At 53.0% G+C, this 243793-nt stretch overlaps 1 protein-coding gene and 1 non-coding gene across 7 annotated transcripts; both read right to left on the reverse strand.

Annotated features, from left to right (window-relative positions):
* Positions 1-6638: 6638 nt before the first annotated feature.
* Positions 6639-6708, reverse strand: Trnaa-ugc. Its single transcript has one exon. It is a non-coding gene; the product is annotated as a tRNA-Ala (tRNA).
* A 9824-nt stretch (positions 6709-16532) lies between these two features.
* Positions 16533-229679, reverse strand: Prkag2 (protein kinase AMP-activated non-catalytic subunit gamma 2). Of its 6 annotated transcripts, none has more exons than XM_042677170.1 (16): positions 229456-229658; positions 166119-166190; positions 161780-162053; positions 90326-90540; positions 68893-68962; positions 47327-47430; positions 36498-36579; positions 35174-35232; positions 32404-32449; positions 30719-30773; positions 29632-29758; positions 25679-25844; positions 25310-25347; positions 23480-23626; positions 21265-21358; positions 16533-16840 (listed from the first exon to the last, which is right to left on the reverse strand). In XM_042677170.1, exons 1-16 carry the CDS (start codon positions 229567-229569, stop codon positions 16809-16811), a joined length of 1695 nt encoding a protein of 564 aa, XP_042533104.1. In that variant the 5' UTR covers positions 229570-229658; the 3' UTR covers positions 16533-16808. The 6 variants fall into 6 exon arrangements, with proteins under 6 accessions (XP_042533104.1, XP_042533103.1, XP_042533106.1 ...); XM_042677169.1 differs by having other exon boundaries at positions 47327-47433; XM_042677172.1 differs by lacking the exon at positions 68893-68962 and having other exon boundaries at positions 229456-229679.
* Positions 229680-243793: the final 14114 nt, after the last annotated feature.

Consider the following 243793-nt stretch of genomic DNA (forward strand, 5'->3'; position numbering starts at 1 on the left):
TCAGCTCAAGGCGAGCACTCTACCACTTGAGCTACAGCGCCACTTCCGGTTTTCTAGTGGTTTTATTGGAGATAGGAGTCTCACAGTCTTTCCTGCCCGGGCTGGCTTTGAACCGCGATTCTCAGATCTCAGCCTCCTGAGTAGCTAGGATTTCAGACGTGAGCCACCAGCACCCGGCTTGTTGAAGGTTTGTGTGTTTGTTTTGTTCAACATGTGAGCATCTACTTGTTCTTGCATTATTTGTTGAAAATATTCTACCTTCTACATAACTGTATTTGCTTTGCATCTTTGTTAAAATTAATTTGTTGAAATGCAGTTATTATTCTCCATGTACATTATATAACAATTGAACTATGCAACTTGAGAGAAGCGATGGGAGGAAGAAATGGGGGAGAAAGATGAAAGGGACGACACTGATCGAGCAGCATTGTCCTCATAACCTCACTTACGGAGTTGTAACTTCTTTGTACAACTACTTTAAAAAAAAAAAATCTGCCAGGTGCTGGTAGCTCACACCTGTAACCCTAGCTACTCAGGAGGCTGAGGTCCAAGGCTCCTGTTCCAAAGCCAGTCCAGGGAAGAAAGCCCATGAGACTCTTATCTCGAGTTAATCACCCAAGAACAACAATTGGAAGTAGAGCTATGGCTCAAAGTGGTAGAGTGCTTGAACACAAAAGCTCAGGGATAGCAACCAAGCCCGAGTTCAAGCCCTAAAACTGACAAAAAAATTAAATTGCAATTCATTGGCCCGAAGGCTGTGTTTTTGTGTAGGCCCTGGGACTTAAACTTAGGGCTTTGCCCTCTTGATTTTTTGCTTGAGGTCAGTGCTCTACCACTTGAGCCACAACTCTAACTTCTGGCTTTTTGATGGTTAATTGGCAAGAAGAGAAAACTGGGCTTTTTTGCCCAGATTTGCTTTGAACTGCGATATTCAGATCCCAGCCTCCTGAGTGGTTAGGTCTACAAGTGTGAGCCTATGGCGCCTGGCTCCTCATTATTCTTGTAGTATCTGTGAAATCTAGTAAGAGTAACCCTCTCCCCCTTAGTAATTTGGGTCCTGTCTACTTTTTTCCTGGTTAGACTGTGCAGTCTAAAATCAACCTTATTTCTCAAGCTTGTGATTGTATTGATTTTACTTTTTCTTGTTTCTGCTCTACGCTTTTATTGCTTCCTAGATCTTAGTTTGGGCTTAATCTGTGCTCCTTTCCCACTTAGGTAGGAGCTGAGCTTACCGATCTCAGCCCTTTCTACTTTACAATGTGTGCGTTTAGTGCTAGAAACTGTCCTGAACATTGATTGCTCTGGTGCTACCTCACAAATCCAGATACATTCTGCTCTCCTCTGCTTCCTTTTCACGCAATTTAGAATGCATTCTAATTTTTCATTTCTTTTTTTGACCATGGCTTGTTGGGAAGTGCTATTTACTTTGCATTTAGGTCCCCTATATTTATGATTTTTTTGTCTTTTCTTTTTTCTTCAATGGTAGTTTATGAGTACAGTACATCTTGATTAATGTCATCTCTTCCAACCCCACCCATCCCATGAACTATCCTTAAAAGAGATGCGCGCGCGCGTGCGCGCGCGCACACACACACACACGTCTGTATATGCGGCCATTGAAATGAAATCTTGAAGTAAATTAAATGTGGGCTGAACAGTAGACCTGACAGACAGAAATTTTGTTGGGTCTGGGCTGGAGTGAGATGAGGCATATTTGGCATAGGATGGTTTGAGAGAGACGTTTTCAGGAACCAAGTAAGGGGGTTGTAATTTACCATGTCATATTTTACATTATAACATTCCCCAGTGAATCCTGATACAGATTTGCACCATTTTTTACAAGCATGAAGAGGAGGATAGCCCTTGAACAGTCCTGAAATCTTATTTTATTGAGGGGAGAGAGTGGTATTGGGTTTGAATTCAGGGCCTGGGCACTGTTCTTTAGCTTTGTTACTGGAACTCTACCACTTGAGCCATACCTCCACTTTTGCCTTTTTGGTAGTTAATTGGAGATAAGTCTTATGGACTTACTTGCCTGGGCTGGCTTTGAACTGGGATCCTCAGACTTCTCCTGAGTAGCTAGGATTACAGGTGTGAGCCACCAGTGCCTGGCTCAGATTATCTATCTAGTGCTTTATTTGCAAAATTTAAAAATTTTAAAGGAAGCATATATATATATGTATATATACATATATACACACACACACATATATATATTTTTTTTTTTTTTTCTTTTTTTGGTCAGTTGTGAGGCCTGGACTCTGGGCCTGAGTGCTGTCCCTCAGCTCTTCAGCTCAAGGCTAGCACTCTATCACTTGAGCCACAGCGCCACTTCCGGCTTTTTCTGCATATGTGGTGCTAAGGAATGGAACCCAGGCCTCATGCATGCAAGGCAAGCACTCTACCACTGAGCCACCTTCCCAGCCCAAGACTTGAATAATTTTTAACCTACACTGTCAAGGAACTGCAAAGTTAGAAACTACTAAATTAATAACCCAGGTAATTGTTTTCCCAGAAGAAATAACCAAAGTTCTTTCTCTGAAACAGTAATTTCATCAGTGGAAGTAACATAAAGGCATACTTTACCTTTCCATAGAGTTAATCATAAAAACAAATATAATTTGGACTTTGTTTTGGAGTGTGTCCATACTCAAATATTGCAGTTCACTCCAGGCGGGTGGTGGAGAAGGGATTCAGTCTCAAGGGTGGGGCTGCAGGAAAACCATTAGTGTCTGCTTTAAAGAGGCCAGAGGGCCATCTTTCCCCCTTCCTCCCATGGCTGCATAGAGAGAGAAGTTGGCCACTTGCCACCTGGAAGAGAGCCCTCACCACAGCTGACCCCAGGGTTCCAGAAGATTCCACATTTCCTCCAATTTCTATTGTTTGTAAGTCGTCCAGTCCATGGTACTTCGTCATTGTTTTCTAAGGGGGTGGGACTGCAGTCCTTTGCAGACACGGGCCTGCGAGCATCAGAGCTCCACATCGGTGTTTGGAAGCATCTAGCCCACGCCTACCCTCCTGTGCTCACCACACCAGGATCTTGATGCTCAGCAGGTTGAAGAGTGGGCATCTAGCCCTGGAAATATGGCTGGGGCGGGGTGGCAAGCTTGGAGACCCGATGCAGAGCCCAAGTTGAGCTTGAACTCAGAGAGGGCCTGAGCACTGTCCGTGGGCTTTTGTGCTCAATGTTGGCACTCTACCATTTGAGCCACAGCTCTACTTCCAGATTTTTGATAGTGATTGGAGATCAGAGTCTCACAGACTTTCTTGCTTGGGCTGGCTTTGAGCCATGTTCCTCAGATTTCAGCCTCCTGAGTAGCTAGGATTAGAGGCATGAGTGAGCCTCTGGCGCCTGGCTGGACGCTACCTTGTCAGAGCAGCTGTGGAGTAGGTGTGGCGAGCACTGAGGAGGAGACTTGTCCACCCGGCGCCCATCTCACTGCCATTGCCTGATCTGCCCCAAGGACAAGACATCATTGCCTTGTATTCTCAGACTTTAGACAGTTTGATGCAGGGCGCCCGTGGCTCACGCCTGTCATCCTAGCTACTGAGGAGGCTGAAATCTGAGGATCATGGTTCAAAGTCAGCTTGGGCAGGAAAGTCTGCAAGACTCTCATCTCCCATAAACCACCAGAAAACCAGAAGTGGCACTGTGGCTCAAGTGGTAGAATGCTCGCTTTGAACTGAACTGCTCAGGGACAGCGCCCAGGTCCAGAGTTCAAGCCCCATGACTGACAAAAATAAAGAAAGAAGCCTGCTTTATTACTGTGATCAATGAAAGGCCGCCAGTGTACTGGTTCCATCTCAGAGCTGGCTACTCATCAGGGCAATGACTTCGGTTTAGAAAGATTGCTTGGGCTCAAGTTCCTAACCATTCTCTAATAATTTGCACACACTTGGGCAAAATACCTCACTTTTCTGTGTCTCTAGAACATTTCACACATCCCCTTGTCCACATTCTCTGGCCTTGGGTCTTCTCTCTCCTGGGACTAGACTAACCTCTGACGGTGTCCTCGTTGTGGCTCCCCACCTCTGACGGGAAGCTGAGCCTGGGCTGCGGAGGCCAGCTGACAGTTACCATTCCCTTCATGCTTTCCTCACAGCAGTTTCTTGCTCGCTCCTTGTTCTTTAATGTGGTTTTGCTAAAGGTTTTCATTCTAAGTAAAAGAACAATTTCCTTTTGATTGTGATGGAGGAAAGGTTAGCTACTTCGATCTCTTGGAATTAAAGCAAACACCACACACACACACATGAGAGGAGGATCCAATGCTCCCTGAGCGAGGAGAGCTTCCATCTGGGCACCTCTCCCGCCGCCGCTGGCTTCTCATCACTCCACCTTCAAGGAGGGAGCTGACTCCAGGAGCTGGAAGCAGAGGAGGAAGCGCTTGCTGGACCGAAGCCAAGGCGCCACCCGTGGCTGGAGAAGGAAAGAGGCTGGCTGCAGGCAGGCGGCACAGAGCCCTGCCATGGCCTGTGTGGAGCCCACGGCTCTGTGTCTCCCTTGCAACCGGTCAGCACTGACCACAGCCGGGGACAAACAGGGAACTCGCACAACAGCTTGGATGTTTAAAAAAAGATAACCTGGAGCCAGGCGCCAATGGCTCACGCCTTGCAATCCTAGCTACTGAAGAGGCGGAGATCTGAGGATTGCAGTTCAAAGCAGGAAAGTCCTCGAGACTCTTATCTCCAATGAAAGGCCAAAAAGCCTGAAGCAGAGCTGTGGCTCAAGTGGTAGAGCTCTAGCCTTGAGCACAAATACTCAGGGACAGTGCCCAGGCCCTGAGTTCAAGCCCCAGAATTGGCACAAAAGGAAAATCAGTGAAAACAGGAAAGATTTGAACGAAATAACAAACTTGTTTGTGGCCACCGAAAGAACAATGGAGAGCAAGTGCAGAGCACACACTGCCAAGCAGATATGAAAAATATATGAGCATCGACTGTGTGGAGCCGGGCCGCACGTCTCAACCAAGTTGCAAGGATTTCTCCCATCCGCCACTTTCTTCCACCGTGTGCAATTAAGTTGGGAATCGATAACAAAAACATAGAAAGCGCACCCTGTCCTGCAAGCCGGGAAATGTGCTGCTGAATAATTCACAGGTCAAAAAAGAAATCATAAAGGAAATTGAGAATACTTAGACCTGAATGATAAGAAGGAGGCTTCAAATAAGCACTGTGCAGTGGAGTTTATGGGATGTCACCCAGGGACAGGGCTGATCTCCAGTGCCAGCTTCCATTATGGGAAAACGGCTGACCCCTCGCGTCCACGACAAGATCAGCATGAAAGGAAAGCCAGAGATAAGGAATAAGAAAGAGCTAGAAGAAGAAAAAAGTAGTATTATTATTGTTGGTGCTGTGGTTGTTGCTTTGACTTAAGGTCCCACTACGTAGCTCCTCCTGTCTTAACCTTCCACGTGTAGGATACAGGCATGTGCTACCATGCCCTGCCTCACTATGGCCAATAAGACACGATGTTGGTTAGGGATGGGACTAAATGAAATGTGTGTGCCAGTCCCTGGCTGGTGGGCAGGTTTAGGAGAGTTCTGTGTCCATATGGAATGAGGAAGGTGTGAGGGTTCAGGAAGGACAGCCCTAAGAATGGACACAGACAAGCTGCTTCACATCTAACCTGCCTTCCTTCCTTTCTTTCTTTTTCTTTCTTTCTTTCTTTCTTCCCTCCCTGCCTGCCTGCCTGCCTGCCTGCCTTCCTTCCTTTCTTCCTTCCTTCCTTCCGCTTCCTCTATAGCCACATACATCATTGTACATCGTGACCTACTGGGTACAAAAGTTTTCTTGGGGATCAGAGGGACCTGAGGTTTGTGCAATGACTATGTCCCTGGCTAGTGTGTGTGTGTGTGTGTGTGTGTGTGTGTATACGCACACATGCATGCATGCATGTATATGCACATGGTACTAGGGCTTGAACTCAGGGCCTGGGAGCAGTCCCTGAGCTGCTTTTTCTCAAGGCCAGCAGTCATTCTACCACTTAAGCCACAGCATCACTTCTGACTTTTTCTGAGTAGTTCGTGGGAGATAAGAGTCTCATGGCCTTTCCTGCCCTGGCTGGCTTTGAACTGCGATCCTCAGATCTCAGCCTCCGGACTACAGGTGTGAGCCACCGGTACCTGGCCATGTTGCTGAAACCGCCCTGGACGGCAGGGACTCAAGGCTGCTCACAGGCACCAGGAAGGACTCGGTCTCCAGCCTGGCACATTCCCCAGGTGCTGCGACTGTCATTTGAGTGTCACAAACAGAAGAATGGAGCGTTCTCCCTCCGAGACAATCTGTACGCAGAAGAGAGAGCACCCTGCCCTCCTTGAAAAGAATGCTTACACTTCCTAAAAACTCCACTTCATTTGGGTCAACTAATTTATGGCACAATGGGAGAGCTTGCAGGTGGGTAGGTATCAAGACTTCAGTACCAGCTATTAAGATGTCAAGAATCTATCGTTATTTTTGAGAGCTCAACTTTCTGCTCATAATAGCAGCATACCCTACTTTTCTTTCTATTTTTATTTTTTTTTGGGTCCGGTCGTGGGGCCTGAACTCTGGGCCTGGGCGCTGTCCCTCAGCTCTTCAGCTCAAGGCTAGCGCTCTACCACTTGAGCCACAGTGCCACTTCCGGCTTTTTTCTTTTTGCTTATGTGATGCTGAGGAATCGAACCCAGGGCCTCTTGCATGCAAGGCAAGCGCTCTACCACTGAGCCACCTTCCCAGCCCCATTTCTAATTTTTTTTTATTGTTGTATAAAGGTGATGTATAAGGGCTGGGAAGGTGGCTTAGTGGTAGAGTGCTTGCCTAGCATGCATGAAGCCTTGGGTTCCATTCCTTAGTAGGACATAAACAGAAAAGGCTGGAAGTGGCACTGTGGGTCAAGTGGTAGAGTGCTAGCCTTGAGCCAAAGAAGCTCAGGGACTGTGCCCAGACAGAGTTCAAGCCCAGGACTGGCAATAAATAAAGGTGATATGCAGAGGAGTTACAGGTTCATGAGTCAGGTATGAGTGCTTTTCCATTGTTAAAATCCTGAAGCTGCCATCCCATAATTCCTTGGAAATTTACATTCACAATCTCCCTTTGACCCTTGGCCTTTTCTTTTTTATTTTCTGCTAGTCATGGGGCTTGAACTCAGGGCCTGGGTACTGTCCCTGAGCCTTTTAGGTCAAGGCTAGTACTCTACCACTCAAGTCATAGCTCCACTTCTAGCTTTTTGGTGGTTAATTGGGAAAAAGAGTCTCATGGACTTTCCTTCCTGAGCTGGCTTTGAACAGCGATCCTCAGATCTTAGCTGAGTAAAGGTATGAGCCCCCAGTGTGTGGCCCCTTTCCTTTTTCTTGATAAAACAGTTAGGATGGATCAATCAAGTGATATGTAAATTCTGTGTCTGTTTTGATCTTTATTGACACCTGGCATGGGACCTGTTTCTAGGAGAGACAGAGGCCCCTGTGGGGAGAGGGGAGGGGCTCTCTAGTCATCAGCTACGTGTTGCTTCCCAGGTCCTACTTCTCAGTTATAAAAGTGTAAGCTTTGTTCTGCTGGACGCCAGCAGCTCACGCCTGTAATCCTAGCTACTCAGGAGGCTGAAATCTGAGGATCCCAGTTCAAAGCCAGCCCAGGCAGGAAAGTCCGTGAGACTCTTACCTCCAATGAACCACCAGAAAACAGGAAGTGGTTCTGTGGCTCAAATGGTAGAGTGCTCGCCTTGAGCTGAAGGACAGTGCCCAGGCCCAGAGTTCAAGCCCCACGACTGACAAAAAAAAGTGTAAGCTTTGATCTCACTTAATGGTAGAAAACATAAGAACCTCAGATGCATCAGATATGTACAGAAGAAAGCAGGGATGTCAGCGTCACCGTGAGGAAATGTCACAAAGGATGGAGGCTGAGCACCTGGAATCCCGGTGCCGTGTCAGCTGTGGGCGAGGGTCTGCCCCTGGTCCTTAGCCATCTCCACGTTTCTCTTCTTGGAGTGGCATCCCGCCTGGCTCCATGCTATGTGGGAGTCTCTATGTTTCCCTCTTAGTAGGACACCGGCTGTGAGCGCCGGCCTCACGCCTCATCCCAGTGTGGAAGTAAGGCCGCGGTCCCAGGTAGCTGGGCCTGAGGACACGTACAGTTGGGCCCGCCATGACCACTTGGAGCTGGGGTTCAGAGCACAGAACCAGGAATTAGACACCTCTGAAGGCCTGGGAGTCCCAGTGTGATGAACTTGGCCAATGTGTTAACACTTCCGTGAGAGTAAAAGCCACAATGTGCCTGTGATCCTAGCTACGCAGGAGGCTGAGAACTGAGGATGTAGGTTAGAAGCCAGCTGGGGCAGGAAAGTCTGCATCTCCTCTCCCGTTAACCATCAACCATGCTGAAAGTGAGCTGTGACTACGGTAGAGTGCTGGCTTGGCACACAGAAAACTCGGTGACAGCACCCAGGCCCTGACCAGCACACAAAAACCAAAACTGGAAGGAAGATGGTGCAGGGCAACTTCCAGGGGCTGGTGGGTGTGTCAGGATTTTAACGAAGGTCAGGCTCAAGCTCGTGGCTCTTCCCTCCCCCCAGAGGTGAGGGCCTGTGTTGACCCTCACCCCTTTCCATATTCTCCTCCACTTTCGGGGTGTAGCTTCCTTCCCGTGCACAGGTCGGTGGCCCCTTCTCTGTTGGGGAAGCGGAGCGCACTGCTGTCTGTCACACAGGCAGTCTGTGTACAGATGTACAGATGGATGTACACTTGACCTCCGCCTTCTAACTGATGTGGATGGGAGGGACGTTACCACGCCATGTGGCAACAGGGAGGGAAGAGCCTGTGTGCAGGCCGGCCACTGGTTCTAATCCCAGCTGATCACTGTCCCTCTCTGAACAATGAGCACACACCAAGGGGGCATAAGACAGACAGACAGACAGAGACACACACACACACACACACACACACACACACACGAGTGACCAGGGACTTGTTTGGAGAAACACATTATTGATGGTTTTGCCAGAGGGTAGACACCCTGGGGTACTTACAGAACCTAGACGCACCGACACAGACGAGGCCTCCGCACGACACAGCGTGGGTTCCGCTATACTGTTTCCAGCAGCAGCAGCAGACGCGTTCTGGAGGCGTCGCAGACAGCAGTGCACACGTCCATCACCAGACGCCCCTCTCACCCCGCCCCGCAGCAAGGCAGGTTCACAGATGCCAGCGACGTCGGGGAGGCGTTGCCCTACCATCTCACCACACTTGCCACATCACCATGGTTACCTCATCCCTAGGCACAAGGAACTGGCAGCTCTGTTCTCATCTTCGGTGACTATGGCTGTGGGTGTGGTCTGCTGGCAGCCACATGGCTGTGTAGTAGGGGCCCCCCCTTTTTTTTTGGGTCCGGTCGTGGGGCCTGAACTCTGGGCCTGGGCACTGTCCCTCAGCTCTTCAGCTCAAGACTAGCCCTCTACCACTTGAGCCACAGCACCACTTCCGGCTTTTTTCTTTTTGCTTATGTGGTGCTGAGGAATCGAACCCAGGGCCTCATGCATGCAAGGCAAGCGCTCTACCACTGAGCCACCTTCCCAGCCCATTTCCCCCATTCCTTTTTTTTTTTTATTGGTACTGGCAATGGATTCAGGGCCTTGGACTTGCTAGCGGGAGCTCTACCCCTTGGACCATGTGCTTTGTTCCTATTAGTTTTTTTCTTTTTCATTGTTATTATAAAGGTGTTATACAGGAGTTAGAGTTAACATAACTCAGGTAATGAGTACATTTTTAAAGACAATGTCATCCCTTCCCTTGCTCTATTATTATTACTATTATGTATGTGTTGGTCCTGGGGCTTGAACTCAGGGACTGGGTACTGACCCTGAACTGTTTTGCTCAAGGCTAGTGCTCTACCACTTGGGCCACATCACCACTTCCAGCCTTTTCTGTGAATGTGGTAGAGGAATTGCAGGGCTTCATGTGTGTTAGGCAAGCACTCTACCACTAAGCCACATTCCAGCCCCCCGAGATTTTTTTGTTCAAGGCTAACACTCTACTTGAGTCACAACTCCATGTCTGGCTTTTTAAGGGGTGGTTCACTGAAGATAAGTCTTCACAGACTTTCCTTCTAGGGTTGGCTTCAAACTGTAATCCTCACATCTCAGCCTCTTGAGTAGTTAGGATTACAGGGGTGAGCCCCTGGCACACAAAACAGCCCTGGCACCTTTGTTATTTTTTTTTTTTTTGTCAGTTGTGGGGCTTGAACTCTGGGCCTGGGCGCTGTCCCTCAGCTCTTCAGCTCAAGGCGAGCGCTCTACCACTTGAGCTACAGCGCCACTTCCGATTTTCTGGTGGTTTATTGGAGATAGGAGTCTCACAGTCTCTCCTGCCCAGGCTGGCTTTGAACCGCGATCCTCAGATCTCAGCCTCCTGAGTAGCTAGGATTACAGGCGTGAGCCACCAGCGCCCGGCTACCTTTGTTATTTTTGTATATGTGCTGCCAAACCGAGCACAGTCCTTTGTTATTTTTGAAATACGGTCTTGCATGGAAGTGGTGCTGTGGCTCAAGTGGTAGAGCGCTAGCCTTGAGCTGAAGAGCTGGACAGTGCCCATGAGTCACACACACACACAAAAGTAACAATTGGAAGTAGGGTCTTGCATATATGCTCAGCTTGGCTGGGACTGTGATCCACCTATTCGTGATTTTTTTTCCATAGCAAGGGTGACAGGTGGTGCCATGGCATCCAGCTACTAAGAGTTTATTCCAAGGCTTACCTTGAACTATGGTCCTCCCGATCTCTGCCTCCTGAGTAGCTAGAATTATGTGTGTGAACCTCTGGTGACCGGCCTTATCAATCCCTTTCAGAAACTTTACACGGAGAGAGGCAGGCTGAACAAGGCTGTAGTCCCCTAGTCAGCTCCAAAGCTGGATTCACCACTGTTCTTTCCTGGCTATGTTGGGGACAGTGAGCTGCTGGAGACCTGAAGAGGCCCCCCAGGGGATGTAAAAGGCTTCAGTGCAGTGCAATGATGTGATTAGGAGTTCGGTTTAATTAGGATTTCAGCTTAAAGCTGCAGTCTAGGAGAATTGGAAATTGGAAGGAAAGCCTTTTAAGGCTGATTTTTTTGTTTTTGTTTCAGCATGGATTTATTTTAGTATAGCAGGATAAAGCAGGAAGAAATAAACATTTCCTGCTTCTTACGCATGGGAGTTAAAGACTCAGAAATTTTTTGAGACAGGAGCTCAGTATAATAGCTCAAGTTGGGAAGTGGCGCTTTAGCTCAAGTGGTAGAGCGCTCGCCTTGAGTTGAAGAGCTGAGGGACAACGCCCAGGCCCAGAGTTCAAGCCCCACGACCGACAAAAAAAAAACAAAAACAAAAACAAAAAAAACAAATAGCTCAAGTTGGCCTTGAACTATGAAGCTTAGGCTAGCCTCAAACTTAGAATCCTTCTATCTCAGCCTCCCATGTGCTGGGATTACAGGAATATACCACCATATCTGGCTTAAAGTTGATTGATGTGAAGACCATGGAAAGCTTTGCTAGAAATCCTACCATTTAGTGCTATTCCAAAGGAAAACAAGAGAAGGATATTAAAAAATCATAGAAGGGACTAGGAAGGTGGCTCAGTGGTAGAGCACTTGCCTTGCATGCCTGAGGCCCTGGGTTCGATTCCCCAGCACCACATAAGCAAAAAGAAAAAAAAAGCTGGAAGTGGCTCTGTGGCTCAAGTGGTAGAGCGCTAGCCTTGACCTGAAGAGCTGAGGAACAGCGCCCAGGCCCAGAGTTCAAGCCCCACAACTGACCAAAAAAAAAAAAAAAAATCACAGAAAACTCAGGGTGCTAGGGCTGGGAAGATGGCTCAGTGGTAGAGCGCTTGCCTTGCATGCCTGAGGCCCTGGGTTCGATTCCTCAGCACCACATAAGCAAAAAGAAAAAAACTGGAAGTGGCGCTGTGACTCAAGTGGTAGAGCGCTAGCCTTGAGCTGAAGAGCTGAGGGACAGCGCCCAGGCCCAGAGTTCAGGCCCCACGACCGGACTCCCCCCCCCCAAAAAAAAACTCAGGGTGCCAGTCTCTCTACTTTGTATCACTGGTGGGAGTGACAGGAGGTCATGTTTGAGGCACCTGTGCAGAAAATGAGATGCCTGCAGGCTGTGCTGTAATCCTAGCTACCCAAGAGACTGAGACCTGAGGATTGCAGTTAGAAGCCAGCCTGGGCAGAAAAGTCCACGATGTTTTATCTCCAATTAATCAGCAAAAAGCTGGAAGTGGAGGTGTGACTCAAGGGGACACGGACACACACACACGGCTATGCCCCTTCAGCAAGCAGGGGCTGCAGGCAGAAGGCAGGTGTGGAAGGCCACCTGGAAGGCCTGTGCAGGGGGGTGCAGAGCCCCGGGTGGGCGCTGTGCTCTTGTTCTGACTCGCACTGCCCATAGGCTTCCTGGCCCTCCTTGGCTGGGCCTGAAGCACTCACCTTTCCTCCTGAGGTGGAAGTGGCATCCCTCCGAGCCCAGGACTCTGCTCAGGCCCTGGTGCTTGCCCCACAGGCTGAGGGGCACCGTGGAGAAGGGAGTGGCCCAGCAACACCTGAAGGGTGGCCCTGAGGCAGCTCCAGGCGGGAAGGCGTCTGGCCCAGCGCTCAGCGCTCGGGGGAAACAGAAACCGGGCAGTTTAAGTGAACTCACACAGGTGGGAAGACTGGATGCAGGTCCTGGTGGGGGGAGGGCGCGGCGCTGGTGTGGACGCCTCGGGGGAGGGGAGGTGACAGTGGCTGGGCTCACCCCTCTTTCTGTGTCCAGTGGTGAGAAGGAACAAATGTAGGGAGCCATTTGTTGGCGAAGCTGCCCCAGGCCCTGTCCTGAGGCTTTGTTCGCTGACCGCGTCCAGGCCTGGGCCGTGGGCATGGGCATTTGGGCATTTGCACAGCTGAGCAGAAACCAGGTGATTTTTGTTACTTGTTTTGTCAGGGAGGAGAAAAATCACAGCCGAGACTAGAGATGGGGTTGGGTGACTTCTCAGGTCCTGAGCTAGCGGTGTGGAAAGCTGAACTTTCTGTGAGTCTTGGGGACCTGGTTTTCTCCCAGAAATCCCTGCAGAGAGGAGCTGGAGAGGCCCCAGAGCTGACAAGGAGAGCTCCACCGCTTTTGCCAAGCTAGGCGGTGTTTAGTGCGAGAGAATGGAGTCCAGATAGAGAAAAGGGTGGACACAGGGAAATGAGGTTATTTACATAAATATAACAAGGGTTAGACTTACAAGTGGAAAGCTTGCAAGCAACTAGCAGAGCAATTAAGCTTCCCTCCACTTAAATGTTACAAGGCCTACAGACCAGAAGTCTAGCTGTCCTTTGAAATGGTAAAAACCTGGCAGCTCTCCATGCAGAGTGCACACAGCTGAGGGACTTAATCTGAGGAAACAGCACAGCAGCTCCCTAAGGTCCCTGTTTTGGGTAGGTCTGGAAACATCACATTTCATTGTTTTGGTTGGTCTTAAGTCTGGAACTCTGGGTCTGGGCGTTGTCCCTCAGCTCTTCAGCTCAAGGCAGGTACTCTACCACTTGAGCCACAGTGCTACTTCCTGTTTTCTGGTGGTTCATTGAAGAGTTTCACAGACTTTCCTGCCCAGGCCGGCTTTGAACCACAATCCTCAGATTTCAGCTTCCTAAGTAGCTAGGATGACAGGCCTGAGCCGCCAATGCCTGGCTTGTTGCCCTATTTTAGAGTAGTTAACACCCAGCCCTACCCAGAACTGTTGTGTATGGGTTGAGGGCCACTAGATGTGATCACCCCTAGCTCAGAAAGAATAAAGGCAGCAGGTTGAAGAACTGCCATTTTGAGTCTTTTAACTCCCACTTTCTGCCTGGGGATCAGGAAATGTTTTTCTCCCTCTGTTAACTTTGGGATACTAAACCCTTGCTGAAACTTTCCCTGGTCACTCTCCCTTCTGCCAGACACCTGACCTGATCGTCATGCCTGGATCTCAAGGACCTGTGATGGTGGACGGTGGGAAGCGGAATACTGTCCACTTACTCCTCCCATGTCTCCTCCCCTGGGCTTTGCACTGATTGCTTAGTGGCTTATGCGTGAGCTGCTCCGGCTCTTTCCATTGGCTGAGTAGAACGCCCAGGGCATTATGGGAAGCATTTGAGGGGGAAGAAGCAATGCTGTGATGGCCACGTTATGTCTGCCATTTTTTATCCCTATCTAAAAGGTCTCTCCTTCCCCTTGGCAATCTCTCATCCACTCTACACCTCAGAACCTGCTGAGGGATGCTAGGAGCCTTGAAGGCCATTATGTGAAAATTGAGTTTTGCAGCCTGTACTGTATTTATGCAAATACAACAACTGAGTAAAATTCTTCCTGAGTATTCCTAACCAAGTCCCCCAGGGTACTATTAGCAAAGCAAAATGCCCTTCAGGGGGCAAATTCTTGAGAAGTCTGTGGCCAGGGCTGAAAGCTCATTTCCACTGCCTCTGCTCCCGTCCCATCCCACAAAGACTGCTTTCCCACCAGACGGTTTGCCAGGGGCTCCAGGCCTCCACCAGCTCCACAGCAGTCGCAGTCCCTGCTCTCTGTGGTGACAGCCGGTGTTGCCTGCAGACGGTATCTTCTGGCTGGAAGAGGTCTGTGGTTTGGATGTTTAGTAAAATGCTGTAAGAAACTTTATTCAGTAAAATTTGTATCAGGTCCCTTTCTTTGATATTAGAATGCAAAATAGTGTCTCCCATTTCTGGAGCACGTTTGGCGGTACTGGGATGTGAACTTCAGCCTCCTGCTTGCTAGGCAGATGCTGTACTATTGGGCCATGTCCCTGCTTCTTTTTACATCAGTGGTATTTGCTAGAGATCCTCCTACCTCTGCCTCCCACGAAGATGGGACAACACCACGCACTGTTCGTTGGGGTGGGCGGGCCTTGAACCAGGATGCTCCTGCCACTGCCTCTCAGCTATGATCTGGAAAATTTAAATAGGTTCCAATTTAACCAGAGACAGTTAAGGAAAGGTGTTTTTGTTGACTTTATTCTTGCTAAACAAGCACTTTATTGCTTCAGATACATCCCCAGCCCCTTGGAAGCTTTTTCTGATAGTGGGGGCAAAGGTGCTGAGAATTTAGTGTGTGTGTGTGCAAGTGCTGGTTACTGGGGCGTGAATTCAGGACCTGGATGCCATCCATTAGCTCTTTTGCTCCAGGATAGCACTCTACCAATGGAGCTACAATTCAACTTCCAGCTTTTTGGTAGTTAATTGGAATGAAGAGTCTTACAGACTTTCCTGCCTAGGCTAGCTTCAAACCATGATCCTTAGATCCTAGCCTTCTGAGTAGCTAGGATAACAAGCATGCACCACCAGCAGCTGTCTTCATTGTGTTTTTTTTTTTTTTTTGGGGAGAATCTAAGTCCAGGCAGTGATTTGATGTATACATGCGGAAACACGGCATTTTAAAGAACTTCTTTAACAAGCTGGTAGGTAGCAGGATTCATTTTAATTTTCAATCTGAAAAAAATCCAAAAAAAAAAAAATCCCCCCCCAAACAACAAAACCCCAAACTCTTCTCATATATATGTGTGTATACATACATATGTATGTATATATACACATATACATACACACATACATATACATATATATAGATATATACAGTGTCCACATTTTCAGAGCACTTACATTAGGAAACATCATTTTGCTTCAAATGTGACAATACTGTGTGTGCCACAGTAAAATGTACAGACAATCTCAGCAGTCATACAGACATCATGATTTTACAGTTCAATACACAAGAAAAAAAAACCCAATTCTCTTCCTGGCCCTTCGTTCCCCGGCCCCGCTTCCTTCCTGCTCGGCGGTGGCTGTTTTGCAGGTCAAATCTTCTCCAGGTACAAATGTCAATAATAACAAGTTTGCCATTTTAAAGCCACCAAGACTTTATTATTAATGGATATGGGGAAGTTTACCCAAAAGGTGTAAAAAAAAATGTCATGAATGTAAAAAATAAAGCTGTTGGAAAGTCAGCTTTGTTCACTAGGAAGCTCATTTTCAATGTGTCACTGCAGGTTTTTTTTGTTTTTATGTGTTGTTTTTGTTTTTTGGTGCCGGTACTGGGGCTTGAACTCAGGGCCTGGGAATTGTCCCTTAGCTATTTTGCTCAAGGCTGGTACTTTACCATTTGAGGCACAGCTCTAACTCTGGCTTTTTGATGGTTCACTGGAGATGAGTGTCTTGGACTTTTCCTGCCTGGGCTAGCTTCAAACTGATTCCCCTACCTCAGCTTCCTAAGGGGCTGGGATTCCAGGCCTGGGCCCCAGGTACCCACAGCTCACTGAAAAAGGGACTGCTTCTATGCAAATGGCAACTGGTTGACCAGTGTAATGAGAACAAGCTGGCTTGGCGAGGGTCGAGGCTGTCCACACTGGAGCTCGCGGGGACTGGAGGTGCGCGCTGGGGCGTGTGGCGGGCGCGGCGGCGGCAGGCTGGCATATTGCTGTGTCCCGACATAAGGCACTGTGATGTGAACATGCCGTGCGCTCACCGTATGCCCATCACCTGCTCCATGCCAGGGGGTTCTTTGAAATGAAAAATAATAAAAAATTCAGGACACAGTGCGCTTTAATGACATACAGCATTTAAAATCCTTCAGACGAAGGTCTGAAAACTGTCTTTTAATGCAGGCCTGAAAGCTGCAAGCACACAAAATCGTTCTTTTTTAAGCTGACATCACTGGAGAAAAAAATACCCATCACTAACCCCTGCTAATACATTCTTAGCCACTTTATTCTCTTCTATTGCAGCCAGTGTTCATGAGGCAAAACGTGACCCAGAAAAAGTGTGTTCAAGTTCTCCTAGGAGGGCGGACGCGCACGGTTCTCATTCCGTCTCCGGCTCCTTCTGTTTGGCACCTGGAGGCACATGGGAAATCAGGGTTCAAGGCTCATTCGAACGGCAGAGAGCTCCACTCCAGTGCTTTCTTCCGAACCGGCAGGGGGCTTGGGAGGATGGCCAGAAAGCTGTGGAAGAGGCGGCTCCACGCCTCACCCCCTCTTACACAACCCACCCTGTCCACACTCCACGCCTCACCTCCTCCCACACTACCCACCCTGTCCACACTCCACGCCTCACCCCCTCTTACACTACCCACCCTGTCCACACTCCACGCCTCACCCCCTCTTACACGACCCACCCTGTCCACACTCCACGCCTCACCTCCTCCCACACTACCCACCCTGTCCACACTCCACGCCTCACCTCCTCTTACAATACCCACACTGTCCACACTCCACGCCTCACCTCCTCCCACACTACCCACACTGTCCACACTCCACGCCTCACCTCCTCCCACACTACCCACCCTGTCCACACTCCACGCCTCACCTCCTCCCACACTACCCACACTGTCCACACTCCACGCCTCACCTCCTCTTACAATACCCACACTGTCCACACTCCACGCCTCACCTCCTCTTACACTCCACGCCTCACCTCCTCTTACACTCCACGCCTCACCTCCTCCCACACTACCCACACTGTCCACACTCCACACCTCACCCTCCCACACTACCCCCTGTCCACACTCCACACCTCACCTCCTCTTTTTTTTTTTTTTTTTTTGGTCGGTCATGGGGCTTGAACTCTGGGCCTGGGCGCTGTCCCTCAGCTCTTTAGCTCAAGGCGAGCGCTCTACCACTTGAGCCACAGCGCCACTTCCAGTTTTCTGGTGGTTTATTGGAGATAGGAGTCTCACGGTCTCTCCTGCCCGGGCTGGCTTTGAACCGCGATCCTCAGATCTCAGCCTCCTGAGTAGCTAGGATTACAGGCGTGAGCCACCAGCGCCCGGCACCTCACCTCCTCTTACGCCACCTCCCTGTCCATACTCTACGCCTCCCCTCCTCCCACACTACCCACACTCCATGCCTCCTCTCCTCCCACACTACCCGCCTCACCTCCTCTTACACTACCTCGCTGTCCACACTCCACGCCTCACCTCCTCCCACACTACCCCCAGTCCACACTCCACGCCTCACCTCCTCCCACACTATCCCTTCTGTCCACGTTACCTGGAATTCTAAATTTGTGGGTATGGAATCTGATGCCTGGAATTCTAGCTATTGGGAGGCTAAGATCTGGAGGATCGTGGTTCAAGAGCAACCCAGGGAAAGTTTATGAGACCCTTTCTCAACTAATAGCTGGGCCCAGTGCTGTGTGCCGGTCAGCCCGGCGATGCGGAGGCTGTGGTCTGAGGCCAGCACTGGTCAAAATTCCTCCAGATTCCATCTCAGCACCTGTCATCCCAGAAGAAGAGTGAAATAGGAAGATTGAGGCTGTTTTTAAAAACAACTACTACAAGAAAGGACTGAAGGGATGGCTTAGCAGTAGCGTACCTGCCTGGCAAGCACAAAGCCTTGAGTTCAAATCCTAGTACTGAAAATAAATAAAACACAACACATACTGAAAAAGCCCCCGAGTGTGTTTGCTCCAGTGAAGGCCGCGGTCCCGGGCCTGTGCATGCTTCCAGCACGAGCGGTCTGAGGACGGCGCTTGCCGTGTGAGCAAGCAGAGCCAGGGTGTTTTCTGCCCAGGCTGGCGGGGAAGGCCTCCCCCACAGCAGCTCCCTGCTCTCTCACCAGACACTAGTGTGTGCGCGCCAGTGCTGGAGCTTGAACTCAGGGCCCTGAGTTCTTACTTGCTCTTTTCACTCACGGCTGGTGCTCTACCACTTGAATCCATCCCACTTATATTGGAGGCTGGCTAATTGGACAGGACAATCTCTAGGATTTGTCCGCTTGGGCTGCCCTTGAACCTCTAGCCTCTGATCTAGGCCTCCCAAACGAGGATTATAGGCGTGAGCTGCAGCCCAAGTGCACGCTACACTTCCCTAGTTGACCTCACCTCACTCACATCCTGACGGCTCGCATTGCAGTGGCTAAGTGGGACTTAGACCAACATGGCCTCCCACGGGCCACATGTGCAGCCGGTGTACCCTCCAGTAAGAGTACAGACACCCTCTCTTTCAGGGAGGGTTTCTATGGTAACATACATCCCAAATTCCAGCTGTGAAGCTAACTGCTTCACTGTGCTAACAGAGGTGGGAGGTGTAAGAAAGACTTATAACTTTTTTGTGTGTGCTGGTACTAGGGCTTTGAACTCAAGACCTTGTACTGTATGTGTGTGTGTTGGCCTGGGGCTTGAACTCAGGGCCTGGGCACTGTCCCCAAGCTTTTGTGCTCAAGGCTGGTGTTCTACTATTTAAGCTCTACTTCCAGCTTATTTTGGTGTCTAAATGGAGATCAGTTTCATGGACTTTCCTGGCCAGGCTGCTTTGAACTGCGGTGCTTAGATCTCAGCCCTTAGTAGCTAGGATTATAGGCATGAACCACCAGTGCCAGTCTGACTTACAACTTTTGAAATAACAAGTCTAGATGGAAATCCTTCTCCCCTGCCGGTGGGGACCGGTGGTGGGATGGCGGAGTTTGTTATGCTCAGAGTCTTGGCAAAGGGATGATGAAAGCTGCCATTAAGGCAAACTCTGCTGGGCTGTGCACCCTGGCGTGGGGCAGGCTGGGAGGGAGGACCCTGTCCTGCGTGTCTAGCTGTCTACCTGTGCGGTGAGGTGGTCTTCATCTGCATGAGGGTGCCACACTTAGCTAGTGTGGAGATTTACACAGGATCATGCAGCATGCATTAGCGTGACTTTCAGTGCTGCTTGTAAGACCCTATAAAGTCGAAGGTGACTCTGTTCACTTTTGGTGATGTATAATAATCCACAGAAGGAATGTAAACCAATTTACCTTTCCTTTTTCAGAGAGATACTTGGGTTGCTTTCAAGTTTTAGGTACTGCAGATAGTTCAGTGAACAACCTCACCTTCACTTCTATTACCGATGGCTTTTGACCTATGACCAGGAAGCACTGTGAGCTTCAAGCTCGCTTTCAATGCAAGCCTGCAAAGGCCAGCCAGGACCAATTGGATGTGGCAGTGATTTCTGACTCAGTAACTGTGGCGTGGTCCCACACGGATGCCTCCAACTAGTTCCAGGGGATGTGGAGGCTGCTGCCCACCTGTGATAACCACTCGTGGATCACAGCTCTGCTGGGCGCCCCCTCCAAACTGCAGATAGGACCTGGGCAGACACAGGGGGCTGCTTTGGAATGGGGATGTTCAGGTTGTAGAATACTCATAAGAGCAGTTTTATCTGGGTTTGACTTTTGAACTAAAGACAAATCAATACAGCAGCAACTGCACCACTGAAGAGTTCAAAGCACAGGGCCCTCACGTCCGGGCCTTGTTCGGGGGCCCACACAGGCCGGCTGGTTTCCTGGTGCTCGGCCAGGTGACAGAGGGATAGGAAGAATAAGGCAGGAGGAAGGGAGCCCCAGTGGTTTGAAGACCCCATCTGCCATCGAAGTATGTGGCACCTGAGGCATTAGCCCTTCTGTCTATCGCTGTAGCTGGCAGCTCACCCCTGTAATCCTGACCACTCAGGAGGCTGACATGGTTTGAAGCCAATTTGAGCAGGAGCAAAGTCTGTAAGACTCATCTCCGATTAACCACCAAAAAGCTGCAAATGGAGCTGCGGCTCAACTGGTAGAGATGTAAACTTAAGTTAAAAAAGCCAAGGGAGAGAGTGAGGCCCCGAGTTCAAACCCTGGACTGGCATAAAGCCCTCTCCTTGGCTCTGAATATTTTCTACTGACTTTTATCACCCAAGTAGAACATTTCAACTTGTGAAGCCGGGCGCTGGTGCTCATGCTTGTCATCTTAGCTACTGAGGAGGCTGAGATCTAAAGCCTGCCTGGACAATCTGTGAGGCTTTTTTTTTTTTTTTGGCCAGTTCTGGGGCTTGAACTCAGGGCCTGGGCACTGTCACTGAACTTCTTTTTACTCAAGGCCAGCACTCTACCACTTGAACCATAGTGCTACTTCTGGCTTTTTCTGTGTATGTGGTACTAAGGAAAGAACCCAGGGCTTCATGCATGCTGGGGAAGCAGTCTACCACTGAGCCACCTTCCCAGCCCTGTGAGACTACTTTAAAAATCCAGAAGTAGAGCTGTGGAGTGGTAGAGCGCCCAGGCCCTGAGCTGAAGCCCCAGGAGAGGTACAGAACAAACACAAAAAGAGCCCCAACCAAACAAAAACACCAAGTAGAACATTTCAAGTTTGAAACTGCGAAGGAAAGAGGTTCACAAAGCAGCGTGTGCGCCGCCTCACAGTGGAGGAGAGTGGGGCAGACTCCAGGGCTGCACTCAGGGGCCTGTCTGCCTGCCTGCCTGCCTGCCTGCCTGCCACTCTTCCTAGAGCCCCAGCGTTGGGAAATTGGCATGGTTACCTGCTGGCGTGAGGATCAGAGCCTGCAGAATGTCAGACAGGGAGATAATCCCCACAATGCTGTCTGCTTCATTTACCACCACCAGCCGATGCACCTGCACAGAGGAGAAAAGCAGGTCCTGTGTCAGAATTCATGTACAGCACTACAAAAATGTCGCTTGTGCTAATATAGTAGCTACGTCCCACTGTGCACAGAAAGGCTTTGCCTCTAACCTGAAAATGTAAAGCTGTTTTGCTTTGACCACTCTTAGAAAAACGAGCTAGCTATGTCTTGCTGAGTTTTCAAATTTCAGAATATCTACATGTGAAAGACAAAACTCAGAACAGGTTAGCTTAGCACAGGGCTGTAATTCCAGCTATCTGGGAGATTGAGGTCAGGAAGATTGGGGTTCAAGGTCAGCCCAGACGAAAAAGTTTCTCAGACCTTCCTTCCTTTCCCCCTACTCCCCCCACCAATAGCTTGGCACAGTCATAGCCTGTCATCCTAGCTACATGAAAGGCCGGGGTCAGGAGTGTGATGCCAGGCCAGTCTTGGCAGAAAAGCCCTGAAGAAGCAGGGTGCCAGTGGTTCACACCTGTCATCCTAGCTACTTAGGAGACTGAGATCTGAGGATTGTGGTTCAAAGCCAGCCTGGGCAGGAAAGTCCAGGAGACTCATCTCCAATTAATCACCAGAAAACCAGAAGTGGCGCTGTGGCTCAAGTGGCAGAGCACTCACCTTAGGCTGAAGAGCTGAGGGACAGCGCCCAGGCCCAGAGTTCAAGCCCCACAATCAACACCCCCCCCCCCCCAAAAAAAAAAGTTCTCAAGACTCTTTCTTAACTGAAGGTGCTAGGAAGCTTTGAAAACTAGGAGGATCACGGTGTACCTGGGCAGGAAGTGAGACCTATCTCAAAAGTAACCAGGCAGTCCAGGCACTGTAATCCCACTACCTAGGAGGCTGAGATCTGAGGATCATGGTTTGAAGCCAGCCCAGAGAGAAAAATCTGTGATTCTAATCTTCAGCTAATCAGCAAAAAAGGCAGAAGTGAAGGTATGGCTCAAGTGGTAGAATGCCAGCCTGAGCAAAAAAGCCAAGTGACAGCACAAGGCCCTGACCTGCACACAGACGGCTCTTGATACAGTATCTGATTCATGCTGAACTGTCAGAAAGCAGGTTATGGTTGCCTGTCAGAGGCCAAACCCAATCAGGTTCTTCGCTCCTTGGTCTGTAGTTCTGCATTTGTATCAGCAAAGCACCATTATGGATTTAGGCTGTCTATCACAGTGGGTTGTTCTGGAAAGTACAGAATAGCACCTTCCGTTCTTCTGTCCTCAAGAATAGTACTTGGTTGGATGGAGGGAGGGGGAGGGGCGAGGGAGGGGGGAATAGCATGGAAGAATGGTAAATACAACAGACGAGAGAGATGGGGGGATGGGAAGAGGGAGAGAGAGAGAGAGAAAGGAAAGACTGTGGCTCAAGGCCAGTCTGGGCACAAAAAGTCTTGAAAATCTGGTAGTATGGTTCAAATGGAGAGTGCCAGCCTAATAAGCACGAGGCCCTGAGTTCAAATCTCAGTACCACTAACAAACAAAAAAACCCCTCCCAAGCTGTTGGAGGTGTAGTTCAAGTGTAGAGCACTTGTGTAATGCGGTGAGACCCTGGGTTTAACCTGTAGTACTGGAGAGAACAAAAGGGGCCGGCGTGTGTGAGGCGAGACTGGTGCACGAATTCCATAGGCTCCACAATGACCCCCTATTTCCTACAGGGAGTTGTGCAAAGCGAACCTGAAAACCCCAGGAGCAGCAGAGATAGGCCGGAGCCCAGAGGAGCAGCGCCCCCCCCTCGTCCACCACCCATCTCCACTGGAAGAGATTGACTGACGGTGAGAAAATAGGACTGGTTTTACTGCTCGATTGCTCATTCTGTTAAGACAGTATGCCTTTTCACTGAGTTCCCAGACACTTGCGGAACTTAAAATAGTTCTTGGGGCAATGTTTTCTCATGAATATGTTTTGCAAACTGTGAACATACCTTACCTGTATTTTCAATTCAACCAAGGGATCAGGACTCAGTTCAGCCCAATGTGATCTCACTCCACAACCCCGGCAAAGGACCACACGCCCCTGAGCCTCTCCTGTGGTTCAGACTCCAAGGTGCCCGCTGTCCTCTGGGGCCCTTGGGGCCGTGTGGCGTGGGCTGGGAGGGTGGGCAGGGCCGGCGCCTGGGGGCTCACCTCAGCTCTGACTATCCTGTCCACGATGGTCTCCAGTGTCTCCAGCTTACTGCACTTCACAACCCCTTCAAAGTACTGCGATCGGTGCAGCAGCGCCTGAGTCACGGTCACATCTAGGTTATTGTACGTTTTCTCAGCAGCGAGGTTCTGGAACAGGGATACAGAATACCTCACACCCTTCGCGATAACCAGTGTGCAGGACACAATTCGATTGTTAAAAAAAACTTTAATGTCATGCTGGGCGCTGGTAGCTCATGCCTATTAATCCTTGCTACTCAGAAGAGTGAGATCTGAGGATCGAGGTTTAAAAAGCCAGCCTAGGCAGCAAAGTCTGTGAGACTCTTATTTCCAATAAACCACCAGAAAACCAGAAGTGGCGCTGTGGCTCAAGTGGTAGAGCACTCATCTTGATCTGAAGAGCTCAGGGAGGACAGTGCCCAGGCCCAGAGTTCAAGCCCCACAACGACAAAAACAAAACAAAAACTTTAATGTCTAATTTGGGCCCCAGTGTACTCTTTCTAGCTTGCATTAGGCCACCTGTAAGGTTATTCATCAATTGCCATTCATGATTTCCCACTGGACGTATACCTTAATTATGAAGCCATGACGGCAAGTTTTGAAAGCCCATCCTGCCTACCAGAATTTTTTCCATTCATTTGAACTGAGAGTGACTGAGAGAATTTCCGTGTGGATGGGAGCAGGGGCAGTTCCTGCTGGGGGAGGGGGGCCATGACCCCCGCAGCCCCCCCAACCCCCAACATCAATGACGAACAGGGCTGGGAAGGCCCCTGCGTGAGCGGTCTTGGGTTCTGGTTCATTTGCACGGCTCCCCTTCAACCACGAGTTTAATGAACATTATTTCTTTGGTAGTGTTGCTTATATTAAGAGTCAAGACAGCTACCTAAATTATCTAATAATGCATCCCTTCCCTTTCTCAGAAAGCAGTGTAAAACTATGTTTTTGGATGACTGAGGGAATGTATCCTAGGAAAAGATGTAGTGGCAATGCTGAATCTAGTAGCTTTAAGTCAGGGATTCATATATGAGGCTCATCTTCAACTCGACTGAATTTGTAACGCCCTGTGTGTGCCCATCTGCTGGGGCCTTCAGCAGCAAGAGTTGCATCTGAGGGCTGGGAAGGTGGCTCAGTGGTAGAGCACTTGCCTTGCATGCCTGAGGCCCTGGGTTCGATTCCTCAGCACCACATAAGCAAAAAAAAAAAAAAAAGCCAGAAGTGGCGCTGTGGCTCAAGTGGTAGAGCACTAGCCTTGAGCTGAAGAGCTGAGGGACAGTGCCCAGGCCCAGAGTTCAGGCCCCACGACTGGACCAAAAAATAAATAAATAAAAAGAGTTGCATCTGACAAAGGGCCATGGCTGCCATGGAGACAGGGCCCTTTTTCTTTTTCTTTTTTGGTCTGGTCATGGGGCCTGAACTCTGGGCCTGGGCGCTGTCCCTCAGCTCTTCAGCTCAAGGCTAGCGCTCTACCACTGGAGCCACAGCGCCACTTCCGGCTTTTTTTCTGTTTATGTGGTGCTGAGGAATCGAACCCAGGGCCTCATGCTTGCAAGGCATGCAACTCTACTGCTGAGCCACCTTCCCAGCCCAACAGGGCCCTTTAAGACTTGTGCAAAGGTGGGACTTGTGGGGCGGGACAATACACTAGAATACTAGTGTACAATGTAATTCATTGCTCAACACATGACTATGAATAGGATGAATGCTCTAAGACTTCATAGAGAAGGCAGCAATTAGTAAACAAGAACACACACAAATGAACAGGTTGTGAAATGCATTCTGAAGTTAAAGTTAAAAAAAATTAAAAGTACTTACAATTACATCAAATTTGGAATAAATATCTACAACTTTTCCTAAAAATGAAAAGATATGTTAGAACAACATTTTAGGATGGAAAAAAAGAAACTCTTAAAATCAGTCTTAAGTAGATAACTACTGGGGATTCAACAGTAATAAAGAATTAAATGAACTTGTCTATGTGGAAATGGACATGGACTGGGATCTCAGGGGAAGATGCAGGAAGAGGTTTTCACGCAAGTGTGCTCTGGGTCTGGGCATATGCATGTGCGTGCGTGGCATCTCCCCCGATTCATGGGCTTGGCTGCTGCTCAATTCACAGCCAGCTGCTTGGAGGGGAGGGGAGGGGAGGGGAGGGGAGGGGAGCGGAGCGGAGCGTACACACACCTGACTCATCCACCACGGGCAAGGCCGATATCCGTCTCTCCACAAAGATGTTCAAGGCCTTGATGATGGGCGTGTCCGGGTGGATGAAGGCGATGTTGTGGTACGTGCCTATGCCAAGCTCGTCCAGGTTCTGCTTCATGAAGGAGGGCTTTGGCATGTCAGACATCTAAGCAGGAAGAGAAGCACACGGCTCACCCTCAGCAAACCCTTTGATGGCTCAAAGGTCCAGAGTGCAGCAAAAACCCCAAACCCCTATGTCCGACCAATGATCAGAGCATGTCTCATACACAGAGAAAGTGACTCCACTTATTCAGCTGGATCGCACGTCCATGCGAGTCCTTTCCCAGTAAGCTACTTGGGCGTTAACAGTGCAGCTGCCTTTATCTCCCTTACTGAAATGGCCGGGGAGAGAAACACTGGGTCTGTTTGGGTGAATTAAACTCCTTATTCTTAATCATTCACCCAAGATTGGACTTGCTACCAAGTGACCTTAAGAAGAGCCACATGACCCCAAATCTGACTGATGCACCTGACTGAGTGGGCCCTGGCCCGGCCTCCAGCAGCTTGTATGAATTCCACCCACCGCCACACCCCATTCTCCTTAGAGACTCCCAGCGCTGTCTCTGAGGAGCAAGGAACAAGGCTGCTGGACAGAAGGAAAAGAACCTTCTCACACTCCCTGTCACCCATTGCTCTAGCAGAGGAGGCTAGTGGAGGGTTCCACGTGCTTGGCTATAACATAATGAACTACAGTTTCAAAGATCCACCTCATTTTATAAGGGGCACAGGTGATTCCATCCTCCTGGTGTACCTTATAATTATCAGGAAAAGATGAACAGTTAGGAGAAACAAAACGTTCAAGTCAAAGAGTTCATCAATATTCAAATCATGAGAATCCTAGAAATTTAGAGAAAAAAAAAAAAGAAAAGAGCCCTATTAGGTCGTCCAGTCCACTCCCACCCGGGACAGCCCTGCTCCGCGCGCCGCACCGCCTTTGCTCGCTCTCCGAGGGCAAAGCGAGCGGCCGCACAGTGCAGTGAAGAGCAGGCCCTGGAGTTCCTTTATTTAAATCTGGGATTTTTATCTGAGAATGTCTAGCTGAATATTCTAGTAGCATGACTCTCACCACCACACTGGCCCACATATCAGGCAGTACTGGGCAGCGGCAGGCTCGGTCTTTTTATAGACAGGAGGCAGCTCAGGATGACGCCACTCTTCATGGCCCAGATGGGGGGGCTGCTGTGGCAGAGGCCAGCAGAGATGGGGTCTGGGCTTGGGAGTCAGAGATGCCAGGACCAGGCACCCTACCGCCTGCACAGGGCTGCTCAGTGGGGGCCCTGGGGTGGCTGAGGAGGACAGCTGGGATCAGTGCTCCAGTCATGCTGTCAACATGGAGACTGACACATGGGGGCCCTGAGTGTGTCCCCCCTGCCCCCCGTCCTCCATTCCTGTGAAGCCTGAGCAGCCGAGGCTGCCACCATCGCAGATTACACACTGACAAGCAATACCGCCACATGCCCTGCCTGCTCCCTTCCTGGACGCTTGCTTTAGGCTTGGGTTTGTATTCAGGGCCTCATAGCTTGCAATAGGCAGGCAATCTACCACTTAAGCCACAACCCCATCCTTGTTTGCTTTAGTTACTTTTTGGACAGGGCCTAGAGCTTTTTGCCTGGGACCACGTGCTACATTTCCGCCTCCCGCATAAACACAGTTGGGATGCCAGATAAGCTGCCACACTTGGCTTGTTGGGGTTCCATTAATTTTTACCTAAACTGGTCTGGAACCTTGATCCTCCCAATCTCCACCTCCCAAGTAGCTGGGATTATAGGGGCATATTGTCATGCTTGGCCACAACATTTTCTGTTTTTTTTGTTGGTTGTGGGTTTTGAACTCAGGGCCTAGGTACTATCCCTCTGAGCCTCTTTGTGCTCAAGGCTAATGCTCTATCACTTGAGTCACTATGACACTACTGGTTTTTGAGTGGTTTATTTATTTTATTTATTTATTTATTTTTTTATTTGGTCCAGTCGTGGGGCCTGAACTCTGGGCCTGGGTGCTGACCCTCAGCTCTTCAGCTCAAGGCTAGTGCTCTACCACTTGAGTCACAGCGCCACATCCGGCTTTTTTCTTTTTGCTTATGTGGTGCTGAGGAATTGAACCCAGGGCCTCAGGCATGCAAGGCAAGCACTCTACCACTGAGCCACCTTCCCAGCCCTTGAGTGGTTTATTAGAGGTAAGAGTCTCATGAGGACTGTTTTGCCTGGGCTGGCTTTGAACCACGATCCTCAGATCTCAGCCTCCTGAGTAGCTGGGATTATAGGCCCAGCCACCTGAACCTTTTTTAAAATTGTTCTTTTTTTTTTTTTTTTTTAAGTTGGTTATGGGGCCTGAACTCTGGGTCTAGGTGCTGTTCCTCAGCTCTTCAGCTCAAGGCTAGGGCTCTACCACTTGAGCCACAGTGCCACTTCTGGCTTTTTCTGCTTATGTGGTACTGAGGAATCGAACCCAGGGCCTCACGCATGTGAGGCAAGTGCTCTACCACCAAGCCACCTTCCCAGCTCGTATCTCTTAACATAGTACTGCTTACACATGTACACTATTAAAACACAGGTCTAGTATGATTGCAAGGTGTTTCTCAATCACTAGACCCTCTGTGCTTCTGCAGTAAGGGTCGTGCACATTACGCCAGCGTGCCATTGTGCTAGTTCTCTGTGAGCAGCTGCAGAGAGGAAAACTGGAAAGCTACTGTGACGTGGACTCCACCTACTGCCTCCTTTGGAAATAGGACTTTCAAACAGCCTCTGGTACACTCGCTTTCCTCAGAACTGCTTTTAATGCTGCTCACCAGAAAGGTTCCATGTTTGGGATGATTATGAAGCCGGCTCATGACACAGGTAGTTGAGAAAGTCTACAGACAACACAGGCTGGATATGGACAAAATGGGCTTTAGGGCTTTTCCATTACTGCTAAGTTTGAAATGAAAACTTCAGGAATAGTTTTTTTTTTTTTTTTTTTTTTAAATCATGTTTCTAAAACCATGACATCAAAAGACACAACATGAAGCTGTTTAAGTTTTTTGGTGGTATTGGGGTCAGCTCAGGGCTTTGTGCTTGCCAGGTAGGTACTCTACCATTTGAGCCATAGCTCAGTTCTTCTCTCCTTTTTGTTGTTGATGTTGATCATAGGGCTTGAAGTCAGGGCCTAGGCACTGTCCCTGAGCTCTTTTGTTCAAGGCTAGTGTTCTACCACTATAAGCCACAGCTCCACTCCTGGTTTTTGAGTGGTTAATTGAAGAGTCTCATGGACTTTCCTGCCTAGGCTGGCTTTGAACTGCAATCATCAGCTCTCAGCCTTCTGAGTAGCTAGGATTATAGGCATGAGCCGCTGGTGCCCAATTCTGCTTTATTTTTCAAGTAGTTTTGTATTTATTACAAGTTGCCTCAGACCATAATCCTCCTCCTAACACCTCGTGCATAAGCAGAGCTACAAGTGTGTGCCACCATGCTCAGCTTATTGTTGAGATGGAGTATCTCATTTTTTGTTTGGGCTGACTTCAAACTGCAATCCTGATCTCTGCCTCCCAAATAGCTGGGATTGCAGGCATGAGCCGTCCTGATAGGCTCACGAAGCAATTTACCCCCTAACCTTTGGCTGAGTTTCCTTTGTACAGAGGTCCTTACCTCATTTACAAGCTGCTTTAGGTGGCAGTGTGACCATATTTAGGTGGAGAATTCTGTTTTAATTATCTTGAAACTGTGCTGAAAGGTGATTGCTTTTTGATTAAAATCACTGAGGATGTACAAGTCTAATAGCAGTAAATTGAGAAAGTAAAGGTTAGACATGGGGATCTCACCACTGACAATTCCTTTCGCTGGGAGTTCCAGGAGCCAGTGTACTTGAGACAAACTAAAGTCAACACAACTGGGTCTTCAGAAATGCTAGGAACTACTTACAAAAAGCTGGAGGAACTTGAGGATTCTTTTGTGGGTAAGAATATAAAGTGCATTTCCACTGATAGGATCAATAACTGGCAATCTGTGGATTTTGTTTTTGATCAACGAGTATACAGCATCGAAGAGGCTGCGGGAAAATCCATTAAAGCTGTTAGGAGGCTTCCAAGGAAAATCAGCATACTCTGGACTGCCCAGCCTTCATGCACTTCTGGTGTGGACCACCCCGCCTCCACACACTTCCTGTGTTTCACACTCCATAAGAGGAGGTTAATCCAGCTGGGCGCCTGTAGCTCAGACCTATAATCCTGGCTACTCAGGAGGCTGACATTTGAGGATCACAGTTTGAAGCCAGCCAGGCAGGCAAGTCCGTGAGAGTTTTATCTCCAATTAACCAGCAAAAAGCCAGAAGTGGAGCTGTGGCTCAAGTGGGCAAAAAATGCTCGGGGACAGTGTCCAGGCCCTGAGTTCAAGCCACCTGCCCTCCCTCCTTCTCTCTCTTTTTTTTTTTTTGTGATGGCACTAGGGGGCTTGATGGGGCCTTGTGCTGTCCCTTAGCTTTTTTGCTTTAGGTTGATGCTCTACTACTTGAGCCACATCTTCACTTCCAGCTTTTTGCTGGTTAAGTGGAAGTAAGAGTCTCTTGGATTTGTTTTCCTCAAACTGGTCTGAACTATGATCCTCAAATCTCAACTCAGGAGTAGCTAGGATTTTAAGTATGGGCCACTGGCATCTTGCTTGGCTATGATTTAAAAAATTTATTCTCTGATATATATGTATGTGTGTATGTGTGTGTGTGTGTATATATATATATATAATTACTGTTGGTCCTGGGGCTTGAACTCTGGGCCTGGGCACTGTCCCCGAGCTCTTCAGCTCAAGGTGAGTAAGCACTCTACCACTTGAGCCACAGTGCCACTTCCTTGGCTGTGATTTCTAATGTCCCTTAAGTTATTAAATTTAGTATCTGAAGTTAAGGAATCTGGTCCCATCTAGACTAGATAACATGTTTGTCTTTATGTATCTACTGTAGTAATAAAATGCACAAATTACAATGAATGTTTTCAAAGGAAAAAAATGTTCTGTTTACCTTGCATCTGGAGATATATTCACTAAAGGCTTAAATGTTTCTTGTAAATATAGCTCTGTATTTATGGAAAGAAAACATACAGTTAGTAACATATTGGCTGTTTGCAGTTACTACATAAATTCAAATGCCCTTCCATTTATGGATAATTAAAAAAATTAAAAAATCCCCCCCAAAATTAAATACTCAAAACTACTGTATTAATGATAATAAGTTAACCAATGCCACCTGTTTTCAAGATGTTCTTTGAATAAAAGCTAAATATTTAAAAGATCAGTATTTCAATGGTTGTTTATAACATCAGGAAAGTATGGAGATATTTGGTGAAATAACCAGCAGCGACCGCTACATTCTGGCATGTTAAAATTACTCTGAAGAAATGAAGCATTATGAAATCGTTTAAAAAAAATTTCATAAGCTGAAAAGTATAATCAGCTACAGCCAACTTTGTTCTTTACATGTTCTTTTTTTAACCAAATCAATGCTCCAAAACCTAGTGTTTCTTGGGACTCTTTCCAACATACAGAAACTTCCCTGGTAAAGATATCAAGTGTAATCAATCTGCTCTATCAGGGTCTGTGTATGGAGAGGAGCTGAGAATAGCTAGTGTTATTATCACTCCCAAACACCATGGCCGCTGTGCAGAGGATTGATAAGAAGGCTATGTTGTGGTGTCATGTTATATAATCGCTTCCTAATTCCATGTTGACTTAATTCATTCAACTTGGCTTGGTTAAAGCCAAAATAAATCAAATGAAAAAGCCCTAATAAATCAAATGTATCCTTCAATGAAGCTCCTAAGTCTATGGAATTCAGAGCCCCTTTGCAACCTCTAACAGAGGCTCCGATTTCCTAGCTAGCTAAAAAGGTAGTGTATCCTATCCAGTCTCTTATTGGCCTCTGTGTGTGTGTGTTGTGTGGATTCTGGTACTGAACTCAGGGCTCTGCTTCTGGCTTCAAAGTGGTTAACTGGAAATAAGAGTCTCACACACTCTCTTGCCTGGGCTGGCTTTGAACTGTGATCCTCAGATCTCAACCTCTTGAGTAGCTAGTATTACAGGCATGAGCCACCAGTGCCCAGCTAAAGACTCTTGAAGTTCAAGTGTGTAACTTCCCTTCCCTTGCTTGGTTCCTCCATTTCCATCTTGGCTCTCTGAGCACTGACAAGGGGTCTTCTACCCTATCCGTCCCTACCCGTGCCTTCTCTCCTAGAGTGATCCAGATGAATACCTTCACCATCATGACTGAAAGTTGGCTGAGCTCTGGGAAAGGACGTTGTGCTTGTGAAATGTGAATTTCAATAAGACAGAGTTCTTGATGCTATTTCCTTATTATTTGGTCCAACCAATCACCAATCCAGTTCAAGCTTTACTTGCCCCATGTATGGCCGAAACCCGTAAGGAAACCATAGTTAGAACAGTGCTTACTTCCCACAGGGCAGATGTCTGAGGGTTTTTCGGTGCCCACCTCACCCACATTATTAGCCCTCCACTCCCATCCCCGGGCACTGTGAACATGCCATCACACCAGTGGTGACGTGTATATTTGATATGCTAGAATCGCAAAATGAAAGCAGAAACTAACAATGTTTTTAGCCACCATGTCATTCGGCAGAGAGAAAAGGACCTGCTGTATTAACACACCCTGTTCACACTATGTGTAACATTTCTTACATCAGAAGTGCTTACCCCTCCATGTTTCAATCTTATGCTCCTCTAATTCATAAATCTGTACCTGCAAATAAGGAAAATTCTTACTTATGGATGTTAACATATACAACAGATAAATTAACTGGGAAATAACATAAAACATCGCTTTACTATAGCATTTTTCTGTCTCTACTTAGAAAATATGAAGAAAATAAATAAATGTACCTACACGTTTTAAGAAGAAGTTGGGCCACAGAACATTTTTTTTTAAAGCAACTTTTGACTTAATAATCTACTACCAAGATTATATAGGACTTGTTTCTTTCTTTCTTTTTTTTTGCCAGCCCTGGGATTTGAACTCTAGACCTGTAAGCTGTCCCTGAGCTCCTTTTGCTCAAGGCCAGTGTTCTACACTTGAGCCACAGCGCCACTTCTGGCTTTTTCTGTGATTAACTGGAGATAAGAGTCTCGTGGACTTTCCTGCCTAGACTGGCTTTGAACTGGGATCCTCAGTTCTGAGCCTTCTGAGTTGCTAGGATTACAGACATGAGCCATCAGTGCCTGGCTAGGACTTGTTTCTTTTTATCAAAATTATCCATTTAAATCATACCTGAAAAGGACAGAGGCCAATATAAGGACACTGTTTTTTTTGCATTTGTATTATTTTAGAAATCAGACATAGCACATGACATAAGAGACCATTCACAGTCTTTAGTAAAACTTCCTTCTAAGAATATATGCTATGAAGAAATTCATTATTTCTGCATTTCTATGTTTATTTATTTAATTCTGGCCTTGGACTTTGAACTCAGGGCCTTGGCTCTGTCCCTGAGCTTTTGTACTCAAGACTTGTGTTCTACACTTGAGCCATATTTTACTTCTGGCTTTTCATGGTTAATTGGAATGCTGGTTAATAAAGAGTCTCACAGACCTTCCTGCCTGGGTTAGCTTTGAGCCATGATCCTCTGACTCAGCCTCTGAATGTCTAGGATTGAGCCACTAGAGCCCACACATTTTTTTTATTTTATGTAGGAATTAATTCTAGTCATGTGCCACATTCTGTCTTGTTGGTCAAGAAGGGACCACACAGACATGACTTGCAGCACTGAAACTGGGGCCGTCTTAGTTTGTGTAACAACACTCTGCTAGGCCTGCACGGCAGTGAGATAAAAGGATCATACACCTCACACTTGCTAAACACCACATTACCACCCTATACCAAACTGCCTGATACTCCTAAAAATAGTATAGGATCAACTTCTGTCTTTTAGGTATTCCATACTGTAGATGTTAAATAAAGTCTACATCTTGTCCTCTTCCATCTTTGCAAACAAACAAAAACACCAAGGCGATAGAATCATTATGTATGGTGTTTGATGAAGGTCTGGGTTTCTGGGCCAGGCATAATTCCAGCTTGATGGGAGGTAGAGGCAGGAGGATCGTGGTCTGAGCCTGGATCTGGCAAGAGCAAGACCCTAACTGAAAACCAAGTAAAGCAATAGGGGCTGGAGGGGTGTGGTTCAAGGGATAGAGGTTTGCCTAGTAGTGTTAGGCCCTAAATAATAATAATAAAATAATAGTAAGAAACTGGGAGCTGATGGTTCACGCCTATAATCCTAGCTACTCAGGAGGCTGAGATTTGAGGATCGCGCTTCTAAGCTAGCCTGGACAGGAAAGTCTGTGAGACTTTTTTTTTTTTGGGGGGGGGGGGTCCGGTCGTGGGGCCTGAACTCTGGGCCTGGGTGCTGTCCCTAAGCTCTTCAGCTCAAGGCTAGCGCTCTACCACTTGAGCCACAGCGCCACTTACGGCTTTTTTCTTTTTGCTTATGTGGTGCTGAGGAGTCGAATTCAGGGCCTCAGGCATGCAAGGTAAGTGCTTTACCACTGAGCCACCTTCCCAGCCCATGTGAGACTCTTATCTCCAATAAACCACCAGAAAAAAAAACAAACCAAAAAACAGAAGTGGCACTGTGGTTCAAGTGGTAGAGTGCTTGCCTTGAGATGAAGAGCTGAGGGACAGCGTCCAGGCCTAGAGTTCAAGCCCCACAACCGACCAGAAAAAAAAAAAAAGGCAGTAGTCTTCAAACTCTGCTCCCTAGTTCAGCTGAACCAGGTACAGGGGCGGTTCGGCCACCAACATCAGCCAAAGCAACCTTTTCCTAGTTGACAGGAAAAGGCAAACCTCATTTCTTCCATCTTAATTCTTATTTCTTTTAAAATAATCATTAAGCAGTTATCAATTTGCTGGTGTGACAGAACCTGGTTATTCTCACACTGCCACCTGCCCACATGAAGTCCTGTGCCCACCTCATCTGCAGAGATCCTGCTGGGCCAAGCAAGGGATGCAGGGATGTGGAGCAGGTGCTACTCTACTCTGCCAAGCCCTGAGTTGCCTGGCCGTCTCCCAGGGTAAAGCAGCAGGAGCCTGGTGACACTCACTGAATGGCTAGGGAATAAACAGGAATTCTGACAACCTGAACAGACCACCTGACCACCTGTTCTGGTTACTTTTCCTGAGAATACCTTAAGTTTCTAATATATGATGAGTTTTATTCTCAGTTGATAGGGCTAGTAGCTTTACACTGAATTTCCTTATATATAGCATAAATATAAATATGTATACACACACACACACACTATATATATATATATATATATATATATATATATATATATATAGTGTGTGTGTGTGTGTGTATATGGAACATCAACCAGCTTGACCAACATCCTGTACTTTACTCTCCCCTTCCCACATACTAGAGCATATAGCTCCAACTACTAAAATAAAATGAACATTGCCATCACTTACCATAGGTGATTTATAATATCTATGTAGTATATTTATGAAGTCTGTAATTGTTAGCATTCCTGGAACAACAAAGAATTCTATGTTGGAACAAAACTACAGATATATAAAACGGAAATTTCAAATAACAGGTGAAGATGTAATAACTGAGTAGTAAAGCTAACTAAATAGAAAGATCTTAAACACTCTTTTCATTTATTATTTAAAACTTCTAGTATACTGTCTACAACAAGCTGGGCACAAAAACCTAGCTGGAAATAAACCTGATCTTAAGGATGAGATTAATAAAGAGTATCTGCAAGATTAATGACAGAAAACATCTATAAACCCCGCTATTCAGGAGGCTGAGATCTGAGGATCATGACTCAAAGCCCACCCAGGGAGGGAGGATTTATGATTTTCTGATTTCTAATAAATCACCAAAAAGCTGGAAGTGCAGCTGTGGTTCAAGTTGCAGAATACCAGCCTTGAGCAAAAGAGCTCAGGGACAATGCCCAGGCCCTGAGTTCAAGCCCCAGGACTGGGACCAAAAAACAAAACAAAAAAATTGTGGCTATTTGTAAATAATAAAAAAATACTTTAATGCACTAAGTCCATGGGAGACAATGCTTTCAGGTGTACTCTATCAGGAAGCACCTGTATAAATGGTCGGGGGGGGGAGGGGAGGGGGGCACTTGTAGTGGTCAAGCATGATTTAGCAAAGATGGTGGACCGTAGCTATCTCCTGATGCCGGGTGTCCTGTCACAGAGGTGATGAACGATGACCAGCATGAGCACCCCGCTGCCTGGAGCCGGCATGGCCAGTGAGCCTGTCTATAGTGGCTCTGCGGATTTTGTTCCCTGGGCTGGGAGAGGCACAGGACTCCTTTGGAGTGCCAAAAAGCTGTTAAATTAAAAAACTAAAAACAACAACAACAAAACCACCCCTCCCCCCCAAATCCAATCAAAGCACAGTAGTGCTGTAAATTTCCTGGCAACTTGGCCTTGGCCAGTGTGCAAAAGCAACAATGGAGTTTAATTGATTACACTGTGGTCTGAACTCAGGGCCTGGGTGCTGTCCCTGAGCATTTCGGCTCAAGGTTAGGTCTCCACCAGTTCAGACTTTTTGGGTAGTTAACTGGAGATAACAACCCTTTCCTGCTCGGACTGGCTTTGTTCACAATCCCCATATCTCAACCTCCTGAATCGCTAAGATGACAGGTGTGAGCCACCAGTTCCTGGCTAGAATGGAGTTTAATTTGGCAACATGAAGAATCCCAAAGCAGCCCCACAAGGGCCTGTGTCCTGAGGTCTCCTCCCGCACAGACACTCCCATCCCAGTGCTCACCTACAAAACTCTGCTTTTTACTCTCCCACAGCGGTGCTGCGCGGACCCCGTTAGCTACCAAGGCAAAGAAGGCCTTTTTAACCTGGAGAGAAATCAGAGAAACAAAGCAGAGCTTTAACGCTAGGGAGTAAAAGAACTTCAAAGACTTTTCAACTAGATCTTACCAGTTATCTCCCATGATTAAGCATGACATGCTAAAAACAAGCACCTGTTTATTACACTCCTGAGATTGGAGATTACTTTTTTCAAATCAGAACAATGCAAGTAGTTTCCATTTATCTAAAGACTAAAGACTTAGGAAGTGGTGCTGTGACTCAAGTGGTAGAGTACTAGGCTTGAGCTGAAGAGCTGAGGGACAGCGCTCAGGCCCAGAGATCAAGCCCTATATTGAACAAAAAAACACAAAACACAATGAAGTAAATTCTTTATTAAAAAAGAAGACTAAAGACTTGTGTACATATACACTTTATATAATTAAAAAACCGTGTGCAGTAATTCAATGTCAGTTGAATTTCTCCAATTCATTTGAAAACATAGAAGCAAAGACTTCATCCAAAAACAGAACACAGAGGTTATATATCAAATTACAAAATGAAAATTTGAGTTGAATATGTTGAATAACAAATCAAGTGAATGTTCTCATTCACCAAGGGTGGCAAAAAAAGGTATGAAGAGCATCAGCCAGTCTCACGCTGTTAAGAGATGGATCACTTGTGTGCCCATCTCAGCAGCTAAAACTAAGCCCTCACAGGGGGAAGGCCGCCGTGCTAACTCAAACTACTACATCAGGTAACGTTTTTAACAAACACCTTGTAAGTTATCATGTTTGAAGACTTATTAATAAATAACAGCTCAATGCTAAAAATGATCCTCCAGCAAACATGAATAGGGAAAATGGTTCAATCTTATTACCAATCCAAGAAGTGCAAATTACAACAAATTGAAACAATCATTTATGGCGGCTGCTAGTTTGGCTCTTGGATGATCCCCGAAGGCCCATGTCTAGAAGGCTTCCTCCTCTGCTCATGGCTCTATTGGGTAATGGTGGGATGTTTTAGGAGGTGGGGCCTAGTGACAGGAAGTTAGGCACTGGGGCAGGTCCTGGAAAGGGCTGCTGTTGCCTGGATACACTGGACTTCTGCTGGCCCAAAGCAACAGGGCCATGAGACCATGACCTGAAGCCTTAGAAGCCTCACGTCACACTAAACCTTTCCTCCTGGGAAGCTGTTTATCTCAGGTATTCTGTCACAGAAATGGAGGGCTGACTAACTATACAATAAGCCAACATTTTAATGTTCTAACTCCTTCTTTAAGTGCTATTTTAAAACTACAGTGCTATTTAAAACTAAATATTTTTTGGACCACAGCTTGTATCAAGAATCACAAAACAGATGGGTGCCGGTGGCTCATGCCTATAATTCTAGCTACTCAGAAGGCTGAGATCTGAGGATCTTGGTTCAAAGCCAGCCCAGGCAGGAAAGTCTGTGAGACTCTTATCTCTAATAAACCACTAGAAAACCCGAAGTGGCGCTGTAGCTCAAGCAGTAGAGTGCTCGCCTTTAGCTGAAGAACTGAGGGACAGCACCCAAGCCTAGAGTTCAAGCCCTACAACCGACCAAAAAAAAAAAAAAGAATCACAAAACTACTCTTGCTGTTTTTGCTGTAGCTTTTTCTCTATTAAACTCTTTTTAGAAGGGGAAACTCCAGACCCCTCCCCTCAAAAAATATGGATTAATAAATCTTAGCCTGGAGCAAGGTTTGATTGCTTTCATCTATTTTTTTATTTTTTATGTTTTTTTTTTCTGTTGATCGTAGGGCCTGAACTGTGGGCCTGGGCGCTGTCCCTCAGCTCTTCAGCTTAAGTCTAGCGCTCTACCACTTGAGCCACAGAGCCTCCTCCAGCTTTTTCTGCTTATGTGGTGCTGAGGAATGGAACCCAGGGCCTCATGCATGCAAGGCAAGTGCTCTCCCACTGAGTCACCTTCCCAGCCCTAATCCATATTCTCTGAAAGCCCACAAGGAGCCTTGAGTTCCTCTCACTGCACAGCCATGCCCTCTCACCTGTTAGGATATTACTTTGCAATCTTTGCCAGCTCTAGGTGAGATCCAGAGGGCTGTCAGTGCTTCACCACACGGCTGCAACAAGAGCCAAATCACGAAGCCAGCTGAAGCAACAGAGGCACCTGCTGGCATGAGAATTCATGGGTTTTCGCTTATGTTACTTGAGGTCTCCATCTATTCTTTCCTTTGGCCTTGAGTCTCATCGCAGATCCATTCTCTCCAGCTTCTCCAGCATCATGAACAGCTCGACAATCTCCTGGCTAAGACCCCTAGTGGGTCAACTTGCATTTGTGCAGTAGGGCATGTTCCTATACTCTCCAAACCATCTTGAGCTTCAATTTCCTCTATCACTACTTATGGACCCTTTCCTATATGATGATCACTCTCCTTGAGAACAAAAGCAGCACAATTTCAGTGGAGGGGTTCAATTAATTCATTTTCTCTTTCCACTCCAGCAGCATCTGTCTTGAACAAGACCATTGGTTCTTCCTGTTTCTTTTTGCCTTGAAAATAGTTAAGCACCCCTTCCCTCTGTACATCTCAGCTTAAATCCCAAACTGTAAGCAAACTGTGGGCAGTGCTTTTCTAAGTTGTGCCCTCCTATATTGACCTTATACTCTCCATTCTGTATTTTCCACAAGTCCGTTTAAAAATATAATGTTCTGTCAGATGTGGTGACTCATGCCTGTAATCCTAGTTACACAGGCAGTGGAGATAGAAGCATCATGGTTTGAGGCCATTCTGGGCACAAAGTTCATGAGACCCTCATCTTAATCAATAAAAAGCTGGGCATAGTGGTATGTACCTGCCACCCAGTTACTCAGGAAGTGAAAGTATGAGCATCAAGTTCCAGGCTCACCTGGGCATAAAGGCAAAATCCTATCTCAAAAATAGCCAAAGCAAAAAGTGTTAGGGGACATGGCTCAAGTGGTAGAGTGCCAGCCTAGCAAGTATAAGACCTTGAGCTCAAGCCTCAATACCACCGGTTTAAAAAAAAATGTTGGTGAAAGGTACTTATTTGGGTACTTGCTTGTTTCCTCTTGGCATTATTTACGAATCATATCACGAGGCACAATATAAATAACTAAACTCAAATAGCACCAAACTATATATAACTATTGCTTATGAATACATGAGTGGAGTGGGGGAGAAGATACCTCAGTCTTGTAGAAGGCATTTTAGCTGAGGCCTGGAAATGCTCTGTACTCAGTGCTCCCCGCATTCTACCAGAGACCAGCCTGCAGAGAGAAAGGCGCAGAGCGGCCAGCCTCAGTGGGGGACACAGCACTACATTAGCTACATGATCCTGACTGAGTGGCGAGTCACGTGATGTCACAGCAAGCACTCACAAGAAGTGGTTTTCCTCCCCAAAATTTGTACTTTAATGGAATCCGGAGTAAAACACCAGATTCATCTCAACAGAGAACGTTCTATAACACACCTGACCAAGACTCCTCAAAACCACCACACTTCCCAAAACAAGTCCAACAGATGGTCACAGCCCATGTGAGCTCAAGGACACACAAGGACACACAAGGACCAAACGTAGCCGAGACACAGGGACGAGATGTCAGAGAAACCTAGATGGGGTCCTGAGCAGAAAAATGGCTCCAGGTAAAAACCAAGGGAACATGAGCGTCCTTTAGTTGACAACTCAGTAGCAGCTCAGTAACTGGGACAAACACACTACACTGTGGAAAAGCAAACTGGACATAGGAATTCTCTGCAAAATTAAAATTACTCTAGAATACAAAGCTTTTTTGGTTGGTCATAGGGCCTGGGCACTGTTCCTGAGCTCTTTTTGCTCAAGCCATTGTGCCACTTCTGGTTTTCTGGTGGTCAATTAAAGAGATGAAAGTCTCACAGACTAGGCTGGCTTTGAACCATGATCCTTAGATCTCAGCCTCCTGAGTAGCCAAGATTATAGGTATAAGTCAGCAGTGCCTGGCAGAAAAAAAATGTTTATTAATGATAAGCTGTTATGTATAAAGCATTGCTAAAAATTGGTATTACGACTGGGAGGAAAGGATTATTTATTTATTTATTTTTATTTATTTATTTTTGGTGCGGTTGTGGGGCCTGAACTCTGGGCCTGGGCACTGTCCCTCAGCTCTTCAGCTCAAGGTTAGCGCTCTACCACTTGAGCCACAGCGCCACTTCTGGCTTTTTTCTTTTTGCTTATGTGGTACTGAGGAATCGAACCCAGGGCCTCAGGCACGCAAGGCAAGCGTTCTACCACTGAGCCACCTTCCCAGCCCAGGAAAGGATTATTTAATTCCTAATGCCCCCACTAATCCTGAAATAGGATTTGACTATGAGATCTGACTTGCTCACAACTAAGTGTCATCGCTTAGTTTTACACCATTCCCTTCCCTCTGCACCACCAGGCTTGCTTGCAGGGGAAGGGCCAGGACATCGGTAGAGTGCATCGCCGTTGCAGTTACTAGTCTCAGTTCCAAGCCCACACCGTGGACTCCCTTTTGTGGTACTGGGAATATGTACACCAGATTTTTGCATCTTCAGCCCAATTTTAGGCTCCAAAAATAGAGGAGGTAGTAGTGAGGGCATCAAAGCAGGAGAAGGATGCCCACTGTTGGTGGGAATTCCACCCACAGGAGCCTGCCTCACCATAGCAGCAGCTGAGTCCAGACAGTCACATTTTCATTAGAGAATGAGTTTCCTTAAGCCCTAATTCCCACCCAGATACTCCAGACCCAGTCGGAGCTGCGCCCTTCTAATGCATAGCCATGGTACTGTGGTGTGGAAATGGGTTCACCGGCCCTTACTCTACAGTGTCTGACTCAGTATGTTTGGCACAGGTGCAACGTTCTGTGATTTTGAAGCTGGTAATCTGGAGAAAGCTGCCTCTCAGGTTTTTGTCTACCCTTTCCATTCACCCCCCCAAATACCTACACGTTATTCAACACCCAATTATGTTAATGTTCTAATTCAAATAACCAATGCAGCTTCTGCCTCCTGACTGGCCTCCAATGAGCAGAAAAATCAGCACAAGATGGGAACTGGCGTCCTGTCCTTGGGCTCGAATACAGTATGCCGTGTGCCGTGTCAGTGGGAAGCCAGACTTGCTTTCTCCGGGCATGCTGTGGTGCTGTGACTAAATGAATCACCCAGTGACTGTGAAGAGGCCACGTGGGGCCCAGGCAGCAATGGCTGCTGCACCAGCCCCTGCGGCAGAGCCAAGGCCCACAGTACTTGTGTGGGAGGGAGCGCTGTGATTCATTTCTTGCAGACCTGCAGCCACCGTCAGCCTGAAAAGAATCTTGTAGCCATGGGCTAATGCTTACAAACAACACACAAACGTGGTTCTGTGTGATGGGGACATACCAGCTGACATCCACGCCTCAACAGTTCTGCTATGAAAGCTGGGTGTTGGTGTGGGAAAAGCGGGAACTCTGTACCAGGTACAGAGACACATGAGTGTTCTCTGGGTTAGATAGAATACCTGACAGAAACAACTTAAGGGAGGAAAGAGTCACTGTGCATAATTTCAGATGTTTCTGTCCACCATGGTGGGGCAGAGCTGTTTGCTTCATGGTGGACAGGAAGCAGAGTGCAGCACTAACAGGAAGAAGCCAAGGGCAAGATACAGCCCCAAGAACACACTCAGTGACCTTTCTCCAATCATGCCTTACCTTCCACAGTTCCACTACCTGCCAAGTGTATTCAGATTTTTAACCCATCAATAGACTAAACCATTCATTAGATCCGAATACTCATAATCTAATTGTTACAGACAGTTCCAAGTGTGCTTTACTATTTCCTAGGTTGTTTCTCAACCCACTCATGTTGACAATCAAGATTGGCCATCACTCTCTTAGACAAAGCCAAGACTCCTGGATCCTAGTTATTCGCCACCTCCAGGGCAATGGAAATAGCTGGCTCTCCAGTGTGTGATACTTTGTTTGCTTGAAAGCCTGGTTACAAGCTTTCCTTGGCAAATATCACACTTACTCAGGACCATCCCAGGCAGCCCTGGACACCCTTGCCCTGTAACTGGGACAGGTTTCAGCACACCCCAGAGCAACAAACAGCTTTCATGCAGGAAGAACTGTAGGATAGTGCTACTTATACCCGCAGATATCCCAGGAGCAAATGTGGAGACAGGTTTTGACAGTGTTAGGTGGCCAGAGTGGAAGAAACGAACACTGAATGTACTGCTGTAGATGGACTCAGCACAAGTTGTTCAGTGAACATCTGTGCAGCTGGAAGTGGCTCTAACAGCTTCTTGGTTGTGTGGGTTGGTTGGGGGATTTCAGAATCCACAGCTCAGGCGATGGGAGCTGTGGCATAGGTTCTTCATGCCCAATCTGAGGACTTCCCCTTTCAGAGCCTTAGAGCAATGCACATCAAGGGAGTCCCTTCCCCCGAGAAGCCTCACATGGGCTATGCTCTGTGGGTCTGTACATGGCCCGGGCCAGCCTCACTGATTTTGGTGTGAATGACATCCCCTGGTGGCAGAGGGTCATCTTTTTTTTTTTTTTGGCTGGTCATGGGGTCTGAACTCTGGGTCTGGGTGCTGTCCCTCAGCTCTTCAGCTCAAGGCTAGCACTCTACCACTGGAGCCACAGCGCCACTTCCGGCTTTTTCTGTTTATGTGGTGCTGAGGAATCGAACCCAGGGCCTCATGCTTGCAAGGCATGCACTGTACCGCTGAGCTACCTTCCCAGCCCTTTTTTTTTTTTTTTTAAATTGATTGTGGGGCTTGAACTCAAGGCCTGGGAGCTGTCTCTGAGCTTCTTCGTACCCAAGGCTAGCATTCTACCACTTGAGCCACAGAGCCACTTCTGGTTTTGGAGCAGTTAACTAGAGATTAAGAGTCTCATGGGTACTTTTCTGGCCAGGCTGGCTTCGAACAATGATCCTCAGATCTCAGCCTCCTAGTCATCCTAGTAGCTAGGGTTATAGGCATGAGCCACTGGCACCTGCCTGTAGAGGGTCATCATGTACCAATGATTTAGACAGCCTGGGTACCCATCAGGAGTGAAGTGACCAGGAAGGCATGACTATCAGGATGTTCCTAGAGATCTGCATCCCTAAGAATGGAAGATACTTGCAGCCTTCTAGGCATTACCTGAGCTACATAACACGTTCATAAGCAATGTTGATTAAGATAATGATGACTATCGTTGTGATGATTAAAAGTATTTTTTTTTTTTCAAAAAGAACCAAACAATCTGTCTGAAGTCATCCCTGGGGGTCTGGTCCCCCCATCCACATCCAAGCCAGGGCCACGTGTGACCACAGACTCATAGCCTGGGGCACTGGCTTTCTCTATACCTGACTGAAGGACTTACAGAGACTGGTATTGGTTCCAGATGGCTGGTAACTGCTAACACATAAAAACATCACTGGTCTGCTGGTCAAGATTGGAATCTGGTCATTAGGTGACAGATGGCATCTGAGTCACCAGAGGTACAGCAGGGCTACAAAGCCAGACTCAGGTTAGCTCCTCTGTTCCTAAACATGCGATTCTGACCACTGCCACAAACCCTCCAGGGCTGTTTGACGCTGAGAGCGAGGGGAAGAGGCAGGGCTCAGAACAGTTTTTTGGAACCTCCTCTTGTTACCAACCTAGCGAACCAAGTGCCCAGGTCACACTACTGAACGATCCTACATGCCACAACAGAATCCTGGGCAAACGCTCACCTTTGTATGAGCTACTCTGACACGTACCAAGAGACTAAAGCTGTTTGTCAGAGGGGACGGGCAGGATCAGGCTGTGCAGCAAGGCTGTTCCTCCTCACTGGCTTTAGGACAGCAAGGTCACAGCTAGGGGTGGGAGGCAGGGGGCAGTGAGGCCTCCATTCACAGGAACAGCATCCCAACAACACTGCAACTGCTCTGCAGACACCTGTTTTCCAGGAAGCAGTTCCTGGCTCACTATGGTGCTGTGGTAGAACTGAACCCACCACGGGATGCTGAGCAGCCGGACAGACTGAGCTTGCACCACGACCTCGGTGTGTGCTGGCCCGTAAACTCACTACTGGTGCAGGGTACACCACGGGCCTCCGCCCTAAGGGGGTGGGGCACTCGTTCATGGGCCCAAAGTGCACTCCCCCCTCCACCACGGCTCACCACTGTCTGCAGTGGCTCCGGACCAGGAGGATGCCACTCCCCAGCGGGCCGGACGACAAACTGAGCATTTAATTTCTACTTCCATAAGCCTGACCATAAGGACAGACTGCCAGGGATCCTTCACTTAATCCCAGGATTAAACAAAGGAGAATTTCACAGAACCCAGTTGTAGGAGGCCGTGTTGGCCTCTACAGAGAATGAAGCTGGAAACAGAAAAGCTGTGGGCAGAATGTGATTCCTCCCAAGCTGAGAAGACATGCTCTGTCCCACTCCTATTCTGCACTGTGCCATGTCCTGCCTTGCCAAACCACCCTAATCCTCTTGCCTTCAAGTGTTGCCATTTCTAGCTTCCTTACACATGGCTGACTTCCATTATACATGCCGTTCTGGAGCCTACATTTTCTTTTTTAACTAAAAAGGAAATACTCTCAGAAGCCTTTTGTTGTTGTTGTTGGTAGTGGGGCTTGAACTCTGGGCCTAGGCACTGTCCCTCAGCTCTTCAGCAATGTAAGTGCTCTACCACTTGAACCATAAGCCCCACTTCCAGTTTTCTGGTGGTTTATTAGAGGTAAGAGTCTTGAGAACTTTCCTGCCTAGGCTGGCTTTGAACCATGATCCTCAGATCTCAGCCTCCTGAGTGGCTAGGATTACAGGTGTGAGCCGCTGGCACCTGGCTTAGAAGCCAAATTTTTATTCTTCCTAATGGCTCTGTGGTATTCTATGGTAGGCCTGCTCCAGAATTGATGGAACTGACCTCTACGGGAGAGCCGCTGCAGGAGTTGGGTCTCTATGTATACATACCCCAGGTCTGATTTCTTAGCTCTGAAGGGCCTGTAAATGACCACTGCTGCAGTCTGTATCCAGAAAATACCCAGATCTTCAGATAGAAGCACGCTTTGCATGGCAACCTAGCTCAAGCTTTGGAGGGAAAGTGGCTGGGAGGAGATGAAGACAGAACTTCTATTAGCACCAGAAGTGATGTCACTGGGTCAGGCCCTTGGCATCCAGTTTTTGGGTATTACTCATTCTGGCTAATTCTTCTTCTTCTCCTTTTTTTTTTTGCCGGTCATAGGGCCTGAAATCTGGGCCTGGACACTGTTCCTCAGCCCTTCAGCTCAAGGCTGGCACTCCACCACTTGAGCCACAGCATCACTTCCAGCTTTTTCTGCTTATGTGGTGCTGAGGAATGGAACCCAGGGCCTCATGCATGCAAGGCAAGCACTCTACCACTGAGCCACCTTCCCAGCCCTTATTATTATTATTAATTTTTTGTTGGTTGTAAGGCTTGAACTCTGGGCCTGGGCACTGTCCCTGCACTCTTCAGCTCAAGGTGAGCGCTTTACTGCTTGAGCCACAGTGACACTTCTGGTTTTCTGATGATTAATTGGAGATAAGAGTGTCACAGACTTTCCTGCTGGGGCAGGCTTTGAACCATGATCCTCAGATCTCAGCCTCCTGAGATTACAGAAGTGAGCCACCGGTTCCCAGTGTGTGGCTAATTCTTAATTCCAAAGAAAGACTCTGCATAGCAAGAGAAAAGCTGGGCAAAAGTCAAAAAGACTTTTTCTTGCTTTATTTTTTGTTTCTAAAAATGCAGGTGCACATATGGGTGCAATGCTACCATTGAGCGAGAGGCGAGGGGAAGGATGGCAGGGGCCAGGGCTGAGCTGGGGTCCCTGGCTGGACTCTCCAGAACAGCTCTGTGTGGAACAAACAATACAGTAGGTTGAAATCAACACTCCAGGATACGGACAGCCCTGGGTTCCCTAGGGCTCAGGCTGAGGCTGCCCTCCACAGGCCTGGCTTGAAATCACACTCTGGTTGGGACTTCCTGTAGTTCCTTCATAGACTACTTACAAGTTCTTGGCTTAGTGATTAATACTGGGGAACAAAACTGAAGACCTTACTTGGTGAGGGTGTGTGTATGTATGTGAATTCACATGCATATACTTCATTACATTAATGTAATTTGGTGATGACAGTGAGTGCCTTATTTAAGGCTTTTTTTTATCTGCAATGAGAAGTCATACTGATACAAAATGAACCACAATAAACACAAGCTTAATAGGAAAATAATCAGGTTCAAATTTTCTGCTACTATAGATCAATGAAGTTCTCTCTCAAGAGATTATCTACTTTAATCTTTTAACCAATCTTATTAACTTTTCTTAAATTCACTTCTTTTAAACTAGTCTTACTAAGATTAACCTATCTTATTTTGAATACTTATATTTCCCTCACTAAAAAGTCCATCTGGCTACTATGTGGGAGGCAGGACAGCTTGGCTCAAATGAGCTTGGCTCCAGCACCCCTGGCCTCCAATTTCAGACCCTTTCTTTCGCACACCAGCCGTAGAGTGTGTGAACCTACTGGCTGATGTTCTCACACTAGAACCTGAGTTTCCTCATCTGTAGATAAGAGGAGAGTGACAGCACATCCCTTCTGAGGCTGCCACAGAGATGAAGAACTCGACAAACCCTGGTTGCAGGGCCTGGTATGTGGAAGGGTCTCGGGAAATGTTTTCTGGCATGCCTAGTTTGAAATGACCATGGTGAGTAGCCATGGAGAGCACACTGCACAAGGTCAGGAGCAGGGTACACAGGTACCTGTTAGGTGGTGTCCAGAAGTGGGGTACTCATTTGTAAGGTAATGTCAGGAAGTAGGGTACTCACTTGTAAGGTGGTGTCAAAGACAACGAGCTTGGAGCTGGTTGGAACGATATCGTAGCACTTGTGGGACCTCATGAATCGCATGTAAACGCCACTTTCTGAGTCTTCTGCTAAAAGAAAGTCAAAGTATTAGTAATAATAAAGAACTCACTGGGATATGCTAAATTAGACAGGAATCCAGATACACACAGTGAGCTCAAAGAGGATACTCGTAGGAGAGAAACACAGGGCACAAAGCCTATGTGCCGCTTCATGTTTACATTGAGAACTATATATATTAAAACAAACTCCAAGATATGGAAACAAGGTATCTTTTTTAAAAATTTTAATTTTTTGATGATTCTGCCTTTTCTTTATATATAGTGTATCCCTTTGGGAGGGTGGAGGAGGGTACAGAACTCGAGGGAAAAAGAATGAAAAATGTGTAGCAGTGGAGCTCACTGGACACTGATGAGAGTAAACGAGTTGTATACAACTTGTGGGAGGAGATGGGAGGTAGGGACTGGGAGAGAGTGAGGGAACTAAAGACTGTACGGAAGGAAATGCATCATTGTCTGACACATGTAATTTTTTTTGGGGGGGGCATCCAGTCGTGGGGCCTGAACTCTGGGCCTGGGCGCTGTCTCTCAGCTCTTCAGCTCAAGGCTAGAGCTCTACCACTTGAGCCACAGTGCCACTTCCGGCTTTTTTCTTTTTGCTTATGTGGTGCTGAGGAATGGAACCCAGGGCCTCATACATGCAAGGCAAGCACTCTACCACTGAGCCACCTTCCCAGCCCCTGACACATGTAATTGTAATCCTTCGGTATATCACCTTTACAATAACAATACAGTAAATTAACTAAAAAATAAAAATAAAGAACTCCCTCTCTCAACTGATGAAGAGCCCTGTGGAAAACACCCTATACCAATTTGCTGGGAGAGTATGAAGCGGCCTCTCTGAAAGGGCAGGGCTGGGAAAGGACAGAGCTCTCACTGACTATCCTACGTGGCATTACGGGTCTCTGCTGGCACAATGGGCCAGGGAGAAAAAGGAAGACTACGGGTACTCCATGTGCATGTGCCAGGGCTTCTGCAGAGGAAACTGGGAACGATCTGGGCATCATGGCAGGTGGCCATCCAGGTCCTCTGGGGGCAATGTTATTCCTAGGCATTACTGCTGGCTCTTCTACCCAGAAGCCTAGCTGTCCAATGACCCAACCGATGCCTAAATAGGAGAACACAAGTTAGAGCAAGAGGATTCGGGCGTGGCAGCACCAGCCCCTGCCCCATGGCTTCCTCTGTGTGTGGGGTGCTGTCCTCACTGGAGACACTGACTCTACACTGTCACGCAGCCACCAAGGACAAGAGCATGTGTGAGGCAGAGGTAGCAGAGGATGGATAGATGGAAGCTGAGACATTTATTATCTCTCAGAAAATGGGAGTCCCACCAAGGAAGAGATGAAACACGGAAAGCCCTAAGAATATGGGGCCAGAAAGTTCTGAGCATTTCTGTCATGATTATTACCATGTACTTTCCTCATAGCTGGCTCTGTGGGGAATTTGTGGGTACACATGTCAAAGATGAGAGCAGCCTAGCTCACATTGCACTAATATTTAAGATACTGCCTATATTCCATTCACCTATATTCCATTCATTCCAATGAATGAAACCAAGAGGAAATCTAACCATGGGAAAATGCAACAGCCTATCTCACAGAAAGGGAAAACAAAAACAGAAACCAAAAAAAACCACTTCACAAGCCATTTTCTCCTTGTCAAAGATATCCCATATTATGGGTGTCCTTTCTACTCTAAGAATATCTGAGATAAAAAATTTAAATACTACAAAGTAGGAATATGTACATTTTCACAAAATTAGTTAGTCTTGTGTTAGATATATTTTAAAGCATACCACATCTTAATTCCTCTCTTGCCTTAAAAATATTTAAAGAAACATTGTACTATGACTTACAGAAAAATTGCGAAGATAAAATAGGCCCTATATACCACATGCTAGCTTTCCCTTAGATTGAACTTGCTTAATTTACTGGTCTAGACTTTTTTTTTTTGGCTGGTTGTGGGGCTTGAACTCTGGGCCTGGGCACTGTTCCTCAGCTCTTCAACTCAAGACTTGCACTCTACCACTTGAGCCACCTTCCCAGCCCCTAGACTTTTTATCACTATGACAAAATCCCTGAGGAAACAACTTACAGCATCAGGCCTTCTCTCGGCGCAGTGTGGAGGTTTTGGCCCATGGCAGGCTGGGCCTATGTTTCTGGGCCCATGGCAAGACAGAGATTTACTCATCTCCTGGCAAGCATGTCTTAATTGAATCAAACTGATCACTGAGATTAACCACCAGAATCTTCCAGTCTACTTAACACTCAAATACATCCCTTTAATCCCTAATATACTCCTCAACACCCCAAAGGCTGTATCCATTTCAAAGTGCAAAACATACCCAATCCAGCTCCAAGACTCTCCAAAGTTTAACATTGCCAGCATTGACCAGAAGTCCAAGTTTAAAGTCCTCTTTTTGTAAGCACTTGTAAATTTTTTAATAATTTTTATTGAGATTAAGTGATTACATAAATCTTACAAATTTCACAGTATTGTGGGATAGTGATACTTAAAGTCACAAACACACTTTAACCTTCACAAGGCAAACTGTCATTATCATGGATTATAAAATTTGTTAAGCTTTGACAATACAATTATTTCTTCCACATGGGTGATATGTACATTTCTTTCCTTTTGCTCAGTGTCAGCTGTTCCCTCTTTCCCGTTCACTCCCTCCCTCCCATCGCTGCCCTGGAGTTGCTTAGTTCATTTTCATCCATGTCCAGTGTGGATGATGGGCCCCTCTGTTGTTTATTATCCCCATTTCCCTCTGATTCTGTGCCCTCCTCCTACCTTCCCTCAGATGTGCATATATATACACACACACACACACACACACACACACACACACACACACACACACACACACACACACACATATACATACATATACATACACACACCATATATGAGGTCAAGAACATGGAGTCATTTAGAAATTATATGACAAATTAAGTAGATGTTCTTTGTTTCTCGAGTCCGGTTTACTTTGTCATATCTCCTTGCATTTTGGATTTAACAACCACATATCAGGGAGACCATGTGCTGTTTGTCTCTCTGCTCTTGGCTTACCTCACTCAATATGATTTGTTCTAAGTTCTATCCATTTCCCTGTGAATACCATTATTTTGTCCTTTCTAATGGTTTCGTAACATTCCATTGTATATAGGTACAATTTCTGGATCTGTCGTGGGGCATCTGGGTTGTTTCCATATCTTGGCTATTGTGAACAGCACTTGTAAAATTTAAATAGCAAGTTTCATACTTCCAATCAATATACAATGGCACAGAGGGGAGGAATAGAGGCATAGAAAGGAGGCATGGGACTGAACAAAGGCCCAAACACAGCAGGGCAAACAGTAAACCATGTGGGGCATCAGGAACATGGGGTTGTGACCAAGATCCAACCAGTGGGGTAGCCCCGCCCCTTGGGCCTTGCTGCGTGCAAACCTGGCTGACCTCCCCGGCCGTCTTCACTGGCTGCAAACCTGACTCTCCCGGCTGTCCTCACTGGCTGCAGCTTTCCTTGGCAGATGCTGCATGCCCCTGGCATCTCCACCGAATCTTCAGTTTCAATCTCAGAGACATCTCCTCTCAGAGGCTGCCTGCAGGGACTCTGACCTTGATACACAGTCAGGTGTCCCAGGCCTTCCTCTGTGATCTGGGCAGAAGGACTTGCAATTCTGAATGCCTGCAAAACCAGCATTGCATAGATGCCACTAAGTTCGACCATTGGTTCCGGTGGAAGCCAGGCCTCCTTGGACCACGGTTGTGCCTGAATGGCTAGGTATGATATGGGGAAAGACTTCCCTGGGTGGTTCAGGGCAACAGGATGCCCAAGAGTTCTCTTCTGAAGGCAGAGTCTTTCCTCTTGAGATAGATGTGGTCCAAGCAATTCCAGACAAGTGCTCCAGGCATCTTGCTATGTGTGGCTTCTTTGTAATGGCCTGCATCTCTCTTTTTTTTTGGTCGGTCGTGGGGCTTGAACTCTGGGCTTGGGCGCTGTCCCTCAGCTGTTACAGCTGAAGGCGAGCACTCTACTGCTTGAGCTACAGCGCCACTTCCAGTTTTCTAGTGGTTTATTGGAGATAAGAGTCTCACTGACTTTGCTGCCCGGATTGGCTCTGAACCGTGATCCTCAGATCTCAGCCTCCTGAGTAGCTAGAATGATAGGCATGAGCCACCGGCGCCTGGCGCCTGCAACTCTTCAGCAACCACATTTCCCTTGGTTTTAACTTTATCCATGCTTTTTTTTTTTTTTTTTTTTTGGTCGGTGGTAGGGCTTAAACTCTGGGCTTAGGCACTGTCCCTCAGCTCTTCAGCTCAAGGCAAGTGTTCTACCACTTGAGCCACAGCACTGCTTCTGGTTTTCTGAGTGGTTTATTGGAGATAAAGAGTCTCAGGGATGTTCCTGTCCAGGCTGGCTTTGAACTGTGATCCTCACATCTCAGCCTCCTGAGAAGCTACAATTACAGGCGTGAACCACGCGTTTTTTTTTTTTTTTTGGGGGGGGGGGGGCAGTCCTGGGACTTGAATTCAGGGCCTGCACACTGTCCCTGAGCTTCTTTTGTTTAGGGAGGGCTAGTACTCTACCACTAGAGCCACAGCGCCACTTCCAGCCTTTTCTGTTTATGTGGTACTGAGGAATCGAACCCAGTGCATGCTAGGCAAGCACTCTCCCACTAAGCCACATTCTCAGCCTTAAGTTTCACTGAAGTGTGAAGGGCTAGGACCACCCAAGAGTGGGAGTTTACTGAATTACCTTTCATCTCCAGGGCCTGGCTTACTGGCCAGGGTATGTAGGTTGAAGATCTGCGGTCTTAGGAGCTGTTAGTTGACCCAGGTTGAATAGAAAGGAGGCTCTGAATCCTTAGGTGGTAGAGTTCACAAAAGCCCGATCTACTGTCACTGCATGACCTCGGTGGGCCACACACGAGGGGAGACAAGCTTAATGACAAAGCTGTTCTTGGAGACCCTGTGACCCCCATGCCTCCTTCAAGTTTCCTTTGTGTTTCCCCATCTCATGGCTAGCTGCTGCCTGTCAGTGGGGTGGAAAGGGGTACTGGGGCAGAGCTATTCAAGGCAGGCAGAAATGAGGCTGGGGGTAGGGGGGTGGGGGAGGCGAGGAGGACAAAAGGCTATGCTTGTGCCTCTTTGCCTTTCTGTTCCATCGGAGGCACCCCATCCAGGGGATGTACCACCGACTTTCAGGGATAGTCTCCTCATAGTTAATCCTCTCTAGAAAAGTCCTGGCAGACCCACCCAGAGGTGTGCTGCTCATTTAATCTAGTGGACAGTCCAGTTAACCATCCGTTACCATGGCAGAGTTATCACAAATAACAAAGCAACACAGATACAATACTATTCATGGAAGCTCCTGTCTGTGAATAATCCCAGTTATTAGAAAAGCAGCCAATCAGGGAATTTCCGCCTCTAGAACTTGCAGATGGCAAGACAGGCTAAGAAACTAAAACCCGATTGACAATGAAATGATAGAGAATGAGGAAAGAAGGACGTGACAGTCAATCTCTGGTGTTACAACCTTACCAGAAACAGAAAGGAGGCCCACCAATCCAAAAGCCATCCAGTTCTCACTATTTTGCCCAAGGCCAGGCTCTGTAATAAGGAAGACAGAGGAAGATGGCCGAAGATGGCCCAAGATGGCAGAGACAGGCTGAGGCGCCATCTTCTTCAAGGCCCGCCCATGCCATACCTCAATTATTCTCTTGCCAGACATAAAGGCTGAGTTTGTTTAGCTGTCCTAAAGTTCCTAGTAACCTATTTGGTGTGCTGACAGGGCAGCTAGGGATTTCTGACTTGGACTTGTTGAATGGTTACATCAGGATCTCCTTAGTTCTCCTTCGACCCTTCTCACCGGGACCACCCGTGGTAGCCCACTGGTCATCATACCTGCTTAAGCGCCTCGGCCTCCGACAGCAGCTGGAGCTTCCTTCTCTCTGATGAAGGTTCTGGAGCAATGTGTGTGTGTATGATGGTTTCCCTTCCTCACATCAGGGGTACATACTGCCAACATGACTCCTCATGTTGTCAGGCTGCAGTCTTTTTGGAAGTAAGACTACTGGAGTCCACTCCCGGGAAAGAGGGAGGCTCTACCGCCTGCAGGGCTGAGCATCTATGTGAATCACTGGAATGATTCTCTCCAGGAGTGTTGATTCACCTAGCATTTACTCGTATCAGCTGGGATGCATGGGCATCCGTTGTTGGTTTTGCTTTTGTTTTGATTGGTCCTGGGGCTTGATTCTGGGCTCAGGCACTGTCCCTGAGATCTTTTGCTCAAGGCTAGTGCTCTCCCACTTGAGCCACAACACTATTTCTAGCCTTTTCTGTGATTAATTAGAGATAAGAATTACATAGACTTTCCTGCCTAGGGTGGCTTTGAACTGTGATCCTCAGATCTCAGCCTCCTGAGTAGTTAGGATGACAGGTGTGAGTCACAGGCGCCTGACTGGGCATCCATTTTCTACTCCGGGTTATCACGCAGTTCTGCTAGGGTTGCTGGGAAGCTGTGCTCAGCCATCCGGCACCTGCGCTCTGTGTGGGTGGTGCAGCTCATTCTAGGTTCTGGACAGCCTTTGAGTCCGCCAGGACTGTGACTCTCGGCCAGGTCCTCCAGAACTGCTCAGGCTGCAGTCCTGACTCAGTCCTGACTCAGCCTGCCTGTGGGGAGCGATCCCCGTGGATCTCTGTGCTTCCCCATCACAAGGAGGTGCGGAGCCAGGCTCCTTCTGTGCAGACTCAGCCTCCTTGTCACATGAGCCCGCTCCTCGCTCCCTCCATTAATATCTACAGCGTACGGTACACTGCTTACAGCTAATGAACCCATAAAGGAATAATGAAGAAATTATTAACCAAAGTCCTCACATTATCCCAATTTCCTTAGTTTCCCCTCAATGTCCTTTTTTTTTTTTTTTTTTTTGTCCCAGGATCTTACCAGGATCCCATGCTGCCCCCAGCCTGGTCTCTTCACACAGCCATGGATGGTTGTGAAGGCACGGCCAGGTCCGCCAGGTGGGATGGGAAGCTGTCTGATGGCTCCTCAGCTCACACAGAGCTCTGGAGGAGGATCTACTGCATTTTTTTTAATACAATGGAAAACCTGACCCAGTGAAGTCAAATATTAAGTACATAGAACGAATTATTATGCTTGTTGATTTGGAACAGGGACAGATTGTTACTGATATAATGAAATAACATCAATAACAAAGAAAGTATTAGCATTTTAAGTGACTAAAGCAAAACAAAGTGTCCTTCCCTTCTTATATGTCTTTTCCACAGTGAGTATAAATTTTCTGATTATATGCTATCGGTACTATTTTCATTATGGCAAAGGCTCAAATTGTACTTAGAGAAAGAAAGGCACTACAATGCAGAGAAAATTAGTGTAATTTGGAGTTAAATACAGAAAAGAAAAGAAACCCAAAGCATTGAACAATTGGCTGTTTGGAATGCATGTTAAAATTCCTGAGAAAGCAGGAAGTGAAGATTCTGCACATCCAAAGGCGCCGGGGTCAGCTATTACCAGCGTTCTGCTCTTGCTTTTGTTACTTTGCACATTACCATAGAGGCATAATTAGGGAGCATGGATGACACTTAAGGAACTGGCCCACAGAGGAAGACACTTGCTGTGGGTGAGGTTCCCTTACCACCCTTTAACTAGTGAGTAACCCAGTACTCTTATTCAAGAAGCTGCTAAAGAGTAACACGGGGAAGTGGCAAGTGTAAGGTCCACTCCTGGATGGCAAGCAGACTCCACCCTCCTCACAGTAAAGTCTCCACCCAGCACCTGCATTACCTAGGCAACTGGAACACCTGGAAGAGGTCACATCTGCATCCGCTGAGGTCACATCTGAATCTGATGTGGCCACACCTTTCCTCACCCATACCCTAGATAAGGCCTAGGGCAGGCCCAAGCTCTCTCTCTCTGTTCTTACCTCTGCTCTCTCTGTTCTAGTCTAGCTCTCTCTGCTCTTTTCTAGCTCTTTTCTCTCTCTTTACCAGCTCTCTCTCTTTCCCAGCCACGTGGAGTGCCAACCTTGCCTGGTCCCAGCAGGTCTACTGAATAAACCTACCCCTTACCTGAATACCATGTGCGTGCTGGTGCTGTTCTTACTCGGCTACCTCTTTTTAAAAACCTAACACTTAGTAAGTTTTGCCCAAGCTATGCAGGCTGGCCCATGAGAGAATAGCTTGGAAATGGACTTCAGGAGGCCTTGCGCAGAAAGATTGCTACCACCCACTAATGCGCTCCTCACATGACCATCATAGCCTCTCCACACTGGAGGCCTGGGTAGGCAGTGAGTGAAGCGGAGACCATATAGGAGGCAGAGCCTGGCCCAGTGCTCTGTTCTATGTTCATCCAGTGCTTATGGTTTCACCCTGCTTTTCACATAGGCTTGACCTCCCCACAAAAGTAGAAGACACGTGGTGGCTACTGAGCTATTTGCCAAGCCTGGAGTCGCAGGCCTGCGCCAGCCATCTTGGAACTAATCCTGCCTCACTGACCTGCTCCAACACCGGCTCCCAGGAGGGCAGAGAGCAGCAAGCCATCAGTATCGTGATTGAGCTGATGTCCTACATTTAAACATTCATATCGTGTACTTTGATCAAAGTCATCTACTTACATTACTCTTTCCCAAGCCCCTTCCCTCCTCCATGTTGCTTTTAAACTGTTTTTGTGGGTTCTCACGCGTATGTATGATATACTTGGATCATCAGTGGGCCTCACGTGCTTTGTTTAAGTCTCCAAGGCAGAGGAGGGGCAGAGAAGCAGTGCCTGGAGCTTGGGAAGGAGGTCAGGATGTTGGCTGAGGGTGGCTGGTCACCCACGCCTCTACTCCAGTGCCAGCTTCCAGGTGCCCATGTGCCCTCACCTTGTCCCCTTAGATGCACATTCCCTATTTAGACCACTGGTGTGGGGGAAGCCGCTATTTCTTGGGGCCCCGTGTGCTGTGATCTTTCTCTGTGGTCCCACAAACCTCTCTGTGCTTGACTGTGGCTGTCGGATTCCTCTCATTGCCCTGTGGCTGGGGAGGGACTGAGTATGGTGCTTAGCAGGCTGGTGCTATGCCACTGCGCCATGCTCCCAGCTCCAAGAATTTCCCTCTGTCCCTACTTCACTCCGGGTCTTTAGAAAGGGACACTGGCATAATTTTAGTAATGGCTATTTCAGTATCTACTGAGATGCTAAGCAGGTCTTCTCACACTTCCAGATTCTCACCTCTCAGGATAAACCTTGCTTGATTACAATACATTAGGCTTCCAATGTGGTATGTGGCTCATGTCTGTTTATGGATTTGCCCGTATTTTTACATGTATGACTGACTGATTTTGATCTGTGTGCCACCTTTCTCTGCTACTGATGTCAGAATCAAGCCAGCTTTAGAATACCCATTCTGTCTATCCCCAAAATCACTTCACCAACAAGGACATTAATTGCTGACTATCTGAATTCATGGAGTTCATTCGCAAATAGGCTACTAGGCCTCTTTTTTAGAGAAACTGAGACCTTCTAATTACTCTTAAAAAGTTTTATTAATATGCAATTCATATCTACATAGATAATTCTGTTCAAAGGGCACAACTCAACCATTAGAATTTTTTTTCCCATGGTGATTAAACCAGAGAAGTACACAGCAGTAATATTTGCTCAAGAAGTAAAAGTTCAAACACTTACTGATATAGCCTTGGGTATATTTTTCTTGCAGTATTATTTTTTAAAAATCTGACGACAGTCAAGAAGCCTCTAATTTTGATGCTTAGAAGTTTTGCTTATTGGGCTGGGAAGGTGGCTCAATGGTAGAGTGCTTGCCTTGCATGCACGAGGCCCTGGGTTCGATTCCTCAACACCACATAAGCAAAAAGAAAAAAGGCAGAAGTGGCGCTGTGGCTCAAGTGGTAGAGCACTAGCCTTGAGCTGAAGAGCTGAGGGACAGCGCCCAGGCCCAGAGTTCAGGCCCCACGACCGGACCCAAAAAATAAAAATAAAAAATAGAAGTTTTGCTTATTATTCCCCCCCCCCAGCCCCGCTTCCTCCTCCTCCTCTTCTTCTTCCTTTGTTATTGTGTGTGTGTGTGTGTGTGTGTGTGTGTGTGTGTGTGTGTGTGTATGTGTGTGTGTGTATGTAAGTTTTAGAGTATGAACTCAGTGTTTTGTGTTTGCTCAGGGAAAGTGTTTACTCTACCACTTGAGCTGAACCACTAGCCCTTAATGTTTTGGTTACTTTTGAAATAGGGTCTTACTTTTTGCCAGGTCTGCCTGGTCTGTGATCCTCCTATTTATGCTTTTTCCCTGCAGCTAAGATGGCAGACTTCTACCAGGGAGCCCAGCTTTTCACTGGTTGTTATGTTTGTTTTTTGTGAATTTCTTGCCTTGGCTGACCTTGACTCATGACTCTCTAAGAAGCTAGCATTACACATGTGGACCACAGCATCTGACCTTCTCAATTTTTTTTTTTTTTTTTTGCCAGTCCTGGGGCTTGAAGTCAGGGACTGGGCACTGTTCCTGAGCTTCTTTTGCTCAAGGCTAGCCCTCTACCACTTGAGACACAGTGCCACTTCTGGGTTTTTCTGTGTATGTGGTGCTGAGGAATTGAACCCAGGGCTTCATGCATGCTAGGCAAGCACTCTACCACTAAGCCACCTTCCCAGCCCTCCATTTGTTCTTGAACAGACTTGACAGAGGTTTATCTATACTATTGCCTTCTCTGAGGACTAAACTTCATTTTTTGCTGAGTACAACTACTTTTATGTTTGGTTTAATTGGCTTTTGTCATTTCAGCAGATTTCAGGAGGGAAGAGAGATGAATGAATATAGTTAGCAAGCCATTTGAGGGTGGCAGATCAACTCAAGACACTACTTACAAAAAGCATTCTGCATGGGTCTGGGAAGATAGCTCAGCGGTAGAGTACATGCCTTGCAAGCATGAGGCCCTGGGTTCGATTCCTCAGCACCACATAAACAGAAAAAGCCGGAAGTGGCGCAGTGGCTCCAGTGGTAGAGCACTAGCCTTGAGCTGAAGAGCTGAGGGACAGTGCCCAGACCCAGAGTTCAGGCCCCATGACCAGCCAAAAAATAAATAAATTAATTAATTAATTAAAAAAAAAAAAGCATTCTGCAAAGCTAGGTGCTGGTGGCTCACACCTGTAATCTTAGCTATTCAGGAGGCTGAGCTCTGAGGGTTTTGGTTTGAAGACAGCCTTGGCAGAAAAATCCGTAAAACTCTTCCTTGTCTCTAAACACCAAAAAAGCTGGAAGTGGAGCTGTGGCTCAAGTAGTAGAGCACTAGCCTTGAGCACAAAAGCACCTAGGATGGTGCCTAGGCCCTGAGTTCAAGCCTAGGGGTGGCACCAAAAAAAACAAAACATGCCTCTACAGTTTGACACCTAAGAAAAGCAACTGTAATGAGTTCAACATGACCACTCTCTAGGGCTTAAACAAAGCGCTGAATCTTCCTGCTGTGGGTTCTCTGCCGTCTCTTAATGTGGCATGCTGTTGTTCTTACATATGTGAAAGCACTTGAAGAATTACTATTTTAAATTCAAACATAGAGCCATGTGCCAGTGGCTCACGGGAGGCTGAGATCTGAGATCACAATTCAGAGCCAGCTCCGGCAGACAAATCCCAGAGACTCTTCTCTCCAATTAGCCAGCAAAAAGCTTGAAGTGGAGGTGTGGCTCAAATGGAAGAGTGCCAGCCTTGAGTGGAAAAACTAAGCATGAGGCTCTTGAGTTTGAGCTGTAATACAGTACGCATGCACACTTTGAGTTCAAGCCTCAGTACCAGCATGCACGTGCACACACACACTCACATACAAGCACACTCGCACGCACGCACACACCCACACGCGCGTGCGCGCGCGCGCGCACACCCACACACGCAGGACAGTCATTGCAATAGGGCACGGATGGTGACACCTTTAATGGCTCACATGCCTGAGAGGCAGCAAGCCAGTCTGCTCCCTTGGGAACTCGTCAAGGATTCCAAGTTCACAGGGAGACAAAGCAGCAGAAGTGCACAGAGACAGGACGTGGACCACAACTGTGGCACCTTCACTGTCACCTCAAGCAAATGAATCCTTCAGTGAGGGAGGAAACAAACACTTCACGAACAGCACACAGCACCTCCCGGACCAAAGGCCGGGGAGCTGCGCCTCCACGCTGAGTGTGGACTCTGGGTCTGCCTGTGGCTAACATCCGTGGGCGGTCCACTAATTCAGTTCAGTTCTGACCATCTACCTGGGGTGGCTTCAGGCTTCAAGTCTGTCCCCCACTCCTGACACCGCTGGAAGTCCAGGCCTCTGGGAATCCACAGTGACTGCTATAAACAGGGGTTCTCGTGACCCTCTTCCACAATTTGCTCGAGTGGCTCACAGAACCCAGGGAAGGGCTTAAGGATTTATCACCACAGATCCCTGGGCGGCAAGGAGTGGAGGCTCATGGAGCCAAGTGACCCAGTGGTTTTTGTTTTTTTTCTGGAAGCTTCATTACATATGTGTGACTGATTAAATCACTGACCACTGATGAACAACTGGACCTTCAGCCACTCTCCTCCTCAGAGACCTGGGGTAGGTCTAAAGTCTAAACCCTCGGCCTCTGACTTGGTGCTTCTGGCAAGTACCTGAACCCCAAGTTTCGTCGGGGCCACCAGCCAGCGGTCCTGAGCACACAGACTTTTGTCACGGTAGGAGTTGGGAGAGGAGCGCAGGTTTGTATCTCACAATAGGGCTGTTCTCTGGAGCCTGAATTTCTTCGTCTGTGAAGTGGGGGTAACATCATCCCTCCCGTAAAGGAATGGAGGCAGGCTCGAACACCACCCCGAAGCTGCCAGCTGGGGCGTGAGGAGATGCCCGCTGGCTGCCTGGGCGAGGGGAACGGCTGCGGCAGGAGGGAACACCAGTGGGGGCCCGGCTCAGAGAGCTGAGCTTAGTTATGTTCCTTATCCCTTCCAGGGCCTTTCTGGAAGGAAAGGACTGCGGCCTGCAGCCCCACAGGCACCAGAGCAATGCACGCTCCTGTTTGGTAGAAGTTAGATGCCAGTGGTATTTGCAAGTCACACAGGAAGAGTCCAAAGCCCAAAATCATTGCTCAAGGTCTGGGTGCTGTTAAACAGGAGAGGGACTCCGATCTGTGCTGGTAATTACATATGCGTTTAAAAGGGAGCCATACCACACGGACCCGCCTCCAAGCTACGACAGTCAAGGCTAAGGGGCTGCGGTGCTGTGTGTGTCTTGACATCATGATGACTGGTAAGGTTCTCAGCTTCAAAGAACACGTCACAGAATCTACTCAATGAGTGCGACTAGCTCACCTTCCTCATGCACCTTCCCAGAGGGGAACAGGAATCAGCCAGCACAACGCGTGGGACCTCCGTGCTGGGACACCCATTCTAATCCACAGAAAAGAGCTCAAAGCGGGGCAGAAGAAATCAGCTCATTACAGATTCAAAAGCGACTCCAATTCAGCCAGAAGGTTCCAGAATTAGCTCTTTTCTTTTACTCTCTGGGCTAAATGATGCTCCTTTCTCCTGAGGCTAGTCCAACAGAGCTTGCTGCCACAAAAGCAAGATCCTCAAGATGCTCTGCTCCCTGAGACCCAGGCTCAGGCTGCACACAGCATGCCCTACCTGCTCCAGCCACCTTCCTTCCAGTGGTCTGACCACCGGACATAGTAGGTCCTGTCACATGGCGGCGTGCAACTCCTCACCTCTGTGACCAGTGCCGTCTTCAGCTGCCCTTTCCTTGGTTCACCATTCATTTCCATATGCTTACACAGGGCCTGGCCAGGCCTAAATTTCCAGTCTCTCCCATCCTAGAGCTTGGTAATGGACTATAAAGAAACCCGTTTCTTCTTCTCAGCACTCACTGACTGGGAGGGATCCTATGATGGGAAGTAAAGTCCAGAAGAGCTTACTGTTGGAGGAGCAGGGGGCCAAGTGGACAGGAAGAACACCTAGGGGAAAGGAACAGCGCATGGCAAGTCCCGAGGGCCTGCAAGGAGCAAGTAGCTGGACAATGTGAAAGAAGGCCAGAAGATAATCCTAGTTATTCAGGAGGCAGAAATCAGGAGGATAGTGAGATGAGGCCAGCTGGGGGAGGGAGGGCAGGAGTTAATGAGACCTCATTTTAACCAATAGTTGGACATGGTGACACCACTTATCCCTACTTCTGCATAAGGCTGAGACTGGGCAGATCAAAGTTGGATGTCAATCCAGGCCCAAAAGTCTGTGATCCCTTATCTCAACAGTAAAATCAGGGTGTGGTGGTAAGCACCTGCCATCCCAGCTACATGGGAAGCATAAATCAGGGACTCTAGCCCAGGGTGGCCTAAGCAAAAAGTGAGGGAGGCCCTATCTCAGAAGCAAGCATAACACAAAGGGCTGAGAGTATAGATTAGATTAAGAGGTAGAACACCTACCTAGGAAGTATAAGGTCCTGACTTCAAATCCCAGTACTGCCAGAAAAACAAAGCAAGCCAGAAGAATTGGAGGGAAAATGCCTGGGGCAAGAGGCAGGGGCCCAAGGAGAAAGATATGGGCAGGGCAGGGGCAGGGAGGCAGCAGCAGGGCCACCAGAGACCCTGCTAAGCAATCTGGACCCTGGGCTTTAGGCAAAGGGAGACTGCAAAAAGGTTTGTAGACAAAAAGATGGCATGATCACTCCCATTTCTAATTTGGGCACTCAACACAGACTGGAGGGGCAGCAGGGGTCTGGAGAGACCAACTACTGTGATGGTTCAACAAAGATGGGGAACACAGGGTAAACACTTGTGAGCAGGTATGGGTGCGTGCCAGCGGATGAAGCATCATTCTTCTGACGTTGGTGGCGGGGTGCCAATTACTGATCTAGGCTGGCAGAGAGAGGAAAAGGCAGGGAGGGGGAGGAAACTAAAGCAGAGCACTGACAGCCCGAGCTGTAGAACAGAGGCCTGGCTAGGCAGGACTAAAGGCTTGGTTTAAGTGGTTGAGCACCCGCAGTGAGAGAAAGCAAACAAACCAAATGAGCAAGCCAAGCAAGCAAGAGGCCCTGAGTTCAAACAAACAAAAGAACGAGAAGGTGACCCGTGGGGGCTTGAAGGGAAGATTATTTCATCCTGGCTCTGAGCAGGTGGCACAGGTCAGGAACCACCTTTCCGCCGCCTTGGACGAGGTACATGGTGCGTGGCTTACAACCATGCCGCAAGATGGCAGCTATTATTATAATCATGGAGAAAATGAATATAAAAATCCTCCCACGTTTCCCAGCACATGTCAAATGCTTCGTACCTTTAACAGCTTTCCCTCTTTACGAGTTGCATTGGGTGACGCGGGGGCCTGGGACTCTGGTCAGCAAGCTGATGGGTCAGAATTGGGCCACGGGTGATGGGGCCAGAGGCCGTTTTCAACATGCCTGCTAAGAAGCAGGGAAGGCCTAGCATGGAGAAGCAAGCTCAGCGGGCCCAGAGTGACTGCCGTGTTTCTTGAGGACCAGCAGTGGTTCTTCTGGGTATGTGTCAAGCCTGGTGAGAAATCTCACTTTCAGAGACCCCAGCTCCTTCCTCTTCATCAGCCAGGCCTTTCCTTTCCAGCTTTCTCTGTCAGGTACTAAAACATTCTCCTGTTAGTCTCTGCTCTGTGTTGCTTCAACAAGATCTCTGGTACTAGGTAATAGTTAAAGAAAAGAGGTTTCTGTGGCTCATGATTCCAAAGGCTAGACATTGCGCACAGCCTGATGCCCAGGCTGAGAGCAATACTCTTGACTGCGCCACGACACGGCAGAGCAGAACATGGGGGGTGGGGTGGGGAAGGATGGGGTGTCATGGAGATGCCAGAGGAAGGTGGGAAAAGGCCAGACTCTCAACAGCTGGCTCTAGAGAGAACTAATCCCCTCCCATTAAACTATGTCCACAAAAGACCTAATCATATTGCACCAGGCCCCATGCCTTAAACACCCACTGCCTCTCTACACCCCTACACTGGCAACAGAGATTCCAACACTGGGGCCTGGGTTCCTGGGCATTTTTTTTTTTGTCGGTCATGGGGCTTAAACTCTGGGCCTGGGCGCTGTCCCTCAGCTCTTCAGCTCAAGGCTAGCGCACTCTACCACTTGAGCCACAGCACCACCTGTGGCTTTTTCTGCTTATGTGATGCTGAGGAATTGAACCCAGGGCCTTATGCATGCTAGGCAAGCACTCTACCACTGAGCCACCTTCACAGCACTCCTGAGCATTTTTTGCACAAGGTTGGCATTCTACCACTTGAGCCATCACTCTGGGTCTGGCCTTTTGCTGGTTAATTGGAGACAAAAGCCTCAAAGACTTCCTTGCCTGGGGTGGCTTTGAACTGCAATCCTCAGATCTGTCTCTTGAGTAGCTGGGATAAAAAGCATGAGCCAAGTCGGGTGCCAGTGGCTCACAGCTGTAATCCTAGCTCCCAGAAGGCTGAAATCAGAGGTTCACGGTTCAAATCCAGCCTGGCCAGGAAAGTCCGTGAAACGCTTATCTCCAATAAACCACCGTTATCTCCATAAAGTGGCGCTGTGGCTCAAGTGGTAGAGTGCTCGCCTTGAGCTGAAGAGCTGAGGGACAGTGTCCAGGCCCAGAGTTCAAGCCCCACAACCGACAAAAACAAAAACAAAAGTCTCATGGGCTTTCCTGCTTGAGCTGGCTTTGAACTGCGATCCTCAGATCTCAGCATCCTGAGTAGCTAGGATTACAGCGGTGAGGCACCAGTGCCCAGCTGACAGGACAAATTTAACTACTGCTATTTCATACAACTGTGAGTTGTACTGGAGTCAAGATTCACTAGGTCCAAAACACTTGCCAAAACAAGAGCACACAGACTCAGTGGCGGAGGCAGAGCTTGTGAGGCAACTGCATTACCAACAGGACCAGGCAGACCCTGTTGCCACCTCAAAGCTGTCACTGCAACCTCTACCACCAGAGGTCAGCACTCAGGGGTCAGCACCCCTGCGTAGCTCTGCAGCCAGGTGATGCCACTCCTCCCTCAAAAGGCCTTTCAAAAAGCCAACTTTCTTCTCTTCCCTACTAGCCTTTCAGACAGCTTTCCTCTCTACTTGTTCCACTCTCATGAACAGTACTACCACAGCTCCACTGTGTCTGTTCGTGTTCTGTGGTCCTTCGGAGCACCACAAACCTCCTGGATGTCTTGGAAGCTATGGCCGCCTTCGCTCACTTTAGACCCTCCCTTACCACCACCACCCACCTCCAGCCCGGGGGTGGGGGGCAGAACAAGAGGATCAGCAGAAAACAGTTTTCCTTTGCTTGCTCCTTTTGAGTGTCTGTGATGTGCTTTGGGGTTCTATTTTCAAGCTCAAATGGGAAGCAAGAGATCACCAGGTGCCAGCCTCTGGCTCTGCAGAGAAAACCGGGCTAGAACAGCAAGAAGCGAAGCCCCGAGACCTGGTCCCTTTTCAGGAGAGTGCGGCGCAGTTACACACCTGGCCTGAGGCTGGAGACGCTGGGCTAAAAAGTAATGCGTTCCTCCCGTATAAGGTGGCCTCATCCCCATTTATGATGACCGTGAACGCAGCTGGCTGAGCTTCCTGTAGCCACGGTGAGTGGACATGAGGTCTGGAAAATGCTTCGCAGAACAGCAGTGAGGATGACGCAGGGAATGGGGTACAGTGGTGCAGGTGACAGCAGTGGGGAGGCTGATGGCAAGAAGCAGGTGCCTGTAGCCCACACCAATAAAATCCTGACCTCATGGAAGGCTGGGATTGGGAGGATTGCAATCCAAGGATAGCCTGAGAGAAGTACATGACACCCTCTTTTCAAAAGAGCACTCTGTGTGTGTGTGAGTGCGCGCGCGCGTGAGAGAGAGAAAGAGAGCGCGCACGAGAGAGAGCGCAAGCGCACACATGCTTATCATCCTAACCACAACGGGAAGCCTAAATAGGCAGGGCCTGGCTAGCAAGCATGAGGCCCTGAGTTCAAACTCAGCCACCAAAAACAGAAGCCAGAGAAACCATCACCATGAACCAAATCCAGCTGTGGCTCCTTCAACAGTTGGGATGGCAGAAGGAAAGCCAGGAGTGGGTGTGTGAGTCCTAAACAAGGCTGAAGAACGGCTGGACACGGCCAAGCTCTAGCAGGCTCGGTCATCAGGAATGAAACAGGCGGATTGGGTGCTTGCACAACACTTAGTGCTTGGTTCAGGGAATAAAAGCAAGTTTGAGAAGGTTAATACCGATAACCACAAACGGAAACGATGGGACTGGGCCCATAACTTAAAACTTTAAAAAGCAAATGCATTAAGTGACCGCTATGGGTCATTTTCTATACAGTGGGCTATTTAATGTTCTCTTCATTATAAAGTAGCTACAGGCAGTGCCACTGAACACCTACTACCACAGCTCAACAGTGGGCAGCGGAAGAAGAGACCAACGGAGACCAACGGAATAGACTTGCAGGTGTTTACAAAATGGCCTCAGGTTGCACCTGAAGCCATAATGAGATTGGTAGGGTGCAGACACAGTGAGGGATGCAGGGAGCAGGGGTCTAGTCCTCTGTCTGACTGCGCACTTGAACTGTTCTGTGAATAAAAGTCTTGTTGGGGCACAGTCACATCCACTGTGCTTAGCCTCTAGCCGATATCTGGTTTCTTGCTGCAAAGTCTAGCTCAGTAGTTATGACAGGCCGACACCCTATCACCCACAAGTCTCAAATATTTACTACTGGCCCCTTTGCTGAGTTTGCCAAACTGTGACCCGAAGCCTTGGTCTTCAAAGAAAAGCTGGAGATCCAGCAGTAGCATGGAGTTTGGCAGCAATGTAGTCCCATTCTAGATCTACAGAATTGGGCTCAGACTCTTAAAAAATGCTCTGTAAGGGCTGGGAAAGGGGCAGAGTGCTTGACTTGCATGTATGAGGCCCTGGGTTCAATTCCTCAACACCACATAAGCAGAAAAAGTCAGACGTGGCGCTGTGGCTCAAATGGCAGAGTGCTAGCCTTGAGCTGAAGAGCTCAGGGATGGTGCCCAGGCTCAGAGTTCAGGCCCCATGACCCACACACATACACACACAAAAAGTCTGTAAGCCAGGTGCTCATGCCTGTAATCCTTGCTACTCAGAAGGCTGAGGTCTGAGGATGGAAGGTCAAAGCCAGCCCAGCAAGGAAAGTAAGTCCGTAAGACTCTTATTTCCAATTAATCAGCAAAAATCCGGAAGTGGAGCTTTGTATGGCTCAAGTGCAGGCTTCTAGCAGAAAGCGCTAAGTGGCAGCTGAGGCCTTAAGTTCCAGTGCCAGGACCAGCACACACAAAGGAAGGTGAAAACTGAGGGTCTGCTTAGTAGCCACCAAAAAGGCAAGCTGCTAGCACATTAGCTGGGGAGACATTTAAAGGTGTAATGTCTTACTGTTAGGATCAATTCCCACCACCCCTCAAGCAAATGCATGATTCTGCTTGATATTCAGTTTTTCTAAAAAAATGTTTTTAGATGATTTAGCAGTTTGAAGTTCCAAAGAAACAATGAAGTGTTTTTTGGACTACCACGCCAACACCACTGCTCTTCCAGCCTGGCTCACAGCTTCCAAGGCATGGTTTAACATCGGCCTCCTGAAAAACCTCGCGATGTTTGACAGGGTTATTTGTGGGATTCGGCATGCTTTTAAGCAACGACAGCTTTTAAGCAACGACAGCAATACAGATAAAAATAGATGGGTGAAAAGACATTCCCTTTCTTAGATGTTTCGATTGAATACATTCATTACACAGACAGGAACAATGCGGGGGGGGGGGGGGGGGGGGGCTGTGTCTACTTTGAGAAATGCTAATTAAATAAATAAATCTCAGTGCGGGTTGGGGGGGGGGAGGAGCCACCAAACCAACACTGAGAAGAATCTCTGTGTTATGATTAATACCAGCCTCAAGAAGTCCGTGCATTTGCACAGGGCTAATGACACTTAAATACAAATAATATTTACAAAGTGCTTACTATGTGTTTACCCTATACTGAGTACAAGGTTACAGATGGACGCATTTACTCTTTCCAACAGCCTGATATTAGCTCTGTCTTCTAACTATGGCAAAGACAGGGTAAAGTCACTTGTCCAAGATCAGATAGTCAACGAAAATGTGGAAGTAAAATCTGAATCTGAACTTGGGTCCTTTTTAAATTTCTGTGGGGGGGGGCCCATGTGTGCCCCAATACTGGGGGGCAAGAACTCTGGGACTCACATTCTTGCTTAGCTCTTCCACTCAAGGCTGGTGCTCTACCATTTGAGCCACACAATCTCATTTCTGGCTTTTTGCTGGTTAATTGGAGATAATGAGGCTCTCCCCAACTTTTCTGAATGGGCTGGCTTTCAATGAAGATTCTCAGATCTCAATCTCCTGAGTAGATAGGCTTACAAGCAAGCATGAGCCATCTTTGCCTGGCTTTGAGCCTTAAACATCCTACGGCTCTTCTGTAAGTGATTGCTGGCCAGTCTCCTGGCTTCACCCTAATCTGTGATTTAGCCATTCAAAGTCTGAATAGAAAGAGCATCCCCGAACACACGGAGGACCAGGGCCAAGACATGCCATGCCCTGCAGTATCCTTCCTGGGAAGCGCTCTGATGAAATCACTGGCTTAACTTGCAGGAGGATGAAATGTAAATTAAGCCCTGCAGATTCTGAAATGAATCATTTGTTAATAAATACAGAGGACCTCGAATGGCAATTTCTATGGATGCGTTACCTTCCAGCCAACACGTGTGGGACACAGCAGAGCATTTACAAGACCACGGGAACAGGCCTGAAGGGGAGGAAGGGCTGGCCGGGCAAGGCTGATTTAAGTAATCGCGGGAATCACAGGGAACAGGGGGCACGAAGTTGGCACGAGGCCCCTCCCATCTCAGGCGCGTTATCCACGCCATCGACCCGCTTGGGAAAGCAGGGAGAGACGTGAGTCGCTGGGGGGGTGGCACACCCGACGGCAGGAAGGCCTTTGAAAGGCTCCAGTTGTCACGCATCTTACATAAAGTTCGCGCTCCACTTGGAGCTGGCTCGCCGGGTTCCATCTTAAATAGGCATGCTGGCCGAGCTCGCTCCTGCCTCGCACGCCGGCCTCCAAGCACGACCCGGTTATTATCTACCTGTGAGGAGGCTCGGCAGAAAATGGGGCAGAAGAAGGGCCGAGTGCGGAGCGCGCGGCGGCGCTGACAGGGCTCCGGGGCCGCCGGGGGCTGAACTTTCCCCAGTACCGGGGACACACCCTGCCGGGCACGTCCCGCGGCGCGGACCCGCGGGCCTCGCGGCGGGCGCCGGGGTCCCGGTGCGGGCGCCGCGCCGGCGCCCAGGCGGGGCTGCAGGACAGCCCGCTCCGCCGAGTCCGGGTGCGGAGGACAAAAGGGCCGCCCGCCCCGGCGCACGCCGGCGGCCGCTGCCCGGCCCGAGCCGCGGCCCCGCCGCCCGCCGCCCGCGGCGGGGTCCGAGCGGGGTCCGGGCGGGATGCGGCGGCGGGCGCGCACTCACCTTCCTCGTCGAACTCCAGCTTCTCCAGCATGCCGGCTTCCGCGGGTCCCGGGGCCGCCGCCAGCGCCGCCTGAGGGGGAGGAGGACAGGGATCAGCATGGGCCGCGCCGCTCGTCCCCGGCTCGGCGGGCTCGCGGCCGGCCGGGCGCTCGGGCCTCGCTCCGCGGGCGCGGGCGGGGAGGAGGGGCCTGCGGCGGGCGGCGGGCGGGGAGCGGCGGGCGGCGGGCGGCGGCGGCAGCGGCGGGAGGGACGCAGGCGGGGTGAGGAAAGGAGACGCCCGGGGCGGGGCTGAGGGGGGCAGAGTCAACACGGGCGGGGAAGAGGAAGGAGACGCCCGGGGCGGGGCTGAACGGAGGGGCGGAGTCAACACGAGCGGGGGGCGGAGTCAACACGAGCGGGGTGGAGGAAGGAGAGACGCCCGGGGCGGGGCTGAGCAGGAAGGGGCGGGGCCAACATGGGCGGGAGGGGGAGGAGAGGCGCCCGGGGCGGGGCTGACTAGGGAGGGGTCAGGCGAAGAGGGAGTCGCCCTCCACGCGGCTCCGTCGCCGCTGGTGGGCCCGCCAGTGGCACGCTCCGCTCATCCCCCTGCGCCTTTGGTACAGCCCGGGAGGAAGCGTGGGAAGGGGAGCCCCGCGCCGGCGTGCGCCCCAGCCCCGGGCCGCGTGCACGGTCAGACGCCCCTCACGGTGGCGCCCGGCCTCCCTCCACGCACGCCCCCCACGCACGCACGCACCGACGTACGTACGCCCCTGGCGTCCGCGGCCCCAGGGCGGGCAGGGCCGACCTGCGCAGGTGTGGGCTCGGCACGCCCGGGGAGGGGGCAGTGATGGCCGGGAGCGGGGGAGGGGGGGTGAAGCCCGGGCCCCGGCCTCCCGCACCCCGCACCCGCGCGGCTGGGGCGTCCCGTCAGGCTTCCCTTCTTCCTCCCTTGGGTTTCGGGTTCCGCGGCCTGGCCGGGCCGCCGGGGTGGGGAGCTGCGCCGAGCAGCCGGCCGGGCCCTCCCCTCGCTCCGGGCCCCGCGCTGTCTTCTCCGGGGCGCTGCCGCCAGAAGCTGACACCGCCCACGTCTGGCCCCGGCGACGGCTGTCACCCCGAGCTGGGGATCCGCGCCGCGCCCGTGGCCAACCGAGGCCGGCACGCGGCGAGGCTCGGCGGGCGCGCGGCGGCCCACGCCGCCCCCACGCGGCCCAGCTCGCAGACCGGCTCCCTCTCCGGCCCTGGTCCCGAGCAGGAAGCACCGACGACACCCTGTCCGCTGTAACTGCTGCGACGTGGGGCCAACCCCCACGTAAGCCCCCCTCCCCTAATAAAGATGGGGTGAGTGGGGATCAAAAGACGGAACTGATTTGGTAAGGTGTTTTTCTGGTAAAAACCTGCAGCCGTGTCTGCTTCCCAGTGAAAGAATGAATACCTGTAAGTTGAGGAGCAAGGCCAGGTGGCCAAGGCTCATGAAACCAACCAAGGGCCCAAAGTCCTAGCCACTGCCAGAGACCAGAGAAGGGAATTAAAGGAAAGGAAGAAAGGAAGCCCTGCAAAAGAGATGGCTGTGCGTGTAGGAAATCGACAAAAACCCAAACCAACCGAAGCAACCAGAACTAGGAAGACCGGCGAGGTCATAGCATAGAAAGAAAAGATACCCAAATCAACTGCACTTCTGCATCCTAACGGTAAAGAAGTAGAAGCAGAGAAACGGTATGGTTTATAATCTCTGCAACAAAAATGAATGTTCTGGAGTAAATGGAAGAAACCTACAACAGGATCAAGGCACAAAATGTGGACAAAATGAACGGGAGAAGCACCCACTTTCATGAACTGGAAGGCCCAACGTGAGTCTACTTGCCCCCCAGGTACATCTTTTGGTTTAATACAATTCCCATCAAAACAAAGAAACACCTTTGTCAGTCACGCCTGTAATACTGCTACTCAGGAGGCTGAGATCTGAGGATCCTAGCTCAAAGCCAGCCATACTAGACTCATTCCCAATTAACCTCCAAAGGGGCTGGGAAGGTGGCTCAGTGGTAGAGCGCTTGCCTTGCATGCCTGAGTCCCTGGGTTCGATTCCTCAGCACCACATAAGCAAAAAAGAAAAAAGCAGGAAGTGACTCTGTGGCTCAAGTGGTAAAGCACTAGCCTTGAGCTGAAGAGCTGAGGGACAGAGCCCAGGCCCAGAGTTCAGGCCCCACGACCGGACCCTCCCCCCCCCCCCCAAAAAAAAAAAACAAAAAAAAAAAAACAATTAACCTCCAAACATCGGGGAGTGAAGCTGTGGGTCAAGTTATAGAGCGCTGGCCTTGAGCAAAAATTTGAGGGACGGCGCCCAGGCCCTGAATTCAAACCCCAGGATAGACAAGCTTATTCTGAAAGTTATACAGAAGAGTACAAGTTCTAGAATACCTAAGATAATCCTGAAAATTCAGAGCAAAGTAAGAACACCTCTATTCAATGACAGCTGTAGTAAATGATAGCATTATCCCTACCTCTGGACCTCAGCTCCACCCAGACCTGAGCTTATCCCTGCCCTAGAGTTCCCTCCACGTAGCTGGCTGCTCCCATTCTCCACCCAGACCTACCTGCCCACGGACCTGGACCTTGCCACTAGCCCGAGTTACCTACCTGGATAGGGGCAGATGTCATATTGCTCCTCTCCTGGGGGAAACATGGCTGCTCTAATAAACCTTATAATAATCTTTCTCTTGTGCCTGCCTGCCTCTGCGTGATCCCCTGGGATGGTAGACGGATTCTAACAGCAATTATTCAATTATTCAATTATTGCTGTGGTAATCAAGACGGTAATGTTGGCAGAGGCATAGATGAAATGATCAATACAGAACCCCAAATAGGCTTAAACGTGTTGTTTGGGAAAGGCAACTATATGGGACAAATTGGATATCCACAGGCAAGAAAGCAAACATCAGTTTGAGCTCAAGTCTTAGACAAAAGTTAGCTGAAATTGGATCAGAATTAAAAATGTAAAATGGTTAAAAAAAAAAAAAAACCTTCAGAGGAAAAAAATAGGGGGGGAAATCAATTTCTGAGACTTAGGACAAGGTGTGAGACCTGATGCCAAAACCACTGCCATTAGAGAGAAAAAAAACCCTGCATTTCATTAAAATGAACTTTTGGGTTGAGGTGGTAGCACATACTTGTAATCCAAGCTGCACTGGAGATGAAGGGAAGAGGATTTCAGTCTGAAACCCTTCAAGCAAGGTAAGGAGACCCTATCTAAAGATAAGGGAAGCAAAAAAAAGGGTATGGCTCCAGTTGTTCACCTTTCATGGCCGTCAGGATAAATAAAAGGTGCCAGTGAAGATGGAGAAAAACATTGCAGGTGTGAATAAAATTGAAACCTGTGCTCCCGAAAAACAGTTGGGGAAATTAAACTAGTTTTTTATAAGAAATAAAAATGTGGGCTGGGAAGGTGGCTCAGTGGTAGAGCGCTTGCCTTGCATGCATGAGGCCCTGGGTTCAATTCCTCAGCACGACATAAACAGAAAAAAAGCTGGAAGTGGCACTGTGGCTCAAGTGGTATGGTACTAGCTTTGAGCTGAAGAGCTGAGGGACAGCACCCAGGCCCAGAGTTCAGCCTCCAAGACCGACAAACAAAAGGGCCACACCCCAAAGGTCACATGCTATAGACGTCCATTTACATTAAGCTCTGAAGAGCTCCAGGGTTCAAGCCCCTTGACTGACCAAAAAAAAAAAGATGCATTACATTTCATGCATGCAATTAAATCATGTTCTCTTGGCTGGGAAGGGGGGTACATTGAACCTTTCAAGCAGGAGAGAGACCCCTGCTGGCTGGGAATGTGGCTTAGTGGTAGATTGCTTGCCTAGCATGCATGAAGCATTGGGTTCAATTCCTCAGTACTACATACACAGAAAAAGCCATAAGTGGTGCTGTGGCTCAAGTGGGAGAGTGCTAGCCTTGAGCAAAAGCAGCTTAGGGACAGTTCCCAGACTGAGTTCAAGCCCCCGGACTGGCAAAAACAAAACAAAAAACAACAACAAATGAAATGCTTAGTGATGACAGAGGCAGAGGTCAGGGGTAGACAGAGGCTCTTCTGGCAATAAAGGGAAGCATGAGGGGCCCAATGTTACCCAACTGTTCTGTACCTTCTCTGTACCTGTGTCCCTCTGCTGCTTGAGAGGGTCACTGTACCCCCCTTCCCAGCCAAGAGAAAATGATTTAATTGCATGCATGAAATGTAATGCATCTTTTTGTCGGTCAAGGGGCTTGAACCCTGGAGCTCTTCAGCTCAAGGTGAGAGTGCTCTACCACTTGAGCTACAGTGCCAGTTTTCTGGTGGTTAACTTTCCTGCCTGTGCAAGCTCTGAACCGAGTTCCTCAGATCCCAGCCTCCTGAGTAGCTAGGATTACAGGCGTGAGCCACCAATACTGGGCTACATACAATGCATCTTCTTGAAGTTCATGGTTCAATGGTTTTCAATATGTTCTGAGTTGTAAAAGTTTACAACATTTTTATTATCCCAAAGGAGAACCTCATACCCAATTATCAGTTACTTCCCAATACTTGCTCACCCCACCCCCAGGCAAACACTAACCTACTTTCCGTCTCTACCAGTTTTCTGATTCTGCACGTGTCATAAGCACGAAATCATATAATATGCGGTCTTCTGACTGGCTTTAAAAAACATCTTAAGGCTTATCTATGTCTTTCCACTGCTGAGAATATTCCACTGTGGTGATCTACCAGGTTTTCTTCATCTATCCATCAATGGATGGGCATTTAGGCAGTTTCCACCTGGTTTTTTGCCATTATGAATATTCATACAGAAATGTCTAGGTGTCTAGGACGGATTAGAAAGAAGTTCCTGCAGCCATACCGACCGTGGTTGTACAGGACGCTGAAGTGGAAGGGTTTTGAAGTCATATGAAGAGAAAACTGAATTACTGCCTAGGTTTCACTTAGCAAGAAGATATTTACGTTTTCTTCCTTAAAGGTCGGGCACCTGTGGCTCATACCTGTAGTCCTAGCTACTCAGGAGCCTGAGATCTGAGGCTCACGGTTCAAAGCCAGTCGGGGCAGGAAAGCCTGTGAGACTCTCCAATTAACTACCAGAAAACTGGAAGTGGCACTATAGTTCAAGTGGTAGAGCTGAAGAGCTCAGGGACAGTGCCCAGGCGGAGTTCAAGCCCAGGACTGCCAAGAAAAAAAAAAAAAAAGGCCGGCCTAGAACACTAGCAGACAGATCTATAACAGACTTGTCAATTTCGGGAACTTTTTAGGCACATATAATATGTTCAAGGTCCAAGGAGAGACACACAGGCACAAATGATTTAAAGTTGGTGGTCATCCGCTGACCTTTTATGGAGATGTTTGCTTAAAGAACCCCTGGCTTGTGCCAGACTTAATTTTAGCTGCTCCAGGAGGGCCGGAGGTGGGGGGAAGGGGGAAGCCAGCAGCAGAAAGGGCTCAGGCAACGTCCCCGGCCAGGAGAGGGGCTTGTGTTCATGACACAGAGTCATCCCTCACCTCTTCCATCTGCACCAGTCCTGCCCGCAGCAGCAGCAGCAGCAAGCAACCCCGTGGTGCCATTTCTCCCAAAAAAAACCAGGGAGTAGGACATGGTCTCATTATGGCTGAGGTGCTGGTTTTCTTAGCCGGGACTGGGGCGTCTTCCTGCTGCATGCAGCCGATCTGGGGCTGCCAGGCTTCAGTATGGTGGAAGGACATGCTCTGAATCACACTATTGGAAGGAGTGGGGAAAAAAAAGCTAAATTATTAAGGTTTAGTGTGCATAATTGTGCCTAGGTGCTGCAAAAATACAGTATTTTGAATGAAAACTTCATCTGAATGCTTCATCAGTAAACAACTGCCCCAAAAACATTCCCTAATGCACCGAGGTTGGATGGGAGTTTACTCTGCCTTTGAAAAAAAACCCTTCAATAGCTACTGCAAGAAATAATTCAACTTTAAATACCAGATAAAGAGCTTGTGAATAATTTAGTATCAAGAAGCAAAGTCGCTCCATGTCATCTGCTGCTGCTGTCACTGAGTTTCATCCTGTTCTGCCAGGGAAGTCTCCAGTGCCCAGTGACTGGGCAAGAGCTTCCAGAACATTCTATATTCACTTCCTGCCATCTGCTCCAGATGGCTGGGGTACCCCTGTGTGCCCGTCTCACCTCTGAGCTCCATACTGCTTCCTGATCATCTCCATTCTCCTGTCTGAAACTGTCCCTGTGTTTTCTCTGTCATTTTAGGGTTTTTTCTGTGTTGGTTCTTATCTCTACCCACCATGGTGCCTCATCAGGCTTCCAGACTGGGACCCTAAACTAAAACCCTGTGCAGGTTTTGGGGGGCATCCCTGGAGGTTGCAGTGCCTTGCCCAATGGAGGCTTTAGGATGAGCTGGCTTCTCCCCCAGCTCCCTCTCACTTGGCTCGTTCCTACCCCACCCTCTCTAGGAAGCCTCTTGTGATTTCTCTCTTGCTTCCCTCCTCCCTTCCCTCCTCCCCAACTTGTCTGGCTAATTGCTTCTCTTATTTTTTTTTTAAATCTTATTTTCTTTCCTTCCTTCCTGCTTTCCTTCTTTCTTTCTTTCTGTCGGTTGTGTGGTTTGAACTCTGGGCCTAAGTGCTGTCCCTTAGCTCTTCAGCACAAGGCTAGCACTCTACCACTTGAGCCACAGCGCCACTTCCGTTTTCTGAGTGGTTTATTGGAGGTAAGAGTCTCACAGACGTTCCTGCCTGACTGGCTTTGAACTGTGATCCTCAGATCTCAGCCGCCTGAGTAGCTAGGATGACAGGCGTGAGCCACTGGTGTCCATCTAATTGCTTCTCTTAATGCATGCATTTCTCTGTGGCATGAATGAGGCACACTGGGCTGGCATTTAGGACTCTTCTGTTGTCTCTAAATCTAATGAGGGCTACCTGGTGGTTCACGCCTGTAATCCTAGCTATTCAAAAGCAGAGATCTGAGGATCAAGGTTCACAGCCAGCCTGGGAAGGAAAATCTGTGAGACTTTTTTTTTTTTTTTTTTTGCCAGTCCTGGGCTTGAACTCTGGGGCTGGGCACTGTCCTTGAACTTCTTTTGCTCAAGGCTAGCACTCTACCACTTGAGCTACAGCGCCACGTCTGGCCTTTTCTGTACACGAGGTACTGAGGAATCAAACCCAGGGTCTCAAGCATGCTAAGCAAGCACTCTACCACTAAGTCACCTTCCCAGTCCCTCTATGAGACTCTTATCTCCAGTAAACCACCAGAGAACTAGAACTAATGAAGAATTACGGGATTAGTTATCCAGAGAACTAGAATTGGGAGAGTGTGAACTTTGAGGGGAAAAGCTAAGCAAGAGTACAAGTTACAGTTAAGTTACAGTGCTGGTGCATGCATGCGAGAGCGCACACGCGCACACACACACACACACACACACACACACACACACACACACACACAAACAACAGTCTGAATCGTTCCTTGAAGGGCAAGAATGACTCCTCCTCTTGGTATGGCCTGAATCTGCCACACAATAGGCATTCAAAATATTTGAGCAAATTGTTCATTATTAGTAAATCAATAAAAGCTCTGTGCGTAAACAGTTGATGTGGAACTGGGAAGTGGGTTGAGAGGTTATTACATTCGGTTTACTCATGCTTCCCTTGGCCCTCTTCCTATGTAGACATGACTGTCATCCCTTTCCCTGGAGTGCTGGAATTGACGTTTTGAAGGGAAAAGTGACTGTTCTGAGGAACAATGCACAGCATTTTTGTTTTACGGATTCTCACTGTGGGTGGGAGGCCGCGGAGGCCACCACACCTGGCTGGCTGGTGGCCGAGCTTTCTGCCACCACCACCCAACAGTTGTGGTTTCTATTTTCTTTCTTCTTCTTCTTCTTTTTTTTTGGTGCCAGTACTGGGACTTGAACCCAGGGCCTCCCACCCTTGTTTGGCTTTTGTGCTCCAGGCAGGTGCCACTTCTGGCTTTGTAGCTAAGAGTCTCATAAACTTTCCTGCCTGGGCTGGCTTTGAACCATGATCTTCAGGACTCAGCCTCCTGAGTAGCTGGGATTATAGGCATGAGACACCTGCACCCTGTCAGTTTTAATTTCTCTAAAGAGAAAACAACTGTATTTTAAAAGGAGTGCAGAAAATGGAACCCAAAAAATATACTCCCACCAGCATTAATTCTTCTCATTGATTTTAATCAGTGTATTTAGGGAAAAGGATTTAGTTTATTTTGCTCCTTTTCCAAATAACTTCAAATTGCTCAAAAATAAAGCCAATTTCTCCCTAAAATGAATTCATGACTTCCTATAAGGACTATTTCTTTTGAAGTATGTTCAGAGAGTGACACCCAATTTCTACTGTGTTATTGAAAACATATTTCCAATGAAGGTAATTAATTCGAAGACTGGAGAAAACCAGGCAGCAGGCCTGACCCCACAGAGAGTCAGCCTGGTGGGTCTGACATGAGTGTGTCCCTTTATCTTTCTGAAGTAGGCCTACATTTGTGCTAGGCTCAAGTGGTAGAGCATTAGCCTTGAGTGGAAAAAGCCAAGTGAGTGTATGTGGTCTTGAGTTCAAGCCCCAGTACTAGTATATGAACACAGGCACATGTGTGCAAACACACACACACACACATACACACACACACAGTGTGAAATACAGAGAGATACAGAACCTCCTAATTACCTGCAGACAATGATCTAGGTCAATTCAGAATTTAATGGAGTAAGACTGGATCAGAAGGAAACAAAAGATGGTAGATGGTACCACCCACATTGGATTGCACAAGCTACATCACATGATTCTCTTAACTAGTGATGGCATTTAGTGACAGAGCAGTCAGGAGTAACCACACTAACTGCTCATGGTACAGTTGGAATGAAGTACAAGTTGAACCTTTTTCTCTACATTGAACAAAATATATTTGTAAGTGGCAACTTGATTTTCTGACATTTAGCCTAGGTAGCTTATCTAAAACGCAGTCTCTTGAGTCAGGCACCGGTGACTCATGCCTGTAATCCTATTTGGGAGGCTGAGATTTGGAGTTTCACAGCCTGAGGCCAATTCAGGTAGAAAAGTTCTGGAGACCCCTCCTCAACCAAGAGTTGAGTACATGGCCTAGTATACTAGCTATAATGCAAAATGTGACTAGCAGGATGACAGCCCAGCTGTGTGCTCAGGACGTGAGAGAGATCCTATGTCTACAATAACCAGCACAAAAAAGGGCTGGAGTCAATGCTCACCAGTAGAGTACCTGCCCAGCAAGCTGCGGGCTCTGGGTTCAAACCCCAACACCACACATGTACACACAAAAGGAAATGTCCACTTCTGTTGTTTAGCACAGACTTTTAATTGTGTGTTTATTTTCTCTAGTATCTTCTTTCTCTCTCTCCATACGCGTGCGCACGCACGAGTGTGTGTGTGTGTGTGTGTGTGTGTGTGTATGTATTCCTATTCTACTGCTGGTTTTGTTTCCTATCTCTGTTTCTGGACTTTCAAATGGACTTTGCTTTACTGGGGTGCAGTTCCATGTTTTCTTCCGTCCCTCCCTTTTAAGTCAGGCCAACAAGGTCCATGCTCACAACACTTGGTCATGACAGAAGCAAGAGCCTCTCTGCCTTTCCGCCTAGAGAGCAGCACTGGACTGGAGTCTGAGCTCCAGTGGTGCCCTTCTCACTCAAATATGTCGTCCAAGGCCTACCAGGGACCCCAGGCTGCCCATGGACTGGACTTTTAGCTCAAGGCTAGCACTCTACCACTTGAGCACGCCTCTACTTTTTGCTGGTTACTTAGAGACACAGACTTTCCTGCCCAGGCTGGCTTTGAACTGTGATCCTCAGCTCTCAGCCTCCTGAGTGGCTAGGGTTACAGGTGTGAGCCACGGGTGCTGGCTCAGGCTGCGCTTTGAAGTGAGAGCCCCTCTATTTCAGCAGAAAGGCCTGGCCGCCCTTGTCGAGCTTGCTCGGGTGGTGCATGACGACACGCATGCTCCCGCCTGTTGCATGTGAACCCATCAAACATACAAGACGGGGAATGAGTTCCACGGCCATCCTGCATTTTGGAAGACAATAAGCATGTGGGCAGGATGCCCCCAGCTCACAAATCATCAGATATGGGTGGTTTGATACAGTCGGCCTCCTCCAGAGCTCATGGGCCAGCCAGTGTGCTAGGTAAAGAGCAGAGACTGTCTCAATAGTACTTAAGGGGGTGCCAGGATCAGGTGAATCTACTACAGTGGGGAATGCAAGGTTGAATCATTGTGGTCTCTTTGAGAGACAGAGAGACAGAGAGAAAAGAGAGAGGGGGAAGAGGGGAAGGGGTCGGCCGGGGCGGGGGAGGTGAGAGAAAATGAGAAGTGGGGAGAAAGAGAGGAGCAGACAGACAGCGCACCCTCAGCAGACACACGTGCAGCTCGCCCCGCCTGCGGGATGTCCTGCACTGTGTGCTGCCCTGGGACTTGGCCAGAGCGGCACCTCAACTGGGGAACAGAACTAGGAGCCACAATAATTTTCTTTTCATCAAAGATTCCCTAGCCCGTGTCAATAAGTCCTAGCAGTGGGAGACACACCAATCCGGACCTCAAACCCTCCAGAAGGTGTTCAGAGATCTCCAAGCCACATTGCTGGATGCAGGAGGAGAGGCCAGGATGAAAGCCGGGAACACGGGGAAATTTGCTTCCTTCTCCTGCTCTTCCAGCTCCTGGTGAGTCTCAGACGATTTGTCTCTATTGCTGCCCGGGGGCTGACATGCGCTCACTCACTTTCCTAAAGGAATACCATCCACTGACGCACATAGCAATATGATCTTGGCCCTGCTGGCTTTTGGTATGTTGTAGATGTTCTCTAGCCTCTTAAACATATTGACTCTCTTACTGTGTCAGACCTAGCAATTGACTTAATTTGAATAGCACACAACACTTATTCAACACTAATGTCTATTACATTTTATGAGACGGAGGCCTCCAAACAGAACAAGATGCCTAAGAAACAAACCAAGTCAATTGAAGAAGCCAGCTGCCTGACTGAAAATAGCATCAATGGTGGAGCTGGGCAGGGTGGTGCTCACCTGTAATCCCAGTACTTGGGAGGTGGAGGCAGGGGGACGTGCATTTGAGGTTAAGCTGTGCTACGTAGAGAAATCCTGTCCAAACAGACAGAATATGTGAATGGCTTAGTTGTTGAATGAGCTCTTTGTGTGTGTGTGTGTGTGTGTGTGTGTGTGTGTGTTGAACTCAGGGCCTGGGCGCTGTCCCTGCACTTAACTTTGCTCAAGGCTGGTGCTCTACCGCTTGAGCCACAGCACCACTTCTGGCTTTCTGGTCATTCATTGGAAAGCCTTTCTTGCCCAGGCTGGCTTTGAACCGTGATCCTCAGATCTCAGCCTCCTGTATAGCTAGGATTACAGGCGTGAGCCACAGGTGCCCAGCTGTTACCTGTTTTTGTGTCTCTATATAAAAGGACTAGAAAGGTTGAGCAAAAGCTCAACACTGCTTTTTCTGTTTGTCTTGAAGTGCTAGAATCACAAGTTCAAAATTTCCTCTTTATGTTTCTCCTTTTATAGTAAGGAATTTTGTACAAATTCTTTAGAATTTTTCTTTGTGTGCTAAAATACACATCTTAATCATTTTACCTCCCAGCTAGCACTGTCCTGTGTGCTCACAGCGTTGTGTAACCATTCTCTAGAAGGTTTTCTGGAGGAAAAGAGGAATGTTCTTTATTTATTTAGTTTTGGTTAGTTGTGGGGCTTCAACTCTGGACGTGGGCCCTGTCTCTCAGCTCTTCAGCTCAAGGCAAGCACTCTATTACTGGAGCCACAGTGCCACTTCCGGTTTTCTGAGTAGTTTATTGGAAATTAGAGTCTTATGGACTTTCCTGCCAGGGCTGGCTTTGAACGGCAATCCTCAGATCTCAGCCTCCTGAGTAGCTAGGATTACAGGCCTGGGCCTGGCACCAGCAGGAATGTTATTTTTAAAAGATAGAATCAAGTCAGGCATGATGGCTTACACATGTAATTCCAGCTACTTGAGAGGCAGAGATAGGTTCAAGGCCAGCCTGGGTAATGGGACCGCATCTCACAGATCAAGCCTGAGGTGGGTGTGGTGTCTCATGCTTGCAACTTTGGCTACTCAGGAGGCTGAGATTGGGAAGATAGTGGTACAAGGTCAACTTGGAGGAAAAACAAGTTGACAAGACCCCTTCTTCAATTAAAAGCTGGGCATGGTGGCATGTGCCTATTAACCTAGCTATGTGAGAAAATTCACTAGGAGGATCAAGGTACAGGCTAGCCCTGGCAGAAAGTGAGACTCAATTCAAAAGATAATGAAAGCAAGTAAGGTGTGGCTCAAACAATAGTGTTTTTTGTCTGCCTAGCAGGACCATGAGTACCACCAGGGAATAGAAGACCAGGGGCAGCGGCGCACAGCTGTAGCATTCAGTTCACAGGAGGCAGAGGCAGGAAGATCACAGTTCCAGGTCAGCCCTAAGCAAAGAGCCTGAGACCCTATTCTGAAAAATAACTAAAGCAAAATGAGTTGGGAGTAGAGTTCAAGCAGTGGAGCGCCTCCCTAACGTGTAGAAGGCCCAGTACTCCCGCTCCCCCCCCTCCCCTCCACCAAATAAAAGAACAGAAGAACCAACTAGTTCTCCAGATGGTTCTAATTTTTAAAAGAAAGAAAAGGGAAAGGCTTAATCAGACCCAAGCATGGTAACTGAATAGCCTTACCAATTGGGAAAAATGATTATAAGCAATGAGCGTTTAATGGAAAACCACAGGCAGAGATGGAGAAATCGCATTATAACATCCCTGCGGGGATTCTTAGAGTGCTTTCTATGGAACTACCACCTCCATTTCCTCTGTGTGTGTGTGTGTGTGTGTGTGTGTGTGTGTGTGTGTGTGTGTGTGTGTGTGTGTGTGTGTGTGTGTGTGTGTGTGTAACAATACTGAGGTTTGAACTCAGGGCCTGGACACTGTCCCTTAGCTTTTACACTCAAGACTGGTTTAGCACTTGAGCCACAGTTCCACTTCTGGCTTTGTTTGGGGGGGGAGGGGGGGGGGGACATGGGGGCTTGAACTCAAGGCCTGGGTGCTATCTTTGAGCTTTATGGCTCTACCACTTGAGCCACAGCTCCTCTTTCAGATTTTCCATGGTTATTAGAGATAAGATTCTCACAAGCTTTCCTGTGAGGGCTAGGTTCAGCCTTCTGAGTAGCTAGGATTACAGGCATGAGCCGTCAGCGCACGGACTCCGTTTCTCCTTTTTGTAATCATGCAGAAGGGACGGCTGTCACTCAGGACTCTGGACACCCATTTTCCAGGCTTTCAGCTAAGCCTCCAGACGAGCTGGAGGAAGGTATTACAACACACGGCCTCCCAGAGCAAGTGCCGGAGGCATGCGGTCATGCACAAACTGGGCAGACATGGGGATACTCCACAAACAGTCTTGGTCTAAACTTTTCTACCACTTCAACACCTATATGGTTAATACCAGAGTCAGAGTTTGTGTCACCACTGTACCAGTCCCTCTGTCCGCTGAAGCGCATGCTTTTCTAAGTGCTGGGAGTTAGGGCAGCCCTGGTCCTGAGCCCCAGGAATTCTCATCTAAATGCAAATCAAGGCCAGCCGCTGGGGAGGCGGCGCGGCTTCAGCCACTTCTCCATCAGTTAATGTTCAGCGCCCCCCACCCCCCATGCATGGCCACACAACTCTATCGGGGAGCAAGACTCTCTTATTAGAATTTAACCCTTGGTTTTCTTCCCTTCATGAGCAATTACATGGGTATTCAGAGTCCTGATTTCTTTGACTTCATACATGGTTAAAAAAAAATTGGACAGAGAATCCTGTTCCTCACTTCTCAGTCTCCATCTGGACTTACAGGTCCGGGGCCCTGACATCCCTGCGGGATGCCCCAGAGGAACAAAGAGCAGTGCCCTAAATGGGACTGGCTTTTCCTCCCAGACCTCCTCCCCTCCAGCACCTTCCCAGTTAACTGAAGGACACTGACACTCAACCTTTTATGCCAGGAACTGGAGTGGCATCCTAGAGTCCTTCTGTGTGCCAACATACCTGGGGTTACCAAGACCAGCCTGTTTTATGCCATAACCTTTTCCTCTAAGTTCCCACTCCCTGTGCTGTCTCTTGCCAGGTTAGGCTGTGCTTTCTTTACTGGGTTCTGGTCTTCCTGGAGGAATCCTAGCTGAGGCGAGTGGGACCAATGCGTGCCTTGACCAGCTTTCCACCTCTCTACGGAGTACCTGAGACCAGCAACTCGTTAGTGGAAAGAGATTTTGGCTGACATTTCTGGAGGCCCCTTGTGCTGAGTCTGTGGGATGGGAACACGTGGCAGCGTAGAACCACAGGTACCACAAGCTGGACTGTGAAAAGGAAGGGGATAGGGTCCCATTATCTCATTTAAGGGCCACACCCCCAAAGACCTAAAGACCTCTCTCTAGGCTCCACCTCTTAAATCCCTGGGGACCTGGGATTGGCTCTGTCTCTGTTGCTGCTCTGTCAACAAGTTGGTTCAATTTACTGTTCCACGAGAGACAGAAAGGCCACACCAGTCCAGCCAGCCCCCGGGCGACGCGGTCAGTGACCACACACACTGCGTGGAGAAACACGGGCAAGGCCAGAAGAATGCCCGCCTCAAACTGCACAGGATTGAGAGTTAACTTTGGGGGTCTGCTATGTAGCAGTAGAGAAACGCTTACAGTCTATAGTCATACAGGAGTGGGGTGGCAGGAGAAGAGCGTGCAGATTGAAGGGGGGTGTCTTCCATCTGATTTCTCATAGGTGACAGAGCTACCCCAGCTGGAAGCACCTCCCTCCGCCCCAGTCATGCCAGGGTACTGAATGGGCCCCAAAGCCCAGCGGCCCTGCTGTGCCTGGAGCACAGCATTTCCCCTTTATCACCATGGCTCTGTTTCTGCCCCTCCATCTTCTCCTTCAGAGAGGATTCTCTCCAACAAACTTGAGCCCAAGCCCTGTCTCCGCCTCTGCTCCCAGGGGACATTGACTCGATCAAGACCCAGGTCAAGAGTGAAATTACTAGAAGTGCAGACGCATGAGTAACACAGCCACGCAGAGAACTGCCCGCGGTGACTGCCACCCGCACGCCCAGCTTAGGCTCCGTCTAACTGCATGGAGAGGGAGCAGGGAGGTGCTGTCACTCACGGTGCCAACCCACTGGGTCCATGGCTGACCACCCTGCGCCCCCAAAGGCTTCTGTTCCCCTTTCTCAGTTCTCTTTTCCAAACGAGAAAGTTCTGATATAGTCACATGACAAATGACAACTTGTGAAATTTCCTCTCTCCACTCATTCGGCCTATTTTCTTCCTATTCTAATCCATCCTACCATCTTTCCTTTCCCTCGTGCCCAAGTAAGCAGTTAGCCATCCACCCTTCTGGGTAGAGATGTGATGATTCATTTTCAAGTTTCACTTGTTGATTGAAAACAAAAAAAATTTTTTAGTATGTGTTTGGGTGGGAGGAAAACACTAGATGACTAAGTATGTCTTCTAATCTTTTTTTGTGCTGGTACACTGGGGCTTGAGCCCAGGCCCTTGTATTATTGCTTGTTTATTTTTGCTTGAGGCTGGTGATCTACACCCCAGCTCTACTTCTGGCCTTTTCGGTGGTTTGTTGGGAGAGTCTCATGGACTTCTCTGCCTGAGTTTGAGCCAGGATCTTCAGATCTCAGCCTCCTGAGTAGCTAGGATTACAACCATGAGCTACCAGTGCTCAGCTTCTCAAATCATTCCTTCCAAATATACAAAATTAAAAAAACCCTGAATTCTTCACTATCAAAAAATACCTTTATCTCACCCTCAAAATCCAATCTGGCTGGATAGAGGATTCTAGATTCAAAGCATTCCTCTTGCAGAACTAGGGCATTGCTCACTGACTCCTAGCATCTCAGACGCTCAAGGAGGAGTGTGCAGAGAAGTCTGACTCTTGTCCTCTCTAAGTTCTTTCTTTCTTTTTTTTTTTTTTTTCTGGACGCCTTTGTGGTTTTCTGTTTATCACCAGAATTCCAAAATGTTATCAAGTTGTGCCTAGGAATGAGTCAGTATTTTATCAATTATATTTGGTATTTGGTGAGCACTGACAATCTCAAGACTGGAATCTTTTTTTTTTTTTGGGTCCGGTCATGAGGCCTGAACTCTGGGCCTGGGCGCTGTCCCTCAGCTCTTCAGCTCAAGGCTAGCGCTCTACCACTTGAGCCACAGCGCCACTTCCGGCTTTTTTTTTCTGCTTATGTGGTGCTGAGGAATCGAACGAACCCAGGGCCTCATGCATGCAGGGCAAGCACTCTACTACTAAGCCACTTTCCCAGCCCCTGGAATCCTTTAATTCTGGGAAGTTTTCTTCAATTATTTCTTTAACTGTGCCCTCTGTTCCATTCTCTTTGTTATGGGTATCGGCACATCTGAACTTGTCCTCTCTCTCTTACCTTACATTCTTGATGATCTGCTTAGCCATTTGCACTGTATTTTTTTTTTTTTTTTAATTTCTGGTGCCAGTCCTGGGGCTTAACCTCAGGGCCCATGAGCTGTCTCTGAACTTTGCTCCACTTCTGGCTTTTTGGTGCTTAATTGGAAATAAGAGCCTTGTAGACTTTCCTGCCTAGGCTGGCTTTGAACTTCCAATCATCATATCTCAGTCTCCTGAGAAGCTAGGATTACAGGTGTGAGCCACTGGCACTTGGCTGCATTGTATTCCTAAGGAATTCTTCCCTTTGATATTCTAGGATATTTATTCTTCCTTCAGGCAAGTCTATTCAGCTACAGTGATCCACTGTTGAGTTTTTCACTTCCAAGATACCTGGATGGTAGTTTTTAATGTTTCTTTCCTATGTTTACATTACAACCTTCTCTTGTATCTCTGTAAACACACTGATCAAATTTCTTCTGAACTTTCCTTCTGTTTCCTGGATTAAGTCTGCTTCTTCCAATGCTAGCTGTTCTGTATGTAGTCTTGTCTCTCCTTCTCTTTTCCTTAGAAAAGTTCACGAGTGCCTTTTATACTCACCACTGCTTATCTCTGGAGGCTCTGAGGGGCAGCTAGATGTGAGGTCAGACAAGGTGGCCCAGTTCTTTGACTTTTGGACATAGTAGTTTCCTTTTTTTTCCGGGGTTTTGTTTACTGCCTGGCACTTTACCAACTTCTCAAAGTCCCAAACCAAACACTAAAAGTAATTTCATTATGGCCTCTTTTTTCTTAGGCTGGGAGGTAGTCTTTACCTTCCCTACTTTCTCTTCCTCCTCTGGTTAAATCGGTGACACTCATCTCCAGGCCATACTGGTTATGTCCTCAGTTTTGAGGACACTGAAAAGTTAAATTCTGTTTTTTTTTTTTTAATTTTATGTAAGTAATGGGGCTTGAACTCAGGATCCAGGTTGCTGTCTCTTGGCTTTACTTAAGGCAGGTGCTCTACCATTTGAGTTTCAGCTCCACTTCTGGCTTGGTGGTTAATTGGAGATAAGAGTCTCATAAACTTTCTTGCCCAGGCTAGCCTCAAACTGTGATCTTTAGATCTCAGCCTCCTGAGTAGCTAGGATTACAAGTATAAGCCACTGGTGCCCAGTTTTGAGTTCTGTGATGCTAGACCTCTTCTCCCTCTTCCTGAGGAGGAAGACCTCTTCTCCCTCCATCCCTGGGGCCTCTTGTCTTTCCTCTTCCTCTATCTCTGAGCATCCTTCTTCTTCCTTCTCTGAGATGTCCTCTCTCCACTTCCTCTGTCTCTGAGGTCCCTTTCCTTTCTCCTCTCGTCTTGTGGCCCCTGGCTCTTTCAGCCTGGAGATTTCTTTTTCCTTCCATTCTGAAGACTCTTTGATATCTCTAAGTTCTCTGCTTGGAAACACTTACCTCTTTGGTAAATAGCAAGCCCAAGCCATAACTAGCTATTTTATGGACTGAGTCATTTTGAGTTTGCCCCTCTCTGTGCCTTTGCCAGGAAGGGAACCAGTTCCTCTCGTGGGATTCTGCTGTACAGCTGCTTCAGCCCCTGGGGAACAGCGGACCCAGCATGGAGGACCAGAGCAGGACAGGGAGGATACCCCTTCTCACTTTAATTACTCCTTTCCCAGGGCTCCTCTCCGGTTACTTCCCCTACAGCACTGAGATCATCACCTCCATTCTCCTGTCACATCAGGATTCCTGAAAGAGAATCACACGAGACACTGCCTCCTTTTTTTGTTGTTGTTGTTGTTGTTGGTCGTGGGGCCTGAACTCTGGGCCTGGGCGCTGTCTCTGCGCTCTTCAGCTCAAGGCAAGTGCTCTACCACTTGAGCCACAGCGCCACTTCCGGTTTCTTGGTGGTTCATTGGAAATAAGAGGCTCACGGACTTCTCCTGACTGGGCTGGCTTTGAACTGTGATCCTCAGATCTCAACCTCCTGTGTAGCCAGGATTACAGGCGTGAGCCACCAGTGCCTGGGGAGACTGCCTCTTTCACCCCTGTCCACTCCGCCCACAGCAGATGCCTTCCTCCCTTGGTTATGTAGGGATTGAGAAAGCATTCTTGTGAAGGTCACCGTGACCTCAGCCCTTCCGTCCCGTGGCCAATGGCCAGTCTGTGTGCCTGTATTGGCAACCACTTCTTCCATGTGTGTGAAACACAACAACACCTATTCATTGTTTCTCTAAAGCTGTTTGTCTGTTTTTCTGTCTGGCCTCCAGAGGTCGCTTAGAAGCCCCTTGTCTTGGGTCTCTTTTCAGTCCCCACGTACTTCCTTCGATTCTTTTTCCTCTCTCCCATCACGACACCAATTACCTTTTACAGTTGGATGATTTCCAAATCATCATTTCCAGCTCTAGACTCAAATGCGATCGCTCCTGGGACACCTCGACTGGTCTGTGTGCACCTCAGAACTCTGCAGTGCCATGAGCGCTGGACACCCCCACGTATGCACGCCTGAACACACGCTTCCACACACCCACAGGCACGTCCCTTCCCCCCCCTTCCCCGCGTCTCTCAGGGCAGACTTGAACTTGGTTCTTCTTTTGTCCTCCCACTAGTCATTCACTACATTCCCAATGCCTTTCCACTGTTCCTCCGACCCAGCTTTCTTCACGGCTCCATTTCTTCTTGCCTTCAGGAGGCCCAAACTACATTCTACCGCATCTCATCTGGGCCTGAGCTCCCCACACCCAGCCTGAGGGCTCAGCCTAAAATGCAGAGCTGACCACTGCTCTTTCCTGCTGAAGAAATTCCCCTCCTCGGGACTGACTCTTGCGCTCAGCATGGAAGACCTTCTTCCATAGGACCACAGCAGGCTGGCAAGTGCTGTTCTCATGGTTTACCTGTTGGAAGCCTTGGATAGTAAAAGTACCTTTCTTTGTTCAATTCATAGATATTTTCTAGAACCATCCAGGGAGATCAGACACTGTCCCTGCCCACGTATACCACTGTCCTCTCCCCTGGCACTGATTTGCTGATAGATATTGTCTGCTACAGACTAGCTAATCACCTCCAGCCCTGTCCAATGTAGAATAAAATTCAAAGGAACTTGTGCATGCGTGTGCACGTGCTGGTACCGGGGCTTGAATTCCAAGCCTTGTGCTTTTGCTTGGCTTGGCTTTTGCACTCTAGGCTGGTGCTAGTAAGCTGCAGCTCCTCTTCTGCCTTTTTGGTGGTTAAGTGGGGATAAGAGTCTCATGAACTATCCTGCCCAGGCTGGCTTCAACTCGCTGATCTCAGCCTCCTGAGTAGCTAGGATCACAGGCATGAGCCACTGGTGCCTGGCTTATTGTACTAATTATCACAGCCTGAGAGAAGAAAGCAGCGTTTGGGAATGTTTGCATCTCTGTGCCAGTGCTTTCCCTCCTCACCCCTTCTCCAGTCTTTCCTGCGGCACAGGGTCTCCTGTCCCGGCAGGTCAGCGGCTGGAGGGCAGTGTGCCAGGAAGGCAGTGTGCCCTGTCCCTCTGCCTCTAAAGGCACCCGTGGCCATTGGCTGTAGGTCCTCCCTGCCCCGCCTCCTGACAGGCAGCCAGGCTGTGGCCCATGGTGACTCTGCCCAATCCCCCACCCGCTCCTCCGACAGAGTTCTATGCCGCAGCCGCACACGAGGCCTCTTCCTTCTCATTCCTGTTCATTCCCAGCTGGGCTCCAGTCACCATTACTCCAGCTCAGTGGGTACAGCTACTTTGGGCACTTATCACCAGTGTCCCCCTCCCCCTCCCTCTTGAGTGTGGTTTGGGCTTACAACTTGGCAACCTTCTTCTTGCTTTTTACTTAGGGGTCTCCCCCTCCTTTCTTCCCCCTCCCCCCCCCCCCAAGGGCTGCTGTGTGGCCAGCCAGACTTCACATTCTAGAAGGTGGAACAAGACCTCACACTTCAGCGCTTGCCAAACTAAGGAATCCTGTGCCAGCACACCTTTAAGGAAACCATGGTTGAATGGACAGGAAGAATGGCAACAGTATGTTCTCTGCCTGGTGACACATCCTCTCCCAAAAGATAGGGGTGGCTACGTGCCGAACCCTAGCCCCTGGGGAGCAGGCTGGTGCTTTATCCCCCAGTACCTGGAAATGGGAACGTATTTGGAAATAAGGTCTGTGCAGATGTGACTAGGTTAAAGAACTCCAGTCCAATATGGCTGGCATCCTCTTGGGAAGAGGAAATTCAAACAGGAGCAGATGCAGCGAGGGGGGCCCTGGAAGCCGGAGGTCCCGGCTGATGGCAGCCTGAAGAGGCAAAGCCTTGTCTGAGTATCCAAGGTAGTAGGGGTCTGCCGGAACTTCTAGAGGCTTTGGGCCTCCAGAATTGTTGGACAACAGTTTCTGTTGGCTTTACCTTCCCCTCCAAGTCTGGGGTACAGCAGCTTCTCTAAATCCACAGAGTCAAAATCTGTGGATTCGACTGACTGTGGGTTTAATATGTGAAAATTTTACTTTAGAAGTAAACACGCCTTTGCATTATTTGAATATACAGTAGCTCTTTATGAGAAAATGTGGGTTTCTCTCTCTTTTTCCTTTTTCCTTCCTTCCTTCTTTCCTTCCTTCCTTCCCTCCTCTCTCTTTCTCTTCCTTCTCTTTCCCTCTCATTTCCTCCTTTTCTTCCTTTCCCTTCCCTCCTTTCTTTCCCCTTCCTCTTTCTATCTCTCTCTCTCCCTTCCTTCCTCCCTCCCTCCTTCCTTGCTTTTCTTCTTCTGCTCTACCTGGTAACATTTTACTTTAGCATTCCAGTCTAGGCAAATTCAAAGAACTCTTCCAAAGGATGGCTCGCAAGCAGTGGAGGGGCCTGGAAACTTCCTGGCCATCTTCCTCATGGAGCGGAAGTTAGCGATTTCCCTTTGATTTCCATTTGCCCACTGTGTCCCCACCTTTCTTCCCCAGCCTGTGACTTAGGACGAGAAACCACACATGCCAGCGGTGCCCAGCCCCAACCAAAGGCAGGCTGGCACAGCATGGAGAAGACACGCCCAGCCTCCCTCTGACACCCTGCCCTGGGAAGAAAGGCCCAGACTTACGGTTCTGGGGGAAGCCTGGTGCGTCGGGGACGCCAGTGGAGGCCGCGTCGGGCTGTGGAAGGCCAGGCAGAAGCGCTGGGTGGGGTCTGGCGGGGAAGAGGAGGCATAGATGCGGTTTTCTAAACGCTCGGGCTCCTGCTTGTAAGACTCGAGAGGAAACGTGTGCTGCTTCGTCACTTGGGTGGGTGTGGATGGGGATGAGGAGACGCTGGAGGCTGTGGGGAGACACCAGAGCCGTTAGCAGTGCTGTCCGCCGGAGGAGTGCAGAGCAGCGCCCTCTGCTCCAAGTACCAAGCCCTCCTAAACCAAAGAGCCCGATGATTACATTTCTGAACGTTGGGAAAAAGCTTAAACAAACTTAGAATTGTGCCTGCCATTCATCCTGGGCTGTCCGGGCATCATCGGGGGACAGGCCGCTCATGTCCCTTTCCCCACACTCTACCACTCACAGGGTGTGCTCAGGAGTCCAGGGTCATTGTTGTCGAGGATGATATGACAGTATGACAAAGGAAAGAAGACGCAGGGGTCAGGTTCCCCCGCCCACATCAAGGTACATCTCATCAACATCTGCTGGGGGTCAGGGCAGTCAAGATCAGAGGAGATTTGGAGCAGGGGTGGGGCTGGAGAGGGGGCTTGGAAAGTGAAGAGGACTTAGATGGACCAGGAAAGGAAGGAGACCAGAGGAAAGAGAGAACTGCAAGGGAGTCCGGCCGTGTGGTGACACACACACCTGTAACCTCAGCTCCTCAGGAGACGGACATTGGGAGGATCATAGTTCCTGGCTAGATCAGGCAAGAAAAAAAAGTTCACAAGACTCCACGTTAATGGAAAAAGCTGAGTGTGGGGGTGCTGCCTGTTACTCCGGCTACTGAGGGAAGTGTAAAGCGGGATCATAGGCCAGGTGTGGGCCCTGCGGAAGAAGCAAGACCTTTCTTAAGATAACCAGTGCAAACAGAATGTCTAGGGGCCTGGCTTAAGTTGGTAGAGCACATGGGAAATCCTGAGTTCAAACCCCAGTACCGCCAAACCAAAACCATAACAACTGCAGGGAGACCAAGGACATGGATTTACAGGGGTATAATTGTCCTCTCCACCTCCCAGGGCCCTGCATTCCAGGAGCCTGTTTCAGCAGGCAACCCTCACCCCACCCCCCTGTACTCTGGAAAGATACAAGGAAGGTTCCTGGGATTTTACCTTTTTTAGAGATAGGGTTTTGGCAGGTGAAGCAAGTTGGGATAAGGTTTTGCTGGATCAGCATGGTCCCTCAGAATATAATACCCTAAGTGTCATGGTAAGAGAGAAGGACAGACAGACAGACAGACACACAGGTCTATGTGATGGCAGAGGCAGAGACAAGTTAATTTTTTTGTTAATCGAAGATAGGAGTCTCACAGACTTTTCTGTGAGACAGGCTGGCTTTGAACCAGGATTCTCAGATCTCAGCCTTCTGCGTAGCTAAGTTTATCGGCGTGAGCCACCAGAGCCCAGCTTCCCACTCCTCTTCTGCACGGCCAGGTGTATGGGAACTTTTGCCCTAGGGTGTTCTCAGAGGAGGAAGGCTGGGAACAGAGGGGCATATGTGCAGTACAGACTGCAGAAAGCCAAGACCAGGGGGCAACACCAGGAAGCGGGAGCCGGCGAGGGACCCACGGCCCGCAGGCTTCACAGGCAGCGAAGCTCTGCCTAGGCCTTGAATTTGGACTTGTGTCTCCTGGAACATGAGAAAGTGAACTTCCGTTGTATAAAAACAGCCTGTTGTATGGCAAGCTAGGGAGATGCATACAATATAGTCACCCATGGCTGACCTGCTTTCCAAGGGAATCTGGACTTGGGCCCTATTTTATCATTAAGTGCATCCAATTGTAGAGTAAAAGTTGAAGTATGTAAGTCAACCCACAGATGTCAGCAGCCACAGCCCAGGAACTGTCGCTTGTACTTTGTGACTTAGACAGGATGGATCAGTCATTGAGCCCCGAGTCAGGGTCTCTGCCACAGTCCGCACTGGGTCCATGCATGCCCCTCTGCTCCCAGCCCCGTTCTGAGAACACCCTAGGTTAGGGTCTCCACCTATGTGCTAAATACTTAGGAGACCGAGGCCTGAAGAACCTGGTACAAAGACAGCCCAGGCAGAAAAGTCTACAATATTCTTATTTCCAATTAACTAGCAAAAAGCCAGATGTAGCGGTGTGGCTCAAATGGTAGAGCCCTGAACTAAAAAGCCAAGTGGATCATGAGGTCCAGTACCAGCACAAAAAACCAGACAAATAAGAAGAGTGGGAAGGGTCCGCTACCGGGCTGGTGTGGTGGGTGGGCCACCAAGAAGTAGCCTGGCTGGTAGGCTTTTGTGGCCCAGGCTCCCAGCTGAGAGACCCCAACAATTCCCATGATGCCCTCAGGTCATGAGGAAGGAGCTGCAGGCCAAGTGAGGGGTGTGGCCAAGGCTGAGGGGTGTGGCCAAGGCTGAGGGGGTGTGGCCAAGGCTGAGGGGGTGTGGCAAGGCCTTCAGAGGGCTCTGCTGGGTGGGGCAGGGAGCCTTTTGTGCAGCTTTCTTTGTAGAGCTTTTGGCGGTGCCATCTTGGGGGGTTCTCATAGGGACCATCCTCAGCAGGGCACGGTTCGTGTGGCCAGACAGTGGGAAACGTCCCATCCATCCTCCCAACTCTCTCCTTCACAGGCCACAGAGTCCTTTCCTGGCATCCCTGGCAGCGTGCCCTGGTGTGTGTGTGTGTGTGTGTGTGTGTGTGTGTGTGTGTGTGTGTGTGTGTGTGTGTGTGTGTGAGATGGGCTGAGTCAGGTCAGGTCAGGAGGTTAAAACCTGTACCTCAGCACAACTCAGCTGTAGCAGACCCTCCCTACTCTTCCCCTGCCATCCCCTCCTCCCCAGCCCTACCTCAGTGTGGGCTCACATCCTAACGGCCTGTGGCAGCATCTTAAGCAAGCCCCTCTGAGGTCCCCAGAGGAAGGGTCTGGCCCCAGGGACTCCTAACTCCTCAGCCCGTGATGGCAAAAGCACCCGCGTCTGTCCTCAGCAGGGCAAGGCTGACACTTCCTGCTGGGACCTCACTCGGACCAGCTCCGAGTCTCTGGCCCGAACCGCACCTGCATGGCCCTGTCAGGCCCAGAGGAAATGCGTGCCTCTGTGGAACCACTCTGGAACCTATCAACACTTCAGACACCCATGAGCATTTCTAGAACTTTTTCCTACAGACGCATTTGTACCGTTACTGTGCATTTGGGCTGTTCATTACTGTGAAAGCAGAACACAGAGACCCAGAGGTTCACTGGCAGAAGGGGTTCATGAGGACATCCAGGTGAGCCGGGCCCGGAGCTCACGCTGGTAATCCTAGCTACTTGAGGGGCAGCAATGGGGGTTGGAAGCCAGACCAAGACGAAAAAAAGTTTGAAAGATCATTGGCTGCCAGCCATTGGTTTGATCTTTTTGGCTTGGTTGTGGTGCATACCTGTCATGCTAGCAAGGTGGGAAAGCACAAGTAGGAACATCACAATCCAGTTCAGCCCAGGCATAATGTGAGACTGTTTCAAAATAACCAGTAAGAACCAGCAGAACATCTTCCCAGCTAAGTGTAAGACCCTGAGTTCAAATTCTAGTATTGCAAAAAAAAAATCCTCCAACCCCCTTCATTGTGGTGGCCTGACACCGCGTGAGAACAGAACTGTCATGTGACATAGAGGGCTAAGCAGAAAGTGCACGGTACCGGCATAGTGTGATGCCATCGGTATTTCAGAAGAAGGGAAAAGGTTTTATTGATGCAGTGTTCAACTCTAAGGCAACAAAACCTTAGGAAATCTGGATGCCTACAGATCAGCATGCTGGCTGGTCCCTGGAGAATGGGGGGGGGGAGGTAGAGGGGGTTCAAGCTTGGTGACTTGTCCAAATCCCAACCTCCAGTCTGGTTGGGGAAAAAGACACAAGAACACAACTGAAACTGAGCTGGACAAGGCCATGAAAGAAGCGCTGAGTGCGAAGTGTGAGTGGTATGGAACAGGAGGTGCTCAGAGAAGAGTGGGGGCTGGTGGAAGAGGGGGAGGAGGCCCCAAATGCACCCAGAGCTGAGCCGCCTCCAATCCAGAAAGCAACAAGACCCTGCCCCACGCAGGCGAGGTTCCTAAGTGCCCAGACAGGACCAGGCAGTGACCACAGTAACCCAAGAAGTCTTGGCCAAGGGACTGGCGGGTCAGCTCATTTGGTTTCTTCCAGGAAGATGCCTCACCCCGTCCCCTGCTCTGCTTCAAGCTTCTATCGCCTGGAGAATGAACAATGCCTTTGATTCTCCCCCGCCATGGCCAGGCCCAGTGAATAGGCCCAGTGAGTGCCCAGATCCTGCCCCTGGCAGCCACGAAGAACACCAAGCAAGTGGCTCCAGACAGCAGGGAGCCATGAGCTGGTGACGTCACAGGGCCTGGCTAGCTGTGCTGGCCAAGCTGTGCTGGAGAGAAGGGGGAGCAGAAAAGAGGAGGGAGGTGCTGCTGGGTAGGAGGGGGCAATGGCCATGCATGGTGGAGGCACAGGTCTGGATTTCAGAAGCCTCAAGCTCTGAGCCTGGTTTTTACTGCTAACTAGCCACGACCCTGGAGCAAAGGAGCCCTGTGCCTCAGTACCAAAAAGGTGGTGGAGCAGATGGCTGTGCAGGCGCTCAGTCTCCACCTCAAGAACAAAGTGGCTGGAGACACCACGGCGCCTGCCTTTTCATGCTGGAAGTCTGAAATGACAAGGAAGGAGGGAGGGCTTCATTTGCCATCTCCAAGAGGTCCAGAGAATAGCAATTTTCCAGTTTACACAGGACAGGGGACATTTATATGCTTTTTTTCCCCCTTCTAGTCCTGTTTGAAGTCAGGGCCTGGGTGCTGTCCTGAGCGGTGGCTTGAGCCACCGCTCCATTTCCTGCTTTTTGGTCATAAATTGAAGATTCATAGACATTCCTGCCCAGGCTGGCTTTGACGCGAGTAGCTAGGATTACAGGCATGAGCCTCTGGCGCCTGGCCCATTGATATGCTTTTTAAACCACTAAGTATTCATCCCAGGAATGAGGGGCTGGTGTTGCCAGTCTGGGAGCTAATGATGACGGCGACTAAGGGGTCAGGGAGGGTGATGGACCAAAGTGCCACAGAAGCAGAGTGACCCGAACCCCTGCAGAGAGGAAGGGGAGAGGGCTGAGCTGCCGGGTGCACAGGGATCACCCGTGGTGGCAGGACACAGGCACAAGGGAGGTGTGGCTGAGCACCAACCACGGAACACGTGCTTGCGTGGACGTCCTCTCTCCAGGGCCACATTCTCTGGTTTTCTGTTTGTTTCCCAGCTGTCCTTCTAGCTTGGTCAACCTCCACTTCTCCTTGAACTGCCCTTCACCCCTGTAGTGTCTGCCCTCTTTGCCACCCAGGGGCCTAGGCACTGTCCTTAGGTGCCACAGTCAAGGCTGCTTGGCTCCCTACCTCTCGTGCAGCTTCTGGTTGGAGATAGGCAGGACAATTATGTGGCTAACTGCCTTCTACCCACCACCCTGCTTTGGCCTTCTGAAATATTTTTTTCCCATGATTCCTCAGGCCTGAGCAGCTGTGGGCTCCTGCTATTGCTTGTTTAAGCTTTGACCTCCTTTCCCGATGGGTCCTAGAATCCTGCCCTTCCTCTCTGAGAAATTCCTTGAGAGGCCCACCCTACCTGTTTCCCACCCCGACAGGCGGCGCCTCCAGCCTCCACCGCCACCCCCACTCAGCTGGGCGCAGAGCAACAATCTGAGCCCCACAACCCCACTCCCGGGCATGCCCTTCGGCCCACTGCGGGACCTCGGGTGAGTTCATCCAGTCCCACATCTCGGGTGGTGATTTGAACATGGGAGCTGCCACGGGCTTTCGGTGGCAATGAAGAGGTGGGAAGGGACGTACCTCAGAACACAAGGGAACACTGGTCCCCAGGGGGAGATTGAAGGGGAAGGGCTTTGCGGGTCAGGAGGTAGCTGAAGTGCAGCGTGAAGCCCACCACTGGCCAACTCCAGACCTGTGGTGCCAGTTCTGGTGCTGAGGAGTGAGAAACAGTAATCTCTTTTCTCTGGCAGGTTGCGGGGCGGGGGTGGGGGTGGGGGGGCTATCCAAGCTCAGGCTGAAGCTGTTGCCCAGTCTCCTCTAGCCAGGGTCATCCAAGATGCAGTATGGGAACCCTTAGGGGGCCCTGGGACAGGCCCTGGTTATCACTTATAAACTGATGGTTTAGATCATTGGAAAAGCTGCAAATTACAAATGCTTGGTCCAAAACCCACATGCTAGCTCATGCAACAGCTTGCTCTAGGTTAACGATTGCCTATCATTGACATTCTGGCTGCATGAATTACTTGTGCACTGCTGTGACAAAATATCTGACAGAAACAGCTTGAGAAATTATTTCAGTCCTTGGTTCCACGGATTCTGGGCTTCTAGAGAGACAAACCTTCCTGGCAGCTGGCGCATGAGAAGGAAGAGGCTGTCTACTTCATGGCAGACAGGAAGCAGACAAGAAGGAATACAGGAAGGGGCGGGACAAGATAAGAGTCTTCAAGGACACATTCCCAGTTGCCTATTTTCTCCAGCTAGACTCCTCCTCCTACCTTTCACCACTTCCCAATAACGCCATCAGATTAGGAATCCATCGAGGATTAATCCAGTCACTAGGTCAGAGCCTCATCATCTAATCTCTGCAAACAACTTTCTCAGATGCAGCCAGAGGCATGCTTTACTAATCTCCTAGATATTTCTTAATCCAATCAGGCTGATGGTCAAGATTAAGCTCCACACTAGCCAAGGACATTGACTATCTCCACTGTCCATTGCCAGGTGTCCTGTGTGAGGTCAGACATCCTCTTGACTGGGACTTTAATCATTTTCCTTTCTCTCCTTCCACATGAGTTGCTAGCTCACTCTTCAAGGGTGGAGGTATGGTATAATAACCTGAGTTCAAAGCCCAGCACTGTCAAAGACAACAAAACAAAACAAATCCCCAAACCATTGCTTCTCCATCACTTGGTCTGGCAAGATGAATTCCAGAATTCCATGTCCCAGTCATCCGCCACGTTGTAAGAGCTACAGACTGCAATGCTGGGAGAAGGCCAGACTTCCCAGATTACAGGTCCGAGCCACCAGTGCCTAGCCGGCACTGAGGCCTGACCCGAAGGTCATGTACTCTCACTCGACTTTTTCTGCTCATATCTGGCATTCTACCACTCGAGCTATGTCTCGTTTCAGCTTTCTGCTAGTTAATTGGAGATAAGGGTCCCTCAGACTTGTCTGCACAGGTTGGCTCTGAATCTTAATCCTCAGAGTTCAGCTCCTGAACTGCTAGTTTGGTTTTTTTTTTTGCTAGTACTGCAATCTGTACTCGGGTCCTAATGCTTGCCAAGCCAGAACTCTACCATGTGAGCCACACCACAGCCCGTATATGTGTATGCATATATTATTCAGAATAAAACAAAAAAGAGGGGCTGTATTTATTTTATACTTTTTGCAATATCTTTAATATGTTGCTCAATAGAAGACACTAGATTTGTGTGTGTGTGTGTGTGTTTGTGTGTGTGTGTGTGTGTGTGTGTGACGGCACTGACATTTGAAGTAAAGGCCTCAAACACGTTTGTTTTTTTCACTTACAGCTGATGCTCTACTACTTGAGCCACACCTCCACTTTTGGCTTTGGGCTGTGTAAGTGAGATGTAAGTCTCTTGGATTTGACTGCTCAGGCTGGCTTCGGGCACAAATTCTCACATCTCAGCCTCTACCTGCACCCAGCAACACCAGATTCGTCTATCAGCTTCTGCATTCAAGTTGACTAGTATTTGGCTTGGGTTATATATAAACAAGCCTCATGCAGCTGAAAAGGGGAACCACCAGATTCTCTGAGCGAGTCTTGGGCTCCGGAGGATCCTTGGATCTTACTCTCAGGATGGATGGTCTATCTTGGTGACAGCCACCTTCTCCTCCCCCTCAGTGGCCCTCACAAGGAAGAGACCAAGAAGAGAAATACAGGCCACTTCCAGCATTATTTTCCCTTCCCTTAACCACATCCTGACACGCCAAGGGTGTACGAAGGCTTGCGTTTGGGTCTCTTGGGCCACATGGACAATAGTAAGCGTAGTTACTACCCATTGCTTGATCACACTCCCTGGAGTGTTTGCAGTTCAAGGCACAACAAAAGGTGATCACAACAGAATTCTTAGCATGGTTCAGAGAAAGGAAGGTTTCCACCCCTTCCAAGCCCTGACTGGCAAGAGTAAGACTCTTGTAGAGGGAAACCACGGACCTAAACGCCGACTGCCCTGGCTGCCTCATGGTGGACAGCTTTTCACAGAACACCTTCGGGGCGACAGGAGCACGTGAGCGGCCGTAGCGGACAGCTTTTCACAGAACACTTTCCGGGCAGCAGGAGCACGTGAGCAGCTGGCATGGCCTAGGAAGCTGCTCAGAAGGCCTCCCCCGTTATGCCCCCAATCTATGAAGGCTCGCAGGACCACGGGGATATCGGAGTCCAGGAGGTCATGTCAGACACACTCACTGGTTTTGCATGAACATCTCTGCACTCTGGGGCCCGTGGTGGGTACCACCTGTCAGTGCCTCAGGAAGTTGGTAGTCTGCCCGAGACCGTCCTCAGGGAGTTTGGCACCATGACTCCCAGGGGACTGTCGAGTCTCCGTCCCTGACTGGCCTCAATAAGAGAATCCCCAAGGGCCTGCCTGACGTCAAGCTAGAATAGCAAGAAACAGACCCTCCCCATGGATGGGGTTCCTGGGATGACCTCCACAGAAATCCTAAGCAGGGAGGAGCTGCTGACGCATGAGCATCACCTCACTCCTTTCTCTCCTAGGAATGTGTGACCTTTATTCATGTTCAGAGTTGAGATCAAAAGCAGAGGCCCGCTGGGTGTCAGTGGCTCACACCTGCCATCCCAGTTACACGGGAAGCTGATCAGGACGATCACAGCTCCAGGCCAACCTGTGCAAACGTCTCCAGGGCTCCCCCTTGCTAGAAGAAGCTGGGTGTGGTGGTGCCCATCTCTCCTTCCAGGTACCACGGGAAACCCAGAACAGTTGGATCGAGGTCCAACTGAGTGCCCAAGCAGGAAGCAAGACCCTATGTCAAAAATAACTAACACAAGCCGGGCACCAGTGGCTCACGCCTATCATCCTAGCTACTCAGGAGGCTGAGATCTGAGGATCACGATTCAAAGCCAGCCCAGGCAGAAAAAGTCCCTGAGATTCTTACCTCTAATAAACCAACAGAAAACCGGAAGTGGTGCTGTGGCTCAAGTGGTAGAGTATTAGCCTTGAGCTGAAAAGCTGAGGGACAGTGCCCAGACCCATAGTTCAAGCCCCATTACCAACAACAACAACAAAATAACTAACACAAGAAAGGGCTGACTGCCTGCCCAGCAAGCATGAGGCCCCAAGTTCAATTCTTAGCACCATCAAAAAATTCTAAAAACTAAGATAGGGAGCTGGGAATGTGGCTTAGTGGTAGAGTGTTTACTTAGTATGCATGAAGCCCTGGGTTCAATTCCTCAGTACCATATCAGCAGAAAGAGCCAGAAGTGGTGTTATAGCTCAAGTAGTAAAGTGCTAGCCTTGAGTACAGAAAGGCTCAGGGACAGAGCTCAGGTCCAGAGTTCAAGCCCAAGACAGGTACAATTAACACACACACACACACACACATACACACACACACACACACACACACGAATAGCAGTGAAAGGAGGAGAAAGAAACCTTCTCAGAAATTAGTTATCCATCACAGAGACACTATTGTTTCTCCCTCTGAGTCACTTTGCTTTAACTTTGTTTTATGCTTCCAAGTACCCTAACGGCAGCATTGTTTCATGATGCAAGCATTGTATGCTTTGCTTGCACTCAGCCTTTGCTGACATTTCCTGTTGCCAGGAGACCTAGTGACCAGTGGAACGTAAGACTGGGCAGGCAGGCCTGCACCATGCCCGCTAGCGTCGCGATGACATCAACTACCTGTTTGTTGACTAAATATTGCCATGGATCTGGCCAACATTGTGCTATGTCTTCTGAAACTTTCCTCTAACTGGTCATCCACTGAGCTGCAGAACAAGGGCATTGCATTAGAAGATTCTGAGAGAAGGCAGGCGGGGCAGTCAAACATATTAAACCTTGGTAGTGTCCCACTTAATTTATATTGAGGCATCATGGTATTTGTATGTGTGTGTTGGTGGGGGTCCTGGGGCTTGATCTCAGGGCCTCGATGCTGTCCTTAGCTATTTCACTCAAGACTGGTGCTCTACTCCTTGAACCACACCTCCAATTTTTGCTGGTTAGTTGGGGATAAGAGTCTTGCAGATTTCCCCACCCAAGCTGCCTTCAAACAGTGATCCTCAGATCTCAGCCTCCAGAGTAGCCAGGAGTGTGGGCATGAGCTATCGGTGTCCAGCTGGCACGATTGCATTTTAATAACAAAGTAATTGTATGCCTCTCTCCCAGTCACTTGGAGGCTTCTGTCTATATTGGAGCCTGGGTGTATCCATTGGTTGTACACTGTAGCCGCTGTAGCTCCGTTCTCTCCAGTCAGAGGCCAGGGTGCCCCTCCTCGGGGCTGAGGTCAGAGACGCTGAAGATTCAGCTCCTGTGCCCATGCACGGCTGGCCAGGAGACCTGGTACGAGGCCACAGGGCACACCCCTAGCCCCACCAGCCTGGTGGAGGGTGTGGCGCAGGCGTACTCGGCAGGGAGGCAGCTGGACTGGGGCCAGGCTGTACCCCAGGCACTCCGCGGTGGTCAGGGGCGGTGCTGAGCCAGCTGAGCAGTGGCCGAGTCTTACCAGGAATTTCAGGAGGCCACGGGCTCCCCTTGTGTGCCTAGCCCACGGCTTGGCTGGTGCCCCCTGGATTGTCAGATGCCCGCTAGATCCTGCCAGCCCTTAGGCAGGCTTGATGTTGAGGTCTGAGCTTTGAGGGCTTCTTGGTCCTTCAATCTCTTAGACTTGGCCTGGGGGGCAGTGTCCTAGTCATGGTTGTCTGTGGTCTGGCTCAGGCCAGGCTGGCGACAGATCCCTGCAGAGTCCCTGAATTTTCTCCATTGACCTTTGGGAATTGTCTCCCATTCCCCATAGGAAGGTTTAGCTCAAAACCGTCTCATACAATGCAGCCCGCCAGACCAAGCAGGAAGAGCCAGAGGCGCGGCCACGGTGGGGCTGCAGGTAGCCTATAGTTCCCATCCCCAGCTGGGCTGAAGGACCATGAAGCTCTGCGGATCTGCGTTCCAGGTTCTGGAGTCCTGGATTGGACCTGGGAATGGGGGTGGGGTGGGGCGTGTGTCTGAGTGTGCTAAGGTTCTCCGGGTGGTTTAAATGCTTACTCGAGGTCTGGAACGATTCCCCTCTTCTCCCCTTCTTATTGTGCAGATAAGCAACATCGGGATTTCTGGGTTCCCGTCTTCATGGTGCTCTGTCCCAGGGCCTCAGCCTTCTTTCTCAAAGCTCCCATTTGCCAAAGAGCCAAATCTCTTTTCTCCTGACTTCCCAGTCCCCATGTTGGTCTCCGACAGTGCTCGCTCTTCCTGCAGCCAAGTGTGGCCCGTGGAGACGCTGCCTGCAGCAACCTCGTCCCCGGACACCAGAGCTCAAGTGGCCCCAGCCAGCCCTCGTGCGTTGGCTACTCCTCCGCTGGCAGGGTAGAGACTCGCCTTGAAGTGCTACAAAGCCGCTACCTCTCCCTGCAGAGTCCCCCGCAGCCCTGCCCCAGCCTCCACGCCACCGCCCGCCACTGCCATCTCTGCCCCAGTGCCCTGGCCGCGGTGTCCAGCTTACTCTCATGTGGTAGAGTTGGGGGCTGTGAGGTCGGTTACAGGCGCTGAGACAGTGTTACAGTCTTTTGTACTAGAACTATCCCAAAGTACCTTGGGAAACAGCTAAAGGGTCTTGGAGTCTAAGCAACTGGTGAGCCAGAGGAGAAAATGTTCTCGCCATGAACACAACCCGGCCTCCTGCGGGACGCTTCCTCGGGTCGAGGTCCTCAGCAGGCGCAGCCCTGCTTGGTGCTGAGATTGGGAGCAGGAAGGGGCCAAGCTCTGAGATTTCCTGGGTTTTTCTTGTTGAGGTTCTCAGTCTCCTCGTAGGAACTCAGAAAAAAAAATCGGCCCTGTACCCCCCGTAGCATTCTGCCCCTAGTTGTTCAGCAGCACAGTGGCTTTTGCTATCTCCTATGTGGAAGCAGAAGCGCGAGGCCAGGCGGAAATGCAGGTGTGTGTGTGTGGGGATCCCTGCCAGGGCCGGCTGGGGGTCAGGGTGGGCAAGCGACTCTGCCCTGGGTGCAACCGGGGGGGGGGGGGGAGAGGGGACCCACGAGTGGCTTTGTGAGGGAGATTCTAGAACAGGCCATTTCCTGTATAAAATTCACCAATGAAGCGACATCCCAGGACCCATCCTCTGCGGAGTCGCCAATGTGCCGGTGTCCTTTGGTCCTGTGTTGAATGTGACCAGCACAAATAGTTGAGACTAGAGAGAGCCGCTGGCGGTGACCAGAGAGGGCGACCTCCTGGGCTGGTCAGCCTCACCCCAGAGGCCTCCAGGCTCTGGGCTCAGTATAGGGGAAGGCTGGGAATGAGCCAGGGACCGCTTTGAGCCACTGTCCCCCGCACGTGTCTGAGTCTTTCCAGGTGAGTGGCGATCTAGGGGAACAGGCACACACGCCTGGGTGGGCATGACGAGGTCCTCACCCCACTGTCCTCAGTTTCCCTAGAAGGCCTCACTCAGCGGGCGGGAAGACAAGGCTAGGGGCCAGGGGCGCGCTTCCTGAGAGTCCTGCCAGTCCCCCTGCGGCTCACGCTCCAGGGCAGCCAGGCCCTGCTAGGGAGCTGGCTCCGCTGCCCGCCGTGGCCCCGGCAGGCTCTCCTGGGTGCTGGTGACTGCACACATCATCTGGCTCGCGGGGCGCCAGGCCGGGAAGGCGTCCAGCTGTCACCTCTGCCCGCAGCGCGTGTCTATGGCTCTGTCCCAGGCCATCGGCTGTCCGTAGTCACACCGGGAGGAAACGGGGTGTGAGGCACACTGTCACCCCCCCCCCCAGGACAACCACCAACGGGACGGCTTATTTCACAAGGACAACGACGGCAGGAGTGGGAAAGTCCCTGTCCCCTTCCATATCTCCTGGACCCACGGCCTTAATGGGCTGGCCGCCGCTCCTCCAGATTGCTGTTGCCTGGAAGTACTGTCACCTTCTGCAGCCAGCAAAGGGAGCGGCCACCAGAAGCTTCCATGGGGGGAGGGGCAGGCCTCCAGCTCTGGTTTCCTCTCTGGTGCTCGCGTCCTGGGTTTCTAGAAGCGGGGGAAGTAGGTATTTTGTTGGTGGTGGCAGGGCCATTGCTGGCCAGATTCTTCTTTGCAAGGCTTTTGCTCCTCTTGGCCATGTGTTTGCACACTCCAGCACTGTGAAGTGATAGCGTGTCTGATGTTTCCTGAGCTATCTTTCTTTCTCCAGTTAGCAGAAACTTATCACCTAGGGCTTGTCCCCAGCCTTCCGCACGGCACAGTGCCTGACACGCAGCCCCTGTTCAGCAAATGCTGGTGGTGGTCACCAGACGCCGTGTTCAGCAACGTCACTAACGTTACCAACAGGCTGGACCCACGAGGAATAAACTGGAGGCGTTCAAAATTTAAAACTTACACTGCCCAAGAGATACCGTTAAGAAAATGAAAAGGAGCCAGTGCCTCACGCCTGTAATCCTTCCTGCTCAGGAGGCTGAGATCTGAGGATCATGATTTGAAGCCAGTCCAGGCAGTGAGATGCTGATCTCCAGTGAGCCACCAAAAAGTCAGAAGCAGAGCTGTGGCTCAAGTGGTAGAGTTGAGCAAAAAAGCAAAGGGAGGGTGCTTGGGCGGTGAGCTCAAGCCCTACAACCACACAAAACAGAAATGGCAAGGAGAAAATATTTGAAAATTACACACAGGACAAAACCCTTGTATCCAAAATATCTAAAGAGCTGTTTAATCATGTATGAAAATAGATTAGGAAGCCTATTAAAATAGTTTGAAAAGGGGGAAGGTTGGACAGGAAAGAGTAATGTCACGGTGGTGGCCAAAGTACATTATGTGCGTGGAGAAATCTCACAGCGACATCTCAACACAATAAATAGATGCTAATAAAAAAGGTTACTATTTAACCTTAAAAAAAAAAAAAAAGACAAGCACAAGCAGGAAAGGCAGCTTAGCTCCCGGAGGAAAGAAGATCTAGGGATGAGAAAGTGAGCAACGAAGAGCTGTCCCACGCCATGAATCATTGAAGACATGCAACTTAAAACCACAGTATTGTGAGCCACGCACCTGAGCACCAAGCTCTGGCGAGAATCTGAACAACAATTCTCTGGTGGGAATACAAAATAGTTGGGTCACTTTGGAAGGACCAAAGAAGGTTCTAGGCATGTAAACATTCACGTATGTCACAACCCCACAAGGCCACGCAGCAGGGGTGCAAGCCTGCCTTCACGCGCACCTGAACGCCACGCCCCAGGCCTCGTCACGGCTGCCCTTGCTGGGGACCTCACAGGGCATCGTGACACCTCCATAATAAAGAGAGATGTGTGCAAAACACGGGGATCCCGAGTGCATGGCTTTCTCCAGGTGGAGGAAGCCAGATCTCACAGCGACAGCCCACGCCTCTCACTTTCACAATATTCTGCAAAAAGCAGAACTGGAGGAGACAGACGAGGGGGCTGGTGTCTGTGGAGGGGGGGCTCGCGGGAACTCCGGGCGTGATGGCGCTGTCTCGTGCGTTGATGGGGGTTCTACACCTGTCTGTGTTGATCAGAACTCTCAGAAGTGCCACTGGAAAGTGGACTCTGTGTCCAGTGCTCCTCAGCCAGCCCAGTTCTCAGGGAGAGGGTGACTGCCTGCCTTGCAAGTGGTCTTGCGGGTTTGTTTTTTTTTTAAAAAAGGAGGGAAAGTGCTCTGCTCAAGCTGGGGGCTCCTCTCTGCAGTGGGAACCGCGGGGACCCCGAGCTGCTTCTGTGGGAGACGCCTCAGCACTCCTGCAGATGGCCCATTCCAGCCCAGACTCCATAAAGACGGAAGCTGGGGAGTTCAACCCTCACGGGAGAGCGATCAGAGCCACCACTGAGGATGTGTGTGTGTGTGTGTGTGTGTGTGTGTGTGTGTGTGTGTGTGTGTGTGTGTGTGTGTGTGGTCTGTGTTTATGCCTGTGTTTCTGGCTTTCTGTGTGTGTTTGTGGTGTGTGTCTGTGTGCATTTCTCTGTGTCTACATCCGTACGTGCGTGCGTGTGTGTGTGTCTGTGTGTGTGGTGTGAGCGTGTGGTGTCTGTGTGTAATGAGGTATGTGGGGTGTGTGTTTCTCTGTGTGTGTCTCTGTGTGATGAGTGTGTGTGGCATGTGTGTATATTTCTGTGTGTGTGTGTGTACGGGGTGGATGCATGTCTGGGTGTGAGGCCTGGTGCTGTCACTCGGCCCCTTGGTCTCCTGAGAACAGGCCGCTCTGCCCACCCCGCTGGTGACTATTAGTGGAGGGGTGGGGAGAGCTCAGGTCCAGTCTGGGGTCCTTCCTTCCCTCAAGTGGAGGCTGGACCAGTGGGAGGTGCAGGCTGCCCCTTGGCTTCGTGCCAGGCTCCTGGGCTTAATCTGCAGTGTCCCTGGATCTGCTATGCGCAGTGCTCCGGGGACAGTGCTCTCCTTCAAGCTGTCTGGCTGTGAGGGCGGCCCCAGGCTGCGGAGGTAGGGGCAGGCTCTTTTCTCCAGGGCTCTGGACAGAGGCTGGGAAAGCCCAGCCCTGTCCCACTGCCCAGGCCAGGCCCTGGTGCGGTGGAGGCCGGGGCTGTGAAGGGCCTCAGCCACCCCCCCCCCACCGTGACCCCCGGGGTACTCGGAGGAGTGGAATCCACAGCGTTTGCTCCTTGATGCCCGGGGCTCATTTCACTTAGCACCGTATCTTCAAGGCTTTGCCTAGTGTAACGGGTGTTAGAATTCTTTTTCCTTTTCAGGCCGCCTAATATTCCACAGAACACACACACACACACACACACATACACACACACACACACACACACACACACACACACGTATACAAAGCGCTTTCTTAAAGGTCTTGCTGTCCAGGTGCCGGTGGCTCACACCTGTAATCCTGGCTACTCAGGAGGCTGAGACCTGAGGATCGTGGTTCAAAGCCAGCCTAGGCAGGAAAAGTCCATGAGACTCATCTCCAAGTAACCACCAGAAAACCAGAAGTGGCGCTGTGGCTCAAGTGGTAGAGCGCTCCCCTTGAGCTGAAGAGTTGAGGGACAGCGCCCAGGCCCAGAGTTCAAGCCCCACGACGACCACTACCACCACCACCAAAACCCAAAACCAAAAAAAAAAAAAAAACCCAAGGTCTTGCTGGCTTTGCCACTGTGAGGCTATGGCTTGGTCCCTCCTAAGTGATGCCAACTCTTTTTTCTTGTGGTCATATGCCAAGGACCCAGGGCAGGAAACAAGCTGGAGCTGCCACAGAGCGTTTGGTCTTAGCCTGTGCCAGCACTGCCCCTGACCTTCAGGGTGCTGGTCACAGGGCGCAGGGCACAGGGCACAGGACGCGTCAGAAGGGCTGAGGGGAGACCTGGGGTGGGAGGGGGGGCAGTGGGCAGACATTTTTCTCTTCTGCACAGCCAAGGTTCCGAAGTGCTATCTGGGAAGTCCTGCCGAGGGTAATGTGACATTTACATGACACCCAGTGACACGCGGGGGGGGGGGGGGGGGTGTCCGGGCCCGGAGCCCAGTCTGATGACTTTGTGTTGTGTCAATTCTGGTCAACTGTTCTCTCGGGTGTGACCACAAACTCCGAGCTCAAGCCGCCGTGGGGACGCTTCCACATTCCTTTCTGGTTCCTTCCAGAGGCCAGCCATGGGGTGGAACCCGAGGCGGCCGGCCCGCTGCCGCCGTGCCAGGACGTGTTGGCAGCAGACAGTCCCTCACTCGCAATATTCTGCCAGCTACAAACTCGAGCTCCATCGCTGAGCCAGAGGCTCACCTACCCCCAAGCCTCAGTCTGACCAGCCGGGAAGTGGACGAGTCTAATCTGAACCGAAGGAAGGGACCCCACACCTGGTGGTAGCGTAGCTCGGCCCCAGAACGTGGGTGACGGTGGCGGCCACGTCACAGGCCAAGCAGAAGCTGTACGGCGAGAGGCGCCAGCCTGGTTCTCAGCCCAGGCCCTGACACCCCTGGCCCGCAGGCAGGTAGACCCTGGGCGCCTTCTCCAGGCTAACACTGCAAGAGCAATCCTGGGGCCTCCCAGGTGGAGGAAGCCGCCATCCTGCGAGTCACAGGACGCCAGCTCTTCAGTGACTGACGCTCACTGATGTGGGACCCAACGCTATCTACTTGGGTTGCGTAAGTCTCCAAGGCCCAGGGGTTATCCTCACCCCAGAGCCTCCTCCCAGAGCCTCCGTGAGCCTGGCAGCCTCTGTTCTAGTTTAACCACTTCCTCCCCCACCTTCTTTTTTAGTACCAGTCTTGGAGCTTTGCATTCTGGCTTGACTTTCTTGCTCACGTCTGGCACTCTACCACTTGAGCCACGCTTCCAGTCTGGCCTTTTGCTAGTTATTAGAGATAGATTCTTTAGGACTTTTCTGTCTGGACTGGCTTCAAACCACAATGCTTCCACTCTTAGCTTCCTAAGTAGCTAGGATTACAGGCATGAGCCACCATGCCAGGCCGCCTCCTCCCGTTCCCTTAACATGCACAGCATGACTGACACGAGGCATCAGAGCCTTGCTTAGCACCACCACGCAGCAGCCTAGGTGAGGGGCAGGCAGGCTTTTGGGGTGTTTCCATAACACCACAATTGGTTCTGGTTGGCCTCTTCCTTCCCGGTCCCCAGCTGATTTCAGTACTTCGTGGCTGTGGTCCTGGGCTGGGGCCTCTGGACCACAGTGGCTCTGAATACAAATGCTGAGCGATCTCAATTCTCCCTCCCCAGCCACACCCGTGCTTTTCAATAAGCAGCCATGGGCCATGTGTGGCTGTTTAGATTGGGTTTTTTGGGGGTCAGTTGTGGGTCTAGAACTCTGGGCCTGGGCGTTGTCCCTCAGCTCTTCAGCTCAAGGCGAGTGTTCTACCACTTGAGCCACAGTGCCACTTCTGGTTTTCTGGTGGCTTACTGGAGATAAGAGTCTCATGGACTTTCCTGCCCAGGCTGGCTTTGAACCATGATCCTCAGATCACAGCTTCCTAAGTAGCTAGGATGACAAGCGTGAGCCTCTGGGGCCCAGCTAGCCATTTAGATTGAACACAAAATAGAAACCAATGAAACAAAAAACCTTCAAACCAACCATCCACACCACTGCAGACAAGATGGCATGGAGACAGGTCACGAAGCATCACTACACCCATGGCAGTGTCGGTACAGGGAATCCTGGACGCAGACCCCTGGGGGAGGGGGCCGTACAAAGCGGGCGTGAGCCAGCTGCTGTATGCCAAGGAGGAGCAGAGGCTGCTGGGAGTGGTCACCGGGGCAGGCCCAGCCTCCGCAGGAACTGACCTGAGGCTTTGATCCCAGGCTCCTGGTCCCAGCACCGGCCTTGGGGTGAGGACAGGGCTGCTGTTTCACTCCACCCTGTCCAGGCGCTTTGCTACGGCGGCCCTAGGCACCCACACAGCTGCCACGCGGCACAGCATCCCACTGGATGGCTCCCAGGGTGCCTTTGTGAGAAAGCAAACAGCTGGATTTGCGCAGAAGGCTGCTGTGTCCGTCTAAGCTCACGCCACCTAGTCTTTATATCCTTCATATAGAGACTTTCAAAAGAGCACGGGGCTGGGCACCATGGCTCCTGCCTGCAATCCCAGCTGTCCAGGAGGCTGAGATTGGAGGATTGTGGGACAGGAAAGTCCATGATACTTGTATCTCCAATGAACCAGCAAAAAAGAGCTAGAAGTGGAGCTGTGGCTGGGGTAGAGCCAACCAGCCTGAGCCAATCCAGTGAAGCAAGAGCAGGAGGCTCTGAGTTCAAGCTCAGGGGACCAGAGGCTGCCTACACTCACATACATGCCCACACACGCATGCGCGTGCACACACAGCACTGGGACCTTGTCAAAGAAACCAAAAGGCACTTAGAGATGCTTCTCCCTGGCACTGGACAGTCGAGTTGGACACAGAGGCCCACGTGTGCGTGGGTGTTGATGGGAGGTAGGCCGGGGTTGGGGCCACGAAACCTGAGAACCTCATCTGCAGAGCCCCTGCCCCCCCCCAGTCCCGTCTTCCATCTGCTCATCTTCCTTGTGTTTTATGCATGCTGGCCTCGCCCTTCTGCTGGCATGCTGTCAGGCCTCTGCCAAGTCCACGCTGCGCACAGGTCCCTGAGGCTGTGAGGTCTAACACTCACTTAATAATTCACCCCCTGACAGGTCCCATTCCCTGGGGAAGGATCCCAAGGGAGGGTACTCTGCAGAGGAAGGCCGGTCAGCGGCTGCATCATATCACATCAGAGGCCCTTAGGGTAGCAGAGTTGGGATGGTTCTTTTTTTTTAAATCTAGGTGCCCATTCCAGGGCTTGAACTCAGGGCCTGGGCACTCTTGTGGTTTTGTTGTTGTTGTTGTTGTTTGTTTTCCTCAACGCTAGTGCCTTACTCCTTGAGACACGTCTTCACTTCCAGCTTTTCAGTGGTTAACTGGAGATGAATCAGACATAACTGCCCAAGCTGGTTTTGAACTTCGATCCTCAGATCTCAGCCTCCTGAGTAGTAGCTAGGATGACAGGTGTGAACCACAGTGTTTTGATGAGAGGAGTGGGGGGCGATGGAAGGAGAGGACCTGAGCTCAGTGGGCTACAGATCCTGGGTGCCTAAAACCAGGAGTTATCCCTAGAGAATGTGAATAAAGCAAAAACAAACACCCAAACTAGCCTGAATAAGGGCACCGTTTCGATTCCGGAGATCCTTGGGCAGCAGGGCTCCTGCCACCTGCTGTGCGGACCAACTCCCTAACAGCACCTCACCTGCGCCTCCCTTCCCACCCCTCCGTCGCCTCCTGCGGCTGAGACGCCTCCCCTGTCTTCGGCAAGGTGGACGCCTGCCATCACGCATGATGCTCGTGAAGAGACGGAAGCGGCTCCGAGCAAGAACATCTGCTTTCAAAACCCCCCTAGCTGCTTCCTGGGGGGCATGCAATGTATCTCACCAGCCGGCCAACGAACGGGTGTCACCTACAACTCCCACTCCACCCCGCGCCTCACCCCTCCCGGTGTCTTCTGCTCCTAGCTCTGGCCACAGGACTGGCGGGCTGCCCACTCCCCTCTGCGGCTGAAGGGAGCCCAGCACACTCTCCCTGCCTACCACGCAGGGAAATGCACACATCCTCCGGTACAGACTGTGAGTGGACGCATGGACACATTTAAGCAAGAGACTGGCTGCCTTCAGGTTCTCTGCAGCCACTCCCTGGGGCCAAGATCATCACCCGAAAGATTCCAATACATGAGCTTTGCCTTCTTTCCATTCCCCCCCTTTTGGGGGTAGGGAAGGGAGGGAGACACTGTGGTTTAAACTCAAGGCCTGTGTATCCTAGGCAGACACACTCCTGATGAAATGCACCTCCAGGTCTGTTTTCCACTGGCTGTTTTTTTGGAAGGTTTACTTCCATCCCAAGGCATGCCTGGATTGTGATCTGTCTGTTGTGAGGCTTCCTGTCATTGCTGGGATGACAGGTGTGTACTACCACACTCAACATCTTTCTGTTCTGCTCAGGCTGGCTTTAAACTGAGATCCTCACATATGTGGCCGTCAAATATCCATTATACAAATTCAGCACCGTGCCAGGCACAGTGGTTCATACCTACAATCCCAGCTACTCAGGAGGTTAAGATTGGAGGATCTCAATCCAACGCCAGCCAGGGAAACAAAATCCATGAATGATCTCCAATTCATCAGCAAAAAAGCTGAACATGGAGCTCAGCTCTGACTCAAGTGGTAGAGTTACAACCTTGATTGAAAATCTAGGGGTCAATGTCTAGACCCTGAGTTCAAGAAGCCTCAGTACTGGCACAAGAAAGGGAAAGAAAAAAGAATTTAACCATGGTGGATTGATTATTTCCACTGCCAGAAAAGCAACGGGCAGTTTCTGCTTTTGGCTTGCTTTTATTTTACATATTTATTCTGCCCCAAAGACACTGCAGGTGGGAGGGGCCTAAATAGGCATGCGTAGGACCCGTGCAGTGTGCTGATTGGTCCACACGTACCCGCTGGGCAGGCCTTTACCACCTCCTTGTGCTCAGGATGTCCAGGCTGGGGACTGGGAGTGGGCATTGCCCAGGCAAGGGATGTCGGTAATCAGCGGCCTGGGTTTTGAATCCAAGTGTTTCAACAATGCGGAAGCCTGTGCTTTAGTGGTGAGATGATGACCCCGACCCGCAGCCACCAGCCCTGCCGTCGCAGCCTTGGCAACAGGAAACACGCTGTGGTGTGTCCGTGCGACCCCATCCTAGCTGACCTGGTGTCTGTCACGGGCAGCGGGAGAAGGAGAAGCAGGCAGCGTTCTGGGGAAATGCGAGGGTGAGCGATCGGGCCAAACCGAGAGCCATGCAGAGCAGGGCACAGGCACCAGCGTCGGAGGCGCAGGTGTTGGAGTGTTTGCTGAGAGGCTTTGAGAACCCCTCCGATCCTACCACAGCTGGCTGGGGCCGGGGGCACCCCGTGCAGCCACTGATAAGAGGAAAAAGCTAATTCCTTCCGAGCCACACCAAGAAAACACGGGGTGATCACGCTTGTTCCTTTCCCCGGCCGGGTTGTCTCACATACACAAGCACACACACACACACACACACACACACACACACACACACACACACACACACACACACACACACACACACACACGGATGGAAGTCAACTCTGCCAGGAAATGTGGCTGGAAAGAACTAAGTCCTAGATAGTACTAGTCAGGCAGGTTGAACATACAGCCACATCTCTCTAGAAACATCTGTCCACCTGTACACAAGGCAGGGCGTGGGGACAGGACAGGACAGTGGCAGGGCTGGACGTCTTCCTCCTGAGTAGTGAGGATTACAGGTGCGAGCCACTGGCACCCAGTTTCTTTCTTTCTTTTTTTTGGGGGGGTCCGGTCGTAGGGCTTGAACTCTGGGCCTGGGTGCTGTCCCTCAGCTCTTCAGCTCAAGGTGAACGCTCTACCACTTGAGCCACAGCGTCACCTCTGGTTTTTGAGTGGTTTATTGGAATAATAGTCTCACAGGGACTTTTCTACCTGGGCTGGCTTTGAACTGCGATCCTCAGGTGTCAGCCTCCTGAGTAGCTAGGATGGCAGGCGTGAGCCTCCGGGGCCCCGCTAGTTTTTAAATTTCTATTAATATGGGGCGTGGCTATGTTCAGCCGAAGCCACAGGCGGCTGTCGGGGAAACCCAGACTTTTTAGGAAGACACGAGAGATCACCTGCTGGTCCGCAATCCCCTCCCACGTCCAGGACTTGAATTCCTTTGGCCTCCCCGGTCAGGTGTCCAGGTTCCCAGGTCCCCACAGGAGGAAGCGCTATGGGAGATTGTTCTGCGGTGTTCGCCCTGGGTGGCACACATCCACGAAGTGTCCCGCCAGGGCTGGCCTCCAGGGGCTGGCCTCCACGGGGGCCTCCGCGGCCAGCACTGACGTACGACTGCTCCATTTGACCTTCTTACGCCCTCTACCTCCCAAGCTCAGTGGGACCCCCGGGGGCTGGGGGGGTCTCCCGCTTTCCAGGGTAAAGGGGAAGTGAGCTACGCGGGCCAGGCTGTGCAAGATCCTGCCACACGTGCCTTCGTGCGAAAGGCCTGCTAGCAGCCACCAACACTTGAGTGTGACGTGGGGGGCTCTCAGGGGACATGCCAGAGGCCGCGGGCAGGTGGGCAGGTGACAGCGCTGCTATCCCAGCCTCCTCCCGGGACGTCTGGCTCAGAGTCCAGGGTCACAGCCCCGCCCCTTCCTGCCTTCACCCTGAGCCCCCAGCGACTTCTCGGAGGGGGCTGTGGCCTCACCCACCTTCTCTAGAAGCCAGAGGCGTGAGAGGGTCAGGGCCAGGGCCAAGTCCCAGCAGGAAACAAAGGTCCCCACCAGAGCCCCCTCCACCCCAGCCTCGCGAAGGCTCCATTTCCAAGTCAACTGTGGTTTTCTAGAACTTCACGCTGGAATCTTCTGTTGTCTCCCAGGGAATATGCTCAGAAGAGAGGTGCCAGCGGTTTGGGGTGTCCTCAGACAGGAAGTCAGCAGCGGCAGCCCCCCCTCCCCCAGGCAAAGCTCCATGGGGAACGCTCACCCGCAGCCTCTGGCTGAACTGGCTCTACCAGTTGCTACTGCCCCTCGTGGCTCCAGGAAGCCTGGGCCAGCTCGAGTGGGCTGGCCGGGCAGGGGTAGAAGGCTCCACCAGGAGGGTTTCAGAGTGCTTTCACTGCCTCACCAATGCCCGCTTCCTCCACCCTGCCTGGTCCCAGGCCTGAAGGCTCCCGGTGCTCAGCGCCTCAGGGCCTTTGCACTTGCTGCTCTCCCCTCCCCAAACATCCCAGGCCCCTCGTGTGTTTGCACCATTGCTTGGGCTCCCTTTCTTAAAGCCAGGTCTCCATAAACAACCAGGGCTCCACCCCTCTCCCACACCCAACACAGGCGGATGGTGAGCCATCAACCCTGCTCTGCTCCTCTCACAGCAAAGAAACTGAGGCAAAGAAACTGTCAGCAAACCTGTAACAGTGCTAGCACAGAGTGTGGACAGCTAGGTGTACTGTGCTCATGGTGCTAGGTAAGGAGTACTGACTGGGCACTGAAAGTGCTAGGCGTATGGTATTGACAATACTAGGTGTACTATGGTAGGGGGACTGTCGTGGGTATACTATGCTCACAGTACCAGGCGTGCTGTGCCCACAGCACTGGGATCACTCTGCTCACAGTACCAGGCGTGCTGTGCCCACAGTACTAGGATCACTCTGCTCACAGTACCAGGCATGCTGTGTCCACAGTACTAGGATCACTCTGCTCACAGTACCAGGCGTGCTGTCCTCATGGTACTCGGTGTTGAGGCAGTAGTTACAAGCGTAAGCACTTTGGAAAGTGTCCAGTGAGCTGATACTGCAGTGGATGCACACGCTGCCCTCTCAAACCCCAACTCCTCAGAACCCCAAGAAGGAAGGGGCCGCACAGAGCACCCCTCTTCTAGGTGGTGAACTGAGGCACAGGGGGACTGAGCAGCCTGCGGAGGTTTAATGCACCTTTGTCGGGTGACAGAGTGGACATGTGGGCCATGAGTGGACAAGCGGGCCGCGGGCTGGGACTGTTCCGTGGACAGCCCTGGCCTGTGGAGCCGCCAGACCGGGAATCACGGGGCGCCCTCCAGCCTGGAAATCCTCGCACCCAGGACCCACCGTCCCTGACCACACTGGTGCCGGTGCACCAGGCCACGGGACTGGCCGTGGCACCAGCAGGTAGAAGGCCCCGTTCTGGGGTTGGCGGACCTGGCAGCAGCCCACACTTCTTGGTGCTGGGCCGGGAGGGATGTCACTTCTCAGGTGACAGAGCAGTTGTGCAGATCAGATCAAGTGTCAGGTGTGATGTCTGGAGGTGGTGGCGCTGAGTGTCACCTGAGTGTCACGTGGTGTAATGTGACCGATAGCTGGGCCCAGCCCAGCCCTCCCATGCCCTCCGGGCTGTTTCCTGATGCTCCCTGTGCCAGGGCTGGCAGGCCCCCTCTCCTGTGACGGGAGAACCCAGGACAGCTCTCCTCTCCTAATGGCTCCATGCTCAGCCCCAGGGGCTTCGCGGTGACCACAGGGACAGTCGGGCCAGTCCTCATTCTGTCTCTCTTCCCATGAATGCAGCTCAACTTCTCTTGTTAGCCCCATGATGAGCTGACACCCATGCAGAGCCACTGAGGACAGGAAGCGCCCGAGGCCTGACCTGACCCATGACCCATGACCCACAACCCACGAGCTCTAGGGTTCAGGAGCCAGGACAGAGCTGGGTGCGGTGGCTCATGCCTGTCATCCCAGCTACTCAGGAGGCTGAGAGCCGAGGATCATGTTTAAAGCCAGCCCAGGCAGGAAAGGCCGTGAGACTCCAATTAACCACCAAAAAACTGGAAGTGAAAGTGTGGCTGAAGTAGTAGAGTGCCAGCCTTGAGCTAAAAAGCTAAGGGAGAGCATAGGACTCTGAGATCAAGCCCCAGTACTGAAAAAAAAATCCAGTGAGGACCAGGTAAAGTTTATGCCTGTTACCAAATGTGTCCTGTCCCCTGGCACTCGGCTGGCAGAGGAGGACCAGGAAGACAGACCAGTCCTCCACCCCGGTGTCGGCAGCGCTCTGGCGGGGACGCACACACGGCTCCAGTTTCCAGAGCAGTGCAAATCCGTTCCTGCCTGGGCTTCTCCATCACTCATTTGCATACAGGATACAGGCAGCGCCTTCCCAGCAGGCAAAGCAGACCACACGCCCGGAGCGCAGGGTATGCCGGGAGAGAGGCTGTGCAGCAAAGGGCGGGGCCTTCTGCTGGCCTGGGGTCCCTGCCTGGGCGCTGAACCAGTTTCTTATCCTCCTGTCTCTTTGGGGCAGATGACAGAACATGCTGTACGTGTGCATGCGCACACACACGCACATACAAAACACACGCACACACACACGGAGAAGGAAAATTCAAAGGCAAAAAATCCCAGAAGGGCCCAGGGCCAGTGAGGAAGAATTCAGAGGCTGACATCTTAGAAATTAGATATGCTGGTTTGCAAACCTAAATCCCTTGAAGTGGCTGCAGGGAATGGAAGAAATTATGCACTTTGTTATCTTACGCTCAGGTTTCCCTGGGCAGATCCCTTTGTATAATGCTGGGCTTGGAGATGCACCTCGGCTGCCAGCCAGGCCGGAGTCAGGAGCTTTCCAAGGCCAGGGTGTAGTGTGCTCCTATGTCTGTGGAGCTAGATTGCTTTTGTGTGTGAAAGAGGTGTTTTGGTTTTCGTTAGTGCTGGTCTTGGGGCTTGAACTCACAGTCAGAGCTCTGTCCCTTAGCTTTTTTTTTTTTTTTAATGCAAGGCTGGTGCTCTACCACTTGAGCCACATTCCCACTCACTTCTGGAGTCTTTCTCCAATTTGTCTGCCCAGGCAGGCTTTGAGCCTAGATCCTCAGCTCTCAGCCTCCTGAGTAGCGAAGATAATAGGTGCCAACCAGCAGCGTCTGGCTTGAGTCTAGAATAGTTTAAACTCAGGAAGATAACTAACTTCCCCTCTCCTTTCACTTAGCACCAACAACTACCCACTGGTGAAGGTGGTCCTTAAGCATGGCCTCCACAGCATGGGCACAGGAAGCTTTTAAGAGTCTCGTGGAACATGAAGCTACCTGGCTTCACTCTAGGCCAAGAATAACACAACGGGGGGCCTCAGGTCTGAGGATGTGTCCTTTCCCCATCCACTGTTCCAAGGGTTCTGAGTGTGCGCCATGGGCTTCCCAGTGGGGCCCTCAACCCTGTCCTTGAATATCTGGGGGACTGAACATGTCTTTTCTGTCTTCCCAGATGAAGACACTAGAAAATGGATAACTTAGGGCTGTGGAGACCAAGTCTGTCATCCTAGGTGCTTGGGAAGAAAAAAACCAAGAAATCACAGTTCAAGACCAGCCCAGGCACTAAGGAGTTGATGAGGTGGTCACCAACGGCTCACGCCTTTAATCCTAGCTACTCAGGAGGCTGTGATCTGAGTCCATAGTTCAGCCCTGATCAGAAAGTTCATGAGACTCTGATTTCTAGTTAGCCAGCAGAAAGGCCAGAAGCGGCACTGTGGCTCAAGTGGTAGAATGCTAGCCTTGAGCAAAAGAACCTCAGGGACAGTACCTAGGCCCTGAGTTCAAGCCCCAGGACTGGAAAATAAAATAAAAATAACCAAATAAGATCTGAGGTGTGGCTCAAGTATTAAAACATCTGCTAAGCAAGTGTGAGCCCCTAAGTTCATACTTCAGTACCAATGTGTATGTGTGTGTGTGTGTGTGTGTGTGTGTGTGTGTGAGAGAGAGAGAGAGAGAGAGAGAGAGAGAGAGAGAGAGAGAGAGAGAGAGAGGTGGGGGAGGGAGGGAGAGATCGGTCATTGATGAGTTACTCAAGAAACTGTAATTGTATGGCTCAATAATTTGAGGCACACCCAAAACTCCATTCAAGGTGACCTGGGCCAAGAAAAAAGTTGCTGCATGTGTCTGCCACTCGGTCACTTGAGCCACAGCTCCGCTTCCAGCTTTCTGTGGTTAATTGTGGAGATAAGAGTCTTGTGGACTTTCTTACCCCAGCTGGCTTTGAACTATGATCCTCAGATCTCAGCCTCCTGAGTAGCTAGGATCACAGGCGTGAGCCACCAGCACCGGCATCTTTTACACCTTCCTGATACTTAGCTTCCACAGGCAGAGGGGGCTCTGATGCAGGAGTTCCCTAGAGACTGACTTCCGTAGTCTCCCTCCCGTCCCCAAAGTGAGGCCTGCCCTACGGGATCTAGACTGATGGTTACTAGGGCTGACTCAGTCCCTGACACATGGAGGCAAGCACCACGCAGGCTTCCAGACAAATGTGGCTGACATTGTTGGAGCTGTCAGAACAACACTGGCAGGATGTACCCCCCCACTCCCCGCCCCATCTATTTTCTCGTGCTTCTAGAAGCTAGAAAGCCCGAGATAGAAGCATCATTGTGATGTGACTGGAGTCCGGGGGAGTCTTTGCCCTGGCTTGCGCGGTGACTACAGTCGCACTGGGGATAAAGGCGTCAACTGGGGAGTTTCAGGACAGACTTCAGTTGCAGATGGTGGAGGTGGCGGGGTGCATGGGTTGTGGGGTCTCAGAGTCTCAGTCTCAGCCTACGGACAGGGCCCTGGCCTTCCTGTCTCTCAGGATGGAATCTGATCTTGAAAACCAACAGCAAAAGCACTACTGAAGATGCGCACCAGGCCGGCGATGTCTGGAGAAGGCGCAGTCCCGGAGTACCTGGGGATGCCCCCCCAGCCCTCCTGAGCAGGGTGGAGGCGGGGTGCATGGGTCAGAGGGCCTAGACAAAGTCTGCACGCATGGTGCCCCAGGAACGGGCCTTGACTTAAGCCTTTGCCCAGTGCCGGCCCTGGCTGGCTCAGTCCTGTTTCTCCAGCCACAGCCAGTTCCCCGCGTTCGCTCCACGTCTGCCCAGCTGTCCATGCACCGGCCCGCTCCACCCCCACGTCCTTCCCTGCCTGCTGCCCCATTGCTGGGGTTTTTCTAGAACTGCTCTGCGTTTAGGGCTGAATCCAGACAACAAGGTGGAGCTTAAGGTGGAGGCCGGGGCGCAGTGCAGGGCACGGTGCGGGGCGCGGTGTAGTGGGGCAGTGATGTGGGGCGCAGTGCAGGACAGTGCGGGGTGCGGGGTGGGGCGCAGTGCAGGGCACAGTGCGGGGTGTAGTGGGGCAGTGGGGCGGGGCGCAGTGCCAGGTGTAGTGGGGCAGTGGTGCGGGGCGCAGTGTGGGGTGTAGTGGGGCAGCGGTGTGAGGCACAGTGCTGGGTGTAGTGGGGCAGTGGCGTGGGGTGCAGTGCGGGGAGTAGTGGGGCAGTGATGCGGGGCGCAGTGCAGGACAGTGCGGGGTGCGGGGTGGGGCGCAGTGCAGGGCACAGTGCGGGGTGTAGTGGGGCAGCGGGGCGGGGCGCAGTGCCAGGTGTAGTGGGGCAGTGGTGCAGGGCGCAGTGCGAGGTGTAGTGGGGCAGTGGTGCGGGGCGCAGTGCGGGGTGTAGTGGGGCAGTGGGGCGGGGCGCAGTGCGGGGTGTAGTGGGGCAGTGGGGCGGGGCGCAGTGCGGGGTGTAGTGGGGCAGTGGGGCGGGGCGCAGTGCGGGGTGTAGTGGGGCAGTGGTGCGGGGCGCAGTGCGGGGTGTAGTGGGGCAGTGGTGCGGGGCGCAGTGCGGGGTGTAGTGGGGCAGTGGGGCGGGGCGCAGTGCGGGGTGTAGTGGGGCAGTGGTGCAGGGCGCAGTGCGAGGTGTAGTGGGGCAGTGGTGCAGGGCGCAGTGCGGGGTGTAGTGGGGCAGTGGGACGGGGCGCAGTGTGGGGTGTAGTGGGGCAGCGGTGTGAGGCACAGTGCTGGGTGTAGTGGGGCAGTGGCGTGGGGTGCAGTGCGGGGTGTAGTGGGGCAGTGGGGCGTGGCGCAGTGTGGGGCGCAGTGCGAGGTGTAGTGGGGCAGTGGGGCGGGGCGCAGTGCGGGGTACAGTGCGGGGTGTAGTGGGGCAGTGGGGCGTGGCGCAGTGTGGGGCACAGTGCGAGGTGTAGTGGGGCAGTGGTGCGGGGCGCAGTGCGGGGTGTAGTGGGGCAGCGGTGCGGGGCGCAGTGTGGGGTGTAGTGGGGCAGCGGTGTGAGGCACAGTGCTGGGTGTAGTGGGACAGTGGGGCGGGGTGCAGTGCGGGGTGCAGTGTGGGGTGTAGTGGGGCAGTGGCGTGGGGCACGGTGCGGGGTGTAGTGGGGCAGCGGTGCGGGGCACAGTGCGGGGTGTAGGGGGGCAGTGGCGTGGGGCGCAGTGAAGGGTGTAGTGGGGCAGTGGGGCAGGGTGCAGTGCGGGGTGTAGTGGGGCAGCGGGGCGGGGCGCAGTGTGGTGTGTAGTGGGGCAGTGGCGTGGGGCGCAGTGAAGGGTGTAGTGGGGCAGCGGGGCGGGGCGCAGTGAAGGGTGTAGTGGGGCAGTGGGGCAGGGTGCAGTGCGGGGTGTAGTGGGGCAGCGAGGCGGGGCGCAGTGCGGGGTGTAGTGGGGCAGTGGTGCGGGGCGCAGTGCGGGGTGTAGTGGGGCAGCGAGGCGGGGCGCAGTGCGGGGTGTAGTGGGGCAGTGGGGCAGGGCGCAGTGCGGGGTGTAGTGGGGCAGTGGGGCAGGGTGCAGTGTGGGGTGTAGTGGGGCAGCGGGGCGGGGCGCAGTGCGGGGTGTAGTGGGGCAGTGGGGCAGGGTGCAGTGCGGGGTGTAGTGGGGCAGTGGGACGGGGCGCAGTGCCAGGTGTAGTGGGGCAGCGGGGCGGGGCGCAGTGCGGGGTGTAGTGGGGCAGTGGTGCGGGGCGCAGTGCGGGGTGTAGTGGGGCAGTGGGGCAGGGTGCAGTGTGGGGTGTAGTGGGGCAGCGGGGCGGGTCGCAGTGCGGGGTGTAGTGGGGCAGTGGGGCAGGGTGCAGTGCGGGGTGTAGTGGGGCAGTGGGACGGGGCGCAGTGCCAGGTGTAGTGGGGCAGCGGGGCGGGGCGCAGTGCGGGGTGTAGTGGGGCAGTGGTGCGGGGCGCAGTGCGGGGTGTAGTGGGGCAGTGGGGCGGGGCGCAGTGCGGGGTGTAGTGGGGCAGTGGTGCGGGGCGCAGTGCGGGGTGTAGTGGGGCAGTGGGGCGGGGCGCAGTGTGGGGTGCAGTGTGGGGTGTAGTGGGGCAGTGGCGTGGGGCGCGGTGAAGGGTGTAGTGGGGCAGCGGTGTGGGGCGCAGTGCGGGGTGTAGTGGGGCAGGGTGCAGTGCGGGGTGTAGTGGGGCAGGGTGCAGTGCGGGGTGTAGTGGGGCAGGGTGCAGTGCGGGGTGTAGTGGGGCAGTGGGGCGGGGTGCAGTGCGGGGCACAGTGTGGGGTGTAGTGGGGCAGTGGCGTGGGGCGCAGTGCGGGGTGTAGTGGGGCAGTGGGGCAGGGTGCAGTGCGGGGCACAGTGCAGGGTGTAGTGGGGTGCGGTGCGGGGTGCAGTGCGGGGTGCAGTGTGGGGTGCGGTGCGGGGCGCAGTGCGGGGTGTAGTGGGGCAGCGGTGCGGGGTGCAGTGTGGGGTGCAGTGGGCAGTGGTGCAGGGTGTAATGGGGCACAATGTGGGGTGCAGTGCGGGGCACAGTGTGGGGTGTAGTGGGGTGTGGTGCAGGGCACGGTGCGGGGTGCAGTGTGGGGTGTGGTGGGGCAGTGGGGCAGGGCGCAGTGCGTGGTATAGTGGGGTGCGGTGCAGGGTGCAGTGCAGAGTGTAGTGGGCCAGCAGTGCGGGGTGCAGTGCGGGGTATAGTGGGGCGCGGTGCAGGGTACAGTGCGGGGTGCAGTGCAGGGTATAGTGGGGCGCAGTGCGGGGCACAGTGCGGGGTGTAGTGGGGTGCGGTGCAGGGCACGGTGCGGGGTGTAGTGGGGCAGTGGGGCAGGGTGCAGTGCAGGGTGTAGCGGGCAGCGTTGCGGGGCTGGGGTGGCAGTGCACCGGGCTTCCTCCTGTGCAGGGGAGCGGAGCTGACGGTGCCTCGGGCCTGCCCTGTGGCAGCCCGCACTGCCTGCAGCTCCAGCTGCCAGGCTGCTCTGAGATCTGAATCCCAACCTCCTCGTCTGAAAGGGGCGTTTGGCTTCTAGAACTCAAATGTCACAGAGTGCACTTAGCTTGCCAGTACGGAGTGGAGAGTCTCTCGAAGGTGTTAGTGGCCAACCATTCTTCTCCAGCCCATGTCCCAGGGTTCAGGGTGACCATCCAAGCACTTCCCATCCAAGCGGATTCCCTTCCCATCCCACACTGCCATCTCCTCCCTGAAGCCTTCCCTGCCGGCCCCTTCCCACACCAGCACCAGCTCAGAACCCCTGGAGCGTTGCTGTGGCGCTGTCTGCACAGGGCTGGCTGCGGCTCCCTGGTCCTGGCAGTGAAGGGGTGGGGCCTGGCAGGTGCTGACCCTGGCGCTTGGATCTTAGAGCTGGTTCTCTTCCCCTGCCCCCCTCCCCCAGAGCCGCTCCAGCCCAGGCTGCAGACCTGGTCTGACAGAGACCTTGCTGGCTTAGGGAAGGACTTCAGCACAGGGCAGGTGGAGCTGCCAGTGCACCCCTTCTATGGAGCCCATCTCGGGGGACGCTGTCTGTCTTCTACAACCTCCTTCCCTTACATAGGGATCAAGAATGGCGATCAAGGATTGGCCCTGAAGGAGACAGGTCAATCACAGAAGGCCACGTATTGGATGGCTCCGTTTCTATGAAGCATCCGGAACAGCTATGGCCAAGCCACAGACACAGAAAGCTTAGAGGCTGCAGGGGTGGGGGACCAGGATGGGAGGAAGTGGGGGAGACACCTAAGGACCATGGGGTTTTTCCTTAGTGCAATGAAGCTTTCTAAAAGGACCATGGAGGCAGACACATGCACAGCTCCACGAATACACCGAACACCAGTGCGTGAGCATGGGGAGCGGGTGATCGCGCGGTGCGTCAGTCACCGAACACCAGTGCGTGAGCATGGGGAGCGGGTGATCGCGTGGTGCGTCAGTCACCGAACACCAGTGCGTGAGCATGGGGAGCGGGTGATCGCATGGTGCGTCAGTCGTGTGTCGACACGCTCAAGCCCCATGCTCTTCAGTGAGGATAGAGGGCGGGCCTGGCATGTGTGTGTGGGGGGGAGACTGGGAAGCTCTTGGCTCAGCGCCACATTCCAGCCACCATGACCAGTGCCGCCGAGCCAGCCAGGTCCCTCCAGCAAAGTGGAGGGGGGGGTGAACGGCACCCTTGGAGTGCCATGCGTTCGCAGGTGGATGGAGCTACGCTCCTCTGCTGTCCTTCCACACGCATTCCAGCACCCGTGGGAGCCAGGGACTCTCCCAGGCAGGAAATGAAACTAAAGATCTTGCATCCGAGGGGGTAGATGGGTAAACTAAGGACAAAGACCCCTTGCATGGGAAGGATTTCCGCTGGAGCGCCTCAGGCGGCTGGAGGGGGAGGAAGGGGCCTCCACACTGGGTGGGATAGGTGCCAGCGGGGCTGGGGGCGACTGACAGGGCTGGCAGCTGAGACCCAGGGCATGGTGTCCAGCCTTGGTGTCCAGGCTGATCACCTCAGCCCCCCAGGAGCTGGAGCCACAGGTGTTCTGCAATGTCACAACATTTCTTAAATCAGAAGCAGAGAACGGCCGGCAGCTCCACCAGCAGATGCCTGGATGAGACGTTACCTCGTTGGCCTGCTTGGCAAAGTTATCAGGATCAAAATGGAGTTGCTTATGTCAATCCCTAGCCAAACAACACTGACAAGGAAAGAAAGATGGATGATGATGAAAGAGGAGATCTCCTGATAACAAGAACCATCACAAGAGACTGCTGGACCCACAGCCCTGCACAAAACCACCGCCGCCGGTCAGGGAAAGGACATCTGTGGCAACATGCACCCAGACACTGCCTGCTCCATCTCTGACTCACGCCACCTCTGTCAGCATTCCTGTAAGCCAGGATCAGTGTTTCAAAATGCCAGATAACGCTCCTCTTTATGTTGCCTTGGGAAAGCTCCCGAGATTCAGCCTCCCGGAGTACAGGTTAGTGTGGACCATGTGTTTCTTTTGTTCTCTGTTCCTAAGAAAACATTCATCTTGGGAGACTCTCGCTGGTGTATGCAGCCTTACGAGGTTACAAGGCTGTAAAAAGCAAGCTCCAGAATAGCACATAAAATATGCAAATAATACACAAAATAAATAAGACACTTGTGGGCACCTGGGGGATCTCTAAAAAGCTACATAAGGGGCTCCTTACCTCCTTACCTAACAGAGGGACTGGGCTTCAGACAGGAGAGAGCCCTACCGTGAGATCTCTGATCACACACAGCTGTGACCTGCAGTCCGGGGCCCCAGGACTCTCTCAACCCCCACTGCAGCCTGTGGCCTGAGAGACTGTGCTGCACGAAGTCTAACTTAGAATCTGCTGCTCTGAAAAGCACTGACTCTTCACATGGGGCCACAGAGTACCTGAACGCAGCAGGACAGCGTGCCAGCCCCGCCTCCACCTGCCCACCTCCCACACACCCGCTCCCAGGCATTCACCCAAGCTCTGGAAAGGACAGGACGGGTGTGTAAGAAGAAATAGCAGAGGCTCAGGAAATAGAGCCCCCTCAAGTGGGGATGATGGGCAGTGGAGGACCCATCTCATGGACTGCACCCTTCAAGCAACGACAGCATTAACAGCTTCCCTGGAGCCAAGCAACAGCCATTGACCAGGACTGACTTATTGTTACGTACACTCCTCCACCCAGTGAAGCTGAAGCTCATGCCCTGAAGATGGCAGCATAAACACCCTCCTTCCTCGGCCCTTCCCACCATGCATCTCTCCATCCTTCCTTGGCCCTTCCCACCATGCATCTCTCCATCCTTCCTCCGCCCTTCCCACCATGCATCTCTCCATCCACCCTTCCCACCATGCATCTCTCCATCCTTCCTCCCGCCCTTCCCACCATGCATCTCTCCATCCTTCCTTGGCCCTTCCCACCATGCATCTCTCCATCCGCCTTTCCCACCATGCATCTCTCCATCCTTCCTCTACCCTTCCCACCATGCATCTCTCCATCCTTCCTCCGCCCTTCCCACCATGCATCTCTCCATCCTTCCTTGGCCCTTCCCACCATGCATCTCTCCATCCGCCTTTCCCACCATGCATCTCTCCATCCTCCCTCGGCCCTTCCCACCATGCATCTCTCCATCCTTCCTTGGCCCTTCCCACCATGCATCTCTCCATCCTTCCTTGGCCTTTCCTACCATGCATCTCTTCATCCTTACTCCACTCTTTCCACCATGCATCTCTCCATCCTTCCTCTGCCCTTCCCATCATGCATCTCTCCATCCTTCCTCTGCCCTTCCCACCATGCATCTCTCCATCTGGGTGTAGTGAGAGTGGCAGGATCTGACTTGAGCAACCCCTGGTCTAGAACTCAGGCTACAAGGCTTAAGGTTGTAAGACTGCTGCAAAGTCCTTCCTTCTCCCTCCCCATCCCACTCCTCTGCCCTACCCATCCCACCCCACTCTTGTGCCCCGCCCCTTTGCTCACTCATCTGCCCCTCCCCCCTTCCCTCCCCTTTTTGACCTTCCACCTTGCCACACCTCTTGCCTCTTCCCTGACACCCCCCCCCTTCTCCCAGCAGATACAAGGGCTTCCTTTCCCCCAGCACCACCCCCATGCACAAGGATGCGACCACTGTCACCCATCACCCTTCACCCTCACCTCCCCCAGGGGTTCCCGCTGGGAAAGGTGGAAAGCAGACGTCCAAGGTTGAGGTGCTCTCCTGAAATACCTGTGCAGGGGCAGACAGGGCTGACACGGGGGCCTGCTGCGGCCCCCTGCGCGGGGACCCTGTCCCCCACAGCTCAACACCGTCACGGGTGGAGGTTGCCAGTGCACATTGTTTGGTTACGGATGTGCAGCTAACACAAACCATAACTGATTAGATATGCACGGCGCCACCCGGCAAGTGACATTCCTCACGCCTCTTAATCCCTGCCACCAGCCTCTTCCTCCACCCCAGGGGAGCCGCAGAGCTGGGCTGGGGGCTCCCCCTTCCATATGTGGGTGGGTGACCCCAAGATTTTTTTTTTTGTCAGTTGTGGGGCTTGAACTCTGGGCCTGGGCGCTGTCCCTCAGCTCTTCAGCTCAAGGCTAACACTCTACCACTTGAGCCACAGTGCCACTTCCAGTTTTCTGGTGGTTAATTGGAGATAAGAGTCTCATGGACTTTCCTGCCAGGGCTGGCTTTGACCCTCGATCCTCAGATCTCAGCCTGAGTAGCTAAGATGACCACCAGTGAGCCACCAGTGCCCAGCACTGACCCTGAGATTTTTTAGTGCTTCTGAAGTTCGAGAGGAGTGCAATGTTGCCTTAGCCCTGTGAAAATGGCCAATTTTATGCCTAGTTATCACTGTAATAAAAAAAAAAACCTAGAGAAGAGGAAGAGGAACGGAAGGAAGAAGAGGAGGAAGAGACATCACTAACAGCTTCTGGCAGCAGGGGTTCCACTGGTGTGAGAAGCGTACCCCAGGAAGGCCCAAATCCAGGCACCCCAGTACCCAGGCTGCCTTGGCTCCCCAGGCCTCTCAGCGTTCCAAGTTCAGTCTCCAGACCCCAGCTGTCTGCTGGCGCTGAGGAGCGCGTGGAGCGCTGTGGTGCCTGCGTACGTCTAGCTGCCGCTGCGAAGCCGCGGAGCCACGGAGCCACGGGGGAGAGCAAGGCGAGGCTGCCCAGCCGGTGCTGCCCGGGGCCACACCGCCTCCTGGCACCAAACCTTCGCAGTCACCTCAGGAAGCGCAGCCACCCTCAGACAAGGCGGATGTGTGGAGTCTTTGCACCCCACGCGAGAGCCCCGTGAGATCTCCTTTCCTCCCCAAGGCAGCCATTTCTGGGATAATTCCCTGGCTTTCCAGTCATTCTGTGGCTTCCATTTACGACTTAGAAAATGCAATTGGCTGCATGAGGAGTCCTTCCCTGAGTGAGCCCGGCAGGGGCTGCCTCTCCTCCAGGGTCCCACAAAGAGCAGACAAGGAGGAGAGCGACCCCTCCCCAGCCGGGCCGCTGTGGAATTCTGCAAGCCCCCCCGCCCCCGTGGGCACACTCCCATTCACAACAGGCCCCAGCCTTCAACTGCTTCTCATACCCAGGACTCTGAGTTCTCATGCCATCCTGCTAATTAAGTCTCTGAGCCTGGAAAATATTCACCATCCTGCAGCCAGAATTCAGATGAAAAACCCTGAACAAACCAGGGTTCCAGCACCCTGGAGGCAGGGGGCAGGAGGACGGAGGCAGAAAGGCTGAATAAGGAAGGCAGTTTATGATTTACAATTTCATGGGGCTGCATTCAGACCAGAAAGAAGACAGCGAGGAGCCTGGCGGGGGGAGGGGGGGCAGGAGGAGGGGGAAGAGAGCAGGTTGCATCTCTCTGGCTCAGAGGACACTGGGGGGCAGGGAGGCACCTGGCCTTCCCATTTGGTGGAGGTGGGGGTGGCTGATCCTGTGGGGGTTGTGGGGAGGAGTCCCCCCTCTGGGCCCTCCCTGTTTGATCTTCTTTGGTCTTTCTATCCCGCATGAAGGTGATCTATTTTTAGTGCGAGGCTGGGGTAAGTCAGGGTTGTCATAGCGACGGCGAGTGGCTAGAAACTCAACTGCCTCCTGTTCCCAGCCATCCAGACGCTGGGCCCCGCCCCAGGGGCACTGTGAGGCGGGGAGGCTCAGGCTCCAGGTAAGGGAGACACCTGCGTCTGCGTGGAGACCATGAGGGGTGGAGCCGAGCCTGCAGCGCCAGGCACGAGAAAGCGAAGGCTCTCCACCCATTCACTGCTCGCCTGGGTGGGGCGCACGTCAGGCTGCTTACGTGTGCGACCCCCACCAGTGGCCCTCGCTTATGTCCAACTGGTACCCAGATGTAAGCTCACAGCGTGCTGCCAGGTTCCATGTGGAACCGCCCATGTCTGCGGACAAGCTGGCAGGACTGTGTCTTGGAGGATACTCAGGGTGATGAGAACAGCTTTTCCACGTGCTACACAAACACACAACTCAGCTCTTTTTTGCTTTATTTATTGAGGTTGGGTCCCAGTTCTGTCCTGGGGGGCTCAGAACTCTTATTCTTCTCCTCACATAGTGGGGATGCCAGTCAAGCATTGCTAGGCCTAGCTATAGGCTGAGATAAGGTCTCACTCACTTCTGCTCTGGCTGACCTCCATCTTTCAGCCTCCAGACCTCGACCTCCGCAGTAGCTGGGATTACAGGTGCAAGCCACTGTGCAGTCTGGTTGTCTCCTTAAGTCAGGCGCGGAGCTGGGTGTGCTCCTTCCAGCCAGGGGACCGCTGAGCCATGACTCAACAGAGTCCTGGTCACCTCTGTCATCGGGTGCGTGGAGCTCAGCAAACAGAAGGAGACCAGGGACTACAGATGCTGGGCCACAGAACTCTCCAGAAGGGCAGCTTCCTGCCTACATCATTCTGACAGCTGTCTGAGAGGAAATCTACTTTCCAGATTCCACAACTCATTGGCCCACCAGTCAGGCAATGGCAACGGCTCCTGTCCCCTACCACCACCGGAGGGCGCTGTTCCCAGCATGGCCTGTCAGGAGGCCCAGGCACAGCCTGCCCCCAGTGCTGGGCTCAAGAGTCCGGCTGCCTGTCCCAGCCCATCTGCTCTCCGGTTCCTCCCAGGCCGCTGTGCAGGAGGCTCAGTGCAGCCCAGGGCATCTGGGCTGGGGGACACAGCCTTTTCCTCCCACAGCCCCCACCAACCTTGGCTCCCTTAGGGAGGGGCGCTCTCTGCTGTGGGTGGGGGGAATGGGAAAGTAAACATAAAAGGGAGACTGAACTACAGGGACAGCATCGCGTGTGAGAGGGATTCTTGGGTTGATTTTGGGTCTCAGTGGCGGTACTGGGGCTTGAATTCAGGTCCTCATGCTCTTGCAAGTCTGGTGCAATACCACTTGAGCCACAGCGTTCCACTCCTGGCTTTTTGTGATTAAATGGAGAGAAGAGAGTCTCGTCGATTTTCCTGCCCAGGCTGGCTTCACACCTGATCCTCAGATCTCAGCCTTCTGCATAGCTAGGATGATAGGCGTGAGCCACTGGCATTGGGCTGATTTTCTACATTCTTGTATCCTCACATTTAGGCTGGGGAGGGACGGCCAGCCAGCCCGGAAGCCCGCCTTTCATACACACACTAGCCAATCAGAGCCCTTGCTCCACACCACCTGCTCCAGGGGACCCGAGGGACCCGGAGGCAAGGACCTAAACTCCAGACAGCCCGGAGAGGAGCACAGCAGCCAGTCCTCATCTGCTCACACCACCTTGCCCCTTCCCCCTTTTCCTCACCCCTGCCTCCTGACCAGGGCACTTCCTGCGTGCCCGCCCCCCTGGGGCTGCCGCACCTCAGCCATGCCACAGCAGCCTACTCCTGAGCTGCGAGCCTCACACGCCGGAAGCGCCGTCAAACCTGCCCCGTGTCATCACCTACCATACCAGGCCATTGTCTTTGCTCTGCCCTGGCAAACATCCACACGCTTCCGTCCCCACAGGCAGTAAATCATTTGTCAACAGACATGCTCCAAGGAGACGTGCCTTCCATTCTGACTGTCCTGGCCATCCTTTCTCTACAATGGAGCGCATTTCTGGGAATTCCTCCAGGGCATAGGGTTCAGAGAACAGAGCAGGACAACTGACCAGGACCCCCGGGAGTGGTCTGGCCTAGACTTGCCTCCTTTGGGAGGAAGTGTGTGCAAACATTCTCAAAGTAGACTATTGTTGGTTTGAGAGTTTCCAGATTGCTGGTGATTGGCTGATGGGAGCATTGTGACCGTGTGGTGAGATGGGACACTGAAGAGCAAGAAGCCAAGGTTAGCCGGGTGTGGTGGCACACTCAGTGCAGAGATTACACACCTTAGGAGGCTGAGGCTGGAGGATCCAGTGTTGGAGGCCATCTTGGAGTTTATACTTAGTGAGATTCAGGAAAGGGGGGTGGGTGGGAGAAGAGGATGATGATGATAATACTAACCGGGCTAACATGACAGTTATCTGCTATGTCTCACCCAATTTTAGGGCTGGGCATGAGACCACACCTGAGTTCTGAAGGAACCTTCCAGCTCCCTGTGGCCTGCCTGTTGTCTCTGGGGATTATAAAGAGCCATGTCATTCACTCCCTGGGGCCCCGTGTCCTTCTTGGTGCCTTGGGTTTGTGTTCTAGGCCATGATCATCTGTGTTTTGGCTTGGAATCATCTCCTTTCTGATTGCAGGCGGTACTGTCTCTTCCCCATCGATGGGAGCTAGCTGCGGTTCGAATTACACACAAGGAATTCTGGGGAGGCTGAGTTACACTCAGGCAAGCCCTCAGTGTCTTTGCTGATTCTCCTTCTCACGTGGGAATCACTATTCTCGGCTGATGAGTTACGTCTCTCAGCCAAGAATCTCAGGCAATCACTCACCCAGCAGGCTGAAATCTGAAGATCGTGGTTTGAAGCCATTTTGAGGAGGAGAGCCTGCAAGATTCTTGTCTCTAGTTAACCACCCAAAAGTTGGAAGTGGAGGTATGGCTCAAGTGGTAGAGTACCAGCCTTGAGTATAAAAAGCTAAGGTACAGCACCTAGGCCTTGAGTCCAAGCTCCCACAGTACTTCATACACACACAAAAAGCTTCCTTATGACTGTGTTCCTGTGTGTGTGTGCACGTGTGTGCTGTGTATGTATGTGCTTGCACAAAACTTCTTTCTGAATCCACCCAGGCTGCCTCCTGGTGCCCAAGGCTCTTTGTCCTAAGCAGACACCGTCCAATCTACCATCCATCCTGGTGGCCACAGGTCGATCCGCTTCTCCCTCGAAGCCCCCTTCACGGTGGACTTCTCCGGGGCCATCGGCGTGCCTGGCGCTCTTCCGGGTGTCTCTGGTGAGGACGCTCCCCAGGGCCCGGGCCCGTGGGATACGCTGGGCCAGGCTCAGGGCCAAGGACGCAGGGTGGTGCAGGAGACCTGGCCCGGAGCTCTCACTGTTGACTTGTTCTCCCGAGTATTTACACTTCACATATTTTTTTCCTCTCAGTCACTCAGAAGATAAATCTCAGCTGTCCGCACCATCTGAACTATTGGTCGCACTGAAGAGCTGGGAGGGCGGATGGAGGGGTGTAGGTGGGTGTCTAGGATGCCCAAGATTCCCGGGGACCACGGGCTGATCCTGAGTCAGGTCCCGCCCCGGAGGACCTGGGGGTCCAGGCACCCAGCCCCAGCCCCAGCCCCAGCCCCAGGGCCACGAGAAACGAACCCACCATGGGTTCGTGGATTGTGAAAACATATCCCTTCCCAAACCGCCTTCTCCCCTCTGTTCGCTCTGCCGGGCTCACAGTCTTGCTGAAGGATCTTCGACCCCTTCAGATACCTGAGGTCCGTCCACGTGTTCTCAATTCTGCTCAGGGCTCAGCAACACAAAAGAGGTGCCCCCCGTCCCCTTAAAACAAAACCCAAACCCAAACCACCTCTGCTCTGGGAAGCCTGGGCACACAGCCGGTTAGTTTTATCTTCTGGGCAGAACTGGGATGGGGCAGGAAGGGACACAGCCTGGTGAGGCCTCAGGTGTGGTGACCGCTGCCTGCCTGACTCAGGGTCCTCTGGGAGAAGGAATCCAGAAGGATCCTTGGCACGTGTGGCTTACAGGGGCCTTGTCCAGCCCCAGGGCAGCGGCTCAGGGGGAAACGCAGGCCAACAGAGGGCGGTGGCAGCTCAGAAGTAGGCAGACAGGAGGTGGGCGGGGCCTCACCAGGTTCATAGTTCAAAGGGGAGCATGCCTCTAAGCGTCTGAGTGTGGAGTGTGGACGGTGCCAGTGCGAGGTTGTGCGCCTGCGCGTACACGCGTCTGCGGGCTGAGTCGGGTGCACGAGTGTCCAAGAGAGACCACAGAAGACCGGCAGGGAAGACACCAGGCGGAACACCAGGCCCGCCTTGGGGGACCCCAGGGGACCAGCACCCTCCACTGAAGGTAGTGGGGAAAGAAAGGCGGGTACATTCCGGACCCCTCAAGGAAGCTTTCCTGGCGAGGGAAGAGGCCTCGCTGAGAATTCCTGTGTGACAGGAGCAGCTGTGAAAAGGACAAGAAGCTTCTGGAAGGGAACGGAACACAGAATCCTGCAATGATACATCCAAGAGAGGCAGAGAAAGCCGCCTGTGTACGTTTTTTTCTTTGTCTGTTTGCATGGTGGTGCTGTGGTTTGAATTCAGGGCCTCGTGTTTGCTAAGCAGAACTGTCGCTACCGCGTGAGCCATGATCCCAGTCCTTTTTGCCTTCCCTAGTTTTCAGATAGGGTCTCACACTTTTGCCCAGGGCAGCCTCAGCCCTCTGGCCTCTCTGCTAGGACTCCCACGTGGCTAGAATTACAGGCGTACACCACTGTGACTGGCTGCGGCAGAATGTGTGGTAGCCCCCACACGATCAGCAGGTTTACACAGGGTATAAGTGTATGCTGGGATTGGGGTTCAGACTGCCGCAAGAACGTCCCCTGGAGACCTGGTGCTTCAGAGGCCACACCCAGAATGGACCGGAGAGGTTTTACCCGGTGACCTTCAGCCACGCCTGGAGAAGTGGATCAGGTTAACCAGGAAGAAGGGAGGAGGGGAGAAGGACTCAGGCTTGCTTCGAATTCCTCAACTGTTTTTCCTTCTCTCCATAGGTCCAGGCCAGCCCTAGGGAGGGGTTGGGACCTCCTGTCTGCCCAGCTCTGGGTATCTTGCATCTTCAACAAAAGGAGGAGTCAGACCGCCTGCTTCAGGGCTCTCAACTACCTGAGGGTGGTCAAGTCCCAAGCCCAAAGCACAGCTTTCTACTTGCTCATCAAATCCCAGAGGGAGGCTCTCGGGCCCTGGATTCGGAGGGGGCATTTGCATGCACATCCTCATGGAGCTTGGTAGAGATGCAAATATTATTTTGATCTCAGCGTGTGGGAGACAGGATGACGGCCAGCACTTAAACAACATGGCACAAACCACTGTCTGGCACAGACCGGGCTTTAATGGTGGGTCTGTCTGCCCCTCCCACTAGTGAAACCAGAGTTTCACTTCAATAATAGGTTCTGACTTAATTCTACAGTGTTTATTTCTGTGTTATTAAAACAGAAAGAGTCGTTTTTGGGAGCAGGAGGGGCTGTAGTGGGGTTTGAACTCGGGGCCTTGAGTTTGGCAAACAGGTGCTCTACAACTGCTCCAGTCCTTTTCTGTGCTGTTTGTTCTTTTTATTTTGTTTTGTTTTTAAGTCATGTATTTATTTTCTTGTGCCGGTATTGAGGCGCTGTCCCTGAGCTTTATCGCTCAAGGCTAGCCCTCTACCGATGGAACCACAGCTCTACTCTGGCTTTTTGGTGGTTTATTGAACATAAGAATCTCACAGACTTTCCTGCCTAGATTGGCTTCCAACAGCAATTCTCAGATCTCAGCCTTCTAAGTAGCGAGGAAGACAGATGTGAGTTACGGGCGCCCAGCCTTGCATTGGCTGCTTTCTGGGTAAGGTACGGGCGCCTGGCTTTGCATTGGCTGCTTTCTGGGTAAGGTACGGGCGCCCGGCTTTGCATTGGCTGCTTTCTGGGAAAGGTCTCACTTTGTGTCGGGGTGTCTGGGCTTGCATCCTTGTCTCATGCCGTGTCACTGGGAGCACAGGGACAAGCCACCACACCCAGTGCTGCCTGAGACAGAGTCTCATAAGCTTTTTTTTCCTGCCTAAGCTGGCCTTGAACCATGAACCTCCAATCTCTACCTCCCAAGTAGCTAGGAACACAGGCTTGGGCTGCCGTGCCTGGCTTCGGGGGTTTATTTCCCTCTAGAATACAATCATGGTTCCTATGCAGTAGAAACACTTAATGGGTCTCTTCCTGCAAACCCTCAAAGCGGACCCGCTGCCGCAGCTTCCCAGAGCCAAGAAAGCGTTGCGATCCGCCCGCTTGACTCCCGACGGACAGAGAGCCCAGCCACACACGTGGATGCCAGGACATACTGAGTGAGGGCTGCTGGGCCTTCTACTCTAGCCACGGGAGTCCAAACCCCAAACCCAAGACCCAGAGACCCAGACACCAGCTCTTCCTCAAGGGACCTGGCAAACCAAGTGCTTTGCTTCCCTCCTTAACCCTGGATCCTGAGATCAGCGCTCGGACACAGGGCGGGTCAGGGCGGGGAGGGGCGTGAGCACCTCTCCCCCTCCTTGCCAACAAGTATCCACACACACTTTCACCATCCCAAACCAAAGTTCCCGCACACTCCTTCTGCACGTGCTGCTAGTACTAGGCATGAACTCAGGGCCTGGCACTCACTACCCCTGCCCAAGGACAGGGCTCTGCCATTGGAGCCACAGCCTCACATCTGGCTTTTTTGGTGGTTAACTGGAGATGGGAGTCTCACAGACTTTCTTGCCTCAGCTGACTTTGAACTGTGATTCTCAAACCTCAGCCTCCTGAGTAGCAAGTATTCTAGGCATGAACCATTAGCTACCAGCACCTGGCTTTCCCATAGATTCTTACTCTCCTCCAAATCCATTCATAATCTGAGCTCCACAGGGCCCAATGAGGCCACAGAAAGACAGCAGTCTTGGAAAGAGACTAGCTTTACAAAATAGCAAGGGGTCACTCCCCGCCTTCCCCCCCCCCCTTGCCTGGAGCAAGAGGGCTCAGCCCCACAGCACAGGCCACCAGAGAAGCAGGCAAAAGGGCCGCATCCTACCAAAAAGTCCGTGCGGTTCTGACTGGCGCCGCTGAGTGCTCCGGTTCTGGTCCTTGGATTTCCTGCTCCTGAGGCTTCCGAAGCGCTTCATGAGTAGCTGTGGCCGGGGGAGTGGTGGCAGGCGGGCATAGCAGAACTGGCGTCAGCCCCAGTTTAGCTGCCGGCACAGGGGATGGAGTTGGCCAGTGGGCACCTGGCACAGACAGGGCCACCTTCTCTGACCTACAGTGGCTGCGCCCGCGGGCGATCGGATCTCACCCAGGTGCAATCTCAGCAGAGCAGTTCCCACCGGGCTGCCCCTCAGCCAGGGAGCAGAGTGTCAGCCGCCTGCCCGTCCTGAAGTAGAGAAGAGGACGGCTCGGGGCACAAACTCAGCTTCGCAGGGGATCTGTTTCTGTGGCTGAGGTCAGCGGCTCACAGACATTCCATGGGTCGTTTTAGTTCTTGAACTTAAGGAGGGGAGCCTGAGGAGGTGCAGCCTGCCAGCCAGTCATGTGCGGAGCTGGAGCTGTCCGATGTCTCTTTAAAAAGACTGTAATAGGAAACCACCCTGTGCGGACAAATCCTGGCACCCATTGGCCGGCACTCACTGCCATTACGAAATGACATCACAGGACTATTTTGATCGTGTGCTTCAGGGCTCCGAGGGGCAGGGCTGTGGCTTGGGGAGAAGCCAAGGACCCAGGCTGGAACCGATGCTGGCCCCAGCTTCACCCAGCAAAAGCAAACACGAAGGGCTTCACCCAGGCGCAGGGCTGCCTACAACTTGGCAGGTCCTCTGCGAACCCTCACCCGAGCTCCGAGCGGCTGCGGACTGTGCAATAGCTGAGAGAATGCGGACATCTCCTAGCTCAGCCCCTCCCCTGACAGATGGGGAAACTGAGGCTCTGGAGGGGGCTGGAGCACAGCCAAGCCTAAGGTGCTCAGCTGCTAAACCAAACCCCCGATGGAGTGAAACAGAGCCTTACCTATTTACTTTTTATGTGCTTTGCAACCAGAAACAGGTAACGCATGAGAAAAGTAAGCTTTTGTGTTTTATTTGTGCCGGTCCTGGGGCTTGAACTCAAGGCCTCCGTGCTGTCCCTCAGCTCTTCTGCTCAAGGCTAGTGCTCTACCACTTGAATCACAGCTTCACTTTTGACACTTGGGTAGGTCATGAGAGGCAGGAGTCTCAGGGACTTTCCTGCCCACACTGGCTTTGAACTGCGACCCTCAGATCTCAGCCTCCTGAGTAGCTAGGATGACAGAGGTGAGCTGCTGGCACCTGGCTTTTCTTCTTTGCTTGACATTCTTGTTAACCAGCTACTGACCAACGTGGTGACCCTGAGGAAGTCGCTTCCCACGTCTGGGCTGGGCTGCCCCTGTGTGAGCTGGCAGGCATAGAGCGGATGGTTCCAGGATCTCCCCGAGTGCACTGCTCATGATGTGGATGGTGGAGATTTCCCCCCAGGACCGGCACCTGGGGCCTGCAGGAGAACCAATGAGCTTACGTCGCGAGACAGCGTCGGGCAATGACGGGCTGGAGGGAGCAGACCAGAGTCAGCCACCTGCCGCCTGAGGAAGGCCCTGAGCTGCCCCGGGAGCCATGGCGAGCCTCACCCGCCAGGGTGCCCCCCTCTGTGGGGTGGGGGCCCCTGCCACGCAGCCCCAGGCCCCGTGCGAGAAGCCCGTGATCGCCCAGCAGGGGGAGCCGTGGCTCTCAGCTCCTGCCCAGCCCTTCGTCCCCACACAGCCACCTGCAGGTCAGTCCAAGGGCGGGCACACACCTGCAGCCTCGCACCTGTGGGCCTGGGCGATGCTGGCCGCCCCTGAGCCCCCGGCCCTGGCCTCTCACCCCGAGAGACGCACCAGCCCCACGCTGCTCTCAGCTTCTCTGTCTGTCTGTCTCTACCAGCTTCCTAGACAACGACTGGCTGTGAGTTACAATCTGTGCGTCTGAGCCAGCCTGTCCTCACTGCTGTCCCCACCCCTGTCCCCATCCCTGTCGCCACCCCTGCCCTCTGGGCCTCTGCTCAGCCAAGCGGCCTGCTTTCCATCCTCAGGACATAGTCTGAATTTTCTACTTGCTTCCTGGTGTCCTTGCCTCCCAACCAGAACTGCAGACGCCCCAGGACTCTTCCAGGGCCAGAGGTCCTGGAAGATCAGAGGTCATCTCCCCCACATACACCATGCGCCCCTCACCCCTGCCTAGGGGCCTTCCTCCTCTGGGGCTTTAGCTGGCCTGGCCTGTGAAGGCTGACTCAAAACAGGGTCACTCGTGCCTTGGGCATCCAGCCGGGTGGGTCCCCAGGGGCGGCACACCTTCCCAAGCAGCACCTAGAGCCATCCCTGTCCAGGCTTCCCAGTCAGAGTTCTTCTGCCTTCCCACTGGGGTGGAGACAGAGCTGAAGGTCCTAAGCCAGGGCGCAGGTGCGAACTCCTAGGGCAGGCCTGACTCTCAAGGGGCCAGAGCGGGGGAGGCTCACTGCAGGGAGAGGCACAGGAGGCTGGGCTGGGACAGGCAAGGCTGACCGCCATGCCTGGAAAAGAGGACCTGAGCTGGTGTTTAGGGCCCTAGGGCTGAGGAGAAGGAGCCAGGCCTGGCCAGCACGGCCCAGCGAGGACGTGGCTCTCAGAAACAAGCCACCGAATCTGTCGCCAGCCGGGCCCCAGTAAGTTAGTGAATTATTTATTCCTCTACTTAAATACAGTTTACTGTATTTAAAGTTACTGCCATTAATGTTTTAAAAATGAAAGTAGATTTTAGAGCTTTATGTTTAAGATTTATTTTTGAAAATCAATTCAGCTTTGAACCAAAATTATACTGCTTACTAGATTTAAAAATAAGCTAGCAAGGCTGGGCATGCCCATAATCCCAGCACCCGGGAGGCTGAGGCAGGAGGATTGCAAGTTTGAGGCCAGCTCACAATAGACCAGTTCCAGGCCAGCCTGGGTTACACAGCGAGAATAAACAAACACAATCACGTAAAGTGAAACAGGAAACGAAAGTGAAAGATGTAGAAGGAGCCAGGTGCTATGGCTCCCGCCTGTGATCCTAGGCCTGAAGATCACAGTTTGAAGCCACCTGGGGCTGAGAAGTCCTGGAGTCCATCTCCCACTAACCAGCAAAATGCCAGCCCAGAGGTGTGGCAAGAGCGACATAGGTATGAGGTTCTGGGTTCAAGTTCTAGTATCTGCGTACAACTCAAAGGATGCATGAGGAAGAGCCGCTGAACACTTACTTATCTCAGAGAGGAAGCGGCAAGAGGCATATTTTAAGAAAAGACAAAAGCAGGAAGGTGTGGCCTCTCACACAATTATATAATACATTATGTAGAAACAGACATTTCAAAGTCTGGTGCCTGACAGCAAGAGTTCAAATTCATATAACCAGCAGCCGAGACCGGCCTGCAGTCCCAGACTTAGATCTCTCATTCAACAAGACGTCATTAAACCTGTAGCAAAGGTACTCGATCATGGCTGACGGAGGGGACTGGCGGCCGCCAATCATTCACAGGCATTCTTGTCTTCCAAGAAGTGTATTTTAATTAGCAAAATAATAAGTCTCATTTACAGAGGGCCTTCCATGTGCCAAGCAGGCTGCTGGGCCCCGACAATCAGCACGCCATCCCCTCTCCTAACGCTGACGCGCAGGCGTGGCAGGATCTCGTAGCTGGCAGTGGAGGAAGTTGCAGCTAACACCAGTTATCCAGAGTCCAGCCCCTCCCACCCCGCATCTCACAACCATCCACACAAAAACTCAAAGCCGCAGCCCTGAGCACCCTGGGCTCAGAAGGGGGTGGGGAAGGAATGATTATCTCTGTGATCTTTAGTTGATGTTATTTTTACTGGTACTGGGATTTGACCTCATGCTTGCTATGCAGGCGTTTGTCCACTGAACCACACCTCCAGCCCTCTCTTGACATTCTTTGTGTGTGTGTCGATTATAGGGCTTGAACTCTGAGCCTGGGCGCTGTCCCTGAGCTCTTCAGCTCAAGGCTAGCGCTCTACCACTTGAGCCACAGCACCACTTCTGGTTTTCTGGTGAGTTATTGGAGATAAGAGTTTCACTGACTTTCCTGCCCAGGCTGGCTTTGAACCACGATCCTCAGATCTCAGCCTCCTGAGTAGCTAGTATTACAAGTGTGAGCCACCGGCGCCGGGCTCCTCTTGGCATTCTTTACATTGATTTTTTAATCTTGATGCTGAGAAAAACTTAAAGGCAAAAGAGAGAACCAACAATGCTTGCTAGGAAATGTACTCATTACCTTACTCAGGTAACTGGAACCCCTCTGTACAGTATTGTTACAATAAAAAACATATTTGAGAGAGAGAGAGAGAGAAAGCACAAGCGTGAGCGAGCACGAGAGAAAGAAAGCGCCGGCCTGTCTTCTGGCCTTGATTTGCATCTTCATCTATGCCAGGTGGGAACGTCCATGACACGATGCCCTTGGGGACACGTTCAGGTGGCTGAGCACAGAAGAGGGCACACACTATTGTTTCCTCTGCCCTGGGGGGTGGGGAGGCGGGTGAGCAGGACTCCCCACCGCTGCCCAGCCCTGGGCGCTACACTCTAAATCCACTCCATGGTAATATACAGTGAGTGGGGATGTGGCAACTTAGGAGGAGGGAAGGAAGGAGCCCCGGATCATCCAGGGTCCCCACCTGCCCCTGAAGAAGGAGACAGAGGACTGAGCGGCTGCATCAGCCGCAGGGAGGTGCTGGGCTCTGGACTGGGCTGAGTCTGGGCAGTCCGCGGCCCCTTTCCCTAGGGAGCGCCACCACGTCCCACCTGCTCTTCCCAGGCCAGCTGTGCCCAGGGGCTGGTGAGGAACGCCCGCTTCCAAACTCCAGAAGCAGCAGGCACTGGGAACTATTGACTCACAGCTCTCTGGGAGGCAGAGAGAGGTCGATGGGCGGTGGTTGCCAATCTCTGTAGCGTAAATTCTTCAATTCATTTTCTTCTTCTTCCTTCTTTTCCTCTTCCTTCTTCTTTTCCTTCTCTTCCTCTCCTCCACCTCCTTTCTTGCTGTTTTCTTACGTCAGTCTCTCACTAGATGGCCCGTTGCTAGCCTCAAGTCTTCAGTCTTCCTACCTCAGTCTCCGGAGTGCTGGGATCACAGGTGTGCACTAGCAGGCCAGCCAATCTCCGTTCTCTCCCAGGTCCTGGTGCAGTGCGGTCTGGGCTGGCTTACAGAATTCCTGAAACCTCAACCATCTGCTCTCTCCCCCGTACAGTCTCCATGCTGGAGCCACACAGGTGTGAAATTCCTCAGCTTGGGGCGATGCCCTTTATCCCACAATTACAGACATCGCCGATGCAGGGGGCGGGCAGGCATGCATCACGGTGCCCACCATGTGATGTCCCAAACCAACAGAAACAAGACTTCTTCACGCAGGTGTGACTCAGGGGCCAGAAATAGCTCCGATTGCTTTCCACACGGGAATTTTTCTAAAAAGGGGAAGAGTTGGGAGGGGGTGCCGGGAGGAGGAACTCACGAGATGGGACCGTGGTGGAAAAGGGCAATTCCTGGGGGGAGGGGCACTGGTGAACTCAGAGCCCAAAGCCCAGGGCGGCGGCGCTCCTGCCCACCGCCACCCTGCAGCGCTCCGACCCTGGACTCGCTGCCCCGAGGTGGCATCCTCCACAGCAAGGCCGCGAGACCTGGCTCCGTTTATTCTGGGTTTTGGCAGATGTGCTGCCTGCCACCATCTGGGTGGTGAAGCAGACTGTCCTTCCGATGGCGGTGCTGGGGGCAGGGGAGGCAGAGGACCGGGGCAGGGGCTCGCAGACCCCAGAAGAGGAAGCTCTCAGCGTTGGTGCCCGGGCAGGTGCCGGTCCACACGCCACGTGAGCATCTCAAAGCTCCTGGTGTGGAGAAGCCACTGTGCTCTACATTCTGCTTTCCCACACCCAGGAGTCCACAGAACACCCCAGGAGCAGTGCTCTTGAAGCCTGCCCTTCCCTCCGCACTTCTGGCTATATAAAATAAAATTCCAAAACCGGCCCCCGCCTATCAGTGCAGCCACGTTGGCGCTGAGTTAGGTTGTGTTCACTGGCATTGTCACCAGACACCCGGGGGCGAGGTGGGGGAGCAGCTGAGATTTGGGGTGGGCTCTCCTTGCATCTCCGTGTGGCCCTACAGGTTCCCCCTCCAGGGCATTCGGGACCCCAGGACGCGTCGTCTGTTATAGGAATGCTGGAAATGAAGACGCGCCAGCCAAAAGTCACTCTGGAACCATTGACGACCCCATGCTGTGCCTGAAAAGCACCCAGGTCCCAGCATGGCCCGTGTGCATTCAAAATCACAGGCTGGAGGACACCCACTGCTGTCCAATCAAGTCACAGGATGTGAGAGGAGCCCCACTGCTATCCAATCAAATCACAGGATGTAAGAGGAGCTCCACTACTGTCCAATCAAATCACAGGATGGAGCCCTATTGCTGTCAATCAAATCACAGGATGTGAGAGAAGCCCCACTACTGTCCAATCAAATCACAGGATATGAGAGAAGGCCCCCACAGCTGTCCAATCAAAATCAGAGGATGTGGGGGCCCCACGGCTGTCCAATGAAAATCAGAGGATGTGAGAGGGGCAGGACCTGGGAGCTGGGGAGAAACAACTTGGGCCTTGGCGCACACTGGCTTCCATCCTCCTCGTGGACAGAGGGCCGCAGTCGTATTTTGTGGAAAGTTCTAAAGGTCACCTTGCGCTTGACTCCCAGCGAGTTCCTGGGGCCATCCTCACGCCTTCCGCAGGGGCTCTGGCTGCGTCTGAGTCTCAGCCCCCCCCCCCACGTCACCCACCTCACCCTGGCACACTCGGTCACGCACAGCCTCATGGCGCCCACGGGAGCTGCGGTCAGAGGCTCTCTGAGTGACAAGAGAGTGTTTTTCTTGGCAGAGACAAACCAAGTCTGCTCACACGGCTCAGCTCACTCCAGTGATTCCTAAATGCACGGAGAACTGGCGGTGACAGGGCAGAGGAGAACCTTCACTGGAGAAACCCAGGGACGTGCCAAAGACCGTTTGCAGCAGAAATCCCTAAATCTCCATCAAATCTTTTGCTTTTGTGGTGCCAGGGCTTGGACTCAAGGTCTCAGGTCCGACAGGCAGGCACTTCATCTACCACTGGATCCTGCCTCTTTATGTGTTGGTTATTTTTGAGGAGGGTTACTCTTTATGCTAAGGTTGGTCTCAAACTGTGATCCCCCAAATCTCGACCTCCCAAACAGCTAGGCTTACAGGCTCGAGCCGCCACACTAGGCCTCCTTAAAGCCTTGTAGAAAGCCCTGGGGACCTGACTCGCTCCCTTCTTGAAGTCACAGCGTCCTGCTCCGAACTCCAGCTTTTTTCTTCTTTCTTCCTTCTTTTGTCACCCTTGGGCTTGAACTCAGGACCTGGGAGCTGTCTCTGAGTTTTTTTTGTTTTGTTTTGTTTTTTTGCTCAAAGTTAGTGTTCTACCATTTGAATCATAGCTCCACTTCTGGCTGTTTAGTGGTTAATTAGAGATAGGTTCACAGATTTTCCTGCCTGGGTTGGCTTCAAACCTGATCCTCAGCTCTCAGCCTCCTGAGTAGCTAGGATGCAGGTGTGAGCCGCCACTAACTTCCGCTCCTCGGTGACCCAGAGGTTGACCCCTGGGCTTCAAGGAACACAGAGCCACGGTGTGCCAGAGCCAGCTTCTACTTTCAAAAAGCCACGCATTGAATTTTCTGCTTACAGGTATCCCATTTGGTTTTGCCTGGATGCTAAGGAAAGAAGTGACACAGAAAATATCACACTGTCTGATTCTACTTCCATAAAATGTCCACACCAGGAAAATCCACAGAGGCAGGAAGCGGACTAGTGTCTGCCAGGAAGCAAGGAGCGAGGCGTGAGGACTGGGGTAGTGAGGATGGGTATGAGCTCTATTTGGGGGAGTGCTATGGCATGGATCTCAAATGTCCCTCAAAGGGATATGAGGACACTGGTCCCTTTTCTTTGCACCCCAGGACTCAAGAGGTGTCAGGTCCCCGGCTGCACAGTCTCAGCACAGGCCCAAAGCAACAGGGCCAAGCTCCCATGGATGGAAACCTACGAAACTGAGCCCAAAGAAATGCTTCCTACTTCTTGGTTTGCCACAGGAATTTTGTCAGAGCAACAGAATGCTCATAGCACTGTGGCCACACAGCGCTGAGGACGGTACGGCTGCATCTATTGCAACTACCCACGATGCCACTGAATGACTCACTTCACAGCGGTAAGAACTGCACTTACACAAAACTCTATTCCACCACAATGGAAAGTTACACTCATCGGTACTGGAGGAAGACCTGTTCAGATTCTTCTACAATCTGGACTTCTAGAGGTGGTAAGTATACTCAGATACTTCGTAGGGCCTTCGTCGTACCTTTTAAGAACTGTGTGCTCGTGACTTTGACCATAATGGTTCAGAGGTATGTTTTTTTGCAGCTACATAGGACTCCACTATGTGGTGGACCTTGCTTTGCTTTATTCAAGTTTTCTCCTACTTGTTCCCATTAAGTTATCTCTCCAGGTTTTCTGCTGAGAGGCTCTTGGGTCAAAGACACCCCGGTAATAATTGTCACCCCCAGTACTGAAGTGCTATCTCTAAACACCATTTTCCACAAAAGTAACAAGAGCCCCTTGGAGTGATGGCTGAGTCCCAGGCCGGCGCAGGTGAGTTACCAGGTAATGCAGGAAGTCGGGAAGGGCTGACAGCACAGTGGGGAAGTCAGAGGACACAGGACAGCCTGAAGAGATCACGCCAGCCAGGCGGAGGGCAAGTGCTGTGTGTGTGTGTGTGTGTGTGTGTGTGTGTGAGAGAGAGAGAGAGAGAGAGAGAGAGGAAGAGAGAGACAGACAGAGAGAGAGACAGAGAGAGAGAACGTGAGTTACTGGGGCTTGAACTCAAGGCCATGGCTGTCCTTTAGCTTTTTGGGTCAAGGCTTGGTGCTCTACATTCATGCAACACCTCCACTTCCAGCCATTTTTCTGATTAATTGGAGATACGAGTTTCACAACTCTCCTGCCCAGGCTGGTTTCTAACAAGGATCCTCAGATTTCAGCTTCCTGAGTAGCTGGGATTAAAGGTGTGAACGACTAGTATCTGGCTGAAGGACAATGACAACATCAAAAGACAACAAAGGAAAATTTCAACTCAACAAAATAACAGTGTGTCCTGGATAGATACCCACGCAAATACACGCACATCTGGGAACAATGGCAAATCTCTTCCTGAGATCGAATCTCTCCTCACTAGCCAAAGGAGGACTAGAAACTGTCACCCACTACCGAATAATTCAGGCAAGAATCACTGACTGATGCTAAAACGAGCAAGCAAGAGCTGGAGGAGAGAGACGGTATTCACACAATGCCACGGCATGTCCCCCAGAGACACGGAGGAGTTACGCAGGTTGGAAGAGGCCTGCTGGCGAAGTTCGGCGCTTTGCCATGTAATGTCCTGGGGACTGGCGTTCCCATTACTGCAAAGGTGCCCCAGGGAGTCGGCAGCTCCCGGCTGATGTCCAGGAACAGGGCAGCAGACACGCACCACGCCTGCCAACTGAACCTGAGTCTGAGGAGGAACTGTCAGGCATGCCCAAAGTGAGGGCCATCACCCAAGAGCTGGCAGGGGCTGGGGCACGCCTGGCAAGGCCTGAGGCTGTGGAAGATGAGACGGCTGAGGACTGAAGAGAAAAGACTGTGGAGCAGTGACCGCAGAGCTGGCTCTCGCTCCCAAAAGGATAGAACGCAGACAATTTGCAAAATGCAAATGAAGTCAGAAGATGAGCCAATAGCATTGCATTGACACTAATTTCCCCATTTTGATAACTATACTGTAGTTAGAGAAACCTTGTTTTGGGGAAATATATATTGAAGTATTTGTTTACATGAACATACTGCAAAGGGAGGGAGGGAGGGAGGGAAGAAAAGAAATTGGATAAAAGCAGTATGGAAGGATGCTTGTTAGTAATGGAGAATTTGGATAACCAGTACATGAAAACCCTGTTACTGTTTTTAATATTGTCAAAAGAAAACATTTTCATAACCCTACCTAGCAAGTGTGAGGACCTATAGTTTAGACCCTAGGACTGTTAACAAATAGTGTGTGTGTGTGTATAAAAGCATATATATATATATATGTATATATCTATACACACACACACACACACACACACACACACACACACACACTGCATGATGGCAAATGTCTGCCATCCTAGCTATGCAGGCAGAGTAAGCATGATTCAGGCGCAGGCTGCCTCAGGTAAAAAGACAAGACCCTACTTCCAAAAATAACCAAAGCAAAGGACTGGAGGCCTGGCTTAGATGGCAAAGCACGTGCGGAGCAAGCAGGAAACCCGAGTTTAGTATCTCCAATGAAATAAAAGTCACCTTAAAGAAAGGAATTCAATGATGTGCTCAGGACGAGGGTGCCATGTTCCCAGACGCCGCCTCCCGCCCCACAGGCCCTCCAGGGCCAGTCAGAGCTATGATTTACCAAACCAAAGTTTTTCCAGACCGGTGCAGACAAGGGGACATGTGCACGGCGGCCACCAGAGGGCGCGCTCCAGGACCACACCCGGTGCCAGGCTGCATAGCTGGGCCGTGTGCTGGCTGCACTTTTCAGGAAACTTGAATGCCACACGCGCTTTTCCTTCCTTTGTGAATGTGCAAGATGAGTCACGTTTTTCCGAAGGCTGCTGGGCCCCAGCGCTCAGCCCTCACCAGCTGCCTCCCTCCAGAAGGTTCCAGCCGCAGCCTGCAAGCGCAGGTCCGAGGTGTGAGGTTGGCGGGTCAGGGTGGCACAGGCGGGGGGCGGGCGGCTTCCTGGCCTTGCCCGGGCTGTGCCACGTTGCCAGCAGCAGCCGGCAGCCGGGGATCGAGGCCCGCATTCCTGGAGGGGATTCTGGGGGACACCACAGAGACGGGGGGCTTGGAGATGGGGGAGTAGTGGCTGGTGTGCAGGAAGTAGGCAGGAGGAGCCGGTGTAGGAGGACCAGGCAGGCTGGGTTTCCAGGCTCTAAGAGGTTGAACCAAGGACAACACGGTTGTATCACAGTTATGGGGTCTGGGTTGCTGTTTATTTTTATTTTAGCAGTACTGGGGATTTTTGTGAGACTGGTGCTCTACCACTTGAGTCATATCCCTAAGCCTGGTTTGCTTTAGTTTATTTTTCAGAGAGGGCCTTAGGCATTTGACTGGGAAACCTTTGACCATGATCTTCCTATATCTGCTTCTTGAATAGCTGGAACTGCAGGTATGTGTCACCATCTCTGCACCCAGATTAGTGTGTGTGTGTGTGTGTGTGTGTGTGTGTGTGTGTGTGTGTGTGTGTGTGTGTGTGTGTGTGTGTGTGTGTGTGCGCGCGCGCATGCGCGCGCAGTCCTAGGGCTTGAAGTCAGGGCCTGAGCACAGTCCCTGAGCTGCTTCTGCTCAAGGCTGGAGTGCTACCATTTGAGCCGCATCTCCACTTCTAGCTTTTTTTGAGTAGTTTATTGGAGATGAGAGTCTCACAGACTTTCCTACCTGGGCTGGCTTTGAACTGCAATCCTCAGATCTCAGCTTCCTGAGTAGCTAGGATTACAGTGCCTGGCCAGATTTATGTGTTTTTAAAAAGAAGAGTTGCTGAGCTCACTGGCCAGTGTAGGTTTCATAAACATTGATGGGGATACAGCCGTGTCTACTAGCCTGTGGTTGTCTATGGCTAAGTAGTTGAAAAGATAGAACATGTCTCTCTCCCCACCCAAAAAAGCCTGAGATATTTACTCTGTAACCTTCCACAAGAAAGATGTGTGCGCCCTGTTTGAAGATGCCATTGTAGGGTGTCCGGGGGCTCCCGGTCCCCTGCTCCTCAGTCTCCCTACGCTTCTACCTGAGCTGCCATGTATCTACCATTTAGTTGAGCGGTTGATACTACCATCTTCTGTGCTGTCAGTGCATACTGAACAGGTGCAGAGTGCTGTCCCCACCGACCTTTTACTCCCATCATTCAATATTTCTTTTCTCCTGCCACGCCCAAGAAAGCTAGTGACACCACCCATGTCCCCCTGGCTCTGTGCCTCCAACATGCACAGGCCACGCCCACCGTGTCCCCCTGGCTCTGTGCCTCCAACATGCACAGGCCACGCCCACCGTGTCCCCCTGGCTCTGTGCCTCCAACATGCACAGGCCACGCCCACCGTGTCCCCCTGGCTCTGTGCCTCCAACATGCACAGGCCACGCCCACCGTGTCCCCCTGGCTCTGTGCCTCCAACATGCACAGGCCACGCCCACCGTGTCCCCCTGGCTCTGTGCCTCCAACATGCACAGGCCACGCCCACCGTGTCCCCCTGGCTCTGTGCCTCCAACACCGCACAGGCCACGCCCACCGTGTCCCACTAGCTGTCCTTCCAACATCGCAAGGCCACGCCCACCGTGTCCCATTGGCTCTGTCCAACATCGCACAGGCCACGCCCACCGTGTCTCACTGGCTCTGTGCCTCCAACATGCACAGGCTACGCCCACCGTGTCCCACTGGCTCTGTCCAAAATCGCACAGGCCACGCCCACCGTGTCCCACTGGCTGTGCCTCCATCACCAAACAGGCCACGCCCACTGTGTCCCACTGACTCTGTCCAACATCGCAAGGCCACGCCCACCATGTCCCACTGGCTCTGTGCCTCCAACACCGCACAGGCCACGCCCACCGTGTCTCACTGGCTCTGTCCTTCAAACACCACATAGGCCACGCCCACCGTGTCCCACTAGCTCTGTCCAACACCGCACAGGCCACGCCCACCGTGTCCCATCCCACTGGCTCTGTCCCTCCAACATCGCACAGGCCACGCCCATGGGGCTCGCCCAACATGCGGCTGCAGCAGGCCATGTCTCTGGACACCCTCAATGCAGCCTCAGTATGGGCAACCCCCCACAGACTGGTGGCTCACATCTGTAATCCTGGCTAACTCAGGAGGCTGAGCTCTGAGGAGCTCAAAGCCAGCTGGAGCAGACCAATCTGTGACACTCATCTCCAGTGAACCGAAGAGCCAGAAGCGGAGCTGTGGCTCAAGTGGTAGAGCACCAGCCTCTGAGCAAAAGCGCCAAGCAAGCCCCATTGCTAGCACTCAGGCATGCACACACGTGTGCACACACACACAGATTTGTCACTGTGACCCAGCCTTGGGCTCAGGCCATGCTCAGGGGCCGTGTGCATGCCCACACGTGTCCCTGGCCACTCCCCTGCCCAGGACTGGCCCCCAACCTCCCGCAGCAACACTCAGGTCTTCCGGTGGAGAAGGGGTGGAGAAGGGTGACAGGTTGCCCAGCCCTCCCCTCTGCTCCCTCCCCGCCCCCACCCCAGGTGGAGCAGACTTGTTTCTAAGCCTTGTGCCGCCTCTCAGACTCTCAGCCCTCCGCTCCCCTTTCAAACCCCAGAACCCCAGAAGTGCAACCATGTCATCCGAGTCTTTAGACCAGGCCCAGCAGGAACCAGGTGAAGCGAATGGCCGCCCCTAAGACAAGGCTCAGACAGGCAGAGAGGCGCGCCCTGGCGGTGGTGTGGCCCGCGCCGAGCCGGCTGGAGTCCACACTCGCAATCCGCTTCCCACTCTGTGTGGGTACAATGGCTCCATTGATGGCACAAGGGCTCCAGCTGCCCGTGTTTGTTCGCCAGGCAAGCCGGGGCAGGGCGGCTCGGCCCTGGGAAGCCCTGGGAAGCCCTGGGCATGTAAATGGAAGACGTGGAGACTCCAAATTAAAGTCTTCCCAGCACCAGTTCATTCTTCCCTGCATAGCACAAAACCTTTGCGTTTTATGGGAAAGCAGCCCTTGAGTGGAAAAATAAGGCCCAGTTGCTGGGCACTGCGGAAGGGCCTCAGTTTTACAAGTTAACTAAACCCACAAGCTCATTGGAATTTCAAAGCACCATCCTGGCTGGCTGCCCCGGAAGGTCCCGGGGCTCAGAAGCAGTGCTTTCTTCCTTCCCTCCCGGTACCCCGCTAGAGCAGCCTGGATCATATTGTCATTCCTGGTAAAAATAGACTGCTCCTAATTAATGACAACCCCCTCCCCACACACATACCTTTTGCTGTGCCCATACTGGGCCTTGAACTCAGGGCCTTGGCGCCCACCCTGAGCTTTTTTGCTCAAAGTTGGTACCACTTGAGCCACAGCTCCACTTCTGGCTTTTTTGCGGGGAGAGGTGGGGAAGAGGGAGTAGTTTATTGGAGGTAAGAGTCTCATAAACTTTCCTGACTGGGCTGGCTTTGAACCACCATCTTTAGATCTTATCTACCTAAGTAGCTGGGATCACAGGTGTGAGCCTGGCTCACACCTGGCTGTGTGCCCAGCGTGAAGTTCCTTTGGGGCGATCACAGGGCGTGAGCTGGGTGTCGGCTGTGCACTGCTTTCCACAGTGGGAACTCCCCTTCCACATCTCTAGGCAGAGCCCAGGGCTGTCCCGAACCCTGCAGCGCTCTGCACGCTCTGCTGCGGGATGTGTGCCCAGACGCCTGTCCGGCATTCCAAGCTGGTCTGGCTGTCGGCTCTCCATCCACAGCAGTAGTTCCTGAATACTACCACCTCACCAACCAAGTCAGGACACCAACCACACAAGACAGATGACGAATGCTTAAAGAATAGAGTAGGACACTGAAGACACAGCCCAGGATAAATGCTTTTTCATTCCAACTGCAGGTACAGGATTAGAACAGCCAACACATTTCTTTTCAACTTATGATTCTTTTTTCTCCCCTTCCCCTCCGCCTCCTCCTCCTTTTCCTTTTCCTTTTCTTTTGGCTGGTCCTGGGCTTGAACTCAAGGCCTGGGTGTAGTCCCTGAGCTTTTTTGCTCAAGGTAGTGCTCTACCATTTGAGACACAGCTTCACTTCCATCTTTTGGGGGGATTAATTAGAGATAAGAGTCTCACAGGCTTTTCTGCCTGGGTTGGCTTTGAACTGTGATTCTCAGATCTCAGCCTCCTGAGTAGCTAGGATTATAGGTGGGAGCCACCAGTGCCTGGCCATCCAATGCATTTCTTAGCTGGCTATCATCAACAAGTTTTCGAGTCAGGTCCAGGTGGCTCACACCTGCAGACAAATGAGGAGAAGACCAGGGGGAAAATGCAGTTAAGAATTCAATGCATCTCCTACAAAACCAAGAAAAGCCGGGGGGGGGGGGGGGTGGTGAAGAGGGATGGGTGAGAATGACCAAGATGCATTGTGCTCATAAACTGCTTTGTTGGATGGCAACTCCTTTGTACAACTACTTAAAAGACAATAAATGAAGGTAAAATAAAAGGCTTCCAAGCTAACCCCAAGGAAACAGAGACTACACACTACTTCAAGGCACATGTGTATTTCAGAGCTGGGGCAGGTGGTGGATACCACAGACAGGGTCTCTAGAGGAGGCAGGAATGGACACGGGTCTCTGAGGACCCACAAGCCACCGGGTGGCTGGTGTCCAGATCTAGCTCAGGGCCCCTTCCCTAGCCGGCCTCCGTGTCTCTCTGTCGTGTCTCTGCAGAGTGGTGAGGGCCACTCGTGTTCCAGGCAACATCTGGTGGCTTCTGTGGTCTCCAGCGGTGGCTGCCTGGGATCCTGACCTCCAGCCAAGCACGAGCCTCCGGGCGGCCTCTGCCAGCCCTGGGTCGCCCACGCTGAGCGGCTCAGCACACGCGCACTGCCGAGCCCTCTGCCAGGCGTGGCATGGCGCAGCCTGGGGGGCCACACGCCCTGCCTACACCAAAGACTCCCGAGACACCGGGCAGCACCTTCATTTTCTTCCCATAGTGCCCAGGTCCAGTCTATCCCCAGGGGGACAGGTGCACATGGATATGGTCGGCGCTGGACAACCTGGTGACAAGGCCTGGCCAGGCACTCCATTGGTCTGGACAGGTGAGAAAGCTGGGCAGAGACAGGGCCTGAGCTGCCTTGCCAGCCTGCGCTCACATGCGAGGCTAGGTCGCCCCCTAGTGGCCAATCGCCACAAAGACAGAAAAACTCAAAAGTGTCACTGGCAGGCTAATCTCAGATCTGGTCTCTCACCCACATTCTCCTAACTCAAGTCAGATGTGAAAAAAAAGAACTCAGAAAATAACACTGAAAATAAAATGTCAAGGCCGTCTAGCGTTGAGTGTCAGAGGAACTTAGGATTGAGTCTAGTAGATGGCTGACCTGTCCCAAAGGAGTTGAATACTGGTAGTAATAACAAGACGCTCGCTGCAGCCTCCTATCCCAGCCTAGACTGCGTGGGGACCCAAGCAAACATCTCTCCTTGGGAGTGTACTGGAGTTTTTTTTTTTTGGGGGGGGGGTTGTCGGTTGTGGGCCTGAACTCTGGGCCTGGGCACTGTCCCTCAGCTCTTCAGCTCAAGGTTAGCCCTCTACCACTTGAGCCACAGCACCACTTCCAGCCTTTTCTGCTTATGTGGTGCTGAAGAATCAAGCACTCTACCACTGAGCCACCTTCCCAGCCCTGTACTAGAGTTTTTACTCAGGGCCTCACACTTGCCAGGCTGGCACTATTCCATTGGCCCATGCCTCCAGTCCCTTTTTGCACTTATTACATATGTGTGTGTGTGCGCGCGCATGCACGTGTGTACATGCATACGCCAATTTCACAGCCTGGGTGATGTCTCTCTGCTTCTTTTGCTCAAGGCTAGTGCCCTACCACTTGAGCCACAGCTCCAGGTGTGGCCTTTCTTTCTGGCCAGGGTAGTTTATTGGCAATAAGAAGCTCATGGACTTTCCTGCCCAGGCTGGCTATGATCCTCAGATCTCAACCTCCTCCTGAGTAGCTGGGATTAAAGGTGTGAGCCACTAGCACCTGGTTTGTGCTGAACACTTCTAAGATACAGTTCTGCTTCCTGTGAGGCAGGAATCCTCCTTTTTTTGCTTCTAGGAAGCTGGTGACAGGTACACACCACCACACACTCTCCTGTTGGGGTAGAGTTTTGACTTTTCTGCCAGGCTGGCTACAACCATAATCCTTGCAAGTAACTAATATTACAGGCACAAGCCACGGGTACTTGGCTTCCAAAAAGCTTTTTTAAAGTGTACACTAAGCTAGGCACCTGCCTGGAATCCCAGCTATGAGGGAGACAGAGACTGGCAGGTTAGCAGCTTGAAGTCAGCCAGGCAGGAACATCTATGAGTCTCTTAATCTTCAATGAACCACCAAAAAGTTGGAGTGGCTCAAGTGGTAGAATGCCACCCTTGAGCTGAAAAAGCTCAGGGACAGTGCCCAGGCCCTGAGTTCAAGCCCCAGTACACTCCCACCCTCACAGAAGTGATACCTTGTCTCAAAAACAACTAAAATAGAATGGTCTGGGGCCATAGCTCAAGTGGCAGAGTGCCTGCCTGGCACATGTAAGGCCCTGAGTTCAAACTGTAGTTCTCCCCCCACCCAATTAGTAGGTCACTAGTTATTTTAATGATGCAAAGCTCATCAAGAACCATCTTCCTCACTCTGTGTGCTGCCTTTGTCCTGCGGTTCTGGAAGCCATGCCTCCATGTCACCTCCCACTCCTGCCTTTTGGGGAGAGGGCACCCACCCGCTCCGGGCTGAGTCAGATCCCTCAGTGACCCTGAGTGACACCAGTTTCCCTCGCACTCTGGGCAGCGGCCTGAGAGCAAAGCTATAGTGGGAAACAGGGAGCAGCTGCGCTGGCCCGTCAGCCTGACACCACCAGAGCAGGGACCACGCCGTGCCCACGGCGGATGTGAGGGACCGTGAGGAGCAGAGGGCCCAGGACAGCTGGAGGGAAGCCGCTCACACACAGCGTCTCTCAGACTCACTGAGGTCAGAACAAACCCCAGGTCCCGCCGAGAGCTGGAGGCTGGGCACAGCACTATCTTAGGGCCCAGTTCCAGAGGAGTCCCAGGGAAACGTGAGGACCTGTGTGCAGTCCAGAGGGGACCATCAGTGGCTGACTTCGGGTCACACAGCTCTGGCAGAACCCGTGGCCAGGCAGGACCAGGGACCTATGGAAAGTAAACAACCCGGTAGCCTAGGGGAGCGTGAGGACACTCAGAGACAGACGCCGGCTCAGGACAGTGACACCCCTTGCGTTGTGGGTCCCATCAGGTCCTTCCCACTCAGCCTACGTCAGCCAGACTCTCATTGATGCGACAAGTATCTGTGAGCAGCAACAATTAAAATGAAGGATTTATTCCGGCCCATGCTCCCAGAGGTTTCAGCCATCATGGTGGGGAGGGGTGGTAGAGTAGCCCACATCATGGTGGCCAGGAAGCAGAGGGAAGTGCCTGCCCAAGGCTTCCCCCTTCCCTGCTTTCATTCCATCTGGCCCTTCCGACTGTGATAGGCTGCTGCACAGTCAGGCTTCGTCTTCCCTCCCCTGTGGCGAGTGCTCTGGAAACACCCTTGCCCCCAGGGGCATGGCTTCTGTCCCTCCTCCCCCGTCTTGCTCCAGTGACTCCCCGCAGCCCAGACTGGCCATCCCACATCCACCTTGTGTCAACACAAGATCCCAACTCCAGCCCGCAAAAGGCTCAAGCCCACCTCAGGATGCAAAATGCACTCAGTTGTCCCCTGGAGGGCCAGGCCTTTCGTGCCAGCACTGTTCTGAAGTCCATGTGCAAAGTCTCCTCTGAGACCTGGGCCAAAAGGCCCGGGCAGATGGTGACGCACTTCCAATACGCAATGGCACAGAATAAACAACCCCATTCCAAAAAGGAGATGAGATCAAACCACGGCCCAGACTCAGCAAGACAAACATTAAGTCTTCCACTCAGCGCCAGGCATCCAGGGAACAGGGCGGGTGACCCACCCTTACGCTCCTGTGGTTGTGACCCTTGGCTCCGGATTGTAGACGTCAGCCTAGCGCTGGACAAGGTGAGGGTCCGAGGGGCCTCTCATATGTGGAATGCACAGCGATATCAGAGTTCAGCCAGGAACCACAGTAACAGCCGTTTCCAGCTGCACTTGTTCTGCGAGAGCACGCAGCAGCAGCCCAGTGGGTGGGAAGAACGCTCGCCACACGGTACTCCGAGCCCCACGCAGAGAAACCCGCACCACTCAGCCTGGCAGCCACACGGTGCTCTGAGCTGCACACAGAGAAACCCGCACCACTCAGCCTGGCATCGCCACATGGTGGTCCGAGCTGCACGCAGAGAAACCCGCACCACTCAGCCTGGCAGCCACACGGTGCTCCGAGCCACACGCAGAGAAACCCGCACCACTCAGCCTGGCAGCCACACGGTGCTCTGAGCCGGACTCAGAGAAACCCGCACCACTCAGCCTGGCAGCCACACGGTGCTCTGAGCTGCACGCAGAGAAACCCGCACCACGTGCTCTGAGCTGCATACAGAGAAACCCGCACCACTCAGCCTGGCAGCCACACGGTGCTCCGAGCCACACGCAGAGAAACCCGCACCACTCAGCCTGGCAGCCATACGGTGCTCTGAGCCGGACGCAGAGAAACCCGCACCACTCAGCCTGGTAGCCACACGGTGCTCCGAGCCACACACAGAGAAACCTGCAAACTCAGCCTGGCAGCCACACAGTGCTCTGAGCTGCACGCAGAGAAACCCGCACCACGTGCTCTGAGCTGCATACAGAGAAACCCGCACCACTCAGCCTGGCAGCCACACGATGCTCCGAGCCACACACAGAGAAACCCGCACCACTCAGCCTGGCAGCCACACGGTGCTCTGAGCCGGATGCAGAGAAACCTGCACCACTCAGCCTGGCAGCCACACGATGCTCTGAGCTGCACGCAGAGAAACCCGCACCACGTGCTCTGAGCTGCATACAGAGAAACCCGCACCACTCAGCCTGGCATCATATCACGGTGCTCTGAGCTGCACGCAGAGAAACCCGCACCACTCAGCCTGGCATCTGCGGCTTTGTCCTTCCTTTGACCTTCGAGGGTCAGTGAAGATTACTTAGCACATCTTGTTCCTCCCCACAGGAATGGGATGGAGGGAAAAGGTGGAAGAATTTGCTAGAAGATGGTGCAAAGAAGTTTTGGAGTCATCGGTGCTAGGTGGGAGGATAAGAAGGTAGAGGAGGTGCGAGGGGAGGCCCAGGTGACACTCACTCAACAACCTGCAGTGAAAGACACGAGTTTCTCATTGAAGAGACAGAAGCCAGGTGCTGGAGGCTCACACCTGTCATCCTAGCTACTCAGGAGGCTGAGATCTGAGGAACATGGTTCAAAGCCAGCCTGGGCAGGAAAGACAAGTGAGACTCTGTTTCCAACTGACTTCAGAAATCAAAGGCTGGAAGAGGACCTGTGGTTAAAATGGCAGAGAGCTAACCTTTGAACACAGAAAGCTAAGGGACAGTGCTTCAGCTCTGAGTTCAAGCCCCAGGACTGGCACAAAAAGAAAAAAGAGGCGGGGGGGACCAAAACAGTCAGGAAGAAGAGATCTGGGAAAAGCCAGACAGGTGAGTGAAGGTTTGGACAGCCATGGTTCTGATACAGAACAGAGCTGCTGGGGCCACTGGGGTGAGTGGCTCAGGACTCACGAAAGGGGGCGGGGGGGGGGGGGAGGGGAGCAGGTGGCCTGCTGCCCACACTTGCACTGTTCAGGAAAGATGTCCATAGATTCCAAGTCCACTGACATTTGGAGCCATCAGGGTGGACGCACCCTCCTGTTCGCCTTCAAGGCCAGCTTGAGTGTTTCCACTTATCATAACAGCTCTTCTGGACCGTCTGGCCCACGGTAACTTCTTCCTCCAAGTCCAGCCCTGTAGGGATGTGGTGCCCTGTTCAGAACACTGTTTAGAAGACCAGGCATGGTCGTGGCTGCTCCCTGCAGGATCGCTGTATTCTTCCCAAATTGCTATGCTGAGATCCTAAGTCCTAGCACTGCAGAAGGGAACCCTCTGAGGGGACAGGGCGGCTGCAGGTTCCGCTGGTTAAGGAGAGGTCCTATCCTGCCATCCAAGATGACTGGTGTTCTGTTCACAAGGGAAATTTGGACAGACACACACGGGAAGCCAGAGGACAGCGAGCACAGAGACTGGCATGATGTGACGACAAGCCAAGGAATGCTAGCAGCCACCAGGAACTGGACAAGAAGCTAGACAGAGTCTCCTCACAGTCTCAGAAGGAAGCAACCATGACCTCAGACTTCCAGGCTCCAGAACATGGGATAAGAACATTCTGTGTTTATGCCCAACAGAACGGTACAGCGGGATTGCTATGCACAAGCCACAGTTCTGGCAAGCACAGCCTGCCATGTGTGTTTTCTAATCACTCTTATTCACTCAAGCCTGAGGGTCAAAGACTGGCTCACTGTCGGGATCTGGGGCCAGCTGCGTGGGGCGTCAATCAGGCAGGACTTGTGGTCTTTTTTGGTCTTGGGTTTTCTGTCCTTGATCTCCTCCACGCAAGACTAAGCAGAAGCTCACGTTCCCTCTCGCTGCAGCGCGGCCGCCCAAGCTTCTTACTAAGCCACAGCCTCCACAGTGTTGCTGACAGAAAGCAGAGCCAAGAGACAAGGCCTGGAGACAGATGAGTGTTCAGCAGCTCGAGAGAAGATGCACTGAAGGAAGTTAATGGTGAAAGACTAATGGGAAAAACAGTAAGAGTGGATGAGCTCAGGAAGTCCCTGTAGAAGGTTCCAGAAAGGAACTACACATTCAGAAACAGAGTTGTGATCCAACCAGTCTGGAGTGAAAAAGCCAACTCTAGTGCAAGGCCCTGAGTTCAAGGCCCAGAAGCAGAGCGTGCGCATGCACACATGTGTACACACACACACACACAAACACACACACACACACACAAAGGGTATGTGTGAAATACACCTGTAACACCTTCCATCTGTCTTGTCCTGTCCTTTGTAAAGGGCTTTCCTGCTTCCTTTAAGGGCTTTCTCTGTGAGAGAAGGCAGCAAGCTGATCGGCATGTCTTCAGGCTGCCATTTGCTGAGCACTGTATTAGCTGAACCGGCAGCCAGCAGGTATTGTCAGAGTGAGGTGACTGGCCTGGACCACCCAAGCAGGGTGGGTTTGCACTACATGGTGGGCTGGAAAGAGCCTGAGGGAAGCCCAGGACAAGCCAAGAGCCACTGCTGTGCCGTTGGGGAGAGGCACGCAGTCAGGGAAGACCAGTCCGCCTCCAGAAGGCCTATAGGAGACTGCATCCCATGGCACTGGCCAGTTTAGGTATCTATTGGTCCCTAGGTCAGATGCAGAGGCCAGAATTCTTATTTGTCCCCAGTGTCTACGGCTGAGTGACCCTCTGGTATGTCCTGGTTCCCTTCTAAATGACAGGCCAGACTCAGAGAGCGCAGACTACAAGCAACAGAATAAAAGTAAGAGGATGGTGGCCAATAGTAGACACCCCGGCACCTTTTGAATAAATGTGGGTCAAAACTGTGTAGCAGGCAGTGCAGACAGAATCGGGCTGTCCATGATTTGTGCTGACTCAGGGTGGAAATGGGTCAGCTGACTAGACACACTGCTGTTCTTGGTATGGAGATGAGACAGGACCCCTGGGATGCTGGGTAATGAGCTCTGTCCATGGGACATCCCTGCCACGCCCACAGTGGCACAGTGGGCTCCTGGGGCAGGAGGAAAGACCCTCTGCCTGGCTGCTGGCATTGCTCTCAATTCTGTAAAAATCAATCTGGTACAACTTACTGCCTGGGCACTGTGCTCCAGGAATAATTCTATGCCGTAGGGAAAGCAGATTCAGCTGTCTGCTCTCCACGCCAGCACAAAAGCTTGCTACCCTGATGGTGTGGGATGGTGTGGGACGGTGCAGGACTGTGTAGGACGGGGGTGGGGGGGTGGGGAATGGGGGGACAGCCTCACTGTGGGGCCTCTGGTCCAGACTTGGCCTCTGGTACTAGGTCTGGGGCAGGGCTGGGGCAGTGATGTCTCTTTGGGAAGAAGCCACAAGACTATTCTGGTCTTAACACCCCGGTCCCAGGGGCTTCTCTGAAAAAGCAAAATTCCCCAGCTCCACACCCATTCCCACCAACATAGTTCCTGTCCATCTGAGCATCCTGGAGCCAATCACAGCCCTCCTGAGCATGGCCTGGAGCCAATCACAGCCCTCTTAAGCCCAGCCCAGAGCCAATCACAGCCCATCTGAGCATGGCCTGGAACCAATCATAACCTCCCTCCCTCCCCCCGAGCATGGCCTGGAACCAATCACAGCCCTCCAGCATGGTCTGGAGCCAATCAAAGCTCTCTTGAGTCCAGCCTGGAGCCAATCACCTCCCTCCTAAGCACAGCCCAGAGCCTGTCACAGCTCTCCTGAGCACAGCATTCCTGAGCATGGCCTGGAGCCAATCACAGCCCTCCTAAGCACAGCCCAGAGCCTGTCACAGCTCTCCTGAGCACAGCCCTCCTAAGCATGGCCTGGAGCCAATCACAGCCCTCCTGAACATGGCCTGGAGCCAATCATAGCCTTCCTGAGCACAGCCCAGAGCCTATCAAAGCTCTCCAGAGCACAGCCCTCCTGAGCACGGCCTGGAGCCAATCATAGCCCTCCTGAGCCCAGTTTGGAGCCAATTCACAGCCTTCCTGAGCCCAGCCTACGGCTGCCTCGGCAGATGGTGAAGTCTTGAGGAGCTCTGCTGGCAGAATGTGGGAGGCCCAGGCAGCAGGAGCCCCTGCCCAGAGAGCCAGAAGCCTGGCCTGTCTTCAGCACCTAGTAACATTCTACCCAGTGTCGGCCATGATACCCAGCAACCATGAGCCCCCGGGAGACCTGCAAGGTGCATGTGGCCCTAACTCACCCCAGGCACCCCAGGCAGTGCCTGCCTTGCTGACTTGGGATGAGGTAAATGCGGTCCATGGCAGAAACCGAGGGGCACATTCGTGCCCAGCATGTGGCCTGGGGGTCTGGAGTGGGATCCCCACTCCCAGTAAGGCTGTCCAGGCACAGGGAGGAGGACCGAGGCCTCACTCCGTCCTTCAGGATGGACTCCGGATGTGGTGCACTCCTGTGCTCACCCCCACTCCTCACCTGTGCCCAAGTCCACCTACGTCACAGCCAAGAGCCAAGACTCTGCCACCCCATGTGCCCACCCACCTGTGGCTGGGGGCCACAGGGCCACAGGCCTCAGGCTTACAGCATGTCAGCCCAGATCAGAGCCACACTCTGTCCTAAAAAGGACCAAAGCAGGATAGGCCGGGGGCATGTTTCAAGTGACAGAGCACCTGCCTAGCAAGTGTGGGACTGAGTTCAACCCCAGAAGCACCAAAATAAAGTTAAAAAGGTGTGTGTGCACACCCCCAATCCATACATGCACACACCATAGTGTGTGTACACGCATGTGCACATGGGAATGCATACAACACACAGTGCACATGTGTTATACCCCAATTCATATACATACATCATACATATGTGTGCACATGGGAACACATACAATGCTCAGTGCAGAGGTGTGTACACCCCAATCCATATACACACAAACACCATACATGTACATATACACATGTGCACATGAGAATGCATGCAGTACACAGTGCATATGTGTGCACACCCCAATCAATATATCACACAATCATGTGTGTGTACACATGTGCACATGGGAATGCACACAATGCACAGTGCATGTGTATGCACACCCACCCAATCCATATATGCACACATCATACATATGTGTACACACGTGCACACTGGGATGCACACAATGCATAGTGCATATGTGTGTGCATACATATACATGCAACACATACTTATCATTCAGATATCACATGGCATACAATAAATATAAATATATATATATATAAATATATGTTCATGTCATCTACACGCATGGACACACGTGTACACAAAGTATACATTCCTATAAGTAGGTTCAAATGACTATAAGCGTTTCGTTTGTTTTCTCCACTCACAGTTTTTGCATGTTCCCTTCTAGCTTTAATTATTATTTTTTAAAATCTAGCTTTTATTCTCAATCAGTCTGTAAGTCTGCCAGTGTCTAAAAGAAGATGGTAGGAAAAGGATGAAAATCTACAAATCATAATGTCTCAGACAATTAAAGAAGGAATCTTTTAAGAAACTAGCATGATTTCAAGAGGAGATCTTTTGGGACTCTGCTTCTGCTGGACAGCAGCTTTCCTTGGGGGACCCAGAGTCAGGGCAGGCTGGGCTGAGCCCAATGGCCCTCCACCGCCCAGCTCCACCTGGACCATCCGTCTGCAGTGACCCCCAGCACTCCCGGTTCCTGTGCCTCCTCCTCTTCCTTCCTCTGTGCGCAGCTTCACAAACTCCCACACCTCCTGTAATCCTAGCTACTCAGGAGGCGGAGGTTGGAAGAATCATGGTTTGAGGCTAGCCTAGGCAAAAAGCTTTTAAGACCCTCAGTTCGGCTTAGCATGGTGGCATGTACTACAGCCAGACATGTAAATAAGATCATTGTAGTCCAGACTGGCCCGCGGCAAAAAGTGAGACCCATCTCAAAACTCACCAGAGCAAAAAGAGCATGGCCCACACAGAAGACAGCCTTCCTGAGTTCAAAACACAAGCACCCTCACAGAACAAAGCAAAAAGGAAAGGAAAAGCGAAGCAGAGACGTGAGCTGTGCATCCGTGAGCCACAGAAGGCCTAGGATCCCTGCAGCGTGCCAACCACACCGATTCCAGGGAAGGGGCCTGGGGTACACCTTTCCCTGGCCCCCAAAGGGAGCGGACCCTGCTACACCTCCCCCGGGACTTCGGGTTGTTTCAAGTTACCTCCTCACCTCTGCCAAATCTTTCTAGATGCTTCCTCAGATAGCCTGGAGGAGAATCAGCCTGTTCTGCCACCCCCAAAGGAGGCGAAGCCACCTTTTAAGAAACTTATGGGTGCCACAACACAGACCACAGCCGGCGGCCATCTGCGTGACCCATGTGAGTGTGGTCAGCCGCGTCCAACATAATCAAGAAGCGTCTGTGCTGGACTTGTGCAGCCTCTTTTTTTTCCTTGTCATGACTCTCTAAAACCATGTATTGTAAAACACTGTGCATGTGCGTGCGTGAGTGTATGCGTGTGTGCGTGAGGATGTGCGCGCGCGCAAGCGCACACATGGGTGTGTGCGTGAACTCCCACACATGCTGGCCCTAGGACTTGAACTCGGGGCCTGGGCATTGTTTGTGAGATTTTTTGCTTAAGGCTAGCTGTCTACAGCTGGAGCTACAGCACCACTTCCCTTTTTTTGTTTGTTTTTGGTTGTTTATTGGAGATAAGAATCTCTGACTTTCTTGGTTAGGCTGGCTTCAAACTGAGATACTCAGATCTCAGCCTCCAGAGAGCTAGGATTACAGTGGTGATCGGCTGGTTAATAGAACAATTCTTTCCACAAAATTCTTCCCTTCCCTCTCCTCCCCTCCCTTCCCCTTCCCTTCTCCTTCCTTCCTTCCTTTTCTTTCTTTCTGTTGGCAGTGGGGGACTGAACTCTGGGCCTGAGTGCTGTCCCTCAGTTCTTCAGCTCAAGGCAAGCACTCTACCACTTGAGCCACAGCGCCACTTCTGGTTTTCTCGTAGTTTATTGAAGATAAGAGTTTCATGACCTTTCCTGCTGGGGCTGGCTTTGAACCATGATCCTCAGATCTCAGCCTCCTGAGTACCTAGGATTACAGGTGTGAGCCACCGGCGCCCGGCTTCCATAGCATTTCTGTACTGTTGGCTATTCTAAGCAATCAAGAGAGGATTTAAAGCCCAGGAGATGGCTACACACATCATATGCAAATACCACTTTACAGGAGGGGGACCTGACTGCCTCTGCTGGCGTCTGCAGGGGCCCAGAACCCTAGGTGGACACTGAGGGGCGACAATTGTGTCTGAGTGTGCCACACTTCCTGGGACGCTGTCTAGAACATTCTGCCAGCTTTGCAGACAGACACCGGCTTTTTCCCAGTCCTGCTGACCTCAGGGGCTGCGGGGTCCCTCAGCAGCACCTCACCATGGTCCTGTGTGCTCACAACGAGACTCACGCAGAGGCTGCCATTGCAGGGAGGTTTGGGGGTACTGGGAGCAATAACCCCTCTCCCCAAAAACAATGCAATAAAAAAAGAGCTTTCCTCCCTCCCTGACAGCTCGGGAAGACTGAAACGCATTCTTGTTTAATCCAGCTGGGAGTCCACAGCAGTTCCCGCATGCAAACACAGCGCAGGGAGAGGAGCCTCCCCCCTCCCCCGCCCCCCCCCCCCATCACCTGTCCCAGGGGCGCAGAAGAGAACAAGAAAGGGAAGAGGAGGAAACCAGCCCACTCCAGTCAGCCTTTAACTTCCACTGTAATCCACTAGGCTCAAAGTGGCCAGACCACGAATAAGTCCCAGACCTTGCCCCCCCCAACCCCACCCCTGTCCCCAACACACACCCAGCCCCAGACACAACCACGCTCCACTGTCAACACTACAAAGCTCAGAGGGCAAACCCTGGGTGGGGGCCACACCAGGCCGCCTGGGGGACCTGGGTGTGCTCTAGGTGTCTTTAGAAGCACCCAGAAGGTTCCAGTTAACCCCACAGACAGAGGGCACCCTACAGAAGGGCTGGGTGCACAGCCAGCCAGAGGGAAGAACGGGATCTGCAGAGCACGGCGAGCAGACCCCACGGCTGCAGCGCCGCCACACCACGCCACGCCATGCCGCCGGTGGCTCTAGTGCCACTTGGCGGGGTCCCCAGCAGCCCAACACACACCTGAGACCACCGCACCAATGTCTTACTTTTTCTGGAGCGGGAGAAGAACCTGATGCCCCCGGGCGAGGTGGACGGGTTGGAGTTGGGAGAAGATTCTTTGGAGGAGGAGCGGAAGATGCCGCTGAAGCTCATGCGCCGTGGCGAGCGGGGCGGGGACTCCTGGTAGGAGAACGGGAACACGGTTTTGGGAGAGCCGGGGCTGGTCTTGGGCCGCACGGGAGCCGACACGGGGCTGGAGGGCTGGGGTCCCCTGGAGAAGAGCACCCGGGAAGGGCTGCCCGAGCTGAAGGGGCTGTCCACCTGTGGAAACAGACAAGCGTGAGGCCTCGGGCACTCTGGGTGCCAATGTCTGTCCTGCCCTGGACCTGTCCTGTCCTTAATGTATGTTATCATCATCATCATAATCTTTGTGCCGGTCCTGGGGCTCAAACTCAGGGCCTGGGTGCTGTCCGAGCTTCATTTGCTCAAGGCAAGTGCTGTACCACTTAAGCCCCAGCGCCACTTCTGGCCTTTTGTTCGTCTATTGAAGATGAAGAGTCTCAAACTTTCTTGCCCAGCTGGATTCAAACCCAGATCCTCAGATCTTAGCCTCCCAAGCAGCTAGGATTACAAGTGTGCACTGCCAGTGCATTACTGCTCTACTGAGCAATCTGGTCTCTCTTACACAGGTGGGCACCAACTGGGTTGGAGGGTCAGCACTTGCTGGAGGACCTCCTGGCCCTGGCTGTCCAGCAGCTCATCCTGGAGACCCCATGACCACCCTGGCCCCATCTCCAGAAAGGCCTTCCGGAGGCAAGAGGGGGAGGGAGGCAGGGAGTGGAGCGGGCGTGTTCAAATGCAGCTCCTTTGACTAGTCCCATGTCTCCCTCTGCTATTCTCCCCAGGCCTTCCCTAGTCCCTCCCGGGCCTTACTACACTGGGACATGCTTTAGTCTTCTTCAGGGAGAAAGCTCAAGTGCCTGTAATCCAAAATGCAGTGAGCCTCACGCCCCATGCTGAGGGCTTCTGGAAGATGATGGGATGATGGGTAATTCACTGCACGCTGCTGGGACATGTGCAGACAGGCAGCAGACAGCAGTCACGTCCAAACTGTAGTCATGGTTTGAAAAGGGATCGGGTCCCGGAGCTTTGGCGTGGACCCTTGGTCTGAGAAAACCTCACCCCTGCAGCCACATGGGGTCAGAGGACCAGACGCTGCAGCCTGAGGCCTGGCTCTGACCTCAGCGCCGCCCCTCACTGTGCCCTCTAGGCCTCAGTTTTCCTCATCGGTACAGGGAAGACCACTGTCCATCCCCTAGCTGGCAGGGTTGGCGGGACGTCAGCTCAGCGTCTATACGGCCATCACCGAGCCATGTGGCGGCCCGCTCTGTCCTAGAGAACTCGTTACACTGGAGCTGAGGGGCCTCACGGACCCAACTCAGCAAAGTGACTGTCACAGGCTCTGAGGACCGGACGGAGCCTGCAAAGGCTGCTCTTGGGTGGCAGAGCTGTCAAGGGGTGTCCCCAGCACTTCCACCCGGCCCAAGGTGCTGACCTGACCCGGGCCACTGGAGCTCTCCCACCACCAGAGGGCGCTCTTGCCCTCCAGGCTGGCCGGCCGGGCACTGCCCTTGCTGGGAGCCAAGTACTGCCAGGAAGCCAGCCATGAAGGGCTTGGACCACACCAAACAGAACTTGGCTCTATATTTGGAGTCTTAGTCAGCTGCTCAGCCATCAGGCCTGAGGAAGCCCAGTAAGCAGCCCCTGCTTCCACTCACTCTTGAAACTGCAATAGCCATCGGAGTGGACACTGGGCCTCCACAGGGTGGCTGCCTGGGAGAGCCTGCGGAGGGTGAGGGGAAGGGGGGAGGCTGACTGTCTGTCAGGGGTGCAGGGGCGGGAGAGGTGTGCAGACGGTGGGCGCCCCGCAAGCCACCTGCGACAGCCCTGGTCCAGGCCATTAGGCCAGCCACGACAACATGATACTTTAATGAATGTGACTGGCAGATTCCTGGGGTGTGGATGAGAATCCCCAGTGTACTCCTGGCTCCACACGCACTCATGGCCAGCCAGCACTCAGGCCTCTGCTTCCCGGACAGGGCCATTTGTTAGGAGGCCACCGGAGAGGAAGTGAGGCTTGGCCTGGTCCCCTGAGGCTCTGTCTCCTCCTTCCCATCTGAGGGAAGAGCAGGCCTGAGAGAGAGCAAGTCCCGTGGGGGCTGACAAGACAGGACAGCCGACGACTGGAGCTGGAGGGAAGGAGAAGAGGGCGGGGAGCCGGGGTAGAGGCAGCTCTGCTGGGGTGGAGGGAGGCACAGGCCAGGCCTGCAATCCAGCGGCAAATGCAGCCCCCGGGCACCGTGAGCACCAGGCAGGTGCCTGCGCTGGGTCCTAAGGGTGCTCTAAGCGCCGATCTTCTCAGGAGAGGAGCTGGGAAGTCTACATAGCCAACCACAAATACGCATGCCAGGACATCTGGCCAAGGGGGGCAGGTGTGGAGCGCTCCATGGTCCCTGGAGCTGGGTGACAAGTCACATGGTGACTCAGGCCACCAGGAACTGCTGCCTCCTGGGACAGGGTGGAGAGGAGACCTGGGAGCCCAAGTGTGGCGTGGTGACGAGCCCGGCCGTGAAGCCAGGCTCGCCCTGCCGCGTGCAGGCCGCCAGGCGGATGCCCAGCCCGAGCTAGCCGGTCCGTCACCACTGCGGGAAGGGGCAGCGTCTGGAAGCGGGTGGGGATCTGAGCACTGACCAAAGAGGCAGAAGCAAGCTGGAAGGGACTCGAAGCGTCCCCGTGGGGCCAGGCCGGTGCGAGTGCCTTCCGCAGGCTGTCCACCGGCCCGAGCACCCAGCAACAATGGAGCAGCAGCGTGCTCCACGGTTCTCCAGTCTACCTCCTCACCTACAAATGCAGCGTCTGGGCTGCGTGGCCCCAGGACCACAGGGAGGCAGCGGACGTGGGAGCCATGGGGCATGGAGGGGGGCATTTCCACCAGCCGGAGGGCCGACCATGCGGGCTGGGCTTCAGTGAACTTAAAGCAGAGCGAGGAGCAGCATCTCGACTTCCACAGTGAACCCTCGTGCAGCTTTGCGCCCAGCCACGCTTATGTGAGTGGAGCCCACTGGAGCCCACGTGTGGGCTGGGTCACTGGGAGCATTCTGCCCACCTTTGGTCCACAGCTCCACCCAAACCTGAGCTTCTCCCTGCCCTGGAGTTCCCCGTACAGCTGGCCCCTCCCCCTCCCCACGCAGACCCACTCGCGCTCCACCTACCTCCCTTCCACCCCCAGACCCCGTTGCTACCTGGGTAGTGGAGGTTGCCATGTGCTCTCACTGGGGCAAATATGGCTCCTCTAATAAACCTTATAATAATCTTTCTCCTGTGCCTGCCAGCCTCTGCGTGGTCCCCTGGGATGGATGCGAAGGCTCCCTTCAGTCACAAACCCAGCAAGGCCCCGAGAGGCAGACATGGCCACGGCCTCACCACCACGGCCCTCATCTGCCTCAGCCACCCCCAGACCCTGGCTCTGCTTGCGCAAGGTGCGATGCTCCCCCGTGTCTGTCTGGGGCTGTCGGTCTCCGTCTCCGGAGCTAAGTTCTCCTCCACCAAGCCCGCTGGGTCGGCCAGGCCTAGTGTGGGGATGCACAGACCCCATCACCAGTGCCCCTGACACCCCCAAGAAACAGGGAAGCAGGGCGCCATCCCGCCTCCCCTCCAGCTGCGACTCAGCATCTCCTGGGTCTTCACGGGAGTAGCCCAGCCCAGTGCAGGGGCTCCGAGTGCGGCGTTTGCTTCCTGCCGCTCCAGCCGCTCCCCGGGGCTGGGCCTCCTGTGGCAGGGCCACCCAGCTGGTTCTGAGGCCACTGTGCCGAGGGCCCCGAGGACCTAACACAACTTGTTGATCCCATTGCACAACATTCATACAGTCGCTGTCTGCAGCACTGGAATCCCCGTCTGAGTCCCAGGCTGGCTGGGACTGGGCGGCCACCCTGCAGGCAGCCAGACCACGCCTGCCCTCACCTGCACGGGGGTCCTGGGGTGGAGGATGAGCTGAGGGGGGCCTGGGGAGCTGGAAAGGAGGGGGCAGCGAGAGGAGCCAGCCAGGCCTGGCCGTGGTGGGCGGGCCAAACTCTAGTTTGTGTCTGTGGTGGAGATCTGCAGAAAGCCACGGCCAGTCTCCAATCTTCTAGAGCTTTCTACAGCTTCTTTGCTACTTAGCATCAGCGTGGTCAGGCTTCCTCTTTTCACTCTGCCTACTCTGGGAGGCAGGGGCCACAGTCCGCCCAGAGATAGGAAGCGGTGGGAAGCCCCGAAGGGGCCTGGCGCAGGTAGGGGAGGAGGCGCTGGGCGGAAGCGAGCAGGAAGCTTCGGGAAAGCAGGCCTTACCTTGCGAGAGGAATGCTTTTCCGCGCTCTCCAGCTCTCCATCCAGGAGTGGCATGGCAAAGGAACTCAGGTCCTGGAAGGAGAAGGGAAAACACAGTCAATGGCTGCATGCCCCCCCCCCCCGACATGCCACCTGGCCAGGAGAGATGTGAGTGGGGCTTGGAGAAGAGGACACATGGCAGCCAGCCAGCCACCCCACTGAACCTGGCCCCTCCCCCCGTTCCCTTCCAGAATGTGCAACCAAGTGTCCAGGAGTGGCCCGCACCCCCACCCCCAGGGAGGGAAGACAGGAGGGAGGGCGAGGCCAGAGAGGCGGGTGGCATGGTGTCCCGGGGCGCGGGCAGTGGCTGGTGACCAACCTTCCGTGCGGCCTCCCTGATATGGTCCAACATGTGTGTGCACCTGTGTGTGTGCACAAGCACACGCACACACTTGCAGGGAGACAACTGGGCTTTGGGGCATCTTGGAGCAGTCTTATAAAGCTCAGGATTACGGTGGCCACGGGAGGACAGGGGTCGGTGCAGATGTGGGTGCGCGGTCATGTGGTGGCTGTCCCCCAGCGGCCCTGCTCCTCCTCGAGCCCCCAGCAGCTCCCCGCCAGCCTCAAGCAGACGCTGCCCTGCGCCCTACGTGTTCTTTGTTTCCTTTTATGCCAGTCCTGGGGCTTGAACTCGGGGCCTGGGCGCTCTCCCTGAGGGGTTTTGTTTGTTTTGCTCAAGGCTGGCTCTCTACCACTTGAGCCACAGCTCTACTTCTGGCTTTTTGGTGGTTAATTGGAGATAAGAGCCTTATGGACTTTCCTGCCTGGGCTGATTTTGAACTGTGATCTTCAGATCTCAGCTAGCTTGGGTTACAGGAGTGAGCCAACAGCTCCCAGGGTAAAATGTTCTTATAATTGTGGTAAAATACACATAGCAAAATGCATCATCAAAACTTTTTAAAAAACTCATTCCTTCTTCCCTCTCCCCTTTCCCTCTCCCTGTTCTCTCCTTCCTTCCTTCCTTCCTTCCTTCCTTCCTCCCTCCCTCTCTCCCTCTCTCCCTCCCTCCTTCCCTTCCTCTCTCCTTCAGTTCTGGGCCGGGGCCAGGCTAGGCAATGCTCCCTTCATAAGCTACGCCAGGTTATTTGCACTGCCTTCCTTCCTTGCTTCTGTCTGCTCCTGTCCCCTCTTCCCCCGTGGGGTGGTGGGGGGAGGTGGCTGCTTTTGGGAACGCGGCTGCGTGGCTGGGGGTGTGGAGACCAGCCTCGGTGGGGAAGGGGTGGGCTGGCTGGCTCATTTGCGCGAATCACCACATCCATCTCAGCATAGCCATGCTCAGGCTGAAACTCCAGACTCATTAAACACCGGATCAGCGCCCCCAAACCCCAGGCCCAGGCCACCACCGGCCCACCTCCTATGAATCTGACAACACCAGGCAGTATCTGCCCTTTATTCCATGGCATAGAACACCCTCAGGGTTCACCCAGCCCAGGTCCTGTTACAGCCCACGTGGGAATGACCTTCCATGGAAGGCTGAGTGCACGTCTGGTGTGTGGACAGCCACATTTGTTTATTCATTCATTAGTGGGTGGACAGTTCCTCCTGCCTGTGGCTACCGTAAGTAGTGTTAGGTGACAGGAGCCCTAGCTCACGGGACTGTGTGTATGCGTGTGTGCGTGTGTGTGCTAGGGCTGGGGCTTGAACGCGGGCCTTACACTCATGCTTAGTTTGTTTGTTCAAGGCTGGCGCTCTACCGTTTGAGCCACAGCTCCACTTTCAGATTTTTTGCTGGTTGGAGGGAGACCAGAGCGTCTGGGCTGGCTTTTAACTGAGATCCTCGGCTCTGCCTCTCGAGTAGCTAGGATTGTTGTAACTTCCTAGATGTAGCCAAATACCATCATTCTTCCAGTCACCAATCCAGCAGGACTGAGGTCTTTAGAAGGACAGATTAAGCCCCACACCAATGCGGGGGGGGGGGGGGGGGACAGGAGGGGGGTTCACGCACATCCAAGGGAAGGCAGCTACAAGCCAAGCAAGAGGCCTTGAGGCAAATGGACCCTCGAAGCTACGCCCTAAGATCCTGTCTCCAGATCTAAGAGACAACCCATCCACCAAACCTTGCTAGCAAATCCCTCTTGATGAGCTGTTTTCAGTTCTTCGGCGAAGATGCCCAGAAATTGGATTAGGGCACTCTTTGAAATTCCACTTTCCATTTTCTTTGAGAAACCACAGTGCTGCTTTTCAGAAGGCCGGTGCCGGGAGCGTCCCCTGGCAGGTGCCCGGAGCGTCCCCTGGCAGGTGCCCGGAGCGTCCCCTGGCAGGTGCCCGGAGCGTCCCCTGGCAGGTGCCCGGAGCGTCCCCTGGCAGGTGCCCGGAGCGGCCCCTGGCAGGGCCCAGGCTCCGCTTCCCGGCTCTCGCAGCACTTCCTCTCTGTTCGCTTCCGTGGCAGCGGTGCTGTCCCCGGGGTGCGAGGCAGGTCTCACCGTGCTCCAGTCCCCATTTCCTCATGCGTACAGATGTTAGTTGTGTCTCCCGTGCTGAGCGGCCCACGGTGATCCTCTCTGGAAAAATGTCTGATCTAGTCTTTGGCCCATCCTTAATTGGCTGTTGAGTTGGAGCTCTATGTGCAATCACAAGTATTTCCTTATTCTATGCTGGCCTCTTCACACCTCTGTGTCTTTTTGCTGCAAAGAAGCCTTTATTTGATGTGGTCAGTTCATCTGTTTCTCCATTTGTTGCTCTGTGCTTGTGATGCTGTATCTAAAACTGTTACATCCAGCGTCAGAGGCTTTTCGCTTGTGTTTTTAGTGTTAAAACACACTTAGGCCTTTGACTCTGTTTGGGCTCATTTCTGTGTGAGGTACAGGCGAGGGTGTGACTCCAGTCTTTTGCATTTGGACATCCTGTTCTTCCAGCGCCGTGTTTTGGAAGGGCTGTCCTTTCCCCCAATTAAATGGTGTAGGCACTCTGGTCAAAAAGCCACTTTTTGGGTGTGGTGGCACATGCCCATAATCCCAGCTAAACAGATGGATTGTGTTTGAGGACACACCTGGGCAAAACCACAAAACCTTCTCCCCAAACGATTGGTGCAAAAGAGGCTGGGGGCGCAGCTCAAATGGCAGAACACACGCCTAGCAAGGACATGGCCCTGGGTTCACCTGCCACGATTACCCCACCCCACCCACAGAAGAAGAAGTCATGTGGCCATAAATGTGAGGAAGGCCTGTGACCACGAGACACCTCTCTCCCTCCCTCTCTCTCCTTCTTTCTTTCTCTCTCTCTCTCGGCCTGGGTGCTGTCCCTCATCTCTTCAAGGCAAGTGCTCTACCACAACACCACTTCCTATTTCTCGGTGGTTTATTGGAGATAAGAGTTTCATGGACTGTCCTGCCCGGGCTGGCTTTGAACTGTGATCCTCAGATCTCAGCCTCCTGAGTAGCTAGGAGGACAGGCGTGAGCCACTGGTACGTGGCTACATCTTCTTTTAATGCCTGCCCCTCACTAGTCTTGAGTACTACAATTTGTAGTAAGGTTGAAATCAGCAAGCATGTAACTTCCAATTTTTTCCTTTATTTTTGGTTGACTTGAAGCAAGGTCTCGTTATGTAACTCAGACTGGCAGGAAGATTATGAGAACTGAACTCGTAATCTTCCTCCTCAGTTTCCCTGGTGCTGGGATTACAGGTTTGTGCCACCAAATCTGGATGTTCTTTTTCTTTTTCAAGATTATTTTGGTTATTTGGGGGTACTTTGAGATTTCATATGAATATTAGGGTGGATTTTCTTCCATATTTATGCAACATTTTGTGATTTTTGGTGTGGCTTGGGCTGGAATTGCAGGCTGCTTTGAGCAGGACTGGCCTACAGTGTTATCCCATCCATGAACATGGGACCCCTGGGTTTATCTACTGTCACGTCCTTCATCAGGGTTTGGTAGATTTCTGTGCAGCTAACGAGTCCCCACTCTGTCTGCCGACCCCCATCCTCCCCCCAGTGTCCAGGCCTGCACCTCCTCCCACTTACTTCTCCCTTGGGTGGGCCAATTGTTCTCCAAACACTTCAGCCTTCCCTGTTTTAATTCATCCTCAAAGTCTGTGGTTAACACAATCCCTGAAAATGTGAGTCAGCCCCTGTCTGGCGCCCAGGGCCTCTGCCACCCGCAGACCGGGCAGCCAGGCGCTCAGCGCCTCCCTGGTCTCCATGGTTCTCAGACCTGGCTGCGCACCAAGGCCAGCGGCGGCTCTGCCACAGGACTGGGGTATGTGGGGTGTCCTGGCTCAGTGCACAGGCCTCCTCGCCTGTGTCTGTGTCTGGAAGAGCACCCCACTGCCGGCGGACGGCCCGGGGAGCCACGCCACGCAGTGCTCCTTCTGGGCTGCGCGGCCCCACACTCTCCTCCACTTCTGCCCCGTTATTTCCGGTGCGCTCAGCATGGCTTTTCCTCTGTGGTTTTGCACACACGCAGTGTGTCCGTGGACGTTCTGTCTGGAGCACCGTGGCCATTCCTCTACAGTTCATCCGGGGCCTCTCTCCAGTGCGTGCCACACCCACCCAGTGAGCCCGCCCCACTCCACTCCAGCAGCTCAGGGAAGAGGCCCATCTGCACCGCAGCTCCTCACAGGGGCCTGAGCCACGGCAGTGCACGGATGTCCTTCCCCACACTCCATGCCCAGCGGCATGGCTCTTGGTCTTCTCGTTCACCATCACCCCACATGCTGAGTCAGTGAACTCCTATATGTCCAGTTCAGGTGATCTCTGGCTTGGCCCCACCCACAGGGAGAACAAAGTCCTCCCATTGGTGCCGCCAGTACTTCAGACATGCCTCTATTTCAGGACATGTGGCCCCATGCTACAATCATCTATTTATTTCTCAAAGACTCTGACTCTGTCAGGGCCAGAGGAAAACAATCCACCTGGTTATTCTAGACCTTACTCTGTGCCCAGCGACTGCTGATTCCAAATGTTTCTGGTGTTTGCGGCCCCCTTAGCCAGCAGCTAGCATGGGGGGCTGCAGGATGTGCTCGTGGCCCGGCCAACAAACACTGGGGAGCACAAGGGAAGCGGACGGGTCTCTTCCACTGATTTGAATCACTACATCCTCTCTGGCTTCCGCCGAGCGCCACCCCCAGCATGTGTTCCACCACAGCAGTTTCGCGTACGGAAGGCTCTGCACACACACCATTCCTCACACAGCACAGCCTGGCGGAGCCTGGTGCTCTGGCAACCTGGGCGCGTCTCCAGGGCCCCCTGCAGCCCTGCTCCTCCGTGGAGCCCTGCATGGAAGGTCCTGGGTACGAGTGGCTAGCTTTTGCTGGAAGGTTCCCTGCCCTGATCTGGGTTCCCATCTCCCAGGGCATATGGCAATGCTCAGGGAGCAAAAGTCCCTTCTCGCAACACTGACAAGGTGTTGATTTGCTCCTAGAAGAACCGAGTCCTGAACCCCGCACACAGTGGATGGTCCAGAAGGCCCAGGTGCCTATAGCTTGCCCTGGACATGCAGATCCTGAGTTCTGCTCTCACCAGAGCTTCTTGCTTTCCTAGCTGCCCCTGTCTACTCCTGGCCCAAACCCCTCCTCTTCTCTATGGCTACATGTGAGAGGTTTCCCTGGGACACGTATCTGCACATGTATGTGTGCACATGTGTGTGTGTGCACGTGTGTGGACACATGTAAGTGGAGGCCCCAAGCTTGGATGCTGAGCTGTCTATTCAGAGACACCTTCTCATCAGCTAGCTGCATGCATGTCGTGACACCTGGCCCAAGCTCTGGAAATGGTTATCAAGGTGAATGGACAAAGTGGCTTCTCGGGATTCAGAGGTGATAAAATCACGCATGAAGAAAACATTAGACAACAAGGGAACAGAGCTGGGTTTGAGCAACTCCTGGGGTTTGAACCAAATCTGCTCCTGGAATCCCACATCGTAACCTGCCTTAGAAATGCAGGCGAAAGCCAAAGGTCTACCCCAAAAAGTGAGGTGTTCTAAACAGCTATCATCAGCTGGGCGCTGGTGGCTCACACCTGTAATCCTAGCTACTCAGGGGGCTGAGATCTGAGGATCGCAGTTCTAAGCCAGTCAAGGAAAGTCTGTGAGACTCTTATTTCCAGTTAATCAACAAAAAGCCAGAAGTGGAACTGTGGCTCAAGTGGTAGAGAGCCAGCTTTGAGTGGAAAAAGCCAAGAGCAAGAGGGCATATACACACGTACACACACATATACGCACATGCGTGTGCATATACATACTATAGACATCTTTAACCTGACAATATATTGCTTACAACTCCCAGTTGTTGCTTCTTTGGGTCCTTGTGGTAACCTGTGTGGGCAAGTGGTACCATGGCAGTCTCCAGCTGAGGATACTGAGGGTAAGAGAGGCTTCCAGATGGGGATACTGAGGATCAGAGAGGTTTCTAGATGAGGATACTGAGGGTCAGAGAGGTTTAAGCCATCTGCCCAATGCCAGGCTGCCAGAGTATGAGACAGCCCAAGCAGGCCCAATAACTCACATCTGTCCACTTCCAGCTCCTAGCTCTGTATTGAAATGCTCTGTCACGTCAGTGCAGCTCAGTTCCAGGAGAAAAACAACATGAGGTCAGAGGCTGAGAAGATATGGAACTCTTCCAGGCAAAACCAGTGTCCTGGGCACCGCGCCGGCTCAGGTGGCTGGATGAGGATTTGTGCAGCTCAGTGACTCACCTAGGTAGCTTGGGACACCAGCTTTCTCTTTAAGCTGTTCTCAGTAACTGCAAGGTAACTGACTCATATGTCCAAGAACAAAAAGGCATCAACATTCCACCACCTACAATCCCTGCAGACTCCAGGTCCAGAGTCAAAAACAGCACCCCTAAACTACCCCTCACCCCAACACTTCCCCACCAGTCAATAAACTGAGGAATGGTGACAGCTCCCTGGGCTGTGAGCCCTGCCTACGAGGTCCCCAGGCTCATGTCCCAGCGGGACGGCAGGGGTGCCAAGCGCAACTGCGCACGGCAGACACCGCTCTGCCTTTCTGATGTTCTGTCTTAACAGAGCGCCCTGTTATTACAGCTGGGACACCCCAGAAAGAGGACTGAAAAAGTGCTAACACAGGACAAACAGAAGGGCGCCTGGTGTGAGTGCCACACGTGGGGCTGGTCCCAGCCCGCTGAGTGGCCGGAGGGTGCCTGGCACTGGCCTGGGCTGGGAGCCGGGGATCTGGCTCCCTCCTAGGCACCGCCACCAGCCCTGCGCCCCCCAGGCACATGCGGACGTGGACGCAGCCACTTTCAAAGATGGAGGCCAAGGCCAAGGTCAGCCTGGCCGTGCTGCTGGCTCTGGGATCTCGGGCATGTCTGAACCCCGTGGTTTTCCAGCTGCCAAATGACAAGGTTTAACCAGATCATTTCTCAAGGCGGTGTCTGTTTTCGTCTGTTGAGCCGAGCTGCAGGAAGGGTCTGGAGCGGTTTACAGGCAGGCTACGAGAAGATCCAGAAAACAAGCAACCCCCTCCCAGATCAGGAGCAGCCTCATCCACTTCTAGCTTTTTGCTGGCTCACTGGAGATAAGCGTCTGACAGGCTTTCCTGTCTGGGATGGTTGTGAGTAGAGATCCTCGAATCTCAGCCTCCTGAGATTACAGGTGTGAGCCCCTGGAGCCTGGCTCCTAGACACTGTCACTGTTTCTTAATTCAGTCCTTCCCTCATCAGCACTGGGATTAAACTCAAAGCCTTGCCCCTGCTAGACAGCCACACCTCCAGTCCCTTTCTGCTCTGGCGATACCCGGGCCTGTGCCGGGGCTTCCTACCATGCTTTTGTGTGTCACAGAGGTGTGCACACTGTGCCCAGCCATTGTGTTTGCCCTGTAGTGGGGGTAACAGGTTCTTACCACCGCCACAGCCACTGGTTAGAGAGTCTCAAGAAATGCTTTTTGTTGGGAGTTGGTGGCGTACACCTGTGATTGTAGCCACTTGGGGGCTGAGAACTGAGGATCACAGTTTGGAACCAGCCCAGGCAGAAAAGTCTGTGAGCCTGTCTCTAATGAACTAGCAAAAAGCAGGAAGTACAGCTGCGTGGCTCAAGTGACTGACAGAGCACCAGCCTAGAGGAAAAAGCCAAAGAGCACGAGTCCCTGAGTTTAAGCCCTAGTACTGGTGCGCGTGTGCGCGCGCGTGCGCACACACACACACACACACACACACACACACACACACACACACACACACAGAGCATGTCTTGATGCCAGGACTGGCTTTCAAGTGTAATCCCCTGCTCTCTGCCTCCTAAGTAACTGGGATTACAGGCGTGAGCTAATGGCTTAATGGATGACCAAGGTTCTTCATCCTCAGGATTTGGGCTGTTAGTACAAATGCCACGAGGGTCCTACTGGACACCCAGCATGGTCCCTCAGTCTCCCGTGGACCTCTGCCCTCTGGCTGCCTATCCCCTGTCCCCCGAACGCACTGCCTGGTGGGCAGTGGGCTGCCTGGCCTCACCCCGTCTCAATCTAAGCTGTTATTACAGCCCGCCTCCAAGGCCTCAGCAAACCCCTGGGGGGGGGGGGGGATTTCCACATGTGCCAACCTTGTGCAATCTCTGAAGACCGCCAAATGGGCAGTTCTTTCTTGGTACTGGTGGGTGGCGGGAGGTGCAGAGCCACGGTCAATTGGAGCCTTTGAGAAATTTGTGTTATGCAACCACTCACAGAAAAATAAGGAACAAACACCACCTCACCAGGACTGAGAAACCGGAGGGCTGTGGACAGATTAGAGAGAGCCCAACTTCATTCCCAGACAAGTTCCCGGATGATTGACCCTTCCGAACGAACGCACATTACGGTTTCTGCTGCAGGCTGAGACACTTTGTGATGCAAAAGGGAAGGGCGACACTGGCACTGGAGCGCACGCCTGTGAGCCCAGTTACTCAGCAGGAGGCTGAGAGCAAAGCATAATGGTTTGAAGACACCCCAGCAGGACAGTGTGTGAGATCCGTAACTCTAACACACTATCAGAAAGTCAGAAGTGGAGGTGTGGCTCAAGTAGTAGAGCACCAGTCTCGAGGGGGAAAACTAATAGTCAAGTGTCCAGGCCCTGAGTTCAAGCACCAGTGCTGGAAAAGAAGAAGGAGGAGAGGGAGGGGGAGGGGGAAGGGGAGGAGGAAGGGAAGGAAGAAGAAGAAAAAGAAGAAGAAGAACAACAACAACAACACAACAACAGACTACTACTTTTCACTCCTGTGGTTCGCCCTGCCCCATTCACAGCTAGCTTTAGGGACAGCCCTGCTGCGTGCCCCTTCTCCACACCAGCCACCGCCACCGCCACCGCCACCGCCACCGCCACCGTGGCTTCTCTGCCTCACCAGGAACAGCACCCCTCCCCCCATCCTGAAGCAGCTACCCCATCCCTAAGCCAGCGTGGCTGGGAGACCTCAGGACCCCTCACTCAGTGCTTAGATGCAGGGAGCAGTTTTAGTACCCGAGGGCCTGGTTTTTTGTCAGTCGTGGGGTCTGAATGCTGGGCCTGGGCGTGTCCCTCAGCTCTTCAGCTAAGGCTAGCGCTCTACCAACTGAGCCATAGTGCCACTTCCGGCTTTTTCTGCTTATGTGGTGCTGAGGAGTCGAACCCAGGGCCTCACGCATGCAAGGCAAGCACTCTACCACTGAGCCACCTTCCCAGCCCCATGAGGGCCTGTTTCTCCATCTGTGTATGGTCACACTGGGTGGTGGCTGTGAAAGGTGCATGGGAGGGTGTAGGACCCTGCAGAGGGGAGTCCTCCCCCCCCACTCCCTGTCCCCCAGGCCCTCTCAGCCCCAGGAAGACAATGGACTGGTCCCCAGCAGGGTTGAGAGGCGTCTCCGCTGCCTGCTGAGGACCGGTGACTTCTGCCCACTCAGCTGCTTCCAGTCTTCTTCCAGTCTGAATGGGGTATCAGGGCTCGTGCAAGCTTCTAAAGCAAGGATGGGCGGATAGTAATGGGGTATCGGGGCTCACGCAGGCGTCTAAAGTGGGGTGGGGGGATAGGTGGTGGGAAGGATAGCCTTGGGTTCCTGGGGCTCCTTCCAGCTCTCACGTTCTATGGGTCAAAAAAGCTCAGCTCTGGGTCTCTATGGAGGGAAAAATACGCACAAGGGACACGTCAGACACCACCAGCCAAGCCTGCCCTGGCCTGGGTGCTGGGCTCCAGCAGTTCATGGTAAGGCCTAGAGATGGCGCACAGCCAGGCGTGAAGGGAAGAAGGACCACTCTATCAGGCAGAAATGGAGGCCCCGGGTCAGATCTGAGGCTCTCCACGCAGGTCTCCCCACCCCGCCTAGGGCCCCCCCCCCACCGGCAGAATAAACTCAAGTGGTTGTAGCTCCTTCTAGAAGACAAACGAGTAAAATCAAGCACCCTGAGAACATTGTACTAAGACCACGGAGTTGCTGGTGGCTTAAAGAGACACAATCCTGTACTCAGACAGACCCTGTGCCAGAGAAGACACCTCTAATCCAGGACCTAGAGACACGTCATCTCCGCGCCGCCCCCTCTCCCCCAACTTGTGGCCTGGCCTTGGAGCTGACACCTACAATGACTTCCACCTCAGGACTCTGAGAACACGGCGTGTCCGTGTTTATAAAATGGCTCATGGGGGGGGGGGGGGCCATGCGCCTTCTCAGCGCCCAAGGCTTCCGTACATCCCTTATTTATCCACCTGCTGGAGCCAGGCTCAGAACAGCCGTAACGCGAGGAGGAAGGGGAGGCCACCAGGCTGGGAAGGCCTCACACTGAACGCACTGGGAGAGAAGGGCACTGTTTTCCTTTCACCCCGCGAGACTGGATAAGACAAAACCATTTGGCCATCATTTTCCAAGCTGAGGGCCCCAAACCACCAGTGGCCATACAATTGATTTGTAACAAACAAACAAAGGCAATGAGCCAGGTGGTTCACACCTGTAATCTTGGCTACTCAGAAGCCTGAGATCTGAGGATCGAGGTTCAAAGCCAGCCCAGGTAGGAAAGTCTGAGACTTTCTTTCTTTTGCCGGTCATGGGGCCTGAACTCTGGGCCTGGGCGCTATCCCTCAGCTCTTCAGCTCAAGGCTAGTGCTCTACCACTTGAGCCACAGCGCCACTTCTGGCTTTTTTCTTTTTGCTTGTGTGGTGCTGAGGAATCGAACCCAGGGCCTCATGCATGCAAGGCAAGTGCTCTACCACCCAGCCACCTTCCCAGCCCAAGTCTGAGACTCTTATCTCCAATGAACTTCCCAAAAGCCAGAAGCAGAGCTGTGAATCAGGTGGTAGAGTGCCAGCCTTGATCAAAAAAGCTAAAGGATAGTGCCAAGGCCCCGAGTTCAAGCTCCAATATTGGTAAAAAAAAAAAAAAAGAAGAAGAAGAAAAAGAAGAAAAAAGTAATGACACTGGACAGTGGAGGTGGAAGTGGAGGTGGAAATGCCAGCCACTAGCCCACGGCCTGTCCTCCAGCCACCGGCCCACGGCCTGTCCTCCAGCCACCGGCCCACGGCCTGTCCTCCAGCCACCGGCCCACGGCCTGGCCTCCAGCCATCGGCCCACAGCCTGTCCTCCAGCCACCGGCCCACGGCCTGTCCTCCAGCCACCGGCCCACGGCCTGGCCTCCAGCCATCGGCCCACAGCCTGTCCTCCAGCCACTGGCACATGGCCTGTCCTCCAGCTCCTCCCCGCGGAGAGCACGGGAGCCTGTGACCTTGGCCCTGCAGCGCTCTGCTGCAGCAGCTCAGAGCCCATGGCCTTGGGCTCGTGTGAAGACAGGAGCCAGAGGTCAGTTCATCCCATGCTCACGGCTCTGGGTCCTTCTAGAAGGCAGGAGTACAGACTGAATCTCCAGGCTGATGGGATCCCATCAGAGCATGGCGATGAGCTGCTGGGGGAAATGAGTCCCACACCGGCCCCACCCTCCCCTCCCCCAGAGGCCACGCACCAGCGGGAATGCTGAGGCCAGTGTGCAAGTGTGTGTGTGTGTGTGTGTGTGTGTGTGTGTGTGTGTGTGTGTGTGTGTCTCACAGGGACACTGCACAGCAGGTTAATGGCGGAGCTCAGCTCAGCGACTTGCTTCCTGCCGGGTGGGCTCCAGGCTGGAAACCACGCTGCTGCTAATGAATCCAAACGAGGACATTTACTGGGGTTTTATTTTGAGTTTTTGCTGCCAACAACTGCATCCATCTGGATGGAGCCTGTTACATAAGGCAGAGAGGGGAGCGGTGGGGGTAGGGGGTGAGGGTGGCGGTCCTGTGGGGGGCTGAGGGGGGGAGAGGGACAAAAAGCAGGGGTTTGTTGGGGGTTTTTTTCAAGGCAGAAAAGAAGCCTGCTTCTCACCCCCTAGGCGAGGGGGCGGGAGTCCCCTCCGGCGTGGCGGTCAGAGGATCCGATCTTCCCAGATGCCCTCCGGGCGCGTTCCTTGCCCGTGATGGAATCTGCGGGCGGCAGCCGCATGACTGGGTCCAGGGCAAGGAAGAACCTTCCTGAATGTCCTCAGCATTTCCCATCTACACCATTCCCCCTGACAAGCATGGGGCACACTGGTCACGGCGACATGGGAGACACCCTGGAGCCCGGAGGCGGGGTGGGGGGGCCCAGCCCCAGAACAGCTCTGCTTCCATTCTGGGTAATCAACACTCACCGTGGTTTGAACACACCTGCCACATGTTCACCTGCTGGAAACTGAACCCCCAAATTCCTGGGACAAAGGTTTTCAGAGGCAGGGCCTTCAGGAGGCGGTTAGGATCAGAACAAGCGATCACAGGGCGGGCCCCATCCTGGCAACGCTGGCTTTATGAAAGAGGAAGGGGCCCTGGCAGCCCCGTGCCACCCGGGGAGGCCAGCAACAGGGTCTCAAACCTTCACAGCTTCCAGACCTCCAGCTCAGTAAACCTCTGTGCTTCCTAAGCCACCCGGTCTCAGGTTCTTTGTGACAGCCACAGAAAACAGAAGAAGACTCCAGTGGGCCCTGGAAGCCTCCTGCCCACACACGCCGCCTCTGCTTGTGCCCTTGATAACTTCAAGACCCGTGGGACACCCTCCCCATTTGTGCCAGGGACTCCGGGTCCTAGGCCTTGCGCCCAAAATGGGTGGACTCTGTTCTCCCAGAGCCTCAGGACCTGCACGCTTCGCCAAGGGCTGTTTTAGGGTGCTTCTGGGACCACCTGGCTCCCCCCACTGCTCTATCCTCATAGTTTAAAGGACAGATTTTTTTATTCTTATTCTTTAGTGCCAGTCCCTGGGACTTGAACTTAGGGTTTGAGCACTGTCTCTGAGCTTTCTTGCTCAAGACTAATGCTTTACCACTTGAGCCACAGAGCCCCTTCTGGCTTTTTTGGTAGTTCATTGGAGATAAGAGTGTCATGGACTTTCCAGCCTGGGCTGGCTGTGAACCGCAATCTTCAGCTCTCAGGCTCCTGAGTAACTAGGATGACAGGTGTTTAGCACAGAGGGCAGAATTAACAGGCCATAGTAGGTCACTGCTCCCTGGCTCACCGGCGTGCTCAGCTGGCAGAAGTGAAACGAGGGCTTTGCTGGCTAAACTCTTAGCTGTGTCTGCTGCCAGCAGAAGCTGCCACGGGCTTTCCTGCCAGCTCGCATACTCGGGACATAGCCTGGCTCACCTCCTTTCTCCTGAGTTAATCATCTCCAGCCAAGGGCTCCACCCACGGCCCAGGAACAGCCTCTGGTCTCCCCTGCCCAGCTGCTGCCCTGCCGTGATCCTCACTACACCCCAAGTTCACGGTCGTTGTGTAAAATCGATTTCAAAGCTAAGGGTTCAGAACCCCGAATTCTTTTGTGGGGATGATCTGAAATGAAAAACACTCTGGGGAGAAATTTAAGGTGGCATGTATCATTTCGAGGTTCAAAGATAGTAAGTGCGCTCTCTCACGCTCTCTCTCTCTCTCTCTCTCTCTCGCTCTCTCTCTCTCTGTACTTGGGCACGGACTCTGGTTCTCACGTTCTCACTCCACTTTTTCTGCTCAAGGCTGGTAACCAGCTCTACCTTCTGAGCTATGCCTTCCCTTCTGGCTTTTTGCTGGTTTAGACATAATAGTCTCTGATTTGTTTGCTTGGACTGCGTCAAGCTGTGATTCTCAGATCTCCACATCCTGAGTAGCTAGGATTATAGTTGTCAGCCACCAGCACCAAACTAGAAGTTTCTCCTGGTCAGGGGGCCCTGTGTGGCCAGGGATATTGCTCTGCGGTAGAGACCTTCCCCAGCATGGATAGATTGTGCAAATTAAAATACAATAAACAGGCCTTCTATGTTTCCGAACTTGAGAGTCCCAGGTTGCATAATGCTCTTTTACCTGGATGAAATGGAACCTTTTTTTGTGTGTGTGAAAATACTGTACAGAGGGGTTACAATTACATGGGCAAGATAACGAGTACATTTCTTATCAAGCATTGTTGCCTCCTCCTTTGTTTCCCCTTCCCATCCCTTCCCATCCCCCACCACCACCAAAGTTGTAAAGTTCGTTTTTCGACATAACGACTTGTACATCTCATTGTTGCAGTGGGTCCACCTGTATCCCTAGTTAAACGAGTTATGGAACCTTCTTTTCCTGCCTCTACCTTACTTGTCCTTCAAGAACTGGGTCCACGGCTGTGGTTTTGTGTGTCTTTCCTGAAGAGTTCAGCTGAAGATAGTTTGTCATCCCCCGCACCGCACACACACACACACACACACACACACACACACACCCAACACACACACACCTTAATCCTAAGAGTTTAAAATCGTCCCCCCACATGCCCCGCTGCCCCTACCATCGCTGCACCTCAACCCGCTGTGAGCACTCCTGCGGCAACGGCTCTACTGCCCAACAAGTCCCACAAGAAGGAATGACATTGATCCAAAAGCCAGCGCCAAATGACAAATAAATGAGGAGTCATCCCCAAGTCCCTCCTTGACCATCCATGCACTTCTCCAAAGCAGTCCCTCAGCCACGTCCAGCAGGGCAGCTTTGCACAAACGCAAATGCAAGAGACTTCCCTTCCTATCTATACTGTGTTCCAATTGTCACTTTATACATTCAAGAGGTCTTCAAACATCAGCACGTAGATTGTGAATGTGTGTGTACATGCGTGTGTGCACGCATACATGAGTGTACTCCTTGTGTGACTGTGGCAGATTCTTTTGTACAGACCAGTCCAGCTCTCTTTAGGTGACATACATTGACCAGAACAATGAATGTTGCAATGCAAACTTTGCTTTACTCGAGAGTTCTAGACCTTGCTGCAGAGGCGTGCTTGCTGCCTCCAGTTGTGTATTACCTCTCTTTTTTTTTTTGTCGGTCGTGGGGCTTGAACTCTGGGCCCGGGCGCAGTCCCTCAGCTCCCTTTATTATGTAAATACTGCTATACACTTGAGACATTTGCTCTCCTAATCCATTTCAGTGATGGCCGTCCCAACAGATTATAGTCAAACTTCTGGCTTTTTTGCAGGATCACTGAGAAATGATGCCCATGTAACCCTAAGTTTACACTGGGCACATGTGGTCTTCCATGTTCCATTAGCACACAGAGCCCCCGTGCCGGGTGGCAGTCTGTGGGACCCTGTTTCTCCAACCACAGATGGGACAAGGGCTGGGGAGTCAACTGAGGTCAAACAGGGGTCTTAGAACCATTGCCCTGGGAACTTTTTTTTTGTCTGTCTGTCCAGGTTATGACGGAATGGCTCTTCACCATGGTTCACAAAGCATCAAGCTGCTCGGTTAGCATTTGGCCACACACAGCAGGGCTGCTACCCAAAGGATCACCGTTAACCCTTCTCTTCCTGAACCCGCAGCCATCTCCCACAGGAAGATGAGTCTGTGCTGCTTCCTCCATTCGAGTCAGAGGTGACTGACGGAGACGCAGCAGAGGTAACATCACATGACATGGAGGACAGGCGGTACAGAGCCCACAGATTCCCTCATCCTGGGGAATGCAGCCCTTGAATTCATCTGCACATGTTATGGAGAAGCCCCCCTCTCCCCCCCCCCCCCCCCGGCCCTCGGGAGACACGCCCGGAGGAGCCGTACACCGGCCCAGCCGTGACAGCGAAGGAGGGAAGGGAACGCCCCAGAAGCAGTCGCCACTCACAGAAGACACACGAAGGACCCGGGCGAACTGAGTCGCGAGCTAGGATCTGAAAGCAGACTGCAAGTTTGCAGTGGCCTGAGATGCAGCCATCCACCACCAGAACGCCGGGTGCTCTTGTGGAAGTGACTCACATTTTACGATTCGTATTTAAAAGAAGGAGACTCATAGGCACTTCCATCAGAAAATAAGTTAGTGTAGAAGTAATAAACATACCAGGTAACAAGTCCTCAGAAGTAGTGTTTGCAGAAAAGCACTGATCCTGACTCAGGCCAGGAATGAACTAAGCACAGGAGAAAAGCCTCACGCCGCCACCTCCACTCCTGTGTGTGTGTGTCTGCTCAGAGCCATTCGCCTGAGTCACCTCGGAATCCACAAGGTCAGGACTGGTAACAAGTGACAAGGGACAGAAGCTACCTGAGGATCAGTGGCACCTTCTCAGGGCACAACGCCCAATGGCCAGGCTATTCATCCTGACCAGAGATGGCCATGGTAACCAATTCTTCAGAACTGCTCCCCAAACCAGGGATGCAATGACCCAGCAGGCCACACTTCTACCAGGACTCCCTAATAATAGTATGCCCATGGCTCCCTCTCCCCCACTTCCTCATCTGGTTAAACCTATCGCTAAAGTCTGAACTAGAGGCTGATGATGAACTCAAGCGCCGTGTGGCAGTGGCTGCCTGTGCCACGTGCTAAAGCTGCTTTCTCTGCCTTCGTGGGATCCATTTGGCATACAGGGGTGAGTCGCTGGGCCTGACGTGGGATCCCAGGAGTTGGGGCCTGGAGTCCAAGACTCCGGTTTCAATGACTTAATCTTGATTTAACCTAAAAAGAGATTGCTATGATGCATGGGAACCATTTGAAAAATGCCAGTCATTACTCTAAAACACTTGGGTGATTTGCGGGGCCAGAAGCTATCATTATGGAGCCCAGAGAGTAGACAACAGCCCTGCTCCATCAGAGCTCTCATTAGAGGACTGAGGTAGACTCAAGCAGAGCCTCACAAACACACAATGAAGAGGCAGTGCCAAGACACAACAAGGGGGCATGCTGAGCCCTTGGTGAACAAGGCAGAGATGCGTCAAACTCCCATCAGAAAGCCTCTGGGGCACTCGCTAGCCGAATCCTAAATTGTGCTGACTCTCAGTTATTATAAGGAGAAAAGGAAGGAAGGTAGGGAAGAACAAAGGAGGGAGGAAGGGAGGGAAGGAAGGAGGGAGGGAGGGAAGGAGGGAGGGAGGGAGGGAGGGAGGGAGGGAGGGAGGGAGGGAGGGAGGGAGGAAGGAAGGAAGGAAGGAAAGAAGGAAGGAAGGAAGGAAGGAAGGAAGGAAGGAAGGAAGGAAGGAAGGAAGGAAGGAAGGAAGGAAGGGTTAGGTTGGCAGTTTTTGGCATGGCATGGAGAGCACCGAAAGCAACACTGAGCGAAGTCTCTTGGCGCTCCCTAGGTTTTCAAGGGTGGGCAGGGTTGGAGGGGTGCCAGTGAGTGCACAGGCAGATGAGAATACCAGGTCTCTGCTCTCAGCTGGAATCTCACCAACTCTGCTCACTAGCTAAAACTGATCAAGAAGGCTGGCACTGGGAATGACTTGATGAGATTAATTAACACATGCTTGTTAAACAGTCTTTCAAAAGTTCAGATGAATGGGAGGAAATAGAAGTCGTGCCGAGTTCAGGCCTCAGCAACCAGCACGCCCCTCCCCCGCAGCTGTCTGTAGTCCCTGACACACCCAAGCATCCAATCTACTGGGCACAAGCTGTGTGGGGAACTGGGTCTAGATTAGCACAAAGATAAGACGTGGACCTGCCCTCACAGGTCTTGGGGGGGAGGCACACTCCAAAGGGGCACAGGGGCTGGGGGCTGGAGATGTTCTCTATCATGATGGGGTGGTGGTCACAGGGCTGCGGGCATTTCTCACACTTCATCGAATGGTACGCCTTGGCGGGTTTCACTTTGCACAAATCAGCCCTCAGTGAAGCTGACCTGAAAGGAACCAGTGAACCAATCCCACGGCTGTGGGGTGGGGTGGGGGTGGGAGGCGCAGAGCAAGTGGGCAGAACGTGGGGCCGTACGCGGTCCTAGCCATGCCGGAGGAGTGGAACTTTCAGGAAGCAGTCATGCTGTGGGTGATGGTGACACTTCGCTCTCTTGCAAGTTCTCCAGCTCAGTTGGCCTCTTGGTGCCAAAGTAGATGCTGGTGGTAGCCTCAGGGTTTCCAAGGTAACATGGGCTCATGGGACTGAAGCCTCCCAGGAACTGGCAGGATGTTGGGCTGGCCAAGCTCAGAAGACCCTAGCAGCCTAGGAGACAAAAGCTCTGTTTTGTGGGGTGCAGATGGCCAAACAAGGAGTGCTTGGGGGAGCCTGGCAGCGGAGGTCCCAGTCATGTGAAGGTCCTAGGAGTGGGGAAAGGGCTGAAGGTAGGGCTCCCCCATCCACTCCCATGAGCCACCCCCTTTCCCTCTAAGCAACAAGAAACGTAGAGGCCACAAGGGCTCTGGCAGACTGTGAACACTGAACGCGAGGGCCGGGCCTGTGGCTGGTCCTCCTGCAACTCTTGCTGGCAATGGAGCTCCAGCCGCAGAGACTCTGGGATGATCAATGTCAAGTGTGCTGCATGGTGCTCCTCTCTGTTCCAACAACCCCACTCTAGATAAAGCAGGGCTGGTCGCGCTCCATCAGCACCCCAGACCAACCACAGTACCAAGGCTTTGGAGAAACTGGAAAACACTCCGGCGGTTCTTTATTTTTGCCATAGAATGATCATATTCTTGTTTCTCTTTGTAAGTGGCACTGGAGAGAGTCATTTGTGGGGAGGGTACTGGACTCAGTGACTAGCTGGGTAACAAAGCCTATAATATAGATCTTTTTATGCTGGTAAAGGGGCTTGAACTCAGGGCCTTGTACTCTTGATTGGCTTTTACACTCAAGGCTGGCATTCTACCACATGGGCCACACCTCCACTTCCTGATTTTTGGTGATTAACTAAAGACAAGAGTCTCCCAGATTTGTCTTCCCACCCGATTTGGCTTCAAACCTAATTTCTCAGATCTCAGCTTTCCAAGTAACTAAGAATGACAAGTGACAAGCGGGAGCCATGGGCACCCAGTCATAATCATCTCTTTAGAGACCCGAACAAGAGGGAGACAGAGTGGGGGCTTGGGGTGTACAAGGCTGAGAAGCGCAGGACAGTGGGTCGGGATGTCTGCTCACAGGGAGAGTCTGGCACAGGAGGTGGGCAGCCGTGGGCAGACATGTGACTCCAGTCTTCTAGCTAATGCCTTCTCTCCAGCTAAAGACGGGAAAATGGCTCTCACGGGTCAAGGAGGACTTTGAAAAGGAAGAGGTGAAGACAGGAAATAAAGCCCCCCCAACCTCTCCCCAGCCTCTCCTCAGAGATAATGCCTGTGCACACAGCCACAGCCCTGGCTGCATGCAGGCAGGCAGGCAGAGAGGCCGGGCGGCAGTGTCAAGAGCACCGAGGGTCTGGGCGAGACGCCGCCACAGGGTCCTCAGGTCTCCCTCCAGCCTGGGAGCGCAGGCCGGCCCACACTCCTCCTCGCTGCGCCTCCAGGCCCGTCCCTCCTCCCAGCTGTCCCCCCTGGAGCGTTCATCCACCCGTGAGCGCATTTCACGGCCGTGGATGGGAGCTGGTGAGCATGCGATGACTCAGAAGGAGTGGGTGGTGACAGATGCCGCTGCCAGCTCAGAGCCAGCCTTGGCTGGGTTCTGGGAACCAACACGTGACATTAAAGGCCAAATCCCACTAGGGCTAAAGGGCTCCACTCAAGAGAGATGCCCCTCCACAGCCCTGCTCTCCCTTCCGCAGCGCCACCCCCACGCCCGCACCTGCAAACGAGTACATAGTCAGGGATCAGGGAAAAGCCTGCCACCCTGCCACACAAATCCCGTGGGCCTATGGGCCTGCCTCAGGCTCTCCCCTCCCCCTCTTCCCCGCCCTCACCAGCCACTTCAAGGAATGGGAATCCCCCTTCCTTTTTATTTCCTTCCTTTGGTGCCTGGACTATGGCTCGAACTTAGGGCCTGGGCACTGACCCGGAGCTTTCTTGCTCAAGGCTGGTGTTCTAGCACTTTGAGCCACAGCTTCACTTCCACTCTTCTGGTGACTTTCCTGCCCCAGCTGGCTGTGAAGCGTGATCCTCAGAGCTCAGCCTCCTGAGTAGCTGGGTTCACCGGTGTGCGATGCCGGTGTCCAGAAAGAACAAGGACCCTCACTTCTCAGCTCTTTGCTCTACCCAGAGGACCTTGCGTGCACCATGGGGACCCTCAGCCAGTCTGCCCAGGCCCCGCCGCAGGCCGGGGTGGTACTGTTCCCGTGCCGTGGTCTCCATGTTTGTTACCTAATTTCCGGGGAAGTGCCCCGCCAGGCCGCACTGGGGGGTGGCTAACCAGCAGAGGCCATGATTACCAGGCAGATGGCTGTCACCCTTAAAGCGGACATCAGACAGTCAAATGCCACCGCATACCTCGGCTGCGAAGGGGAATCAAAACAAAACCCCAGGACTGGCTTCATTTTACTGTTTTCTGTTTTTGTTTTTTTTTCCGATGACCCCTCAGCTGCAGCTCAGGGTGAGAGGTGCCAAAGAAAACCAAGAGGGGAATTTATGATTCTAGAAAGACAGTAACACAAATGAGCCACTGGTTCGAAGGTCAGAGTTGCAGAAACAATGGGATAGCAGGTGACCAGGAAGAGCAAACTTGACCTGCTTGTGGGGGGGGGGGGAGGTCGGCGAAGCATGGGAGGGGGGGGGGACAGGAATGTGGTGGGAGAGGGGCGAGACCAGCTGAGCAAGTGGAACCCAAAGCCCTCTCACCTCAGTTGCCGGAGGGACAACTGACGTAGGACCGAGAGGATTCTGGTAGGAAACAGTCATTCACGGTCCTGCTTTGGAAAGTATTTTCCCAGGCTCCAAAGAGACTTCCCATGACAGAACCTCATCTCAATCGTGGAACTCACTATTTTTGTTTTTTGGTGTTGGTCCTGGGGGTTGAACTCAGGGCCTGGGCGCTGTGCCTTCTACAGTCAAGGATGGCGCCCTACCACTTGAGCCACGGCTTTACTTCGGCTCACTGCTGACTATAGCCCACCCTTGGTCAACAGACCTTCACCCCAACTCTCAGAGACAGGCATCATGATCTCTATTTCTGGGAGAAAAACCAGGCCCGGGCAAATGAAATAATTTGCACATGAGCCCAGCTACTACGCTGAGCACACGGTCCCTGGCCCCCACCCAGGGGATGGGACGAAGCGGCAGAGCTTCTCAGCACTGGGATTAATAATTCAACTGCTGATGGGCATCAGTGGCTCGTGCCTTAATTCTAACTGCTCAGGAGGCTGAGACCTGAAGATCATGGTTCAAAGCCAGCCTGGGCAGGAAAGTCCATGAGAATCTTATCTCTAACCACCGAAAGCCAGAAGCAGAGCTGTGGCTCAAGTGGTAAAGTGCAAGCCTTGTGTGAAAAAGCCAGGCAAGACTGTGAGGCCCTCTGTTTAGTTACCAGTACTAAGATAAAACTACTAAAAAAGAGCTGCATTTTACTTTAACTGGAAGTTCTGACATGGAGGCTCCATCTTGCAGTCGCACCTCAGACACACCCATGACAAAGACCAGTCCGGCCTCGGCCTCACCGGGGTGTGGCTGGAAAGCTGGAAAGGGCTTCGGCATCAGCGCCCTCCCCCACAGTGTCAGGATGCAGGGAGCTGGGACCGGCTGGCCGCGTGTGGGGGCCCCAGCAGGTGGGGGAACATGGAGGCTTAAGCAAGCCCCGGGCCGTAGGTCCTACCTATATTCTATACATTCTTGCTATGGCTGCACACCATAACTAGGTGAGATCCAAGATGCACGTGTTGTTTTGGGAGGTGCGTCCGCACGGGGAGGCGGGGGCGGGGCGCATGGAGCTCCTGGAAAGCATGGCTGTGAGCTCTGCACTCATGGGCCATGCCGTGTCTCAGATGAGGAAAACCTCCGGGCATCGTCATGAGAACGACAGCACTCACATCCATGGAAACGTTAAACCTAAGCGTCCAACAGTCAAATATTTACTGAAGCGTTTCATGGAAGCAGCTAATAGCAGTTCAGAGGCGCTTCAGAAAATCAGTCCTGTAAAGAACCCTTAGCTGATCGCTAGGAGTTACCAGTGAATTTAACCTATTAAAACAAACCAAATACAACTTAAAATTCAGTAATATGTAGCACTGAAAGTATAGACACTCGGGGAGGCTGGCCCCCGGGCTGGGGATGCATGAGGAAACATGAAGCAAAGGTTTGCTATAAGGGGAGGGATAGATGAACGATGTCCTGTGGGACCACAGTCCTGAATACGTTGCAGGGAAAGGGAAGGACAACGTGGAAAAGAGCAGCGAGGACCCCGCCAGCTACCAGTGAGGCTGAACTAAAGCTGGAAATGAACGTTTGCATTTCCAGGAATCCCTGACTGGCCAGCACGGGTGGCTGAGGAGAACAGACTACGTGCCTCGCTTTGGGATGGCCAGGGACGGGCCACGGAACTCGGAAGCATTGGATTCAATACCAGCGGAAGGCAGGAGTCAGGTCTAGGGGCTCAAGGGACAAAGTCCAGCTCAAGGGCCTGGCCCTCCTGCTGTGCATCCACCACCCTGTCTTCTCTTCCTGCCCTCCTAAAGAGAAAGCCCAGGCGGGGGCCTAGACATCTGGATTCTCTTCCAACACCATCAGGCAAGGCAAGGCAACCGTGTTCAAACACCACCCAGATGCTCCATTATGCTCCCTGGTGAATTAACCTTTTAACCCTTGGTTTCCCCTTCTATAAATGACGTTTGTGGCCAGGCACTGGTGGCTCATGCCTGGAATCCTAGCTACTCAGGAGGCTGAGATCTGAGGATTGCAGTTCAATGCCAGCCCCAGGCAGGAAAGTCTGTGAGACTCTTATCTCCAATTCACCACCAGAAAACTGGAAGTGGCTCTGTGACTCAAAGTGGTAAAGAGCTAGCGTTGAGTGAACAGCTCAGGGACAGCGCCCAGGTCCTGAGTTCAAACCCCACAACCTACATTTTAAAAAAAAGGGGAGGGGGAGCACCTACATCTGCCTTAAGGCCTAATGTTGCACTAAAATGTCCAAATCCCAAATCAAAACCAACCCCAAATCCTTGCCTTAGGTTGAATCTAGTCTTTGTAAGTCATCTTGAAAATTAGAGATGAAATAGGCAAGCTAAGAGTTCACAGGGCCAGACCTCTTGGAGCAGTGAAGAAAACCACTGGGAGCTGCCCGGGGCGGGGGCGGGGAGGGGCCCTGCCTCAACCCACGTACAACTGTCACCTAGGATGCTGTGGTGTCCTCTGCCCGGCACCAGGCTCCTATTTGCCTAGCACACAGGCAGCAGCAGAAGCCCTCTTCTTGTGCCTTCAGGGCCTCTGCTCTCACAGGTACCCCAGGCCTGGCAGAGCTGAGCCCAGGCCTCTCTGCCAAGGCCTGCCCACCAGATCTGGCTCATATACTCTAAACCTTGTCAAGTGCCCCATGCACACATGACTGGCTCACAATGCTTTTCTCTGTCAGGACCATGATAGCCCTGTGCTCCTGCACCCACCCCCCCCGCCAGCTGCGCCCAGAAACAAGACAGAAGCACCAGAGTCTCCGGTCCTACACCGGGGCTCCCCTAGGCATCACACAGTGCGGCTCGTGGAAGGGGGCTGCAAAGTGGTAACAAAACAAAACAAAGCCAGGCGCCGGTAGCTCACACCCATCATCCTAGCTACTTCGGAGGTGGAGATCTGAGAATCGCAGTTTAAAGCCAGCCTGGGCTAGAATAGTCTGAGACTCTTATTTCCAGTAAACCACCAAAAATCTAGCAGTAGAGCTGTGGTTTAAGTGGTAGAGCACCAGCCTTGAGTGAAAAAGTTGAGTGTCCTGAGTTCAAGACCCAGTATCGGCACAAAAACAAATTCCAGTGGCTTGCTCTGGGTGAGGCATCAGTGCCAGGCTCAGGGCAAGCCGCCGCGTCTCTGCCTCTGCCTGTGCCGCTAGGCAGCCTGCAGCTCAGCTCGGGCCCGGCGCATCCCAGAGGTCAGGGCTCTAGCTCCTGCAGGACACACATCTCCATCATCTCTGTCTTTCCTTTCACCCTTGCCCTCTGTTTCTCCGGGGTCTTCCCCACAAGCCAGACAAGCAACAAGGAAGCTTTGGAGAGCTCCGGCCCCCAGCCCGAGTCCAGCCAATGTGTCCATGGCCAAGAATCCCAGGGGACACTGTGGATCAGACTCAAAACTCCCCCCCACCATGATCCCCAACTTTTTCTACTGGGGTCACACTGACTCAGGAGAAGGAGAGAAATACCAGCCTCCCTATGGCTTTGGCTTCCGAAGGGAACTTCGTGGCCGGTGAGGAGGAGACTCGCACTGGGATTCCAGCGGTGGGCAGCGCCTGCGGGGGGGGGGGGGGGGCGGGAACTGTGGCTGCACACGCGCCCACACAACCACCTTCACACCTTCCTCTCTTTACATCACCGAGAAAAAGTTATATAAGGAGAAGAAGGGACAGAAACCCATTTGAGCAAAGGAACATTTTGTTCAGCCTTGGGGTGTTTAATTCAATAATAGAGGCTGCTGGAGAACCAGGCACAGACAGAGGAGACGCCGCCTCCCAGGACACACCATACACACGGGGTCATGCGATCGCCATGCGGTTAGGAATCCTGCTTACAGAGTCTGCTTACTCAGCCCGGAGGGTCCGAGGTCTTCCCAGTGCTGGTAAGAAGTGCTGGGTAGCAGCCGAGGGCCGGCAGACCGGCACTGGTGGATGGGCTCTGACCAATCCGCGGCCCCCTCCAAAGCACCGGCCCAGCAGGGGTTCCCAGCCTCTGCCGCACAGGCACTTCCGAAGGTTTGATCGCTCACTGGAGGAGCTGCCTGTCAAGGCGCTCCCTGCAACAGATGGGGGCCGCGGCTGGGCGTGTTCTCAGTCCCCGACAAGCGGCTGGCAGACGGCGCAGGCTGACCAGAGCCAGCCAGGCGGCAGGGCTGCTGGCGAGCGCCGGCTCACCGCTCAGAATGCAGGCAGAGCTCGGCACATACCCTTGCTGCGAAAACTGTCATTACCACCTGTGTCAGGACGGCCCCACGCCGGCAGCCGGCGGGAGGGAGGGCTGAGCCAGGCTGTCAAAAGACAGGCTGCAGAACAAGGAATGAGGCAGATCAGAGGCCGATGACACAGCAGCCCCGAGGTATCCGGGCCTCTGGGCCCCCAGCAGGCACAGCTCCCCGCGCCACTCCTACAGCACTTCAGGCGAGAGCTGGCCGACATCAGAGGAAAACAGCCCTGTGCCTTCTATCCTCAGGGCTCCCAGGGCACCGTCGGCCAGGGAGATACAGACGCAGCTTTTTCTCAGGCGTCAGTGATGCAGTGGCCGTCCAGAAGCCTCTGCCGGTCAAATCCTCTGCAGGCCCCCTGCCTGCCCCCTCCCCCCCCACATCCCGACAACCTGCAAACCCCACAGGGCCATGTGCTCTGCAGTATGAACTGGGTCGCTTGCATTCTGATGCCTTGACATCTGGGCTCCAGATGCACACGTAGCCGATTCCTCACCTGCGGGCTTGCCTTCCTTCCCCTGAAACCAGCCAAATCGCAGCCAGGCCACACCCAGCCACCACACCTGGCCCAAATCATCCCGGGTGCATCAGACAACTAGTGACAGCTCTGACACCCCAGAGCCGGCCAACAAGGATCTGTCCAATCACAGGTCTGCTCACGTGCCCCTCCCCTCTTCCCACAGGCCAGGCCAGGATCCTGCCCAGCCTTCCCTCTTGTCTTTGGTGGATCCCGGCTGCCCAGGTGCCCAGGTGGAGTGAGCATAATAAACCGCTTCCTCTCTGACAGGCTTCCCTGGCTGTGCTTCCTACCACACCTGATGAAAATAAACCCTGGGTTTCTATTTTAAATCATGCTCTAAGGATATGCGCTGGCTGGGAAGAAAATGGATTTGATTTATTAAGAAGACAGAGATTGAGAAATGAGATTTTGTTTTTGTTTTTGTTTTTTCTGTGCAAGGGCTTGAACTCTGGGTCTCTAGCTCTGGTGCAGTTTTCTTACACATGGCTGGTATACTACCCATAGAACCATACATCCAGGCCTGCTTTTTACTGGTTATTTTGGAGATGGGAGTCTTGTGAACATTTTGCATGTGCTGTTCTTGAATCCTGATCCTCTGGATCACAGCCTCCTGAGTATCTACAGACACAGGCGTAGCTGCCACTCCCTGGCTACAAGTCAACGTTTCACTCATGGAGGGAGTAAGTGAGTGATCATTGTTGAAGGTGTGCAAGTGAAGACTCTTCTGGGAGGGGCGACTTCAGGGACACGTCTCAGTCAACAGACATGCTGTCCATTTGGTGGGGGTGAGGCCCATAAGGGAAGATGGATATTGATGGACGCTTCTCAGAGACATGACACGTGTGGTGTGAGGCTGTCCACCGAGGCTCACAAACCACAGGCAACTGACAGGCTGGGACTGCAGGGACTTCTCATGCTGAGTGTCTGAGGTCTGTGGCTTTGGTGAGCAGCACTGGGGACTGCACTCAGGGCTCCATACTTGTTAGAAAGATGCTCCACCACTTGAGCCATGCACCCCATTCCCTTTTTTATTGGTTAACTTCAAAGTAGAGTCTCATTTTATGCCCAAGCCATCCTGGGTTACAAATCCTCAAATGACTGGGACAACAGGTATGTGCCACTGTGCCAGACACTGGACTGTCCAGAGCTCACTACACACACACACACACACACACACACACACACACACACACACACACACACACACACTGGACTGTCCCAGAGCTTACTACGCACACACACACACAGACACACAGACATACACACACACACACACACACTGGGCTGTCCCAGAGCTCACTACACACACACACACACACACACACACACACACACTGGACTGTCCCAGAGCTTACTATGCACACAGACACACAGACACACAGACACACAGACACACACATACACACTGGGCTGTCCCAGAGCTCACTACACACACACACACACACACACACACACAGGACTGTACCAGAGCTCACTAAACACACACACACACACACACACTGAGCAATGCCAGAGCTCACTGAACACAAACACACACAAACACACACACACACACACACACACACTGAGCAATGCCAGAGCTCACTGAACACACACACACACACACACACACACACACACACACACTGAGCAATGCCAGAGCTCACTGAACACACACACACACACACACACTGAGCAATGCCAGAGCTCACTGAACACACACACACACACACACACACACACACTGAGCAATGCCAGAGCTCACTGAACACACACACACACACACACACACACACACACACACACACACACACACACACACACACACACACACACACACACTGGGCTGTCTCAGACCTCACTGCACACACACTGGGCTGCCCCAGAGCTCGCTGCATCCAAACACTGGGCTATCCCAGAACCAAGATAACAAGTATACTACTGTACCCAGTCATTGGTTGGGATGGGGTCTTACTAACTTTTGTGCCCAAGCTGGCACTGAATCTTGATATTTGGATCTCTGCCTCCTGAGTAGCTATGATAATAGGCTTAAGCAACCATGCCCAGCTAAATCTATGGGTTTGAATGTCTGTGTGTGTGCACGCATATGTGTGTGCATGTGTCAGTACTGGGGCTTGAACTCAAGGTCTGGATGCTCTTAGTTTTTTTTTTTTGTTTTGTTTTGTTTTTGCTCAAAACTGGTACTCTACCACTTGAACTACAGCTCCATTTCCTGTCTGTGTGTGTGTGTGTGTGTGTGCGCATGCACGTGCGCACATACGCACATTGCAAGTGCGCATGTGTGTTTGTATGGTTAGAAATAAGAGTTTCATGGAGTTTCCTGCCTGGGCTGGCTTTGAACTGTGACCCTCAGACCTCCACTTCCTGAGTAGCTAGGATGACAGGCGTGAGCCCTGGCACCAGGCTCATCTGTTGCTTTCTTAAGGTTACTTTCAGCCAAGCACGACAGCCTGTCCCCCTGCTGGAGAGCTGAGCTGTCACTGTGAACAGGAGCACTTCTGTCACCTGCAGCCTGAGCGATCGATCGTCCCGGCTGCTGCTGGAGGTCCTCCCCGTGTGAGGTGTGGGGTTCAGCACCCACACCCCAGCTCCAGCCCGTCTCACCTTCTAAAAACAACCTGAGTAGAAGCACTCTCCTACTTTCCTGTATCTCTCCCAGGGCTGCTGTTTGGGATAACAGAGAACAAACTGTCAAATGAAAATAAAAGCCAGCTTGGGATAGGGTGGATTATTCCAGAACCAGAGAGAAGCACTAGCATAAATGTTAAGCTTAGCAAAAAGCTGGCTTCACGCAGCGCAGAGCGGAGGGCTGGAGTCCTGCAGCCGCCTGGGGCACTGAAGCGCGTGGCCAGCAGAGATGCGGCCAATCTCAATATTTTCTCCTGCTGGTTCTCGAACTAGCCTTGCTGGGGGGCGGGGGGGGGGGGGGAGAATGAGGAGGGAGCTGGGCTTGTTTTATTTTTGTTGTGCTTTAATCCAAAACGTACAAACAAGACTGAGGGGAGGGGAAAGCCTGCTTCGTGCTACTTCGGGAAGCCGGAGGTGCCCGGGGGACGGGTGCCATCCTCCCAGGAGTGGGAGGTTCGCTGGAGTGCCGGGGGTGCCGTGCCGATGCAATGCCAGAGCGGACGCTGGACGCGGTGCGGCCTGAAGCCCCCTCCACAAATGCATCCATTGTGCTCCCCGCCTCTCCCCACTGCTTGCTTAGACCCTCCAGGCTTCCCGCCTTTGGTTCTGAACCTGTCCACCTTCTGGACCATTCTGGAAGTCCAAACTCAGCAGATCCTAGTGGAGCCTGAAGCCCACAGCCTGTGCCATGTTTGAGAAGGAGTCGTGGGGGAGGGGTCCCTTCCTGGGGCACCCCCACTTGCCACTTTGCCAAACAATGTCTTCAGTATTACTCACCACACCTCCCCAGCCTAGGAAACAAACCAAGCAATAACAAAACAAAGCCAGAGTCGTCCCCCCCCCTACAGGTCCCAGTGGAACACAGCCACCTCCTCATCCTGGGCACAGCCCTCGGAGGTGGTCCCCAGCCACCCTTCCAACCCCTCAGCCTGGCCCTAGGCCCTCAGCCCCGTCCTCATAGCCCCTCGGGGCACGCATGCGCCTGCAGACAGCTGCTCCCTCTGAGGAGGCCCCACCCACGCTCCAGGCCCTGCCCTCCTCTCTCCAGGCGGGGCCCAGCCCCTCTCCTGGAACCCGCTGTCCTGCCTGTTTGGGGTGTGTGGGGAGCTTTCCCAACTACTCTGTCGGTCTGCGGAGCAGGTAAATAGATGGCCTGGTCTGTTTGATCCATCGGGGAGCTGAAGCTCGGAGGGGCTAAGCTGCCCAGGTTACAAAGAGGTGGCTGCCGCACCTGGCTGGGTGGTAACACCCCACACCCCACTGTTCTGACAGCCCCCTCTATTTATGTATTGGTGCTGTTCCTATCTTCTGCTTTATCTGTCTCAGGCCCAGGCTGATTATTTGTGTGATTTAAAACAGGAATATGCCCACACTCTCCAAGCTGGGGTACATTGTGAATGCGACGCTGTCAAGTGTGCTCTGATCGAGTCACATGGTAGTGTTACAAAATTACACAAGTCATCAAGGAGCAGCAACGTGGCATGGTGAAGGTGCAGGAGTCTCAGGTGAGCACACAGAAACACAAGCCTAAAAGCCCTGCCCACACGCGTTGTGAGCGTGCATTGCGCCCTCCGCTCGGACTGCAGAATTCACAGCACCCCAGGGACCCAGCACAAATCCTCGCCAAATCTCTAGCCATGAGCCTACAGTCATCACCGCATGCTACGCAATCACTGCTGGGAGAAGACACCGCCACCAACTACTACCGCACAGTCCTGTCTGTGTCCAGAGGCCTGTGGGGCCACCAGCAGAGGGGGTGACCAGCAGCAGCTCCCCAGCAGCCTGTCCTCCCTTACCCCGCCCATCACAGGCAGGGCACGGCGGCGCCTGCCTTGTAGCCTACAATTCCCGGGCTTCGAGATCTGTGCACGAATAAGCCTGGAGCTGGTGAGGTCCCAGATGAAGAGGGGTCTCCTGGGCTGCATGCCCAGCTCCGGGCTTCCCTGGCCTCCACTCAGTCTCACCCAGCTGCCAGGCTGCCAGGCGGAGCAGACAGAGCCTGCAGTGGGCTAGGGGACCCTTGGGGAGCATCCGACGGCCGCTGCACCAAGTGGGACACAGGCAGGTGACGTGTCACTCTGGACTCCCATTCCCAGGGGTCTAGAGGGCGGGTGGCAGCTAGGGCAGGTGGCTGGAGCACGGGAGGCAACAAGCCAGGGAGGCTCACTTCCCACGCCCACCATCCGCCAGCCCTGCGCACGACCTGACAGGTGTCGGCAGTGCAAGCCTTGCTGGCCAGCCGAAGACACGTGAGCAATCCTGCAGAGCGGAACGGTGTGGGTCAGGACACCGGGAGGACTGGCCGGCCGGGCAGCTCCCCGAGCTGGTGGCCTAAGTCCCCACTACCGCTCCAGAGGCTGAACCCCGCCACTGTGAGAAGACCGGGTGCTGGCTGAGAGCCCCAGCAGACCACAACCAAACCAAACCAAACCACGGCCCACAGAGCATCAGCTGAGGTCACAGGGAGACGGAGCTACAAGCGCAGTCAGACCCGCTTCCCCGAGTCATCTGCAGGGATGTGAGCTGCTGGGTTCCTTTCACGTGACAGACCGCTCCCTCGGGGACTGAAGAGCGACTACCCCTCATCTACCTCCAGCTGCCAGAACTACTGCACTGGGGCTGGGAAGGTGGCCCAGTGGTAGAGCACTTGCCTTGCATGCATGAGGCCCTGGGTTCGATTCCTCAGCACCACATAAGCAAAAAGAAAAAAACTGGAAGTGGCACTAAGGCTCAAGTGGTAGAGCGCTAGCTTTGAGCTGAAGAGCTGAGGGATAGCGCCCAGGCCCAGAGTTCAGGCCCCATGACCGGACCCCCCCCCCAAAAAAAAGAACTACTGCACTTACCAAAATGTGCCACGCGGCCACTCCCTGGCACTTCCATCAAGCAAGGCTGGCTCCCAGGTCAGCCCAGGGAAAAGCTCCTCACCTGCAGTATAAGAGCCGGGGTCTGGGAGGGGCCTGTGCTCTCGGAGGAACCTTCCGGGCCCTCAGGAGCCCCCTTCTCACGTAAGGAGAACTGAGGCAGGCTGATCCTGCTGGTCTCTCGGCCTCCTCCTGGCCAACAGGCATCCATGCCAGCCTTGCCACGAGTCACTGAGCAAACAGGAGAGGTGGACCCCCCCCCAACCTTGTGGACGTCAGTCCTGGCCACCAAGGAAACGGTGGGCACAAGGCATAAACAAGTAGGAGTTGACAGAGCCCCTTGGCGTGGGACATCCAGCAGCCATTCTAGAAGCTTCCAGAAGGAAGGGGCAAGGCAGAGGCACAGGAAGGTCCTCGCACTCTGCGAGGGGCTCAACTCACTGCCAAGGCTCTGGAAGATTCTGGAAGACTCACAGCAGCTAGGTCTCCCTTTTCAGCCAGAATCCAGGCCTGGGTCACCCATGGCCTGCAGCCGCTGGCCGGGGCACAGGCTGGCGGCCGTCCGGCATAGCTGTGACAAGAGCGGCCTCCACGGCAGGGAGGACCACGCCGTGTGGAAGTCCAGCGGAGGCTGGGCCACCCCAGCCTGGACCCAGTGCCTGCAAGTCTCATCTTACCAGACCCGTGACAAGGCCAGCCCTGAAGGTGACTGCTGCACACTCACACACACCGACGGGCGCACACACTCGTGTTCTTTCCTGAGATTCACAGCGGCACTGCAATCATTTCAGTGATTAGTCAATTCTCCCTGAATCTCACTCAGGGCCTCGCCCGTGACGGTCGCCCGGGAGAGAGCCCCCGGCTCCGAACCGTAGGCTCGGGAAGCACGTGCCTTTGGGCAGGACAGTGCCAGGACAAGACTGGGTCCAGAGCAGAGCCAGGATGCCCAGAGCCAGACTGCGTGCCCAGGAGAAGGGGCAGCTGTCACCTGGGCCTCCCTCAATCAGCCAACCAGCCAGACTTCGTGGACGCGAGCCGCGCGAAGGCTCCGTGCGGGGAGGGGCTGGGGCCAGATGGGGCCGTCAGCTGTCAGCTGGGGGAGGGCAGTCCCTGGTGGCACAGGGCAGGGAGTTTCAGCCTCAGCAAGAGCTTGAAAATGGGGGAGGGAGTCAGGAGAAGGGGTTCACGGTCTGTGGGGCGGGGAGAGCTGGACGAGAAGACTGCCCGTGGCTCTCAGCCCTGGCGCTGCCTCCTGAGGTTTCGGTCAAGCTGGGTGCAGTGACCTGGTGGCCCTTGTGACCGGCTGGATGTCCCCAAGGTGCGCGCAGGGCGGGGGAAGGGTGGGGGGGACCTGCCTCTGCCCTGAGGTCAGACTTCACCTCTTCCCACAAATGGCGCCTGTTGAGGAGGTGACACCAAGGACCCAAACCGAAAATGACCAGCCGTGATGGGCAGCTCACCAGCGCCGGAGGCCGCCGCACCCTTCCCAGGTCCCCACATCCCTGGGACCCAGCTCCTGCCTGTCTTGTCACGTGGGTCACCACCCTGGTCTGTCAGCTGTCCATGGTCCAGAGAAGGAAGCCGGGGACAGAACAGGAAAAACCTGTCCCCATTTTTGTTGGTAAAGGAATTCCATGGCAGTCATTTTTTCCAAAAACTGAATAAACACGGGAACGAGGCTGAGACAGAAAACACTGTAACAAGTTTTTTTTAAAAAGCCCGGCTGGCCACGGGTCACTCACTCCTGGAATCCTTGCTGCTGGGGGGGGGGGGGGGGGGGAAGGGGAGGGGGGGGCTGAGATCTGAGGATCGCCCGAAAGTCCAGAGACTCCTATCTCATTTGAGGCAGTACAGAGTCAGGTGGTGGAGCGGTGGGAGAGCATAGCCTTGGCAAAAAAGCTAGAGGACAGTGCTTAGGCTTTGAGTTCAAGCCTCAGTGCCAGCACACGCACACACACATGCACACGCATGCACACACACACGCACATGCACACACACACACACACACAGTCTGTCTTTGCTGTTACGGGTTGATTGTACGACTATTCCCCTAAAGATATGTCTGAGTCACTCGCTGTGACCTAAAACTCAACCTTAGAAACAGATGCTGGTAAACCTGGCCCGTGCCCGAGTGCCCACCATGTGCCGGTGCCGTGAGTCGGTCCAGCGAGTCTGGGACCCAACGAGTGGAAGGCAGGCCCGGGAGCCCTGCCCCGTCTCCCCATCAAGTATCAGCAGGTGCATCAGCTGTGCCAACGTCATAGGCCAGGGAGGGAACTGGGGGCCTGATGTTCTCAGTCTGTTTCTAGAACCTTCCTCAGGACCAGGCACAGAGACAGGAGTCCCAAGGCCCACCCAGTTCAACAATTTGTCTGAGGCCTTAACCTGGAGGGGACCCCACCTGCCAGCCACCAAGTCAGATTTCCGGGGCTGAGACACACCCGAGATGCCAGGGTGGGCGTCCCTGCCATCCGGCTGCGGGGACAAGACACAGGAGGGAGGCATGACTTCCGGGGGGGCCCCCAGAGGGCAAAGGCCGAAGTCTGAGCTTTCCCTTTAAGAGGAAATCAGCTTCTTGATTTAAAGTGGACTAAGACGCAGCTTGGACTTTGGTTCTCCAGGGGGGGGAGCCGTGAGCTGCCCCCCGCCCAGAATATTTATAATATTCTGACTTTGAAAGCTGCTTGGCTGGAAGTTTTGTAACTGGCTCGGGGCAAAGGTCTCAGTTCAGGCTGCGTTCTGCTCTACTTTGCTTTTCTGCTCGGTGTGGATCTGCCTGCCTCCTGGCGTCGGAATTCTGGGGCACACTGTGATTGGCCTGCACAGCTGGAGTGGCCACCACCGTGAGTGACCCATCCCGCAGGGAGCAGCGCAGGGTCGGAAGACGCGACTAATCAGAGGTGGGTCATCAGCCGCTGGTGCGAGTGCACCTGCAAGGGGCCACAGAGTGCCTGGCCACGGGGCTTGCCCGTCCCGGGGGCGACGGGTGCCCCTTCCAGCAGAAGCCTGAAGAGTCCTGCCCTGCCATCTGGGCCTGGTGGCACATGCCTATAATTCCAACTACTCAGGAGGAAGAGGAAGGAGGATCAACATTTGAGGCTAACAAGTAAACTTACTGAGACCCTATTTCAAAAATGAAAGCCTGAGGGCTGGATGTGTCACTCAGGAGAACTCTCGCCTAGTCAAGTGAGAGGCCCGGGGTTCAAGTCCCAGCAAGGGTATGTGTTGGAGGAAAGAAATTAAAAATAGGAAAAAAAAAAACAAACAAAAACAAGGGCTGGCCTGTGCTGCCCACGCATTTGTCCCTGGCAATGCAAAGACCCAGACAGGAACAAGACACAGCAGGGCCATCTGTAAGGCAGACAGGAACAAGACACGGGCAGGGCCATCTATAAGACAGACATTAACTCCTGTCACTGTTCACCAGTTACATCTCCAAGGGAACACAGCTCACGTGACACCCGCTCCCCCAGGCCCCTCCCTTCCCTGGAGCCCATTCCCTCACCTGCATCCTAACCCAAATCCTTAGTCCCCCCCAGCCATTCCCCAGTCCACGCATGTCACCGCAGGACAGGACTTCCCCCTTGGCCTTCCTGCCCTCCTTGCTGTTTGAATCAAGTTTGATTGCCAGAGGCCTTTGATAGGAAGCCCCACACCCACATATAACGCAATTCTTTCTTTTTCTCCAGCAAATTCACATTGAATTATTCTCTGATTACTAAGAATTTGAGCTGGGCACCAGTGGCTCACACCAGTAATCCTAGCTTCTCAGGAGGCAGAGATCTGAGAATCGTAGTTCAAAGCCAACCTGGGCAGGAAAGTCTGTGAGACTCTCATCTCCAGTTGACCTCCAAAAGCCAGAGGTGGAGCTATGGCTCAGGTGGTAGAGTACCAGCCTTGGAGCAAAAAGCTAAGGGACAGCACCAAGCCCTGAGTTCAAGCCCTTGTACTGGCATTAAAAAAATTTTGAGTGCATGTTTTGTCTCTTTAATGATATCTTCCACCAATATCTTAATCTTGGAGTAAATATTCATCACCTTTAACCACTGGGCCCAACAGCTACCATGTGCTTCCTCTGGGCTACAGTTAATTCAACAAACATATCCGGGCCATACTGCCTGTGTGCCAGGCCCTGCGCAGGAGAGTGACAGAGGCGGCCCCTGTGTGAAGGCCAGGCCCCGGTTCCGCAGGGCTTCTGTCTGCACCACCCATGGGCTCCATCCCACTGTGTGTGTGTGTGTGTGTGTGTGTGTGTGTGTGTGTGTGTGTGTGTGTGTGTGTGTGTGTGTGTGTGTGTGTGTGTGTGTGTGTGTGTGTGTGTGTGTGTGTGTGTGTGTGTAGAGCACCGATGGTGTAGGTAAAGGCACAGCCAACATCACTAATTCGGTCACCCTTCCTTCCGTTCCCAAGACCTCCACACTCCCTTTCCTGTCCCCCACCTGCCTAGGGATAAAGGTTAGCAAGCGCTCAGCACAGCACGCAGCTAGGGGCTTTGCCCAGGACCCCAACTCCTCAGATGGGGTACTCTCCTCCCCACTGTCCTACCCACGTCTACACCTCCCCTCCCTCTCCCTGCCTCCGCTTCCAGAGCCACTCATTTCACCCATTTCCTCTTCACATTTTCCAGCCCACTGCAAGGAGGAAGTTCCCTCCCATCCGTCCCTCCCTCCCCGCTCAATTATGAAGCGGAAATCTGCCCTAATCACTGAGTAAGAGGGAGGAATCTGTGTTTATCAAGGGAAGATAATGACTGCAAGTGAGAACTGAGTTCTAAATGAGATTCCACCTCGATATCGGGCTGATGCGGTCCAGCCAGGCACGCCAGACAGAAGGAGGGCTCAGAAACATTCCCAGCACCTTCTCCACTTAGCATTTTGTTTTCTTTCCATCAAACCAGCTCTTTCTTCATCAAAGAGGGGGGCTGAGCTTTATTGCACAAGATTAGCACTCTACCACTTCTGACCTTTCCTTTTTATCTGTCATGGGGCCTGGGTGCTGTCCCTGAGCTCTTCAACTCAAGGTGAGTGCTCTACCACTTGAGCCACAGCACCTCTTCCTGTTTTCTGGTCGTTTATTGGAGATAAGAGTCTCACAGTTGTTCCTGCCCAGGCTGGCTTTGAACCCCAATCCTCAGATCTCAGCCTCCTCAGTAGCTAGGATTACAGGTGTGAGACACTGGCGCCCAGCATTTCTGACTTTTTGATGGTTAATTGGAGATAAGATTTTTATGGACTTTCCTGCCCAGGCTGACTTTGAATCTCAATCCTCAAATCTCAGCCTCCTGAGTAGCTAGGATAATAGGCATGAGCCACCAGCATCTGGCCATCAAATACCACTTTTGAGGTAAATAAAACATCATTGCAGGACTATTGTCTCTCTTCTTCTTAATTACGAAATCCATCCATTCATGCATCTATCCATCCACCAGCTATGTGCCCATCCACTCATGCATCTATCCAAGTACTTACCTTGCAACTGTGATTTCAAACCCTAGAACCACAAAAAGAAAGCAAATGGACAAAGAGGGGGCACAAATCACTGCAGGAAATGCCTGATGCTGTCAGTCAGCTGGGAAATGGAAATCAAAGCCCACTTCCCACAAAGATGGCCAGGTGAAAAAGACAATGGCAACCAATGGCCAGGACGGAGAGACTGGAACCCTGTACACGCGCATGCATGTGGACACGCATGTACATGCGCATGCACACTCACACACGTACACACACACACACACACACACGTGCATGCACAGTGGTATTATAAAGTGGCTCAGCAAGTTTGGGGGAATGTAAGATTTCCTCAGAAGTGTAGGAGAGTTATCTTATCATATGACCCAGAAATTCCTCTCCTGGGCTTACCATGGGAAATGAAAACATATTTCCTTCTGGAAACTAGTACACCAGTGTTTACCAGCATTATGGATAATAGCCTGAAGGTGGAGATGACCGATGGTCTGTAACTCATGAAAGAATAAATGAGACATGGCATATTCAGGCAATGGATTATTATTCAGCCACAAAAAGGAACAAAGGAAGCCGAGCACTGGTGGTTAACACACCCATAACCTTAGTCACTCAGGAGGCTGAGATCTGAGGATCTCAGCTCAAAGTCAGCCTAGGCAAAAAGTCTGAGATTCTTATTGCCAGTTAACCAGCATGACGCCAGTTAACCAGCATGAAGTGCGAGTGGTAGAGTACAAGCCCAGAGCAGAAAAAGCCGAGTGAAAGCAGGGGCCCTGAGTTCAAGCCCCAATACTGACCAAACAAAAGGAACAAAGAACCGGCATATGCTAAAACCTGCAGGGTCCTTTTTTTTTCTTCCTGTCAGTCGTGAGGCGTGAACTCTGGGCCTGGGCGCTGTCCCTGCGCTCTTCAGCTCAAGGTGAGCGCTCAACCACTTGAGCCACAGCGCCACTTCCGGTTTTCATGGGTTTTTTTTTTATTGGAGATAAGAGTCTCACGGACTTTCCTGCTCGGGCTGGCTTTGAACTGAGATTCTCAGATCTCAGTCTCCTGAGTAGCTAGGATGACAGGTGTGAGCCACCGGCCCCCAGCTTGCATGGTCCTTTAACACAGTCTATGAGTAAGGAAGTCAGGCACTAGGGCCTCCAATGCCGTCCCGGTGGACACCTGCAGACAGAAAGTAGACTGGTGGAGCGGGGCACAGGGGCAGACACCACAGAGTGTGCGGGGGGAAGGGAGGTCTCGGGGTGCTCTGGCTGCTCTCACAGAACCCATCCCAGGCCCCCCGGGTGTGGAGCCACGTCCCTGGGGCATTCCTTCCTCTCTGAGGAGTGCTTAGCCTCTTGGGGGATGTGGGTGCAACTGGCACTCACGTGTGTATTCTCCAAGGAGTTTAACCAAGCGTCTGCTACTGTGTGCCAGGCGCGGCCAATGCAGAGAGAACAGTGCCAGCCACCAAGACCGCATTCAAGTAGAAAGTTCCCGATAAGATAATTTAATTTTGATAAGAGCTATAAAAGATAAAGAGGTGTCATAAGAACATTAGAATGGTGTACATATATATATTTTTTTCTTTTGTTATGGTACTAGGGCTTAAACTCAGGGCCTGGGCACTGACTGTTACCTTTTTTGCTGAAAGCTGGCACTCTACCACTTGGGCCACAGTTCCCTTTTTTAACTTTGTAGTGGGTAAGTGGAGACAAGTCTCTTAAATGTGTCTGCCCAGGCTGGCCTCTGAGGAATCAGGATTACAGGCATGAGCACCAGTGCCCAGCTGGCATCTCTTACTAGATGGTCAAGGAAGACCTCTCTGAGAGGATTTGGGGCCTAAACCCCAAAAGGGGAGCTGACAGCTTGGGAGTCAAGGAGACAAGGACTCCAGGGAGAAAGAAAGTAAGTGCAAAGGCCCTCAGGTATATGACAATTTTGTTGCTGACTTCACATGGCTCCGGGTGTGGTGTGGGAGGGACTGGGAGAGATGATGGGTTCTGTCTAGGTAAGCGGCCGGCGATGTGGATGTGAGGGCACTGTGGCACCGTAGGTGGCGTGTCTGGGGAGTGGAGGGATGGCGGGGGGGAGGGGGGGGAGCACTGGCTTCCTCGGGAGCCTGCAACACCTGCCAGGCTCCTCGGACCCTGCCCAGCCCTGTGGGGCTGACATAAAGGGGCATGGGTCAGAGCCATGCTGGGAACCCAACCCGGAGAAACTCAAGTCCCAGTTGAGGGAGAAGTACAGGCTCCCCACTCAGGAAGCAGCCACGCCCCAGGGTGCCAGGCACCCCCCCCCCCCAGAAGACTGCACAGGCCCGGCTCCCAGCCCGCTGGCTGGGGCAGACTGGGCAGGGTGGAGGGAACACAGGGGCCAGGCCAGGCCACCCTTCGTCCCCTTCGTGGAGCTGAAACTCCCAGGTGAGGCAGGCAGAGAGGCGCAGGAGGAGGCAGCAGGGCGATTCCAACTCCAGCTAAAGGCGGTGGGGTGCGGTGCGGGAGCTGGGGAAGGGGGCACGGAGCGGGTGCCCACCCACAGCCGGCAGGGCTGAGTCTGCAAAGGCAAGTCAGATTCAGACATGGCATCAGGTCAACCACTGGCTGCCTTAAGACCCTTCCTGCTCCTGCGGACATTTCCGGCGCCCAGCTTCTTGATGAAGCCTGCACCCTGGTTCTCTGTGTTTGAGGCGGAAGTTATGTTCTGTAAAGCTGCCACCAGCCCTGAGGGCCGAGCACTGTACCTAGTGACATCCAGGGCCGCGGGTCACGGGCCTGCACCAACACACCCACGCATCACATCCTCGTGGCACCTCTGAGCCTGCCACGCTTGGCCCTCGGGCAGCGGGCCCCGTCACATGGGCATCCTAGCTTGTACCCTGCTGTGTGCATTCGGGGCTAACCGTCCCAACCTAGAGAGTCCGAGGCTGAAGGCTCACGCCTGCTATCCCAGCTACCAGGAGGCTGAGATCTGAGGCCCAAGTAATAATGAATAAGAGTGGCAGCGGGACTCCCAGGACTGGCTGTGTTGGCTGGACGTGGACACCGAGAAGACTCTGGGCAGCCAAAGGATTGATGTGCTGAGGGCGTGGACCACGGGCCTCTTCCGGGTCACTGAAGACCTGAGTGTCCTGGACTGAGAGCTGATGGCTTCAGAGAGGCAGAACTTACGCGCTCAGAGCTCTGGAGGCCAGGAGTGAGCAACGAATGGCTGAGCAGGGTCTGTCCTAGGCAGGCTTGGTGGTTACTGGTAGTCTGGCACTCCCTGGCTTGTGGGAGCCTCCCCTGGGCCTCGCCCTTCATTTTTACTTAGTGTCTGTCCATCCATCCACCTATCCGTCCATCCGTCTATCCTTTCCTTCCTTGGCAGTATTGGGGTTGGAACTCAGGACCTTGCTCTTGCTAGGCAGGTGCTCTACCACTTGAGTCAAAGAGCGTTCAATCCCTCCTACATCAGTTTATTTTTCAGAGACAGTCTTGCCTGAAGCTGGCTGCGGTCAGAAATCCTACCTACCTCTGCGTCCTGAGTAGCTGGGATTACAGGCGTGTGCCACAGCGTTAGACAGCATATTATGGTGGTATGACTGAAAGGCACAGGTATTTGACAGTAGGGCTCCGCAATTCCAGGTTGGTCACAGGTCTTGGCTACCCCTGCTGCAGCTCTGTTTCCCAAACTAGGTCCCAGTCATGGGCGCGAGGGCCAGAGGCCATAGCAGAGAGGCCCTGTCTCGTCTCTGTCCGCCCTCTCTCCCCTTTGGAGGCATCCGTCTGCTGCTGCCATCCCCGGTTCTAGGCCTGTGACGCTGCAGAGCTGGCTTCTGGCACAGAGCACCTTGAGATCAGGGGCCTGCCCGCAGGAGGGAAGTGCCGAGGACTGTTTCCAACCCTTTCTACAACCATAGCAGCCGTGGTCCCTTCTAACGAGGCAGTGTCCCCCAGGATCTCCGTGTCTTCCTAAAGTGACGAGACACAGGGTGCCCTAGCCCACGTCCAGGAGTGGGTGCCACAGGCCCCTTGCATCCAGGTGTAGTCTGAAACCACTGCTCCTGCTAGATGAGAGGGCTGCTCAATGGACAGACGCGAGGACAGCCTGCGGGCGGGGGCCCAGCTCTGGCTGCTGCGTAGACGCGCCCAGCCTGCACCTCCCTGCGCTCTGCTCCCCGAGTCAGGCCTCCCGCGGTGGGGGAGCAGCTGGCGGTGAGGACACGGACAGCCGAGCCAGCCCTAAGGGGTGACGGAGGTGACTCCAACCCTGAGCGGGGAGAGGGGCGCCCCAGAACAGGGACCCGCACCCCAGCCACACAGCCTACACACGTCTCACTTGGGGGACACACGAGACAGCCCACCTCACCCAGGCCCATCTTGCTTCTAAATGACCAGGTAAATGAACACCACCGGGGCACCAGTGGCTCACACCTACAATCCTAGCAACTCAGGAAGCTGAGACCTGAAAATTGTGGTTCAAAGCCAGCCTGGGGTGGAAAGCCTCTTATCTCCAATTAACTACCCAAAATGCCAAGAGTGGCACTGTGGCTCAAGTGGTAGAGTGCTAGCCTTGAGCAAAAGCAGCGCGGGGCCCAGACCCTGACATGAAGCCCTAGGACCGCCAAAAAACAAAACAAAAACAAGAAATGAACATCAGTGACAGCCACTCACAACATGAGTCCTATAGTTGAGACTCTTTGACTCATCTTTTCCCTTCCATAATTCCTTTTTTCTTTTGGTACCAATACTGGGGCTTGAACTCAGGGCCTGAGCACTTCCCTTCGTTTTTTCACCCAAGGCTGGCACTTTACCATTGAGCCACACCTCCACTGACAGCTTTTCAGTGATCATTTGGGAATAAGAGTCACAGTCTTTCCTGCCTGGTCTGGCTTTGAACCTAATCCTCAGATCTGAGCCACTGGCGCTGGCGCCTGATTTCTTTTATGCTGTATCACTTCTCCCCACGAAGCTGAGGAGCTCTGGAGCGGGAATGGGGGGGAGAGGCTGCTGGGTTGGGGGGGAGGGGGGCTTCCTATCCACCCCAGCACCAGCCAGAGGCTGAGCATTGTCTGATCGTGGGCCAGTGCAGCCACAGCGTGTGCTGCAGTTTGATCTTGTATCCAGATCTCACGTTCTCACAATATGTAGGAGTGGTCCTCTAGGGGTGACTCTGGGCGCTGGCTTCATGAATGAATTAATCTGTTCAGGGATTATGGGATTAGCGCTCCGTGGAGGCAGTGGCTTTGCTATGAGAGCTGCCCGGGACTGCAAGAGGCCTCAGTCTTTCTGCAAAGAAGGCCCTTCCAAAGGAGGCAGGAAGGAAGGCGGTAGCGGCGGAGGGAGCAGTGTGGGCCCCATCCAGCAGTGGCCTGAGACCACATGCGCGTGGCCAGGGGGCAGACGTTCAGAGGACAGCCACGCGGTCACGGCTGCCTCAAACGGACAACATACACGTCTGTTTTCAAGACTAGAAGCTGGGATGTGTCTATTTTTCTGACGCCATTTGTGGAATTTGAACTTGAGGCCTCAAGAGCTTAGCTTTTTTGTTCACGGTTAGTGCTCGACCATGTGAGCTTTCTGCTGGTTAACTGGAGATTCTCTCCAATTCACCTGCCTAGGTTGGCTTTGAACCTCAAACCCCGATCCTCAGACCTTAGCCTCCTGAGTAGCTTGGATTATAGGTGTGTACCACCAGGGCCAGGCTGGGGCATACCAAGGAAGAGCTATGAAAGAGGTGACACTGTTCAAAAAGAATTGTACTCTCTACCTGACTCAGGAAATGGTACGTCACCTTTATGGTCACAATAAAAAAAATTTTTAAAAGATAAACGGGTGACACGGATCAAAGTGCATTGTACTCATAAACTGACATGTTGAATAGCATCCCCTTTGCACAACTACTTCGCGATCAATAAAATGCAACGGAATGGAAGCTGCTGGGAGATGGACCGTCACAGAGCTGGGGCATGGCAGGAGAGGAGGGAAGGGGTGAAAGGGTGGCGGCAGGCACCCATGGTGGTGCAGGGATGAGGCCAAGGGGCAGAGGCTGTTGTGGGAGCGGCAGGGGGAGCAGGTGAGAGGCGGCCTGCGCATTACGGCCTCTCCCAGCTCCCGTGGATGCACTCTAGCTGCAGAGCTCCGGCTTAAGTGACTGATCCTCCAAGTGAGGTGGGAATGGGCCTTGGGGATGGAGAATAGTAAGCTGCGGATGCTCCCAGGTGCAGTTCTGCCCCAGCTGCCAGGAGGGCACTACCTGTGCCCTGGACGCATCTGCTCAGGCTCCTGGCTGGGCACAGGCCGGGCACGGACGGCAGGCAGGCCCTCTGAAGCATGGCCAGATCATGTCCATGCCTGCACCTGTGCTCAGCACACATGGACAGAGCCAGGGAGCGCAGGTGTGGCGCCTGGTGTGACTCCTGAAACCCAGGCTGTCCCCTCCTGCCCGCCACCCAGGGATTGTGCTGCCCGCCACTAGCCTCCCAGCCCTGTGCTATTCAGCATGCAGCCATTTTTTCCTGACTTGTTACTTGTTTTCCCAAGAGTTTGATAAATTATGTCACCTTACGCTGCTCAGGAAGGCAGACTTGTGGAGCAAAGTTGAAACTCTGGCTGGAGCTGCAAAAAGCATGAATGGAGCTTTGCCCGTGCATTCGTTCCCAGAGCGCCGTGTCTGAAATGCTGCTCCCGGATCTGGGGCTCTCTCTAGCCTCACGTGCAAAGTATGGGCAGGAGATTCCAATCCCTTGTTACCAAGTAAATTAACCAAGTTAGTTCATTTGGAATCAGTTGCCTCAAATCAAGAAGACTTGGACCAGAGTCAAACATGTGCACCCAAAGCCGGTGCGGCAGGTAGCGGAGGGGAATCCTTCATCTTCTTACATCTGTCTAGGGGCGATCACGACAGGAGGCCCTCACCCCTGGGGGGCCTACAGTCACCAACAAGAGCAGGGAGCAACAGGCACGGCAGGAAGGCGTATGACCAAGGCTGGCACTATGTCCCATGCCCGGACCGCAAGCTGCTTGGGATCGGGAGGCTCCGGAGGCCAGTCAGCCTGGACAGCAAGGGCTGTCTGCCAGACCGGCTCCTCAGGAAGGGAAGCCGAAGCTGGACCGGAGGCCCATGTCTGCCATTTCTGCGGCAGCAATGGGAGCTGAAAGCAGTCAGAGAGTGGCTCAGGTAGACACCAGATGAGACCGGAGCTTCTTTCTCAAAAACAATCAGCGAAAATCAGGGCTAGGAGTGCGGCCGGCCTAGCACATGTGAGGTCCCCAGTTCAAATCCCAATACTACCAAACTAAAGAAAAAGAAGCCACATCACCACGCATACTCCAGCAACACAGTGTACCACTGACACGTGACAAGTCCAGGCCTGCCCTGGTTGGGGGGGGGGGGGGGGGGCGGGGGAAGTCTGGGAAGGAAGCAATCAGGGCGAAAGGATTCTGGGATCCAACGAAAGCCTCAGGACCTTTGAGGAAGATTGCGGTCCTAAGTGGGGAGCCACATCCAGTGTCCATCGGAGTACAGAGCAGCACCCTCCCCCACCCTTGGGGCCAGCCCCGCTGAGTGGCCAGCCTGGCACCACAGACGCTCTGGCTAGGCCAGGCAGCAAAGGGAGCCCCGGAGTGGCTGGAAGGGTTGCAGGCTCAGTGTGGTGAGAGGGGTAAAGCCACATCGCTAGACTTGTTCTCAGCTGGCAACTGCTGCTCATGAATGCCAGGCTCAGCCTCGGGGTGGGGCCTCAGCCCTCAGCCCCCAGGCTCCCCATCCAGGAACTTGGCCTTCCCGCTGGCCCTTGGAGCCCGAGTCTCCTTGTGTAAAGCACCTGCCAGGGGTGGTTCCCATGACCTCAGCATCCCCTTCCCTTCCTGGGCCGGTGACCTAGCAGCAAGCCTCCCCTGAGCTCAGGTCTGCCCTACCCCGCCCCAGGCCCCTCCTCCCAGCCCAGGCTCTTCGGGCTTTCTTCCACACTTGCTTGTGCTTCTTTCCTCTGGAGAAGACATCAAGAGACAAAGGCCATACCCATGAAAGCTCATTTTCGGTGGAGGAGGCTGGAGTCACCCACAGATTTCCAGGCATGGTGACTGGGAACAAGTCTGCCTGGCTCCGCCCACTGGCGTCACACTGACATCACACGGACAGTGGCCTCACTCCGCTGGTATGGGAGGATTTACACCAGGGCACCAGCAAAGCAGCCAGTGTTAAGCATTGACCAGCACCCCAGTGCCTGCAGCCCAGCCTAAGCCTGCTTGACCCACCTTCTAGACTGTGAGGCGGAGGGACTCAGCTCTCAAACACAGACCAGGCGAAACGCTCACCTCTGCGTCTGCTCCGAAAGTCATGTTGGAACTTAGTCCCCAATTCACCGGTACTGAGAGAGTCAGAGGAGAGGTGATTGGTGGTGCTCTCATTGAGAGGCTGGAGTTACCGAGGCCTGCCCTCACCCTCTGCGTTTGAGACGCTACCTTGGAAGCAGACTTCGCCAGACGCAGAAGCCTTCATCTTGGATTTCCCATGCTTCTGTTGTTTATGAATTCCCAGGCCTCAGGTATTTTGTCATAGCAGCATAGATAGACTAAGCCAGATACCATACATCTTTTGATCTGTCTAGAAACAAAAACACACATGCTTTGATCTCTCTAGAAATGAGAAAACAAAACAGATAATAACTAACTTTGAACATGAAAGTTTGCATGCACACGTCATCTTGAATTTGATCTTTGCAACTCAGAAGACCAACAAGGCAAGCCTCTTTCTGCCTTTTGCCGGTGAGGACAGGGGTTGAAGTGGCTGTTCTGCACAGAGCTGGTCTGGGCAGGCCCAGGGTCCTGGTCCAGGCCTCTTACTCCCACGGTTCCTCTTCCCAGCAGCTCTGCAGGGCACTCTGCATAAACACTAATTACTGTTTAGGAAGTCCTGTGTGATCCTGGAACAACAGGCCTCCCTAGAAACCACAGGATCCAAATATGCCAGGCCAGGAAGGAACAGGGCGCTCCTCTGCCTTGGGGAACAGGTTTTCTGACAAATGTTCTGGAAGAAGTTTCTAGCTGGCTGAGCCTGCCGCTTTACATGACTATGCTCGGGTAGTGCTATGAGAGCTCCTCCTCCCCACAGCACTCCGGGGAAGCCCATGGTCAAGACTGTTCATGCCTCAGTTTCTCCAAGTCTCTGCTAGTCTCTGTGTCTAAAGGAAAGAGAGTAAAGCACCAAAAGTGAAAGGAAGCAAAACACTGCTACAGCAGTGCCTGCATAAGAAAGCAGCACTGAGCCGGCGCTGCTGGCTCACGCCTATAATCCTAGGCTGCTGCTCTCGGAAAGCAGGGAGCACCAGGCACACAGGTAGCTAGCTGTTCTAGGTTCGCCTCGGAATAGTCACATTGTCTTGCTGGAGAGCTGAGAAACCATTGCTCTGGTGGGGAAACCTGGTCCAGGCTTACACATAGAGAAGTAATCCCAAGTCTCCGGGATTTCAATCCACTGGACCAGTCCCAAGCCCGGAAGTCCTGTTTCAATCCTTCACACCCAACTACCACCACTGCCCTGGACTCAGGAAAGAGGTCCCTTCCTGTCACCCTGTCTCACCCAGGGTCTGCTGAGCCATGCTGGAGCGCCGCTGGGCAGGTGTGAGATCCGCTCCAGAGCGGGTGGTGCCCAAGGAGAATAAGGAGGACACCCCCCAAGATCCAGCGCTGCCTCCCCTTCCCCACCTCCCCGGGGCTGCCCGGCTCACTGGAAGGCAAGTCTGACCGGATAAAATGAGAAATCTTAGTGATTTTTGACACAATTGGCCTGTATGTTTATTTATTTATTGTGCCAGTATTGGGGCTTGAACTCGGGGCCTGGGCACTAGCCCTTAACTTTTTTGTCCAAGGCTAATCTTCTGCCACTTGAGCCACAGCTCTACTTTTTGGTAGATAATTGGAGATAAGAATATTACAAATTTCCTTTGTTCTTTTCTCTGTTTGAGCTAGCTTTGAAGTAGGATCCTCAGATCTCAACCTCCTGAAGAGCTAGGATTCCAGATGTGAGCCACCGTGATTGCCCGGCTCAGCTTTCTACCTCCAAGGCCCAGGTGCCCGTCCTTCCTCCAGGACTTCTGTTCCTAACCTCACCCTCGCTGTGCAGGAACTGAGACACCAACGCACACTCACACCAAGACCACCTCAACCCTGGGGTTCCTTTAACACCCCGGGACAGAAACAGGGAAAAGCAAACATGCCACCGTGGAGAAAACAGAAACAAGTCACAGCAGAGCTCAGCCGGTGATAACAACAATAAGTCGGTGCCTCTTCCTGAGACAGCCCCAGACCACAGCTTTCCGGAACCTGAGTGACTTTTCCTGTTGTCACAGCGCGCCTGGGCATTTTGCTCAGAACGAGTTTTCCCTCTGTGCAAGTTTGGGGCTTCTGGCCCATAAGTGGCTTCTGCTTTTTCCAGGCAGCTTCCCCTTTTCTGGAACCTGGCCCAGGCCTCTGCAGACAGCTGCCGGGCTGCACTCTGAGATACACATAGCAGCGCGCCCGCACAGGCCCGGGGTTCTTTGGGTTGGGTTTGGCTGCCACCGGGAGAACCCAGAGCCTGTGCGCGGGACACACGCCGTCTGCCACCGAGCCAGGCCCGGCCTTGCGCTCGGTTCTGTGCAGTCTCTCTAGAGGCGTGGCTAGCACAGACTTCCATTTTCCTCGGCTCAGTGAAGGCTGTTGGGATCCTCAGCATTGTATGTCAACCCATTAACCACTAACCCGACGCCAGTAAGAGGTTGTGCTTCAGCCCACAGCCCTGCTGCCGCTGAGGTCGGATGGGTGAGGGCTGCCACAATAGATGCTTCTAGAAAAAAAAATGGATGGGAGGCCTTCCTCCCTGGCTACTACCTTAGACAGCTCACTCTATTGCCCCCTCTGTAAAATCTGTGCACTCCTCTCGGCACCCCTAAAACACAACTCCCCAAGTGGGCTGGCAAGAGGAGGGCTGGCCAGCGGGTAGCCCACACCTGCAGTCCTACCTACACGAGAGGCTGAGGTCAGGTGTATCAGAGTTTCAAGCCAGCCCGAGCAGAAAAGTCCCAGACTGCATCTCCAGGGAGGAAGCCAGGTGTGGTGACCCGTGCCTCCCCCCTGCTGTGGTGGGAAGCAAAAAAAAAAAAAAATAGGAAGATCTTAGTCCAGATACACACCAGGGCAGGAAGCAAGACCCCATCTCGAAACTAACTGGTGCAAAAAGGTGCTGGAGGTGTGGCTCAGCAGTAGAATGCCCGCCTAGCAAATGCTAGGCTCTGAGTTTGAGGCCCAGTATGGGGGGGGGGGGGGGGGGGAGCCGATGGCTCACGCCTGTCATCCTAACTACTCAGGAAGCTGAGATCTGAGGAGGGCAGTTCAAAGCCAGCCCGGGCAGGAAAGCCCGTGAGACTCTTATCTCCAATAAACCACCAAAACTGGGAAGTGGTGCTGTAGCTCAAGTGGTAGAGCCCTCGCCTTAAGCTGAAGAGCTGAGGGACAGCGCCCAGGCCCAGAGTTCAAGCCCCACAACTGACAAAAACAAAAACAAAAAAAAAAAAGACAAGGGAGCTGGGTGGGAGGACTCGTCCCGGCGGGGGACAGGGCCAGCAGGGACACAGCAGCCGCCCAGCAAGATGAACAGGGAAGCTTCGCCCCGTATCTCCCACGTCTAGAAGGAGGCTTACCTCAAAGGAGTAAGCACCCCCCCCACCACAGGAAGATGGCCACCTGGTCAGATGTCCATCCTATTAGCGTCCAGCCACCTGCCTAGAGCCCTGCGTGTCTAGGAACTGCTGAGACTTTGACCCCTCCCCCACCCCGCACTTCCTGTCCCATGGCCTGCACACCGTGCCCCTCCCCCGGCAGCAGGAAGGGGACACCGGCTGTGCGGTGACCACGCTCTGCCCGGTGGCAGCGCCTCGGCCACCCCAGGCCAACTGCTCCAGCTCTCATGGGAAGTTAATCCCCAGCCCCTCATGATGGAGCCCAGGGCCGAGCCTCCCAGGTCACTCAGATGATTAGCCCGGAGCTAAAGACAAAACCCACTCCTTAGCACCCAGCCCAGCTTTTGTCGGCAACATCATAGCCCGGATGAGAGAGGGGGGCCTCTACCTGCCACGGCCGCCACTCCCGCCGCTTTGAACCCTCGTCAGGCCTTAGGTTGTTTTATTGAAACCTGGGACTTGGGAGCGTGTACCTCCATGGTCCCCTCCCACCCTCCCACACACGTACACACAGAGGTGAGAGGCCCGACCTCCACCACCAGGGCTGAGCGTGAGTCAAGCTGGGCTCACGGAGGCCCCACCAGGGCCAGGCAGTGGGGCTCCGGCCACATGGAGCCCCCCTCAATGTGAAGCACTGGACAAGGGTGAGGGATCAGCCCTTCTGGCCCTGGCCTGGCTCCGAGCACAGGGATGGGCAGACTCAAGGGGCCCAGTTTTCTGGGAGTTCTTGTGGGGAGGGTGGAAAGCTAGAGGTCTGGATCCAAGGCCACAGCAAGAGGAGCTGTCAGAGCTGCCTAGCCCCTGGTGACTGTACACACACATAAACACACACACACATGCACGCACACGCACGCACACGTCCAGCTCATGGTCTACATCCCACTGCTCAGGCAGACCCTGCAATGTTCTTACCCACAAGAGATGTGGCAGGTGCATGTGGCTGCACCATAAGGAAGGGGTGGGCGGGCAGGAGAGGGTGGGGAGAGACCGTGGGCAGACAGCAGAGTGAGGAGAACAGGCCTGGGCGCAGGCCCAGAACCACACCCACACGGCCATATGGGCCCCACGGAGACGGCGTGTTTGCTTGCCTGGAATACAAGCTCCCAGGTCCCCGTGATGTTTATTTACACCCTATCTCCACCGCTGAAATGACGCTTGTGGGGCAGTAAGACGAAATCTCATTAAAAGAAGGAAAAACAGTAACAATGGGGAAATCAGGGACAGTCTGGAGTTTGTTAATCTACAGAAAACCCGAGTCCTGTGCCCTCACCAGGTTTGGGCCATGCATCCTGATTTGGGGGTTCTTCAACAAAGATAAGCAATTTTATGGGCTTTTTTTTTTTTTAAGGGTCTTGCTCTATAGTCCAGGCTGGCTTTGAACTCAGATCTTTCTACCTCAGTCTCCTGAGTTCCTGGATTGTAAATGTGCACTATCTTGCCTAACTATGAAAGACAACTTCTTTTTTGTTTTTTTGTGCTGGTCCCTGGGCTTGAGCCCTAGGCTTGAGTGTTTTGTTTTTTTGTTTTGTTTTTGTTGTTTTGGTCAAAGCTAGTGCTCTTCCATTTGAGTCACAGTGCCATGTCTGGCTTCTTTTATTGGGGGGTGGGGAGTTAAATGGAGATGAGTCTCACTGATTTTCCTGCCTGGGCTGGCTGTGAACTGTGATCCTCAGATCTTGGCCTCCTGAGTAGGATTTCAGGCGTGAGCCACTGGCACCTGATGAAAGACAACTTAAAAAAATTACATACCTGACTTATGTAACCGTAACTCCTGTGGACGTCACCTTTATGATAACAATACAAACCATTTTTAAAAGTTAACAGAAAGTAATGTACTCAAGTCTGCTACATGGGCGGCTCTTCGTATGACCCTCGATTCTTATAACAAATCTTAGGTAAGAATTTGCATGGCTGCCTTACAGATGTGGTGGAACTTAGGTTCAGAGATGCCCAGGGGCCTGTACAGTCACCCAGCTAGTGAGACACAGCAGGAGGAAGCCCACTCTGGTCCCAGCTCCTATCGAGATTGTTCTAGAAAGTCTTGCAGCAAGCGCTTCTGTCTGGGCCCTGCAGCAGCAGTCACCTGGTGGGACTGCACACGCCTCCCTTGCTGGTGGAAGCTTCAGAAACAACCCAGCAGGTTCAAATGTCAGCTCTGCCCTCGCCAGCTGTGTTCCTTGGACAGTGGCTCATTCCACCAGGACCTGTTTTTCCTGGAGCACTAAGGGAGCCAGGGAGGGCCAGGGTGGCCTCAGGAGCCAAACACCTGCAAGAGCCTGGCCCGGTGCCTGCCGAGTGCCACCGAGCGCGTGTCTGGGTTTCATTTCAGCGGCGGGGGGCTGCCGCAGCGGGGCGCACAGCTGTATCCACAGCATGCACAGAGCTGCACAGCTGCAGGCAGCCCAATACAGCTTCATCTGCAGCATGCATACAGCTGCACGCAGCCGCAGGCAGCCCGACACACAGCTACATCCACAGCATGCACACAGATGCACGTGGCCACAGGCAGCCTAACACACAGCTGCATCGCAGCATGCATACAGGTGCACGTGGCCGCAGGCAGCCCGACACACAGCTGCATCCACAGCATGCACACAGCTGCACGCGGCCACAGGCAGCCCGACACACAGCTGCATCCACAGCATGCACACGGCTGCACACGGCCACAGGCAGCCCGACACACAGCTGCATCCACCGCATGCACACAGCTGTGCATGGCCGCAGGCAGCCCGACACACAGCTGCATCCACAGCATGCACACTGCTGCATGTGGCTGCAGGTGCCAGGCCCGCCCCGGCCTCCACACCGCAGCGACTCCCAGGATGAGAACTGGGTCAGAAGGCAGGTTTCTCCAGCCTGATGAAATCTAGCTCTCAGGAGTCAAAGGGAGAACGATAGAAACTGGGCAGAGTGACAGAAGAACAAGACAAAGGAGGAGGAGGAGGAGAATGGAGCACGGAGAGGAACGAGGTGGAAAGCAGACGACAAAAGCAATGACTCGACTGTGCCCAGTGGCTCCGGCGCCCATCCGTTTCCTCTAGCTGGGCAGAAAAAGCCGTTTCCTTGTGGGGCTCCAGAGAAAGCGAGCAGTTTGGAAAGCAGTATTACAAAGACTCAGGTAACTTGGAATTCGCTCAAGAGGACCACGGAGGGCCGCCGCCTTCCCGAGCACGCCTGGCACAGCGGCTGCACACAGGAGTGACGCCAGGGTCGCTCCCGGCCAAGAGGCCAGGGAACAAAGCCAGTGTCACAGACAAGGTCAGGCACGCTCCGAGCCGGACAGAAACCGGGGACCCTCTGCCTCTCAGAGCCGCCGGGCAGACTGAAAAACAAAGCCAGCCGGACGTGTCTAGAAGCCCAACTATAAAAACACTTGGGAATAAACACCCTCCTCCTTGCACACGCTTTCTCGGGCTGCCCACCTCCTTCTGGCACCATCTGGCTGCTCGGCAGCGTGGTTCAGCATGTGGGCTCAGGTGCCAGACGGCTCCAGCTTGCGGCTGCCCTGCTGGGGGTGGGGGGCAGTCCCCCATCGGCAGAGCGGACACAATGGTGGACACCTCCATGCCGCTGCAGATATGAGCGGAAGGCAGCCGCTCGCCTGTGACCCTGACCAGCCCTGGAAGCCCCAAAGCTCGCTCCTCGGGGCCACGGAGGACAAGCAGCGTCTCTGCCTTCGCCACGGCACTGACCTCTTGCTTCACATTGCTAGGAAGGAACGGGACGGAACAGACACAGGCTCCTCCTGCTGTCCACAGGGCTCAGGGTATTATGATGTGCCTCCTTCCTACTTCCCTTTTCAAGGCTGCAGGAGGCACTGCCCTCAACTACAAATCCCCCAGTAGGACTGTCTAAGCTAAGGGGCTGGATGGCCCAAGCCCGTGGCCCTGGCAGGCCTGTCCCCAGCCTGTGGCTCAGCTCTGAAGGGTGGGCAGAGCCCTAGCTTCTCCCCACCTCATCCTGGGCCCATTCCCTCAACCCTCACGGACACGGCTGGAGGGACCAAGAGAGGAAAGGGTGGAGGCAGGAGCCACAGAACAGTGGACCTCCGTGCCCCGATCCAACTAACCAGAGAGGGGAAATACTTGCGAAAGAACTGCATCTGTACCAAACGTGCACAGACATTTCAGGGGCTCACTCCCTGTGCCGGACCACGGACAGTCAGTGTTCACAGAGCATTTGCACTGCCCTGCAAGTTGCCGGCCCCGGCACTCATGGTTATACATACGCACCACCCATGTTCTTTTCACAGGGATCCCTGGGTCTGGGAACCCATCCTCCTGCAGACACAGTCTTCTAGGCAGGGCCTGCGGGTCAGAGTCCCTCCCACCACCCTGACTCTCAGCAGTCTCCCCTCAAGATGGGACCTCAAGTTCCTGACCCACAGACCCATTTCTACTCTCTCCCGGATGAAGGTTTGGCATCTTCAGCCTTCGGGGTCTTGAACTTGCTAAGCAGGGCTCTACCACTAGAGCACAAGCCCAGCCCCTTTGTCCTGGTCGTTCTGGGAGCTAGGGAGTCCCTTTCATCTGGGTCCTCCTATTTAGGCTTCCTGCCCTCACTGGGATGACAGGCAGGTGCCACTACACCCGTAGCTTTCTGTTGAGGTGGGCTGTCATGCACATTTTTTGCCCAGGGTTGGCCTAGCACCACGAGCCTCCCGATCTCCACCTAGGCAGTGAGGATTGCAGGTGTGAACCTTTGCACCCAGCAACGGCCCTGTTTATGAGGACATTGCATGAGTGCCGGCCGCATTCACGCCCGTCCCCAGCACGCACCGCCCACTCTCGGCCCGCTCCGGGAGCTGGCACTGTGCGGGGACGCACAAGGGCCTCATCTCCTTCCTCCCTACTCATGAGTCTGGGTGCCAGGCCAGTTTCCGAAGGACTCGTCTCCCTTCTGGCACGCTTGTCTTTTTGCTTGTCCCTTAGCACAAGGCCCACCTTACTCCCCCGGGGGGAGACAAAGCAGAAAAGCAAACGACGCACATCAGATCCTAAAACCTGCACGAGACGCCATTTGTCTGAATTTTCCTCTTTTCAATATCTGGTGTCCACAAAATTTGTGAGTAATCCGTTCACCCTGATTCTCTGGAAAGAATGCCTGCCCTTGGCTGTGCGTATAATCTACGGCCATCTGGGATCTGTTCTCGCCACCGACCTAGCTTGACTTCTAGTTTTCCTTACCAGCCCCCGTGTTGTGGGGGGCAGGTCAGAGGGTGGGGGACCCTAGGGGGCCGAGAGGTGGCAAGGAACAGATGATGCATGGCACACTCCACAGAAGCCACGGCCTAACCAGAGACAGGTAATGTATCCAAAAAGAAAACTGATTGGAAGCCGAAAGAGAGGCAAGGCGGAGGCAGCGGTGGGGCCGGGCGGGCAGGGCCCAAGCCCACACCTTCCCAGAGACGCGGAGTAAAGAGCCCTGGCACCCACAGGACAGCCAGCTACAGAATGTTCCAGACACCCAGCGGAGGCTTTGTTGTGACTGCTTCACAACTTTCTTCTCCCTGTCTGTTCTTCGCCCTTGTGGACGGGCGAGGATCGGTGCTGGAGCGTGACCCTCGGTGGAGGCCGCTCAGCGCCTGCAGGTAAAACCAGAATAGTCCACTAGGCCTCACGGTGTGTTTTCGAGAACAACGAGTCCTGTCTGCAGCCTGAGGGCTGGGCACCACCGTGGACCACAGAAGGGGCGGCAGTGGAGGGACTCGGGCAGATCACAGGCGCCTGGAGCCTGTTCAAGCAGAGCTGTGTTCAGGCGCCTCCTGACCTCGGATCTGAGAAGCAGATGCAGGGCCAGGCAAGTGAGCTCCCACCTGTAGCCTCGGGAAGGCTTTCCATTGTCCCAGAGTCCCTGAAGCCCGGACACTCAAGCTCTCCAGGCTGGTCCAGGACGAGCACCCCATCTTTCTGGCTTCCTGGGGAGCCATCAGGCACCCTCCGGGTCACTCCCCCTCCTGCAGTCCAGAGGCAAGTCAGCTGGCCGAGGCCCTCCCTGATCAGAACAGCGGTACCAGTGCGGTAGCGCTGTCCAGCCTCTCCCCGTCTGAAGCAGAGAATATTCTATTGCCTGAGCCCAAGGTCACTGAAGAAACCTCAAAGGGCACGGGACAGGTAGAGTGGGGAAAAGACAAATAACCTCTTTCTCCTGACGCTGGCTTCTCCCCAGGGGCAAACAATCTCAGCCATTCACTCATCTCGGGGGGCCCAGGAGGCTATCAAGCTTTGGGGGGACCCCGCTTGGCAACCCTGTACCCCTCTCCTATCCCTGGGACAAATCACCATTCTCGAGGTGCTGGAGTCAAATGGAGGCCTTCCCCTCCAGTCCTCCTTAAATGCACACACGTGTGCACAGAGCTACAAATCCCCCGTGTCACTTCCACGGTGTGCAGTAACCGGAGGCTGCGTCAGTTCATGACACCGGTATGTCTCCCTGCGTGGCACGTGCTGACGGACCCAGCGGTTTAGTTACTGGTTCGTGAACTGTATACAAGTCCTTCCCGACCTCGGCTGTGGTCTTCCGTGGCCTTCCATGGCCGCGGCTCTTCCCCTTCACAAGCATGCAGTCTGTTCTCACCTCCAGCATCGGAGCCAACAGCCGGAGGAACACTTCCGTCTGAGACGCGCTCTCCACTGCTGCCCAGGTGGCCACCGTGGAGCCAGCGTGGCAGTGGGGGTGGGGATGGGCAGGGGAGCAAGGACGCTCTGGCCTCCACCCGAGCCGAGCCCCCGCATGAACTCAGAGACCAAGTGTCAACCAACACTTCCTAGCACAAAGAGCCAACGGTGAAGAAGAACATGCTGGCTGGTCTGATGATGTGAAAGTGGTCGCTGTGAGCTGGTCAGAGGGTGGCTGTGTGTCCCGCTCCGTCCCGTGGCTCCCGTCCGCCCACTCAGTATGACGGCACAGGACAGGCCTGTGTAAATGAAGGGGGACCCGGGTCCCCAGTAACCTGAGGGCCCGCATCTCCCGATGCATGTTTTAGTGATCCTTCCAGCATTCAGTCATTGGGAAACAAAAAGTTAGAGAATTCTTCCTAGCATAGGACTCTGACGGTTATAGGTATATTTGAAATGAGAAGGGTCAAGAAACACCTACAAAGATCAACTACAAAGGGGCTGAATGCAGAGTAGAGGGGGCCTGGTCACCCCAGCAAGCCACCAGGAGCAGCCAGAGATGGGGAGCCCAGCCGTGGGAGCGGCCACCACGGTCAGGACACGCTGACCCGCTGTCCTTGTTCAGCTCTGATGGTTCACAGGACACCAGACAGGGCTGAGCAGAGAGGTCGAAATGCAGGGAGTCGCAGGAGACGTTTCCCTCGGCAGATGCCGTGGGAGTCACCAGGAACCTTGAAGAACCAGGCCTCCCTCTCTCTCCTTCCTTCCTTCCTTCTTTCTCTCTCCCTTTCCTTCCTTCTTTCTCTCTCTCCTCCCTTCCTCCCCCCCCCTTTTGTTGGTCCTAGGGTTTGAACTAAGGGCCAGGGCACTGTTCCTGAGCCTCTCTGTGCTAAAGGCTAGCACTCTACCACCTGAGCGCCACTTATTGGAGACAAGGGTCTCACAGACTTTTCTAGCTGAGCTGGCTTTGAACCCTGATCCTCAGATCTCAGCCTCCTGAGTAAGCTAGAATTACTGGCATGAGCCACCACCACCCATCCAGACTTTTTCTCCTACAGTACAACAGCTAATAATATTTCATGTATGAAGTCCAACCCTGGGACAAACTGAAGAGACAAGGTGAGATGGCTCATATCAACATTCACATCTGGCCAATCAAAACTGCTCCATAATGCCTATCTAAACCAGACTAACAACGGTGACGGCAACAGTAGCTGATAATCAGTACTACATAGTAATACTGATGAAATAAAGCTGAGCTGCACAGAGGATAGTGCTCCCTGGGAAGCCTTCGCAGGCAGGATGCTGTTGGCCCAGGACATGGAGCTGTGCTGGCTTCAAACCCAAGACTGGGGCCTGCTGGTGGGACTGGTGCTCTGAGCACGTGGAGCCTGTCTGACCTTAGAAACAGAGAGACCGAACTGCCTTCCTGTCCCCACCTGTCTGCATCCCCGCCCCAGGACGGGATCGGGGGAGGTGCTCCAGACAGTCACGGGCCTGGGGCCCACGCTTGCTTTCGCCCAGCCCCACCACACTTGGGAGCAGGAGGTGGTTTAAGGAAAGTCCGGGTCTTGCAGGAAATGTAGGCAGAGCTGCACGTAGAGGAAGCAAAGACCCCGCATGATGCCGTGGCCCACCATGTCAGGCCAGGCCAGAGCAGGCCCTGTCCGTACACAGCGCCTGAGCTCCTCCTCAAAACGCTGTGCCCCGGGATGGACGGACAGAGACAGGAACTGTGGACGGCTGCCGCTGCCCCTGTGCTCCCAGGGCAGGGGCCCTGCCAGGGCCCAACCAGGTGGCTTTCGCCTGCAGTTCTAGAGGCCAAGGTCAGGTCAGCGGCCCCGTCTCCCTCCCTCCCTCCCACAGGAGAGGAGGATCCTTCCTGCTTCTCTCTCGTACCTTCTGGTCTTCCCACATTCCTTGGCTTGTGGCAGTATCCCTCCACTCTCTGCCTTCAGTTTCCACATGACCTTCTTCCCTCTGTGTTGCTGTGCCTGAATTTCTGTCTTACAAAGACATGGGCAGATGGTGTGAGATTTAGGCCTGCCCTAATAATCTCGTCCCAATGTATGTCTTTATTCCATCTGCAAAGGCCCTATGCAAAGGAAGTGGTGAGTTAGGACTCCCGCTTTGCAGCTCACTTCATACCTTCCACAGCTGCGACAGGACCCAGCATAAGGGCACAAAAGACCCATGAGCTACCTGACCCACAAACATGGGGCAAGCCAGGAACATGGCCTTTCCAATTCTCCAGCTCTCCACCATTATGTACCCAATGAGAGCGTGTGCCCCTTTCCACAGAGCTCCTCTCCCCAGCAAGAGGCCACATGGCCGCCGCCCTCCTGCGGGTCCCCACAGGACAGCAGAGCGGCAGGCTTCCCACAGCCGCAGGGGCAGACCTCTGCTTCTCAGAAAAAGGTTACTGAGAGCAAAATGGTCTCTGTAGAACATTCATCAGCAACTCTGCTGCCCAGCCTGAGTACACCAAATCACCGAGACTTTGGCAGAGGCCCCAAGGCCCAGAAACAAGCCGATTGGTCTCTGGCTAGCCATGAGTCTGGCAGAGAGGGCGTCCTGCCAACAGGAAGTAAAGAACGGGGATGAAATTATTTTCAAAGTAGGTAGTGGAGGGAAGAGATGAGGGCAATTCTGACTGATAAGCAGGCCAGCGCTGGGTGGGAGGGGAGGGGGCTGGGGATTTAACCATTTCCTCTGCCCTGGCTGCTGAGCAGGCACACCCAGCCACAGGGGGTCTCGGGTGGCTGAGCTTAAGGGAACACAGCCCGCCCCGCCCTGCCACGGCCCTCACCCCTCATGTGGCCCCTCTGATCCCTTAAGAGCGCAGTCACAGCTGGCTAGCCAAGCAAATGAAGGGCTGTTTCAACTTGGCTGCTCAGCGATGTACCGGCCTCTGCTTGGTCCACATTGAAAAGATGCTGACGAGATTTGGGGGTTATCAAGATGGGTGAAAGAAAGAAATGGGAGACACCTGGTGTTTCACAGGTGGTCATGTGTATGGCTCATGCTGGGGCAGAGTGAGGGCGGGTAGAGGAGCCGCGAGCAAAGAGCCTGGGCTTGGGAGGGCAGACGCTCCCCCAACCGGCCGGCCTGGTGAGAGGCCAGAGCTCCCCAGAAACGGAGAAGAAAGGTGCCCAGAAGTGGAAAGTCCCTGGCAGGGAGCTGAGCAGATCAGAGAGGGACAGTGCAAAGAGTAAAACAGCCAGGAAACAGCATCCTGGCAGTTATATGTTAGACATAAATAACAGAGTTATCTGGAAGTTTTAGAGAACACAGCTCTCTGAAAAGAGTTATGCACACGAAGTCCGAGCCGCTGAGAGAGAGCGCAAGGAGTTAAGTTTTCCCAAATCATTTCTTCAGCTCACCTCAGGCCAGTCAATTAATTACCTAGTGTTCAGTCAACTGTGACTTACACAGGCCACGATGGCCAGGGGAGATTCTGGCCAGGAAAGATGGGACCCGGGGAGGAAAGCCATGCAAAGCAAACAAGCAGGGAAGACGGCTGCCTGGCTGCCTGGCAGACCAGAGGCCAGCCCTCCGGGAGCCTCAGCACAGAGATGGCCGCAGGATCAAGTGTCTGCACTCACCGGTGGGCAGCCTTCCCACCACCAGGCTCCCATGCATGGAAAGCAGAGCAAGGGCGCACACTGCATGTGCACCTTCATGAATGGTCATCTGTGACCACCCCACAAGTGTGGGATTCCGCAAACCCATGGCTTTGCATGTGCTCTGTGCTACTCTCCCATGTCCAGCCAGAGGAGGTCCAGGCTGCCTGCTGTGGTAGCGTGGAAGGAGGGAATCACAGTGGCTCGTTAGCAGCCCTTTCCCTCCTGGCCTGTGCCCTCCACCAGAGCGCTCTGCCCAAGCTCTGGCACCACTCCACACCACGCCGGCTCAGCCTCTTCATGTTCCCAAGGAGAAGTAGTGTCCATGCTGCATCTGTGAACCAGAGCTCAGAACAGCCCTGCGGCTCAACACCAAGCAGCCGGGCTCCCAGAGGTCCCGAGAGTATACTCTGGGCCTGACAAGAGTCATGGGGACACAAGATACTGAAGAGCTGGGTCCAGAACCCTTCCAGTGTGGCCTAACAGGCTCACGCCACTTGAGCTACTCTGTTTGGAGGCCAAACTGAGAATCTGTCTTTATGTGGAAGCCAGAAATAGCCTGCCTTTGTTGAGAAGTCTGTAGCCAAGCAGACCTCCTTTGACCGACAGCTAGAAAAGTACAGATGATGGTTAGAAGACGGAGAGATGATAGGTAGGGTAGACAAATAGGTAGATAGGCAGATAGATAAGTGATGGATGGATAATGGATGGATGAATAGACACAAAAAAAAGGAATAACGCACAGAAACAGAAGAAGTGGACGAGGCACTAGCAGGGGGAAACTGGAAATCACATGTTCCAAACACCAGTCAGGACAGAGCCGTGGGTCTCTCCCTCACATTCTCATTCAGTTGCACAACTATTTAAAGATTAAAATTGTTTTAAGAAATTTTGATCCCATAGGTCTAGGCTGAGATCTAGGATTTCACATTTTAAACATTTAACATTTTACTTTTTTTTTTTTTTTAACACACATTACTTAAGCTGCTCCAAGAACAGTGAAAAACAATGGAAAAACACTGCCTAAATTAGGCTAACCCAAACTAATTAAAGGCTCAAGATCCAAACTAGCCAAGGCCAAGGTCAAGGCTCACAGCTCTATGCTAACATCACCGCCTTTCCTTTCCCTAGAACTCCAGTCCAGGGTGTTCCCATGGGGTAAGGGGCAGGCAGGAAACACAACACCACACGGCTCCACCGGCAGCCACGGACACCTCACCCACACAGAGGTGGGCATCTCCGCTTCGGAGTGAGGCTCCCGGTGGCCATGTATAGGCAGAGGCGACGTGAGAACAGTCATGGCTTCACACCTTCTGCTTGCGGGGCTCTCATTCTACTCTGTCTCCAGTGAGCCTAACATCTGGAAAGATTTCTGGAGCCTTTCTCCCAAGAGAGCCAAGCGTACATGCAGTCTATCACCAGTGTCCTAGCCAGTGGTGAAGGATCGGACCCTGGCTGCCTCAGTGTCCCCACAAGCCCCTGCTTCGCTCGGGTCCTTTTCCTGATGCCCTCCCTCCCTCCTCCCCTGGCTGCCAGCCCTGCCCCCAGCTTTCAGGCAGTACCAAGACCTACAACCTGGCATCCAATAGTAACTTGACTACAGCATGTCCACAAGACCAGGGATTTTAGCTTTCACAGGGAGGCTGCCTTTTCCCAGACGGGGGAAAAATGTACGCTTGCTCTCAAAGCTGGATGCCACCCACAGCCACTGTTCCAGTGAATTAGCTAAAGTCATTCCCATCGCCCGCAATGCTGCCATTATTGCTCATTTATACCAGGGGGAAAAAAAAAGCGGAGGCAGGGCACGGGCGTGCCACGGTGCCCATCACTGAAGCGCTGGCTCCGGTCCAGGCCCAGCACCACTTGACCTCAACGAGCCTCCGTGCTCTGCCCACGGAGCAACCCATGCTGGCGTAGGAAGAGGCTGATGTTTAGCCTGCAAGACATCAGCCAATGCATCCTGACCCAGGGGCCGTTTTCCCATCCTCAGTGCCCAGCGGTCGGTCCTGTGCAGTTTAGAAGTGATTGAGCAGCTGTAGTCTCTGGCCAGCTACAGCCCCGCTGCCACTGGAGCAAAGAGAATAACCAGGGCAACAGGCAAACTGATCAGAGCCCAGAGCTACGCAGCCATTTCCCAACTCCACAAGCCACTGCTCTGCTGCATGCTAGAGACGGCAGCCAAGGTCCAGCTGGACAAACAGACAAGCTACTCAACACCGGAGGCCCTGGATGGCACCAAGTGACCACACCTTCCAGTCCCAACATGTTTCGGAGCGACTCCTTGGAATCCGAACCATGCTCGGACACCACTGTCTCCCAACTCAGGCATGAGGAAGCAGATGTGGATCCTCCTGGGTGTGTGTGTAGCCCTCAGCACAAACACACATGGGTGTGAGGAAGCCCTGGTTTCCCCTCATACCATGCCTCCAGACTGTTTCTGACCCCAGACAGCAGCAGACCTGCTGTTCCAGGCGTCCCCTCGCCCTTCCTCCCCAGCCCCTGCCCTCCCTATGGGCCCGCAGGCCTTCACCCCACATGGCTTGAGGTCAGCTCATCAGCACACCATCAAGGCCCTTACATGCCACTCTGCCCTGAGTCCAAATGGCTTTTCTGGAACATTATTGCATCATCTATTCATGGCGTCTAAGTTTAGACTCCATAGCTTAAGTCAGGCACCGCCAGCAGCCCAGTGGGGTGTGTGGATCCAGGAGGCCAGGAAAGTCAGCAGGTGCACTCTGAACACAACTATGCCTCCCAAAATGGGGCTCATGGCTGCCAGCTACACCAACCACGTCACCCATGGTGGAGAGCTCTCAGGGCACTAGACTAGCTGCTCCGGGGCCCTGCACTAAGCCCAGCAAGCCACCATGCCCAGGGAACTTGAGGCAGAGAGAAACTCAGGTGAACTTAAACATGGGCCTAAGGAACAGAACGCCCAGGGTCCTATTCTTATCTGAAATCCCACTTTAACGGGACATGTTGTATCATGTCTGCCAACCCTGTTTCCAAGGCCTGCTTGGTCTGGTCTCCAGTCCTCCCTAGGACCTCTGTCCTTACTCCCTTCACAGGACATGGCTTTCCCCGCTCTGGAGGCGGCCACTGCATCGCTCCCTCTGGGTGTTGAGTTCCTCTGTACACTTGGACCATAGCTCTCCCTCCTAACCCTCCATACTGCTGCTGTCCGCCCTGGTCAGCAAATGGCCTGGGATCACTGGTTAGCCCACACTTAGAATCCTTACTTTTCCAGCCAGGTTTAAACTCTCTCCTCTCCTGGCCCCGTGACCAATGGGAAAGAATGAGTAGATGAAGCAGCCCACTCATCCCACCAGCAACCGAGGCGGGGGAGGACAGAAGTCCGGCACATGGACACACCCGGATAACCACTGTGGAACAACTGAGTGACGACCCTTTGGGCAGAGGGCTGGGTCACGCTGAGTGGTCAGAGCATCCCACCCACAGCTGGTGCTTCCCACGTTCAATGTGACCTCTCTGTCCCTTAACTGGTTCTGAATTTTACCATTTCCACTGGCACTGCCCCCAGAAGTGTGTGCGCACACACACAGCACTTGGATCAGGCTTTCCTAAGCATTGCCCACTCACTGGACAATGTCACATTCCCGTCCCCTCCCTCCCTTTTCAAATGAGACACTCTAACCTGTAGGTAATAGCCACACTTTCCGTTGTAAAGAGCTTTACCTAAATCATTTTATTTCAGTAGCCCTGTAAAGCAGGCCGGCCAGGGACGTTATTTCTCCAGGTAACAAGCAGGACAGGTGGCTGGCTGGTGATTACAGATTTTGGAAGCAATGCCTCATTTTCAATGCATAAATTCGGTTTAAATGTCACCTATCAGTGATGTAATCAGGATTTTTTTTTCCAAATAAAACCCTGGTCGCCGTATTTGGGTAATGCTCATGGTGACCACACAGCCCAGCGTCCCTGGGCTTCCAGGGTGAGGGAGAGATCCCCAACTTCAGGCTGCTCCTCCAGGCAACCATCAGACGTGTGAGGGGTTCACCTCCCTCCGAAGCTCGGGTCCGCACCCCGGGGGGGTTGGGGGGAGCGGGACGGCCTGGGCTTTGCTGGCAGAGCGCAGAGAGAATGCGTCCGGCGTCCCTGCCAGGGAAGGGTCCCACCCTGGGAGGATGTGGGGATCACAGCGCACCCCACTTGGCCCCATGGCACGTGTGCGGCCCGGAGGGGGCCTCCTGCACCACCTAGCCCTCCGGGGTGAGGACCGGGCCTCCGGCCTGTGGGGGACGGGAAGGGGGGGCGCACGACCCCGCCCCGCTCCTCCTGCCCCGCCGGACCAGCTCCACCGCACACACCGATCGATCTGCGTCGCCAAAGTCCAGCCCAGACTGCTGGCGTGGCCGAGGCTGAAGTTCGCCCCTAGCCCCAGAGAGCACAGAGCCCCAGGGAGGAGCCCCCCGGCCCGCGCGCGAGCCCGACGCGTCCCGCGAACTGCTGGAGACGGAGACGCATTCGGGGCGCAGCTACCCGACTCCCCCAGCCCCGTCCCGCCAACCCCAACCCCGCCGCCGGCCCTGCTCGGCAAAACAAAGCAAAACACGCCGCCCCGCGCCCGCGCCCGCACCCGCGGGACCCCGGCTGCGCCCCGCCGCGCGTCCCGCTCCGCCGCGGCAGCCCCGGCCGACCCGGGACGCCCGAACCCCGGCCGCACGCGGGTGGGGGACGACATCCAGCTTCAGCTCCGACGCCCAACTCGGCCCCCGTCGGTGCGCTCCCCCTCCCACGGCAGGCGCCCCGAGATCCCCGCGCGGGGCGCCCGCGTCAACCGCCTGGGCGTCGGCCCAGACTCACCGGGATGTGCACCCGCAGCGACCGCCGCTTCGGGCCGGGGTTCTTCTTCCCGCCGCTCCCGCCAGGGCCGCCGGCCTCTTTCTTCTTCTTGGCGTCCATGGTCGCGCTTCCCATAACTTTCGCCGGCAGCGGGTGCCGGCGCCTCGCCCTCGGGGTTCGGTCCCCTTCGCCGCCCCTGCCGCTGCCGTTGGGCGGGAGCCGCGCGCTCTTTGCCCCCCACCCCGCCCCGGCCGTGCCAGCCCGGAGACACCTCGCGGGGGCTCGGGCAGGAGGCGGGGCCGGGACGCGTGCGGCGCCCGGCGGGGACCGGCGCGGGGCGTCCGCCCTCCCCGACTCGAGCCCGCGGGGCTCAGGCGGTCCCCCGCCCGCGCCGCACCCGCGCCCGCGCCCGCGCGGCCGAGCTCCCCGGCCGGGCCACAAAGTTTTCCTCCCCGGGCGGCGCGCGGCCACGCTCGCCTGGCGCGCGGCTCCGCCCCCGGCCTCCCCGCGGTGCTGCGCCCGGCAGGTGCGGTTCGCCGCCCGGATCTGCCCCACGACTCCTGCCCGGCAGGGCCTCCCGGGCCGCCCGCGCGCCGGGATAGGCGCCTGGGCCCGGAATCGAGCCGCCGGGAGCCGGGGCCGGGGCCGGGCCGCCGCCTCCCCGGCCGGAGGGATGGCGGGCGGCTGGCTGCGGCGGGGCTGCGGGCACGAGTCCGGGCGGCGGCCCGGCGGCCCCGAGCCCCGCGGGGCGCGCAGGGCAGGGCCCCGCCCCCAGCCGCTCGCGGGGGCCGCGGGGGCCGGGCCTGGCGCCGGCCCGGGGCTCGCGGGCGGTGGGAGGCGGCGCGCGTTGCACAGGAAGTGCGCGGCGTGCGGCGTCGCTGCCCGGCCCCGCCGTGCCCGGGCCGCCGCGCAGCCGACCCGGCTCCGGGTCCCACCGGAGCCGATTCCGGGTCCATCTCTTGTCGCAGCGTCGGTGTAGGCCCGACCCACCCCGAAACGCGCACGCACAGGCCCCGGGTTGCCCGCCGCAGAGCCGCAACGCCGGCTCATCAGGGGGCTCTGCGGGGTCGCGCCCGCCCCCCACCGGGGTGCGGGAGTGGGATTCGCCCTCCCCTGCGCCAGGACTTGCGCCACGCACGTCTGGAGCCGCGGGGCGGCGGGGACTGCGGGCGGCGAGGGTGGGCGTGGGCCGGAAGCCCAGGGCCGGGGTCCACGTGCCGCCTCCCCAGCCGCAGAGGGGCGCCGAGGTGTCCGCCCCGCGTCCTGGAGTTCCGAGCCCGTGTCACCGCGGCTGCCCACGGGCATCGGCCCTTCGCTCCCCTCCCCTGCAGGCGCGCTCCATCCGAGTCCCCGCCGGCCTGGCACCGGGGCTCTGGGTGGGGTGCCCTGCCTCCTCCGCTGACCATCGGAACGAAGCCGGGCGGGAAGGACCTCCAGTCCCCAGCACCCGCTCCGGGGAGATGGGACATGCCAGGGGTCCACAGCCCCCCCGGGGGGTTCCTTCCTAAGGGAATTCTTTACAAGTGTGTTGCTTCCCAAGATGCGGGTCAGAAGCAGGAAGGGACATGGAATGCAGCGCAAATGGCCAGGGGTCCTGCCCTCCCTCCAGATCCGTCCTCACTTCAATGTCAGAAGGGGGAAGTCGTGTCGTTGCTCGTGTGTGTGTGTGTGTGTGTGTGTGTGCGCGCGCGCGCACGCGCGCGCGTGTGTGTGTGTGTGTGTGTGTACCCACACACCAGAACTGGCGCTCAACCTCAGGGCTGGGCCCTGTCCCTGAGCTTTCTCACTCCAGGCTGGCCCTCTGCCGCTTGAGTCAGAGTTCTACTTTTTTTTTCCTCTTTTTTAAAATACTTTATTGTAAAGATGAGGCCCAGAGGGGCTACAGTTACATAGGGCAGGGAATGGGTACATTTTGAAGTGTCACCTCTTCCCTTGTTTTCTCCCAGGTTTTCCTCTCCACCCCCCTCCCCAACAGCTCCATTTGGGACTTTTGCAGGTTAACTGGAGATAAGAGTCTTGTCACATTTCTGCCTCAGATGTCAGCTCCCTGGGTAACTAGGATTACAAGCATGAGCCACTGGCTCCATGGCCAGCTGGGAGTCTGTTTCTGGGTGAGGCCGGCTTAGTGCTGCATCTCTTCCCGGGCTTGTGGTAATGCTTGACTCAAAGATGTTTAAAAGCTGCACCTGGAGTAGAGGCCTGCAACCAAACAGAGGCAGAAGACAGATTACTTAGGCCAGCTGAGCAGGGAGGTACATTAATCCCAGCTGAAGGGATTGATCCTGTTTCTAGAGGGAGATGGAGTTTTGCATCTGACTCCAGCCCTTGCAAAGGTATTGAGAGACCCTATCTGAAAGACAATCTAAAACTGAAAGAGCTGGGGTGTGGCTCAGGTGGTAGACTAAGCACTATCCTCAGTACAGCTACAATAATAATAATAAAGATTTTCAAGCACTTCTGAAGCATCCTGCCAGTGGTTTAATTTTCCTTGATCTAATGCCCCCCCCCCTTTCCTCTCATCTTGTCTGTTACTACCTATGTGCATGAAGCCACGCACCGTCTTCAGGGAGCACTGCAAGTTTGGACCCTTAATGGGTTTGAAGTCCTGAGTCCTAGGAGGCCTCCTAGGATCAGCAGATGGACATGTGTGTCCAGCAATTCCAACACTTGTCCATAACGTATTCCAGTACTTCGTGTGTCCCGTAGCTCACTCGGAAGAACTGCCATAGTCATCCCACGGAAGAGGGATGCTGAGCCCTTTATGAGTACATGAATGATCTGCCCCCCACCCCTGCAAAGCTTTGCACAAGTCCCCCAAGGCTCTAGGAAGCATCTCCTGGGCGCAGGAACAGCGTATCCCAGCTGCCCCGCTGGGCTGCAGCACAGCTGGAGAGAGACACAGCAGCTCAGTCCTGGGCAAAAGAAGCCCTTGGAAATCTAAAGCAGCAGGCCTGGGCTCAGGGCCCTCTGTCCCTGCTGGGTTAACTCGCCAGCCACTGGGTCATCTGATCAGCATGACAACTGAGGAGAAGTCAGAGTCTTCTTTTTAGACTTTCCTTTCTGTGTGGGCACCAATAGTGTAACTTCAAAATGCCTTTCGCTGCCTGCCACAAAGGGACACCCGTTAATTAGCACTGATCCCAAGGGAAACAGAGGCAGAACTCAGGATGAACTGGAGCACTGCCTAGGGAGGACTTCACTCCTGGCCACCCCTTCCTGGGTCCACTTTGCTTGTACAGGCAGTTCCTTTATCTCTGCCCTAGCCTGTCCTTCATCCGTCGTGGGGGTCAGCCACGGGCAGCCCTGATAGTGAAATCTAAGAAGTGCTTTGGATTAAGGTGAAGGGGCATGCTGGAGCAATGTTCTCCCTGGAGGACAGGGCTCTGCTCCCTGCTTCTCTCCAGAGAGTGGCCCGGGTCAGGAGAGTTCCCTACGCTAAGCCATCCTCTGGAGCAACAGATGGGCAGGCTGGGTGTGTGGCAGGGTGGAGGTGCCTGTGAAGGAGAGGAGGGGTAAGCCCAGCAGCCCCTGCCCTCACATCAATAGCATTCGTTGGAATTGAGGTGTTTGGTCCTGCAGCAGCTGCCTTTGTGTAACCATTCACAGGGAAGCCATGTGACTCCGTGATCCGACCCCCTGCACCATCCAACAGACGTAAGGTTTGTGCTGCCCAGGTCACAGAAGTGGATGCAAGGTCTGTGCACATGGGTTCTTGACTTACTTATGAGCTTAGAGCATGTAGCCAGTAGACCAGTGAACTCTGGGAAATGCTGAATCCCGCAGTTACCTGAATATGTCTCATGACTGATGTTTGACCTCTCCCTCACCCATCTATTGGTGCATGATTAAATAATGCAAAGTCATCATCAGAACTTCCTGAGTGAACAGAATTTCTTTAGTAATTATAACAGCCCCAACGTGTCTATAGTGTGCTACAAATCTGCCTCTAACTCACAGGGAGAGGCATCTTAGGTCTAGCTCACCACCCCGGTGCCTCTCTCCACGTGAGCTGTACTTGCCAGCCAGATCTGGTCTCTAGAATGTCAGCTCAGGGTTGTCAGCCAGGCTCCAGGAAAACAACTCCATTGCCCGCACTTCTGGCATGAGCATCATGCTGCGTGTGTGGATAGAGATCCCGACACCCACGTCCCACGGAGAGGACAGGCATCCTGACCCTCAGAGGACGCCGTGTTCCTCCCAGAAGGGCCAGACAACCCTCTGAGTCCATCTTTGTCCTTGCTGCTCAGCATTTTCACAGTTACCAATCAATGCTCATTTGGTGTTCTGACGGATTCCCCAGAGACACTCAGTTCAAGAACTCTGGGCGTGCAGGGCCGCTCGCAAGGACACCCAGTACCACAGCCCTCCTCATGCCATGTGGGTCAAAAGGTATTTTGCAAAAATGGCCCTAAATATAACTCTGAAGAGTCCCATGAGGAGTTGGGAGGGAATGGGGGAGAGAGCAACTTTCCAAGGGGCCCCTGCACCAATGGCTGTACATGGCTCCTTTATACCATCACAGCAGTCACTCCAAAAGCACCACAGGGCAAAAGGCCTTGCCTTGTTTTGTTTTTTTTTCTCTTCTGTCCTTGCTTATTGTAGCTTATTACCTTCTAGATCAAATGATAAAGCATGGAGTTCAATGCTCTTTGGCCTGCCCAGAAGAATGTTTTCTCGCTTTCCTAGAACCTAGAACTCAAGGATTTCCCACATGGTAGGTGGGTGAGTAGGTAATCCCAAAGGCGTTTGTGTACAGAGGCAGGCTGGGCATGGGCTTCACTGCCACCCACAGCAGGAGCCAAAGACTCCAGGGCTCGGCCCTGGGCAGTGCTGAGGCTGGGAGGTGATTGAAAGAGAAGAATCGCTTCCCTGGAGCTCTCAAAGACTCCTCATCTCCAAAGGACTGGCTGTTCCAGATTGATTCTTCTTCACCTTTGCAGGTTTCACAAACTGAGGCCAGGTGTGATCTTTCTATTCCTAGCTACCCTTTGTCCTATCTACTCAGGAGGTTGAGATCTGAGTGAAGACCACAGCTCAAAGCCAGCCTAGGCAGGAAAGACAGTGAGACTCTTATCTCCAGTTAGCTACCTAAAAAACAGAAGTGGCTCAAAGAGTTAGAGCACTAGTCTTGAGAATAAAAGCTCAAGAACAGCACTCAGGCCCTGAGTTCAAGTCCCATGACCAGCAACAACAACAAAATAGGAGGTTTTATTGGGTTTTTGTCAAAGGATCTTTCAGCAACTATTCAGATGATCATGTGATTCTTGCTCTTTTGTTCATTACATTTATAGATTTATATATATTGAACCATCCTTGCATCCCTGGGATGAAGTCAATTGATCCTTATACTATTTTTGTTGCTTAATTGAATTCAGCCAGTATGTTATTGAGGAGTTTTGTGTCTATGTTCATCAAGGAGATTGGTCTGTAGGTCACTTTATTTGTCAAGTCCCTGTCTGTCTTCTGGAAGAGTGGAATGCTGGCTTTCTAGAATGAGTAGTGATTCCTCCCTTTCTATTTCTTGGAAAAGTTTGACTGGTGCCAGGTCTTCATTAAAGATGTTGTAGAATTCAGCTGTGAATCCATCAGGTCCTGAACTTTTCTTTGTTGGGAGAATTATTGTTTCAATCTTAATACTTGTTATCCATCTGTTTAAATGGTTTCTATCCTCTTGTCTAAGTTTTGTAGATTGAGGTTATCTAGGAATATATTCATTTCTGCTAGATTTTCCAGTTTGTTTGATATTCTTGATTTCATTTGTATTTGTTGTGATAGTACCTTCCTCTTCCCTAATTTTATTTATTTGGGTGATTCTCCTGGTCAGAATGGCTAAAGATTTACCAACTTTTCATTCTGTTAATTCTTTGTATAGTTTTTTTTTTTTTTGTTTCTACTTCATTGATTTCTACCCTACTTTTAGTATTTGTTTCCACTACTATTTTTGGGTTTGGCTGCTTTCCTATGAGCTTGAGGTGTGTCATTAGGTTATTAACTTGAGACCTCTCTATTTTGTTGACATAGACACTCAAAGCTATGAACTTTCCTTAGCACTGCCTCTGCTGTGTCTCAAAGGTTCTGGTAGGTTGTGATTTATTCCATTGGATTTATTCCTCAACATAATGAAGGCTACATGTGACGAACCTATAGCCAACATTGTACTAAATGGCAAGAAACTGCCTGAAACCATTTTGCTTGAAACCAGGAACAAGACACTCCTGTTCAATATAGTACTAGAATTCCTAGTCAGAGCAGTAAGACAAGAGAAGACATAAAAGGGACCCAAAGAGGGAATAAAGTCAGACTGCTCATATTTGCCTAAAGGCGCCATCTCAGAACTGTAGCACATAGACACCTTTGGCAAAGTATCAGGATAGGAAATCAATACACAAATATCAGAAGCCTTTTTGTGTAGCGACAATGAGCAGGTGGAGAGAGCAGATGGAACAGCTTCCAAGAAACCTCAAAACTCTAGGAATAAACCTAACAAGGAGGTGATGGACCTCTGCCATGAAAATTATAAAACATGGTAGAAAGGGTTTTTTAGGGGGATGGAGGGGTTTCAGTCCTGGGCTTGAATTCAGGGCCTGGGCATTGTCCCAGAACTTTTTTTTTCTCAAGACTAGTGTTCTACCACTTGAGCCATAACTCCACTTCTGGTTTTTTGGTGATCAATTGGATGGACTTTCCTGCCTGGGCTGGCTCTGAACTGCAATCCTCAGATCTCAGCCTCCTGAGTAGCTAGGATTACAGGTGTGAGCCACCAGCACCTGCCTTTTTTTTTTTTTAAAGAAAACTCACATGAGGGCTGGGAAGGTAGCTCAGTGGTAGAGTGTTTGCCTTGCATGCATGAGGCCCTGGGTTCAATTCCTCAGCACCACATAAGCAGAAAAAGCCAGAAGTGGTGCTGTGGCTCAAGTGGTAGCCTTGAGCTGAAGAGCTGAGGGACAGCGCCCAGGCCCAGAGTTCAGGCCCCACGACTGGCAAAAAGAAAAGAAAGAAAGAAAGAAAAAGAAAGAAAGAAAGAAAGAGAAAGAGAGAGAGAAAGATAGAAAGAGAAAAAGAAAGAGAGAAAGAAAGAGAGAAAGAAAAAAAGAAAAGAAAAGAAAGCCCACATGAGGTTGCTATTTTTTTTTTTTCTGGTCGGTCGTGGGGCTTGAACTCTGGGCCTGGGCGCTGTCCCTCAGCTCTTCAGCTCAAGGCGAGCGCTCTACCACTTGAGCTACAGTGCCACTTCCGGTTTTCTGGTGGTTTATTGGAGATAGGAGTCTCACGATCTCTCTTGCCCGGGCTGGCTTTGAACCTCGATCCTCAGATCTCAGCCTCCTGAGTAGCTAGGATTACAGGCGTGAGCCACCAGCGCCCGGCTTAGGTTGCTATTTTAAAGAAAGCCAAGAATGGTTGATTTTAGGATTACATGAGGTTGCAAAGGACGCACCCTGGAGTCATTTCTCGATTTTGCCTTCATTGAGTGCAAGAAGAGAATGAGAAAATATGAATAATTTCACTGTCATGTGGTACTGGAGGGATCTACAGTTATTCTAGTGGTTATTCCTTTTGCTTAAAGTATCCTAGAGTTCCCTTTTAAAATATATTTAGTGACCCACTCAGGAGGCCAAGATCTGAAGATTGTGGTTCAAAACCAGCTTGAGCAGGAAAGTCTGAGGCTCTTATATCCAACTAACTACCAGAAAGCCAAAAGTGGAGCTGTGGCTCAACTGGTAGAAAATCAGCCTTGAGGGAAAAAAGCTAAGGGGGCACATCTAGGCCCTAGGTTTAAGCTCCAGTACTGGCACACATGCACACATAAACAATTCATTTAGGGCCAGGTTATGAGGTACAAAAACAATGAACGACAATAAAATTACAATGGAGGTGGGGGTTTTTTTTCTTTTCTTTTCTTTTTTTTCCGGTCCTTATGTGGTGCTGAGGAATCGAACCCAGGGCTTCATGCATGCAAGGCAAGCACTCTACTACTGAGCCACCTTCCCAGCCCCTAAAATTACAATGGAATATCTGTGGAAGGAGCTAGCAGAATCACCAGTTTACCATATATGACCCAGCTGAGATGTCTCTGGAGGTCAGAGAGCGAGGCCTCCGTCTCGATCTGTCGCCTCTCTCCTGGAATCTGGCTGGAGCTGACCCGTCAATGAAAACTCGCGTCTGCTCCACACGGAAATGTCAGCATGCCAGCTCTTCACCATTGTCACAGCTCCAAGACCTCTGTTTCCCTGAACCAGACCCAGCTGGGATTCCTGGAGAAGATCCTGTAGGGGGATTGAGCAAGCAAGAAAGGTGCTGTGGGAGGGCAGGAGGCTCAGAGCCTCACCCGCACCTGCAGGAGAGCGGAAGGATGAAGGACAGGAAAGGCTCAGGCTCTGAGCGGCCCGCAGGGGACATGGCATTGGATGCTGAGACGGACAGATGGGCCGTGGGTGCTTTGCTGTCTTCTGCGGCAGCCAGCGGTGAGCTGAGGATGCCTTGGCTATAGGGAGGCATCTCCTTGGAAGGAGAGCTGAGTGTTACCTCCATCCACCACGACCCCTCCTCCTCCTCCTGCAGGAAGGAACTGAGAAGAGGGCGCCATACGGAGCAGATGAGAAGCCTGATGGCTGAGAGCTGCAGCGTGGATGCCGCCTGGGAATCACGTTCTGAGTGCTGATGCTCACGGGGTGACCTGTGGAGTTCTGCGGGGTTCCGGAAACCATCTGACCAATTGACTGACGCCCCCACCCGACCGTGGGAGGAGTCAATGGTGTGTACCCCAGATGTTTTCTCCCATGTCTGCAGACTTCAATAAATGCTTGAGGAACGGGGGTGTCCAGTGCCCGCTCTCCCCCTGGAGGGTGCACTTTGGCATTGGCTTTGCATTAAGTCTCCCCAAGATTTTTTTCCCTAATGAGACTAGGGACTTTCTGGCCCCCAGACTTAGTGAAGCCCCCGCTAGTCTCTGCCTCTCATGGGAAGATGGGGTGAGCACCATGCCTGGGCCTTCTTGGGTGTGTGGTGGCGGGGGTGGCGCAGGCTTGCTGAGGTTGAGCTGTGGTCACTCTGGCTGCTGTCCTTCCCAGGACACACACCGCAGAGGCCGGCTGGAGGCCGGGGCTGGAATGTTATAGGAGGGATCACCTGCAACTCCAGGCGCCACTGGGCGACGCGGGGAAGGCCTGTCTCAACCCCTCCATGGCAGACTGTGACCCCAGAACTGAGAGGAGGAAGTCTAAGCACTACCGGCTACTGCGCTTCTCCCCAGCAGCCCCAGAGGGGAGTGACACACGGCCTCCTCTGCTGGCCAGCTCCAGCTCTGTTCCCCCACTCCTCCCTGGAGCCCCCACTCTCCTCCTCTGCGCCCTCCAGGGCCCCCCTAGAGGCCTCAGCTCCCTTTCCCACAGCCCTGCACATTTATGACCCACCCCCCTCCCTGCACCCCTGGGCCCCTCCTCAAACCTCCCGCCCCATTCACCTCCACATCTCATCTTGCTCCATAAAAGGTTTAGGCAACGGCTGCTTCACTGTTTGCCCAGCAGTTTGCTCCTGTTAAACTTTCTCAAGACTGACTTGATTGCTTGTCTGGAGCCAAGCAGTCTCCAGCCTGAGACCTCAGGGTCCAGCACACAATAGGCCTGGACATGAGTTGTTCCTCTGGCCTGCAGAGAGAGGTGACCAGGCTTCCAGGGTTCAGAGCTGCTCACAGACACCCAGCCATGCGGCCCAGCCACTGCTCCTCTCCCGATGACACTGACAATCCCAGGAGACCTCTGGTCTCCCAGGACAGGGTAAGCCCCAGTCATCTGGATGGAAGCAAAACTTGTGAGAATGGCTCAGGTCAAGAGGAACCAGGGCAGATCTCCAGATGTGAGCCTCGCCCAAGCAGGCTGGCTGTGTACCTCGGGGTGTGAGCTCAGCCCACGCAGTGAGCATGTTTCCATAGCCACGTTCCGTGCACACAAACTTCAAGCTCAGGTGTGAAATACAGCCCAGTGGCACAACTCCCAGAATTCTCCTGTGCTCAGGACACACCTGGAATTTGGCAGCGTGGCTTTCCAGGAAGCCTTTGGGTGTGATCAGGCTGCCTGGAGCCAGCCCTCTGCCCTGGGCCTGCCAGGTGTTCCCAAGCAGCCGGTGGAGCTTGCTCCAACAGGGCACGGGAGCCTGGAGTCCTCTGCCCCACTCACCATTTAAATTTGTGTGTGTGTGTGTGTGTGTGTGTGTGCGCGCACGCACACGCGCGCTACGGTTTGAGCTCAGCACTTTGCATTTGCCAGACAGGTATTCCGAGCCACAGCTCCAGCCCTCTTTCCTCTGCTTATTTTGGAGCTAGGGTCTCGCGTTTTCTATGGGCTAACATCCTCAACACCAGCTTTTTCACAGAGACAGGGATTTTCATAAACCCTGCGCTCAGGATTCTGATGGGACAGCTCTTTGGTCCCCGGGTGGCTAAGAGGACAGGCATGAGCCATCGCTGCGCAGCCTCCCTTTCAGTGATGCAGATCCTGTATCCAGAGGTCAAAGCCGCCAGCTGAAGGTCACAGGGCCACTCTGAGCAGCTCCTGTGCCGCCACTGCCTTCTGTGAAATGCCTCTCCAGGGCCGGCTGGGGCCCAGTCATCACCTCCCAGCCAGCCAGTGTGGACCGTCCGCTTCTCGTTGTGCCAGGGGCATCCATTGCACAGGGCCTTTACGGCTGAAGGAGGAAGTGTGTGGACCAGCAGTTCATCAACCATAAGATGGAGATTATCGTTATGACCTACACAGACGTTCAGAGGATGCCACGCTTGCTTCGTGGTGCGTGGCATGCCTGTGCCGCTAGCACAGAATTCCAGAGACCACGGAGAGGCTGACTGGGGTCGGGGAGGCCCAGCCCCAGGGTGTCCTGGGAGACCCTTCCCTATTCACAGCGCCAGGCCAGCCTCTTCCCCTAGGCCTCTCTCTGGCTGCCTCCTCCGGCTGTGAGATACCCCAGATGAAATCTCAGCCCCTTCAACACCATCCTGCCGCAGCCTCCCACTCCCCAGGCCTCCCTCTTCCTCAAGTTTTCTGGATCGTTTTCTCTCTTGGCTTCAATTTCCACCCATGAGCAACCCAGCCAGGCCACACCAGAGCATAGCTTCTTCCACGCCTCCTCCAGCAGCCCTGTCCACCCGGCACCGGCACCGTGTGCCAGCCAACTGCCCGCTTGTTCCCCCCAAACACCCGGCACCGGCACTGTGTGGCAGCCGACTGCCGGCTTGTTCCACCCCCCGAGGATCAGAACAACAGAGCGACCCGCTGGATCCTCACGCCTTCATGTTCTGCCCCTCACCCTCTCAAGCCCTCAGCCCCTCCTTGCCTCTACTCTAGCAAACTTCTTTCTACCTCAGGACTCTTGTACTGTTCAGCTGGCCAGTTTGTCTGAAATGTTGCTTTTTCTAGCTATCTGGATATTCATTTTTCTCTTTTCTCTAGCTTTCCTCTCAAAGATCTCCGTTCTGCATATCCTTCCCAAACCATCACTTAAAAACAGAAATAGTGTCAGATGTAGTAGCACATGCCTGGAGTCCTGGCTACTTGGGAGCCCAGGAGTTTGATACTAGACTGGGCAACAGAAAGAGAGAGAGAGAGACTGAGAGAGAGAGAGAACAGGATGGAGAGAGAGCGCAAGACTAAGAGAGGGAGGAGGAGGAAAAGGAGAAGGAGAAGGAGGAGAAAGAGAAGGAGGAGAGGAAATGGAAAAGGAAGGGGAAAAAGAGGAGAAGGAGGAGAAGAAAAAGAGGAGGAGGAAACCTAACAGTAGCATCCCACTTCTCCTCAGTGCTCCACGTTTCTCAGTGGCTCCTGTCACCTCCCAGCGCTCCACCACCACATTGTTTACCACCTGCTCTACTACCGACTTTAAGCTCCACCAGGGCAGACACATTTGTGTGTTTTGTCCAGGATTTCGTACAGTGCCTAGCACTTAGCAGGCAGTTGGTGACTGTGTGTTGAGTGAATAAGCCTGGTGCAGACCAAGAGTGGCCAAAGGTCGAGAATGGAGGAGGCATGCAGAAGTCCGGCCGCCATGGCTGCTCAGAGCTGACGTTCGGGGGGAGGCTGCGCGGGAGGAGACTTGGCTGAGTCTTACAGGAGGAGGACAAGGCTGCCCCGCACCCACAGCCAGGACATGTGTGACATCTCAAGGGCCATCTCCCTGGCAGGCAGAGGGAGAAGGAAGCTCTAGAGCTGCCAGCCCCAGCTCCAGCCCTGGAAACGGGAGCTGAGCTGATGTGAGGGCCCTGGGGTAGCATGGAGCCGAGCGGGGCCGCAGCTCAGACTCTAAGTGTCTGGATGCCCCAAGTCACTAGCCCTGTGGAAAAGTTCTTTTGGTGGCAAAGCCCTTCTACCCTTGAGCCCAGCCGAGGAGAGGAGGAATGATTCACAGAGAAGAACACAAACTCTCCACATGGAGGGACTGGGACCTGACTGAGGCACGCCAATCAAGAGTCACGGAGGGAGCACCCATCCATCCATCCACCCATCCTCCATTCATCAATCCATCCATCCACCTATCCATCCACCCATCCTCCATCCATCCATCTACCCATCCATCCATCCACCCATCCATCCATCCACCTATCCTCCTTCCCTCCCTCCATCCATCCATCCGCCCATCAACCCATCCTCCATCCATCCATCCATCCATCCTCCATCCATCCACCCATCCATCCATCCATCCATCCATCTACCCATCCATCCATCCACCCATCCATCCATCCACCTATCCTCCTTCCCTCCCTCCATCCATCCATCCGCCCATCAACCCATCCTCCATCCATCCATCCATCCATCCTCCATCCATCCACCCATCCATCCATCCATCCATCCACCCATCCTCCATCCATCCACCCATTCTCCATCCATCCATCCATCCATTCACCCATCCACCCATCTATCCATCCACCCACCCATCCATCCACCCACCCTCCATCCATCCACCCATTCTCCATCCATCCATCCATCCATTCACCCATCCACCCATCTATCCATCCATCCACCCATCCTCCATTCTATCCATACATCCACCCATCCATCCACCCATCCTCCACCCATCCTCCATCCATCCATCCACCCATCCACCCATCCATCCATCCACCCACCCTCCATCCATCCATCACCCCGGCCAGTGCGTCACCATGGCGCATCATCACCATGGCAACCACTCCCTACCAGCAGAGGCTGACTCTGAGCAGATATGCGGGTGCACTTTTCATACCACAAGCTTGAGGCCACAGCCCCGAGGACTGGGGGTGGACCCCCACCCTGGCTCAGCCTCCTTCACATACTGGCTTCATGGCATCACCGAGTTATCCCTTCCCTCCTGCCGCCCTGTCCCCTCAGGCCCATGCCCTGAGAGGAACACACAGTAGTCCTTTGGGAATACCGGCGTGGATGGAAGGGATGTGCAGAGGATGCATATGGAAGGAATATGTTGTGGGCAGGGGACCTGACTGAGGGACATGAGAAACTCACAGCAAAGAGAATAGGAGCGTGGGCCAGGGCCCCACGGAACACCAGTAATCCTAGGTACTTAGGAGGTTGAGACCTGAAGACCAAAGCTCAAAGCTTACTTCCAACAGTAAAAAGTCAGAAGTAGAGGTGTGGTTCAAGTGGGAGAGCACCAGCCTTGAATGAAAAAGCCAAACAAGGGCTGGGAAGGTGGCTCAGTGGTAGAGCGCTTGCCTTGCATGCCTGAGGCCCTGGGTTCGATTCCTCAGCACCACATAAGCAAAAAGAAAAAAGCCGGAAGTGGCGTTGTGGCTCAAGTGGTAGAGCGCTAGCCTTGAGCTGAAGAGCTGAGGGACAGCGCCCAGGCCCAGAGTTCAGGCCCCACGACTGGACCCAAAAAAAAAAAAAAAAGAAAAGGAAAAGCCAAACAAGAGCACAAGGCCCTAAGTTTAAACTCCCAGGACCCACACCTGAAAACAACAACAACAACAAAAGCAAACAGAGAAGGATAGATAGAGACAGAGGGAGAACTGGAAAACGTGAAGTAGAAAAGAATGACAGGAAACTTGTGGAGAGATTAAATGAACAGGGCTTCAGGCTTGTTCAAGAGGAGAGTGTGGAGGCAGCCAGACAGGAGGGACTGGAGAACCGTGTCAAGCCCGCCCCGCCCCGGGTGGCGGGGGCCAGCTCTGGGGCTGGACATAGGATTTGCTTGTCATAGTCCCCCTCAATGGGGTTCTAGGACACTGTCATCGCCAATGTCGCTGTCACCACAGCCACTACAGTGCCCCAGGCGCTTTCCAAAGAATCCCATCTGCTTTCACAACACCACCGGGCAAAGCAAGGGGGAGTTTTGTTCTAGGTGCATGGAGAAATCGAATGACCTTTACAAAACTCCCAAA

This window comes from Dipodomys spectabilis, unplaced genomic scaffold, assembly GCF_019054845.1.
Source record: "Dipodomys spectabilis isolate Male_0828 unplaced genomic scaffold, ASM1905484v1 ptg000034l, whole genome shotgun sequence".
In the NCBI taxonomy this organism is placed as follows: domain Eukaryota; kingdom Metazoa; phylum Chordata; class Mammalia; order Rodentia; family Heteromyidae; genus Dipodomys; species Dipodomys spectabilis.

Bases quoted from the DNA above. Each gene is read 5' to 3' on its own strand.
- Prkag2 (XM_042677169.1), bottom strand. From the start codon at position 229,569: ATGGGAAGCGCGACCATGGACGCCAAGAAGAAGAAAGAGGCCGGCGGC. The intron at 162,054-166,118 runs GTAAGGCCTGCT...CTGTTTCCACAG, and splicing joins AAAAGCATTCCTCTCGCAAG to GTGGACAGCCCCTTCAGCTC. The intron at 90,541-161,779 runs GTAAGACATTGG...GTCTCCCCACAG, and splicing joins CTTCTCCCGCTCCAGAAAAA to CCTCCAGCGTCTCCTCATCC.